We start from the raw sequence: 288,358 nt of genomic DNA on the forward strand, positions 1-288,358 counted from the left end.
TGAAAAAAATTGCTTGATATGAGTCAAAGAACGTGCTGTAATCATCAGCAACCTCTCTGATGGTGATTTTCCAGAACCATTTTCCTCACTTCTTCCATGCTCTCATCAGTAACTGATGTACTAATGTGTCCTAGACGGTCGTCATCAATAACATAATCTCAACCCTCTTTGAAATGTTTACACCACTTGTAAATTCTTGTCTTAATCATAGTAGATTTGCCAAAAGCTACAGCAATATTTCATTTTGGTTCCACACTTTATTCCATTTTTCAAGTAAAATTTAATGCAAATTCTTTGGCCCATCTTTTTTGAAAGTAAAAATTTGCTGAGCACTCGAAAACATATATAACCTATTCGACTGTCAACAATAAACTAAATATTCAAAATAGCTGAAAATGCAAAGTACATCAGGAACATGTGTAGCAACAAGATAAAAAAATTTGAAAATCAGATGTATGAAGCCAGCAAAATTAAAAAAATTCTGTTACTTTTTGATCACACCTTGTATATTTAATTGACTGTACATTTTTTTGTATCAAAATTAACCCAAATTATCATTTTCAATAAAGGAAACTATTTCAGCTTCAATGTCACTCACTCTTCCATTGAATGCGACAGGGGAGTCGGCAGTTCTCACTGCACTTTCGTATGATGGCAGCTCAGGTAATTTGCTGAAGATGATTTTTTTCAGAGGGCCATTACATGACCTTAATCTTTTTATGCATCTAGTACACAGGCCACAAAGTTGAAATAATGTATGAAAAGTTGGACACATCATTCAGATTTCGAGATTAGCAGCATGTCTCCTGCTGAGTCGCAATCCTTTCATGGGCCAGTAGGAAAGATGCGGTTTGAGCCCCCTTCTCCAATGTTACACGTCAGATGAATGTCCTATCATCACAATGTCACACTTGAAAATTGCTTAGAAGATCGTATCTCTCACTTTTAAGTGAACTTATTTTGTTTTTGGATCAAGATGTGAAGGAAAACAATGTTATGTTTCCTTCTTTATATCTGAATTTGTGAAACTGTTCCGTGAAGAATTTTTATGTCTATATATACCAGTATCTATGTAAAAAATTATTAAGATCTCTCATTATTGCTTGTAAAAATATTTTATGAATAACGTTTCATGGAATATACATAGTTTTTATTTATCAGTTCTCTGCAGTACTGAATGTGGATGGTATGTGTAAGTAGAATTTTCATTTTATTCTGTGCCAATGAATAAAGTGAGGTAGGATATTCCTCTTTGCATCTATGATTGCTACCAGATATGTAAACACTTAGCAAAAAATCAAGCTGAGATTTAATTGTCTACCTACAAACCCCATCTCCCCCCAGGATTTTGAAGTTTGTCAGATTTGACTTTTTTTCCCCAATGGAGTCATCTTACATCAGGGAAGGTAGGAACTGTTAATAGCAGTACCAGCTGCTTTTGATTACTATTTCTACTTACTATTAGGTCTAAAGAGTTACAGTGCAAACATTTTTCATATAAAATCTGAATAATGTATCCTAGTTTCTATACATTATGTCACCTTAGGGCCTACCTACTACAGGCATAAAAAATTGAGGTCTCTAGGTCAACTCATTACTAAGTAGTAGATCTCTGAAAATAGGGAAATTGGTGCCTGACTAATGATCAGTTAAACACCCTTAAGCCACTGAACATGATTTTCTCAAAAATGCTTAGAATTATGACAATGCTATTAGGCATTTTTATATTAACACATGTAGGTGTCCTTGTACCAAATATGACTAAGTTTTGAAATGGTCACCTTAGGATCCACCAAAATATACTTTAAGTTTACACAGGATGATCCCAAAGTTGGGTAACAAATCATGTTGGCGTTGTTGTTGTTGTTGCAGTACCGAAAAAGGAGAGACTACAGTGCTCCTGCTTGTCTGGTCACAAGCAAAACCTACCCCATCAAAGGCAGGGCTATGTGTGAAACTAGTCATGTGAACAACAAGATAGGCTGCAACCACTGTGCTGTGTTCTATGTGGGCATGATAACCAACGAGCTGTCTGTCCGCACGAATGGCCAAGAAACAGCTGGATTACCAAGTTACTGAGCACACTGCCCAACACAATGTTCCTCATTTCACAGTCTGTGGCATTTTGGATCCTTCCTACTAACACTAGATTTTAGGATTGTGCAGGTGGTAACTCTCCCAGCAATATATCCTAAATTCCCCTAACCCTTATGGCCTCAACCTTCGTTAGTCATTGTCCTTCATCCACATCTCAGCTTCCCTGTTCCCACTCCAGCACTACACAGCCTTCTATTCCACCAACACACTCAACAGTCTTTTTATTTCTCTTCTTTTCCATTTCCCCCTCCCCGGCCTCCTGTCCAATCTCCCAATTGCACCAAGCTATCCTGCCCTCGCTCCACCTTGTCCCTGTATGCTCTCACAAGCAGCACTTTACTGTCCCTTGTCACTACCCTGCTATCCTTCACTCTCCCTGCCCCAGCCTCCTCCTTATGCCCATCACCCAGATCAGATTGCTTCTCCCATCAGGTGCTGTTGCTCACAGTCTAGCCTCAACAACTAAAGGCAATGGACATGTGTGTCAGTTTTGTTTGTGTGTATGTTGTCCAATTCAGATGAAGCTCTTGGGGTGAACAGCTCGTGTGTTTTGCAGTCTTTATGTTGTGCCTGAGTGTGACTCAACATCTCCACTACACGATGTGGAGCAATCTATCCTTTTCATAATATTGTTATTACTCCATGCTGGATTTCCCTTATAAAACATTTTAGTAGCATATGACTAACAATATGTAAACCTTTACTTTTTTTAACATCAAATTGTAAAATGTCTGTTCCTGGGTGGCTGGATTGGGCAGGTTTTGCATCTGGCTCTTCAACAGGTATATGATCCCTACGGAAAGGAGTTGGTATTGGGAGTAGCATACAGATGGACTAGGATGTTGTGGAGGTTGGGTGGGATATGGAACACCAGTTTACGAGGGGTCAGAAGGATCTTGGGGAGGATGTCCCTTATTTCAGTGATGGTACTGGGTGATGAAGTGGCATTCCTTTGTAGTTGGTTCTTGGGGATAGTTGGAGAATTGGGAGTGTGTGCCAAAATGGCAAAGGAAATCTGTTTGCGATTAGGTCTAGGGATAGTTTTCCCAGGGTGGTCAGGCTGTATTGAAGGGATTTTTTGGTGTGGAGGGGTTGGCAGATATCATAATGCAGTTACTTGGGGTCAATATGACACCATACACACTTTGGAAATACACATCTCCCTTGTTTTCAAAACTACTATTTTCAAAATATACGACTCTGAGTCAATTGTATCCAATGATATTTCATTCATTTTTATATTTAGAACTCATTAAAATTTATTCATGGTTTTTGCATCGAGTACCACTGGAGTCAGTATGATCCCACCTTAAACTGATTGTTGCTTGAATGTCACATTTATGAAAATAGAATGACGAATGTTGTGTTGACTAGCTGTTATACAAAACACCTGCTGCAATTAAAATATTATTTTTAGCTTATTTTTATACCTATAGTTAAGGTTTATTGCATGACCTGTTGTTATACCCTTCTTAGTTCAACTTGGGTCAATATGAACCAATAAGCACACTGAAAAATCATAACATCCCTGTTTTCAAAGCTATTTTTTCCAAAATATGTGACGCTCTCTCTCTCCGAGTCAATTGTATCCAGCGAAGTTTTGTTTAGTTTTATGTTTACAAAACATTGAAATTTACTCATATTTCTTTTGCACCGAGTACCCCAGTGGTACACTGGGGTACAAATCTAAAGTTTTTCTTTGTTTCTTGAACTCAGTACTTACAAAAATAGAATCATTACCATTATTTTGAACAGCTGTAATGTATGTCTTTGTGTTAGTCCATTAAAATACTGCCAATATATCCAGTGTAAATTACTTGGGGTCTATATACCCCAGTGGTACTCAGTGGAAAAAAAAAAAAAACTGGCAATAGGTGGTTTAATGTGAACACAGGTGTGGATGGAGCCTTCAGAGCGGAGGAGGCTACGAACATTTCCTCTAGATGGCCCACAAACAGGTTGGCCTAGGTCGCTGCCTTGTGGGTGCCTATGGCTGTGCCACAGACTTTTTTTGGACACTTTCCCTTCAAAGAAGAAGTAGTTGTGCATTAGGATAAAGTTAGTAAGATGTATGAGGAATGAGGTAGCGGGTTTGGGATCAGAAGGATGTTGGGAAAGGTAGTGTTTGATAGTGGCAAGACCAAGTGCATGAGGGACGGTGTATAGGAAAGTGGCGTCAACAGTGACGAGTACGGATTAAGGACATAAAGGGGCGGGGATAGAGGAGGGATGGTGAAGGATGTCATTGATATTTTTGTCGTAAAAGGCCAAATTTAGAGCAATTGTTTTGAGGTTGTGTATAGCTGTTCTCCTGCTGAAAGGCTGGTATTCTTAAGAACAGACCTTGGGTAGGATGGTGAGGTCTAGTTGGAGGTAATGAATTCCTGGAAGGTGACAAGGGAGTGGTTAGGTGGGAAGTGGATAGGGGGAGGATCACTGTTGGATGCTGGTAGGAACTAGCAGAGGCAGGGCTCAATGTTGAGATTAGGCTGGCTTTGGGTGGAGAGATTAGTAGCAAAGAAATGTTTCCATTGCAGGGATCAGGAGAAGGAGAGTATGTCTTTAACAGGTCTAACATCGTTAAATGTGGGTTTAGGGCTGAACATGAGGCCTTTGAATAGGGCTGAGAACTACTGTGGGGTTGAGGATTTTGGTGAAAAGGTTAAGAAAATAGTTCTGGAATTGTTTCGGGTGTGTGCTGGTAGGGAGTTTTGGGGATGTGGGAAGCTGAAAAGTTCAATGAGGAGGAACGCTGTGGGTAGGATAGGGGTTGGATAGTGGTGTCCCAAGGTGGCAGTACAATGTCAGTAGGTTGTAGAGGCAGTGTCTGGAATGTTGTTCCAGGTGCTAGAGAGCAAGGGAATCTATTTCACGGGTGTAATGTTTATAGTAGGGACTGGTCAGTAACAGTATCTTGCAGAAGGAACAGTGGTGGTTCTGGGATGCCTGTGCCATGGAGATGTGTTTTTGCAGAACCAGGTTTGTGAGGACAGAGACAGGTGGAATCTGAAAAAATGACGGTCATTGTGAAAGGAGGAGTGGGCTCCAAGCAAAAGGAATTTTTATGGTTACTTTTTTTTTTTTTGGGGGGGGGGGGGGGTGTGTGAGATTCCATGATTCAGGTAGTATTTAAGGAATAAGATGTGGGATGGGTATTAGCCAAGGAAAGAATACCTTTCTGAACTGGTGCAAAAAGATGGAGCAATGATCCACTGTGGCAGTAATGGTGCTGGGGAAATGGAAAATGACATAGGAAATGGGCAAATGAAGGAATCAGGTGGTTGTGAGGGGAGTTGGATAATAGAAAAAGGTGTGTAAAAATAAGCATACACACGAAAAATCATGCACAAATATGTAGATATCTGTAAAATTTGCCAAAATATGGGAAAATACGCACAAATACTTCAAAAAATGTACAAAAATGTGAGAGAAAAGGATGAGGTAGTGGAGAACGTGTGTGTCAGGATAAAGGAAGAGAGGGAGAAGGGGAATTAGTTAAGTCGAGGTGCACATGTTTGTGTGGCACAGGTAAGTGTGGAAAATAAAATGTGTAAATACAAAAGGATAAGGGAGGAAATGTTATCAATAGGCATAATTGTAATATTATCAGTGGGAAGAATGTGAGGTATGAGAGGCTGCCCCAATAGCTACATGACCCTGAGGATTGCAGACAAAGATGTCATAAATCGCAGTCACTACCTGGCAGAAAGCCTCTGCTGATTATCTAACTCCTCCACCTATAAACTCTGCCACAGTGATTCTATCCAAGAAGTCCAAAATAACCTTCAAACCCAGCTTAAAGCTTTAGGCCCTTCCCAGAACCTTTTCATTGAATTCATTTCCTTCCCCACTCCGCAAACCTGCCTTGTACATGCTCCTCAAATTCCACAAACCCAATAATCCTGGACATCCCATTGCCATTGGTTATTTTCCCCCAATAAAAGAATTTCAGCCATCATTGACAAACACCTCCACCCAATTGTTTGAAATCTAGCCTCCCATTTCACAGACACCAATCATTTCCTTCACCATCTCTCTACCATCCCCACACTTTTATCTCCTGGATCCCCACTCATCATTGTTGATGCCACTCCCCTACATACCAACATCCCTCATGCACCAAGGTCTTGTGCTATTGAACACTATCTTTCCCTATGTCCTATCTCAATTCCTCATACACCTTATTAAATTGAGTGGGATGAACAGCCACCGCTAAACTGTGGCAGAGAGAAAATTAGACCATCCTGTGGCACAACATGCAGATGAACATAACATGCTTGATTTCAATGGCTGCTTCACAACCTGGACTATCTGGATCCTCCCTTCCAATACCAGTTTTTCTGAATTCCGCAGGTAGGAGTTATCCTTACAGCATATTCTGCGCCCCTGAAATTATCCCTGCCACAACCTGCTGTCCCCACATCCTCCATCCAACAGTTTCTGCCCCCTCTGTCCTGTCACCTCCTCCGTTTTCACGTCCCCGCGCCCTCATTGTGTGCCGTGCTCCGCCATCGCTCCCACCCATTTTTACCCCCTACTATGTTCCTTTCCTTTTCCACTCCCCCCTGCTTCTTGCCTCACGGCGCCTGGTAGTCTTCTCATACCGCCATATAGCCCCTGCACACTTTTCCAGGAAGTGCTCTCCCTCCCTCCCCCCTTCTGAGTGACTGGAAATAGCAGGTGTGTGTGTGTGGTGTGTGTGTGTGTGTGTGTGTGTGTGTGTGTGAAGGCTCTGCCCAAAAACTAAATTTGTAACACCTGTCTTTTCATTACACACACTGATCACATATACAAGGTTGAAAGATTTTCACAGAAATGTTAATATGGACTTACCGAATACCAAATAGTTGTATAGGTGTCAACAAGATGATAAAGTACCACAACTTTGCTACACAGAATTCAGCATTTTAGAGATGGGCTGCGAACACAAGAATGAATTTTAACACAACCCAGACTAGCCACGGTATCTCAAGATCCCACACAGGTATTGTGTGGATGCTAGATGGTCCCAGACTGAAAATTTTGGGTGTAATGAAGACTGATGTACGGAGATACTACAATCACGGAAACTACATTTGAAAAATGGCTAAGATTTATTCTGCTACTTAGGAGGGAGTATAAGTATTAATAGAAATTTGGTTTACAAAATATGTTGTGGGTCAACATATTAGAAAAGTTTATGCAACCACAATGGGAATACATCGTTTACGAGTAAAAGTGCCATAGTGAAAATTACTCAAAAATCTTAATTCATAGGTTAATCAATCAGTGAAGTATGTCATTTTGTGCATAAAAATCAGGTCAACAAAAGAATAATGGCAGAGGTTAGATCCTGATACGCAGAGAGGAAAAATTTACAATTGAAAATGTAACTGGTCACAAAATTCAGTGTTAATTACCTTGTAACGTAATTTCACAGAAATGGACATCTTAAAAAGTTGAATGTTAGCATGAACAGAACTGCAGATTAGCTCATTAGAAACTGATTCTTGCGTATTGCATTAAGAAATTCAATTTTACATATTTTTTAATTAACAAGGTCTTCGTAAATATTACCGCCAGTATGAGAATCAGCCTATTACAAATAAGTTTCTGAACAATAAATTCAAGTGAAATTCATTCTAGTTAATGTTTTAAAAACATTTCTGCATATGTTACACTTAGACTATGTAAGTAATCCTATCAAGATGGAATAGTGAAAGGGGGGGGGGGCAAATAATTATTATTAGTAGAGGGGCAATATGAGGAGATGGGATATTTTGACTTCAAAGTACATGTGAGTGGTAAAAATGACACACTGAAACCAATACTGATGCCAAAGCTGAAAAATGATTTACAGGGAAGTAAAAGTATGTGTATCAGACAGGTACATAGGTTAGAGCAGACAAGTGGTCTCCAAGGACTCAGCCACAAGAAGAAAACTCCCACTTACACCTGACCCCTATAAATACAATTAAGACAAAGACAGCGATATGACGTTCCAGTTTCGCCATTTGCAGTGCATCCTGCAGGTTGCCTTCGTGTACACCAGACCAAAGCACAGATGGCATGCAAACCAGCAAGAGAGGTCGCTCCTGCCGTGAATCTTTTGCTGCACCCGCCAGTCTCACGTGCAGCCACTCAGGAGGAAGTGTATCTCTGGCGTGCAGATATTTAGGATGCCCCCACACTGATCATGGCAGTTAAGACACAGCTGGCCAGGAGAAAAAGTCTGCTCCAGATCCAGTGCTGCCCCAACCGCATGCCACCAATGGACCTCGGCAAAGTGCTCATGGATCTTTTGGGATTCTGTCAGGCTCATTTGGCAAGACTACAAACTGTGACCTCGTACAGATCGTAAATTGTGTGTTAGTCTGTTTCAGTGTTCTCAAGGAGAATGAGGACTTAAACATTTGATAGTCAAACTAGTGGAGAACAAACTCTGACTGTAGAAGTTTTCACTGTGTTGTTCCCTCAACAAAGATGTATTCAATGTAGTTGTGTTTAGTTGTGAACTTATTTACCTCTTAGGAACAAGTTACAGAGTTTTTTAATTGTTTGTGAAGGTCAACAAAGACCATTTGTGTTAAATTTATTGTGTTCTTAAATATAGAGGATGAAGTACTTGCTAGTGTGTTTCTTGCAGAACTGTTTCAAGTCCAGTATACTCCAGTGGTGCAATCATATCAATGAACATTGGTTCACAGTCTGACAGCCTTCAGGATCACTGGAGTAGCCTTGTCCCAATTCTCCCTCTCCTCCTTCGCAGTCTTTGATGGCAAGGATTCTTGTGATGGCCTATTAGCGATTAGCGTGAGAATGGATGAAGAGTGGGCAGTCATGGGACCCATACGTCACAGTTACTACAGCCATTGACTAGTGTTGGGCCTCTGATCTGTGGGTTTCCAGAGAGAGGTCTCTCAAGGGGGAACAAAGACAGTGCCAAGGAAACCACAAGAGAGGAGTGCAGTGGGAAAACTGGTTATGAAAAAATTGAGGTAGTGAGAGTCATGACTGACTTTTGCGTACCTGGACATCATTTCAACAGGATGTAGGTGTCCATATGTTTTATGTGCCTCAGTATATGACAGACTGTCAACAGATTTAGAAATTTTCTTTTCTTTTTTAAAGACTGGGCAAACTGGTGAATGTGGAGGATGGTGTTCAATATAGCTGACACACAAGATGTGAAGTTTCACACCACACCTGTTCACCAAGACCTCACCTTTTTCTGGGAGGGTATTTCCTACAAAGACTAAAATGAAATCTTTTTGTACACATTGGTCAAAACGTATGCCTCGCTGTTCGACATTAGCCCGTGGCTCCTTGTCTGTCTGGAGAGTTAGGTCTCTGTGGAAGAAGACTCCTTGGCACATATTCAAAGTTTTATGTGGGGCATTATCACTGGTATGTCACCCAGTCATTCTAAAGTCCGAAGGATTATAGATTGTCCAGCAGAGTAAGCTTTAATCAGCAGTGTACCACTGTGCATTTTCTCCAAAGAATCAAATTCTCCAAATTTATCTTCAATGTGTTCTACAAAAAATAACGGTTTCGTAAAAGTACTTCCATCTGTTCAAGAACATGTCATACATATCAGGTATTGGATAAACTGTTTCACTACCAATCATTTCACTTTCCTCTTCCCATGGAGTGGAATGCAGTAGGATTATCATTGTTCACATTGAAATTTCTAGACAGCTGGATCAGACAATGCAACTGTTTTTGTTTAAGGGCCTCCAATCAAGGGGCCTCAATCAGGGGCCCTCTTCATAGGCCCCATTCAGCAGCAGCACAGGTCATCTGGCACAGCAGTCATTGCCAGGAGTCCTGATGTGTCTGGAAGACAGGCATCTTCTCTTTGGCTTGCATGGGGAACTAGCAATTCAGGCATCAGGCATCAATGGGTAAATAATGACCCCACCACACTGGATTGGTGGCTGCCGTATTGAGTTTTAAGCACATATATTAGTGTACACAGTTATTGTGCGCATATTATCTTTAACACTGCATGCAGAAAGTGCTATTTAAGTGTTCTTCCCCAATTGGTGTACATTACAGAAAATTTTTTGAAAAGAAAGTCAAACCCCAAACAGGCACAAAAATTACTTCAGCCGAAAAGGTAATGTAAACAAATGAATTAATATGTCAAGACGGGAAAGCAGAACCTAGGGCACAGATAGGTCAACATCAAAGACTGCCCTCATGAGAATGTAAGAGAGGAAAGCGTAGTCAGAGATGAAGGGTTGCAACACAAGAAAGGAAGTATGTGCTGCAATAGCTTGGGGTCCCATGCTCACACACATATACTCACGAAAGTCATTAGCACCCTGATGGGTTATCATCAAAAAGTTGACAAAAGTAGACTTCAATGTGCTTAGCATTTTACTTGTACTTGTTTCTTGAGCCCATTTATGTTCCACTATATTTTGCAAGCCATCTTAATGGTGAGGTTTCTTTTCCTCTTGTCTGACATTGCAGTGAGACTGCAGCAGTGGGAATGATATCTGAAGAAACTGCTGTTTCTTCCAGGCAGATTTTTAATTCCCATTAACAGAAGAGAAAGGCCATCAGGCACAGTCAAACAATGTTGTGTGGTCTACTGAATTCAGGTTTGTTCTCTTCAGCTTGCTACAGTTTGTTTTTACTTATCTTCTTTTTGCTACAAACGGTGATGAAACTGCATTATTTAATAAACTACTTTATTGTCTGCCTGTTGGAAAGATGCACAATATAATTAGTTGCCACTGTTGACTATGATGTGAATATAATCGTATCCTTACTCCAGCACATTGCAACTACGTGATAAAGTGCAACTTTCTGAACATTCGGCTTTTGTTAGATATGACTGAAGACACAACTCTCATTACTGTACTTAATGTTGTGGATTTTTTTCCACTGTTACCTCATAAATATATAGGGCACTACATGTACAGGGGTTGGACAAAAATATGGAAACACAGTGAGAAACGCTTGCCTGAAGATACATGAGGGTGCTAACCAAGGTTTGACCATGAACAGTACCCATGCAATGTCCTCAGGACGTTGCAAGTGTCAGTTGTGGTCAGTAAAGTATTTTGTATACTCACAAATGCATGATGTCAAAGCCAAGTGAATTCGAACATGGGCAAATTGTTGTTGCTTGTAAGGTGGATGCTTCCATAACAAAGGTAGCCAAATAGTTTGGTGTTTCAAGAGACACCAAATCAAATATTTGTACCACATACAGAGAGAGTGGGAAAATATCTTCCACTAAGTCACAACATGGTCAAAAGTGTGTGCAGAGTGATCATAACAGATGGTCACCGCGGATGATGAGGATTATGAGGAAAAATAAGGGAAAGACAGCTGAAAAACTCACTGCAGAAATGAATGTCACACTCATGAACACTGCAAAAAATAAAAATAATAATTAAAAAAAAAAAAAAAAAAAAAGCCACACACAAAGGCAGCTCCACAAGAAGGGAATTGCAAGGCGAGCTGGAATTACACAACCACCAATCAGTAGCGCAAATGCCCATAACAGAAAAGCATGGTGCCCAAGCAATAAAACCTGTACTGTCAAGTGATAAAAACTGTCAGCAGTTGGATGAGTCTAATTTCTTACTTTTTCCAACTTCGGGCCGAGTTTACGTCTCAACAGTGAAAACGTGGTGGCTGCTCAGTGATGATTAGGACAGCCATATCATGGTTGTCTGCAAGGTCATATTACTGCAAAGGATTGTGTGTCCAGTTTGGCTGATCAGTTTAATCCCACAGTACAATATTTGTTCCCTAAATGTGATGATGTGTTCCAAGATGGCACGCTCCCTGTTCACAAAGCTTGCATCATCTGAGACTGGTTTTGTGAACATCAGGATGAACTGTCGCAACTTCTTGGGCCAACAGTCACCAGGTTTCAATATTATTGAGTTTTTGTGGTCTATTTTGGACAGAAGGATGCATTATTGCCATCCATCTCCATCATCATTACCTGAACTTGCCACTATTTTGCATGAAAAAACTGTACAGGACCTGTATTTCTCAATCCTGAGATGACTGGAAGCTGTTTCAAATGCCAACAGTTTTTGTACATCATGCTAGTTGTGGTAATGTATTGTGTTTGTGGTATTTCCATATTTTTGCCCACCCATTGTAAATACAGTGTACCGGTAAAGCATTAGGTCTATACAGAAAGTTTCCAGGACTGTTGAAATTTCTGTGAGACTTTGGTGTAAAGAATGATGCACACTTTGAAGTATACTCGGGTGTTGTTATTGTTGTTGTTGTTGTTGTACCTGCTGGCACACATTGAAGACATGACCCAGTAGAGTCTGCACATCATTGATATTACATAGACCAATTCCTTCAAGTGTCCCCACGAGTAAAAGTCTAGGGAATTGCGGTCTGGGAAATGAGGCCAAGGGCCTGGGCTCGCAAGCTATGTCCATTTGCTACACCATTGCAGAATATCATATCTGCCATTTCACTTGTTGAGTAGTAGGCTTCCATTCCTGGCAAGTGGTGGAAGAGAGAAAATGTAGGATGTGTAGATGTGCTACACCATTTGTATGTACAAACAGCACAATAACAGTAACCACATAAGTGAATCTGTATTTGGAAGAAGGTAAAACACCATGATGTGCACCTAGAGTTGACAGTACTGCATAATAAGCCACACAGACATGACAAAGACTGACTGCAGACCACCTAATGGTAGGTTGAGTACTGTGAGTAAGACACAGTAATACCGTGCTGACACATTTGATGGGAGGCCAATGCAACGACTGCGCTATTATCTGCAAACAAGCATCATACAGCCCTTCCTATAAACACATGTTTATCTCAGAAAGTATGTGTTTCAAGACCCGTGTTTACTGGACTTATTTTTCTTGTTTTGATGAGTACTATCACCTCTCAAAGTATTCAACACTTTTTGTTGAACACTCCATATATCTGCCAAGGAGAACACATCAACTTAACAACCCCATGTAAAATATAAGTCAATATTGAGATCTTTGTAGCTCTGAGAAACTTATCCTTGAATCAAAAATTATAAAAAAATATCTCTGCTTAGAAATCATACTGACATGTGTTCCACATCATAATTTGTAGCATATTCAGTAATGATAATGTTCCTGTTGAATTTACCATGCAACTGCACTGATGGTATTAAATTGTTGAAAGTAAATCTGTCTTTTATATGGTGTCACTATAACTGGACTATAGTTGGGTATGGTGACTTGTTATCTGTTACACTCTTTTCATTTAATTACAAATAATTAGCAGACAGTAATATTAATAACATATGACACAAGTTAATAGTTCTCTTCTATCTGAAATACTGTCAAAATCTTGCATTTGAGATACAAGCAGTGGCACTTGCCATGACACACATATCACATAATAAGAGAAGATAAAATGTAGTATATATATCAAAGGCACACAGCCAGAAATGTGTGTATAGTGACTTTGTACAGGTCTGGCTATATACCAAGACAGAGTTTGGTTTTCCAGTGGTTTCCTCATATCTATCCGCAGGCAAATTGTAGACTGATGCTCTTTTACTACAAGTCAGAAATGCAACACATAAGCAACTGAAGCATGAGGAGAGGCAGACTTTCTTTCACCTCCTCCCCCTTTCAAATGTTTTGTCACAACAGTGAAGTGACAAGAAGAGATACTGGTCATAACAAGAATGAAATCCAGAAAATGAACAGAAAAATAAGTCTGTTCTTGCTTGGACAAGTAAGATATTATTTAGAAGAAAAGTTCACCTAATTAATGATACAGAACAAATGAAGAGAGATGTAACTCCCAATAAGACATAAATTTTAACTTAGCCTCACAAATTAAAAAAAAGTTCTTATCTAATTGCCAAAATATTATTTTATTGCTCCAAGTAGCCACAAAAAGTCAGAAGGCATAACAATTGTGAGAAAAATGAATACAGATATTTACATGTATAGTTAAAATTCTAACAAAACAAAAATTTCTATCAAAAATGTATTTTAAACTAGTGTAAAACACCATAAATAGCATTTGTTTATCCATATTTGAACACTACAGCATTTTTACTTTTCTGTACACCAGTTTTCAGTTTCCTGCACATAACCTTGTCAAAAACGATTATAAAAACTTCTCGTAAAATATCATCGTAAGATACAAACAGAACATCTGAATGAATATTAAAAACCTACTAGAAGCATGTAACATTTGCTGTAGAGCTATATAAACTCTGTATTAATCCACAACATTTTAAAATCAAAACTGGGTGAAATAATTTCTCCCAGGAGTCATTTAATGCTTTTCTTTTTTAGTAATTCATACTTATACTAACTTCTTATCACCTTTCTACAACACATAATAACAACCAATCATCAGTGGATTAACTGTTATAAAAACAATATAAATTCCAGGTTTAAATGTTCTTTACCCTCTGAGAACATTATGAATTCCTTGAATATTATTCTTACATAAGATGCACTTGTTTGTTTATAGTAAGCACTGGATAATAAACTACAACACCAAATCAATACACAGATAAGAAAACACAAGAAAATGCTGTCACTAATCTTTTGGATGCAAAATTTATGAGAGCATTTATACAAATGAGAAGTAAAGAGGAAGGCAATAAATAAAACCCACTGGTCAAGAGCAACCAACATTTGTCATGTGTCAAATATAAGGTTCCATCTGTGAACAAATTCTGAGATTTTAAAGTCTATTTATTCATGTCCCTGGCAGTTCAATTACTGCACATCTGTCCTAACCCACCAATGTTCTTCTGGCAGCCCAACCACTACACCTCCATCCTAATCAACCAAACTTCTTATAACTATACACAATATATTTTTCATGGTCTTGTCTTGGTTGGTACTTCTCTTCATTAAATTCCAAATCCATGACTTTTTATTGTCATTTTTAAAAATATTACTGACTTCTAGCATGTGTTCTGATAAATCCTGCTAAAATCAGATGAAAAATAACACCACAAAAATGTGTCATTTTGCATTTACCTACATATTGTTTCAGTGGAAGACTTCAACATATTTTCAAAAAGTAGGAAATCTTTTATTTTGCAGAATTTCATCTTATTCTAAAACTTCCCGGATAATCATACACCCCACCAGACAGAGTCTCAATCTATCACATAAAATGTTGTCTTCCGCCACCCCCCCTCCCCTTCCCTCCCCTCCAACCTTCCAATTTGACATTTGTGGATGATAAGACACTTCTTCATCAGTCATGGTTTGGTCGTATCTATAACAATATTACTTTTTGGCAAAACAGTATTTAATCCACGTTCAGATAAATATGACTGAAGGAAACACAGTAATTTAGGTACTATTTATATTTGTTTTTATTTTACTTATTTACTAGTTGCTGAAGCACTACACCTACATTGTTGTCACTAGAGAATTGTGCTGCAAACTCACTCTTCACTGAAACTGCAGAATTCTGAATCTAAACAAATTTTATCTTTGTCTCTGCAATTTTTCTGTAAAGTTATTTGTGACTGCATTCTGGCCCCCTCTTCACCACCCCAGGTCATATGATAATGTTACACAATAACATTTAAAGCTAGCTTCTGGACGCTTTTCTGTCACTTTAAAGAAAACTGTTATTTGTATGAAACTTTCATATTAAGTGAGGTTATTTGGTTTAATCACAAAAGAGCCTCTAGCCCCTTGCAAAACATACAGACTAATCTAAACTATATAACACACATTTCAGAGTTATGTGACCATTACTCTCATGAAGTCTGAAAAACTTACCAAATTAATCATAAAGTTAAAACTTCTCTCTGCCACATTCTTTACCTGGTAGACTCGAGAATCAGAAAAAAAAATTCTACAAATTGTAGCATTAACTGACAATAAATTAAAATTGTGCACCTCATTGTCAATGTAATAACAGCCCATAAACAGACATTAACCAAATAAAGAAATACATTAAAAATGTTTCTACTGTGATGGATCAGACCAGGAGAATTAATAAATTGATTACATGATATATGAATACTAACAGAAACAAATTTTAATTGTTCACACAACATATGCCATGGAATATTTATAAAAGAAAGAATATAATTATATGGGGCGATCCCACATACATGATACAAATTTCCAGGGACAATGCAGGAGGGGAAATCAGTCAACCTGAGGTTTGGGACCCTGGTCTGGAAATGACAGTCTAAAATTGTAAGCGAAAATATGTACTGGTACTGTTTTTGCTAAGATTGTAGGGTAGGCAACTTTCAGAGATAGTAGAATGGGCCAAAACGAGAAAAAATATCTAGTAAACATGCACTCTAAAATTCATACCTTAAGAGCTATGGGCACTGTTCACTAGAAGAGACGTTCAAAGACGTGAAGAAGTCCTCAGAACTCTTAAAGTATGCACTTTGGATCCCATGTTTACTAGACTTTTTTTCTTGTTTCAGTCTCCGCTTCCATATCTGAAAGTTATGTACCCTAAAATATTAGAAACATCAGTGCTAGTACATGTATTCTGCTACCAGAGGTATCAGAATGATTTTCACTTATAACTTTTGACTCAGTCCTATCTGGACCAGGGTCCCCAACATCAAACTGATACATTTACCATTCTCTATCATCCCTTAGAATTTGTAACACCATCATGGAATCAGTCTGTATACGTAAGTCATCTGCGGAAAGCAGTTGCCTGAGCTGAACCCATACTTCCTGTGCAGAAACATTAGTGCTTCTGTATATGAAATAATTCTGGATAGCACATAATGATTGCTGTAGAATAATTGAGAAACCAGAGTAATTGTGAAACCATAACTTTCTTATTCAGTATTTTCTCCTGTTGGATTTTAATTAACTGTCAAAACAACTTCCATAATATCACTGCCTCCTTCAGTTACTGAATTATAAATATATGGAAGAGCCTCAACCGAACTAACGCAGAGTGAAATTTTGATTTTTTTCCTCTGTTGGGATTCACTTTTTATGTCACAAAATAAAACTGAATCTTTCAAGAATATTTTATGCAAATGACAAAACCACAGCTACATTGGGTTGTACTCTATTATTTTCTCGTGACTTGTTTCACCTATTGGCAATCGTGAAGCACTAAATGTAAAAGTCATAAAGGAAGAAGGAAGATTAAGGCTTAATGACCCATTCCTGAAGACATCACAACAGATGAAACATAAGCTTGGATTGGTGGAGAATGTTAGCCCTGTCATTTTCAGAGGAGCCCTTATGGCAATTTATAGAAACCACTTAAAACCTAAATCAGGATGGTTGGACGGGGAGGATTTGATCCCAGTTACTTACCACTGTGCCATTTTGCTCAGTTCCAGGTAAGTTAACAAAGGCTGCATTAATCATATTAGCAACATCATTGCCAGAAGAAGAAAACTGACCAAGCATGGGAATGTACCTCTGCTATTATTTCAGTAGAATACAACAGAAAATTGCAGAGACATTTTCTTGTACATACTGTATGTTCATCTTGCAGAAATGATGTTAATATTTAAGAGTATCCGCACTTTTGCATTTATGACATAAGAATGTTTTAAGGCTGAAAAAAGAAAGAAAACTACACTTTAACAAACAACAGTCCTTTTTTTCATTTGCTATTCGAAGAATACTCTCCAATCAATTCAGTTCATTTTCAATTATTGATCATTTTTTTATAAATTTAGATATTTTCATGAAAGTTCCAGTGGTTTTTGTTGATCATGCCTTCCCTTACATACAGTAAAAACGTAAAAAATATTCATAATGTATTTCAAAGACCATATGAAGCTTCCATGAAGTGTAATAATGTACAGCAAATTAATGGAAAATATAATGGAAGTGGAGTTCAAATGAGGACTATAATTCAAAATATATCATTTCATTGCCAGTTCAATTATGCAAAAAAAAAGCTTATTAAAATACCATATCCAGTGGATACAGGTATAAAAAATAATGTTTCTGTTTCTTCACATTATTCTCACATCACATCAAACCTACATAAAATCGGATTCTACAGGAAATGCAAATCCCATCACTTACGTACAAACTATTTAAACATGACCTAGTAAAAATTGTAATATTTTAGGATTCCCAAGCATTTGTCGCAACACAATGATTTATATGGGAAATAACAACTGCATGTCAGCCCATACGATATACACTCTTTTGTCTAAAATTAGTTACAATGTATTTAAAACAGGTATTACTCTAACATACTGTATAAAAATATATTATGTATATACATGGATAAATTCAAATGATTGTTTAAATGGTAAAACTTCTACAGTCCTAACATAAAACCTGTCACTGGCATTTCCAAAGCAATAGCAGCAGCAGATTTTGTCCTTCTAATAAACTCTTGTTACCTGAAGAGAACTATGCATCTTCTTTTATTTTACATACCGAACTTTTATTTTAAAAAATGTATACTTATCAGTAGAACATAAAGTTAAAAAAAATTGAAAATCTAGAAAAGGAAATAATATTTTAGCACAGCACTGTTCTACGACTGGCAGTCAGATGGTTGCACAGTTGATCTCTATCACAGTCTAATAGGGAATACTATAGGGAAAAAAAGCAAAATTCTGCTTTCCATATGCTTACTCTTATTTGTTTGGCATTTTGCAACTAATAGTAGCAAATAACTAATCCCAAACTAATTTTATATATTAGAACCCATGTCAATAATACGGTGCCTCACTTAATGCTTTAAATACATACATACATACATACGTATTAAATACAGACATTATAGTAACAATGAAACAGCAACAGGTATAACCAACAAAACTTTTTAATGGAGGAAGGGGCATAGTAATGTGCTTTAGCAAGGGGAAACTACAAAACTATTACAATATAAAGCAAGGAACAAGTGAATGATACACAATCAAATTCATATATCATGTTCCAAATAGGACATCTCAATTATACACAACACTACTGGCATTGTTTATAACTTTAAAAAGTTCTCTCTCTCTCTCTCTCTCTCTCTCTCTCACACACACACACACACACACACACACACACAGAGTACAAGATGTGTTTACATATTTATTTTTAAGAAACCTAAGAATTTCAAATTACATGTTAGCACAAGTTCACAGCATATAAAAAGCAAAATATATATATTTTCAGAATTTCACGCATTTCAGGAACAATAACAAAATATGAAACTACAGAATCTGGGAATTGGTAAAGCACTCAAGATCATTGCTTTTTATATGCAAGCCAATGATATATAATGTTTTAGTTGACTAATTTATCACCCATGTCAATCCTATTGAAGCAATTTCATTGTCTCAATAATGTGGAGGAGGAAATTAAGCAATTAAAGCTGAAAGGACTGAGAAAGTTCTCAGATGCTGGCCTGTGCCAGTGACAGGTCCATTAAAAAGACTACAACACAAAGTAATAGTCCACCATCATAAGTTTTTCAAGTTCAAAGAAACGTCACGCAAATGCTGGTGAAATGCGAAATACCTTGAAGATGTAAAACTTCATAAGTTAAATACAGTTTCCTGTGAACTGAGGAACCAAAGTGCACTGGAGGGACAACAATGCAATGATGATACAGTTTCGTTAGTCTGTGGTTGTGAAATATAAGATCCTTTTCTTTTTTATGCTACTGTCGTGTCCTGTCGTGCACCAGTCTCTCCAGCAAGACCACTGCTTTCCACTGCAATTCCAGCTGTGACAGAAGTTTGGCCAGTACTGTCCTGTCCTGCACTGTCCGTCTGGCCATCTGTAGCGCTACTAGCACCAGTGCCCCCATTACCACGACGTTTGGGATCACCGTAAATTAAACAATTAATGTTTGGTGACGAGCTACGGTCACGGTGTCCCTCCTGCTCTTCCAAAAAGCGGTCCATGTAGTCAGTGATGCCAGGATGTAGTGTGTATTTCTTCTTCTCCAACCGAGCCTTGTTGGCAAATATGTCATGGCGCTCAGTTTTCTTCCAAAGGTAGTAGAACTGCACAAGTTCACCCACTGATCTCGTTCGAACCTGTCAAAAGAAACAAAGATCACGCATGACCACAACTTGGATTTTCAACCAAAGCGAATGATTATTTTGTTGCGGTTGGATCCGTCAAGTAGCCTCAACAGTAAAAAAAAAAAAAAAAAAAAAAAAAAAAAAAAAAAAAAAAAAAAAAAATAAAAATAAAAAAAAAATGGAAATGGAAATATGGGAACTGTACGAAGTCACGCAAATAAGCCATGTTGTAAAAATGGACACAAGAAAACAAAGAATCAGGGTAGTGTTGTGTATTCTTCTCCCTGTGAAGCATCAGATCACAATCAACACAGGTACTTGTTTTGTTTGGTTGAGGACAGTATTGTTCAACCCAATATTGGAAGTATAAATAAACGCATACCTGTATGATTTAGTGTTGAACAGTGGAGTGGCTCCTGAAAAATAGATCATTAATTCCCATCAATGAGTTCTACTTTGGTCAACTACAGATCCAGCATTTTCTCTTTGTGCTAATTATTAATCTACAGATCTCAGTTATATTTTTATTTGTTTATTTATTCATATATGCTGTTGTAAGTATGTTGTGGTGGATAAGTGTCAGATTGCAAATCAATAAGTTTGAGGTTGAATTCACAGTCAGGCTAGGATTTTTTTCTGCCACTTACAGTGTGTGTGTGTGTGTAAGTCCATTCAAAGATGAGGGAGACATAAAGGAAATATCACAAGACCGTGCCTAATAAAGCAATGTGATGTTCAAATTAGCTTTTTCAGGTGATGCATGCATTCATACAATATCATGGCATCAAACTTCAGTGCATTATTTATTTATATTTTCTTCTAAAACAGTACACAGCATCAAATTTCTCCAAATTTTCTTCATTTACGCTCATGCATTTATCAAACAGAAGGGTTTTTTTTTTTTTTTTTGTATAAGAGGCAGTAAAATTAAAACAAGACAAATAGAAAAAAGTAAGTAACTGTTTATTGTTTCAAAATACCTGCCATAACTGTCAACACATTTACCCCATTGTGAACAAGACTGTCAATGCCTTCATAGAAAAATGTTTGTGGTTGCCTACCATGATTTTACACAGGTGTGCACCTCTTCCTGTCCAAAGCAAATCAATGGCTACCAACAACTTTCTTCAGGGCTCTAAAAATATGGAAATCCCACAGGGAGAGGTTGGGACTGTATGGGGGATGTATAATGTTTCAGAGCAAATTTCTGGGGTGTAGATGAAACAAGCTTGGCAACGTATGGGCCCGCCCTAAGGTAATTTTTTGCAGTAAAAGATGTCAGTATTTATCCTAAACACATCGAAAAGCTAAAACTGGCAGTATATCTCTAAATGCGGCCACAGGGACAGGTGCTTCCAAGAACATCTTGAATAGGAAAAAAAGTCTGCATATGACTTAGTTACAGCTGTCATTACATCATACCCTTGTATTTTGTGTCTCAGTTTACTTTGTTTGTGGAGGACATCAGCATAATCACATTATCATATTTGCGACATAATGCTTCAACTACATGATGTAAAGTGTGGGCTAAGGATGTAACACATTTTAGGTTAGCATAAAATATGCATTTTAAATGTTTTCCTGGCCTTCATCATACATGTGGCAGCATCCATACATGTGGCAGCATCCGTGAACAACAATAGAATATTTTGTATTTAAATTTATCACCATGAAGTATACTGACTTCTACACACATTTAACAAGTCAAATTAGGGCACTTGAGATCACTACGAAGTTTACAGATTGTAACAAAATTCATGAAATTACTCATGTTATGTATTTTTGGCACAAAAAAACTGGCCAAGTGCAAGTAGGACTCACACCCTGAGGGTTCCGTACAAACTTAATTACGTAAGCAGATAGTTCAACCATCTCGGGAACCAAGAATCTTGACAATTTTTGCCTGTTATTCATATTGGCAAGATATAGGTCCCGGGAATTCCAAGACTTCCTTATGATATACTTGTATTGCGAAACCTTGCTTCTTACCAAAATTCATGGTTCTAGGTCAACAGTAAGTATTCTACAGATTTTAGTGAGTGAGTTTGCGAGTATCAAAATATGCAACATAAATCACCATATCTTTTGACTGTAGTGACTTAAAAGCTTAAATTTTTTTACAATGCCAAGGGACCACTCACCTTAGTATGTGACATAAATTCGAATTTGATATCTGTATCAATTCCACAGAAAAAGGGTTCTTAACAGTTGGACAGACAGACAACAAAGTGATGCTACACAAGTTAGGCCAGCATTTACAATGAGACCAGAAAAAGACGTAGTAGGTATTATAAATACCAATTGACAAAGAATACCTATAACAAAAAGTCTATGAGTATAGGGGCCAAGTTCCAACATTATAATATAGTTGTAAAATCTGAGGGCTTATATGCATCTGAAACTTTGACCATGAATAGACAAGGTCAAGCTGAGTGGCTGGAAAAGCGAACATGTAGGATATTAAGCAAAATCATAGGTAATACACTCCTGGAAATGGAAAAAAGAACACATTGACACCGGTGTGTCAGACCCACCATACTTGCTCTGGACACTGCGAGAGGGCTGTACAAGCAATGATCACACGCACGGCACAGCAGACACACCAGGAACCGTGGTGTTGGCCGTCGAATGGCGCTAGCTGCGCAGCATTTGTGCACCGCCGCCGTCAGTGTCAGCCAGTTTGCCGTGGCATACGGAGCTCCATCGCAGTCTTTAACACTGGTAGCATGCCGCGACAGCGTGGACGTGAACCGTATGTGCAGTTGACGGACTTTGAGCGAGGGCGTATAGTGGGCATGCGGGAGGCCGAGTGGACGTACCGCCGAATTGCTCAACACGTGGGGCGTGAGGTCTCCAGAGTACATCGATGTTGTCGCCAGTGGTCGGCGGAAGGTGCACATGCCCGTCGACCTGGGACCGGACCGCAGCGATACACGGATGCACGCCAAGACCGTAGGATCCTACGCAGTGCCGTAGGGGACCGCACCGCCACTTCCCAGCAAATTAGGGACACTGTTGCTCCTGGGGTATCGGCGAGGACCATTCGCAACCGTCTCCATGAAGCTGGGCTACGGTCCCGCACACCGTTAGGCCGTCTTCCGCTCACGCCCCAACATCATGCAGCCCGCCTCCAGTGGTGTCGCGACAGGCGTGAATGGAGGGACGAATGGAGACGTGTCGTCTTCAGCGATGAGAGTCGCTTCTGCCTTGGTGCCAATGATGGTCATATGCGTGTTTGGCGCCGTGCAGGTGAGCGCCACAATCAGGACTGCATACGACCGAGGCACACAGGGCCAACACCCGGCATCATGGTGTGGGGAGCGATCTCCTACACTGGCCGTACACCACTGGTGATCGTCGAGGGGACACTGAATAGTGCACGGTACATCCAAACCGTCATCGAACCCATCGTTCTACCATTCCTAGACCGGCAAGGGAACGTGCTGTTCCAACAGGACAATGCACGTCCGCATGTATCCCGTGCCACCCAACGTGCTCTAGAAGGTGTAAGTCAACTACCCTGGCCAGCAAGATCTCCGGATCTGTCCCCCATTGAGCATGTTTGGGACTGGATGAAGCGTCGTCTCACGCGGTCTGCACGTCCGGCACGAACGCTGGTCCAACTGAGGCGCCAGGTGGAAATGACATGGCAAGCCATTCCACAGGACTACATCCAGCATCTCTACGATCGTCTCCATGGGAGAATAGCAGCCTGCATTGCTGCGAAAGGTGGATATACACTGTACTAGTGCCGACATTGTGCATGCTCTGTTGCCTGTGTCTATGTGCCTATGGTTCTGTCAGTGTGATCATGTGATGTATCTGACCCCAGGAATGTGTCAATAAAGTTTCCCCTTCCTGGGACAATGAATTCACGGTGTTCTTATTTCAATTTCCAGGAGTGTAGATGGGTTGATGGACAATGCCGAATGAGAGAAAATGGGGATTTGTAGAGCAAGACAGAACCTATAACAGCATCCATTAAGAAGAGACAATTGTTATTTTACGGTCATCTCATGAGGATGTATGGTGATCGACTAACAAAAAGAATATGGAGTTTCATCCAATCTATGAAAACAATGCCGAGATGGTTCAAAGAATGTGAAAAAGATCTTAGGCAGATTGGAGAGAAATTCCTGACAGGAATAAATTTAGAAGATTGGTGAACAACTACCAAGGTTTTAAAATGGCATCAACATCCAAAAGATGGAGAGGACCTTCGTCCGAAGAGCATTAACAGGTGCTTCTTGATGGGCTCAGAAGATACTGGCAGGAAGTCAAAGCTGGAAAAAGGACAAGACCTAGACGCTAAAATGAAATTGGTTGTTACCACACAGTCCATAAAGGCTCAACTCGATAAAGAAAAAAAAAATGTCTAAATTCATGTAGTTATATCAATTATATCTCCAAAATATCCATTTAAATCACAAACTGCTGAACATATATACATGCAACAATGTTAGGAAAAGGCTAAATTGTCACTCGCCATAAAGATGACACCTAGAGTTGCAGACAGGCACAGCTCTTGCCAGAGATACCAGTTATCTGCGTGTGTGTGTGTGTGCTTTTTCCGAAAGCTGAATGTATAACTCTTTTCACTGTGCCTGTCTGCAACTCAACATTTCATCTTTATGGAGAGTAGCAATCTACCCTTTACCTTATATTGCCGATATTCCATCCTGGAATTCCCACGCATGCAACAAGCACTTGCACGGAAATTCAGGCTCTATTTGTCACATTTAGCTAAAACTTACTTTTAGCTTAGTGAATTAGTTTACTTTTTCCATCCTGTTAGTCCACTACCAACAAGCACTTTGTACAGAAAAGTACACTTCATTTCTTCTTATGCAAGACAGTTTTGAGTTCAATCTCTCTTTCTCATCACTACTATCTTTCTTCTCTTTCAAATTTCTGTCTCATTATTCACTTTTTCAGGTTTGTGTTTTACGGGTCATCTTGTATCTCTTACAGACTTGTGTACTTATTGGAGTTTTCTCATAAGCCTTATCTCACCTCCACAATGTGTTTACTTAGACCTTGAAAACTCCACTTTATGTTAAGTTGTATGCGCCCATGTCAGAACCTTAGAACACTAAGATGAGGAGAGGGGGGGGGGGGGGGGGGGGGGGAAGGGGGAAATTAAAACTGACTACATGATAAGCCCAATCAATGGAAGGATAGAGAACTAAGAATAAGGATTTCCTCTTGGAGAAACGTCCACAAAATACACCATAGAGACAAAGAATGTCCTGAACTAAAGATTAAATGTCCTTCACCATACTGCTACAGTGGATAGGAAGTAAAACGCAGTCGACAATTGTTATTGCCTGTGCGTTGTTTGCTAAAACGGCCAATAATTCATGATGGCAAACATATAGTAGAATGTAAGTGGTTAAAAAAGGGCGCTCAGTTAGAAAATACTGAACTGTCAAGGCTGATGACAACTGACAACAAATTGGTGGGGGACCAACACTTAACAAATGGTGATAGTTAAAACGACAGCACCCAAACACAACCTAGCTTAAATGATCTCCTTGCGCCGAGAGGGCAGAGAGGTCAGCCAAGCTGCTGGGAGAGGTTTAATTCTTTGGAGCTTGTTCCCATGAAGATTTTTAAGTTGTGTTTTATCACAATTATTTTTTAATTTATTGTTTTCTTTTTTAATCTGTGTTGCTATGTTTTTAATATATTCTTTTTATTAACTCCCTAGTTAGCCCTGTGTTTACACTACTGTTTTAATTTTTTTCTTCTATAGTGAGAATATATTCAGATTTTATATTGAGATCTTGTATCTGTTGTTCATTTGCTGGTGAGTCAACACTGCGTTTTAATATTTTTCTAAGAGCTGTTTTTCGTTTTCATCTAGTGTTATATCCGTAAGATTGACCACCCTAGAACAGAAATGGTGTGTTTACGTGTTTGCTGTTATGGGCTTTTGCATGGTACAATTTGAGATTTTCAATTTTCGTATTATGCTCTAGTTGTATTTTATTTATAGCTCTAGCTCTGCATGTGCAGCTTTTGACTTTTTCAACAATGGAAGCAAAAATAGTCGGATTATTCAATTGTTGGGCTAGATGAAGATGAATTTCATATAATTCATCATGTAACGTCTGTTTCTTTCTATATAGTTATTTAATTTTGTGTTTCAACCAGACATTTTTAGTGGCCTGCCTGGCAAGTTTTGCTGCTTTCAAACTGTTTTTGATCTTTACATTTATGTATTTCGGCATAAGATCATTATGTTTACAATGGTTATTGTATCTGATGGTTCTAACTGTTTTATAGAAATTAAAATGGATCTTCTTGAACTGGTAACAGAGGCCAACTGGAAATGCTTGACAAGGTAACATTAAATTCTTCATTTGTGTGGCCATAGTGTCTGTAGTGCTTTATAATTCTTGTGGGTGTTTTTGGTCTGTTCTTACAACTACAAAAATGCATGATTTTTTTCACCAGACGAGTTTCGCTTTATTGAGGTAAAGCATCATCAGTAGTCTGCAATTAAGTTATTTACATTTTGATTTCCTTTTTAGATTGAAAAACAGTTTTTTAAGAATTGGTTCATTTGTACTTATCGTAATTTTTCAGCTGATTTCTCACTTACATCTGGAAATTCAGTCAGCTAGCACATCAATGTTTTTCTGTTTTTGCCACTAATAATTTTAGTCTAATTTTTAGATGTTCTACAGCACTATGCATTTCACACACCACACTTTTATGCAAACCACTGTATTCTGTTTCTTTTTGTACTTCAAGGTTGTGTTGTTGTTTGTGTTCAAAAAACAAGGCAATAATAAACACACATTTGACATATACAGAAAACCCACAACAAGTGACATCTTAAATGCAACTTCAAACCACCCACGGGACCACAAACATGCAGAAATCAGATACATGTTAAACAGGCTGAACAGGATCCCCCTAAACAATTCTAATTACCAGAAAGAGTTAGCCATTATAAAACAAATAGCATTAAAAAATGGACACAAAGAAACAATGCTAGACAAACTAAACAACAAAAAATAAATAAAAAGACAAATAATGAAAAAACTAACCAAACCACACTAACTCGTACAACTTGCACTGCAACAAGAAAATGGCATAGAATTACCTACCACAGCAAATTCACTTATAAAATAGGAAACATATTCAAAAAACAAGGCATAAACATTGCTTACAAAACAAACAGTTCCATACAAAAGAAAATCCCAAAACTAAAATCAAAACCAAACAGGTACCAACAATGTGGTAACTATCAGCTCAGTTGCAGAGACTGAGAGAAGATAAGACATTGGAATGACTGGCAGGACATTTGACACAAGATATAAAGAACATATCAAAGCATTCAAATATGGTAAAAATCATTCAATATTTGCAGATCATATAACAGAATTACACCATAGACAAGCAATATTGAAAATGACATGAATATCATAAAAATCAATAAAGACAGGCACCTCCTCCCTTTCCAAGAAAATTTCCACATACAAAAAGCATTAACACAAAATAAACAGTTGCTCAATGACCAGATAAATATTGGAAACCTGACTCTATACAGATTAATTGATGAAACTGCATGAAAAAGAAAAGAGCCTTTTCCATCCCCCCCCCCTCCCCCCAATTTCATTTCACTTCTCGCTCCTCACCTTCTCTTCTAACTGACACTTCATCACACTGCTATATGCTTATGTTTCACCCCTCCCCTTAAAAAAAAAGCCCTCTACATCACTATTGCTTCTCTACTGTTACACAGTCACAGTACATAAATACACAGAAACATCATCATAAAATAAAATTACACACACACACACACACACACACACACACACACACAACAATCTAAATAAAAAAAAATGTTGTAGATAAAAAACAGAGCAGTGGAAAGGTTATGTTGGCAACACTACAAAACACAAACAACAACACATACTTGAAATACAAACAGAAACAGAACACAATGGTGTGCATAAAAGTGTGGTGTGCAAAATGCATAGTTCTGCAGAACATCTAAAAATTAGACGAAAATTATCAGTGTCAAAAACAGAAAAACATCAATGTGCTAGCAGATCAGATGTAAGGGAGAAATCAGCCGAAAAACCACCGTAAGTACAAATCAACCTATTCGTAACTAACTTTTTTTTATCTAAAAAGCAAATCAAGATGTAAATAACTTAATTACAGACCACTGCTGATGATTTACCCCAATAAAGCAAAATGCGTCTGATGAAAATATCACACATTTTTTGTAGTTGCAATGACAGACCAACAATACCCTCAAAAATCACACACAATTTCACAAATAACTTTGAAATAATAGTTCTTTACCATAAACTCAGGAAAATAAAGAGGGTGCAAGATGTTTTAGGACTGTGGTAGTATACTTTATTTAAATTGTTTTCTTACTACATAATGATTCATCATCATCATCATCTTCCTTTCCAGGATTCGGCTGTTGTTTGTTCTGAACTCACAAACAAAATCATTCCCATCTTTCGCGAGGACTTCCAATCTCTCTTTCCCCATTCACCTTGTAGTTCAGGATCTTCTGGGGAATTCTGTGACCTGGCATTCTCATGAGGTGCTCTCTCCAATATGTAAAACATTTTTGAATTTTTTCATTCACGTTGAAAATATTTACTTCCGTCTTAACATCTTTGTTTCTTCTAATCATGTCTCTTCTTGTGCAGCTCTCTGTCTTTCTTAGGTATCTCCTCTCTGCTGTTTGAATTATTTCTTTTTTTGGGTAAACCAGCCTTCACTTCCGTAGGATAGTGTAGGAAGTGCCATTACATTACAGAATTTTATGATAGTCTCTTTTTGTACTTTAGGCCCAATGTTCTGCTAATGGTACCACGGACAGCTTGAAATTTGTGTATTTTATTGTCAATATCAGAGATAAAACCAAAACTTATAGCACAGCCTAAATAAGAGATTTGGGACACTTGTTCTAAAACTGAATTAGGCCTATCCAAAACATTTTTGGCTGATTGTATATTTTCCTCGGAATGCCATTATTTTAGTTTTATTGCTAGAAATTTTAAAGTTGTACTTCTTGCAAATTGAGTTCAGCTGGTATACTGACCTTTGGAGAACATCTTCAGTCTTTCAAACAGTAACGATGTCATCAGTAAACAAAAGTACTTTCAGATATTCCTCATTCATTAGTTTAATTCTTTTGTTTACTTTTAATTTCCATTTGTGAAAAACAGTCATTTGTGAAAAACTAAGTCAATGTAAATATTAAAGAGGGTAGGTTGTAATCCAATATAATAATAATTATTTCTTATTATCGAATCCCACCAGTGTTTATTACAATGTGTGTAGTTTTGTAAAAACTTTTCACTCTCTATTAGGTGATAAGCATATTTACATTCAGACAATCTTCCACATAGGCTATCACCATGATCAAAAGCCTTCTCAAGGCTGACAAAGGTGTCATGGGTTTCTATACCAATAATGTTTTTGAATTACAAGCACATTGTCTGTTCTTGAATGACTTGGTCTAAATCCATTTTGTTATTCAGAAATAATAGCTTTTGTGATATTCTTCATGAGGTTATTGATTATCTTCGAGTACAGTTTGTGGCCAGTTTTTAGATGACTTATGCCATGATAATTTTTACAGTCATTATACTTCCCTTTTTAGAAGAGACATTATATTTCCCTTTTTAGAAGAGAGATTACTTATGCTGTATACCAAGGGTCTGGGATCTTGCAGTTCATTAAACATTCATTCATTAATTCTAGAAGTCTTTCGTCAATTGGTAACACTTCATATCTAATTAATTCTGCATATATCCCATCTATACCAGTAGCTTTTCTGTTATTCCTTCCTTTCAAAGCTTTTGTACTTACTGCATAGCAACTGGATCTATTGTTTCATTGTACATACTTTGTCTAGTGCCATATGTATACACTGCAAGTCTGTGTAACAATTTATCCACTGTTAATTGTGTATAATATTCAGTGGGGCAGCATCTTTTTCTTCCTTGTTGACGGCTTTCATGAACTTGCATGCACATTGCTGTCTACAGTGTACATCATGTTCTAATATGCTAACGAATGAGTCCCAAGACTCTTGGTGAGCTTTGTGCACCATCTGTTTTGTTGCATTCCTTTTTATTTTGTATGTTCCCCAGCTCATTGATGTTTTTGTCTGCAGAAACTGCAAACAACCTATTTGTTTTTCTTTAATTTCTATGTTCCAAATCCTGACTCATTTTTACCCATTTGGTTTCTTCTGATCACCAAGTGCTTCTTACGCTGCTTCAATATGCAGGCTCTGATATTATTCCATTCTATATTGGTCTCAATTGATTGGTAGTGAAGAAAGCTTTTCTTGTAGCCTTCACTGATAATGTTTCCTAATGCTAAAGTACAACAGAAAATGTTTCTGAGCAGCTGATGTTGCAACTTCTTTTGAAGTTTCTTTGTTTCCTTTCATTTTGATAGTAGCCATATCTTACTGCCTAAAACGAAGTGGTTACTACCTATGTCGCTTCCTCTATAAACACATATACCACGGATAAGATTCTTCATTTTATCATTAGTTAGTATATAATCAATCAAAAACTTTAATCCTTGTGAATGTCTTTCTTTCTGTAAAATGTGTTAGTAATTTTAAAATTACTGAAGAAGGCAAGCTGGCGTAGTTACAGTGCATTATTATTAAGTGTCTTTTCTCCAAATAGTCCAACTATTCCTGGTATATACTGATCAGCCAGAACGTAACAACCACTTAACTAATAGCTGGTATGTCCACCTTTGACACAGATAACAGCAGTGATGTGTCAGGGCTTGGAAGCAATGAGGCCTTGGCATGTCGCCTAAGGGAGCTGGTACCACTTCTGCACACACAAGTCACCTTCTTCCCATACACGTAGGGAAGGAGGGCGATGAGCTCTGACGCCATGTTCAATCACATCCCAGGTGTGTTCCATCGGGTTCCGGTCTGGCAAGGGGCCTGCACATCAATTGGAGCTCGCCTCTGTGTTCCTAGAACCACTCCATCACACTCCTGACCTTGTGACATGGTGCATCACCTTTCTGAAAAATGCCACTGCCATTGGGAAACACAATTGTTATGAAGGCCACCACAGTGCCTTGCACGAGTTCCATTGGACCCATGGATGCCCATGTTAATGTTCCCCAGAGCAAGACTGAGCCACTGCCAGCTTGTCTCCATCCCACAGTACAGGTGTCAAGGAGCTGTTCCCTGGAAGATGACAGATTCACATCCTCCCATGAGCATGATGATGAAGGTATTGGGATTTATCAGACCATGCAACACTGCCACTGCACCAATGACCAGTGTCGATGGTCACATGCCCATTTCAGTCATAGTTTCCGATGTTGTGGTGTTAACAATGGCAGATGTAAGGGTCATCTGCTGTGGCGGCCCACTGTTAGAAGTGATTGGTAAACTGTTCATACACACTTGTACTCTCCCCAGCATTAAACTCTGATGATAATTCTGCCGCAGTTCACCACCTGTCCTGTTTTACCAGTATGCCCGGCATACGATGTTCGACATCTTTTAATGAGGGGTGATCGCGAAACCCCAAGACGCCTGGATGTGGTTTCACTTTGGTTTCGCCACGTGTTGAAGACACTCACCACAGCACTCTTCGAACACCCGACAAGTCATGCAGTTTCCGAAATGCTCGTGCTGAGCCTCTGTGCCATCACAGTCTGCATCGGTCGAACTCGGACAGATCGCACACCTTCCCCATTCTACACACAGACAGCACACTCACAGATACTACATGCTTGCGCATGTGTCTGACTAGCAGTCATTCCTCACCAGATGATGCTGCTATAGCCTGGATGGGTTTATATTGATAGTAGGTCAGAGGTCATAATGTTCTGGCTGATCGGTGTAGTTAGATATCCTACTCCAGCATTAAAATCAACAATCATGACAACATAGTCTGTTTTGTTGATTTTGTTCACTTCTTTCTGAATGACCATCATATGATTCATACAAATAAAGTTATAGAGACCCTGAACGCAGATTAGTATATGCGTTTTGTGACATATACAGTGCTTGCTTTTATAGATTCAAAATCAGAAATCTTGCTTATTTTACCATATAAATTCTGCCTGGAACTACCACTTGTGCAATTTCCTCCTTGCCAGACTAATACCAGAAAATACAATTTATACTGAATGCAATGAGGGTCAAAATGATTTTAATTCCTCAGAAGTGTGTGTGTTCTGAAATGGATTTTCTTGACGAATAACGAGTGAACACCGAACAAAAATTCTGAAGATGATTTTGCCACCTGTAGCCAACGTTCAATCACGTGAGCTTTCTAGCAAAGGGAATACATCTCTTTGTCATCACTTATTTTGTACAAATTTATGGTACATGCGGACTTGGGCAGGAATGAAAAGTGATGGGAGTGGGAGCTCCAGATGGCCCAGCGTCTAGAAAAAATAGCTTTTCTGGAGCAGGATGGGCGAGGCTAGATCTTAGTTTCCAGGCAGCAGTTGGTGCAATGGAAAGAGTACAAAATAGTAATCTGAGGATTGTGAGGATGTGTCCCCATTTGGAAACACTTCTTAGTTTCAATTTTTACATTAGCTACAGTGTAAATAAACTGAAGTAGGCCTAATGCTAAACATATTGCACTTATTAATATTCTTATAAAACATGTGAAAAAGAAAGACGACAGAAAATTTGAGATTATAGAAAAAATTCCAGGAAGGTTAAGGTGTATACAGAAACAAGTAAGCACGGTCCCCTAGTAAGTATGTCTCACAGAATAAGTCAAGTACCAAGCAGTCAACCTTTATTTTCCAATTTTCCAAATGTAAATCAGACAGTATCATTCTGGAAATGAAAAATCAGAGATGAAGTTCAAGTATGTCACAGAATACTCATCTGTTACGAGTGCTCAATCACGATCGCCCCCTCTGCCATGAATATGAAACTTCAAATTTTATCATGTATATTTTCAGTTTCTCTAGATAAATCTGCCAGCATGTGAAAAAACGGCAGTTTTGAACAGCCTACCATAAGATTAACAAGCATTCAAATTACTTTGCAATGAGATGATCACATATGACACATCATATTAAATGCACTACTCCAATTTGAGTAAGAATTTTGCAATAAATTACCCTGCAGTTACTTCTTAAAAAAACTGAAAAGTTACTGCATGACAGGATTACATACAGTGATTTAATCATGACCAGCTGTTATGTACAATTACTAGACTAACCTTATTTTGCTGAATGAGATGAAAATCCTTCCCATACGTGCGCAGCCCATTTTCAAAATTACGGCATTCTTCTTCTGACCACAAGCTCATTGTATCAGCAGGTGGGAGAGCATTCATACGCCGTCTTCGCAAGGCCTCCTCTACATTATAACCACATTGCAGCAGTAGATACAGGGCTTGTTCATCATCACGAGTATGTGCTCCTGTTGGGATAGCACTCACTCCTGCACCCAGGGAAGGCTCTTGGGCACGTACCAGGAAATCTTCCACCTCCGATTCCTTCAGTGCATTTGGCTCCCAGAGTAGTTTATCTTCATTTTCATATGGCAAGGCATCATCATACTTGCACAAGCCCTCAGGAATACCTGCCTATTTATATAGCAAATTTTACTATATTTGCTACTGCATTCTCCAATATTTTATAATTTCAATACCAGTCAAACTACAGAAAATAGAGATTACAAAAACTATTTACACTGTCATTCATTAGTTGAAACACATTAGATGGAAAAGTACTTCATAGTTAGGAACTTCATTGTCGATGGCTAAAATGTCAATATTAGTATCATAAGATTTATTTATAATAATAAGTTTAAAATGTGGGGGTTGGTGGCAAAAAACAGCCAATCTGAAGAAACTCCTCTGTAAATAATACACTGTAGTAAATTAACTTCCATAATTTTTATTGTGTGTTCATCTTTGGTATTTAATTATATTATACAAAAGACATTTCAAAAATAAGTTTTGTCATTGTTTTTGCAAGAGAATATGGTACACCAGATGACACAAACAAATGCCATAAGAATCCACACCCATTACTGATTCAATGGTGGAAGGGACTTCAGCAGAAGAGAAAAGATGCAAGTGCAGGGAACTGAAGAAGAGAGAGAGAGAGTAGTAGCTGACCAACGTGCCTGAGATTATTCAAGTACACATCACAATGGCATGTGGAAGTGTACTGAAAACATCAATGGCAGCGCATGCTCTTATCTGGTACATATGGGAACATGGGGCTACTGTGTCTATCATCTATTGTGTCTGTCATCCATGAACACCTACAGACCGTGCACAGTGAAGAGTTCATGTCTCATCACATGGTTGGTTGCTGGCGTCGTATATTCAGAGAAGGAAGATGGAGTGGTGAGAATGAAGGTTGAAGTTGGTGTCCCCCAACATCCACGAATGAAAACAACATTGCTAGGGTACAGGGCATGAAGTTAGTGGACAGGCTCATAACAGTGTCAGACACGGTATCCACACTGCATACGGACTCTGACATGCTCCACGATGTGTTGGTGTACCAAAAAGTGTCTGTAAGTTGGGTGGCACGAAACTTGATTCCGGACTACAAGAGTGCAAGAATGGGACCAGTCTTGATCACTCAATGTGGTGCACACAAGAGGGAAATGAATTCCTGTTCAGAGTCATCACAAGTGATGGTGAGACACCTGTGCACCACTTAATCCCAGAATCCATTGTTGCCTCAACGTCTTTCAAGCATCCCAGTTCATTATTGAGGAAAAAAATCAAATGAGGGAGGGATCATAAGGCTACTGTGGCACACTCACCAAACTCAGATTAGCAGCATTCGATGAAAGACACCAGTGGTCTCGAGTGAAACTGATGCGCTCTTGCAAGACAGTGCAAACCACATGCAGCAAGACTCACATAGGATCAGATTCAATACTTCAAGTGGGAGAGATTGGATCACTTGGCCTACAATCCTGCTATTGCCCCATCAGACTTTCACCTCTTCCTTGCATTGAAAGCTGCACAATTAGGATGTCACTTTCAAACAAATGTGGAGGTGGAGCAGGCTTCGTGACACTATCTTGCATCAAAGGGTGCTGAGTTTTACCACAGTGGTTTCTGCGAACTGATTACACACATTATGACAGATGTCTCAATGTCATTGGCGACTATGTGGAAAAATAGTGTAAGGTGTATCGTTCATGATGCCGTGGTGTATTTTTTTTTCTTTTTTTGCAAAAATGTTCCCATGTGAAAAACAGTGATGAACCTTACTTTCAAAATGTCTCACGTATTAAATAGACAGCAAGTATTGTAAAAAGAAAGTGGTAAAGTATACAATAAAAAATTCAAAGGTCACAATTTCAATCCCTGGTCAGTCCTAGGATCTTTATCTGTCACTTATCACTTCTTTCACATATGGAAATGTTTCTTAACATGAAAAATGCCGAGTTGCACTGTGATTCTGAGTCCACATTAAACTAAGAGTCCCACTAAGTGTGACTAGTTCAAAGGATGGAGGAAGGCAAGTAGAACCACACCTATACTTTGTTCATCATAAGAATAAACCTGATGTAAACAAACATAAGTGCGATGACTGGTCAGTAGCCATAACTCTAGTACACTGGTGTTGTTCCACTCTTGGAAGTAGGTCCAACTTATGCATCAGATATCTTATTACTAGGACACTGTAAATGAAACTTTAAGACATTCCGATGTAATAACAACCATTGACGTTTTTCTTAATCATACTTTAGTTATGTAATTTTTACTTATAAATCATGTACAGTCACAGCCTCCATAAACACTACTCTGATTGTCTCACTATTAATATGTTCTGTGAAAATGGATGACACTGCTTCCTGCTGCGTATTGAAACATGGGCACAGAACACCGTTAATGGCAAGAAACAAGTTGTACCTAATGTTTTTCACAACCGTAAAGGGAAAAATCAGCTCTGACTTTTTCGAGAAAGACCATGTAATAAACAGAACACGATAATCGAATTAAATGTGTGGCGTAATCAACAGCTTTGTAGAACGATACTTGTGTATGCTTTCAGGCAGAAGTTCGAATCTCATTGTCTATAATTTTTTCTGATTTGAGTACCTAGATCATTTAAATATGGGCTTCATCAAATATATGTTAATTAACTCATACTTAACTATTATTTTTTTAAAAAAATGCATGTCTTCTACTTTCTAATTACATATCGCATGCAAAATTCTGGTTTTCATTGCAAATATAAATTCTTAAGTATGGATATCTCACAAAAAAATTGCTGAAGTGAAGAAAACATTACACAATCAAATTTTTTTTGGAGTAAAATCAAATACTCTTTATTTGAATACACACTTTGTTTTGTAGGAGACACAAGCCAAAGTGATAAATGTTGTAGAAATACAGAAAACAATAATTTTCACGGCATCAAGCACACTGTACATATGCCGCATTTTTACAGTTGTCACTGTACAACTACTACCTGAATGAAATAGAACTGATCTAGAGCCATGTTAAGGGATTTGCTGCGAGAAATTACAAGACATTTAAGCTGCCAAATGTATTGGAACTAATGTACGAAGCTTTGTGACACATCACTGCCGAACAATGGTGAAATGTAGAATAGCAGGTCATAAAAGAGGAGTGGAAATGTGGATTTTTTTGGTTGCTTAGTATTCTGTTGCTGATTGCCTCTTTCTCATTGTAGCAGTACTGAAACGTATTCCTTGGGAGTCACATATGGAAGGAGTTCAGAGATTACCAGACGACTGATTGAAACACCCTCAGTGGCTTCAGTGCGTAACTAGATGGGAAATCAGCAGTGTGCTCTTATGCCATGCGTAGCTCGTGCAGAAAAATTATACTTGTTAAACTAAGAAATTTTCATCATTCTTGTTTTTAATCACACTACTATGTTAATCAAAAGAGAGAGCATGCTATCTTTTCCGTCAGGTCACCTAAGAAGCGTATCGCCTGAAATTGCCAAATATAATTTCCTTCTGTTTAAAAATATTGTTCTCTGCTCATCTCTTTCCACATATTTACTGCAACTGTTTACATCACTGCAGTTTAGTTGGATTACTTGCCTGGTCAGTGCTGTCCAAGTTAAATGCACCAGTAAGCTGTTGGCATGTACCATTGCTGAGTCAATGTATGCATAACGCACAGGATAAAACGTATCCTCATTATTGTCCTCGACTATACTCACAACAGGTTGGCTTCCACGTCACGTGAAATGAAATCCAATGAGGTTCCAGCAAATACAAAAGAATACATAGTGTATTGTTTATATGAGGTTTATTTTTATGACAAATAGTAAAGCACTGTGGTGCTCAAACCAACTTTCAGGTTGATGACAGCTTCATTCCTTTTCCCCCATTTTCTTTACTATAAAATAAATCATACATAAGTAATGTTGACATTTTATCAATTAAAAACAAACATCTTGAGTTTCAAGAGAGCTCCAAAGCATCAAGCGTACTTGATAGTGGAGTTTTATAGCAGCAAGTAATCATAACAAATGCAATTCACAATAATTTGTATGATGCCCTAAAATTGTATTATTTTAAGGGTTATATTTGATGAATCAATGCTGAATAAATTGGCCTCAGCAGCCTGAGACTGTGGTCATGTGTGTGTGTTTGTGTGTGTGTGTGTGTGTGTGTGTGTGTGTGTGTGTGTGTGTGTGTGTGTGTGGCAACTATCCTTTTCTTAAAATTCTTACATTCCATCCTATATTTTCCATTATCATTATTATTATTATTATTATTATTATTATTACACATACAGGGTGTTACAAAAAGGTACGGCCAAACTTTCAGGAAACATTCCTCACACACAAAGAAAGAAAATATGTTATGTGGACATGTGACCGGAAATGCTTACTTTCCATGTTAGAGCTCATTTTATTACTTCTCTTCAAATCACATTAATCATGGAATGGAAACACACAGCAACAGAATGTACCAGCGTGACTTCAAACACTTTGTTACAGGAAATGTTCAAAATGTCCTTCGTTAGCGAGAATACATGGATCCACCCTCCGTCGCATGGAATCCCTGATGCGCTGATGCAGCCCTGGAGAATGGCGTATTGTATCACAGCCGTCCACAATACGAGCACGAAGAGTATCTACATTTGGTACCGGGATTGCGTAGACAAGAGCTTTCAAATGCCCCCATAAATGAAAGTCAAGAGGATTGAGGTCAGGAGAGCGTGGAGGCCATGGAATTGGTCCGCCTCTACCAATCCATCGGTCACCGAATCTGTTGTTGAGAAGCGTACGAACACTTCAACTGAAATGTGCAGGAGCTCCATCGTGCATGAACTACATGTTGTGTCGTACTTGTAAAGGCACATGTTCTAGCAGCACAGGCAGAGTATACCGTATGAAATCATGATAACGTGCTCCATTGAGCATAGGTGGAAGAACATGGGGCCCAATCAAGACATCACCAACAATGCCTGCCGAAACGTTCACAGAAAATCTGTGTTGATGACGTGATTGAACAATTGCGTGCCGATTCTCGTCAGCCCACACGTGTTGATTGTGAAAATTTACAATTTGATCTCGTTGGAATGAAGCCTCATCTGTAAAGAGAACATTTGCACTGAAATGAGGATTGACACATTGTTGGATGAACCATTCGCAGAAGTGTACCCGTGGAGGCCAATCAGCTGCTGATAGTGCCTGCACACGCTGTACTAGGTACAGAAACAACTGGTTCTCCCGTAGCACTCTCCATACAGTGACGTGATCAACGTTACCTTGTACAGCAGCAACTTCTCTGACGCTAACATTACGGTTATCGTCAACTGCACGAAGAATTGCCTCGTCCATTGCAGGTGTCCTCGTTGTTCTAGGTCTTCCCCAGTCGCGAGTCATAGGCTGGAATGTTCCGTGCTCCGTAAGACGCCAATCAATTGCTTCGAACGTCTTCCTGTCGGGACACCTTCATTCTGGAAATCTGTCTCGATACAAACGTACCGCGCCACGGCTATTGCCCCGTGCTAATCCATACATCAAATGGGCATCTGCCAACTCCGCATTTGTAAACATTGCAGTGACTGCAAAACCACGTTCGTGATGAACACTAACCTGTTGTTGCTACGTACTGATGTGCTTGATGCTAGTACTGTAGAGCAATGAGTCGCATGTCAACACAAGCACCGAAGTCAACATTACCTTCCTTCAATTGGGCCAACTGGCGGTGAATCAAGGAAGTACAGTACATACTGACGAAACTAAAATGAGCTCTAACCTGGAAATTAAGCATTTCCGGACACATGTCCACATAACATCTTTTCTTTATTTGTGTGTGAGGAATGTTTCCTGAAAGTTTGGCCGTACCTTTTTGTAACACCCTGTATATCACCACAAAAATACATTTAGCCAGGAGATTTTTTAAATATTCTGTTATACTATTGCCATAAACAAAGATGAAGAACAGTGCTGCAGTGTGAGAATATTCTGAGATGCTTTTAACCTGCTTTTCAATAAGAATGGATATCCCATACATGGAGAGATGTCTGACTAAAGCCTTCATGTTACACAAGTTCCATTATTCTCTATTTAAAGACAACTATCATATGCAGGATGCTAATATTCAACCAACACAATACTAGAATGATTCTCATGAATGGTCAATTAATTTTCCTGCAAATTGGGCAAAATGCTTTTTGAGAATTCATCCATAATCATATAATGAATAACTGTCTCCAAATATGCTTTACATATCTCCAAATTCTCATTTAGTCCATCCCAGATTGTATTACACAGGGTGAAGGATGTTGACAATGAGGTCATTAAAGACTGAGAACTTTCCCAACATTCACCACATCAATTTAGGGAACACAGAACAAATGAGTAAGTACACAAAATAACACACAAGAAAGATAACATAACAGATTAAATAGAATACAGACAACTTTTGTGGTTTGGTCACTTAATGAGAATGGGACAAAAATATGTTGAGAATCTCAAGGAAACAGGTGACTAATGTTGACCTTATGTTTGCAATTTTGTTTTGATCATTTGCTTCTCGTGATTCATCAGACAATGGGCCAATGAGTGGACATTAACTTGTTATCAGACATCAGGATAACTAACTTTGCTTGTTAGGAAATATTCTGAATCTACATCTGTACTCCGCTAAGAACATGGCAAAGGGTTTGCCCAAAGTACCAGTTTTTACATCTTCTTTCTACTCGATTCACAAACGCAGTGTGGGAAGAAATGATTGCTTAAATGTGTCTGTATACCTGTTCTTAGTCCTACTCTTGTCTTCGCAAACCTTAAGGGAGAGATACATGTGTAAAATAGTACATTTGTAGATTCCTCATGTAAAGATGATTCACGAAACTTGTAACCAGGCTTTCACAAGATAGTTTACATCTTTCTGTTGTGGGATGTCAGCACATATCAATAGCACATGATCTCTCTTTGGTCTGTGAAGCTCTGGAGATTCCCTGGTGCTGTGTTCAGATGGGGAGTGAGGAGGTTGTTAAATGGCAATAGGGCAAGTGAGAAGCTGCGAAGGTGAGGCACGGCTGGTGGGTCAAGGGATACGACCGGGAGCAAGTGGTACGCTCAGCGACTTGTTCGAGCAGTGTTACTGAAGAAGTATCAGGGCTCGACTGGAAAATGTGATAGCTGCATTTTGTGGCAAGGTTAATGAAACCAGTGTCTAAGTGTTATATATATGAGAGCATGGACTGTGCCAATGAACTACATGTAATGTTGCTTTTGTAAAAGGAAAACATGCCATATACACATTCTAGGCTGCTGAATTAGTGAAGAGGATAGTTGCTGTGGTTGAGGCGTTTTGCAACAGGACTGAAGGATTATTGTGTGTTCATTACAGACGTCTGCACTTCTGTAAATGATTTTGTAGAAGGGTGTTCGACCAGTTGGTGCACTCACAGACAGCGGGCAACAGGTGTCATAGCGGCAGCATATCCCACTACCACTGGCCAATCCAGGTTATGCACAGCTTACGCACAGTACCAGCTGTTCTCGCAGTGTGCCACCGACATCAGAGCAGTAGCTGAGCAGCTTTTGCTGGTATCGTTCCCACTTTGGCAATGAAGCAATGAAGTTTCGGGCTCCTTAACTGCATCCAAACGCCAGCTGCAACCAGGTTAGGTGCACTTGACTGCAAAGCAATATCCAGGTGGATCTTTGTAGCAGAAGGACCTTGCAGTGTGAAGTACCTTGTTGACATGCATTCCCATCTATCTATTTACTTCCAATCTATGTTAAGAGACCACCGGAAGGCCTAGGCACTCTCTCTTACGGCGGCAAATAATACAATAAAATCGTACAGCACACACTGGCGAAATTTGGACCTCTGACTGCAGCTCACAATTGTGTACGTTCACTGTGGCTGACGTCAGTGAACCAGTCCCGGATGCAGATTTCCTCGGCCACTACAACTTACTAGCCAACATCGCAAATGCCCAGCTGATCGATTAGACAACAAATTTGAAAATAATGGGACACAAATGGCCAGCTGCTTCCTTCAGTGCTAAACCAGTGAAGTCCCCAGACTGTACACAGAGATATTGGACAAATTTCTGGAGCTCACTCACCTGCCTCATACACTGAAGGAAGTCAAACGCTCGAGGGCCCACTACATCGTGGCTATGCCTGGCCCACGCACCTCACGTTGTTCACATCGACTTGCAACTTGCTGTATCCAGGGCTGAGTTAGACGCCATGTTGTGACAGGGCATTGTTCAACTGTCGCGCAGCCCATGGTCCTCTGCCTTGCACTTAGTCCCCAAGAAAGACAGTTCCTGGCAACCATGTGGAGATTATCGTGCCTTAAGGATATGAACGGTGCCAGATCGATATCCGGTAGAACACCTGCACAATTTTAGCCACACCTTGGCGGACTAGGTTATATTCGAGCACAATTGACTGTGCGGAGGTTTTCATGCAGATTCCTATAATGCATGAAGTCATTCAGAAAACAGCTACTAACATGCCCTTTGGGCTTTTCGAAAGCTCGTACATGACACTTGGCCCAAATCTGGCAGCATTCCTAGATGTCATCTTTTGAGGCTTACCACTGTGTTCGCGTACCTTGAAGGCATTCTGGTCTATTTCAAGTCACCCAAAGTCCACTGCCACTGCCTAACAACCATCTTTCCATGCTTGTGCGAGGCCGACATCTTCATACACCCCTCAAAAAGTATATTCGGGGTCACAGAAATTGTATTTCTTGGGCATTTAATCACTACTAGTGGATCTACGCCACTACTGGACAAGTGACAGGCAATCCTGAACATGCCATGCTCACAGACACAAAAAGATGTATGCTGCTATCTTGGTATGGTAAATTTTTGTCAGTGTCATCTCCCAATGCTGCTGCAGCGCAGGAACCCCTGACTGCAGCACTATGTTGTCCTATCTCGAAGGGAAGAACTCCAGTTAATTGGATTGACGCAATGGAGAGAAGCTTTATTGAGTCTCGCAGAAGTGACGTTGCTCGCTCCCCCTGTGCACAACGCTGAAACGGCTATAGTCTTGGACACGAGCAAGACAGCCATATGCACAACGCTTCAACAACGCATCAGTGGCAGCTGGCATCCACTCGGTTTCTTCCCATGGAAGCTTTCATACTCACAACTCACCTTGACTCCTTACAACCGACAGTTACTTGCGGTATACAAGGCAGTAAAATACTTCCACCCGTCAGCGGGAGGCTGTCCCTTCGTGATTTTCGATTGTGATCCCCTAAGTCATGTGTTTCACAGCAATAATACCAAGTTGACACTATGCCAGTTCCAGCAGTTGGGAGTATGTGTCACAGTTGTCCAGGGACATCCACCATATTTCCAGAATTGACAACATCCATTGCCTACTGCTTATCCTACACTTGTGCTGTCCTCTTTCCTTCTGTGAACTCTGAGGACGTTGCCCAAGAACAAGAGAATGACAAACAACTGGACAGCCTTGACCACGACACCTCCAGTAGCCTACAACTCGAGCTACTATCCATTCCCAGCTCAGTCCACGAAATTTGGTGCAACATTTCAACTGGCACACACCACCTGTTTCTCCCAGACGAACTCCAGTGCAGTGCTCTTGACCATGTCCACAGACTGTCATCAATGGGCATGCACCTGCACTGGATGTCAAACATTGGGAGGCACATGACACGCTGTTTTGCACATGTTCATGTGGACATCGGGGGCCCCACCCCCTCTGCCCCAAGGCAAGAGATACCTGCTGACAATTGCAGACCACTACACACATTGGTCAGAGGCAATGCCCATAGTGGATATCATCGCTGAAACCGTTGCCACCGCGTTTTTCAACAGCTGAGTGGCGTGCTTCAGCTGCCACAGTCACATCACAATGGATTGCAGCTGTCCGTTGACGGTATGCTTTTCACACACGTCTCTCGACTGTGTAACGTGCAGTGACGTAGAACCACCATCTATCACCTGGCGTCTTAATGGCACTGTCAAGCAGCTCCACTGAACACTGAACATCTACCTAATTTGCCGTAACACCGCCTGGATGGACACACTCCCACTGGTACTGCTTGGCCTGCGAGTAACACCAAAGGAAGAGATTGGTGCTTCACCAGCCAACCTGGTCTATGGACAATCCCTCGCCATCCATAGTGATTTTATGGAGTACCACCACCATGTGACTCATCAGCCCCTCCACTGGCAGAAAATCTACGCACCCATACGGCCTGCCTCAGAACACACACTGATGTGGTATGACACCAGCAAAATGTTCGTACCTGCTGACTTACAGAACTGTACACGTGTTATGCTGCGCTACCACTTAAGCCACCCTACTTGGGGCATCATCACCCACGGTGACAGAACACTCGACATGATTGCAGTGGCAAGCTGACCAAAATGTCAATCAACTGATTCAAGCTGGCTTACATCTTGACCACTCCTGCCACTGTTCACTTCTTCGACCCAGTGGAAGACCTGTTAACAGAAGAGGCATGCCCCGTCACTCGTCAGACAGTGCCCGCACCAGTGGCCGGCCATGATGCACGCATGTGACTAGCTGCCACCACGCTGCTGTGCGTGCCGCAGACCCATTCCACATTGCACAACCACCCAGACCGCAGTTACCACAGGTGCTCGGCCCACCTCCACCACAGCACCAGCGAACTATGTCGTGCTCTGGCCACCATGTCCCTTTCAAACGTCCATGTTGTAACATAACAATGGCCAGCCGCTGGTGGCTATAGACACTCAGTGCCCAGTGAACTGCATCGTCAGCATATCTTCTCCAGTCAGGCTCTGGAAAACACCTTGTTTACCTTGTGCATAACTGGCTGCTTGTTGCAGATCCTGGACTTGCATTCACATACCTGTTACTACTTGCCAACAGTTAACAGCGTCTACCTTGTACAAAGCTTTCTCAAAGTTAATTCTGAATTAACTGCACACTACTCTTTTCTTAACATTTGCTTTACAATCTCTCTCTCTCTCTCTCTCTCTCTCTCTCTCTCACACACACACACACACTTATAGTGCTAGTTAATTCACATATTTTTTAACAGTGGTTGTCCAACACCGTATAGTGCAGTTTCTACACTTTTCATGCATGGCTGTCCTCATTACGTAGCCTCGAGAGCAAGTACAGCCACATATGAATTAAGTTGCTTGTTTATCTGTTGAAACTGCAGGAGCAGAATCTCAGTGAGGATAAACCATGCAGAACAAAGAATTTTTTAACAAGAACAATATTTCACTGATAATAATGCTGTCTCTGTGTCAAGCTAAGAATACTTCACATTGCCATTATATTTATTCCAGCACAGGGAGTGTAATGCAATATTCAAATTGTAACTTTTTCACTTTTTTTTACAAGTAACAGGACAAGTAAATATTTACAAGATATTTTAACATGATCATTTTCACACTGCCTTACATTATTATTATTATTATTATTATTATTATTATTATTATTCAGTTTTTTATGTATTGCTACTACTGAGCCAGAAAACTTTAAAAATAAGAGGATATTTATAATGCAACAACAATCAAATGAAGATAGAAAAAGTATCCATTTACCAAACTATAGCAAATATGCAGACAAACAATAGATGATAAAACACTAACTTTTGAACACAAATATTATTTCATCCACAAAATATGAGAATGAACAGGAAAAACAGTATTAATAGCTAGTATCTTAATTTGATTGATTCATTATTATTATTATTATTATAGCTCTTTTATTTGAAGAGACAAGGGCAGTCAAAACTTACCTGGTAGTCAGAACCAACCATGATTGTCTTTCGCCAGTCCTCATCTTCTTGAGGGTTATAATCACAGTCATCATCTGGTGCAGGGCCACCGGCAGCACCAGACCCACCACTCCCTATTCCCACAGCACCACCACCTCCACCACATTGCGGCTGCAGATTGGGTGTGTATAACTGTCGAAGTCCTGATGACGAGGCACCCCCTTCCTCTGAACTGCTACTACTAGCTGCACTACTTCCTCCTCCAACACTGCATTCCACCTCTGTCCCTGCGCCACCCTCTGCATCGCGTTCTCCATAACCGTACATTGCCAAGAGCTCTTCGAGGGGCATGTCACCTAGGACACAGAATTCATACTTTTACAAATAAACTGTTATAATTTATAAAAAAATTATATAAGCAAAAAGTTATAGTCATATATAAAACAATGTTATCTCTTAATGTTTATTGTAACCATGAATTGGCAGTAGTTGTTTTTTGTGATCTTCAGTCAGAAGATTGATTTACTGGTCCCTCCTTTTTGAGCCATAAATTTCTTTTCTCTCCAATTCAATACAGTACTTCTGCATTAGTTGTTTGACCTACTCATCCAATCTTTGGCGTTATCTGCAGCACTATATTTCAAAAGCTTATATTCTCTTCTTACATGAACTGTTTACTGTGGGTGTTTCACTTCTGTGAAAGGCTATGCTCCCCACAAATACTCCCAGCAAAGACTTTTTAACACTTAAATTGATATTAGATGTTCAAGATATTTATCTTTTACAGAAACACGTTTCTTGCTTCTGCCAGTTTGCATTTTATATTCTCTCTATATCAATGATTGTCAGTTAGTCTGCTGCTCAAATAACCAAACTTTTTTTACAACTATTAGTGTCTCATTTCCTAATCTAGTTCCCTCAGAATCACTCAATTTAATTCAATTATGCTTCATTACCTTGGTCTTGGTTTTGTTGTTGTTCACTGTATGACCTCTTTTCAAGATACTACCCACTTTTTTTTTTGCTGGTTCTGCCTCAATTACAACATTATTGGCAAACCACAAAGTTTATTTCTTCACCGTGAACTTTAATTCTCTTTTGAAATTTTTCTTGGTTTCCTTGACTCCTCACTAAATGTACAGACTGAATAACATTGTGGAAAGACAACAACCCTGACCCACTTCTTTCACAACTATTATTTCTCATTCATATGCTTCAACTGTAATCAATGCTCTCTGGTACCTGTACAACCTATGTGGACTTTCCAGTCACTGTATTTTATACTTGCTATATGAAGAATTTCAAAGGGTGCTCGCCAGTTGAAACTGTCAAAAGCTTTGTCTAAATCTAGAAATGCTGCAAATGTAGGTTTGTCTTTTTTCAATATACCTTCAAAGATAAGTTGAAGGGTCAATATTGCCTCGCATGTTCCTACATTTCTCCAGAGCTCAAACTGATCTTCCCTGATGTCAGCTTCTTGAACCTTTGGAGAAAGAAACAGCTGTATGAATATCAAGAGCTCAGATGACAAGCTAGTATAAGGCAAAGGAGGGAAGGCTGAGAGGAGGAGAAACTTCAGGATAATTACAGAGGAGGAAGTGGAGAAAGATGCTGAGCAATAATGTGAGAGGAATTTGGTAGAGCACTGAAAAACCTAAGTTGAAACAAGACACGTCTGTATTATTAAGATCATTGGGAGAAACAACTATGAAAGAATTGTTACAATGTCAGATATAGAAGAGACAAAATAGCCTCATACTTCATGAAAAATGTAATAATCAAAATACTGAAGGTAGGCACTCATTCGCAAAATAAAACAATAGAAAATCCAGGATGAAATAACAACAATATTGTGAAAAGGATAGACTGATGCTCACCATATAAAGGAGAAGTTGTGCCACAGGCATGCATAACAAAGACACTGCTATACATTTGAGCTTTTGGCTGAAAGTCCTTCTACAGTAGAAAACAAGAGAAACATACACACATGCACAACTCACACACATATGACCACTGCCTTCAGCTGACGAAGGGGTACTGTGTACAGCAGCTGCGTCTGATAGGAGAAGCAATCTGTGGTGGTGGTGGGTGGGTGGGTGGGGGGGGGGGGGGTTGGTAATAAGGAGGAGGATGGGGTGGGGGCAGGGAGGGATAGCAGGGTAGAGGTGGGGGACGGAATAGTGTTGCTTGTGGGAGCATGCAGGGATGTGTGGGGGCAGGGTTAGGGTTAGCTGCTAGGTGCAGTTGTAGATGTTTGAGGGGGGAGGGAGGACAGGGACTAGTAAAGGTTAAGGCAAGGGGGTTATGGGAACATAGGATATATTGCAGGAAGAGTTCCTACCTGCACAGTACTGAACTGAATGGGGGTGTCACAGGGGTGAGGAGAGAAATGGATTCAGGAGAGTGTTTCTACAAAGGATCTAAGGTTTTAAGAAAGAATTCTGAAGAAAACTTTAGCAAAAAGCTAAGCACATAACAGTCTTTTCATTATGTCTGTCTGCAACTCGACATGTCATCTTTATGGTGATTAACAATCTACCCTTTTCATAATTGTTGATATTCCTACCAGGAATTTCCATTGTTACACAAGATTGGTATAGTCTGTAAAAGCTGACCAGGTGTAAGATCAGTTTGTGTTTTGGAGAAATGTATGAACACGTTATGCACAACTAGCCCTGCTACTTATCTTCTTAAATAGAATGAAGGAAGCGAAGTATGACAATGGAGGCTAGAATACACTGTTTGAAATTTTGAATTTACCAGGGATAAAATGAACTGCAATTATGAGTCACAGAACATGAAAAGAAGGCAGTAATTGAGGGAGGTATGAGACAGGGTTGTATTCTATAACCCACATTATTTAATTTGTGCAATGCAAAAACAGGACAGGAAACAACCAAGAAGAAGTTTGGAAAGAAAACCTCTGAAGTTCGCTGATGATATTGTAATTATGTTAGACATGGCCACAATGCAACTCCACAACGAATGTTTCTATCGGACATATGATGAGTTGGCTGGTATTTGTAAAGAGCTGGAAATCGCCAAGGCTGCTCTCAAGAGGTTGGAAGCTTCTGCAAATGGATGTGTCAGTTTGGCTACCAAGAATCATATACCAAAGATAGCTCAAAAACTATCACCTCTTGTACACTGTGTTTCCTCTGCAACAAGTATAACTTGACTGTGAGTGGCATGTCAGTGGTAGTGCTAGAAGCCTACAAGGAAGACAAGGACCAGGGGGAACTCGGGGTGTTGCATCCTTGTTTTTAGCCAACAAGGTGCTCTCTTTCACTGGAACCAAAACTGAGGCAATGAGGCTCAACTGACCTGTTTAGGGACACCAGTTTGTCTCCTGTAACAATGCAACAAACACTAACGGGTGCTGACCAGTAACTGTCGAAAGTTCAAGTGTATTGCAAATATAGGTAATCTATAGGGAAATGGCAGCAAGGGATGGGATGGAACATTGGTGCACTCAACTCAGCACTGATGACCTCATACAACATCTTGAAAAGCCTATTCCAACAGCACTTTAGGGAACATGCTGCACTAATTGCAGACTGAAGCACAAGTAACAACAAACGATGTCTACTGTCTGGGCTCCGAGGTTGCATTTAGATTATTACGGCGACTGTCATAGAAAGTTACTCGATGAAGTTCACAGACAGCAGAACTGTCCGCAGAACTGATTGTGGCTCCCTTGCCCTGGTTCAATTGGAAGGCTTGAACCGGAGACTTCAAAGGTTTCCTCAACTCGTGCCATATGATTGAGAACTGTACTGTCCACCTAAATGAGTCAAAAGCACACTACATAACCGAGTCAGCAACTTAGGAAAGCAGCGAACTGTATGTGTATGTGTGTGTGTGTGTGTGTGTGTGGTGGTGGTGGGGGGGGGGGAGTTTGTTTTTCCCTCCAGTCCAGATAACGATAGTCTTAGCAGACCTGGAAGTAACAGTGTAAAGAAATGCTCCTACAGCCAAGAGTATCAAAATCCTAGTGATCAACTGTTAAAGCATTTGCAACAAAGTCTCAGAGTTTGAATTGTTCCTAAATGCATTGGAGCTCACATAATTGACAGCGGGTAGTTCTGGGAGAAATTTAATTGAATAGTGAAAGGTTAAGCTGATGGGAAATGACTTGGCATTTTTGTCACAGTAGACACAAAACTCAAATCTACCAACACAGAAATTGAATCTGAGTAAGACCTAGTATCAAGAGCAGGCATAAAATTCTCACCTCCAGATGTTACCGAAAACTTTACAGAAAACCTAAGTTTGCTTGTACGAAAAGTCCCTGATTATACTGTCACCATCTGAAGAGGCTTTAATCATCCAACAATCAGTTGGGATAATTACAGTTTTGAAAGTGATGAGTGTGACAAGATGTCCTGTGAATTATTACTGAATGCCTTATCTGAGAACTACCTAGAACAGATAGCTCAAAAGCTTATTCATGAAGTAAATATAATGGATATACTGACAAAAAATGACTTGATCTCTTTGAGGATGTTCCTACTGAACTGTTATCAGTGACTAGAGACATACATAACTAGAAGAAGAGTTAGCAATGGCAGAGGCCCTCCGTGGTATACCATCACTGTAAAGAAAATTCTAAGGAAAAAGTCTACTGCATATTAGGTGTAAAATAATGCATGGGGCTGCAGATAGAGAGATGTTAAATGAAACACATTTGGCTGTAAAAGAATAATGTGTTATATCTTTAATAACTACTGTAGCACAATCTCACTAAAACATATCTCAGAAAATGCAACGAAATTCTAGTCATATGTCACGGCTATTAGTGGCAATAAACTTAACGTACAGACACAAATGGTTGAGACAGAAACTGAAATTGAGGATAATAAGGCAAAAGCAGGAAAGCTGAACTTCATTTCAAATGTAGCTCTGCAAAAGGAAAATCTACAAGTATGGCCCCCATTCAATTCACACACTACTGCATATACTAGATATATATAGGCATTAGCGTCAGTAGTGCTGAGCAACAGCTGGAATTGTTACAACTGAAAAACGCTCCAGGGCCCGATGGAAACCCTATCAGATTGTATACTGAATTTGCGGCTGAGTTAGCTTCTCTTCTAACTATGATTTATTGCCGATCCCACATACAAAAAGCTGTAACCATCAGCTGGAAGGAAGCCCAGGATAGCAGAAGTGATCAACAAAACTATCATAGAATATCCTTGAAATCAATGTTTTAGAATCTTAGAACATATTCTGAGCTCAAACATACTGAGGTATATTGAACAGAACGACCTCCTCCATGCCAAACAGTATGGATTTTGAAAGCACAGATCACGTGAAACCCAACTTGTACTTTTCTCACATGACTTCCTGAAAGTCACAGATCAAGGCAGTCAGGGAGATGCAGTACTTCATGACTTCCAAAAAGCATTTGACTCAGTACTATAACTGCACTTATTATTAAAATTATGGGGTATCAAGTGAAATTTTTTATTGGATTGAAGATTTCTTGGTAGACAGGACACAGCAGTGTCATCAACAGACATAAAAGACCCAAAAGAATGACCCGATTTTAACTTGTAATAATATTGAGACAAATGGCACTAGGTAACTGAAACAGTGCTAGATGTAATCGGCACGGTCTAGAGTTTCAGAAAAAATCTGCTAGATGTCGCTATGAGCGCTGACCTGGAGCGTGCAGATAGTCTCGCGCAAAATGGTGTCGGCGCAACAGAAGGCATATTGTGTTACTGAATTTAGTCACACTCAATCAGTGATCGCAGTTCAGTTGGCGTTTCATATTTGATTTAATGCTAAACTACCATCATCAAAGAACATTCAACAATGGTATAAACAGTCAGAAGAAACAGGGTGCCTCTGTAAAGGCAAAAGTCCTGGCTGGCCACGTGTTTCTGAACAAACAGTGGGACAAATCCGACGTGCATTTGAGCGTAGTCCCCACAAGTCTACACGTCATGCTAGCCGAGAACTTGCGTTACCGCGCATGACAGTGTGGCATGTGTAACGGCATCGTTTAGCCCTCAAACTATAGCGATTACAACTGGTATAAGCTCTTCGAGATACTGACAAAGTGAAGCAAGTGGACTTCAGCAATGCTATTCTAGACGGTTGATATTCAGCAATGAGGCAACTTTCCATATTAGTGGTAAGGTTCACTGTCATAATGTGCATATACAGGGTTTCGAAAATCCTCATGAAACAACTGAACATGAACGTGATTACCAAAAGTGAGTGATTTTTGTGCTGTTACGCAAAGCAAGGTTTATGGACCATACTTTTTTGAGGAAGAAACCATAATAGGACAATCATACCTTACAATGCTATGAAACTGGTTATTCCCACAACTTGACTGTGACAATTTTATCTATCAGCAAGATGGAGCACCACCGCACTGGCACAACAATGTGTGCAATTTCCTCGATGCCAATGTGCCTCAACATTGGATAGGGCGTATAGGACCGTGAGACCAGGCTTTACACACTTAGCCTCCTACATCCCCTGACTTAGCACCATGTGATTTCTTCCTGTGGGGATATGTTAAACAATGTGTTTACATTCCTCCCTTACCATGTGACATTGATGAACTAAAAACCAGAATATCAGCTGCTATAGCTTCAGTGACAGAAGACACCTAACACTCAGTTTGGGATGAATTCGGCTATCGGCTAGATGTCGTCTGTGCAGCGAATGGAGGATATATTGAACATTTATGATGTATTTTTATAAACTTTTGTCTTTTCTGAGTAATTTAGTATGCAATTTGTTGGTATTAAGCCCTTCTTCCTAATAAATAATTCTATTTAAAATTGGGTCATTCTTTTTGGGACACCCTGTATAATGCAGTACTGTCTGAAAAAGCTGCGCAAATATTCATTTGTGCCTTGATAAAATTTCAAAGTGGTGAAAAATTGGCAACCTGTTTTAAATGTTCAGAAATGTGAAATTGAGCAGTTTACAAAACAAAAATGCATAATATGCTATGATTGCATAATTAGTGAGTCACAACTCGAATTAGTCAGCTCATACAAATACCTCAATGCTGCAGAGATATGAAATGGAACAATTGCATAGACTCACCTGTAGGTAAAGCAGGTGGCAGACTTTTGTTTATTGATAGAATACTTGGGAAATGCAATCAGTCTGCAAAAGAGTTTGCTTCCAAAACACTTGTGTAACCGCTGCTAAACTGTGTGCGAGATCCATACCTAAATGGTCAAATAGGGTACACTGGCGTATGCTTCTGCAGCACAGCGCTACGCACCAATAAAGCCCCCTGGGCAGGGTGCATATAGGCTGTCGTCGCTGACCGAGCTTTCTCAATCAACTCAGTTCACATTGCACCTCAATATTTCACACTGTGCTCTAGTCATCCTCGGTGATAGTCGTTGCCTCGCACCTTAGCTAGCTGTGAGGGAATTTTAGTCATTGTGTATAGTTGTGATATGGACACGGACAAGATTCAAGAATTAGTACATGTCATTTTGATTGCTGTTAACCACAGAACTTCAGATTGAACATTACTGAAGTTAAGTACTCAATTGATTCCTGTAATGAAGTGTATTTTAACCAGGTGTGCATTTTGAGTTGTAGTGAGAGGAAACCGACAACCCACCTATCATACCACCCTCTCTCTCCTCATCTAGACAGGAACGACAAAATATTATAGGAGGGCACAGCCACAGCCAGTGGTGATGAGTCTGATCAACAAGTTTTGTTTGCTTTTCATGTGTTCTAGGTTGCTGCAGGGGAACTGTCATTACAGTGATTCTATTTACTCATTTGTACTTGTTGCTGCACGTATTACAGGAGGGTAGCTGCAGAACTAATCTATTTCTCTTTTCACAGGCTTTGCACATTGGTTTTCCATTTGTCTTTTAATATTTTGCTGTAATTTGTTAGCATTAGAATGGCTACCACACCCCCTCCACCACCTGCTCTGCAGACTACTTCTGCTCTGAAACTAAATCAGATTTTTCAGTTTCAGACCCAGCAAAAATGCCACACTGCTGTCTACAGTACAGCAACTGCTTGCTGCACACATAAGCTGTGTTGGCTGACCAACTGACCAATCCACCAAGTGGCAACAAACAACATTCCACTGTTTCGACACTTCAATGAAAAAGAAGAGGAATGGCTCGAGTATCTCACCCAGTTCCAGGCCCATTGTCAAGTCCGTCGAATTCAAGGTACTGTGAACTCTCATTATTTCCTGTCCATTACAGGAATCCCTGTGTTTCGCTTAATTAAAAAACTGTTACCTATGTCATCTCCAGATGCACTCTTCTATGACGAACTAGTAGGTGCATGAAGTCAGCATTTGGAACAGCAGATTCAGGTCGCAGGCAGCCAGATCTCAATTCTTTTGCCTTATGAAAATACTGGAACAGGTGTACTGTCAGTGGTAAGCCTACTTACAGCACTTCACTAGGAAGTGTAAAGTCAAGTGGGGTTGTGGCAACTTTTATAGTGACATGATGATCCGTGATGTGATCATATACAATGTCCCTCACAGCAATTAGATAACAGATTCTCAAGCACTCACATCCTTTGCTCCATCAAGTGTTGCAAATATTAGAGCAATTCAATTCTGACGCCACAGCCGATTTGTCGGGTCAAGTCCCCTCTACACCGCGACCACCTCACTCAGCTGCCACAAGTGTGCACACAGACAGCTCAGTAAACAAGCAGCCAGGCTTGTAAACCTAGTGAAGTCTTGCTCTTGCTGTTTTGATCGCCATAAGGAGCAAGATTACCCGTCGCGCAATGCAACATGTTACTCATGTGGAAAGAAACGCTACGTCCAGGCAGTTTGCTTGCAATGGCAAAAGAACACCAATTCTGCCCTTTCTCGCAACAGGTCCCATGCACATTCTGTGAATGCAGTGTTTCAAGACCGACTACAGGTTCTAGCAGTAATTCAAGTAAGGTTGTGCTCTCATCTCGTCCCAGTTGTAACACTACAAATTACTGGCCATCATGTTGACTTCCAATTGCACACAGGTGCTTCTGTAACTTTGCTTAATCGTGCCACATATGAACATTTAGGCTCACCACACATGTCAAAATCTAACACACACCTCACTGCATACAATGGAAAGAAATCCCAGTACTTGAACAGTGTAGTTTGCCTGCCACTTACAAATCACAAACCAGGACAGTTAAATTTACTGTGTTGCACTCAATAGACAGTGAAAATATTTTTGGCTTAAATTTGTTTGGTCTTAGCATCCAAGACAATGTACTTTCAGTGACTACTTTTAATCCAAAAGACAGTGCAGCTGGTATGCTTAAGGAATCTCCTGATCTCTTTTCTGATGGTCTTGGAAAAGTTAATAATTTTGTAGTGCACATTACCATGAAAAACAATGCACAACCTATGTTTTTCTGGGATTGGCCTGTTCCCATTGCTTTATGTGACAATGAATTGAAACAATTGCAAGACACTAGTGTGATTGTTCCAATACAAGCTAGTCAGTGGGCAAGTATAATGGTTTTGATGCACAAGCCTGCTGGTTGCACTTTTATATGTTTTGTAACTTCAAAACTACAGTCAATTCACAGACAATAATTGACACTTATCCACTGCCTCACCCTGAGGAACTTATGGACAGCCTTGGTGTAGGCTGTTAGTTTTCTAAGATAGATTTGCTTGATGCTTATTTGCAAATACCACTAGGTGAAGAATCACAGAAAGTGTTTGTTGTTAGTACACACTCAGGCCTGTTCATGTATTTGCGTCTGCCCTTTGACAGTGCCTCTGTACCTGCCATTTTTCAACAGTACCTGGAAAAGCTGAGTGCTCATGTGCCATTCTGTTCGAACTACCTTGACAATATAGTCATGTCAGGTCGTATGCCAGGCGAACATGTTGCCAATAAGTGTACTCTTTTTCGAGTGTTGTCAGATACAGGACTCAAGTGTCATCTCAAAAAGAGTGACTTTTTCAGATGGAACTACAGTAACTGCCTGTTCCTCACAATGTATCTGAACTGCAGTCAGTGCTAGGCAAGTTGACATACTACATTCATTTCATTTTGAAAAGCTTCACGTGGCCCCATTTCATCACTTGCATTGGAAAAATGAACTCAAAGATGCCTTGCTGAATGACAGATGTTTAGTACATTTTGATCCTGCCAAACTAGTGATTTTGCAAGTATGTGCTTCCCCTTACAGAACTGGCACTGTTCTTTCGCACAGAACTGGTGCACAAGACAGACCTACTGCTTTTGCCTCAGATTTGTTAACTCAAACTCAGTGCAATTAGTCACAAATTGAAAAAGAATCTCTTTCTACTGTGTATGGTGTGACAAAATTCCATCAATATCTGTTTGGTCGCAAGTTCTATTTAGTGAGAGATCACAAGCCTTTGCAGTCCTTGTTTTATCCATAAAAGCCGATTCCTTCATGTACTGCTCAAAAATTGCAACACTGGGCTTTGCTTCTATTCCGGTATCAGTACGAAATTGTGTACAGACCTACGGCAAAGCATGGCAATGGTGACGCCCTCTCTCACCTTCTGATCGGCCCCCAACTCTGATTTCGATTCCTCTGACGCATCGTGTTGCCTGAACGGTGCGCAGGACTCTGAATTGCTGCAATCTTTTCCATTGAATTACAGAAAAATTGCACAGGCCACAGAAGCAGACCCTGATTTGAAGATTTTGTTGGATTACATTTGCATGTCCTGACCTCACTCATTGAATAGTATCCAGAACTCAGTAGTGCGTTGATACTTTGTTCGTCGGCGTAACCTTTCTGTACAAGGTGTGATCTTAATACAATCTGACAGTGGACAATCGCATGTGCTCATTCCTACAGTGTGCCTTTGATCAGGATCAAGGGTGAGGACACCCTATCCACATTCCTCCAGAACCTCAACAACTTCTGCCCCATTTGCTTCACCTAGTCCTACTCAACCCAACAAGCCACCTTCCTAGATTTTAACCTCCACCTCAAAGATGGCTACATCAGTACCTTCCTCCACATCAAACCTACTAACTGCCAGCAATACCTCCACTTCGACAGCTCCCACCCCAAGAAGTCTCTTCCATACAGCCTAACCACACATGGTCGTTGCATCGGCAGTGATGAGTGGTCTCTCTCAAAATATACCAAGGGTCTCACTGAAGCCTTCACAGACCGTAAGTATTCTTCCAACCTTGTACAAAAACAAATCTCCTATGCCTTATCTTTCCGGTCTCCCAACCGTCCCAAAGTCAGAGCGACAGAGAATTCCCCTCATAATTCAGTACCACCCAGAACTGGAGCAACTGAATCACATTCTCTGCCAGGGTTTCGACTACCTCTCAATGTGCTCTGAAATGAGAAATCCCCTGCCATTTCCTTCCCACCCCTCCCACAGTGGTAATCCACAGTCCACCAAACCTACACAATACACTCGCCGATCCCTACAAACCCCTACTCCCAACCCCTTACCTCCGGTCTCATACCCCTGTAATAGATCTAGATGCAAGACCTGTCCCATACATCGTCCCACCACCACCTACTCCAGGTCTGGTCACAAACACCACCCATCCCATCAAAGGCAGGGGTACCTGTGAAGCCAATCATGTGATCTACAAGCTAAGCTGCAGCCACTGTGCTGTATGCCATGTGGGTATGACAACCAACAAGCTGTCTGTCGGCATGAATGGCCACTGACATACTGTGGCCAAGAAACAAGTGGACCACACTGTTACTAAGCATACTGCCAAACATGATATCCTTCATTTCAATGACCGCTTCACAGCATGTGCTATATGGACTCTTCCCACCATCATTAGCTTTTCTGAATTGTGCAGCTGGAACTTTCCCTGCAATATATCCTATGCTCCTGTAAGCCTCTTGGCCTCAACCTTCGTTAGTCATTATCCTCACCCATCCAGCCCTTTCCCTGTTCCCATTCCGGCACTACAAAGCACTCATTCCACTATCGCACACAGTCTTTTTACTTCTCTCCTTTTCTGACGCTATCCCCCTCTTCCCACCTCTCCCCTGCCTCCTAATCTCCCGGCTGCACATAGTTGCCCTATTCTCTCTCCACCTTGTCCCTGTGCATTTCCCAGCAGCACTTCACAGTCTCCCCCCTCCTACTGAACTATACCATCCCCTTCCCTGCCCCAGCCTCCTCCTTACCCTCACTCAGTCACCACTCCCATCATGCACTGGTGCTGCTCTCGCAGTGTGGCTTCATTTTGCCTGAGACTGCAGTAGTGTGTGTGTGTGTGTGTGTGTGTGTGTGTGTGTGTGTGTGAGAGAGAGAGAGAGAGAGAGAGAGAGAGAGAGAGAGAGAGAGATTATTTTTGACAAAGGCTTTATTTTTGTTGTGCCTATCTACGACGTTTGGAATTTTCAGACAGCCAGCATATTAAGAGAGAATTATTCCAGCCATAAATTTCCGATCAATGCGAAACAGGCTTGCACAATTGCCATTAAACCAAAAAGACACTGACAAGAACTTGCAATTCTAGAACAAGTATCTAAAGCTAATGGTTACACTGGTTGTGAGGTTAGATCCTTGTACAACAGAATTACTAAGGTATTAACAAAAAATCAGAATCATATGGTCAGTCATTAAGGAAGAGTCTGGTTGAGGATATAAAGACAGTGCATAGAAATAATGTTTCCGTTACTGACAAGTCAGATATATGTGCAATATTTAACAATTTGCAACGTTACTGTATGCTGATGATGTCCTACTGGCCAGTGAAGATAAGAATGATATACAACTTCAAGTCCAAGCCTGGACTGACCACCTTGCAGATGTAGGACTATGACTCGATGTGTTGAAAACATATTACCTTTCCACAGATTTAAATGACTCTGTAACCATCAGAATCATTGGTGTTGACCTCCCAACAGCAAGGACTTTCAAGTAGCTGGGCTCAACAACTGCTGCTGATGGAAATCTCAGTGCAGAGATCTCCAACAGACTTAGCAGCACGCGGCTCAAATTTGCGTTCCATTAGTGGAGCACTATGCGACAAGTAAATTCCAAATAGTCTCAAATCAAAAGATGGTAATCTGTCCAGTTGCACTGTATGGGGCCGAATGCCGGCCTTCAACAAAGGAAGTAGAGCAAAGACTTGCTGTTATGGACATGAAAATGATTAGGCCGACATCAGGATTAACACTGCATGACCATGTCACAAATAACGAAGTTTGCAGGCTACACAGTGTTGCACCAACAGTAGATGAAATGAGAGAAAGCCGCCTACATTGGTACAGGCATGTCCTTAGAGCAGACAAGACAACAGTTGGCAAAGACTAGTTTCAGCCTAAATGTAAATGGGAAATGGCCAGCAGGATGACCAAGGCAGTGATGGCTTGACACCCTACACAAACACATCATCCTGATCAGGCACAAGATCACAAGAAGTGGCTACAACAGCCCAAAACTGAAGACCCTGCCAGCACGTGGTACAAATGCTAAGGAAGAAGAAGAAGAAGATGATGATGATTTAACAATGATGATGAGTCAGATCAGCACAACAAAAAGACTGTCACAAATACAGCTTTTGGCCATTAAGCCTTCGTTGCATGTGTGACATTTGTGCGTGTGTGTTCTATTGTTGACGAAGGCCTTAATGGCCAAAAGCTTTATTTGTAACAGTCTTTCTGTTGTGCCATTTTGCAACTCAGCATCTCCGCTATATGGTGAGTAGCAACTTTTCTTTTCATAATATTGTTATATTCCACTGTTCAATATTTAACAATCATTTTCTGAACATAGCTGGTGAATTAATAAACAGGGAATCATTAACTCCCTTGGAAAATGGCTTTCCGAGACTAATATCTGAAATTCTCTCCCGTGATACTGAGAAGGGGGAGACGGAGTCAGTAATTAAATCACTGAAGACTAAGGGCTTTCATGGATACGATGGAGTACCTAGCAGAATACTAAAGTACTGTGCTGCACATTTTAGCCCTGTACTTAGCCGTATTTGTAATTTTCCTTTAGAAATGATTAGTTTCCCGAATGATTAAAGCACTCTAGTAGCAAAGCTGCTTCATAAAAAAGGAGAAAGGAATGATGCAGACAATTTTAGATGTATTTCTATGCCATCAGGGTGTGCTAAAGTTATTGAAACGGCTGTGTATGTAAGAATAATTGATAATTTTATTTAACACAACTTTTCTGTCAAATGTACAATTTGGTTTTAGAAATGGTTTAACAGCTGAAAATGTTAGATTCCCTTTTCAGTGAGGTACTGAATGGATTAAACATAAAGTTTCGAATGCTAGGCATCTTTCATGATTTAATTAAGGTTTCTGATTGTGTTGATCACAAAATATTGTTCCAGAAGTTATTGAAGATGGGGTGTAGCTCACAATTGTTTCACCTGTTACTTTGAGGACAAACAGCAAAAAGTCATTCTCCACAGTACTGAGGATGGCCATGATGTGGGGTCAGAGTGGGAGACGACTAAATGGGGGATGCCCCAGGAATCAGTGCGGGATCCACTCCTGTGCCTGGTTTATAAAAATGATATGCCTTGTAGAACTACAGGTGATTATAATATATTTCTGTTTACAGATGACACTAGCATGGTAGTAAAGGATGTTGTGTGCAACACTGGCACTGTTCCAAATAGTGCAGTTCAAGAAACAAGCGCATGGCTTGTAGAAAATAAACTAACACTAAATCATAGTAAGATTCAATTTTTACAGTTTCTAAAACTCAACTCGACAAAAACTGACATTTTAATTACATAGAATGGCCATATGATTAGTGGGGCTGAACAGTTCACATTTCTAGGTGTTCAGATAGATAGTAAACTGTCGTGGAAAACCCACGTTCAGGATCTTGTTCAAAGACTTTAATGCTGCTGCTTTTACTCTTAGAACAGTATCTGAAGTAAGTGATAATTCAGCATGAAAGGTAGTCTACTTTGCTTATTTTCATTTGCTTATGACATATGGTATTATATTTTGGTGTAACTCTTACTGTTCTCAAAGAATATTTTTGACTCGGAGATGGGTGGTAAGTGAAAGGGTATAAGTTTGCAAACCTCTTGTTGGCCCCTTTGCATTAGTGCAGATATTCTGACATTGGCCTCTCAATATATATGTCCTTTAATGTTGTTTCTTGTTAACAATATTAGCTTATTCCTAAGAATTAGCAGTTTTAACTCGGTTCATATTAGGCAGAAATCCAAACTGCATTTGGATCGCATTTCCTTGACTCTTGTACAGAAAGGTGTGCAGTATTCGTATCCATCCATTTTGAGTAAGCCATCACAAGAATTCAAAAATCTTAACAGTAATCCAACAATGGAAAATCCTGGATGGAATGTAACAATGCGAGAGAAGGAAAGTTGCTACTCACCATATAGCGGAGATGCTGAGCCGCGATAGCACAATAAAAAGAGTCACACAATCATAGCTTTCGGTCATTAAGGACTTTGTCAGCAGTACACACACACACACACACACACACACACACACACACACACACACACACACACACACAAGCGCAACTTGCACACATGTCTGCATTCTCTGAGACTGCAGGTGTGTGTGTGTGTGTGTGTATGCATACTGCTGATAAAGACCTTAATGGCCGAAAGCTATGATCGTGTGAATCTTTTTATTGTGCCTATCGCGGGTCAGCATCTCCGCTATATGGTGAGTAGCAACTTTCCTTCTCTCATATTGTTAACAGTAATCCACACATTTTCAAATCAAAACAGAAGAGTTTTCTCGTGTGTCACTCCTTTTATTCTCTTTAGGAGTTCCTTGGAAAAACAAGCTGATTCCCGTATTGTACTGTTGATTGTGTTTATATAAACTTACAGCTTGTTGTCTTTGTAGTATTCATAAACATTTTATTTTATGTATTATTACTTTTCTGTTGTAATTTCATGTACTGACACATTATGTGACCGTGGAGATTTGCTCCTCTATTTGGTTCTACGGGACTAGATGTGTAAAATAAAATAAATAAATAAATAAACAAAAAAAGTAAGGTTCAGGTTCACTTACAAAGGAGCCGCTACTGAATGCCTCTGTAACTAATTTAAGAAATTTAAAAGTGGTGTAGGGTTGCAAGCGGAAAATAAACTAGGTAATGGATCATGACATTCTATTGAAGAAAGATGAAATAAATACAATGATAAAGAAGTCTAAAAAATAGTGTGTGGCGGCTGAGAGTAGTTTTATGTAGGCCAGACAGGTAGTTCCTTTAAGAAATGCTCTCAAGAACGTACAAACAACAGTAATAAACACATCTAGTCCAGTGGGTCTAATATGGTTAGTGTTTTAATATCTTCAGCAGACCAAAAGATGGTAGTGTGTTGTAAGATACTAATATATAGCCTGTATAAACTGACTATTGTGTGGCTGAGTCTTATTCTTGTTATTCACTGTTATTATTGATAGCCACAAAAATGCAGTGTAAGACGACATGACCATATTTGCACTTGAAACTTCACTTATCACAGCCATACTTTTCATGGTTGAAAAGCGATTTGTGTGTTTCAATATTACATCATTTTCAATGGCTACAAAGAAGTATGTACTAGGTATCATACACAGGTAACAGTTACATTAATATCTCAGTAAATCTGCTGAAGTTTATGGAGAACTCTTACCAAAATCAAAAAATATAAAAAATCTTCATGTTCTAATACCATTGACAATATTGACATACATTGTGCTTCGTCATCTACTTTGAACCACAGCCAATTGCCGACTGATCTCAATGTTACATGGTCTTAATTCAAATAGGTTAGAAGAGTGTGATAGTGTAGTGATATGTCTTCCAATTAGTATACAGTTGTGTAGAGAAATGTTACAAATTTACAAAAACTTAATGAAGTAACCATAAGACTGATAAATTGTCTATTATTTTTGTCATACAAGTAATTGGATTGTAAAAGAATAAGTGGAATTACAACACAAAATGATAGAAGGCTTTGCTTGTGGAGAGCAGCACTAAGTAGAGTTATATCATAAACCAATAGATGGCATTGGTTATGGCAAAAAAATAATTAATTATAAGAAGCATTTGTAAAAATCATTCATCCCAATTTTGAACATCCGAAAAATCACGCGTTTTGGACATGAAACTGTATTTTGTAGTAGTGTGCTGCATTTGAATATAATTAAGAAACTGGTTATTACAGGTGATTATCATTTTCAATAGAATGAAAAACAAGTACAAGCTGCAAATATTTTATTTTTCGTTTGAAAATGGGATTTTTGAAGATGTCAGCAAAATGTGTCATTTACATTCACAGTGCGTTTAGTTAAGTATCTGTATATCATAGTTGAAAATGCAATTTTTTATTTTTGTTATATTGTTTTTGAAAAAGGGTCTCAGCCAAAACTAATCATCTAATGAAAAATAAAATATTCGCAACTTGGATTGGCTTTTCATTCTACTGATTAACAGAAGTTGTTGACCAAGTTACTATAGTTTGTAAATCATTTATCATTTTGTTGTTTATATGTTAAAGATATTATTGAGCAATAGCTTAATGTCAGCAAAAAATATTTGGACGTGCAAAATGGTGCCTGTGCCTGTACCAGACCACAGTTACGCCCTGCCCTGTACAAAATGATACCACTGTTTGACTGAACATTTAAAGCTCTATTGATGACCACACAGAAATTTAAACTTACTCAAATATATTTAAAAAAAAAGGTCACATTGCTTCTAACCAATAGATACTGTTTTACTGTGTATTCTTGGGGGTCAATTGTTGCTCATGTCCGTAGGTATAACCTAAATTGCCCTACACGTGACCCCTGGGTGGTGCTAAACGAGCAACAGTGTCATAGGTGAAATACAATATGCCCGGAAACATAACTAATAACCGTCCTTTTCAGGATCATCCAACTAGAGACGAGAAACACCTAGTTCGTATTATGCAGCTTAATACTGAAGGCATAAGCTCTGCCAAATGTGAGTATCTACAAAAACAACTGCATAAACTTAACATTGATGTTGTCAACATTCAAGAAACACATACCAAAGATGAGCAAGCTCTTCAGCATAGAGGACGAATACCTGGTTATACACTGGTCGAAGCTATCCACCATCCACAATATGGAATAGCACTTATGTGAAGTCACACCTAAACGGAGTGCATGTAATTGATTCTACAGATGTTAACCTCATCTACACAATAGTAATCCAGATAAACGACTTAAAAATTGTCAACCTGTACAAGCCTCCAAGTGTGAATTGGACCTCCACAGTTCTGCCGGCTTTAGATCACCCTTGTATATACACTGGAGACTTTAACAGCCATCAAACGGACTGGCGGTACGACACCGTCGATGTCAATGGGGAGTTACTAGCTCAATGGGCAGAAACTACCTGTATGCACTTGGTCTTTGATGTGAAAGACAAGGGAACCTTCCACTCTGTACACTGGAATAAGGATTACAACCCAGACTTGGTATGTGTGTCCAAAAATCAGCTAGATCAACCACTTAACACCACTCGTACTGTTCTGTCTAACTTCCCAAACTGCCAACACCGTCCTGTCAGGACAGAAATTGGTTTAAAAATTCACCTTGTAAACTCAATGCCCCTACCCAGATGGAATTTTCAACGAGCTAACTGGGATGGATTCTCAAAAGACCTTGACTCTAACTTAGCTGCGAAGAACTTACAGACAACAGCAAACAACTACGATGAATTTGTTAGACTAGTTATCAAAGCTGCTAAGTCAAACATTCCTAGGGGTTACAGAAAGGAATATGTGCCTGGCTGGAACCAAGAAAGTGAAGCTTTATATCAAGAATACCAAAGTTCTAGAAACCAAACAGTGAGCTCACAGCTACTCCACTCTTTAAACAAGAACAGATGAGAGAAATGGGAAGCAACACTCAAAGAAATGAACTTTGCCAAGTCAAGTTGGAAAGCATGGAGAGTCGTGAATGGGCTAACTGGCAAGCAACACTCAAAAAGCCGTATCCTAAATTGAGTCCCGACCTCATTGCCAACTGGATCGCAGACCTCACAAGGGCAAAGAGAGACAAGAATCATACCAGAGCAATAAAGTGTAACCTCTCTAACCTCAAGCGCAGTGCCCCAAGAAACGAGCCGCTTTCCAGGCCCTTCTCCATAGCGGAAGCAGAAAGTGCTGTCAAGCAACTGAAAGTTGGTAAGGCTGCTGGCCCCGACAACATCTATAATGAATTTATTAAGAACATGGGCTCACACTGCATACGCTGGCTCACTTCGCTCTTCACTTACATACTCAAAGAGAACAAGCTTCCCAGACAATTCGAACTGTCGAAAGTTATAGCCACTCTCAAACTTGGCAAGCCTGAAGACAGCCCTGAAAGCTACCGCCCTATAGCACTGCTCAGCTGTACATTCAAACTTTTGGAACGAGTCCTCCTAACCAGAATAGCACCGTTCATCGAGGCTGCTACCCCTCCTTAACAAGCTGGCTTCAGACAAGGACGCAGCTGCACCGATCAAGTTCTTGCCCTAACTACCCATACTGAAGCAGGTTTTCAAGGCCACCTGAAATCAACAGCTGTCTTCATCGATCTGACAGCCGCGTATGACACTGTCTGGCGACAGGCACTGATCTACAAGCTACTGCAAGTTGTACTAATTCGAGAAATTGTGGATCTAATATCCAGCATGCTTAGCGAAAGGCAATTTGAAGTGTTTCTAGGCAGCTCTAAAAGCCACAAACAGAAAGTAAATAATGGACTACCACAGGGATCTGTTTTAGACCCATCACAATTCAATTTATACATTAATGATTTACCAACCACAATATCAACTAAATTCATCTATGCTGATGACAGTAATTTCGAAGATGGTAAACGAATTCTGACAGAGGATCTGGAGAAGTTGTCAACTTTCTTTAAGACCTGGAAATTGATCCCAAGCACATCAAAAACTGAAGTATCTTGTTTCCATCTAGCGAATCGTGCTGTGAACTACAAACTAAGAGTTCTGCTCAATGGCCAAATGTTGAGGTACAATCCTTTCCCAAAATATCTTGGAATCACTCTAGATAGGACCCTGAGCTACAAAGAGCACATCACCAAGCTTTCTCATAAAGTTGCAGCAAGGAACAACATACTACATAAGCTCAGTGGTACCACCTGGGAAACCTCTGCTGACTGTCTGTGTTTAACTGGCATCAGTCTTGTGTACTCTGCTGCCGAGTACTGTGCACCTGCCTGGTTGGAAAGTGTACATGTGAAGAAGGTAGGCACAAAACTTAATGACACAATGCGCTGCATTACTGGTTCCATCAAATCAACCCCATGCCACTAGTTACCTGTACTGAGTCACATCCCTCCACCTCACTTAAGGCGGAAACAACCTCTACTGAGGGAGGCCAGGAATTCTGTCATCCGCCACAGCAACGATTGCGATCAAGAAGACCAACAAGTGTTATTGCAGGACAACTCATCGTGGATGGTTTTGATCTAAATGAAAGCTGGAAGCATGAATGGTCAACAAAAACATTGGGAACAAGAGCCGATCACCTTGATCCCACAAAGAAGCCAAAAGGTTATGACCTACCGAGGAAACTTTGGTGCTGCCTCAACAGGTTAAGGACTGGACATGGTTGTTGTAGCTACTTCAGGTACAAATGGGGCTGGATCAGTTCACCAATGTGTGAATGTAATCAAGAAGTGCAGACAATTGAATGTTTAGTCCAACACTGTCCACTTCATTCATACCCTGGAATTCCCGATAACTTGTTCACTCTCACACCCAGCTTAATTAACTGGTTGAAATACACGGACTTTAAGGTTTAATCTTGTCTTATATCATATGTATATTTTATAAAATCATTTGCCTTATATCAACTATATATTGTATAAAATCACCATACGATTAAATAAATTGTGTTTTCTACATGGACAAAGCATACATTAGTCAATTTTCAGACAGGACTGAAAAGTTGATAATATTTTGTTCTGTGTACATTGTTTCACAATTGTTCTGCTTATTTGATGCAATTGTGGTCATACTTATTTTGGATTGGATGTTGCAACATTTCGAACCAAAATTATTCACTTGAGTTTTTCTATTGGCGGTTTCACTTTAAATAAATAGTGACAGGTATTTTAAGAAATGAGATAACAACAAAATGTGTGCTTTATTATAGTTTCTTTTTTGTTGCGCGGATTGTTCAACTTGCTATATAGTAAGCTTTCAAGTAAGTTTATCTACGTAATATGGTTGTATTATCTATGTGATGCCAACTATTTAAATACATTATTATCATAAACTTCACACAGTATTTAATATTTCATTTCATATTGTATTTATGTTTGGTGTTCTTTTGTGTAGTAGATTAAGTACTTATGGTTAAATGCCGGGATGGTTCCTTTCAAAGGGCACGGCCGACTTCCTTCCCCGTCCTTCCCTAATCCGATGAGACCGATGACCTCGCTGTCTGGTCTCCTTCCCCAAACCAACCAACCAACTTATGGTTATTTTTCACATTTCGCATATAAAGTCTGACGCGTAAATGAGTAAGCTGTGTGTAACCCCCATTTTTTTTTTTTTAAAGGAAAAAAGAGGCTCCTACAGCCATGTGACTTGTCGTGACGGCGAAGATTTTCTGCTTTGAGGACACAGTGAGCTATGCTGGACAGTTTCAACCATACCAGGAAGGTAACCGTAGAGGAGCCAGACTAACAATGCCCAACTCAAGCAGCATGTTCTAAAGACAATGAAAAGACCTACATAGGATGAGCTGTCACCCAAGTTAACAAAAACCTACATTGGTTGCTGAGCTAAAATTATGGCAGAGTAATCATTGGGAAACAGAAGGAGCCTCTATCATAGCACAAGAAAATGTGAATATGTTCTGGGCAGATATTTAAATCAAAACATATTGACACATTCGCACTTCTTTAGGAGTTAACCTTACTTCTCCAGTGCAATGAGCTTTCTTAGTTGCAAGTTGTTGGCACACCTGCATCTTGCAATTTATAGAATAAAGACATTGATCGTGTGCCGAAAATCCAGAAGTTTTGCCAGCCTTACAATGTACTGTATAATATAATATGGCTGAAGAACACATATGTAATAACCAAAAAAAGATTTTCTAGGGGGCAGGAGGTTGATTTTTTCCCTGAGGGGGGTGTTTCGCCCCTAAACCCACCCACTGTTATAACTGTAGTGAGAGGTGTAAGAGTTAATAGATGCACATTTATGTGCTTCTATAGAGTGGGAATTGCCTACAATAGAAGTATCTGAGAGTGGGGATGCATCTATAATAGGAAGAACCCTAGCATGCAGCCTAAACTTTAATGACAGAATTGTGTCATATTGCAAGGACATGACAAATGACTTGTTGGATGGCATGATGGCCTGTGTCATGTTATATGAAATAGCACCAGGTTACTTCACTTGACATGATGCTTCATGTTATATAACATGGGTACTAATACTAACAAGTAAAAAAGTGAGAATATGTCAAGATGTTTTGATTCAAATATCTTTGAAGCAGCTAGATAGTCAAAAAGCTAGTTCCCTTCTTTTACATTACTAACTCTGCCCAGAACATGTTTGCCTTTTTTGTGCTGTGATATGTGCATTTTTCATTCTGGTGGCATATTATATCCATACCTCTTACGAATAGAAACTGTGTGATGAAAGATACATGTACCATGGAAGATTTCCAAATGTGCTATATTTGAATCATAACATGGCAAAATGGGAGTAAAGACTACTAAGTAAATAAAATGTAAACACCATCTAGTGACAAGCTTCCTCTGACAGAGGTCAAGGGCTACAAATGTTTGTGAAAAGCCCAACCCTTAGAAAAGTCAATTTGTTCATTTAATAAATTTGTGGCTGCTTTTCATTTCTTACTTAATACTTCTAATTCTTCAAGATTATTTAATAAGGTTCCTTTAGGTGTGTCATGGACAATTTGAAGGCTGTGCTCCATTTTCCCCAAAGTGTGACTGCACTGGACTTCGTGTGTTTTTATACAATCTTTATTACTGTTGTTTGTAAGTCTGTGATAGCATTTTTTAAAGAAAAACTTCTTGCAGCCAGCACACACTATTCTGTAGACTCCCTTATCATTGTATTTATCTCGTCTTTGTTCGATAGAAAAAATCAAGGAAGTATAGAATTTTTTTTACTTCAGTTTCTGCAGTGAATTTTACAGTGTGGTGCATGCTGTTAAATTTGTGACTGTGTTCTGATCGCCTTTCTGATCGTCTTTTACTATTATAAAGATGTCATCTACACATCTTGTATACATCGGAATGTTCTCAAACAGTGCTCGATGTGTGCTAATGAGGTTATTTTCCAACCAGTTCAAAAATGTTTTGGCTGTTGCACCGTATAAGATGTTTCCCATAGCAAGTGCATTTGGCTGACTGTAGTATTTACCATTGAAAGAAAAGTGATTGACTAATTATGTGAATCCCAAAATTTCTATCAATTCTACTATTTCCGCCTGACTAATTTTCCATATCGTTGAGTCCGAAATTATAAATAAAATAACTTTCGACTTTTTTACAGAATACATTATGTGTGATAAATCTTACATTTATGCAAATGATTTGTATAGCTATACATTTACATGTGTGTGTGCTCATGGAACAATACATACAAATTTTGAAATATCCACTGAATTGTTCGGTTCCATGTTACAGAAAATCCAGAATGATAAAAAATACATTTTCATTATGTCATTAACAAATTAAGTTTTCTTTGCAAATCAACAGTTATGTTAATCTAAGGGCGTACTTTACCAGTTCACAAAAAAAACCTCCTGCTGGCTGTATGAGGCGAGAGTCAGAAATATAGTAGTATCAGCTTGTAGCGAAGTGTTACAGACATGAGGGAAAAGCTCGTGCTGGCTGTATGAGGTGAGACTCAGAAATAATAATAGTATTAGCATACAGAGAAATGTTACAGGCTTGACGTCTTTATTTATTTTCAGAAACTGGGGTAATGATACACTTTTAGTTTGCCTCAAGAGTTTCTGCCCTATCTCACAAAATGAAAAGAACACAAATTAGATTTCTGATCTGATGTAATTAGACTTTTTCTGGCATTGTGTGGTATTACATTTCCTTTCAGAGGGATTTTGTTCATCAGCATTCTTCTCTAGAACCACATTGCAAAACCTATTTACTTCTTGTTTGTAGTTTACCGTCCATGTTTCAGTTCTGTGTATGGCTAGGCTCCAGGCAAGCTTCAAGATTTGCCCCAGCCAAGTTGTACCATAATTTCCTCTTTTCCACGAATGAGTTCAGTATCTCTTCATCATTTTTCCACTCTGCCCATGTAATCATCCTTCAGTAGCACCACATTTCAAAACCTCTCTTGTCTATAGTTTACTCTCCAGGTTTCATTTCTGTGTAGTGCTTCCTAGTAATTAAATTTATATTAATTGTTACCATATTTAACTTTTTCAGGAAAGCTTTTGTTGCTAGTGCAAGTCTGTGTTTTATATACTGTTAATTCTGTTACTGTCTTAATTTAATTCTCTGAATGTCACTCTGCTTATTTAAAAAAAACCTTTCATAACCCTAGTTTTTCTTGTGTTATTCACCAAATACATTTGCACCCATACTCTACATTCCACAGTGATGTGCAAGGCAGAGTGCACTTTGCATAGTACCAGTAACTAGAGCTTTTTCTTGTTCCATTCTTTTATTGAGTGCGGGAAGAATGATTGCGTAAATGATTCTGTGTGCACTGTAATTAACCGCTTAACTTAACGAGTATTTTTTTTTTTTCAAATTATGTTCAAAAAATAATATTTTTTATTTAATGAAAAAATCCTATAATGAATGACATTACATATAGACATATAAAGACAGCCTTTAAAGCTCAAATAATGAGTTACAGAATTTTGAAGATCAGCAATCACAAGATCCTGAGTGTACTGCACTTTGCCTAAAATAAATATCCTGAAACTTTAAGTAATTTTGTAGCTTCCATGAGAACATGGACACAAAGCTTAAAAATTAAAAATATTCTTATTACAAATCTGATTATCAGTTCTGTTAGCTGAAACACAGCTGCATTTTCATGTTAACAAGTGCTGGAACTGAGCAAGTGGTTTTATAGCTTGTCTAAAATTTCAGTTTATAGACCCTCTAAGAAATTAGTTTTCAAAATTATTACAATGATGTATTGTTAAGTAATTGTTAAGTAATTTATTAATGTAATATATCTGAAAAACTTTACAAGTATCTTAGGCCAGCCCATTTTGATAGCTTATATTGATTTTATTTAATTAGTAAAGTTCCCAGGCTGATTTATTTTTTATTGCTATCTCCTGTCATTCCATTACTGAAAAAAGCATAAAATTTATTTTCAGGGTCAATGCATTTTTATAGAATCCTGAAAATAGGCAAGCAAATACAAATTTATGGGATAGATAAGTCTCACAGTAGAGAAAAAAAAAATTCATTATGAACAATATTTTGTAATAGTAATAGTAATGGTAATGGAATGACTTAAATGCTGTAACGGAATGACAATAATTTTGTAACTGAATCTGACTGACATTTGTTAAGATGTTGTAGGTCAAATACCTTTATATGCTGATTATACTGCAATTTTGGCTATACTGTTAGTAAAAATTGGAGGGAAAATGAGGAAGTCTCAGAAACCAAGAATGTAATTTTCAGAGTGAAGAAACTTACATTCCGTGAGTCTGAAGAGTAACTGCTGGAAGATGAGTTAATAAGTTTCTTTATTAAAGATTACAATGAAATGACTAAATTACTGCATACTACATGTAGAATGGGGTTCATTATTTTGATAAACAATGTTTCTTCTTCCATAACCTATGCTTTCTCTGGGAAGCAATAGCAATGCGAATTTATAAGAAGTTAGTGACTTCCTGCGTACTACAACAGAATGTTGATTATCTTTGAAGATCACTATGTATTATGCCTAAATAATAGAGACATGTTTATGTATTGTTTTGTTAGAAGATCACTATATTGAATAGAATTTTTTATTTAAAATAGATATTGGCTTATTTCTAGCAATTACACTGTTTCCACAATAATTCTCAAACAAGATATTTCATTTTTACAGTTGTTATTATGCCTCTCACATCAGCTAATAAAATGAGAGAATACCAGAAATGACTCAAGGAGAAAGGGTTAAGTGATGATATTAAGGGGAAGGACAGGGAAAAGAAAAGGCTGAAACAGCAAAGTTTAACTGCTGCCCAACTTAAGAAGCAAAGAGGAAAAAGAGAAACTTAATCAAAGAAAATTCAGAAATAAAGTTAGAGCCTGCAGTGAAGGCAATGGCGGTGATGCTTGCGTCATCTACACCAATAGCCCATATAAATCTCCTGCTACATTAAGGAAAGCAGTTAAACATGTGGAAATATGTTTACCTAAAAGTCCAACAAAGCACAAGAAAGTTGTCTTGAAATTAGCTGCTGCTCATGGAGTTTTAGTAAGTGAATAACATGTGAAAAATCAGATTCAACGCCTAAATCCAGGCATAGAAGGAACTGTTGCTACTTTTGATGTTCGAGATGACATTTCATGGCAAACTCCTGAAATGTGATAATGAAGGATAAGGAAGGGGGAAAACCAAAGTCCTGTAGAGGTACATGTTGATGACCTTGAAAGAAGCTCACACTATATATAAAGAGAAATTCCCTGACATGCCAATAAAATTGTCCAAGTTCTGTGCATTGAGACTGAAGTTTGTGTGCACCTTACAGGATACAACACACAACATGTGTCTCTGCCGCTACCATGAGAACATAAAGCTATTTTTGAAAGTTATCAACGAGCCTGTTCCACAAGTGAAAACCACATTTTCTGACTTCATTAGCACAATAGTCTGCAATTAAGAGAAAGAAGTATGCATGATGTCAAACTGTGAAAAGTGTACAAATGTATCTTTGAAAGATAAGTATTCTCTGGATGAGAATTTAATGCAGAAGCTGATCTAGTGGACCCAATGCAAAAAGTGAACCAGCGAATCACTCTGAAAGAGATTCATGGTACTGCTGGTCAGAGTCTTGATGCTCTTTCAAACATGCTGCCCCAATTCTTATAACATACATTCATTAAAAGATAACAATCAAAATTTTTTGAAAACAAAAAGAATTCTGCAAATAAGAATAACATCTTGCTGCATGTACACTTTGCAGAAAATTATACTGTTCAACTGCAGAATGAAGTCTAGAGTGCCCACTGGTCAAAACCACAAATCACTTTGTTTACAGCATATGTTTGGGACTCACAAAATGATGGATATTCTTGTGCTGTTTTTAGTGATGAACTTAATCACAATAAATATTCAGTGCATGCTTTTCTAAGTATGATTGTGGAGCACATTATATCCACAAACCCAGAGGTAGAATCTGTCTCATTCACAAGTGGTGGTGCAGCCAGTCAATTTAAGCAACGTTTCCTGTTTGCCAACTTGACATTTTTCAGAGAACACTATGGAATAAATATTTCATGGGACTTCTTTGCCACATCACATGGCAAAGGTGTCGTGGATGGGATTGGTGGAACTGTAAAGCTTGCAGTCACGAATATCTGCAAAGCTGGGAAACACATACTATCTGGTGCTGAGGTCTTTGAAGAAATTGCATGTGAAAGATGTCATGGTATAAACATTTTTATATCTCTGCCTTGCAAATTGCAGAGAATAAAGAGGAATTAGATTAAATGTGGATGGGAATAGTTCCAACAGAGCAGACCAAAACCATCCATGCTGTTACACTTATAACTCCATATATTATTGAGTACCAGCATTACTCGCTATCTCCCCAGAGGTTTGTGCTCAATTTCAAGAAGTGATCTTCAGCCAAAGGAAATTCACAAGACATGATCAATCATACGGCCTTGCATCAAGGGGGTTTTTGCTCTGGTTTCCTATGCTGGGGGCAACAGCCTTGTCGCAGTGGATACACCAGTTCCCGTCAGATAACCGAAGTTAAGCACTGTCGGGCGTGGCCGGCACTTGGATGGGTGACCATTTGGGCCGCCATGTGCTGTTGCCATTTTTTGGGGTGCACCTCAACCTCGTGATGCCAATTGAGGAGCTATTCAACCAAACAGTAGTGGCTCCGGTCAAAGAAAACCATCATAATGACCGGGAAAGCGGTGTGCTGACCACATGCCCCTCCTATCCACATCCTCAGCTGAGGATGACACGGCGGTCGGATGGTCCCAATGGGCCACTCGTGGCCTGAAGACGGAGAGCTTCCTATGCTGGAAGAAACAGATCAAGATTTTTTGTGGGGCAGGTGATTTATGTTGAAGATGGTTACAACATTTCATTTCTTAGAAAGAATGATGCAAATGGAAAGATATTTACATTTCCCTCAAAGGAAGATAAATGTTAGGTGGAAAAAGACCAAACTTTAGAGATGAAATGATAATTAAATGGACACCCTAGCTACAAACAGGCGTTGATGTACTACATTGGGGACATGTTGAAAATGTGTGCCCCGACCGGGACTCGAACCCGGGATCTCCTGCTTACATGGCAGACGCTCTATCCATCTGAGCCACCGCGGACACAGAGGATAGTGCGTCTGCAGGGACATTCCCAACATGTCCACACCAGGTGTCCATTTAATTATCATTTCATTTCTAGCAAAGCTGCATGGTCATCCACGGTAACTGTTCTTTCGGGAACAGATACTACTGTCATATGTAGTTAAAATATATGGCTTCCCGGCCATTGACCTTCTTGTGCGAACGCACACGCTATGCCCGAACTCGTACGGGACTTGGTAGATTAATCTGCCACGAGTAATGAGTATGATGGGCAAACTTCTATTAGGCGCACTATGAATGTAGTGGTGTGGACATATTGGGAATGTGGACCTCACAGGGAGCGTGCAAGGGATAAGTCCCTGCAGACGCACTATCCTCTGTGTCTGCGGTGGCTCAGATGGATAGAGCGTCTGCCATGTAAGCAGGAGATCCCGGGTTCGAGTTCCGGTCGGGGCACACATTTTCAACATGTCCCCAATGAAGTACATCAACGCCTGTTTGCAGCTAGGGTGTCCATTTAATTATCATTTCATTTCTAGCAAAGCTGCATGGTCATCCACGGTAACTGTTCTTTCGGGAACAGATACTACCGTCATATATAGTTAAACTTTAGAGAAACTAGCTGCACCTACTATAGATCAGAGGAATAAGTACCATTTTCTCTACCCAATCAGAAGTGCAGAGTAAAACTGGTAATTTTCAACTGAAAGTGTCATTCCATTACTATTCAGTGTCGTTCCATTACCAGCAATTTTTTTATTTTGTCAGTAAAATATTAGTTTTATGCATTTACCGTCTATGCCATTTTTCCCCATTTATCAATCTTTATAATATAATTTTTGTGAATTTTTATAGGAAATGGAAATGTCGTGTGGCTAGGGCCTCCCGTCAGGTAGACCGTTCGCCTGATGCAGATCTTTCGATTTGACGCCACTTAGGCAACCTGCGCGTTGATGGGGATGAAATGATGATGATTAGGACAACACAACACCCAGTCCCTGAGCGGAGAAAATTTCCGACCCAGCCGGGAATCGAACCCGGGCCCTTAGGATTGACAGTCTGTCACGCTGACCACTCAGCTACCAGGGCGGACTCGGGCGAGCTGAATTATTGTTGCATAATAAATGAGAACAATATGCATGTCTGAATTATGTCATTACATTACCAGAAAGATTTTTTATGCAAGTGTCATTATCTGAATGAAACTTAAACTATTAAATTAAATAAATTGTGTTCCTTTGCTTATGTAGAAAATACAATGTTAATTTTTTTGTCTTTTATCATGATTCTTGGTCTCTTCTACGCTTAGGGTGCAAAAACAATCACTGAGTGTCATTTCATTACTCATGGAACTACCCTGTAGCTATGAGGTCTAACCATGTATTTCACAACTGTTTCCTGCGAACATAAATGTTGGAGGAGCTGGCTGCAGCACAGTGGATATATTTATCTTATACCACTGGCCAGCACTTATCACTCAACTGGTGAACTGTCATCACTTTCAGTCTCTAATGCAGTAACGTCACATTCTTCTTTACTTTCAGAGCCACTAAATTAAATGTCAGTCTCAGGGTGACTACACCCATCCTTTTATGGAAGTGTTTCCTAAACAATAGTGCCTGAAAGTGCAAGTTTTTTTTGTTGAGTATCCAAAGCTGCACACAATAAAGACAAAAACTAGTGGCAATCACCTCAACCAGGCTACAAATACAGTACCAAATGGTGTCTAGTGGTCGAATGCTTAGCTATCGGTGCTGAAACGGATATATGCGGGGCTTTATTTTTTCAAAGGTCTATCTTGCCCGAATATACTAAGGATTTTAAGTTTCTGTCGAAACAGAAAAACAAGATAACTTGGGTTGTGGTATAGTCTTATATCAATCATTTAAAGCTGATTCTTGAAAATTTGTAAGTTAATTTTCTTGCGACTGTTAGGGTTTATCTTAAAGCATACGCCAATTCAGTTTCTTCAGTGTCTCTGTGACACTCTCCCATAGATCAAACAAACCTATGACCATTTGTGCTGCCCTTCTTTGTATAAGTTCAATATCCCCTGTGTTGTGGCTCTGCCCTCCTGTAATATTTTGTGGTTCCTGGCTGGACGAGGAGAGGGTGATATGATTTTTCACATGTACATAATTGGGACAAATGACTTCTACAAATGCTTCTTATAATTATCATAAGACTGGATTTTGCATCCATTTTATGTCCAATTTTACACCACTATGTTGTGACAATGGATAAAGCTTACACATACAACAGGGCAGCCATTAATTACATATATTCTTACAAAATTTGAACAGATTCACACAAGTCTGAAGTTAGAAGTGGCACACACAAAACGCGCACAAAATGTGTGTTTCCCCTCCTCTCCGTGTGAAGTTCAAATGACAATAGAATTTTGAAAGCAAATTTTCAATTTTACGGTAAGAATGCATTTTTTCTTTATTTGATTCACTTCAATCCATTTCCATACAATCAATTCAGGTAGGAACGCATTTTATATGCTACATTTAGCTCGATTTTAAACCATCATATCTCCAAAATGGATAAATAGTATTGGATAAGAATACTGGATAAAAAAAAATTGTTTTGACTTTATCCATTTATCTACCTTCAAGTAAAGTTTGAACTGATTCATGCAAGTTTAAAGTAAGGAAGTAGCGTGCTTCAAATGTTCATGTGACCCAATCATGCCATTTATCTAGTTATTAACTTGGGGAGCCTTCCACTATGTGCAATTTCATCTGACAGGTGTACCAGTGGAGCTAAAGAGAAGCAAATGTAAAGTGTTGAGAAGGCAAAGTGGTGAATGAGCATCTGTCCCTACCTGCTGGGGGTGGCTGCCTACGTTTTGTTTTGGTGGTTCACCTGTGCTTTGTTAGTCTCAGACTGAAGGCCACTGTAACGACAGAAATCTAAAGAAGGAACAAAAAACAATTGAATGTTTGTGTTAGTTATGAGAGAGAACTCAAATAAAAACTATCTGTGATGTTGAGTGGAGATTTAAATGTATGTGAACAATCTGTGTCGAACTATCCATAGAATATTAAGGAACTTATTTGCTTGTAAAAGCATTTTGTTAAACATAACAATTACTACAAGAAACTTTCCAAGTTTGTTGGTAGCTCTGGCATACAACTGAGTTCTCTTTCCAGCATCACAACTATGCAAGAGGATACGATATCCATCACATATTGCTGCAGCACGATTATCAGGTACTGATTAACGGACACCAATCAGCAACAACGTATATTACGCCACCGCATTTTATAAGATACATGACTGATTATTTGACAAATCACAGGAGTTCATTTGCAAGAAGCAGCTAATCACAATCATGCAATGCTTAGGTAATTAATGAATTCATGTAATTTAAATAAGCTCATGATGGATGTCAATGACGAATGATAGTAGTGACTGTTCACAATGAGACTGGGCTGAATATATTTTACTGTAAGTCACCAACTTGGCATTTATAATATGATATTATATCCTTGTAAGTCAAATGAAGAACTTATCAATTCCATAAACTGATAAATGATCATTGTAAAGAGATTACACTTTTTTATAGCTCCATGGTTTTAACTATTTGCGTCACATCACATGTACTTGTAAATACATTGAATTGTGGGAGGTGTTACATTCTTTATAAGTTCCATGCTGAATCTCGTTTCCATAATTATGCCATCTATTATTTATGTGATGCAGATACACCCACAGTTCATAATGTAATTAACTGTATAATAATTGACAATGTGTCATTCTCATGGTTACTTTGTTAGTTTTGAAAACCCTTATATTTTACCCCTCCTTTTCCTGCCCCTCTCGCCATTTAGCCCCCCCCCCCCCCCACCTCTCCTCACTTCCTCTCACCCCCACCCCCATGCCCATATATGAATAACATTTTTGATTTTTATGCTTCGTTTCCTTTACTCAACATACACTTGTACAACACCACATTCATGAATATTTACACAGTCATCTGTGTAAACTCACTAAGATACATGACATTGCATTTAATGAATACATGTAATTTAAATAAGTGCATGATGGTGTTTATGATGAACAACAGATAGTAGCGACTGTTCACAGTAAGACTGTATTATATGTATTGTAATGTCGCCAATCTTGCATTTACAATATGATAGTTCAGCTATGTAAATCTGAAGAACTTTGCAATTAAATCTATGGGTAAAAGAACAATGTAGGTTATTTCACTCTTTTTACTACTACACAGTTTTAGATATTTGCATCATGTCGGATCAATATTCCCATTTCAATTTGTCCCAAAAAACAATGCCATCTTTTTTTTTTTAAGTGGGGAAGTCCACTTATGGTAAAAAAGCAATTAATTGACAAATGTAATTGACGATGTGCAAGTCTCATGGCTACCTTTTTATCTTTTGGTAATCCCTATAATATACCCCTCCCACCCCAACACCCCACCACCATCTTAGCCCTCCCCTCCTTCAATTTATTTACAATTTGGTTTTATCTACTTACCCTTCATTTCATGTAAACACGAAAAATAGCATCTATGAAAATGTACGGTGATTTACACATACCCATGGAATACATGCCACTTGTATCATTAATTAATGTACAGGGTGATTCAAAAAGAATACCACAACTTTAAAAATGTGTATTTAATGAAAGAAACATAATATAACCTTCTGTTATACATCATTACAAAGAGTATTTAAAAAGGTTTTTTTTTTTCACTCAAAAACAAGTTCAGAGATGTTCAATATGCCCCCTCCAGACACACGAGCAATATCAACCCGATACTCCAACTCGTTCCACACTCTCTGTAGCATATCAGGCGTAACAGTTTGGATAGCTGCTGTTATTTCTCGTTTCAAATCATCAATGGTGGCTGGGAGAGGTGGCCGAAACACCATATCCTTAACATACCCCCATAAGAAAAAATCGCAGGGGGTAAGATCAGGGCTTCTTGGAGGCCAGTGATGAAGTGCTCTGTCACGGGCTGCCTGGCGGCCGATCCATAGCCTCGGGTAGTTGACGTTCGGGTTTCGTAACTAACCTTTTTCGTTGATTGTGGAATTTGCAGCTCTCTGCTAGCTCTGCGAGTCGATTTTCCTGGGCTGCGAACAATATGATAGCGGAACAAACACTGGTAGCTGTTACTTCTGTAAAATATCTGGGAGTATGTGTGCGGAACGATTTGAAGTGGAATGATCATATAAAATTAATTGTTGGTAAGGCAGGTACCAGGTTGAGATTCATTGGGAGAGTGCTTAGAAAATGTAGTCCATCAACAAAGGAGGTGGCTTACAAAACACTCGTTCGACCTATACTTGAGTATTGCTCATCAGTGTGGGATCCGTACCAGATCGGGTTGACGGAGGAGATAGAGAAGATCCAAAGAAGAGCGGCGCGTTTCGTCACAGGGTTATTTGGTAACCGTGATAGCGTTACGGAGATGTTTAATACACTCAAGTGGCAGACTCTGCAAGAGAGGCGCTCTGCATCGCGGTGTAGCTTGCTCGCCAGGTTTCGAGAGGGTGCGTTTCTGGATGAGGTATCGAATATATTGCTTCCCCCAACTTATACCTCCCGAGGAGATCACGAATGTAAAATTAGAGAGATTAGAGCGCGCACGGAGGCTTTCAGACAGTCGTTCTTCCCGCGAACCATACGCGACTGGAACAGGAAAGGGAGGTAATGACAGTGGCACGTAAAGTGCCCTCCGCCACACACCGTTGGGTGGCTTGCGGAGTATAAATGTAGATGTAGATGTAGATGCTTGCTGGATGCGTGCTACATTTTCATCACTCGTTCTCGGCCGTCCAGAACTTTTCACTTTGCACAAACACCCATTCTCTGTAAACTGTTTATACCAACGTTTAATACACCACCTATCAGGAGGTTTAACACCATACTTCATTCGAAATGCACGCTGAACAACTGTCGTCGATTCACTTCTGCCGTACTCAATAACACAAAAAAAGCTTTCTGTTGAGCGGTCGCCATCTTAGCATCAACTGACGCTGACGCCTAGTCAACAGCGCCTCAAGCGATCAAATGTACAACTAAATGAAACTTTATAGCTCCCTTAATTCGCCGACAGATAGTGCTTAGCTCTGCCTTTTGTCGTTGCAGAGTTTTAAATTCCTAAAGTTGTGGTATTCTTTTTGAATCACCCTGTATTTTACGTAATTCAAATATGTTCATAAAGTTGTTCATGATGAACTAAATATAGCAGTTAATATTTACAATGTATATGTTTCAAAATTAAATTCACTAACTTTGTGTCTACACTACAATGTTACACTGATGTACGTCCATATGAAGAACTATCCTATTACATCGATCTATTAATGAACAATGTGAAGTAATTTTACTCATTTCATCACTGCACTTTTTGCATGTTATATGCTTGTGTACGTAAGTCACTGAGAGATATAGTACAAGCTTTGTATTATCACCTACTTACATGACGAATTTTATTGGCATAAGCAATGCTATCTATTGGTTTGTGACATAACTCTACTTAGTACTGTTCTCCATAAACAACGCCTTCTATCAGTTTGTGTTGTAATTCCACTTATTATTCTTTTACAATCCAATTACTTGCACGATAAATGTAATAGATAATTTATTAGTCTTAAGATTACTTCATTAACTTTTTCTAAATTTGTAACATTTCTATACACAAGTATATAGTAGTTGTAAGACATATCACTACACTAGCACACTCTTCTAACCTATCTGAATTAAGACCATGTGGCATCGAGATCAGTCTGCAACTGGCTGTGGTTCACAGTAGATGACGAAGGACAATGTACCCATATGTCAATATTGCCAATGGTATTACAGCATGAACATTTTTTGTATTTTTAAATTCTGGCAAGAGTTCTTCATAAATTTCAGTAGATTTACTGAGATATTAATGTAATCACTACCAATTTATGATACCTAGTACATACTTCTTTGAAGCTATTGAAAATGAAGTAATATCGAAACACAAAAGGCAATTTTCAACCATTAAAAGTTTGGCAGTGATAAGTGAAGTTTCAAGTGCAAAAATGATCATGTCATCTTACACAGCGATTTTGCGGCTGTCAAGAACAGCTAATGAGAAGAAAAAAGACTCAACTACACAACATAGTCAGTTTATACAGGCTACATATTCGTACATTACAACACACTACCATCTTTTGGTCTGCTGAAGATATTAAAACACTAATTCCACTAGACCAATTAATATCTATACTGAAATGTACTACAGTGTGCAGTTGGAAAGTAGCAACATAATTTAAAGCAGTCGGAAAAGCAACATTCATTAATTATCTGGTGCTAAGTAACATTCTAGTTACATATTTCTTAAAGCCCGTGCCAACAATAAAGAAAGCAAGAACTTGAGTAACGAGAGTCCCTATGTAGTTTCTCTTGTTGCATTTCTGTGATATTACATACAGGCAAAAAATACAATTTCATTTTTATAGTTTCTCAACTTATGGTAAAGTGCTATTAGTGTAAAAAGTCCTCATTATGATATTTCTGACAGACTTGAAAAATTAATTTTGTTAACATGCAATAAAATTTATTACGGTTTAGGAGTACTATTGTAAGCATTGGTATGGTTTATAGTAAAAATAGAAGTAATTAAAAACAGCAACACAGACATTACCAATATATTCAAACAGCATTATGATTAACAGAGAGCAGTTAGAGGACTTTTATCAAAGAAGAAAGCATTTCTTCAATACAAAAGTGTGATTTCAGTGCTCACTGAGGCACAAGATTTTATTGTATTATTCTTTCTTTATCTGTTTCACATTTTGCATACATTTTTAAAGATATTTAGTGGTTATTATAAAGAAGGTACACCTCTACAATAATTTCTGATATGTTGCTATTTAGGCTCGACTTATGATTATATATGATGTCCCAGGAGGTATGGTCAGTATTATGGGATATGACAGGAATAATCAATCAAAGCAGGAAAGTCCAGTAAACACGGGCTATAAAATGCATACCTTATGAGGTATGAGCACTTCCTCATCTTTGATACAGTAAAACAAAACCAGCAGGCTCTTTGCTCTCCATATTTTAGAGGCACTACTATGGACCAGAACAAGACAATAAACACAGACTCTAAAGTGCTTACCATAAGAGCTATGAGCACTTGTTCATATTTGCTAGTGTGCAAAATATCTCTTCTATTGAACAAGTGCCGATGTATTTTACAGTTTTTCTTGCTTTGGTCCATATTATCTCCTCCCAAAATATGGAATGCAAAGAGCTTGCAGCAGAAGAGATCTGTTTCAGAATACTGAAGAAGAAGTAGTGCTCATAGCTCTTAAGGTATGCATTTTAGAGCCTATGTATACTAGGCTTTCTTTGTTTCGAATGACTGTTTCTGTCATATCCCTGAATATTGACCATTCCTCCAGGGCCATACTTTATACTGAACTTAAGCTTGTAATAAACAGTCCACAACCACACATATTTAACATATATCTATTGCTGTGAATATCCACACTAGTGTCTTTCTTTCTGTTCACACAACTGAAAATTTGTCACCTTTGTGTTGCATTTAGGAAACAACTTGTGCTGTTTTGAATTTCTGGTAGGTGCAACTTTGCTCTAATACTTTCGCTCACATATTGTAAGGCAAGCAAGCCAATAATCTCTTCAGTTTGATAAGAATAACTTCGATATATACTCAATCATAAAAATGAGTAAGACCATACTTAAATATTTTATATCCTTCACATTTGAATTAATGTTGAACTATTTCACTTGAATTCATGTAAATCTGTTTCATTAATTGTTTCAAATTTGTACCAATGATTATTATCAATAGTGTTATAAACTCCCTGACCTCTAAACAAGATTGCTGTTCTTCCTTGTTGAGAGAAAGGCACAAAGAATGGTGTGAATGTGTTATGGAATGGATTCTCTTAGCGGAAGAGTTATTGCAAAGGGACTTGATATTGTTTTGTAATACTGCGAATGGCAGAAATATTGTATGTTGTTAGTGTTGAGTGTGGAAATACTGAAGAACATATCTATTTCAAAGTTCAGAAACTGAATTTATCACAATAACCATCAAAGTTACCTGAATAACAATCCTTTGACCATTTCATATTTCTTGGCACAAGGACGACAACTCAGAACCTGCATTACACTCTACGGAAGACAATGAGACCAACAACAACACACAAGTAGTAATTTAGAACAATAGATGTAATGTGGGACTCAATGCATTATCAGTGCCTTTCAGACACATTTGGACATAGCTGGGAGAGAACTAGTGAGGATGAAACAAGACAGTGATGAAGGTGGTGTTTGGGAACTGGTGGGTGGTAGGATGGCTGGCAGGAGGAGAAACAATCTGACAGTTTTGTTGTGCCTGCCAGTAACAGGTTCCAACTGCCAGATTTGAGAGGAGAGGAGTCTGAAGATAATGTAGGATTAGGAAATGCACAGCAGACTCTGCTTATGAGTAAGAAGCAAGGAACGGAACTAATGTTAAGAAGATGAGAGTACTGCTGCTACGTAGCAGTCAAGACAGAGGTGTAGGCCCTAAATTACATTAGAAATTATGGGCAGAATGTCAGGCCAAGGGCATTTTCAAACCAAGTGCTGGGCTGAATAAAGTAACTGATGGTTCAATGCCTTTGTGCAAAGATTTCATGAAAGATGATCAGATGTGATAGTGGGCAGGGCAGAGAACAGCTTGGATAGGGACAGGTCGTGATCTGAATAATGTCGCTTTCCTAACAGTGGTACCAATATGTTCATGGTTGAGTCATTCTGGTGGCACCATCAGCCTCGTCTCAACAGTGCTGTACGGGGAGTCAATGCAGAACTGAAAATTGCACTGCTTGCTGCTGACTGGGCACACATTGCATTGGTACCTGTGGGGACTATAAGGAAATGGGGCTACACTAGACATGGTGTGCAACTCAACAGGACTGGCAGGGGAAGGTTGGTGGAGTTAATTAATTTCAGGATAGCAGGTGGATATGGAGCCACACATGGTAACACTTTTGCTGGCATAGGTACAAGAACTAGGACTTGTTCAGGATAAATTATGAGAACAGACTTCCCTCACTCAAAAATCTCAACCTGTTCAGAAATTTTTTCAATGTGTTCACAAATGATAAGAGTGTACTACATTGGAGTGCACACTGACCTGATACAGGGTGGAAAAGAATAATAATAATAATAATAATAATAATAATAATACGTACAAACACCATATACATTTGCTCAGAATTATCTTTTCCTTATCAAACTATACAGTCTATTAAAAATAAAGTAAGCCAGTTTGAAACTGAATTAGTCTTTGAACAGTACAGTGGTATGCACTAAGGAGCATTTGTGAAGAGACAGTGAAACACTGAAATACACCATATAGTGCTATTGTCATAAAATGTGATAGTTGCTACTGAAGAATTACCTTAAAGGATGGGGGATCATGTCCAAACATCAGAAATGGCACACATTTTAAAGCTAGAGAAGATACGATACCAATCAGTATATATAAACATTTTTAACTGTCAGCTATTTAACTAACAAAGCTAGACATCAATAAAATTAATCAGTTTGTGGGTGTATCACTCACCTGGTGATAATGTGAATACTTTCTCCAACAAATTAACTGAAGTCCTGGAAAGAGTCTCAGCCACCAAAACTAACATAATAATAAGTGGAGGCACTAAGGATATGTTGATGATGAAAACATTCTAAACACTTCTGGCATGACACAAGCAGTAAACACTGCTGTTAGGGTATCAGAAAGTTCAGCATCAACTTTAGATAATGTACAGGGTAATTATAAAGTCCATGAAACATTTTAAAAATCAGTATAGGTAAATGGCTAAAAATAATGTAATATGTGATACAATGTCTGAAAAACAATCAAAGAAATCAGTTTGGAAAACTAAAGACAGGGATGGCACCAACCATAGTTGCTGAAAATGAAAGTGAATCAAGCAGAGGAAGCATCTTGTCTGCTAGATTTTGCTCACTGCCAATCGGTACTAAGTGTGCAAAGAGCATGGAAAGTTTCACAAGACATCATCAGTTTACCACAGTGCAGAGAATAGACACAAGGAATTCGTGAAGGATGGTTGATTACACAATGTAAAATGTTCAGGTCCACCAGGAGTGTCAGAACAGGTGAGGGAAGTGATGTCGGGTAGTCCAACAAAGTCTACCTATCAAGCTAGTGCAGAGCCAAATATCCCTCTGCCAACAGTGTGAAAAATCCTTTGAAACCAATTAAGAGTGAAGCTCTACAAACAGCAGCTCCTGCACGCCATAAATCATGACAACAAACTGTGCAATCTGCAGCTCTGCACTTGTGTGTAGAGCCGTCCTGGAAATGACGATTTCATAAGCAAATTAATCTTCAGTGACAAAGTCACTTTTCATTTTCCATGCTAAGTCAATTGTCATGACACATGCAAATGGGGGGTAGAGAATCCACACGCAAATGTCAGACATGCTCAGGATTCAGAGATAGTTAACATGTTCTGTGCTGTGTCTGATAGTACAGTCTATGGACCCTTCTTCTTCCCTGACAAAACTGTCAACAGTATCACCTAACTCAACATGCTGCTGCAATTGTGACTTGTGCTACAACTTGGCTCTCAGCATAGATTTCATCTTTCAACAAGATGATGCTCCTCTACATTTCCACAATTGTGTATAAAGTTACCTGAATGAGATGTTGCCATATAGACCACGTTGTGACCACTACTCGATAGGCCGCTACTGTTGGTTGGGGGTGGGGGAAGTCCTCACGATAATTAAAAGTAAAAAGTACACTGTTGAAATGTGAATTGTTATTATGTGTGATATTAATCTACCCAATGATTGTATAAAATACAGTGTGTTCAATCTGGGCATAGGGGGTGCTTATGTAGTGCTTCGAGAATTTCACTGTATAAATTCTAGAACCACTCGGCCTTCCACAGTCTGGAACACATGATATTTTGGATGTGAGTGGGGAGAAAGGAGCCCTGTCTACTGGCGTCACCTGTCTGTGTGTGCAGGTCCGAAGTTTATCGCGAGACGACCGTAGACACGGCGGTCGGACGGCACCGACAAGTACTTGCCGGTCGGTCCATGGAAGTCATAATGAAAGCGCAAGGCAGAACCAAGGAACTTCTGTGTTAGAACAATTGAGTGAAAAAAGATTTTTAGTACCTTTTAACACAGACTTGCTAGAGGCAAGACATGTTTATGATTTCTGTGGTTGTTACACCAACTCTGTAGTAAGTGTATCTTAGTAAATGTATCTTAACTGTGTTCTAATGTGGGACGACACAGGCGACTTACAGAAAGTCAAATATTTATGTGAGAAATGACAATTTGTACTTTATGAAATTATTCTTTGACTACCTACTTATTTCACGAGTAGAGAGAGAGAGAGAGAGAAAGAGAGAGAGAGAGAGAGAGAGAGAGAGAGAGAGGCAGAGGAAGTTTTTTTTTTGAAATTGACATAGCCGGCTATCCAGAGAAGAAGATCGGCTGTGGATACCAAGTAAGTCGACGCATGTAAAAGAGTTGGAAAGGTTGCTATTGAACTTCACACATTCTTGTTGTCAAAAACATTAGAAGCTGTGTCAAACCAGTCTTTTGAGTGAAGACCACAACTCAACAACAAAGATCTTAATATTTTTACTGATTAGTTGAGTTGAAGTTTTATTAATATTTTTCTTTTGAGTACCAAGGAATGAAAGCTTTTACTGTAATAATAAAGTTTGCATTAATAAGTCTTAAGATCTTGAACAAATGTTCAGCACCATTCAACTAAACAGCCAATCTGCTCAATTGGTGTAAAATCTTAATACAGAGCGGTTTCAGGTAACAAAACCACTTTTTATCTTTCAGGAAAGGTCAACTATTACCACACACAGAATCTGCACACAACTGTCGAATACGTCTGGGATTCAGAGACAGTTACCTTTCTCTGTGCCATGTCGAACAGTATGATCTATAGACCCTCCTTCACCGACAGAACTGTCAATGGTATCACCTACCTTGACATGCTGTAATTGTAGTTCATGCCCCAACTTGAAATTAAGCATCTTTCAACAGGATGGTGCCCCTCTATATTTCCATAAATTAATTGTGCATAACATTACCCCAATGATACAATGCCGCACAGGCCACATTGTCGCTGCTGACCTGGTGCTACTTAGGTGGATAAAATATTGAGGCCATGCAGTTTTTTCTAGTAGGGTTACATAAAAAATAGCACTTGTGTTTCACCTCTACCACAGAACCCTGAAGATGTGCGGCACCACACCAAAAAAACTGTTCTTACGGTCACTCTTGATATGCACTGTTAGGTATGGACAGAACTGGACTACCAATTAGGTGTGTCCTGTGTGACAAAGTGTGTATATGTAGAACATTATAAAAATTGTAAAAAATACTTTGAGAGTTTGTCTTTCACTTACTGTATCATTTGTTACAGTGTTCTTGGCCATTTATATGAATCTATTTCTTTAAATGTTTCACAGACTTTATAATTACCCTATACTTACACACATCAACATAAGAAACTGTGTAGTGTTTATAAAAGAATTTGGTCACTCTGATTATTACTGTCAGAGATAAAGTTAAAGACAGGCTTGGTAAAAGCCGCAGAACTGTTAGTGCACGAACAGATCTTCTCAGAATGATAACACGTACATGGAAAGCAATGTAGGTGCTAAATTCTCTAAGTTCTGCATGCTGTTTAAATTACTTTTGAGTTGGTATTTTCAAAAGTAGCCATTTCAATAGTGGCAGCCAAGGCAAACAGATGGATAACTGTGAGCATTAGAAAGTCCTCCAGACAAAAAAAAAAAAAAAAAATTCTATGATCAAATATATACTTTAGAGAATAAAAGCAAAGTAGTATGGGATGTCGTAACACGTAAAACCAGAAAATGTATACAGAAGTATAGTAATATACAAATCAAAGATGGGGATAGAGGATTTTAAAATCTTCAGGGATTGACTACTTTATAAATGACTTTTTCTCTGATACTGTGTAAGAGCTGCAACAAAATCTTCCAAAAACAGATGTAGCATATGTAATGAATTATACCACAAGCACGATGATGTTCTTTTCCACAACCGAACTTGTAGTCAAGAAAGACAATAAAGAAATTAAAAAATAAAAATCAGCAGGCATAGATGAAGTTCCAATCTCTGTTCTGAAGGCGTGCACAGACATCATACAAATCCACTTAAACCCAGTGAGTGCATCCTTTAGTTCAGATATGCATTCCTTAGTTCAAATATTTTTCCAGAGTACCTAAAGCACACACAAGTTGTGCTCCCACTAAAGAAAGGTAATACAGAAATACATAAAACTACATACCAATTTCAGTGTTGTCAGCATTCTCAAAAAAAATTGAACCAATCATGGAAGACAGACTAGTGAGTTACATGAGTAAGTACAACATTTTTAAGAAGGCACACTTTGGTTTCCGATGTGGGAGAATTACAATACTGGCCATAACAGAGTTCACAAAAGTGGTACTTGAAGCTCTCGACAGGGATGACTGTGTTGTAGACATATTCTTCAACTGGTCCAGGGTTTTTGACAGTGTTTGTTACAAAATACTATTAAACAAACAAGATGCATTAGGTATAAGAGGAATAACAAATGAATGGTTCCAATCTTACCTGGAAAATAAGGTGCAAAAGGTGGAGATTGTTCACATTTACACTCATGTTAAATTTATAGTAAAACTATTGTCAGACAAAAACACATAAACATACATGTGTCTTATGCTAGAATACTGGGCCCAATTCTGTTCTTAATATATATCAAAGACTTTTCAGACAGTACAAGACATGGGAGAAAAAGTTCTCTTTGCTGATGACAGCAACCTCATAGTCACTGATAAAACACCGAACTCTTAACACTGAAAGCATATGAAACCCTCAAAGATGTTTACAAGAGGGCTGTATGTAATAAACTTACATTGAACATAAAGAAACCAAACAGCATGCATTACACCAAAGAGGGTATAGCCATTCCGTTGCACTGGGTATAGATGATAAAGATACAAACTGTGTAACAGACACAAAGTTTTCAGAAATGAACAATGACTGTAAATTAACATTGAATGAACACCCATTTACACTGGCAAAAATGTCTTCACCATGTCATGGTCTTAGGGTTCCAGTAGTGGTTTGTAATAGCCAGTTTCCATTAATATATACACTCAATTCTCAGCTGTGGAATTCTTTACTGGGGATCAAAGGCACAAAAATTGGCACCATTTTCAAATTGCATAAAATGAGCCATAAGAATACTTATTAAAAATAATAATCAGCGTCACTATAAAGAAATATTTAAAAAACTGGGTATCCTTACTACACCAAGTGAGCACACCCATTAATCCATTGTCCATATAAAAAAAAAAAAAAAAACATTTAGTAAATATTTCACTTGCAGTTCAGTTCATAATCATGGAACAATGGCCAATATGGACTTGAATTAACTGCAGTAATACAAACAAAACACTCAAAACAGCATTTCCTACTGGAGAATAAAATGGCATAATATGTTCCCCAAAGACATGAAAAAGACTACTGAAATATTTCTACTTAAAAAGGCAGATAAAACGTATGTCATACATAATGAATATTGCATATGTAGAAATTACTTGAAGGACTCAAAGCAGGGGTTCATAACTAAAGGGGACAACTACATCATCATCTCACAATACAACACACAACCACAATATAATGCTTTTACACGCAAATGCGCCATGATCTATACAGCATTATGGTAATGTCCTGTCATTCTCCTGAGCTCAACATCTCACTCATCATTATTCTGAGGCCAACATCTTACTTTATCAGACGGTGAGGGGTGGTGAAAAGGGTGGTCTGCTGACTCAGTTTTCCCGACAGATTGAATGGAGGAAATTGAGATGTGCGTGTTCATGGGCCTGGAGTCCCAGCAGGCACCCATAATGTGTGCATTGGTGCAGAACAAAACTATGTTTCTGTTATATTTGGTGCAAACTGTATATGATCAAGAGAACATTGTACAGTAGGGACCAACCACATGAGGCAATGCAGTAATTATGACACTGGCTCCATATTTGAGACAATAAAGTTTGCTCTGTCGACCGCCCTGATTTTGGTGTTCCCTGGTTTTCCAAATCATTTCTGGAAATGTCAGGATGGTTTCTTCAGCAAGGCAACAGCCAATTGCCTGTCCTATTTTCGTAAACATATTTTCCGTGTGTACTGGAGCTATTTATTTTCATTGTATAATGATAAAAATCCTACATCATTGTGAAATGATACCTAGATGAATGAATGAATAAATACATACATGTTATAAAATCGTGTGTGTGTGTGGAGGGAGGGCGCATGCACGTGTTTTTCCACATTTCCTCCTAAGCCACTCGATTGATTTCAACCAAACTTAGTATACATATCCCTTAATCTTGTGTGACAATCCCTTTGGGGGTAAGAAGCACCTACCTATCAAAGGGGTTGGGGTGGGGTGAAAAAGAAGTGCAGCCTGCATAATGTGAATTCCCAGACTTCATTCATCCACTATTTGAGAATGAGAGCACTCAGTGACTTTACACACAATATCAAACCTTTACAAAATTCATTCTCATTGACAACCCCAACAAAATGATGAAAAAGGATAACTCTATTCACAATAAATTTTGCAGACAGTATCCACATATGCCGCATAATGTACCTATGGTATTACATCATTGTAAGACACACAGTTAAGGAGAAATTGCATCATAAACAGTGAAAAACTGACACAATGGACATGACATTTTAAATCAACTCCATCTACAACACATTTTGCAGAGAGTATTCCCGTATGCCACTGAACATAACTACAAAATTGTATCACTGTACAACACAGAATTCAGGAAAAAATGAAATGAAATGAAATGATCGTATGGCATTGTTGGCCGGGAGGCCCCATTCGGGGAAGTTCAGCCGCCGTATTGCAAGCCATTTTTAGGTGATGCCACATCAGCAACTTGCGAGTCAGTGATGATGAAGGACACACAACAACCAGTCCCCTGCCGGGAATCGAACCCGTGCCCCATGCATGGTAGGCGGTAACACTACTGCTACGCTACGGAGGCGGACAGAATTCAGGATATATGACACCATAAACAGCACAAAGTCAGATGCTGCGTGGATTGGGCACAGACACACAGTTATATATATATTAAAACATAAAATACCAAACATATGACGACAACAACAATAATGACGGTTTATAATTTACCCTCTTAACACCACAATTAGTACCATAATGTGAAAAATTCTGAGTTACTTTCATTACTGGCTTTCTTTTTATTGAAAAGTTAACAGAACAACATCAAAAAATTCACATCCACCTTCCCTGCTCAAATCACTCACCCAGTAACCACTCCCACTTTTCTACGGTTAATGTACAGAATTATTCTTAAAAAGAACTATTAAAACATAACCATTCTAAAATAGTAGATCAGGACTCTTGAAAGATGGCACTATGTCTCAGTGTGACAAAATATGTACCACTTAAAGTACAAAAGAATGCAAGTCATAATTTTAGGGCTCATCTACTCTTTGTCATATATATTGGAGGACAGATCATTTGATAAACAAACAGCTACTTTCTTGTCACAATATAAAATACATTAAATAGAAATGTGGTTTATTAAGAGCTGGCTGCCAAAAGCACTGCACTCTGATGGTTTTTCTCACTAGAGAAGTTTCATAGAAATGTGTTTTATCTGGAGACAAGTTCAAATTACCGAATATTGCTAGGTGGCCTCAATAGCACTACAACCAAGTTGTACGTGTTACCAACTATAACTTTTAGTAGGCTTTCAACCCAGCCATTCTTCCATCCACTGACTCATGATCTTTTGTTTCGACAGTGAGATTTTAGCATGGGAGGGGACTGCACATGGCACAGAATCATCTACATAGGATTTAGCTGTAGCCTTAGCTACCCCATTCTTCTAAATTACCATGTGTCATGGTACTTGGCAGGATTACAACTTCTTCCTTTACATTTCTACAAAAAGAAGGCAGTCCTGTCACAACTGATTGTACCTATTAAATAGCTAGCACGATGCTGAGGTAATCTGAGTAGATGAAAAATTTCACAGTAAGCCTAAAACATTTCATCTGCTCTCGTGTTCCCAAGATGGTATGTTAATCTACATTAAAAAACATGAATTCTTTTGGTATGCCTATCTTCAGGACACATTCAGAAAACATTGCAGAACAGCAAAGGAAATTCCTTGTCAGTGTACATAAAATAAAGTTGTGACATCCAGTTAAATTACGGTATAATGTATGTTTAAAAACATAGAGTGAATGAGTGAGTCTGTGTGTGTGGGAGGGGGGGGGGGAGGGGGGGGAGGGGGGGGGGAGGTTTTGGAGTTTACAGGTACTTAATGGCGAGGTTATCAGTGGCTTTACAAATTATAAAAGAAATAAATGTGGATAACGTGACTATAATGGTTATCACACAGTGAGCGGGAAATCTATAAAATGACATTCATTCACTGACTCCCAGATCACTCACATTGACCCATATAATCAATCCATCTCACATGCCTTAAGACAAAAGAGAAAAGATGAAACATGCTTTACCTGGGATTAAAACATAAATAAAGCAACAGAGGACCTAAACGAATAGTACAGAGAAATGTGATTGGTTGACCACATACATACAAAGAGCAAGGGTGAGCTGGTCACCCTGTTAACATCTCCCGAAAATTTTAGGACACAAGTTGGACAAACCATAAAACTGTCACAACATTCATTTGAATGTCATACAAAATACAGGGCAGACCTGTCAGCAAATCTGCCACTGCCCTCTGGTCTGAAAATAAAATGCAGTCAAATAAAATTTAGTGCACAGTGATTTGTATAATATAAGCACCATACAGTGGAGGGTTCTCTCGCCAGAACAAATAGCAATGCATCATAAGGCTGTGGCCTACGCAAAGACCAAGGATGTACACCAAGGCCATGTTGTGGGCATTACTAGACAGAGCTTATTGTCTGTCCCTTCCAGCCACTCACGTTCCCATCAACGCATAACTCTGTACCTCTACATCGAGATGAAAGCATGCAGGGCAATGACACACTGAACAAGCTGAAGATCATGACACTCTTCCTCGGCTGCTACTTCCACCCTTTCGTTCCCCACAATAGCCAGTAGAAAGACACTTCCTCCCCCGGCTTTGTAAGTGGAAAATGGCATCCTGGACTACCTTATCAGCTGGATATAAGCATTGCAGAGACAGAAGGGCACTCGGGGTAGGAACAAATGAGGAATTTAGCAGGCGTGGCACATCTAATCTACTCCAGCGCCCTGAAGATCGTGGGTAATTCGACATCGAATACAGTGATCTCTGGAGGCAACCAAATCTTGAAAACACAATCCAGGTAACGGAGCAGCCAATAGAATCCCCCCCATTTAGACTCATCCATGAATACAGCTATATAGTTGCGGTTCTCATTTCAAATGTTGGAAGATATCATATTAAAAACAGACGCAGGAGCGCAATCTTTCCTGTACTGCACAAATCTAAAATTACTTTGGGCCTCTGCAGTAACCAGGGTGGCAGTTGGTTAAAACCCTGGATTTGAGACTGTAAGTGCTACACACACTTTGCGCAGATTCCAAACAGCCTTGTTGCCCGTGGGTGATTGGTAAAGATGTGTTCCATAGCTGGACAACCTGTCTGATGGTAAGTGGCATATCACAAGACTCAGCAAGACTGGATATTGAGCTGGTCCTGTATGTTCCATGACCAGCCTGATCCCCTCATGGTGTACAGCCTTCTAGTAGAAAGGTCTCACTGATCCGTATGCTGAGCACCCATAGAACGGCTGTGATCACATGAAAGCCCAATAAAACTGGAGCAGATGTGTCCTGTCTGCTCCCCAAGATCAGTGACTAAGACACTTCAAAATGGTCAGTGCCTTCTGGCCCTTGACTCCCAGTCTTTCAGGTGTGTAACAACAATTAGGAGTAAAAATTGAGGCCGAAAATCAGCACAGAATCCTTAAAAAGGAGAATGGTGTTCCACGTATGTAAGTCAGAACTATGACAAGAATGATTAAAATGAATGTGCACACACATCTCTGTAGAAAACATAAAACCTCTTTACTGTAAGTTACAGCTGACAAACTGCTGTTGCAATACTGGAGGAGGGAACAGAAAACTGCAAAACTGCCCGCAAATAATTTTGTTTATGGCTATGGCAAAGAGGCTGACACTTAAAACACTGCCCTGAGGAAAACCATTTTCCCATTTGAAACAATTCAAAAGCACATCACCAACTTAGTACTGAAAAAAGTGCTTAGAAAAGGAGGACAGAATGAAGATGGGGAGATGGTCACAGTAGTCCCAATGATGGAGGTGATCTAGAACACTGTGTCTCCAAGTAGTGTTATATGCTTTACTGATGCCAAAGAATATATCTATATCATGTTTATATAGGAAAGTCTGCTGGATACCTACCTCCAGTAGGATCAGTGTATCGACATCTGCTAAATCACACAGAGCAACTTATGAGCTGCCTACTCTCTAAAATCCAGACCAGATGACAGTTGACCATTCACTCCAAGATTTTTCCTACGCAGCTCGTTAAGGCAAAGTTCCAGTAACTACTGGGACATGTTTGGTCTTCCCTGGTTTGCAAAGAGGTTCAATATTGCCTCCTTCCAAAAGTTGGGAAAGTGGCCGGTGTGCCATTCCAAATTAAAACATTGTAAGAGGACTTTCTTTGATGCTGGTTTCAAGTTCCGCAGCATGCTGTATCAGATTTGGTTGAGACCCGGCATAGTACAAGCTTCAGATCATCCAAATCCAGCTCCCTCATGGAGAATGAGCAGTTGTAGGACTCTGAGTTGTTGGCCCTAACATCCATCTCACCCCTTTCCATGTTGGCACAGTAATGATAGAATACTGGATCCCAGCTGGTAGTGGCAGTAGTTGTTGCAAAATGCACTGCCATTGTCTGCATGATGTCTACGAGATTTTCTGCTGTTGGGCTGCACTTACACTGTCACAGAGATGCACACCTGACCCAGATTACCAAACAGCACCCATCAGTCAACCAAGGGACAGATGTCCTTCGAGGATGATATGAAGACTTTGTGATGCAGAAGTCAGCGGCATGCTGGATTACTCGTGTAATGCGGACCATCCACTCCTGGAGGCTGCCATGGTGTTCAAACACTGCCAGCTGGCTAAACAGCACAGAATTAGCTTTGCTAATCATCCATTGTGGTTGCGTCCTTTCAGGGAGAGCTACATCCAGTAGGTGAATCCAGAGAGGGAAGTGATCACTCGAACGAAGGCCATAAGGACTTCCCAGTCCGTGAGGGCTGGAGAGCAGAAAGAGAGGTTAATGGTTGAGGTCGACTCAGTAGCAGCATAGAAACAAGTGGGAGTGCCTATGCTGAGGATGTACAGTATGTACGATGTCAGGAGGCTCTAAAACCTGACTCCGAGGGCAAGTAGAGGTCAAGCCCCACAAAACGTGATGAGCACTGAAGCCTCCCAGTAGAGGAAATGGTCAGGGTGTTCTTCTATAGATCTGCTAGAGCCTCAGAGCCCATTACATCTTATGGAAGTGAGTACAGCAAGCAAGCAGTGTTCCTCTGACACACATGAAACTCAGTTCAACTGCTTGCAGGTCAGTAGCCAGGGGGAGAACAGAAGAATGGTGCACATTATCAGCAAACACAGCGACCCCTCCCTCGACCCTATCCCCAGTCAGGTCATCCTTGGGATGGAGGCTATAACCCAGTAGTACAGGGGATCAGAAATTTTAAAATGTGTTTCCTGCCGTTCCTGTACTAAAAGTTTCAGTTCCTGCACTTATGTCCAGAATCCATTAAAGTTACACTGTAGTATGGGAGCTATTTACCACGTGGGTCTTTCTGCCAGGGAGGATCGGTCTTGGGGTGAGATGAGTGTCCCAGGCTGACATCAAGGTCCACTGGCTCTGGAGACGAGTAGTCACAAACATCAGAGGGGGTGACACCAACATTATAAAACAGCTTACTTCCCTTCTTCGTCAGCAGTTGATTCTTTGCCTCTGACTGAATTTTTTGCTGGGAACACTTCAGAGCCACAGCCACTGAAGTGGTAGTGGCACTGCTGGACAATGGACCAGATTGAATCTCTGGAGGAGTAGGGAGCTCCACAGCACTGGTAATTACATAACCGGCAGCCTTTTCTGATGTTGTTAGCAAGGTATGGGTTTCGAAGTAACTGCAGCAGCACAAGTGCCCTGACAAATGCAAGTACAAGTGCTAACACTAACAACCTCTTTGTGTGCAGCAGCATTGGTCTTCCAAACTGGCTCTTTAAGAACAGAAGCAAAGTATATAATTAATGTGGGGGGCTGTGTGGCAATATACACCTTTATGGCCTCACCATATGGGATGGGCTTCACAGTTTTAAGTTCTTCTATCTTCCATTCTCAGCGCGCACCCATTCTGCTGGGACAAGGGAGAGTAGGAGGAGTTAATTTTGAAGGTTTCCACCTCAGTCCCATGAGCAGCTAGGGCCATAAGGATCTACTCACACCGAGTCCCGCTTGCCTGAATAAACCTAGTGGGTGGCCTAGCCCCCACACGTACAGTGCGGCTTTGAGAAGGCAGTATGTTCTCTATTTAAGGGGGGAGGGATGTTGTATCCACATGGTAGTTAGTTCATTCATACACCAGGCAGGCAGGCTGTGCAGGCAGCTGCTCTGTCAGGACAACATGCATAAATGGCACTCATCAAAACACAGCTACCACGAAGTTATATGTCACCTCACAGTGTATGGGGGTGCCAACCTCTCTAACAGACAGCGTGCCTGTTGCAGCAGAGAGCACTGTTGCATTGTTGGCAGGACACTATTTTCTACTCCAGGTCACATGCCCTCGCAGAACCACACATATAGCCATCCACACCCGACCATTTTGGGCACCGCCAAACCGTGCGAAGTCAGCTCTGCCCTACACCTAAAGTCGGCAGTATCAACAGTTCTGTCCGACATCATCAGCAGTTCAGTTCAGTTCCAGTTGACAATGCCAGCATTTCAGTTCCAGCACTAACAGTTGATAGTGCCAGCAGTTTCGTCTCAGCACTCCACCCTGTCAGACCTAGCCCATTTCACCCTGTTCTGAACCAGCAGCACTTCAGCTGTCACACACCAGCAGTACCAGCCCAGTAACATCCCAGGTCTTTGTGCCACTGCCTAACACAACTCTTAAGAGTTCATCGTGTAGGCACATCACAGACAACATCAAGGAAGAGACATTGTAGTTGTGATATTCGTCCAATGGCATTATAATTGAGTTTCATTTTGTTAATAAAGTTATTCTTTTAAACTGTCTTTGATAACTCTTCGGTATGAGGATATTTCGGTCAGTAACAACAGTTGTTCGACCAATTAAATGTCTGATCCAGCACAAGTCAGTCACTGGGTGACAAAAGAAGTTTACATTGTTCATTAATCTTCAAGTTGCTGAGATATGCCTTTAGTAAAGTTGTTAATTTATCAATAACTAAGACATATCTGTTGGGAGCCAGTCGGCTTTTAGTGAATGCAGAAGTGTTTGACAGCCACGGACTCTTGTAATATAAATGTACTGTCAAATGCAAAGAAACATTCAATATGTTAACTACAGTTCACATGCACGAATGTATGACTTAACATGCACCAAATGTACACTCATAGCAACTCCTACTTTTCATTGCAAGCTATCTCAGTTTCTTCAAAATTGCTTGAGAAAAAATGCCAGCAGCTGGTGTATGAGCACTGCTGTTCAAGCAGTATAGTGAGTCAGCCATCTGCCATGCTGAGGTAGGCGAAGAATATTTCATTCATTCTGGCAAGTCTACTGGCCCCTGTCTGCTGCTGTTGGTGCCACCACATTACTGCTACTGTGTTCTGTCCCACAAGATAACTTGAGGATAATCTTCACGCTGCTTCAAGCCACTTCATGTTGGCCTCTACTATACAGGTAACCTGCTTTACTGCTGTGCGCACTATTATGTAAGTTTTCACATCAACAATGTCACACAGAACTACTCATGACAATAGCCTCGCATAATCTATGCCTGTGGTAACAAAGGCTCAAATTGTGGGTGACTCAACCATCTACAACAGGACGGGTCCTCTGAAAGCAGAGCATCGCAAGTAGCTGAATTACCTAACCACATCATGGCTCTCCAATAGCAGTGGTCCACTCATATGTTGCATGACAACACTCTTCCAGCTTAGCCAAGCATTCACCCATTGGGAAGAATATGTGTTGCTATCTAAGAAAAGTTTTTGCTGCAGCCCAACAGTGTCAACATCCCTAAGACAAGGAAAACACATTTCCTCCCATATGGAGGTTATAGAAAAAAGCATCCCTTTTGTCCAAAAACAGCTAAAGGAGTTGTAGACAAATAAGCGGCAGGTGGAGACAGAATACCAATTCAGTTGTACGGAGAGTACTTCTCAGTATTGGTCCCATACTTAGCTTGAATTTATCATTAATCTCTTGCCCAGCAGAAAGCAACTGGAAAGAAGCACAGGTGACTCCAATGTATAAGAAGGGAAAAAGAATGAATCCATAAAATTAACTCTAGGCTGATTTGCTGCACAATCCTTGAGCATATTTTAAGTTAAAATATAATAAATTTCTAATATAAAATTTCCTTGAGTGTGGAAAGTTTCTATTCACAAATCAATAAAGATTTAGAAATCATTGCTTGTACAAAACTCAGCTTGCCATTTTCTCACACAATATATGGATGAAGGGCGACACAGACTCCACATTTCTAATTTTCTGGAATGTATTAGACACAGTGTCATACTGCAAACTGTTAACAAAGATGCAAGAACACAGAATATGTTCTCAGACATGTGAGTGGCTTGAAGACTTCTTATGGAATAATATAACCCAGTACGTTGTCCTGGACAGGTTGTTATCAGAGACAAAGGTATTATCAGGAATGGCCCAGGGAAGTATGATAGGACCACCCTAGTTCTTCGTAAATGTAAATAATCTGAAGGATAGGGAGTGCAGCGATCTGTGATTGTCTGCTGACGACACCATAGTGTAGGGAAAGATACAGGATGACCTGTATAGGATTTCTATTTGTTGTGAAGATTGGCACCTTCCTTTAAATGTGGAAAACTGCAAGTTAATGCACATGAGCAGGAAAAACAACCCTTTAACGTTCGAATATAGTATTAGTGATGTGCTGATTGACACACTCTTGTTGATTAAGTATTCACGTAACTTTGCAAAACAACATAAAATGGAATGAGCACACAAGGTCAGTTAAGAGGAGAGTGACTAGTTGACTTCAATTTATTGTGATAATTCCAGGAAGTGTAGCTCATATATAAAGGAGACCACTTACAGAACACTTGTGCGACTCAGTCATGAATACTACTTGAGTGTTTGGCATCCTCACCAGGTAGGAATTAAAGGAAGACATTGAAGAAGTTCAGAGATGGGCTACTAGATTTGTTACTGGTTAGGTCTGATCAACATGTGAGTAAGACAGAAACGTTCCTGGAACTCAAATGGGAATTTCTGAAGAGAATAAGACATTCTTTCCAAGAAATACACTCTTAAAAAAACGACACACCACAAAGGAACTATCCAAATGGGACAACAATCAGTAGATGTTATGTACATGTACAGACAAACAAATGTTTGTATTCCAGAAAAAATAGATGATTTATTCAAGAGAAAGATTTTCACAAATTGAGCAAGTCAATATCAAGTTGGTCCACCTGTGGTCTATTCGACTTAACAGATCTCTACCAGCCAGCGATTTCCTCTCTCCACTACCTCCCTCATCAGGTACAAGGACTACCTTACAACTAGTGAAAAAGGCATTAGTCCGGTCAAATATTCGGATTGCAAGGCACTTGTCTGCCAGAGCAATGCTTGCCAGCACAGCACTGTAACTCAGCACATTACAGATCCGTTTCATACTTTCACTCCAATGAGTCAGCAATATGAGGGTATCCATTTTGACATAATTGGATGTTCATCAACATAAGGATACCAATAGTGCCTGATAGCCATCACTTGCATCCCTCATTGCCCTGAAGCTCATCCATTGAAAGATGCAACACCAAAAACTATAGCCACAAACTTCTCTTGTGAGTGGGTTGTTTGTTTTGGCATATTCCACTGTGTCTCTGCCAATCAGGACAAACAGTTCGAGTCATAATTCAAATCACTCTCAACTTTCTACTTCTAGCACACTCCCAGAGTAAAAATTAGATAAAAAATAACTCCATTCAATTCTATGAAATGCTGCATGTTAGGTGCAAGGTGGCATAATTCAAGATGGCACCACAAAAGGCAATGTACATGTTACTTAAATGAATACTGATAAGGAACCTGCCTGCAAAATAAATCAGGTAATCTTTCAAATGCTTATGGTGAACATGTTGGTTGGTTGGTTGGTTTGAGGAAGGAGACCAGACAGCGAGGTCATCGGTCTCATCGGATTAGGGAAGGATGGGGAAGGAAGTCGGCCGTGCCCTTTGAAAGGAACCATCCCGGCATTTGCCTCGAGCGATTTAGGGAAATCACGGAAAACCTAAATCAGGATGGCCGGACGCGGGATTGAACCGTCGTCCTCCCGAATGCGAGTCCAGTGTCTAACCACTGCGCCACCTCGCTCGGTGGTGAACATGTATTTAGGTATGTACATAAATTAACTTTCAATATGCTGAGCCCAGTTAGAATATGTAATAAGAAAAGGGTGCTGCGCTAGAAATAAAATTATTTGAATTACACTTTACTGTAAATCCTTATTAACCACAATTGTGGACCATGGAACTAGAATTTTGGTGCACCACTTACAGCTGGTCAGTTCCACTGCTGCCGAGAGGATAGTAGTTTAGAGACATGTTGACTATATTAATAGGCATGTGTCTAAAGGACTTACAAATACAACCAAGTGCTGCCCTACATTGGTTTAAGAAAACCAGCAGTACAAAGAATTCTCAGAGAACCTGGAATGAATTAAATGCAATCAAAAAATTAAATATTTTCTCAATGTCAGAATACATGGAGTTTGCCCAATACAAGAATGAGCAAAATGGCAGCAGAGGTGGAATTCCTCATGTAAATGTAGGGCTTCAGTTAACATATCTCGAGCCATTTAGAGGATTATTCCACTATATCTCTGGATGGCAACAACCAGTCACAACTGTACAGAAATGGACACACCAGATCATATCAACTTGGAACATCATCCACTGGGAGACACAGAAAGTATCCAAAGGCAGGTTTTAAGAACCAGATACTTCCATATTTCTAGTACATGTCTAAAGTAAAACAGGTTTTTAATATTATAAAACTTCTCAGCACTGGTCTCATAAAAAGCAAGACATAACTATAATCAACAGCATGTACAGTATAAATGAGGAGGGTCTATAGCCAAGCCAAGGGAACAAGAAAGAAGTTCAACAGATGTATGAATACTCGGTGCATTAAGGGGCTCCGGAAAGGCTCAAAATCATGAAAAGTTCAATTTTTACTTTTTTGCGTTTTCTGAATCTGCAGACTATTACCTTTTAATAGATATATAATTTATTCAATTCCGAAGACTACAACTATTTTTAAATTTTTTGTGAAATGTGTTCTACATGGGCGTGACCCACTGTGGCGCTGTTAAACTGCTGTCAAATGGTGTTATTATTAACGTCCGTGTTCATCAGGTACATTTTTGTGATGTGAGATAAAGTATGTGTTGTGGCTAACCTGTGATGGTTCAATATATATCGCTGGTGTGATTGTCGATTGTTTCATGTTTATTTACTCTGTCGTTATCTCGAAAATATTCGTAATTAATTCTGTTTCTTGAGTCTCTGTTTTGTTGAAGTATAATAATGAGTAAAAGTAAAGTTATTAGAAATCCTCTGAAGGCTTTTAAGAAAAGGAGAAATGTTGGAAAGCCAAAGGTATGTGTTATTACTGTAAACAAAAAGACGATGAAAATCCCCAACATAGCTTGTGTCCCAAAGAAGAAGACAGTTGGTGTAAATATAACAAAGGATTGCTAACTGGTGAAGTTTACACTCATAAGCATAGTCTGCCTCATGCAATAATGGAGGTGATAAAACCTATTTTCAGAGACTTAGCAGCACCTGAACTGTTGAAAAAGTGTATTCACGGAAAAACTCAAAACCCCAATGAAAGTGTAAATAGTGTTATATGGTCGAGAATCCCCAAGACTGTATTTGCTGGAATAGAAACACTTCACTTTGGTGTGTATGATGCTGTTGCGACTTTCAATGATGGCAACATTGTAAGGTGCAAGGTATTTAGAAATATGGGAATGAAGATAGGTTCTAACATGGTACAAGCGATGCTTGCTTTAGACAAGGAACGCCTTCGGGCTGCAGACAGGGCTGTAAAGAGTCTAGAAATACAAGCAAGAGTAAACAGGAGGAGGAACAAGAGGAAGCTGGAGGAGGAGTTTGCAGAGGATGAAGATAATCCATCCTATGGACCTGGAATGCACTAAAAAGTTAATCCAATCTTTGTCGCTCGATTCCCAAAACTTTTATTTTCTCATACTAATTACATGTTTTCTAAGGATCTTCCAAACATATTTGTTTCAAACTTTCAGTAAATGTTACACAGTACCTTCTGCATAATTTAACACGGCCTTTTTCCAAAAAACTTTATATTTTTGAATATATAAATAAAAAATTGCAAAAAAATGTTGTGAATTTTCATTAAAATTGAAAAAAAATCATCTTTAATAACTGAACTAAAATTTTGTAAAATCCCTGTGTTAAGTTGTAGCCCATATTCCAGTAAATAATCTGTAAAAAGTTCAACTTCCTACCTCAAATACTTTGTGAGAAAAGATGTAATTTATAAGCGTTATTTTAACATTGCAAGTATAGGGCGTTCCGGAGCCCCTTAATGGCACTGTCAAGAGATGCAAGCATAACAGGGCTGAGAGGAATAAGTGATATTTGGCAAAAAGTGAAATAATTCTTTCTGATCTGCCACCATGCAACCTAGGGAGAGAGCAGAGGGTGAGGAGAGGGAGGGGAGGGGGGCATAGCAACATGTTGCTAGATCCGAGAGAGGTGACCAATCTGGTACAGAGCTTATAATGAAACTAATCACACTCTTAAATGTGTGTATCTTCTGGAGACCAAGTTAATACACTATTAAACTGTACTTCAAGGATTATTCATCATGCCAACAATGAAAGTAAAATAGTTGTAGTATGGGTATAGCATTAGCTAGTGTTACAGTAAATTTGTGGTGGTGGCAGCGGTGATAATAGTGCCTTCTGTGATAACTGCAGTGACAGCAGCAATAATAGCTGAATAATTATTTTGCATAATTATACTCACTGAGCTTTGACAAAACTATGTGTTTAGTAAGTGAAAACTGAGAGGTCTCTTCCTATTTTCACTAAGAATCTTATACTTTATTGCAGATATGTAGATGACATTTGTGTGCTTTACCAAGGTAGCAAAGACAACATTATCGACTGATAAATTCAAGGGAGGGCTCTAATTTGATCATGGATATTTATCATAACCATAAAACAACAGATTAAATTATTAGTGTATTATTGGTGTAGACTGAAACTAGTCTAATGTTCAAAAGCAAACTTACTTTTTAACTTTAAAAAATTAAATTTGCTTTCCTCTCTTATTTTGAGCCATTTTGTATTAAAATAGGACACTCTTTCAAAAATGCAAATATTAAAAAAGGTTTTAGTCTCTGTAAAAAATCGGGACTATTTCTATGCCTACACAGATGGCAAGAATAACAAATTTAAAAAAAAAACAAGAACACATTTACAAGAGTAACAGTATCCTTGGTTCAAATCTTTAAAAATGAAGGCCACATACTGAAAATAAGTGCAAATTGAACCTAAGGAGCACAACCTGGACATCCTTGAGGTGAAAATCCACATACACTGATCTAAAAATCCATCTAAAGTTGTTAACGAGCAAATGCTGGTTCTTCAGTATATTTGACTAACTGTTAATTGCTTAGGTAAACATTAGTTAGTTCTTGGTCAATTTTTATTTTTTATAATACGCTTGTCTGTTTCAGTCATGCACTTTATGGTACAATGTCACCATTGCTGATACTAGAGTATATATACAGTGTTCCTTAGTTTTTGCTATTGTTATTAAGGTGTGTCATCTTATTTGGCAGCTACCACTTTATTTTACCCATTCTATCTATTTGCCCATACTTTTGTATAATGTAATATGCAAGCTTTGTCTATGTACATCTTTTTAAAACACATCAGATGACTAATGGGGTGGTTGAGCTCTTGCTCCTTCATACTATACTTAACTACAATAAAAAGCAGAAAATTGTTTTATTTGTTTGTAAGCATGTTACCTCTTTACAGGCACCTATGCCAAACATACACAGTCATGTATTTCTGATGATGTCACATTTTAGTCTTACTGTTGTTATATATATTATAACATAATTTTGGTTTTAAATATATTTACACTTTTTTACTTTGTTGTTATCATCTCTGTAATTAAATAAATTTATCCTTCTGCACTGATCTTTCAATCCCACCCCCTCTCCTATCCCTACTTTCAGTAACATATACTGTATTGTTTTAGCAATATGATATGAGCATTGATTTACACTGAACTGCCAAAGAAACTAGTATAGACATGCATATTCAGATACAGAGATATGTAAACAGGCAGAATGTGGCACTGCAGTCAGCAATCTCTATCTTTCAATCCCACCCCCTCTCCTATCCCTACTTTCAGTAACATATACTGTATTGTTTTAGCAATATGATATGAGCATTGATTTACACTGAAATGCCAAAGAAACTGGTATAGACATGCATATTCAGATACAGAGATATGTAAACAGGCAGAATGTGGCACTGCAGTCAGCAATCTCTATATAGGACAGCAAGTGTCTGGCACAGTTGTTAAGAGTGGTTACTGCTGCTACAATGACAGGTTATCAAGATTTAAGTGAGTTTGAACTTAGTGTTGCAGTTGGCGCATGAGCGATGGGACACAGCATCTCCGAGATAGCAATGAAGTGGGGATTTTCCTGTATGACCATTTCACGGGTGTACTGTGAATATCAGGAATCCGGTAGAACACCAAATCTCCAACATCGCTGCAGCTGGAAAAAGATCCTGCAAGAACGGCACTAACAACCACTGAAGACAATCATTCAATGTGACAGAAATGCAACCCTTCCGCAAATTGCTGCAGATGTCAATGCTGGGCCATCAACAAGTGTCAAGTGTGCAAACCATTCAATGAAACATCATCGGAGCTGAAGACCCAGTCATGTACCCTAGATGACTGCATGACGCAAAGCTTTACACCTCGCCTGGGCCCATCAACCCCGACACTGGACTGTTGATGACTGGAAACATGTTGCCTGGTCAGATGAGTCTCGTTTCAAACTATATCATGCAGAACAGACACATACAGGAATGGAGACAACCTCATGAACCCATGGACCCTGCATGTCAGCAGAGGACTGTTCAAGCTGGTGGAGGCTCTGTAATGGTGTGGGGCATCTGCAGTTGGAGTGATATGGTCCCCGATACGTGTAGATACGACTGACAGGTGACACATAGGTAAGCAGCCTGTCAGATCACCTACATCCATTGATGTACATTAAGCATTCCGATGGACTTAGCCAATTCCAGCAGGACAATGTGACACCCCACATGCCCAGAAATGTTGCAGAGTGGCTCTGGGAATACACTTCTGAGTCTAAACACTACCGCTGGCCACCAAACTCCACAGACATGAATATTACAGAGCATATCTGGGATGCCTTGCAACATGCTGTTCAGAAGAGATTTCCACCCCCTCATATTCTTATGGATACATGGACAACCCTGCAGGATTCATGGCGTCAGCTCCCTCCAGCACTACTTCAGACATTAGTCGAGTCAATGCCACATCGTGCTGTGGCACTTCTGTGGGCTTGCAGGGGTCCTACACAATATTAGGCAGGTTTACCAGTTTCTTTGGCTCTTCAGTCTAGATTATGAACGTTATGAAACTTATAAACCACATTTCACAATTCAGCGTCCTTTTTGGTATATTTTTATATGTTATCTGTGTTGCTGAGGCTCATCATATGTAAGACCATTCTTTTACATCTTCCTGTATATTTTTCACATACGTTCAGCACTATGATAAAATACTACTAGGGTCAGCAATAGACCACCTTGCTTTATTAGGCATTATGTCATGGCTTGTGCCCTCAGTTACATTTTGGAATATGTCATATTCACATGAACCTGTACTGTCTGTATGAAGTTCTTCTCCCTGACTTGGTATGTGTCTTTCATGAACTCTGCATTGTATTTTCTTGTTTGTCTTTCAGCTACCATTACTGGAGTACTCTTGATTTTTGTGTCTTTTCCAGATATTTTGAACATGGGTATATGTGAAACTCATCAATAAAGCAGTTGCCTTACATCTAGCGACTTAAATATATATCCAGTGTCTATATCAGGAATGTTCAATATTTTAAATTTCATAATTCATAATATGGTAATATTAATTTCGCGTGACAACATGCACATCTTAAGGGGGGGGGGGGGGGGAGGATCAACATGCAGATTTAATTTTAACTTTTTACATAATTTAAAACTTAGTTTAACAATCTATTATTGCTTCTTCAGAAAATGGAGTATCATGACTGAATAATAGAAGGGAAGATCGGAAAGGAACGCACAATAATTTTTTCTTCTCTGTTATTGCAGCTGGAATGTTGTTTAACGACATTGCAGTTTGAAGTTTGCGCCAAGAGGCTTTGTTGTTTCCACATGCAGCTCTAGCGACAGAAACGTTAACTATGAAACAAACATGGCATGCACGCTACTGTCATCAACTTGTGAAGATCAGTAAAGAGGTATTCAATATTTGTGGGCCAAAGGGCATAAACTGAGTGAAATTCACAGGGGCATGTAGGGCGTGTATGGGGAGGATTGCATGTACCATAACAATGTCTCAAAGTGGCATGCTTTCTTTGAAGAGGATCACGCAAACCTTAGTGATTCATTGTGCTCCAGGTGGCTGATAACAGCTGCAAATGTGCAGAGTGTCAAAGCCTTTTGAGGCAGCAATTTTGAACAACCAGCATGTACAATTGCGAACCTTATCGCAGCAGTTCAACATTTCCTATGGTGCAGTGTATGATACTGAAATTTTGTATAGTTACTGCTCGCTGGCTGCCTAAGAACCTGACAGACAACCATAAGGGCCACCAAATGATGACAATCTTAGATCACTAAACACATTAAGCTGCAGTAGGGCAAAACTTTCTCAAAGGAATCATCACTGACGATAAGTCGTGGGCATACCACTATGTGCCTGAAACCAAGAAAGCCTCTATGGAGTGGAAACATGCTGGACCCCCAGTATATAAAAAAAAAAAAAAAAAAAAAAATTCAGTGACTCAATCTGCTAGGAAAGCGCTTGTGACAGTGTTCTGGGATATGCATGGTGTGTTATTGAAGGACTTGGCTGAAAATGGGACCACTGTGAATGGTGCAGCCTACTTTGGTTAAGTTATGTTGTGCCCTTACTGACAAACACCACAACATTAATGCTGACAGTGTCAAACTTCTTCATGACAATTCTTGCCCTCTTGTTGCTGCTCCTGTTCCTAAGAAAATCACCAAATTTGGGTGTAAAGTGCTCCAGCATCCACTATACAATCCGGATCTAGCACCACCTGACTTTCATTTGTTTGGTCCCACGAAGAAATTCCTGGTCGCCCAACGTCTTGTGACAGATGCAGAAGTGAAATCATCTGTCTGCAGAAGACTATACTCCGACCACATGGGCTTCTATAAACAATGCATATTGAAACTGGTACCATGATGGGAGAACATTGGTGACTATGTAGCAAAAGATATAAGTCCACTTGTGATTTTTTTTTGTTTTGTTTTCTTACCTATTAAACTTTTTGGTAACATAGTTATTGTGCATTACTTTCTGATCTTCCCTCGTACATAGCAATGAAAGTTATATAAGTTTTGAAAACACATTCACACTCTCACTTACTCACAAGACGCACACACGCACCCGCGTGCAGACGCAGACGCACACACACGCACACACACACACACACACAAGATATGGTACAGAAAATATACAATGATACTCAGAGATACGTAACAGCATCACTACAATAAAAATCTTTGGTTGGAAAATGATTTCATCAAAGAATTTATTGCCACAACATTTATTTATGTTTGATATGCCAGTGATTTTACACAGGAAGTGGAAGAAAGAAGAAGAAGAAGAAGAAGAAGAAGAAGACAAAAATTTGATTTAGTAGCAAATTTCTGAAGAGAGATCATAGTTATCTTTGCAGTAAAATAACAGAACCAACTACTACTATAAGAGGAATATGTTATAGTATACATCAGTGGGCTTCACAAAATGACAGAAATTGCAATTAAGAATTAAACTATCTTATCCAACTTTTCAGAATAATTTTCTAGATAAGAATTCCACTGAAATCTTACACTCGGCAGATTATTTTAGTTTGTTACATATTCCATACTTCATTCATTCTGTATATTGTAATAATATAAAAAAATTGTAACAATATTTAAAAAAATCAGTTTATGGACATTTAACATAGCATGCATTTAAATATGAGGTCATGCTAACCTCTTACAGACTAATACAAACAGTAAACAGTGTTTAGTTTCATAACAGAAGCAAATATAACATTCCTTTGAACTGAATAAGTAACAAGTTAGTAAACAAACATATTTCTCTGGAAGAGTTAGACTTTGTTGTCCAGCAGTAAATTGCATGCATGGAAACCTACAGGTTGAGGTATTGAATCCCGGAATTATCAGTCTGCCTTTAACCCTACCTTCACCTCTTAATAATGTGACGATTCATGAGGAATGACACACAGTATGAAATTTATGTTAAACTGTAGAGCCCCTTTCTGCACTAGAACTACTGGAGTAGGTTAGTAACACATAAGTCACTAATGTGGCATCCAACTGAAAAACCTGAACCGCTGTACCACACACAATTATATTATTATTATTTCTTTACTTTCTCAGACGTTAAGTCTGATTAAAAATGGAAAGTGACGACGCGGACCTTGATCAAGCGTCACTTCCTTTTAACTGTACGGTATATGTTATATTGCATTTAGGAACTTTCGGGTAATTGAACATGTATCAATAATTACAGATTTCTGTAGTTGTATATATAAATTTGGATGTAGCTGTATTGCATTGATGTACTGGTGGATATTGTGTGGTATGACTCCTGTAGTTGATAGTATAATTGGTATAATGTCAACTTTATCCTGATGCCACATGTCCTTGACTTCCTCAGCCAGTTGGATGTATTTTTCAATTTTTTCTCCTGTTTTCTTTTGTATATTTGTTGTATTGGGTATGGATATTTCGATTAATTGTGTTAATTTCTTCTTTTTATTGGTGAGTATGATGTCAGGTTTGTTATGTGGTGTTGTTTTATCTGTTATAATGGTTCTGTTCCAGTATAATTTGTATTCATCATTCTCCAGTACATTTTGTGGTGCATACTTGTATGTGGGAACGTGTTGTTTTATAAGTTTATGTTGTAAGGCAAGCTGTTGATGTATTATTTTTGCTACATTGTCATGTCTTCTGGGGTATTCTGTATTTGCTAGTATTGTACATCCACTTGTGATGTGATCTACTGTTTCTATTTGTTGTTTGCAAAGTCTGCATTTATCTGTTGTGGTATTGGGATCTTTAATAATATGCTTACTGTAATATCTGGTGTTTATTGTTTGATCCTGTATTGCAATCATGAATCCTTCCGTCTCACTGTATATATTGCCTTTTCTTAGCCATGTGTTGGATGCGTCTTGATCGATGTGTGGCTGTGTTAGATGATACGGGTGCTTGCCATGTAGTGTTTTCTTTTTCCAATTTACTTTCTTCGTATTTGTTGATGTTATGTGATCTAAAGGGTTGTAGAAGTGGTTATGAAATTGTAGTGGTGTAGCCGATGCATTTATACGAGTGATTGCTTTGTGTATTTTGCTAGTTTCTGCTCGTTCTATAAAGAATTTTCTTAAATTGTCTACCTGTCCATAATGTAGGTTTTTTATATCGATAAATCCCCTTCCTCCTTCCTTTCTGCTTAATGTGAATCTTTCTGTTGCTGAATGTATGTGATGTATTCTATATTTGTGGCATTGTGATCGTGTAAGTGTATTGAGTGCTTCTAGGTCTGTGTTACTCCATTTCACTACTCCAAATGAGTAGGTCAATATTGGAATAGCGTAAGTATTTATAGCTTTTGTCTTGTTTCTTGCTGTCAATTCAGTTTTCAGTATTTTTGTTAGTTATACATGACGGTAGTATCTGTTCCCGAAAGAACAGTTACCGTGGATGACCATGCAGCTTTGCTAGAAACGAAATGATAATTAAATGGACACCCTAGCTGCAAACAGGCGTTGATGTACTTTATTGGGGACATGTTGAAAATGTGTGCCCCGACCGGGACTCGAACCCGGGATCTCCTGCTTACATGGCAGACGCTCTATCCATCTGAGCCACCGCGGGCACAGAGGATAGTGCGTCTGCAGGGACTTATCCCTTGCACGCTGGGTTTGCTGTGACTGCTTGATCTTTAGGTTTCAGATAAGTTATTCCATGTGTAAGTGTATCAGGGAATATGTATGGGTATGCAATGTAACTGTTAAATAATTTAGTTAGATGTGAATGTGTTGAGGTGAACTACTTTAGCCAGAAATTTGCTATTTTATCATTTCCAGGGGCTTTCCAATTGTGTGTAGAATTAATTGCTAGGGTGACTTCATGTTGCAAAATTATCACTTCAGGCATTTGTGGTATCATCTTGTATGAGTCTGTTTCTGCTTGTATCCACCATGCATGTCTGTTATGTTGTACCGTGTTTGACCATATGTTGCTCCAGAAGTGTTCCATGTCTGTTATGTTTGGTGGATTGTCTATTTTTATGTGTGTGTTATCTATTGCTTGGTAAAATTTCTTTTGGTTTGTGTTGAATGTTTGGTTTTGTTTCCTTCTATTTTCCATTTTTTTTATCTTCTAAGTCGTTTGGCCAATGCTTGTAACTTCTGCTTCTTTTCATCTAATTGCTCTATTGCTTCTTGTTGTGAGATTTTACCTAACCTTTTTCGTTTTTTGTCTGATATTTCATTTCTTATAAATTGTGTTAGCTGTCCGATGTCTTTTCTCAGTTTTTCTATTCTGATCTGTAGCCTGTGTTGCCATGCTGGTTTTGTGGGTTTCTTCTGTGTGTTGGTTGGTTCTGATCTCTGCCTAGTGTGTATATTTAGTGTAGTGAGTGCTCCTACATAAACCAGTAGTTGTAACTCTTCCATAGTTGTGTATTCATTTATTTTGTTGTGTATGATTGTGTTGATAGTTTTTATTGTTGTTTCGACTTGTGGGCTATTTGGTGGTCTATGCAAGAATGGTCTAATGTCTGTATTTGTGTCTTTGTATTCTATATATGTCAACTGAAATTTTTCTTCTATATCTAACATGTGTGTCACTTCATGTTCTATTTGTGTTTGTGCTGGTGGCTGTCTTAAGACTTCGTTTTCCTCTGATTGTTTAATTGATGTGTGTTGTTCTTTGTTTGTTTGCTCTGGGATGTTTGAGTCTATTACTGTATTTTCTTCTTCTTATAATTGCACATTATTTTGTTCCAGTATTTGTTGTACTTGTTGTTTGATGTTTTCTAATGCTGACTGGGGTATCCTGTTATTTTTTATTATTACACGGACCTGATCAGCTAGTCGCTGTTCTGTTAAAAATTTTAATTCCGGGTATCTGGTAATAAATGTTGTGTATACTTGTGATCTGTATCCAGTTGTGTTGGTTCCTAGGTTTGTTGCTTGGTAATAACAGAACATGAGGTGTCGATTAACTTCATCTGACCATCTCATCCTCTGTCTTTGTTTTCCTTTTAGGGTGGTTGCAGGAAGCATATCCTGCAAAACACCTCTATTTGGATTTAAATCATTTTCCAGTTGGCTAGCAGTGTCATTACCATTGTGGGCGGGCATAGGGTTCAAGAGTCGTCCCCGACCATGACGGCGCTTGTCCGAGGCTTCTTTAGTTCTGTCCTGAACCAAGTAATCACACTAAAAGGGGGGTTAGCCCTATTAGTGGTTTGTTCTTTTCGTCGCCTTTTACGACTGGCAGAACATACCGGAGACCTATTCTTTTCCCGGGCCTCCACGGGGATTATTATTATTATTATTATTTCTTTACTTTCTCAGACGTTGAGTCTGGTTAAAAATGGAAAGTGACGACGCGGACCTTGATCAAGCGTCACTTCCTTTTAACTGTACGGTATATGTTACATTACATTTGGGAACTTTCGGGTAATTGAACAAGTGTCAATAATTACAGATTTCTGTAGTTGTATATATAAGTTTGGATGTAGCTGTATTGCATTGATGTACTGGTGGATATTGTGTGGTATGACTCCTGTAGTTGATAGTATAATTGGTATAATGTCAACTTTATCCTGATGCCACATGTCCTTGACTTCCTCAGCCAGTTGGATGTATTTTTCAATTTTTTCTCCTGTTTTCTTTTGTATATTTGTTGTATTTGGTATTGATATTTCGATTAGTTGTGTTAATTTCTTCTTTTTATTGGTGAGTATGATGTCAGGTTTGTTATGTGGTGTTGTTTTATCTGTTATAATGGTTCTGTTCCAGTATAATTTGTATTCATCGTTCTCCAGTACATTTTGTGGTGCATACTTGTATGTGGGAACATGTTGTTTTATAAGTTTATGTTGTAAGGCAAGCTGTTGATGTATTATTTTTGCTACATTGTCATGTCTTCTGGGGTATTCTGTATTTGCTAGTATTGTACATCCACTTGTGATGTGATCTACTGATTCTATTTGTTGTTTGCAAAGTCTGCATTTATCTGTTGTGGTATTGGGATCTTTAATAATATGCTTGCTGTAATATCTGGTGTTTATTGTTTGATCCTGTATTGCAATCATGAATCCTTCCGTCTCACTGTATATATTGCCTTTTCTTAGCCATGTGTTGGATGCGTCTTGATCGATGTGTGGCTGTGTTAGATGATACGGGTGCTTGCCATGTAGTGTTTTCTTTTTCCAATTTACTTTCTTCGTATTTGTTGATGTTATGTGATCTAAAGGGTTGTAGAAGTGGTTATGAAATTGTAGTGGTGTAGCCGATGCATTTATACGAGTGATTGCTTTGTGTATTTTGCTAGTTTCTGCTCGTTCTATAAAGAATTTTCTTAAATTGTCTACCTGTCCATAATGTAGGTTTTTTATATCGATAAATCCCCTTCCTCCTTCCTTTCTGCTTAATGTGAATCTTTCTGTTGCTGAATGTATGTGATGTATTCTATATTTGTGGCATTGTGATCATGTAAGTGTATTGAGTGCTTCTAGGTCTGTGTTACTCCATTTCACTACTCCAAATGAGTAGGTCAATATTGGTATAGCATAAGTATTTATAGCTTTTGTCTTGTTTCTTGCTGTCAATTCTGTTTTCAGTATTTTTGTTAGTCTGTCTATATTTTTCTTTTAGTTCTTCTTTAATATTTGTATTATCTATTCCTATTTTTTGTCTGTATCCTAGATATTTATAGGCATCTGTTTTTTCCATCGCTTCTATGCAGTCGCTGTGGTTATCCAATATGTAATCTTCTTGTTTAGTGTGTTTTCCCTTGACTATGCTATTTTTCTTACATTTGTCTGTTCCAAAAGCCATATTTATATCATTGCTGAATACTTCTGTTATCTTTAGTAATTGGTTGAGTTGTTGATTTGTTGGTGCCAGTAGTTTTAGATCATACATGTATAGCAGATGTGTGATTTTGTGTGGGTATGTTCCAGTAATATTGTATCCATAATTTGTATTATTTAGCATGTTGGATAGTGGGTTCAGAGCAAGGCAGAACCAGAAAGGACTTAATGAGTCTCCTTGGTATATTCCACGGTTAATCTGTATTGGCTGTGATGGATTGGATTGGAATGACTCCTTACCCTCTCCCTTAAAACCCACATCCTTTCGTCTTTCCCTCTCCTTCCCCTCTTTCCTGATGAGGCAACAGTTTGTTGCGAAAGCTTGAATTTTGTGTGTATGTTTGTGTTTGTTTGTGTGTCTGTCGACCTGCCAGCACTTTCATTTGGTAAGTCACATCATTTTTGTTTTTAGATATATTTTTCCTACGTGGAATGTTTCCCTCTATTATAACCATATTGTTAAATAATTTAGTTAGATGTGAATGTGTTGAGGTGAATTTCTTTAGCCAGAAATTTGCTATTTTATCTTTTCCAGGGGCTTTCCAATTGTGAGAATTAATTGCTTGGGTGACTTCATGTTGCAAAATTATCACTTCAGGCATTTGTGGTATCATCTTGTACGTATCTGTTTCTGCTTGTATTATTATTATTATTATTATTATTATTATTTTACTGCAAGACACCGGAGTTACTGGAAGTTAAATTTATGCTTGACTCTATTTTTACCTTCAGTAAATTACATAGGCTGCTATGTTCACTTTGTTCTTTACAATGCATAAGAGTGTTTGCTTTACGTTCCTTCGCAGCATGAAGCATTTATAAATTAATATTTACTACACTGAAACTATCCTGAGCCATAGGTTATGGGCCCAGGATTCATCATCCTGCTGTAATTAAATTTAATGTAGCACAATTTACTAAAACAAAAATGTGTATTATTGAAATTTTACAATTCGCACACAAATAAGAACATTGTGGGGTATCTTGGAGCTGACTAACAAGAAGAGAGAATTATAATAAGTGGCAGTTTGCAATGATGATGTATCTGCAACATGAACAACTGTGGGGAAATTGTGGCTGAAATGCAGGTACGTGCTGCAAGAGCAAAAGTAACTTTATTAATTCATCTGTTGGTTTACAGGTATGTCCAGAATATTGCATATGCAAAGGAACCATGGGCTAAACAGAGAAGTCTACAAAGATTCCGGGTTTCATATAGAATAGGCTTGCTGAGAACACTTCTGATAACACAAGTACAAAGCTGCTCATCCATGGAAAATGACATGTCAAAGATCATTTCTACTTGCAACAAGTTGCATGGTTTAAGATCTTAAGTAAAGACAAATGGGACTGTTCCATTCCAACTGCTGAGCTCCCTGATGAGCACAAGCTAATGATTATGAATTTGGAAAATTCAAGTATTTCAACCACGGGAGAATCAATTACGAAACAGTCACTGAAAGAGGTAATGGGCGACATTTTCTGAAAATAATCATCTGGTACTGCAACTCTTCAGCTTAAAGTGTAGAATGACTGAAATCAAAGAAGTGTCAGAGCAAAGCCATATGCCATTGGCTAAAGCAGCAGTAGTTGTGACACACTTCATGGCACCGACATCAGGGAATGCCAATACAACACACTGCTACATAAGACTCGTGCATCTACACATATTTCAAAGTGCTTGTACAAATTTAATTCACCCAAGGCAATGACCAGTTCAAAAGTTATTGCAGCCACAATGGGAATATACTGTAGAAAGAATTAACTCACAAACTGATACTCTTACAAGCAGTACTAAGAGAAGAATTAAAGTACAGGATGCACTGAAGCTCTCATATGTGTGATATTGTGAAGACTCTTGTTGTCACAGCATCTCTTGTCAATGGAATGCATGAATTAGATTGACTGCCAAATTGACCAGCTGAGGCAATGCTGATATTGTCACCAAATGATGCTGGCTGGGCACCAATGATCTAATATAATGACGGTTCTTTTTGGCCACAGGTAAGAAGCATATAATGGCTATCAACAACCCAGTGTAAAATATTAAGGAAATAAGCAGACCAGACTTCCTTTCCAGCATGCTACCTCTCAAGCTGACAAGCCTATTGGAATTAGTTCATTCAGATGTGTGTGGATCAATGTATAATGCATCAATTGGAATAGCTAGGTACTTCCTGACTCTAATCCATAATTACTCAATAAAGGTTTTTTAATCATTTGAACTTTTGAGAAACTTGTTGAAAACTGGAAAGAGGATTTGAAACGTACACAATGGAAAGGAGGAATTAAATGTAAAATTGACAAATTTTCTGAAAGAAGGAATCAGACAACTGTATCTCACAACCCACAACAAAATGATGTAGTGAAATTGTCCTAACTATACCATTCAAATCTAAGATACCGATGAAGTTCTGCACAGAAGCACTCTCTAAAGCAGAGCCTCTTTCTAACAGATCACTTACAAAGTCTCTGAAAAAAAATTATGCCTGAGGAAGTATTGTCAGGAAAGAAACGAGATCTTCACACCCAAGAATAGTTGGTAGCAAATAAAGTACATATCTAAATTTCAAAGGTCATTGGGAGGGAAAAAAAAACACTAAATTTCTATATGTAGGATACTGTGAAGAAATTACACCATACAACTTATTTGAACCTAGTCATTGGAGGTTACTAAATTCAAGGGGTGTCTTTTTCAATGAGGAACTAGTTTAAAAGGTTTCAGTAAAATCAACCACTTCTTATCATCCAAAAGATCAGAACTATTTATTCCATTCACAAATGAATAAGAGGATGAAGTAACAGAAACAAGGTAACAAGATGTTAAATTCAAACCTGCTACTACTCAAATAAGTATAATTTACAAGACGTAACCACATATGAAAATAGAAAAGAAGAGTTCAGTCTTAACAAAAAGATGTTGAACCATTTAAGGAAATTCAGCTACTGAGAAGATTTTCCAGAATATTTAAACTTAGAGAAATGGATGAATATGTTTTTCATCATTCTAAAGAATTACCTGATTCACATACATCAACACTGGCAGAAGCACTACAAATGTGAGAGTCTTGACAAATGACTGCAAAGAATACAAGAAGAATTACGACTGCACAGATAAAACCAAACCCATATAAAGATGGTTCTCCCATTAAACAAAACAATGATTAATACCAATATAGTTTTAAAGCAAAGAAAGAATTACAAGGGAGCATTATGTTCTATAAAGACCACCTTGCCGTCAAAGGTCAGCAAAGAAAGGTTTAGATCAGGGGTGTCCAAACCACGGCCTGCTTGCAGCCCAAAGAAAGTTTGACTGTGTGCCAAGAACTGAGCTCTATAACAAGGCCAGACAAAAAAAAAGCGAGTCCACAAAATTCTGTTTACGTGAAGTCATAATAAACTGAATATTTTCAATTTGAAACTTATGTCCCACGATGGTCCTCTCACATTGGTCCATCCCACATTCTGTTTTCTTCCAGTAGTTATTGTTAATGTTAAGCACATTATGTGCAGCCCAAAGGCACTTGTCTTCTTCCAATGTGGCCCAGGTAAGCTAAAAGGTTAGACACCCCTTGTTTAAATTGTGACGAGCCCTATGAGCCAGTGATTAGGTACAACTCATTAAGATGTCTGTTAGGACTTGCTACAGAATTGCTGTGACAAGATAGTGATCATCTGACCATGAGTAATAGTTGCAATTTGGAAGCTTCTTTTTGAGATTCACATTTACCACTGCGGTTTGAAAGAGACTATTAGCTCACTTGGTTAGACGATTTATCTGAAGAGCCATGGTTTAATCCCTGTATAGCCATAGATATTTTTCGGCCTTTTATCACGTCTTTCACCTCTAATAATGATTAGTGTCAGTGACAATGCTCATTGCACAATGGTTTGGACTCCTTATAACAGGATAATTCAGTTCACTGGTTGAAGGATGGCACTCCAACATACTAATACCTAATAAAGAAAAGTGGTATTCAAACTGAACTTTGGGATGAGGACAGGTTCCCTAGAATGAAACAAAAATTGCTACTCATTCCTTATGAAAACATTCTTTATGGGTGGAGTTTCTGATGGTGCAGGAAATGAAATCATTTTCCAACATTATTCTGGACATGGCTGCCAATCAATGCCATGATATTAAACATTGCTTTTCAATTCTGTGACTGGTCACACTATGTTTTTACTTTACTTTTTTATTTATTTCCATATGCAATAAGAGCATTATTCATGCATGGCCTGTTTCAGCCACATAAAATTGTTATCTTCTGACCTGTGAATGACAAGCTGCTTCAGGATACATACGTAGAAAAACTGCTGAGAGTACATTTTTCCATGTTAAGTGACAATATACTTTCCATCGGAGATGTAAAACTTGTCAATCCTTTGAACGGTTCTTTGCCTTCTTCTTCTTGGTTGGCTCTACAGTCCTTGAAGAACCTTGGCCTCCTGTATCACCTGCCTCCATTCTTCTCTGTCCATCGCCTTCCTTCTCCAATTTCTTATTCCCATCACCTTTAGATCTTCTTCAATTTCGTCCAGCCACCTTTTCCTGGGCCTACCTCTTCTCCTTCTCCCGTCAGCTTTTCCCATGAAAACTTTCTTGACACTCGGGGTTTCTGGCATTCTCTGTACATGTCCTGCCCCTCCTATTCTTCCCTGCTTAATTTTAACATTTCCATCTGTTCGGTCTTTTTAGTTCTACATTTGTCCTTACTCTCCAGCCATATTACTCTCTCACTGCTCCAAAAATCCTTCTAAGTATCTTTCTTTCCCATCTCAATAACCAGTTCTCCTCCTTTAATGTCAATAGCCAGCCTTCTGATCCATATATTACTATAGGCTTTAATATGTTCGTATATATTTTGATTTTTGTATTCTTACTAACATTTCTGGAATTAAATACATTCTGCAAAGCAACCATTTCCACTCGCTATCCTTTCTTGAATTTCTAATGTTACTTTATTGTCCTCCATTACTACAGAACCTAAATTTTAAATGTTTTCACTCTTCCATATTCTTTCCCATTCATTACTATTGAATTCTTTTGGCCATTTATATTGGGCTCCCCCATCACCATATACTTTGTTTTGTTTATGTTTCTAAACCTACTTCTCTTGCTGCTTCCTCTAATGTATCATAGGTCGCCATTAGTGCCATTACATTCCTTGCCATTAATGCTATGTCATCCGCATATGCTACCACTTGAACGTGCCGATTAAGTATTGTTCCTCCTGAGTTTATCAGCATTTTCAGCAACACCTTTTCTAAAACTAAATTAAATAGCATTGTAGAGATTGCATCTCCCTGTCGTAGTCCCCTCTGTACTTGGAATTCACCAGACAGCTCTTGCTCTATTCTTACTTTACACACTGTTGTTTTCATTTATGTTAAATTGACCAGTTTTAGTGGGATTCTAAATTCTTTCATGATCTGTGTAATTTTCTTCCTGTGTAGGCTTTTGTATGCTTGCTTAAAATCAATGTACAACTCATGTTAATCGCTTGTCATACTCATAAAACTTCTGTAGCAGTTGTCTTAATAAAAATATCTGATCCATCACAGATCTGTTCCTCCTAAATCCGACCTGATAGTCCCCCAATATCCCTTCTATTATCATTCCTTCAAGCCTGGAGGCTAAAATTTTACTAAATATCTTACATGTTACGTCCAAGAGAGTGAATCCATGGTAATTGCTACATTCTGACTTGTCCCCTTTTTATATCTAATGGGCAGATAATTCCCATGTTCCAATCCTTAGGCATTACCTCCTTTATCCATATTTTCTTTATCAATTCATGGACTGCCTCCTTCATTTTCTTTCCCCCATATTTTAATAATTTGGCTTCTATGCCATCTTCTCCTGCTGCTTTATTATTTTTTAGGCTCTTGATAGCATTCTTCACTTCCTCTAGCTCTGGTACTACTCTCTCTTCCCGATCCTCTACATCTAACTCTGATTCCAATTCTGAGTCCTGTTCCCTTTCATTCTCAATCATGGTTCCTTCTTATGTATCCCCTTCTTTCCCATCAAGCAGTTTGGTAAAATACTTTTGCCAACTTTCTACGGCTTTGCTTTTATCTCCAATCAGATTTCTGTCCTCCTTCAAATATTTTGTTCTTTCATAGAACCTTCTGATCTCTTTATTGTCTCCAATTTCGTCCAGCTGCTCTATCCTTCTCCTTTCATGCTGCCTGTTCTTTACCCTACAAAGCTTGTCCACTCTTTTCCTCTTTTCTCTGTATTCTTCTGCCGCTAACCTCATGTTCCTTTGCAACATTCTCCATTTCACTTTATTTCTCTTGTGTATTACCGTTAAGCATTGCTCATCGAACCACTTAACCACCCTTTTGTGTTGTTCGCCCCCCAGTATCTCTTCTGCAGCTACACTAATGGCAGTTTTCAATGACTCCCATTTAGTTTCCACAGTATCTTCATTCCCTGTGTTTCTCCCTGCTTACAATATCTCTTCTAGTTTCCTCCAATATTCTTCCTGTGTTTCCTTTGTTTAGAGTCTTTGTATATTGTGTTTCATTCTTGTCTTATTCCTTTGGTTTCTTACCAAATCTATATTCTGCCTATATCTAATTCGTACTAAGTAGTCTCCATCTGCAGCTGCTAACTTCCATAATATCTGATGCATGCCTTTTGTCTATGAGTACATTTGGTTTCTTGTGTTTCCATCTGGTGATACCCATGTACATTTCTTAATATCTTTCCTTGAGAGACAGGTGCTTTTTATTATCATATTCTTCCCACTGGCAAAGTCTATCAGTCTGAACCCATTATCATTACTGTCACTGTGTAGGCTTTCCTTTCCTATTATACTTCTATATGCCTCTTCTTTCCCTATTTTTGCATTCCAGGTCTCCAAGTATTATTTTCACATTTTGCATTTGAATTTTACCAATTTCTTCTTCCAATTTGGCATAAAATATATCCTTTGCATCTTCATCTGCTTCCTCCATGGGGACGTAGACATTCACTATTGTAATCAATGCCATGATATTAAACACTGCTTTTCAATTCTATGACTGGTCACACTATGTTTTTACTTTACTTTTTTATTTATTTCCATATGCAGTAAGAGTATTATTCATACATTGCCTGTTTCAGCCACATAAAATTGTTATCTTCTGACCTGTGAATGACAAGCCGCTTAAGGATACACACGTAAAAAAACTGCTGAGAGTACATTTTTCCACGTTAAGTGACAATATGCTTTCCCTCAGAGATGTAAAACTCATCAATCCTTTGAATGGTTATGGTTTTATAAAATGGCATAGAACTTCCTGGTACTTTATGGGGGGAAAAAATTGGAAAGGTCTTTGGCATACGGCAACAATTACACTGCACATAGTTCATGTCAAGTGATCTCAGCAGCCAATGATACTAGACATTCAGAACACTGGACACATGATGTAGTCAGCCAATAACAACATCATTGTTAAGTAGTTAGAGCACACAAACAGAAAAGTTAATGGTTTCAATTAATATACATACAGCATAGCTACAAGAAAAGCTTATGTTTCACATATAATATTGGTCATCAAGATATTTTTTCCTATTTCCTGAGGGTGCGATTAGGTATGGTCCTAAGAACACAGCTTAAATTGCAGCAGTTGAATATTTCTGACCAGCACAGTTGTAAATTTCACTGCTGTGTACCAAACATTTCATGGGTTACCTTACTAAATACACCGAGTGCTTTGACTTTTCCATAGAAAAGCAAATTACGCATGCAATTGCTCAAGAACTCGATTTGCACTTTTTTATATTTGCACTTTTTGCTATCGTTATTGCAAAATTTGTAATCTATGAAAGAACTAAAATAAATATGAAAACTAACCTTGAAACTTGGCCTTCTTTAATGTGTGTTACCCTTTAAGATTTATCAGACGCAAATGTGCCAGTATAATATTAAACAACAGCATAAATGGCTGGTCTTCTGGGACCGAAATTTTTCTACGCGGTTGGTCCTAAGCATCAAGTTTCGAATGAGAGTCTAATGCTCCGTGATTTAAGAAATACATCACACATTCTTACACGCAACATAATCCATTTTGCGTAAATGTAAATTTACTTTGATAGTAATGCTTCTCAAACCACCATTCGCAATATTTCCCATGACCTGTTACAAATGCAACGGTTGTAACATCAAGCTCATTGAAATGAGGCCCACGATAAAAACACTGGATGCAGTTTGTTGTTACAAAGTATTGGATAATCTTTGACACATTTTACATTCGGCAGACACTTTTGTATGTGAGCTGTGTTTTGTTGTTGTAAATGGCTATTCTTCGCAACTAAAATTTTATTTTGGTGTTATTCTCTCATTAATGTTTTACAGCTGCAGTATTATTCTGCAGTAGTGGGCTAAAGTAAAATTCTCCATTAGAGTTACCCATTCTTACCAGACAAAATTACAAAAATTTAATGAAAAATTCCCGAAAATCTATAAAATTCCCAGGTTTCCTGGTTGTTCTGGGGTGTATATATCCTGTGCTCCCTTGCCTCACAAAAGAATAAATCAGTACAACATAAAAGTGAATAACACAAACATCTCATAAAATGTATCTTCAATGATGTTTAAAATCCTAAAAATCAGTGTGCGCACGCACACACACATAGGGGTGGGGGGGAGGAGGGAAGAGAGAGAGAGAGAGAGAGAGAGAGAGAGAGAGAGAGAGAGAGAGAGAGAGAGAGGCGGGGGGAGAGGGGGAGGGGTGAAAGGGGGAGGGGGAAAGTGAGAGGGAAAGGGGAGAGAGGGGGAGAGAGGGGGAGAGAGGGGGCAGGGTGAGGGGAGGGGAGAGAGAGGGAGAGGGGCGAGAGAGGGGGGAGAGAGAGGGAGAGGGGGGAGAGGGGGAGGGGGGGAGAGGGGGAGAGGTAGAGAGGGAAGGGGGGAGAGAGGGAGAGAGGTAGAGGGGGGAGAGAGGGAGAGAGGTAGAGGGGGGAGAGAGGGAGATGGGGAGGGTGGAGAGGGGGAGGGGGGAGAGGGTGAGGTGGGAGAGGGTGGGGGGGAGAGGGGGAGTGGAGGAGAGGGGGGAGTTGGCAAGGCCAGTTGGATAGCTTGCTTTGAAGGAACAAGAGGTGCTCAAAGCAGCTCCGAGCCACATTGATGATTAGCAATGACTTGTTTGAAGAGAAACGAAGAGGATTGGGGTGTTTTCACATGTAATCACCATTTGATAATCTCTGCTGTTGCAGCGTACAAAATAATGTCGATATAAGTAACTAACCCAACAGTACTGCTGAGGTGGCACACAATATCCCATCTTGTATAACTGTTACAACCGATTATTTCACGTATGTGTGGCTTTCCTGGGTGGGTGTAACAAACTTGAACTGCACTCTCCATAAGCTGATGGAAATTTCGCTTTGACCACATATAGCAGTGTACAGGTACATTTCACACTAAACTGTAGGTATCTGCTATACTGTGGTTAGAGTAGCCTTGGTGAGTCCAAGACAAATCTCTTTCCAACTCCACAACCAAATTATATGGGTCTACCAGTAACCATTATCACAGGTTTTCTATTTTCTTTGATTCAAATCAATTTCCTGGTAATAAAAACTGGGTGCTAAATCTGGTTTTTGTTGTTTTGTGTTTGGATATGTCTCCTCCAGGTGTTGTTCTTGCTAAATTATTCTTCACTTCAGTTTTTCTTTCATTAATTGCCAACTGCATATGAAATTCAGGAAGATTTGTATCCCCCCCCCCCCCAAAAAAAAGGAAAAAAGGAAAGGAAAGTTCAGGGTGAACATACTCTTTTAATATAGTTTAGAGTTCTTCACTGATCTTTTGAAATTTGTTCATAGATATGTTTTGTGTTGGTTTATTGTCATTAGAAACAGACACAACCTTTCATTGCCTTTTCCTTTATCTTCCAACAGTAAATGCTCATAAAAAATGGTGTACACACAAATAACTGACGCTGAAATCGATTATAAAAATACATGTATGACTACAGAGTTAATCATTTCGAGTAGGTGTTAAGCTAAATGATAAAGCAAAAAGAATGGTGGAAACTGTATTCCCCAGTCACTGGCCATGATAATCTTCATCTCAGTACAGCCCAGTTCCATAAACAATGACAAAATAAGAAAGGTCACCCCTAACTGAGCTGTTGTGAATTTTGACTTACAGCAGGCAAATCACAGTATTATTGCACCATTTCATACAACTTGTGTACATATGTGTTGCATAGATTTATGACTTTTTTACATGTTCATTCTGTTTCTAATGTTAGTTCCATTTCCAAAGTATGTGTTATTCATATTCAAGACTGTTTTGTGAGTTGGTTCAGTTTCTAATGTTGAAAAAAAAGTGGCACTAGTGATTGGTCCTATATCTTTGTGCGGAAATACACTTACTCCATCGTATGACCTTGATCTGTGAAGAGAACCTCATGTTTGAAGTGTGTGTATGAAAAATAAAATGTGAGTTGTATAAATCTACGTATGTAAATAAAAAAACATTGAAAGGACTTCTTGAAGGACTATATTGCAATAAGAACTATATGTCCCACCTTATTCTTAATAATCAGTGGTAATAGAAAATAATAATACCTACCTAATATTAGCAGATAATAATACCTTACAGCATAATTCCATCTCAAATGAAATGACAGTTGTACAGTTGGTACAGTGCAGATTAAACATCAAAGGAGTGCTAATACAATGACTCCTACTAGCTGCCTGTAAGATTAATCAGTTCTAGTAAAGTACCTCCATCACTTCATAATTTCATTCACAGAAGTCGGGGAGGGGTGGTGCGACATAAAGCACTAAATTTCAATGCATTTTTAAAAATTTACAGTTGGGTTTTGTCGCAAATCAATGAAATTGAAAAATATGAAGCAAAGTACTGGACAAGCAAAACAATTATCCAGCAGAGTAAATGGATTCAAGGCAAAAGATATACTCATACGTGCTAATGTACTGACCCATTACCAGGGCTAGAGGAGATATTTTGGAGAATTCTAGTGAGATGTACGAGGCCTGGTGTCAGTGCAATGTTTTGTCAACCCAGACCAACAATGAAACAAATTACATGTCATAATCAAATCTATAAATTCATTTCCACTCAATGTAACAAGTTCTTTCCTTCTCTCCCCATTGTTTTGGACCTGGAGGCCATTTTAATCATGTGTGTTTCTACACAACGTATATTATCAACTCTGTGACCTTTTTTGCTCCACACAGCTTTTTTTTTTTTTCTTTACTAGTATGATACTGTTAAGTTTTGGCAGAATACAGATTGTGGAAGGAGTAAATAGCAATTCATCATATAGTTCAGATATTGAGTGATCAAGAGGAACAGAAACAGAAACACACACACACACACACACACACACACACACACACATACACAAACAAACTATAGTGGGAAAGCTGGTTACATTGTGACTGATTAATGATTTAACAGTGTGTTTCCAGGTTTTCTGCTGAGTTGTTATTTCTATTTTATTTATAATATTTCCAGAACTGACCAAGCCATCTTCAAGTGCTGCGAGTTCTGGTATTATGGGAACTCGAGCTTTGTCTCAGTGGTGCAGTACGACTAGTGTAAGTTGTTACATTGGGGTGAATTTGGTGACAGCCCTACTCCACATTACACCTCCCATGCCTGTTGGGCTGCAATGCTGGGATAATTTAGCCATGCATGTATATGTGTGCGGTGTTGCTAGTCAGCTTCAAGGAAGAACATTGAAATCTTAGCAATTATTTCTGTGTTCTTTATGTCTCTCTTGAACCTCAATGCCTCAGCTGTATGATGAGTGGTTACTTTTACTCCTTCCATGATTTATTTCTCTGTTGGCTTTCTCATGAAATAAAATCACAAATTAGTTTCTAACTTACTGCTGCAATAGATATGACAGAAATCTAATGAAGGCTTAGAGTGGGAGATGATAAAGCTTTTGGTGCACTATTCAACAGAGTTTCAGAAAACACTGTGAATCGGCACAATCAGGAACAGTGTTTAATCAATCAGATGTTCTAAAGCCATAGCCACCATATTCCATTCCTCCTCCCCCCACCCCCAATGCTGATTCTGTCATACCTACCCTCTCTTTGTAGTGTGGATAGTTCTGTGGCTGGATCCTCTGTTGCTTCTAATGCTTCTTCTTCATCAAGTGTTCTTTCATCATCATAATCATCCACCATCATCTCCACAGTTGGTGTAAACTCAGTGTCGAGTGCAACCAGGCTGGGTGCAGTCTTCTGCCCTGGAATATAACCATACTTCTCCCTTGCATTGCACTGAAGCTGACATGAAGCCGACTTCAAAAACAATTCATGCACCACAGGAAAATTTTCTAAATATGCCACTATGTGTGAATGAAAGCTCTGACACCTGGGAAGTTATATGAACAAGGTTAAGCTTGAGGACAATGGTAATCAATCATTGCAGAAGAATATGTCTTTTAAAATATAAAAAGATGTAATGGCTTCACGGTTAATATTCTTACAACACATAGATAAAATGCAGTCAACCAAGACTGAAGAAGTACAGTGCTATAATCTAATCAGAACCATCCACCAGACAATGCAGCAATGTGTAAACTATGAAAAAAGTTTATACAGGAAGGAGGAAAGCATTTACAATAAAATCAGGAGCATGTAAGAGTATAACAACTAATAATTAGTTCTAAATTTGTACACTACAGACAAAACTACACCAGCCACTGAAAAACAGGCCTCATATAGTAGCAGGTTTATTTGCATTTAACTTATAAATAATTCAGGGCATTTCCATACTGCATAAATGTTTTTCGGTTTGATTGTTAACACTAATGCTGATGCTGAGCTACCTTCTGGGAAAAATCATACTGTGGAGTTTCAAAACGAGCTGGAACATAGAAATGACAGACTTTAACATGAGGAACCAAGATAAATACACAGAATTGAAATATATTTCTGCATTCAAATTAAACTGAACTGATTGATGAAGTTGCTGGCTGGTTTTTGTTCCCCATCCAGAGAAGTATAATTGTAGTTAAATGCCAAATGGCATTATGATCCAGTGGTGAAACAGCAAGAGTTATTACAATGGTATTATGTGCAGGATAGTAAGGTGTATGAATTATTGTTACCAAACTCAAATTTAATTAGTGTAATTGGTTATGTTGTGGTTGTGTGTGTGTGAGACGGAGGGGAGTGGTGTGGGGGGGGAGGGGGGGAGGGGGGGGGGCAGAGTGCAGAGGAAGCAAACTGGATATCAAAATAGAAGACTAAATACATGTTGAGAAATTATAGTTACAATGTTGACAAACGTCAGCACTGAGATACTCAAAGCCATTTCAGAATCTATATGTACATATGCATTTTGTCTCCTCTGCACTGATCTCAGTCACTACTACTTGTGAATTCTTATGATACCAGTAGTTTCTGGTATATGTATGGCATAAGCCACACAATGCAGAGATAAGCAGTTTCATTTAACAAGTAGCACATAAAAATAATTCTCTGTTAATAACTGTCATCAAATTGTCCTTGAAATGTTAGGAAATAGCTCAGAAAAAAAGTGATAAAAATAATTGAAGCGTTGAAAAGGGAAAGCATGGACGTCACAAAAGTTGTATTTCCATTACTGGAGAAGTGAAAAACATATGTAGATGTGTTAAAAGGAGTTTATAAACTTCTCGTGAAACCAACTCGTATGTCACAAACACATGAAACTTTTCTCAGTATCATCAATAAGCAGGCACAGGTGTTTTATTATACAACTGCCTGCTATAAAAATATCGGAATGGTTCAACATCACTGTGAATATCCCTTGCTGCATCTTCATAATAAGTGTTTCGTGGCTTTCTATGCTTTTCATCTTCTCTGCTTACTTCCTTTTCGATTACTATTTGGTCACAAGTCACACAAATATCTGAACAGGAGCAATAAAATGAAAGCTTCTTGAAGTGTTTTCTGAAAACCTAACAATAAAATCAGTGATCAATGCTCGTTGTGGAAAAAGCTAGCTGAAATGTGTCTTGAAAAATAACTTTCTATGTCAACAAAGACAAAAAGTGATCTTTGATTAATTCAGCATCATATACTTGTGTCCATGAGGCTGATGGTTCATTTGCAATTGTCTCCTTTCTATTGGCATATGATCTATTTTTTTTATACCTCAACACTTAAAGTGATGGTTGCAAGGCCTTTACCCTTGCTACTACGAACAACTACAGAAACTAAACCATCTCATCTAATAACTTACTGGCTCTACCATGCTGCTGGCATGGATCCTCACTATGTTTCCACAGAAAAACTGACCTTTACTTTGCTCCAGTAACTTAGATTCTTTCCTATCTCAATACCTCAATTACGGATAAATCCTATGATTATGATAAGTTATGTCATATCCTTAACAGCAACTGTAAAATGTATGAGCACAAATGGTTTGAGGTTTAGGAAATTTACTTTTTTAATACTAATGCTTGTCTCCACTGTCAAATAACTGTTTTTCTGGAGGACATATTCTATGGAGGATAGTCCATTTATAATATTCCCAGCACTGAAGGAATGTTTGCTGAGAGATAAAATGTGATGTATTTTCATCTAACTGAAGCCTGGTTCATGAAGCAACCAAACTATGCAAAAGTGTAACGAGAATGGTGGCCTTTTCATGGGTTAATTTAATTGATAATGATGATGCTTTCACCTATTCAACACTGTCCAATTCCAGTCTGTCTCAGATTAAAGAATCATACTGAGTGAATGAGCCTAAAACATTTAACAGGTACCTTTTTACACAATTAAAATTATAGTTTAAAAATAAATATATAAAACAAAGAAGAAAAATATAGCAGTCTCAACTGACAGTTACTTGGATAAAGGACACAACAAGTTTTCTGCAAATAAATGGTTGGCTGACCACTAATATAAAATGAAGGAAGAAGCCAGCCATTCAAACGTTAAAATCTGCTGCTTAACAACTTGACAAGAGTCTTGTTTCCTCATAACATTGGGCTCGCATCCAATTGTCACTTAAGAGTAGAGCAATGTTGCCAGTCAAACCTTTTAATGTCCTAGTATCTGCACACAAGCACCAGTCAGTCAAAATATGGAACACTGTCATAATGGTGTCACATGCAATGCATTTAGCAGGTGTCAATGCATTCAGCAGGCTCACCATGACGGAGGAGGATGCCATGTACTGAAGCGCAGTACCCTTCAGGAAGGCAAACTAGGACTTTCACATGTTTGCAGTTACTCTCTTTCCAAACATATCCACAACCATTAATGTCAGCAGCAGATGCACCTCATATGAAGTCACAGAATTCTCATTGCACACCTACTTGGCTGCTGCATCTGTGATCTAATTAGCAGCAATTTGGCATGCCCTATTATCAAACAAAATTATACCTCTTTTGCTTATGTTCTTAAAGGACATCAGTAATACTTTTCACTTAGCACATCCAGAACTAAAAGAGAATCAGCAGATTTATTCTAAAGCATCAGTAACAGTGCAGCACCACCGAGAATGCTGCTCTCGAACAAAGGAAGATTTAGTTGGCATTTGCAAGTAGCTGAAAATCATCCTAATTACTGTCAAGTGATAGGAATCTGTGAAAGGATGAGTCAGGAGAGCTCTCGGGAGTCGTGCACCAGAGATAACAAATGGACCTCTCCTGTAGATCCTCTCTCTTCTACAGGAAGTACAGGATCTATCACTACTCGTACACTTGACTGCCAGTGGCATGTCAGTGGTAGGGTTAGGTGCCCTGTACAGAGGAGACAGAGACTGAGGAGAACTCAAGAGTGTTATACTGACCCCTCTAACCAACAAATCCGAGGTGTGTCTTTCACTGAAACCAAGACTGAGACAGGGGAGACACTTCACCCACTGGGGAAACCTTTCCACGTCCTATCAAGAGGAGGCAAATGTAAGAGCTAGGGTTCTATCATTCCAGTAACTGGCAGCAAAAGGTTGAGAATACTAGCTTTACACACAGAGTTACAATACAGCTTAAAATATGTAGCATTATTCCCAGAACTGCCTGTGGACTGCTGGTTGTACATTGAGTGAAAGGTTTGAGGTTAGAGTCAGAGACTTCAACAGTTCTATTACAAGCTATGTTGTGACCTCTTGGACTTTGGTCACATAGCTGAGAACTGAACTGTCTCCTAAATGGGTCAGGTATGCAACACACATCAGAGGCTATACCCAGATGTCTAATTGGATCTTTCTATCAGCCACCAGACTCACCTCCAGATGTAACTGAAAACTTTAGAGAAAACCTAAGTTCACAAATATGTAAGTATCTCAGTCATACTATCATCACTGGAAAATACTTTAATCATTCAACAACTGATTCAGAAAATTAGTTTTCCAAGTGGTGGGCATGACAAGATGTCCTGTGAACCATTAATTGCTTTCTGTAAGAACTACCTAGGACAGATTGTTTGGAAGCCTCCTCATGGTAGAAATATATTGTCTCCAAGTACTTTCCTGTCTAAGCAGTTTTTCAGGTCCCTTGTTGGTGACATGCTGTCGGGTCATTTTGAGCTGGAGAATAGTGTCCCTCACGGCAGTGTTTTAAGTGTTACCCTCTTTGGCCCAGTCGTAAACACTATCATATGTAAGATAAGACGCCCTGTACAATGCTCCTAATTTGTGGATGATTCTGCTGTTTTCTGTTCCTCCTCCACAGTAACAACACTGACTCATCAGTTGCAGCTTACTGTGCGGAGGATAGAGGAGTGGACTGCAAAGACAGGTTTTCAGTTTTCTGCGGATAAGTGTGTGTGTGTGTGTGTGTGTGAATTTAAATAATTCCTGTCATGTTTTTAATTTATCTGACTTGCAGAGGGACACCGTTCTACTTTTTAAAGAATCAGTCATGTTTCTGGGACACATTTTTTACTCAAAATTGACATGGTTGCCACACTAGAGAGACATAAAAGTCAGAGCCCTGAAGGCACTGAATAACATGAAGTGCCTTAGCCACTGGTCTTTGGGCAGCAGACTTGGCGTATCTGCTCTAATTTTGTAAGGCTCTTGTGTGTTCATGGCTGGACTAAGGATGTACAGTTTATGGATTGGTGAGGCCTTCACATTGGATGATCATTGATGCCATCAACCATGAGGGGTTGAGCTGGTCACATGTGTTTACTGGACAAACCCTGCACCCAGTCTCTTTGCTGAGGCTGTGAACCACCACCAACTATCTGGGTCGGAGGGTTGGGGGGTGGGTTTTCCCAGATCACATCATCAAGACTCAACTGCCTCCAGAGTTCACTGTATTTGATGCTGAATTATCCATGATCCTGAGGGTGCAGGAGCAGATGAGATGTGCCATGCCTGCTGGATTCCTCATCTTTTCCGTCTCCCTGAGTGCTCTTCAGTCTCCACTACCTTTGTATCCTGCTAAGAAAGTAATCAGGATATCCAGGATGCCCTTCTCTACTTACAAAGGCTGCGGAGGAGGTGCCTTTCTGCTGGGTCCAGAGCATGTGGGTATTGCGGAGAACGAAAGAGCGGAAGTAGCAGCCAAGGAGACATGTCGTGAGCCTTGGTTAGCTTGCAGTGGGATGGCACACTGAACTCTCATATCGCTACTGAGGTACAGCGTCATGTGTCGATGGGAAGATAACTGACTATAAGTAACAGACAATAAGGTCCTTCTAGTTAAGTTTACAATGCAGCAGTGGTGTACCGCCTTCCAAGCAAGCAAACAGGACGATGTTCTCCCTGTTCATTTTTGCATAGCCCTATGACACAAGGCTACTTGCTCCGCCAAGAGGACCCTCCAATGAGTGGTGCTTGTAGCATACAGATCACTGTGCACCACATTTTATTAGATTGTCTTTTATCTTCTGACCAGAAGGCGGCAGCAGGTTTACCGATGTATCTGCCCTCTGTTTTAGATAATGTTCACATGAACGTGGTGAAAGTTTTAAAGTGTTATGATATGTCCTACTTGTTTCCTAAAATTTTTGGGAGATATTCTTAATGTGTTCTCAGAGTGGCTGACTCACCCATGTTTTTTGTAGGAGGTCAGCCAGTCTTTCATTTTTTCTATGGTTTAACATCAATTATCATCTCAGGCATAGCACCTTTCACCCTTTCTCAGTTGTCTTCATGTGTATGAGATAGAGTGATTGCGTGGCTCAACAAGAGTACATGGGATTGAGATTTTGTAGACTTCTTCCTCAGCGTGTGCAATAATTTTATAGACTTTTATCCACATTTGTTTGTTTTAATGAGCATGAGAGTGCTGATAACCTCGCTGTTGAGTGCTAATAAACTCCAAACGCTCAAATGGATCTAACAGCAACAAACAGAGCTGACTTCTTTGAGAATCTCCATACTGAAACTGGTTATCAGTGACCATGAGGAAATTGTGGCAACAATGATTGCCAAATTACAAAGAGCAACTGAAACCAGTATAAAGATTAACATTTTTTGCAAACTAGATACAGAGGAAGTAGTTTAGTATATCAATAAGGAACTTTAAAAATTAAGCTCTGTTGAGAAGCATGTAGGAAAACTGTGGTTCATGTTTAGAAGAATAGCTGACCATGCACTTGATAGATATGAACCTTGTAGAACAGCCCATGATGGAAAGCACCCTCCATGGTACACAGTTGCTGTAAAAAAAACTGCTAAAGAAACAGAAACTAATGCATAAAGCAGTAAAATAAAGCACAGGTAGCGAGATGCTGAACGGAAAGCATTTGGCTGCCAAGTCAACAATGCATGAAGCCTTATGTTACTACCGTAGCAGAATATTACTGAAGACTTTCTCGCAAGATACAAAGTAATTTTGGTCATATGTAAAGGCTATTAGTGATACCAAAGTTAGTGTCCAGACACACATGAACAAGGCAGGGAATGAAATTTAGGGTAGCTTAGTTTCCTAATGTTCCTTTACAAATGAAAATCCTGGGGTACTGCCCCTAATTTAATTCTTTTATCAATGCAACAATGGAGTGATATAGATATTACTGTCAGTAATATTGAGAAACAGACGAAATTGTTAAACCTGAACAATGGTCCAACGGCCAATGGAATCCCTTATCACATTCTATATTGTATTTTGTGTCTTAATCAGCCCTTGTTTTAAGTATAATCTACCACAGATCCCTCAACAAATAACTATGCCCAGTTGATGGAAGAAAGAACAGGTCATACATGTCTGCAAGAAGCGTAGCAACAGTTGTCGACTGAACTATCATCCAATATCCTTGACATCCATTTGTTGTAGAATCTTAAAACATATTCCAAGCTTAAACATTTTAAAGTATCTAGAGCAGAACGACCTCATCTACGTCTACCACTGCAGATTCCAAAACATCAATCGTGAGAAACTTAACTCGCACCTTTCTCACACAACATCCTGAAAGCCATAGATCAAGGCAGTCAGGCAGGTGTAGTATTTCTGTATTTTCAAGAACCATTTGACTCAGTACTACATTCATGTTTATTATGATAAGTAAGATCAAATGGGGTATCAAGCAAAATATGTGATTGAATCAAGGATTTTTTTGGTGAAGAGGATGCAGCATGTTATCTCAGATGGAGAATTATCAACAGATGTGGAGGCAAGTTCGGGTATGCCCCAGGGATGTGTGTTGGGCTCTTGCTGTTCATGTTATATATTAATGAGCTTGCAGACTTTATTAATGGTAACTTCAAACTTTCTGCAGATGATGCAGTCATCTACAATGAAATATTGCATGAAAATAGGTGTGTAAATATCAGTCAGATCTCAATATAAGACTTCTAAGTAGTGCAAAGATTAGTAATTAGTAAATGTTCAAAAATGTAAAACTGTGCAATTCATAAAACGAAAAAACATAGGATCCTTTTACTACAGTACCAACTGGTAAATAATTAGAAACCGTTAACTCATACAAACACCTGGATGGACCACTTTGCAGACATGTGAAATGGAACCATCACATACCGTATTTACTCGAATCTAAGCCGCACTTTTTTTCCGGTTTATGTAATCCAAAAAACCACCTGCGGCTTAGAATCGAGTGCAAAGTAAGCGGACGTTCTGAAAAATGTTAGTAGGTGTCGCCACAACTAACTTCTGCCGTCAAATATATGTAGCGCAACACAAGTATGCTTTGCAGGCACAAAGATAAATACTGGCGCCAAAACCTCTGCGTCAGTAAATAAATTAAAAGAACAGGTAGAAGAATGTAAACATTATGCCAGGTATTCTTTCGTGTTTGCTGCTACCTCATTTAAATCCTGTCTGCCTAATAAACTACGAAACTAGACCGAGAAGACGCGGAAGAATATACATATCATGTCATGTTTATATTCGTATTATTCTTATGCTGTATAGGGATACAGTCAGAAATGAAGCACGGCAACTGCCTAAATTTTTAAATCTAAGATGACTCTAATTTCTGTGCAGACTGTAATGTACTAAAGAGGCGCCTGCAAAGATTTTCTAACGGAGAAAAATTTTCGCTAAACTCTCATTCAGAACATCTTCTATTATACGCAGCCATTATTTGGTTCTTGTTGATCATTATCAAAGAAAGCGGCAGTGTAAGTAACAACAAAAAGCAGTCTCTTGCCATTGTTTCGCTAATGAGATAATTTCTCTCTTTTTTTTTTTATTGTAAGCGGCAGTAGTGCGCACTAAGCAAGCCACGCCGCGAGCGGCGACAGGCCGTAAACACTCGTTATCAGAATGCGACAAACAATGCACGACACAGTACAATAATGCATTTTCAGCTTAGAGTGACGTAAACAACTATAACAATCAGATCAAAGCAAAATAAGCAATCGATTCAAACCAGACGAAGCACGTGAAAAAGGAAGGGTACCCGTATAAATACGGACGGAGCGCCTGACACACAGCAATGGCTACTTGGTAAAGCTTAACTGTTGAGCTTACGACTCGAACCAAACTACTGTAGCTGTATCTTCATCCATTCGACCTCAATTGTGTTTCACGTTACACTGGACCAACTTTGTTTCGATTTGGAGGGGCGGTCTAAAACTTTCCTCTCACCTTGAATTTCGAGTCTCAAATTTCAGGAGCGGGTTAGATTCGGGTAAATTTTTTTCCTTGATTTCGAGTCTTATTTTTTAGGTGCGGCTTAGATTCGAGTGCGGCTTACATTCGAGTAAATACGGTAGGCTCAGTTGTGGGTAAAGCAGGTGGCAGACTTTGGTTTCGTGGTAGAATATTAGGAAAATGCAATCGGTCTTCAAAAGAGATTGATTACAAATCACTTGGGCAACCCATCCTAGAATATTGCTTAATTATGTGGGACCTGTATCACATAGGGTTAGTGGTAGCTGTACCACATAGGGCTAACGGGATACTGAATTTATACATAAAAGTATAGTACTAATTGTCACAGATTTCATTGACCCATGGGAGTCTGTCACAGAGATGCAAAGAAACTGAACTGGCAAACACTTGAAGATAGATGGAAACTATCCTGAGAAAGCCTACTTACAACAGCCTCTTACATATTGCTTCCTTAAGGATTGTGAGGACAAGATTAGATTAATTACTGCACACACAGAGACATTTATACAGTCATTCTTCCTGTGCCCCATATGTAAATGGTAAATGGAATGGGTGGATGCCATAATAATTGGCACAATAGGATGTATTGTCTGCCACATATTTCACAGTGGTTTGCAGAGTATATATGTAGATGTAGCCTGCTTCTGTAAAGAAAACATGGCATCCTGAATGTTCTGGACAAGATTCTCTGTTGGGTACATTCTCTTGATGCTTTGCAGGGCATTCGAGGAGTCATTTCAATTCACTTACTTGGGAACTATTAGAACTGAATATCGATGCTGAATTCTGATAGATGAGTCTTTACGAGGTTGCTGTACAAACAACGGAGCAGTCCAATACATTGATTTTCTTGTGTATGATTGTGTGTAAAGTACTGTGTCATTTAAGGGTTCATTTAAAATGCAAAGGAATGCATGTTGATAGATAAAATCTGACGTATTCAACCAACTGGAACCAAGTAATTCAAAATGTACCCGGGGTATCTCAATCAGTTAAGGTAATTGTTTACTCCAACACACTAAGAGAACCTTGATATCTACTATATTGTTCTGAACCATAAGCTATTTTGCCTGAGTGGCTGGTTCGTGAATAGTTGCTCTGCTGGAGATTGTGCAATAATGATGGACACTGGAGATGCTTTGACCAACATAACTTTAATGGCATGTTGCAAAATTAAGGGTTGAAGTAAAGTGGTGACTCATTAGCTCTGACACAAGGGCCATGGGTATGGCTTGTTCTGTAACACTCTTTGGTCAGATCTGATGCCTATATTGTGCACTGCATCTTCAAGTACGAAATTTAGACTGAACCATAGTCGGAACGGTACTAGATGCATGCTTTTCAACTGTTGAGAACAGACGTTTCCATCAGGGACCACATTTTCTTCACAGGCCATTTTATTAAAGCATTTGCATTGAGATAGGTCATCTTCAGCGTAACCTAGTGCGTTATACAAAGCTGCATATGGGATGAGCTGCCGATAATGGTGCCTTGCTAATTAGCAGACAAGCATGGAATCTGAACTGTTGTGACAGATGGCCAGCATTAGAAAATACAGTACGCTGGGAGAAACACATGCCAGACATAACTGAGCAACCGCTGTAGCCTCTGAATGGAAATTTAAATGAATATAAATACGTTTAAAGCTGTGCATAGAAAAAGTATTAAAGATGCAGTGAAAATTTGAATGTTAATATAAAGATGTCACATTGATACAAAAATATCCAGAACAGTTTTACAGCAACAAACATTGCAACCCATCATCCACAAACATACATAAAGGTGTATAAAAACAAAGTTCAAAGTAGCAGTAATGGTACTGATCTTGGAGGCAATTGAGTATAATGGCTCAACGCTAAATCAGTATAGACATCCATATTGTTGCGTATAGTACTGTATTTACCCAACTATAAGATGAGAGCTTTCCCCCCCCCCCCAAATTTGTCATTTGAAAAATACAGCGTCTTCCTACATTCGCAGGTAAAGCTTTGCTTGCTGAGGTCAACATATTTACACCTTGTAATAGCTTAATCCATGAGTCACCTTACATTTGCAGATGAAGTATTGGTAGTTGAGGTCACATGTGGCTTTAATTTGACTGTTTTAGAAGGGTGGAATGAGATGCAGTGGGGCACCAGTATGGTCAAATGTGGGGAGGGTAGTGATGAATGGGTAGCAAATTTCACTGTGCTCCCAACCATGGGAATGCATCATATGTACCTTTCTTCTTGTGAACATTTACCACATTTAAACTGAAGTTTGCCTGAATCAAAGTATAGTCAGAACTGAACTGGCTTGACAAATGGACAAACACTCAGAAATTGTATACATTTCTACAGGACACAAATAAATTGTAACATAGATATAATAGTGTACATACAAGAGCAGCTACCACTTTTCAGCACTGTTGATTTTCAAGGTTGGCAACAGATGATGAAGTGAACTGTTGGCACTATTTCTGCCAATTCAGCAATAAGGACCCAAGAGGGTAACATGCTGTTGTTATTCTGTTTGCTTGATGATGTACGAAAAGTAAATTATAGTGACCGATAATGATGCAAATCACAACTGTGACTCTGTCAAGAAATGTTGATCTACGAGTTTGCAGTCACAACTGATTCACACAGACAGTACAAAACTAATTTTAAGTTACTGGCTACTCATGATGTAGAGGCAATGAACTACTGTGCCATAGGAAGGAAATTTGATGCCACAGAAGCGAATGTTTACATGCTAAATTTTATGGGGACGAAATCGAGGAAGGTTTCAAGAATTGGAGCAGCAGATTGTTTACAATGTGCTAGAGAAACTCAATTAAGGCTTCTGACTATTTGAGAAAGTATCCAAATAGAGCTGCTGGATATAAAATAGGAATTTTCCAACAGCATGTGTTACAGAATTCAAAGCAAGAACAAGATGGCGTATGACAATGATGGGTTAGGTTGTTTGGGGAAGGAGACCAGACGGCGAGGTCATCGGTCCCATTGGATTAGGGAAGAATGGGGAAGGAAGTCGGCCGTGCCCTTTCAAAGGAACCATCCCGGCATTTGCCTGGAGCGATTTAGGGAAATCACGGAAAACCTAAATCAGGATGGACGGACGCAGGATTGAACCGTCGTCCTCCCGAATACGAGTCCAGTGTCTAACCACTGCGCCACCTCACTAAGACAATGATGAAGATGATGCAGCTTACCTTAGGACGCAGAACAACACTACCTCAGCAGTTTCCTGTTGTTTTTGGTGACTATTTGCATATCAGTGTCATATACTCTGTCTAAGAAAGCTCCATGGGTGTTTACAAAAGTGTTGACTTTTTTATATGAAAAGACAGTTTGTAAATTTGATTAGTCACAAAGTCATCTAGTTGTCTGGTAGATAGGGTAACTGAGATGAGCATTTTTAAACAATTAGGTATATAATGTCTCTTTAGGCAAGGACTTTTTGATAACAGAACACGAAGAATTGGTGTTGCATAAATAAATGTATGTGAACATCTGCTAATGGTTGTTCACACACTTCAACTTTGGGCGATTACTTTGCAAACAGAAAAATACAATAGAACATTTTAGGATTGAATTGATACACCTTCGGACATGCTTTACTCACCTATGTGATAAGCAACACAATTTTAAGTTGTCTAAAATTTATCAGCCTTATGATAGACAAAAATAACTATGAATAGAGACATATCAAGCAAACTTCTAAACATACTGAATGCAAAACAGTACATCTATCCAAGTTCCACAACAAAATATTGTCACGAAAATAATAGTTGTTTAGATAACTCTCATATGAAATTGTAAAACTATGCATCTGTGCTTTTATGTCAATATTTAAAAAATGTGAGAATTTTATGAAGATAATGTTTACAGGCAAATTCAACTAGCAATACAATTACAATATAACATCAACCATCCATGCCTTACACAGATTTGCCTGTCAACTGAATAAATGAATTGAGAGTAGGAGACGAGCAGGGGCTGACATGATAGCACACTCAGTGCCAATTTTACATGCATAGCATTTAACACACGTGCCAACTGCATGCCTTATGTGTGAAGACCTAAGAAGTAAAAACACACTTTTTAATGCTTACCATCTGGTTCTGAATGCAACTTGTTTCAAATACATCCATTTTATAAACTTCTATGAAAGTTCATTACACTGTTCTGTAGTCTCCTAACTGCTTACACCTACAAAGAAATGTCATCCATCTCAAAGCTTTATAATGTCTACAGAAAGAAGCCTACTTAATCTTTTGTTTTTGTATTAAAAGAATACTACAACTACAACAAGAAAAAAACACCACCTGCTTCACTATGTCTTGTGCACGATGCATTCTGGATGTTTTACAACTGTACACAACTTCTGCAAATTGTCATAACAAAATAAGTTCTGGCAAATGGTTACATCACAAATAACCTTAACACAATACACTTCAAATTGACATCATGACCTGAATGACTTTTTCACTATCTTGTAAAACTTTATGGTTTTGTTGTTAAGATTTCAGAGTAGGTATTCACTCATTATTATTTTTGCCGGTCTACTGCTTGTTTTATTTTTTGTATAGCAGCTATTTTTTAACTTCAAAGAACGAAAGAAACGTATAAAGTGACAGGCAGTTGACTCTTTCCCAATGAGGTTTGCATATTTCTTCTCAAATATTACATTTGATAAATGCAGATATTACACTGAGGAACTTGCTTTCTGTTATGCAGCCAAAGAAAATGAGGTACCTAAACAGGTTAACAGAACTCTTTTTCATTAGGCCAAAGACATAAAAGAAGAATCTGGTTATGTTGTCTTAAAAACACGACACATTGTTACATGGGACAATTTAATTAAAAGGAGAGCTGAAGTCATCTCATAAAATACAAACAAAAAATTTTTCTCATTAAAAGAATAAAGCAACTGTGACTCATAATCATGAGCAATTGAATTACAAATAGCAGCTGTGCTGAAGAGAGAAAATTCTTGTCCCCACTGTGAATGCAATGGCTTGGCATGTCACATGACAGGGATACATCAGCACAACAGTTTTGAGCAACCTGTGCAAGATGTGTGATACCAGTCTATCCGACTGCAGCCAGGCCACAGGTGCTCATGGACACACACAGTTTTTTCTGTACCACTGTGTTGAGGGTGTAAAGTATTTCAATTAGGGGTAAACCACCATCTCCTGAGCCACTGGTATGGGCCACAGTGAGTTGATCACTAGAAGTCACCACTGCTGTCAGTAACAGTGGATCTTTACTATGGATAGATGGGCCAGTTCAAAGATGGACAACATAACTGGTGTGCAGCCATACAACTATATGAAATAAAATATCACTGCTCACACTCCTGCATCTCTGTTTAAAGGACATTGCCCAGCACTGGAATGGCGCCAATGGATGCTCAACGCATAAAAAATGTAGTCTGGGCTGACAGTGATATTGTACTTGTTACAGGATATTAACAACGGCAGGGTTTGAGTACACTGAAGCAATGGACTACATGGGCTCACAGGCAACATTCAGGCAGATCTTGAATATATTATTGTGTGCAGGATGATTGCAAGAGATGACTTGAGCCCTAGATTTGCCATTGTCTGTCACCAGCAAAAAGGATGTTACAAGATAACTGTCCAATTGGATGCATGCAGTATCCCACAAGTAAGCTGTTACTTTCAGCAAGACCATGCACCATTCAGTCACTCCCGAACTATGTCAGGATTGTTTGAGGGCCACTTGGCGTACACGAGGATCCTCAAGACATTTGACCTCAATCATATTGAGCGCATATGAGATGCCATATAGCAAGATGTTAACTGCCTCAGCGCATACTCCAAAAAATCTCTGTTCGTTGTGACAGCAAGTGGGGTGTACATGGATCAGAATGCTACCTGACACTGTCAGGGGTCCAAGCAGTCTGTGTCAGAACCCACTGCCACTGTCATCAGGGTTAAAGGGGTGCTACAACTCATCTTGGCAGGTTTCTCTAACTTAATTACACACGAGTGTAGAGTACATTTCTTTAGTCCTCTCAGTTAATTTTAAGGTGATTTACAAGAAAGATAAATACAGAATATTTCAGGAGGAATAGCAAATATTTTAGGAGATGTATTACAGACTAAAACATTATACGCGAGTTGTATTCAATTTTTTTTGGACAATTCTACTGTATCGCTTAAGCATGTCGCACATATTTACAAATGCTAGGTATGCTGTCACAGAAATTTTTGTAACAGAAATGTTGTTGTTTACAGAGAAAATGGCACACGATTTCCTAACGACACAATGTCAGATTCAAGAGTGTTTATTTGGGTTTTCACTACATACTGAAAAGAAATAAGTTTTTATGAGAATAATGCGTTACATAGTTCACAAGACAAATGAAACAGATGTACAAACACAACAAAAAAACGGCCATAACACAACATTTTAGGTGACTTAAGTCATTTAAAGTATGTGACATTTGTTTGAGAGTACCAGTGTATGGTTTCAAACTCACTTGGGAGAAATCCATAAGAGAAGCCTACAAAATATTGCAAAATACATAATGTGAAGATACTGATTCACAGTAACCACACTTCAGTGTTAACTCATTTTGAAAACAGTGTTTCAACTTCAAAACAGATTGTACTGCATACTTCAAACAACTACCATGAACAGAATCACAACAAAGCAGCCTCCATTGTAAGGTAAAATTGCCTAGTAACAACGTCTGCCTCTACACTCCGCAAGCCACCATATGGCATGTGGTATGGATACTCTCTGCACAACCATTACTTCCCCTTCTCTATTCCACTCATGAATGGAGTGTGGGAAAAAAAAAGATTATTTGTAAACCCCCATATTAGCTCAATTCTCTCTCATTTAACCTTGTCAGTCATTTTGCAAAACATATGTAGGTAGAAGTAACATACTCCCTGACTCTTCCAAGAACATACATTCTTGGAATTTTAACAGTAAACTGTACTGTGATGCACCACGCCTCTCTTGTAGAGTCTGCCACCAGAGCTGGATGAGCATCTCTATGATGCTTCTGCGCTTACTAAACAAACCTGTGACAAAATGCACTGCTCTTTTTTGAATGTTCTCTACTTTTCCATCAATTCTATCTAGTATGGGCCTCATACTGACAAGCAATATTCAAGTATCAATTGAACGCATGTTCTGCAATTTACCACCTTCATGGATGGCCTATATTCCATAAGCATACTTCCAGTGTATATCAGTCTGCTACCTGTTTTTCCTCGTAATTAGCTTTATGCAGTCATTCCACTATAAACTACTATGCAGCACAGTCTCAGATATCTAATGGATGTGACTGCTTCCAGTGATTGTTCGGCAACTGTGGAATCATACAATAACAGGTCTTCGACCATTTATGCACAATACATTAAATTTCTTTATACCAAGGGTAAAGATCCTCTACAGATCATCCAGCTGTCTGCTATAATTTTCTAGCATTGTGACTTCTTTGTATACAACAGCATCTGCCATGAACAGCCTCATGGAGCTTCCGACATTATCCACTTGGTCATTCATATATGAACTGCAAACTATTGGAAGGAAACACGTCCAAAACTTTCAAAATGCATTTATTCCATCACTGAAATCCAAGTTGGTAATGCATCATTTACTGCAGTACGGAACTTGTGCACAGTCAATAACAGGTATAATTCACAGCTTACTGCACAAGAGAACTGTTACTATTGTGACAGACCTCATACTGGATTCTTTGCTGAAGAAAGACAAATTTAGTGTTGTTCTCATGAAAACAAAATACTTCACAGATTACAATACTTGGTGGGAAAAATTAACAACAGCCCTAGTAATTATTCTTATGGAAAAGGTGTTCAAAATGAGCAAAAGATTTATTTTAACCCATCAAAGCATCATGAATATAGTTTCAGCAAAGATACACCACAGATAGATCAATGTGAGAGAAACATCAATGGGCATGCAAGCTTATAGCTTTTACATAAAGAATACTCAGATGAATTTAGAAGTTCTGAAGGAAGCCAAGCTACCCACAAATATCTTAAAAATGGATCATATTTTAAAAAGTTTAATTTACATTCCAGAAAAAAATATGCCATTTTGGAATGGAATTTTGATATATCCACCAAAAAAGAGAGACGAAACTGAAGAGAATGTTGAAGTCCATGAACTTGTGTTGATGGATTAATGTTTAAAATGTATTTAGTTTGAGGAAAATATGTAAAATAAATCTGTACCTTCAAAATATAAGACTTTTAATTTATATTCCACATGGTTTACTGCAAATAGGGAACATAACCAGTTGGAAAAACGTGTTTCTAAGCTACTGGTAACACAAAATTGGATAAAATCTACACAATAAAAAGCATAATACACCCACATATATTAGAAAAATGAAGAATAATTTTGATTACTGAGATTTTTATTTGCAGGGCTGCTCACTTTTTATATATCTTTTAATTTACCAACCCAATATCGAGCACATGCTCGTCATCAATGGTCCTATATTTTACTTTTAAGCCTCTGTGGAAGTCTTTTGCAGATATTCTATTAATTTCATATGGTTTCTAGCACACTCTCATTTATACTAACACGAGAATATGCTGTAAAGTTAACAGAATATCTGTAAGAACTTCTATGGAGGCTTAGACGTGAAATATGAGACTGTTGCTGATGAGCATGTGCTAGATACTGGTATGTGGCAACAAAACGTGTTTTTTTTTTTTTTTTAGTGTGATGCAACTTCCATGTAACTTCCAGTAAACACTAAGACAGGAACTCATGGTGCACTATCCCATTGTAATCAAAGAGAACAGTGAGAAGAACATTCACATGTGATCGGACTTGAATTTTATTTAGTCTTAGCTCTTCAGTTGTTATGTATGATGTGCCCATCATTTCATTAATGGTCATAATTATTGTGATATTTACATGGAAATAAAGACACTGCGAGAAATTTGAGAAAGTCTGCAATGAAAAATAGGGATCACTACGATTTTGTGTTTGGTGCATATTACGTAACATGTTGCTACATATGAAATTTAGCTAACATATTGAATTTTTCTTTAGACTTGGGTGGAGGTCTCTATCTGCCACCAATCTCAAGAAAATTGATCTGATGTAGAGAGAAATATTCACACAATTCCTCATATTTCTAAAGCAGTTTGAGATATCGAAATGAGATTTTGGCAAATGGTAGCACACAAGGAGGAGGCTATTTTGCCGTATGGTTATTATGCAAAACTTCATTATCTACCACATTATTCCACTAACTACAGAATTTTCTGATGAAAGAATCTTACTTTTAAGGGCCATTGACAGCTGATGAATGAGAAATGCTATGGGTTTTCAAACAAAATAAATGAAATAATTACACATTTATTTTGTACTGGGGGTGTGCTTTTTCATAATATACTGACTTTCTTTTTCCTCACTTAATAAACCACTGTTTCAGAATTCTCTCGCAACTACATCTATACATCATGTTAGTGAGGTGAGACTTTGTAAACTCCGCTGAGTTTTGGCAAAAGAAGCAAATTTTAACATGGCAACAAAAGAAATGTGTAGTTTTTACTCAAAATTCCCCACTCGTGACACGTCTCTGAAAGTTACCAATGGTTAACAAACCAGATGAAAATAAATTGCTGCATTTTTGGCGGAATTCCTCTTAGGTACTAGCCAAAGAAGAGGTTACAGATCTTTTTGAATGGTCACCATGCAAGTGTGTGCATGAAGGGGGACCCACTTAATATTTACAGAAAATGTGAGTGTAGGCTTCAGTTTAGAACGGCACTTCCCTTCAAGCATGCGGCATTTCCCCTACAGTCTCTGCCGCAGCCCCCATCACTATCGCTCCCCCCCACGCATGCACTGCCATCTCTGCATCTAGTGACCACGGCATTCTGCACGCACTATACCCATGTTTCATCACATTTTATAGCTTTCTTTGGGAATTCTGAATTGTTGACTTCATTTAGCAATTCCTGAACCATGTCCACACAACAATTTTGGTCGAAATTCAGCAATTTCGAAACAAATGTCGCTGCTACATGTTTCATGCCTAAGGAATCTGGAAATAAATAAATAAATAAATGCTTGTCATGTGCCAAAGAATATGTTGATATAATCAGCAACCTCCTTGATGGTAATTCGGCAATTTTCCAAGACCATTTTCTTTACTTCTTCGTTATTATTGTCAGTAATTGATACGCTAGGGTGCCCAGATGGTCATTGTCTTCAACATCTTCTCGACCCTCTTTGAAATGTTTATACCACTTACAAGCTCTTGTCATGCTTATAGTAGATTTGCAAAGAGCCACAGTCAACATTTCGATGCAGTGCTGCACTCTATTCCATTTTTCAAGCAAAATTTAATGCAAATTCTTTGAGTCATCTTTTTGGAAAGAAAAAATTAATCAAACACTCAAAAACGTAATATATAAGACTTTCTGACTGTCGACAATAAACTAAATACTCAAAAGAGCTGAAAATGCAAACATACATCACGAACACGTGGGCCAAATTTGAAAGTTGGATGTATAGAGACCACATTACTTTTTTAATCACACATCATATATATTTTCAGTAAACTACAAACGAAAGCAGTAGTGTCAAATTTTAATGAGAAACTTGAAACTTTCAGCACAGGACAGGAGCATGCAGAGGAACTATGGCTCAACTTTACAAGAATAGTTGACCATGCATTTGGTAGATACATACATAGTAGAACAGTTCATAATGGAAAGGACCCTCCATGGTATACAGTTACTGTGAAGAAACTTCTGATGAACCAGAGACTACTGCTTAATAGGTGTAAAACAAAACATAGCGTTATACATAGCAAGATGCTGAATGACTGCTGTAGCAGAATACTGTCAAATGACCTTTCATAACATTCAAAGAAATTCTGGTATATGGAATGGCTGTTAACTGCGCCAAAGTTAGTATATCCAGTCACTTGTCAGTGAGATAAGAACTGAAACCAAGAGTAGCAAACCAAACACTAAAATGCTTAACTTTGCTTTTAAATATTCCTTTAAAAAGAAAACTCCAGGTGACCTGCCCCAATTTAATCCTCGTACCACTGAAAAGATGAATTACATAAGTGTCAGCATCAGTGGTGTTGAGGAACAGTTGAAATTAGTTAAAACTGAATTAAGCTCCTGGACCCGATGGAATCCCTATCTGATTCTATACTGAATTTCCTGCTGAGTTAGCCACTCTTCTAATTATTTCCTGTCATAGATCCTTTGAATGAAAAGCTGTGCCCAGTATTTGGAAGAAAGTACAGGTCACTCCCTTTTATAAGAAGGGTAGTAGAAGATTAAATTAACTTCTGCAAGCACAGAGGTATTCAAACAATCATTCTTCCTGCACTCCATACGTGAATGGAGCAGGAAGAAATCCTAATAACTGGTACAATGGGACGTACCCTCTGTCATGTACCTCACAGTTGTTTGCAGAGTACAGATGTAAATGTAGATATAGAAGTGATCCATAGAACTACCATCCCATATTCTTGATATCAATTTGTTGTAGAATCTTATAACACATTCTGAGTGCAAACATAATGATGTATCTCGAACAGAATGACCTACTCCATGCCAACCAGCACGGATTCTGAAAATATTGATCACGCAAAACACAACTTGCACGTTTCCCACATGACATACTGAAAGTTTTGGATTAAGGCCCTTCCGAAATGGGTTTGACTCGGCACGACATTTACCTTATTGTCTAAAGTACAATCATTTGGGGTATCAAGTGAAGTATGTGACTGGACAGGTGGACACAGCATGTTATCTCGGATAGAAAGTCATCATCGGATGTATAAGTAACTTCGGGTGCCGCTGGGAAATGGGTTGGGGTTCTTCTTGTGTTCATGTTGTACATTAATGACCTTACAGTCAATATTGACAGTAATCTCAAACTTTTTGCAGATGATGCAGTTCTAATATAGTGAAGTACTGTCTGAAAGAAACTGCATAAATATTCAGTTGATCTTGATAATTTCAAAGTGGTGCAAAGACTGACAACTTACTTTAAATGTTCAGAAATGTAAAATTATGCATTTAGTATCCTATGACTACAATATCAAAGAGTCACAATTGAAATTGGCCAACTCCTACAAATACCTGAGAGTTAACACTTTCTAAAGGTATGAAATGGAATAATCACAATGGGTCAATCATGGGTAAAGCAGGTGGCAGACTTTGGTTCATTGGCAGAATACTGAAAATGCCATCAGTTTATAAAGGAGACTGCTTACAAATCACTCTTATAATCCATTCTGGAATATTGCTCAAGTAACAAATAGGACAACAAGGTGATACTGAAGGTATACACAAATGGTTGGTTGGTCGATTTTGGGGAGGGGGCCAAATAACGAGGTCACTGGCCCATTAGATTAGGAAAGGATGGAGAAGAAAATAGGCCGTGCCCTTTCAAAGGAACCATCCCAGCATTTGCCTGAAGCGATTAAGCGAAATCATGGAAAACCTAAATCAAGATGGCCGTATGTGGATTTGAACCATTGTCCTGCCGAATTGTGCTAAGCACTGTGCCACCTCACCCGGTCATAAATGGTCACACGTTTGTTTGACCGGTGGGAGAGTGTCACAGAGATACTGAAGAAACTGAACTGCCAGACTCTTGAAGATATACATTAATTATCTCTAGAAAGCCTACTTAAAAAGTTTCAAGCACTAGCTTTACATTATGATTCTTGGAATATACTACAACCCCCTTCCTTCCTCTCACCCAGGGACCATGAGGACAAGATTAGATTAATTACAGCACACACAGGCATTTAAATGATCATTCTACCCACACTCAATATGTGAACGGAACAGAAAGAAACCCTTGTAACAGGTACATTGAGACTTACCCTCTGCTGTGCAGTTCACAGTGGTTTCCAAAATACATATGTGTCAATTTCTGTTTTCCACAGCTGCTTCACTTTCAAGTGATTGGAAAAAATAAAGAAGTAAAGAAGTTGTGTGTTAATCTCTCATCAGTGTGTAGTGCCTTGAGAATTTTGGTGTAAATTCTGGAGACACTCGGCTTTCCACCATATCGAACATCCGATATTTTAAGTACAAGGGTGAGAGAGTGGAAAGGTATCTTCCTCACCCCAGTTTCTGTGTGTGTGCAGGATGGATGTGTATCGGGAGAATAAGGCAATAGTGACTGTCATTCGGCGCGAGCAAGTGGTTGCTGCGCTCGTCACAGAAGTTACATGACCAGCACTAGGAGCAAGCACGCCTTACTCTGTGATGGTGCTACGTCAGTCATTATTGTGAACAGTTGAATTGTGTAGGAGAAAAGAAAAGACACTTATTTTTACTTACTTACTGACTCTCTAGAGTTGCGGATGGTGGACTTGCGAGAACCTTGAGAGATTTTTGGAACTGTATTTAATGTAAAAGTATGTAGTAGTTTCTGACAGACCGCGAGTCATTGGGCTTACGAAATATGATTCATTTATGTGAAAACTGTCATGTGGTGTTCTGTTTGTGGAAGTGAAATATAGTAGGATTGATTTAAAAGTATCTTGAGTGTACACAATCATTTCAAGAGTAGAGAAAATTCCTCCAAACAGCATCATATCTTATGAGAAGAAGTTGGCAGATCGTCGCAGGCGACTATCCTGAAAAGAAGATCGGCAATGCATCTCCAAGTACGTCCAATGATGAAGGGGACATGTGAGTCTTGCACACCAGCACTACATTGCTTCCTCTAGTCGCCGGAAACCCCCAGAAGTGGCGGACACAAGCTCCAGTTTATGAGAAAGATAAATAGACAGCTCTATTAGAACTTTATCATTGATATCAGAATGTTGTATGTAACTATAGACATTTGTTGACCTTCTCATGTATTATAACTGTCAGAATCACAGATATTTATCAAAAGAAACCAAACTTGTTCTTTATTTTCATGCAACAGAAAAAGATGGTAGACAGCAGAGATCAAACTGAGCTTTGTTTCCATACGTCTGAATAAAGTTTTGCACAGCTATCTACTATATTAAATGTGTTTATGGAACATACAGCCACGCTAGCATTTAGTACTTAATTCTCAATACAGTGAAATGAATGTTGGAGTTTAAACCTAGATGGTGTTGAACGTATTAGAGATGAGATTTTAGCTCTGTTAGTCATGAATCTCTTCTGTTCCTCCGAGTGGGCCAGCTAAGGTTCCCTCAGGGAGAAGATATTATTGCTCCCAGAGGGTAAACTGATCCCGCTGGCAGCGATTAAGAGTTTGTGGGAACTGATCCATTTTCAACCTGCAAGAAGCTAAGGGAATTAAAAGGAAAGAGGCAGAGCCCTACATACTTGAGCAAGCCTAATCCAGTTGTGGTGCAGGAAGTGCCTTGGGATTGCCCTGTAACAACTTCTTTTTTTGCCTCAGCCATTGACGACACTTGTGCACAGACAACTCCGATGTTTTCGTTAAGAGGTCTCAATCATCCTCGTATCCCTGGCAGTTAAACCATCATAGTCACTCTCCACGACACATAATGTTTGACAGTCATTTATGCCTTGATTTTAGGGTACTAGAGAACCAACAGCACTAACTAGCCTCCACAGGGGGACACTGTGTTTGTTAAATTCAAACTCAGTCACAATTGAGCTCCCTTACATGTTACCTCCAGTAGGCAGATACAGCTTAAGGAATCCTTTCACAATCTTTGAGGATAGATGGTGATCGGGGTGGGTAGAAAACTTGATACACTTACACAATTCATTTGTATAAATTTTAATATGGGTGAAGTGAGTTATAACAAGGATTTTGTACCATGAAGAGTTGAATAAGAATATGAAATTAGTTGAATTTTTTCAATCTTTCAAATTTAATAACTAACTTTACTTAGTTACTAATTAACAGAAAAAAATTTACACTGTACACTGTCTACATCAAAACAACTCATAAGCAAGCAGCATAGTCTAGAAATAACAAAAATCATTCCTAATAGGGAAGAAACGATTTTTCATTTTATAGGGAAGATAATGATAATTACCTTGTTTTCATGTCATACAATGATGCCCCATATAACAGTCAGTCAGAGCACATTACATATTAGTTTTGAAGCTCTTAGCTAAACACATTCAACAAAAATTTGTCTAGTTTCATGGTTTATGCAACTACTCTTCAAATTTTACATGATTCAGTAGCTTACAAGTGCTTAAAAACAAACATTTATTTCAACAACAGTTTCCATAACTCACTTAGCTCCGTCACTAGTAACTCATTATTTCCTTAAATGTGATACAAATTTTCACATAATAAACAGCAATCATCAATCACCAAGCCATTAAGGTTACATTCTTTAACTCTGGATACTTATCAGTAAGGTCACATTGCCCCAGTTTCTCAAATCAGCTTTGTACAAGAAGTATCTGTTATTAGCATCTTATATCATTTACTGAATAAAATGTCACAAGGTGAGGAAATTTTATTGGAAGGTGAATGACACCCAGAAACCCTTCAGAGAAAGTGCCAATTTGGTGAAGAATGGAACGCGAAAAATTGTAAGTGTGGGAAACAGAGATCTGTGAGAGGTGGAGCCGACATTTTGATTAACTCCTCAATTCCACACAGTGAGAACCCATAGATGTACAAGGATTAAATGAAACAACAGAAAGTACAATTTGGAATATCAACCACATTATGAAAAGGACATAATGCTACTTACTGTAAATATGAGACACTGGGATGCAGACAGACACAATGAAGAGACTGTTACAAATTGAGCCTTCCGCCAAAGCCTTCTTCAGAAAGGAAAACAGACACATCCACACAAGCAAGCACACTTCATGCCCACATGGCCACTATCTCCAACCAAAATGCAACTGTGTCACGCTGAACAGCACCAGCAATCGGGCAGGGGAGGAGGAGGGATAGCAGGCTGCGGGTGAGGGGAAAGTAGTCAGTACAGCCTGATGAAGCGAGCAGGGACTAGATAGTGGCAGGACAAGGCTGCCAGACGGAGCATCAGGAGGCTGTGGGATGGGGGAGGGGGGGAGTGCAAAAGGAGAGGAGCAGAGAAGGGGCAAAGACTGGTTGGTGCACTGGCAGAGAGTGGTGCACAACAAGGGTGAGTGGATGCGAAATGGGAGGAGGTGATAGGTCAAAGGGGGCAGAAACTGTTGGGTGGAGGATGGGGGAACAGTAGGTTACTGTAAGTTGAGGGTGGAATGATTTTGGGAGCAGAGAATGTGTTGTTAGATTAACTCCTGTCTGCGCAGTTCAGAAAGGCTGGTGGTGGATGGAAAGGTCTAGATGGCCCACATTGTGAAGCAGTCAGAGAAATCAAGCAGCTCTTTGTTGTGCCACAGAGTGACATATTTTGCTCTTGGCCACAGTTTGGCAGTCATGCCAATATAGAAAGCTGACATATGACATGGCCTGCCCTCTGATGGGGTAGGACAGACTTCTGACATGAAATATTACTGTATCTCATTGCCCTATCAGAACCCCTCGGAGAGCATTAAAGATAAACACCAGTCCTAATTGCCTGATTGTAAAGTGACCTGTTTCCAAATTACATACAAAAATAACCACTATTTCAGTATACATATAATTTGAAAATGATGGTTTGCTGATTAACATTGTTCTTATGTGAAAAACACAATATGAATGTGAAATTAATACTGTAACTAATCAAAAGAAATGTAGCACATGGTCAGGATGTACCAGTAAACCTATCATTATAAAATTACTACAGCAAATTACATAGAGCATATAAATAAAGCATGTTAATTGAATCTCCCATATATGTTAGCACTAAAATTCAGGCACTAGTTGATTTGTTATAAACAAATTTAGAAATTTAATTGTTACCTGTAACATAATTAGTCAGAAAATGTTATATTAACTCGTAACTAAGTTGAAAATAGGTTCACCTTGTTCAGTACTGAGATTGTAAATTTTTAGCAATGTGTATCTCATATTCGGTTTAACTTTTAATTGTGATTTTACATAAAATTGTAATTTTCATTGTAGGTAATTGTTAACAAAAGTATAAATAGAGGTCACGCAGGCGCCTTGGGGCACTCGTTTTTTGGCTAGGGTTGCGAGCAAATGTATTGTAGGCTCACTCGTCTGTTGATTGTTGTGAACACTGTGTCGTTTGATGTCAACTTTGGGTACATGTGATGTAGCTGATACAGTTCACCAGGCTTGGACACCAGAGTCCTGGAAATATATTGGTGTTAAAACTGCACTGTACTTTGGAATTTATTTGGGAGTCTTCCACAATCCTTTTCATAGGCTGCACAGCGACGAGACGAATCCAGGAATTTTACAACACCCCGAGAGCTAAACAACTTTCACTGTTGGTAGAATTGGCGTGAAAACAACAGCACATCGACTGGGCATTTCACTCAAAAGTCAAAACATTTGCAACACGGAGGTGGGAAAATATAAAACATCTCAGACAGGAGTGGAATAGGAAGGGCTAGGTGGATGGATCGCGCACAATTGCGATCTGGATGAAGGTAGCATGAGGAGTCTTTGGTGGTGTAAATCTGTGTGTGTTTTTCCTCCCTGAAGAAGGCTTTGGTCAAAAGCTGAATGTATTGGAATCTTTTCATTGTGACTGTCTGAAACTCAATGTGTCATCTTTATGCTGAGTACCAATCTACCCTTTTCTAATATTAAGAATTAAATGACTGGAATGAAAATACTGGTGTACCAATTCTCGAAGAGATAAGAAATGCTCTGGAGAAACAGAAGAACAATACATCACCAGGAACAGATAATACTGCAACAGAACTGTACAAGCAAGGTGCCAATCAGTTGAACAAATTCTCCTAAAAATGGTCATTTTGGTACGGGATGAGGAGAAAATGCTCCAGCAGTGAAGAGAAAGAATTATATGCCCTGTATGCAAGAGAGGAGATATATTGGTATGTGATAAGTGTCGAGGAATTAGGTTGCTAAATTTGTAATATAAAGTATTCTCCGGCATACTGTTTGACTATCACCTCCGATTTGTTCGGAGAGACTGGCTCATACCAACTAGGGTTTCTCCCAGGGGAATGAAAAACAGATCATATCTTTACCAGGTTAATTTTAGAAAAGGCAATTGAATTTGGGATGGACATGCATAACCTTTTCATCAACTACAAATCAGCAGCCGACCGCGGTGGCCACACGGTTCTAGGCGCTGCAGTCCGGAACCGCGCGACCGCTACGGTCGCAGGTTCGAATCCTGCCTCGGGCATGGATGTGTGTGATGTCCTTAGGTTAGTTAGGTTTAAGTAGTTCTAAGTTCTAGGGGACTGATGACCTGAGATGTTAAGTCCCATAGTGCTCAGAGCCATTTGAACCATTTTTTTTTTACAAATCAGCATATGGTAGCATAAACAGAGAGCAACTGTATCATGCCTTGATTGACCTAGGAACTTTTGGAAAATAATAATACAAGATTGTGCAAGGCAAGATGATATGTTGTTTAATGGCATAAGGTATGTAAATTGCTTTGCAAGAGAATGATCTTTTATAAGTCAGTACAGGTAACAGCTTATGTCAATGGTACATATATAGCCACAAAAACTGCGAAAGCAATGGAGGAGACATTAATCGTAGTTTAGTAGGCCTGCAGGAATATGGGACTGAATATCAACCAAAAGAAAACAAAATATATGGCTCCTGGGAAAGCATACAAGGAGACATGCCACCCTTAGTAGCATTGGGAAATTATACTTTCAAGAGAGTTAAGCAGTTTAAATATGCGGGATCAACTGTCGCCCACTCATTGACACCTGTTATGAAACGAAACAGAGATCAATAGCAGCCAGCACAGACCCTATTTTGCAACAAAAAACTATTTTCTTCAAGGCTCTTGACTCATATCATCAACTTAATGATTTATATAACACTTACAAGACTAGTGCTTACATATGCTATGGAAATTTGTTCATTAGCATCAAAAGATACCGGAATGCTAGATGCCTCTTGGAATGTTGTTCATTAGCATCAAAAGATGCTGGAACATTGGACGCCTTTAAGAGAAAGGAACTTCAAAGACTCACTGGCCTAACATGGGGGGAAAAAGTGGAGGAGGTAGTATAATCATGAGGTGTACATTACATATAAAGATTCACCGACTAGGAGAATAGTGAAATTAGCTGGATTGAACAGGTGGGGAACAAGGCACAGATGAGTGATACAGAAGGAATTAAGAACATATCAGATGGAAATCCAGAGGGTCAAAGAGGACAGGTCAACCAAAAACCAGAATGGAGTCATGGAGGAGCTGCAAAAAATGGGCTATAGGGGATGGAAAGCTTGAGCATTGGTTGGTGGGTTGGTTGGATGATTAAAAGCGATCAAACTACAAGGTCTTAGCCTCTTTTCCCTCGAACAGACAGTTCTACATGACTGTGCATCAGAGATGGCCTAATGCGCAATGGCCAGAGGAGGAAAACCCCCAGGTCTACCAAAGGACAACGAAGGCTTTATACGGGACAAAAAAGAAGAAAGGAAGAGACATATAAAGGAAGACAGGTGAGGTGACCCATCTAGGAAGCAGCTGGAAGCCCCCCCCCCCCCCAAAAGCAGAGTGCAATGAGGGGGCATACATCCCCCACCCCCATCGCTCGCCAGAGGTATCACTCTCAGAAATTGTCTAGGAAAGACTACCAACATGAACAGGGCAAGAGAAGCAGAGAGAGACAAAACATGAACTAGTCTAACAGGCCATACGAGAGGGGAGAGGAAGAGCAAAAGAGTAGGTGGGGAGGAGAAGAGCAAAAGAGTAGGTAGGGTGAAGACCGGGCTGGACCACCAAGCCCGGACAGCCCCAACCCGGTCTGGGCAGAGGAGGCAACAGAGTGTTCTGACAATCTCTCAATGGATTCATAAGGTTAAGTGGCCTTCCCTTAAAAAGAGTGGTAGAAGCCCCCTTCACAAACAAAACATTAAACTAAGTCTGCCACTGAGGCATTGTCTCCTAACACCAGCGGTAGAGAGTCAGCCAAATTAAGGGCCCACCGCAGGGCGGCTAGCTTGGGACAGTACAGCAAATAGCGGACCACTGTCAAATGGTAACTGCAACGGGTCCTTGTGGCAGAGGAAATGGCCATGAGTCAGCCAAGTATGGCCGATGCAAAGCCGGCAAAGGACGGTAGAGTCTTTGTGGGAGGCCTGCATGGAAGACCTCCACGAATTCGTAGACTCCTTTATCACCCAGAGTTTGTTCGGTGAAGTTAGAGAGAACCATTCCATATGCCAGAGTCCAAAGACATGTCAGTGTAATACCAACTGGAGGTCTGTTTCCAGAACATCGATCTCAAAGAGTCATTTTACTTGTAGACAGTTTGGCATGTGAACCGTATCATCTTCATCTTTGCCTAGGTGTGGTGTGTCATCTTCTGGAACCTTGGGTTTGTTCTGCCGCGATTGGTCCGTTTGCTTTTAAATTTCGGAGGGCGCTGCGTTCTAGGGAAAGACTTGCTGATGACGAGAGTATCGAGTGTTGCCGCCAGAGTGAGACGGGGAGTTTAGTTTCCGGTTGTGTGGCAACGCAATGTTGCGGGAAAGGTGGTATAACTTCTTGTGAACGCACTTGATTGCTATGATCGTGTGTACTCGGGACAGCGGCAATCGTTCTGGACGGGCTGTGTGGTAAGGAAGCTCGGCGTGGCAACTGTTGACGCGGCGTATCCGCGTTGCTATAGCGGAACTGGGGCGATTGGCATAACTCGAGTTGGTGCTGGTGGCATCCTGTCGCCGAATGCTTGTCTGCCTTCTGGACTAACGGTGAGAATTTCTTGACTTGATGTGTCTCACTCAATTTCTGCCCGTGTCGTCGGCTGTGTTTTGCTCTAAGGTCGTGTGTCATGGTGTTTCAAAATTTTAGTAGGCTCAGGCGTGCCTGAAATCCCGATTCAATCACCTGCTGTTATATTGTCAAGTGTAACTATCGCTAGAAAAAGTGTGTTAATTCTCTGTGCCTTAATAACTGAACCTAAAATATTATCTGTGGTTGAAATTTTATTCTGACCCAAGTGCAATAACGATCTTGTATTTTACAATTTGTTGAGTGGTATTATTATTTAGTACTGACCGTCACATTTACTAAGTCGAAGATTTACAAAGGCCAGTGGGCGTCATTAACAGTTCCTGTCTAGATAGGCATTATATTTTGAACCATGTGTTTCAATATTTAGTAATTTTTATTTTATGTGTTATACAGAGTTGCTGTCATGCCCTATGTGGACAACATGCCATGTTGGTGAAGTTTCTAGTTGTTCTGCTGGTCTGTGCCATATTAAAGCAGGCAGTCCTAGCACCGCTGATTGTAAATTTTTCCTAGTGGTGAGGAGCACGGGCTGGTTTTAAGTACTAACTCACTAACTTCAACCATTCTCAAATATTTATTACTACTGATAGTCAGGCCCTTCAGGCCGAGTGGCGATGTCACAACCCCTTTCTGGTTATTAATTTTATCTTGTTAGCTTGTTTCATTAAAAAAAAAAAAAAAAAACCTTTGGTATATGAATTTGTCTTTTGGTCTTTACTGCTCCTTTGGATGAAGTAAATTAACTGTTGGTTTTGCATTCTTGTAGAATTATCAAAACAGCATTTGTGGTTATATTTGATTAGCCCTTCTGGCCGAATGATTTAAGTCATTCCTTTCAGTGACTTACTGTGTTGGTCAATAATTAATCAAAAGTGTTGGGTCCTTCAGACTGTGATTATCTCCTTACGTTGAATCTTAAGGTTGTCATTCTGACATTACAGTTGTGAATGTTCAGCGGCCCTTCGGGCCTGGAGTTTAAAAGAAACTGTAACCTCATTTGGGTCTACGCTTTCACTACCTGCAGCCTTTGAGCTCTGCTTACCTTACGTTTTGGTTAAGTTTTCCCACACCACCACGTATCAGCATGGTTATCAGCAAGTTCATTACCCAGGATCCCAGTTTGGCACAGGGCCCAGATGAAGGTCACTGAACGTCTACATGGTTCAAGTGCATGCAGGGAAACCTGGATAGCAATGACCAAGGGATGGCTAAGGTAACACGGGTCGAGAGTCTGTAAACCGCTCAAGGATCCATTGCAGATGAGAAAGGACCCACTGGTGCAGGAATGGATATGCTACTGGTGCAGGAATGGATATGCTCAAGAGCACAAGAGATTGCCACCAATTCTGCAGTGAAAACACTAAAGCCATCCGACAAGAACCAACGTTCTGTATATCCTGCGTGAGTATAAGCAAAAGCCCGTGTGACCAGCAAAATTGAACCACCAGCGTAGACTACTTTTGAACCTTGAGATGCACTAAGGCTGGAAAAAAATTGGTGACGGAGGGCTTCAGGAGGAACAGAATCTTTTGGACCTTCCGATAGGTCAAAACGAAGCTGCAATTGAGGGATGCACCATGGAGGTGTACATGAGTGGGCCCCGAGGACAGGTGGAAGAGGAAACAATCGGAGTTCAGAGAGGAGGGACGGGATGTGGAATGCAATCGTAATCCCTGATCTGGGCCACCTTAGTGGGAGATGGATTTCTGTGTCTGGAAAGAGGAGACACTAGTTTGGATGCTCAGAGAAGCTGCGAATTAGCATAACTGACAAGCTGTTGTTGGCACATGATCCGCACTGGAGGAACCCCAATCTCCACGAGGAAACTGTTCATAGGACTAGTTCAATAGGCTCCTGTCATAATTCAATCTATCCTTTTCATAATACTGTGATAATGGATACTTTTTAATTTATGGAAATACTTAGAAACATCATTCCAATCTTGATTAAAATTATTAATATCTGAGGGAAATTAGGACCATTTACTTAACAACCAGCGAAACTGAAGCAAAGGAGGAAATATGAACAAAGGCAGTTTCAAGCCATGCTTGAACATCTGCCTTTTTGGAATTCTAAAATTGCCTCATGTCACGAAAAAGGGAAAAACAGAAAATGAGAATATAGGTAAAATGTCCAGGTACTAGAAAAAGGATCAATCATTCCGCACCTAGGGTAGATGAAACAACAGAAGTGTGAAACTAGTCACAAAGAAAAATAAGCTAAATGCTGAGTCATATTCCAGTAAACTAATAATAAGCATCCAGGATTCAAAATATCGAAGTAGAGAGATAAACTCAAAAGAAACAGTAGCTGGAAGGCTATAATGTGTACAATTTCCAAATAAAGTCTTGAGATATGGTTTGCTAGTCTAGATCTCAGTGCCCATCAAGGTGGTTTGTAAGATATGATCCCATGATGAGTCCCATACCCTCACTTTAGGAACGAAATATGTCATTCTCAGAGGCCAAAAAACAATGTCATCACCTCATAAATAATACTATGGCACGTGACTTAATAGTTGTAAGTAACATCTTGCTGAACAATAAGTAAGAGAAATGAATCAACAAAATAACAGCAAGCAAGTGTTATAAAACTTTGAATTACGCCTTTTTTTGTAACAGTATCAGGCAGCATTCTCAATAATAATATTCACAAGTAGTCCTCTTCGCATTACCAATTGCAATATTCCCCAACCACTAGCAACATGTTGTACAATATCAACAGATCAAAAGCAAATAGCCACTAACACACACACACACACACACACACACACACACACACTCGGAAGTACACAACACACACAGTGCCATGACTAAATCCCAGATTTAGTCACAAAGAATCACACAAACACAGCCTGTGAAGAAAGCAAAAGCAACAGTGACATCACTGACACTAAGGAAATGGTACAACCATATTCCTATTAACATTGACAAATAGAATGATTTATTACATCATACAAACTTCACAGATAACCAACTAACTCTCAGGCACTTCTACAACCAACCACATTCAATATCAAAAATGGTATTCTATTTATGCACTCCACACAACACTGAACTCAATTCATAAAGTTCTGGCAAAAGTGGTGGACTAGGTTGTGTAAATTGCTTGTTTGTTCATTATATAGTTAGCTGCCTCTCTAGTGGCCACTCCTCAAAATTTTTGTTTACTTTCAGCAGAGGTCACTCAATTCTCACTTTACCTTTTAATGCATCAGGCCAGTTGATTTTACGCAGCCCATCACAAGTGCCTATCTTGTGTCAATCTCTTCATCTCAGAGTTAATACCTGCACCCGATTACTTCAATTATTCATTAGATATATTACAATCTCTTCCACTACACCTGATGTATTCAATTATCTATAGGATATATTACAATTTCTGTCTTCCACTAAAGTTTTTACCTTCTATGGCTCCCTTTAGTACTGTGAAGTTACTTCCAAAATATCGAAATACATCTTTTAATGATATGAATATAATAGAGGGAAACATTCCGCGTGGGAAAAATATGTCTAAGGACAGGTATACCCTTGCACACACACACATATCCATCCACACATATACAGACACAAGCAGACATTTGTAAAGGCCTTTACAAATGTCTGCTTGTGTCTGTATATGTGCGGATGGATATGTGTGTGTGCGAGTGTACATATGTGTTTGTGTGCGCGCGAGCGTATACCTGTCCTTTTTTCCCCCTAAGGTAAGTCTTTCTGCTCCCGAGATTGGGATGACTCCTTACCCTCTCCCTTAAAACCCACATCCTTTCGTCTTTCCCTCTCCTTCCCTCTTTCCTGATGAAGCAACCGTTGGTTGCGAAAGCTTGAATTTTGTGTGTGTGTTTTTGTTTGTTTGTGTGTCTATCAACATGCCAATGCTTTCGTTTGGTAAGTTACATCATCTTTGTTTTTACAAATACATCTTTTTCTACTTAGTGTTTTCCAAATACTCTTTTTCTCAATAATTCTATGGAGAACCTTCTCATTTCTTATCAGAGCATTTAATTTTTACCATTCTTCTTTAACATCACATCTCAAATGTTGTGATTCTCTTCTTTCCCAGTTTTCCCACAATCCATGATTCACTCCCATGCAATGTCATACTATTCTCAGAAATTTGTGTCTCAAATGAAGGCCTAGGAAACTACTTTTAGTGAGGGATGCTCTCCTTGCCTCTGCTAGTTTTGTTCTTATATCCTCCTTATGGTAGAGCTACAATTGAAGCATTAAGTTGCCGACAGGCAAATAAACAAGATTGAAATCATTACTAAGCCTTCAGATAATGTCCTCCTTCACAGATAAATAACCAAACAGACACATACAAAAGGAAGGCTGCACTGTCTACTGGCTGGAGAATCACATCTAGCCAGAAAAATGTAGTCATGCATATGCTCTCTCTCTCTCTCTCTCTCTCTCTCTCTCTCTCTCTCTCACACACACACACACCTTCCCCCTTTCAGCTTGAAAGGAGGACATTGTCCAAATGCTTAGCAATAATTTCAATTCTGTTTATGTACCTGTCAACAACTCAACTCCTGAACTATACAGTGAATGGTTATTTTTAATTCTTCCATTATCTACATTCCATCCGGAACTTTCCATTATCATATTACAGATACATTTTTGTGATTAATTTATAAAGATTTAATTTTACTATTTTCTTTATGAACAGATGTTCTGACTGGTAAACTCATGGGCATGGCAAGTATGATGTAAATATGAGAATTAATTACAGATGCATATAATGTGAACCAACAATACATAATGAAGACAGTCACTAAAGTAACACTATTAGTAACGGATGGTTTCAGAAAATGTATGGACTTTGGAACAAGGTACCTTTATCAGAAATTGAAGGGAAGAAATATGGCCGAGATATGAGAATATAAGGCAAAGAAATTTATTTCTGCGGAATCTGGGGAAGAAGAAAGACGGGGAGGGGGGGGGGGGGGGCAAATTTTCTGTCACCCTTTGATATTTCTTGTTATCCCATTCCAAATACCAGAATTTCAACAACTTCATGTCAATTAGTTTTCTTTCTTTGTATCTATCAGTAGAAAACAGAAAACTGGCCAGTAACAAAGAGGTAACAAACGAAGTTAAAATATGCAACCATATACCAGAGACAATAGTAGAGCATCATATTGAAGAGCGGGTGATCCAGTGTTCTAGCTGCAAAGCTCAGAAGATTGGAACAATCTAGGAAAATCAATTATAAATGGGGTATCATGCATGAAAAAGAATTAGAAAACTTAGTGCAGTGAGATAACAACCTTACTTCACACAAAACAATCCATTTCAACTTACAAAATTTAGTTTATTCATTTCAGAACTGCATTTTCGGAGTTTTATAACTCAACAGGAATCTTCTAGGGAACATTCTTCCTGAACCAACAGCCTAGCTAATGAAGTAACTAGTGCTGTCAAATGTTGATAGCACCTATTACAATACAAAACAACACTTACAACATACAATTTTTTCTATTGATTTCATTGCCACTTGTACCTCCATTTAGAGTTATGCAAGAATTATTGTTAATTTAGGATCAGCACCACCTCGTAGGCACTGACTGTTGTATTACTGATTCACATTCACTGTGTTATCGAAGAATATAATAATAATGTTAATGGCCTAGAGGCAAGGATGTACGATACCTCTAGGAAAAAAAAGCCCCTAGTTGCATACCCTACTCTATTAACAATAGATAAGGCAGGTGGTTCAATGACATACCACACTTAAGCAGGAGTATGCAGTAATAAGATATCACACAGTGCGTGATGTGATTTATGGCACAAAATATGAGAATGAATGAATATGATTGCAACTATTATAACCTGACAGACAAACACATTTGAGATTAAAATAGCAGTTTCCTGAGTCTTCCTTACTTGGTATCAGTGAAATGAAATACACCATCAACTGATTCAGCAACGTTACCAATATTCATTTTCATGTTTTGTGTGTGTGTGTGTGTGTGTGTGTGTGTGTGTGTGTGTGTGTCTGTGTGTACAGCACAACTTTAAAGATGAGTCACAGAACACACCCACAAAAAGAGAAGAAAGACATATATTGTGATGGTTGATGGCAGTGTCCCACAGCTGGTAAGTACTTAAAAAGGGCTGCTATGTATTTCTCCATTACAGCCAGATTCAGTCTTCAGATCATCATCCAGTATCTTAATGTAATTTAAAAGAGCTTGCATGGCAACATTAAATCTGTGGTGTCAATTAATATTGCCATGTAAGCTGTTGTAAAGTACTAAGTTATCTGATGTTCTGAAGTCTGAAATTGGTTGTAAGGAAGAAATAATTATTAGCAGCTCCTGGTGGATGAACCATGACATTTTTTAATACAAAAATGGTGGAAAAAGCGAAGTAATTAACCACCTGAACATCAGCCATGTTCATCTCTCAAAACTACTCGGTCACTGTCTGTTACATTCCTTTCCATTGTTTCAGTCTATAGTTTCCTGACACTCCCTCCCTTTGAAACAACCAATTTCAATGTATTCAGACTGAATTGCCTTAATTTCCTATCTTTCCATAGTTTCTTCAGGTTTAATCTGTAGGTCATAGTCAATACATTATGGTCAGACTCCACATCTGCCCCTGGAATGTTTTACAGTTTAAAATCAGGTTTCGGAATCTCTGTCTTACCACTATATAACATATCCGAATCCCTCTATCTCCAGGTCTCTTCCATCTACGCAACCTTCAGTCATGATTCTCAAACCACAAATACTAAATTGTGATGTGCGCAAAATTCTACGGGCAGCTGCTCCTTTCCCCCAGTCCACGTTGTTCTATTATTTTTCTTCTCTTCCTTTTCCTACTATTGAATTCCAGCCACCTGTAACAGTTAATTGAATAATTTATTTATCTCATTATGTATTTTGTCAATCTCTTTAATAGAGTCATACAGCACTGTTGGCTGGAAAACCACCAATGGATTTACACCTACCTGATTGGAAAGCCTTTCACTCCCAGTGCACAGTGGCACCTCTCTTCAGGAAGTGAGAGTGCTGTGTCTAAGAAAATCTGTCCTTTGTAGGTTAAAGTTGTAGTGTTTGTGATGTTGATAGATAGATAGATAGATAGAGAGAGAGAGAGAGAGAGACAAGGAGAGGCAGAGCGAGGAGGAGTGGGGAGGAGACAAGAGGAGGGAGGGAGATATCCTAGCTAGCATATAGATGCTCCTATCAAACAGCAACAAGGTGAGTTCTAAACCACATCCCCATCCAATGGAAGGCTCACAATAAACAATGCCATATGCCTTCACCCAATGAGACACTGTCAAGAAATCTGGAACTGAGCACACTACACTGGCACAAAGTCTGGCGATCAGCAACTCCACACCATCACCTCTTTTACATTTACATCTACATTTATACTCCAAGCAACCCAACGGTGTGTGGTGGAGGGCACTTTACGTGCCACTGTCATTACCTCCCTTTCCTGTTCCAGTCACGCATGGTTCGCGGGAAGAACGACTGCCGGAAAGCCTATGTGCGCTCGAATCTCTCTAATTTTACATTCGTGATCTCCTCGGGAGATATAAGTAGGGGGAACCAATATATTCGATACCTCATCCTGAAACGCACCCTCTTGAAACCTGGACAGCAAGCTACACCGTGATGCAGAGCGCCTCTCTTGCAGAGTCTGCCACTTGAGTTTGTTGAACATCTCCGTAACGCTATCACGCTTACCAAATAACCCTGTGATGAAACGCACCACTCTTCTTTGGGTCTTCTCTATCTCCTCTGCCAACCCGACCTAGTACGGATCCCACACTGATGAGCAATACTCAAGTATAGGTCGAACGAGTGTTTTGTAAGCCACCTCCTTTGTTGATGGACTACATTTTCTAAGGACTATCCCAATGAATCTCAACCTGGCACCCGCCTTACCAGCAATTAATTTTATATGATCATTACACTTCAAATCATTCTGTAATCATACTCCCAGATATTTTACAGAAGTAACTGCTACCAGTGTTTGTTCCACTATCATATAATCATAAAATAAAGGATCCTTCTTTCTATGTATTCACAATACATTACATTTGTCTATGTTAAGGGTCAGTTGCCACTCCCTGCACCAAGTGCCTATCCACTGCAGATCTTCCTGCATTTCACTTCAATTTTCTAATGCTGCAACTTATCTGTATACTACAGCATCATCCGCGAAAAGCCGCATGGAACTTCCGACACTATCTACTAGGTCATTTATATATATTGTGAAAAGCAAGGGTCCCATAACACTCCCTTGTGGCACGCCAGAGGTTACCTTAACGTCTGTAGACGTCTCTCCATTGAGAACAACATGTTGTGTTCTGTTTGCTAAAAACTCTTCAAATTCAGCCACACAGCTGGTCTGATATTCCGTAGGCTCTTACTTTGTTTATCAGGCGACAGTGCGGAACTGTATCGAACGGCTTCCAGTAGTCAAGGAAAATGGCATCTACCTAGGAGCCTGTATCTAATATTTTCTGCGTCTCATGAACAAATAAAGCGAATTGGGTCTCACATGATCGCTGTTTCCAGAATCCATCTTGATTCCTACAGAGTAGATTCTGGGTTTCCAGAAATGACATGATACACGAGCAAAAAACATGTTCTAAAATTCTACAACAGATCGATGTCAGAGATATAGGCCTATAGCTTTGCGCATCTGCTCGACGACCCTTCTTGAAAACTGGAACTACCTGTGCTCTTTTCCAATCATTTGGAACCTTCCGTTCTTCTAGAGACTTGCGGTACACGGCTGTTAGAAGGGGAGCAAGTTCTTTCGCATACTCTGTGTAGAATCGAATTGGTATCCCGTCAGGTCCAGTGGACTTTCCTCTGTTGACTGATTTCAGTTGCTTTTCTATTCCTTATTTCGATGTCGGCCAATTTTTTGTTCATGTGAGGATTTAGAGAAGGAACTGCAATGCGGTCTTCCTCTGTGAAACAGCTTTGGAAAAAGGTGTTTAGTATTTCAGATTTACTCGTGTCATCCTCTGTTTCAATGCCATTATCATCCCAGAGTGTCTGGATATGCTGCTTCAATCCACTTACTGATTTAACGTTAAGACCAGAACTTCCTAGGATTTTCTGTCAAGTCGGTACATAAAATTTTACTTTCGAATTCACTGAACGCTTCACGCATAGCCCTTCTTACACTAACTTTGACATCGTTTAGCTTCTGTTTGTCTGAGAGGTTTTGGCTGCGTTTAAATTTGCAGTGTAGCTCTCTTTGCTTTCGCAGTAGTTTCCTAACTTTGTTGTTGAACCTTGGTGGGTTTTTCCCGTCCCTTACAGCTTTACTTGGCACTTATCTTCCACCCTTGCCAGTCAAATACTGGCAATAGAATTTATTGGACCAGCAAGATTCCAACTGGCCACCTCCAAGTCATGTAGTTAGCAACCTAAGCTACTGATGAACAATAACAGAAATTCCTGAATGGAGCAAGACGTAAAATAAAAGTAAGGCAACCACTCACCTGCAGAGGATTGATAACATGTAACAGAAAACAGCCTCTACACTAACTTTCAAGCACTACCTCTTTTTCTAACGAAATTATACACATTCACACACGCAACCATACTGACACTCAAATGTAGACTCCTTTGGCTACAAGTCTCGCAGACTCACAATACCCACTATTTTTAATACCACTTAGGTTGATTTGTATCAATATATTGTTTCCTCTATGGTAAAATTTGTTCACAATTAAGATCATGGTAATCACCTTCCTCACCAAATGCTTAGCTTGTTTTACTATTTGTTTGGTCCCTAATATTAAATTGGACACCAAATATTTACTCATTTATTAAAAATTAAATTTCAAATCCTGTCTGTAATTTACCACCTGCAAAGTTAGATTGTATTTACCATATGATCCAGGTATCACAGATTCTGCTCCCAGCATATGGAAAAGTGGTAAGTTCACAGTTCTGTAGAGTTTAGTGTGAATGGACCCCGCTCTAATTTGATACTAAAAAACTGGACAGTGGGTACTATGCCAAAAAAATGTAACACTCTTAACAACAGAGCAGAAACAATTTTTATGGGAGTGAGAGGGGAGGGGAGGGGAGGGGGGGTGGATGAACTGAATGAATCAGAGTATCTAAACAATATATAAAGCACAAAATAATCAAACACTGAAATACTAGTTGTCAGTGTTAATTATTACCTCTTCACTGTGGGGCAGAACACTACTGTTACAAAAAATAATCAAATACAGGCACACTTCCTTATGTCTTGCAAAATTATATTTATTTTATCACGATCTGTCTTTCATCTTCTTAGGCCATTTTCAGGTAACAACTGAATGTCACAAACACAAATAAAAATGAGCTGCTCCACTTACACTGAGCCTGATCATTTTATACTAAGCTGGCATTCTGTGTCATATGTTTGTCGATTTTCTTTAACAGTTTTACTCTATCAGTAGCAGCAGCAAAAGCTAATGGCATCCCTCTTACAAGGAGGCGGTTTTAACTACAGAAAGCATCTACCACATTCGTAAAATGCACAATGGAATAAAACTGCCTAACTCAGAATTAGTAAGAGGGGGCTGATAATAGGAGTTGTGTTTATACGGCGAAACCTGACTGCTTGTTATTTTGTTCACAGTTTTTTTGTGTGTTCTATTCCATTCTTGCAACACATATGCTGCCCTAGCTTGTGGTTATGATATGGCATGAGAGTTCAGTTTAAACTGCTACAGCCAAAATTACTGTATTTTAAAATTTAAGCAGTTTTTCCTTCCTTTCTCCAAAATAGATTTCATTAACAAAGGCTGTGATTTTATTGGGATACAGGGGACTTGGCTCCAACTGTCTCCGCTACAATGACCTTGTTCTATGGTTCTGCAGGGGTAGTCACATGCTCCCTTCAGTGCCTATATTATGATTGGGACGTGACAGGTCAAATACTTGCTATTCTTTTATTAACACAAGATCTTTTACAATTCATGTCACACTTCATGGCAAGCTAAGCAAAACACACAACTAGGAGCAAAAGCCACTAATCTGAGCTTATACTGACTCACACTGTACATTTATAAACATGAAAAATGGTACAGACACAGACGAAACTGATATTAGTGACCCACATGAAACACAACGCAATGTGTAAATTTCCTTACGCTCCATGCCACTGACACAATATTGCAAAAGCGTAATCCCACTTCAGCACATTTTTAAATTTAAAAATATCTTGAACTGAGGTGAAGGGCAATAATCGTTTTGAATACTTTAACCCACATTGTAAAGGAGGCATTGAGTCCCAGACAGGTGCAATGAAAAGCACTGCTAAAATATTAAGCTTTTTGACAAAGTCCTTCTTCCGAAATAGAAAATACAAACACACAAACATTGACACAAACACATCTCAAGCACACTTGGCCACTCCATTAGGTATCGCACACTGGGACAAATGCATGAGCAGTATAGGGCAAGCAGCCAATCATGACAGTCGGGCTGTGATGACAGTATTGGAAAGGTCTACAATAACTGAAGAAATATATGCACGATGAAGATTCTGACAAGTTCAGTGAATGGAGGGAGTACTTTTATAACTGTGGAAGAAGTTTTGTCAACTTAAGGAATCAGAAGTTATAAGTAGAAGTGGGAACACTGGATATTACATGTATTGCCACCATTGACACCACATGGGTGTTTCAGTATTAGTTATCATTGATATTAACAGATATTGGAAGACATAATACTTTGTGCTAGTGAGTCAGTTTAACTCCTCAGAATGTAATTTTATAGTTAAAGTTTACCTTGTGGCTAGGCAGAGTGAGTGCTGTGAATATGTGTACGAGTCACATCAGGGGCCATTTACTTGTCTTAAGAATTAATAAATAATGGAGTGACTTCTATTGTTTCAAAAGCATTGTTAAACATAGATCCCTACGAACTTAAGAAGCAGTAAATAGGCACACAGCAGGAATCAATAATTGCCTATATATCTAGATGTAATCAGCAATCCTCTTCTCCAATTTTGGCCGCCAGCCAAGAGAACTATTAAATAACAAAGGGATGGTTGCATGGTGCCCATTTATGTGGAGAGAGATGGGGGGAGAGAGAGAGAAAGAGCTTGTCAGTGGTCTTGTCCACATAGAAAGCAGCACAGAGGTTGCACGTTACTTTGTAGACCACATGGCTGCTTTCTCAATTAGCCCTGCCTTTGATGTGGTAGGAGATTCCTGTGGCAATACTGGTGTACTTTGTAGCGGTAGGACGTATGAGACAGATTTCGCATCTAGGTCCATTGCAGGGTATGAGCCATGAGGCAAGGGGGTGGGAGCAGGGGTGGTGTTGGGATGGACAAGGATACTGCGCACGTTTGGTGGACAGCAGAAGCCACTGTGAAAGGGGTGGGAACGATAGTAGAGACGAAAATTCCTCATTTCAGGCCACGACGAGAAACAGTTGAAACCCTGGCAGAGAATGTGTGCATTCCTATCACCTACATGGTTCCTGAAGTCTTTGAATCCAACTACACGGGACACCCCATTGTCGCCTGTTACTGTTACAGAGACAATCTGCTCTCATGGACCAATACCTTCAGTGTATTACCCAGAATAGTCTAAGATCCCCATAGTTTATTAATAAAATGTATATTTTATATAACTTATAAATAAACAAAAAGTGCTAGGATTGCCTCTCCATATCTATGCACAATTTCTTCATTAAAAACTGTTTAACTAAATTTTTCAGTAGTTGTTGTTATGCAGTTTCTTAAAAAAAATTAGCATCAATCAAAAGTAAAAGAAATAAATAAAATGACAAAGCAAGGTTGCCTACTTTTTTCCAGGCAATAACGAAACATTGCCAGGTGCAAACTGGTGTATAGGAATGAGTTACCCTCTTCAAGTTTCCTTGTACAATAATTTATAAAATGTAGATAATTTTACTGTGAACACGATAGTATAGGGCTGCCTTAGCAAAGGTGGACCTATCATAGTGTTTTTGCAATTTGTAGTTCCAATAACTGAGTATGAGAACATGGTGCAGCGGAGAAATGCTGAATGTACAAAGCTATGACATAGAGAAAGATGCAGAATAACAGCTGTATGTGAGACAGTCGCCGAGTAACACAGAGCGAGCATGCTCACTTCTCCCTGAAATAGATGGAGCCAAATTAACAGTTCCAAAACTGCAGCAGTCACTAACGCAGAACAAGAAAAACTATATTGTTTGCGTGACTTCTGCACGATTTTAACAGATCATAGTCGAATTCAAAAAGTTGACTACTTGCCCCCAATAAACTTTTCTTCAGCGTCTTGTGCTGCTGTAACTAAAACAAATTTCCTGGCCAACAAAATAGCTGAAAAATGCAGAAAAGAAGCAATTAACATGACATACAATGTGGCCTTAGCTCATTAATGGCTACGCAAATTCAAGAGAATGAAAAGCCTAAATAATGACATTTTTGTAAATTTGGGCACATTCCTCATGCAAATAGCATTTTTCTAAGCAATTGGTAAATTTATATATCTCAATGGATTAGTGGAAGTATTGGTTCAGGCAGGAGGCTCAATGGACAGCTTAGATGTGTGAATATGGAAAAATGGCACACTACTACTACTACTACTACTACTACCAGTACTGCAAGTTCCTAAACTTATTACTTTGGTTTTCAAGAAGCAATTATATCAGTAACTTTGAGCTATACTTGGACTCAATTTTCAGTATGGCTGATTTATTTTTTGCATTAAACCTGCTTATTATGCTACATAGTCCTTAATGTAGACTGCTTATCTGTGAGTCATGGATGGGATCTCAGCCACAGTATGAAAACGAAAATACTGACTGCTGTCAAGAAATATCTTGGTTTGTCACAACAAGGTGATACAAGACGATCTCTGCAAAAAGCTGAATAAGAAAGATAAAGCAAAGTGTTCATGGTATTATTAAAACAGCTAAAAATACCATCAATCTATTTGATGATAGTATGGAAAAAATGCTTTATTTAAGATTTCTACTCATTCGATGTCAATGATTTCCTGCTTACTGCTAAGTCAGTGGGAAATCAACAAATGTTAAGTCTTATTCCTGAATGCTATTATGTTACTGGAAGATTCAAAAAACCAATATCACAAAATAGAATTCTTACTTCCATATCACAGTGCACCTATAGAATTAAGGTGAATAAAAATAAACAGACAGTACTGAAAATGAAACAACACATATTTGATTGGCTAGTCACAATTAGTCGCGACAAAAAATAAATACATGTGGAACACTGTTGGACATTTCCATGAGCACTGATGTCACTCGCTCTTTTTTTGTGTACTGGTAAAATTTTCAAAACGTGTTTCAGCAGATACAAATCTACAGTGAAATAGTGGAGAAACTGTACTTCTTATACCAGACTGGATTCTCCTTGCCACAAACCTCTGATAAAGTATTTTCATAAAACTTTGTTCAAGAAATGCTGCACAGATTATATTCAACAGCTATTTAACACCAAAGTTTTTGAAAGTCCAAATCAAAACAAGTTGATATTCCCTATAATATTATGGGACCTCTACAAGCCAGATCTAGAGATTTTTTGAAAAGCCTTAAGAACTGTAGTTGTAAGCAGGCTTGGGTAAGTTCTTAACCAATTACTTGGAGAATAACCATTTGGTACTAATAATGCAAACTAGGAAATTCTTTACAACCACTGGAAGTCAATGCCACTCTTATAAAATAATGGAAAATCATCTCGTAAAAATTAGAGAAACTGTTTATGAATGTTCACATGAAGAAGTGGATACATGAATTATGTTTCATGTTTGCAAAGTACCACAAGCTTAAAAAATTTAAGCAAAAGCCTGTGGTGGGGATGTTTTAATATTTTTGCTGGAAAATATGCACAAATATTCTGAACCTGAAATTTGGTTATCAGGTTCAGCAACTAAGATAAAGAACAATAAAGACCTTACATGTATCAACTACGCAGAATTAGTGTCAAAGTTGGAACCCTCATTATGTCCAAGTCTACCAGTATTCCATGCATTTACAGGCTGTGATTACACTGCTGCATTCTACGTTACAGGAGAAGTCTGACAGTTTCTAATTTTTGCAAAAGTGAATCCTACAAAAAACTTTTGGATCATTAACATATGACGCCGATGTTTTCATTGGCGGAAGAATTGTTACTGCTCAAATGCATGGCACAAAGCACTGGAAATTCCGTATTTTCCAAACAAATTATTCAGAAAAAAAGCAATTTATGAAAAAAATTAAAAACTACAATTCAAATATTATTCACCCATTCTGGACATTGTTAAAATAAAAAAATTATACACAATGTATGTACATTCTATGTGGTTTAGTGCTACTGACGCTTGTTATGTAAAATTGTGGCCTGAATCTTGTGGGCGATACATGGATGGCTATTTAATGCCAATAAAGTTCATCGGGGACCAATAGAATTACAAGTAAATGAAATTTTATGGGTTACAGATGGGGAATAGTATTAATAATAATCCTTCAGAACTTGATTTCAATATTTCAACTTCTGGTGCATCAGATTCTGAACTCTATTAGTATAGCTGTTTGTATTTTGAACTGTACAAAGTTAAATTGTTCCTATTACAACAAATTTATTAATTGTCTTTTTAATATTGATTTATTTGCTTAATTTATTAATCCAACTTTGTAAATGAATATGTAAAACCTGAATGGTAACTGCCTATTACTTATTATTATTACAATGTACACATATACAGTAGAAATTATTACATGCTTCAAAACCTGAAACACTGAGTGTAGGTTTCAAAACCTTTTTCATAGTTATTACTCACATTACAATTGTTGTAATTAATATTTTTTGCTCCAAATTAGATTCTTCTTGGTATGGTTGCAATTTTTCATCACTGTTTAATCATCATTATAGTTGCATAATTACTGTTATTATTAGTATTTTTGCAACCTTAGTTTTACTTGAACTATAATTTTACTGTTATCATTATCAATATTATTTCCACCAAAATGGGTTTTTGGTGGTGCAGTAGATTTATCTTCCTCTATTACACAGAGAAATGTGCATGCCCACTCTCTTTTACTAGGCAACTGTCTTACTCGTAGACTGACTGACATGCAGCTGTTGCTCTGCGTTTTTCTCCATCACACAGGTTTGAACATTCAGTGACTTTCCACCACACCATGCTCTTTGAACTCAGTTATTTAAATTTAAAATCGAGACGACCCTAATATAGGCGTACTTTCGCTAAGGCAATCCTATACCATTGTGTTCGCAACACAATTAGCCACTTGTTTGAACCTGGAAACATTTTTATTATTGTCTGGGAAAAGATAGGCAATCTTATTTTGGTGCTTCATTTACATCTTTGACACTTGATCAACACTAAACTTGTTATGGAACTGTTTAAGAGTAACTGCTGAAAAACATTTGATTATACAATCTTTAATTAAAAATAGCAGTGCAGGGATGTACAGCAGCAAACCTAGCATGTTTTGTTTGTTTGTACATTACATTGTATAAAATGTACATTTTATTATGAAACTCGATGAGGGGAGGACGATGTAAGTCAGTATCTTGTACTATAACCTAGCCTTCTAAGACACCAACCATTTCCTCCACTGACTCTCCACAGTTCTTGTTCCTTTCTGACCTGAAATCCTGCTCGTTACTGTCAATACCACCTCCCTCTACACTAACATACAAAATACATATGGCCTTGCGTCTACTGTGCCACTTTCTAGTGGGCATGACAACTAACAAGCTGTCTGTCCTCATGAAGGGCCAACACCAAACAGCTGGACCATTCAGTTCCTGAACATGTTGCCCAAGACAATGTGCTTCACAGTCATTGCCATCTGGATTCTTCCTACCATCACCAGCTTTCTGAATTGTGCAGATGGGAACTCCCCCTACAACAAATACTTTGTTCCAGTAACCCCCTTTGTGTCAATCTTCATTAGTCCCTGCCATCCACCTACCTACCCCCCTTCCTGCCTCCACTCCAGCACGCACTACACATGCCTTCCATCCCACCAATGCTCCTACTAGTCTTTTCCCCTTCTCTACTTCTCCCCCCCCCCCTCCCCCAGCACAGGCTAACAACACTGCACCTAGCAGCCCTAACCCCCCCCCCATATCCCTACACACTCCCACAGGCAACACAGCATCTCCCCCTCCCCCTCCCCCTCGCGCCCTCATGCCTCCTCCTTACCCTCAGGCTATGGTGCTCAGACATAGTGCTCATGTGTGTATGAGTTGGGTTGGCGTGAATGTGCAAGTGTTTTCGGCAAACTAAATAGTAATTCAACAAGAGCTTTTCTATTCATTTTGCTACATTAAGTTTCAGTTTATTGGGTTCCATAACAGCACATGGCACAAATCTAATTGAAGATGGAAAAAGTCACTACATAACTCACAAAAAGCTGTTAAGGAAATTTAAAAATCAAAAAAATAAAAAAGATTAACAACACTATATATAATATGTAGTATGTTAATATGAAAGACTCTAAAACAATTGTGAGGAACTCCTGCATACAATAAAAGGAATGTGCCAAGAAAGATTCAAAAACTAGTATTTAGCAATCAAACTCTTTAGTCCTGCTGGAAGTTTTCTGAAAATGAAACCACACAACAGCACACTCTTTTCTACAGAGTGGCTAAAAAAAGTGAAAATTATTTTTCCATCTATTATCCACAAAGTGAATGCAGCAATTACTTTTGTGAAAGACCATATCATTATCAGCAAATCAGATGAAGGGAGTATGTGTAAAGCAATAGCAGTTAGAATTATGAGACACTTCAGCAATTGCTTGCATAAAGTTCACAATCTAACAGTGTAGATAGTTCTCATTGCCATTTTCTGGGCTAAGAACATCCTTTGTTATATACAGATTTCCTGAAATTGATAACCTGCAATATAATAGAGTGAAAAAATACTAAAACAAACAAGCTTTTGCACTTCAGCATCAGAGACAATAAAGATTATTCTTACAGTAAAGATAGCAAAGTTTACTTTCTGCATTAGATCCTGAATATGATACATCCAATGGAGTTTTTAATCTATATCAAGTCTAAGAATTTAAAATGCTCAATTTCATGATTATCTAAATCAACAATAGTAGTAAGCACATTACAAGGTGCCAGTATGATGTGTTCTGCACACAGAAAGAAGGAGCATATTTTGCTGTGTGCCAGTGTGCTCTTTGTCTATGTTCCATGAAGTTGGAAAGCCATCTGTGTCACTTCTTAACATAATACTTGGCTTGTTGCCTTACGCCACCCATAATGAGAATTACAGTAGCTACAGGGGTTGTACAAAAACACAGAAACAATGGAAGATATGCAGGCTTGAACATAAATGCAGATGGCAACCAAGCCTGCACGCTGCACTGTTATATGTGATAATGTAACAGTGCGTGTTCAGTGTCCTTAGAACATTGCAAGTATCAGCTGTGATCAGAACAGTATTCCGTACAGTTTTGAGTACACTAAGCTGGAGACAAGTGAATTCAAACGTGGATAAATTGTTGGTGTTCAAATGGCAGGTGCTTCCCCAAACAATGTAAAATGTGGATGAAAGTATGTGTTGAGTGATAGTGACAGACACTCACTGAAAAGGATTATGATGAGAAACAAGAGAATCACAGCTGCAAAAGTAATTGCAGAACTGAATATTGTGCTTCCGAACCCTGTCAGACCGAAAACAACACGAAGGGAGATTCATAAGCAGAGAACTGCAGGATGAGCAGGAATTCCAAAAACACTCACCAGTGACCAATCATGCAAATGACGGAAACAGGAAAAAGTGGTGCTGAAACCATAAAACCTGGGCTACGGAGCAATGCAAGAATGTCATTTGGTCAGATGAGTCTTGTTTCATACTGTTTCAGGCTTTCCAAGCCTGTTCATGCCCAAATAATTATTGCAACCTACACCCTTCTGAATCTGCTTACTGTACTCATCTCTTGGTCACCCTCTACAATTTTTACTCCCCACACGTCCCTCAGTTATTGAACTGATGATCCCTTGATGTCTAAGAGTATGTCCCACCAACCAATTTCTTCTTTTAGGTAGGATGTGCCACAAGTTTCTTTTCTCCTCTCTTCTGTTCACAAACTCCTCACTAGTTACATGATCTACCCACCTAATTTAAGCATTCTTCTGTAGCACCACATCTCAAAATCTTCTATTCTCTTCTTGTCTATACTGTTTATCACCCGTGTTTCAATACCATACATGGCTAAAATCTAGGCAAATACCTTCAGAAATGACTTCCAAACACATAAGTCTACTCTGGATGTTAAAAAATTCTCTTCTTCAAAAACACTTTCCCCGATATTGCCAGTTTGCATTTTATATCCTCTCTACTTGGGTCATCATCAGTTATTTTGCTGCCCAAATAACAAAACTCGCCTATCACTTTTAATGTCTCATTTCCTAACACAATTGTCTCACCACACCTGATTTGAGACAACTGGAAGCTGTTTTGAATGCAACAGCTTTCCTACACTGTGTTAAACATGGTAATGTGCTGTGTTTGTGGTGTTTCCATATTTTTGTCTACCTCCCTGTAACTAATCTCACCATACCTAAATAAATTAACGCTAGAAAGTCTACACACTCCGAAGTGTGCGTTACAGACAGACAGAGCGAATGATGTTACTGGCTGGAGCACCACTTGGCATCGCCCCACCATCTGCTGTCTTGTGTGTACACCACTGTTGAGGCTATAAAACTGGATCAGGTTGTAGAGAAAGGAACTAGGTCTCTGTCACTTTTTTAAATTTTCAGCAGACAAAAAACACTTTTATTGTTAAACTATTCAACAAAATTTATTAAAATTTTCCAAATTTGTTGAACGTTAATAGCACAAAATTTAAATGAAACAATTTTCAGATATTCTAAACAATACCTTAGGGGGGAGGGGGAGGGGTGGGGGGGAGGGGGGGGGAAGATGTTAATTTGTAACACAGTTCCTTTCTCCACTCAACAAGCAATTTTAGCACTTTTCGTGTGAAACACCTATTCAAAATTAAACCTTTCTGGTCTAAAACTAGAATCTATTGATTAACTAATGGGAAATTATCTTCAACAGATCATAAAAACAACTAATTCATAGAACTCAATGTTCTGAGTAGTTCACATCAGAACTAGTCATCACTTGTGGTTGGCCATTTCAATATTTTCTTACAAAAAAGCTCAGCATCTTTTTCATGGACATACATACTAGTTTCTTAATATCTTAAATTTCTCTTTTATTTATCCTAATCTTTCTTCCATCACACATCCTTTCCAAACCAATTCGAAATGAAGCAAGTTTAGGTTTTGCCAGATTAAGGAAATGACTGGCACAGCTGCTTACGAAAGGGTAGGTAGTCACAACTCCAGGTTTTGTTGATTTATAACAAAATTCTTTGAACATTGACACAGAAAAACTTTGTTTCCTTTGGCGAGGCAGATTGAGATGTGCCATCTCCCTAGACTGTAAGTTAGTTTGTTTGTTTCTTATGTCTTCACTTTGCACCACAATAACTAACTTCTCAAATACTGTTTGGTATGATTTCAACATACATGCTAGGGATGTAAACTTGGTCATTTCTCCATATTTTTCTCTTCAACATGCACAAGGGAAAAACAATTGACCTCTTTTGGGAAATCTGTGAGTGATGTTTAAAAAAATCAGTGTCCGTCAATGCAAGGCACATCATTATTATTATTATTATTATTATTTGGACCTGGTGCTCCACCTGAGAACATGTATACTGCTGTAACAGTATTTGACATATAGTTTCCGATGTTGCAGAACAGGAATGAAGAGACCTCATTCACTCCCTTTCTGGCTTCATCTTCATGACTGGTACTTCGTGGAAAGCCTAGATTGCACATCAAAAATGCAAAAACCCATAGCTGACATAAAAAGAATGTTTCCTGCACATGGACTGTAGTCAGAGGCAGGTTTTGCATAAGCTGAAAGCTAGTCCAACAATGTCATACCAGCCCATACAGTCTTGCTCCTTATTTTAATGAGCATATAAAAATTCCTACTGCCAATATTATGAAAATGATAGAGTGCTACTCACCATATAACAGAGATGATGAGCCGCAGATAGGTGCAACAAGATGGCCAGACAAGTAAGTTTTCAGCCAGAAAGGCCTTCATCCGTAGTACACAAGTAGTACACAACATACATACACAGTGCAAAGCAAATCTCTCTCTCTCTCTCTCTTTCTCTACTCACACACACACACACACACACACACACACACACACCACAACAACAACAATTTGGATGAAGTCTTTTATGGCCAAAAGCTCAATTGTTTGACTATCTTTTTGTTATGCCTATCTGCTATATGGTGAGTAGCAATTTATCCTTTCCATAATTCTGTCATCTTTCCATCGTGGATTATCCACTGTTAAAATTCCTGCTGTGCCACTTGTGAATATCTAACTCAAGTTGTATATCTCTTTCAAGATTGCCACTTGTATGTGGACTTTTAGCTTAGTCTCAAAGTCCTCACTTTTGCCACATACTTCAATTTGGGGACGACCAAAAGAAAATATGAAATTTTCATGAAAATGTTTCCTACAGAAGTCATATTTCACATTTACTTCTGGGTATCTCACTTGAAACATATCATGCATAGTTTTAAAATCCAATTGTGCATCTAGGTATTTCATTTCCTTCCCAGGATAGTGGGAGAGTGAGTGAGTAAGATCTGATGTGCACATCTAACAAATTTATAACATTCTCAGAAATTTTGGTAGTGGATGGATTTGTTCCGTATACATCCCTTGGAATTTGACCTTTAACAGTTTTTGTTGCCAATGTTTAAAAAGTTTGAGAGTATCTCAAAGTGATCATCCTCACCAATACTTCAGAAACATTCCATTCAGCATCTGGAATGAAGTAATTGCAAAGCATATAGCACATGCTATGGATTTTATATTACAACATCAAACTTGTTAACTTACCTGCAATACCAACAGACTTTCCCAGCACTGCTTCCCCACTATAGTCATTATATAGCAACCCGTGAACTCTCGTCTCCTTTATTTTCTTCCTCTTGTGCTCACTATAGTTTCATTTTTGTTTGGGAAACATTTTGAAATACAGCATTCAATAACTTTTACAGGGGTTCCAAAAGTTTCCCCAAGTAAAATTCCCTGACTTTCAGGCAAGTTCTGGCATTTTTCCATGACAAACTTTGCGACTGATTGATAAGTCATCAGTCCCGCAATTCCAAAGTTACTCACAGAAGAAAGAGAGTCTGCTAAAAGTGGATGGATCCAGTCATGGGAGTCAACTATAAAACAAGGAAGTTAAAACACACACAGTAAAAGGCATAAAAGGTTAGACCAAATCTAAAAATTGGAAAAAGAACGGTCTTTCCATGGGGGGGGGGGGGGGGGTGGTCATGGGGTCCCAGACTGAGAAAATATGAAGAGAAGCCCCAACCACAACCATCCTGCCCCTGCTCCAGGAGTAAAGCAAAACCTTATATATAGAAATAACCATCCATGAATTGTCTGCTGTTATTAAAATTAAGGAAGACTATACTTAGCACAAAGGGCCAAAAGAAGGGGACATTCCACCAATATGTGGGATACCGTCAGTCTGACTCCAAAACCATATTGTGGGGATGGTTCATTACGCAGGAGGAAACAATGGGCGAGCCTAGTATGACCAATACGTAAACAGCATAAAGTAGTGAACCCCTCACAAAAGGAGCAGAAGGAAGAGCACCAAAGTGCAGTAGCTTACTTGATTGAATGGAGTTTATTACTGAGAGGAGTAGCGCACCAGATGTCATTCCACTTTTGGGCAAAGAGAGATTTGACATAGATCTGCATATATGCAGCTAGAGTTATGGAAGGGAATGAAAGGTGCCTCTCTAACCAAACAGTCAGCCAGTTCATTTCCTGGGATACCCACGACTTGGGACCCAGAGAAAGAAAACTGAGCAGGGGCAATGGCCAAGGGAGGAGAGAAGATCATGGCTAGCAGAGACCAAAAAATGACGAGAGTAGCAGGCTGCTCATTGAGTTGGTGCATATTAAAACACTGTGGAGGGAGGCCTGGGTAATAAAATGGAGGGTCCTGGTAATGGCTAGCAGTTCTGCTGTGAACACACTACATGACGCTGGCCATAAATTGTGGTCAAAGCCAGTAGGAGATGTGAAAGCATATCCCACTTTATCTATCGTCTTAGAACCATCAGTGTAGAAGGCGATAGCAAGGATAGAATATACAAGATGCCAGAAGACCATAGAGAGGATGGATACCTTAGGACCCTGGAATAGGTCGGTCCTAATCCGTGGTCAACGCACCATCCAAGGGGAGTGTGAGAGGAAATACACGGGGCACATTTCAGTGGAGATGGAGATCACGGCAGAGGGAATTGAGACACATTCCAACCAGCAATGGGATCAAGTAATTTCAGAGTGGAAGGAGCCACTGAGCCATAAATCTGACTTCCATTTTCTAGTCTGGACAAGACCAGAGCGTTCAGTAAAGATGGAGAAGAGTAGCATGGTCTGCAACCCAAGATGTGACGGCCAGGAGGCGGAGAACATTAAGCTTCCGCATGCATGTAGTCTTCAGGTGGTGAAGTGTGGCAACCATGTCAGATTTCTATAAAGTATAAGGCCCAAGAAATGGGACAGTATTGCAACATCGAGGAGCTGATCACCTAAATAAAGTTCTGGATTGGGGTGTACTGTGGGTCAATGACAAAAATACATAACCACGTTTTGGAAGGAGAAAACTGGAAGCCATTGGTGACAGCCCATGCAGAGATACATTGGATGGCACCTTGGAGCTGGCACTCAGCAGGTGCTACCGAGTGGGAGCTGCACCAAATGCAAAAATCATCAATATACAACACTGGGGTAACATGAGGGCCAGCAGAGGTTACAAGCCCATTGATGGCTATGAGGAAGAGTGTGACACTTAACACAGAACCCTGTGGGATACTGTTCTCCTGAATCCGAAGGGTGCTGAGTGAAGTGCCAACTTGAAACCAGAAGAGCCGGTGAGATAAAAACTTGCGAATAAAAATCTGAAGCCGTCCGTGAAAGCCCCAGTCATGGAGGGAACTAAAATGCAATAGCGGCAAGCCATGTCGTGTGCCCTATGTAGGTCAAAGAAGACTACAACAAGGTGCCAACGGTTAGTAAAAGACTGTCAGATTGCAGTTTCCGATCTGAGTAAATAGTCAGTTAGTGATCGTCCTTCCCGAAAGCCACACTGATACAAGGACAAAAGGCCCCGCAATTCGAGTACCCAACATAATTGGAAGTTAACCATCCTCTCAAGCAGTTTACAAAATATGTTCAACAGGCTAATTGGGTGGTAGCTGTTGAGAGATGTTGGGTTCTTTCCAGGCTTAAGGATGGGGATATCTTGCCATTGTAAGGGGAAGTCACCCTTGAGCCAAATGCAGTTGAAGACTCTGAGTAGATAGTGCCTCCATGTAATGCCCAAGTGTTGGGTCATCTGGTTGTGGATGCGTCATGTGAAGAGGTAAGAGCCTGCAAGCATTCCCATTCAGTGAAAGGTTCATTATCGGGTTCAGCTTGGCGAGGGTTGAAACAGAGGGGGTCTGTTCAAATCAGTGTTTGTGTTGGAGAAAGGTAGCAGGATAGGAAGAGGACACCAATGCTGTCACAAAGTGTGTCACGATGTGTTCAACAAGGCCAATGGATCAGCAGACAGAGCATCTTGGAGGATAAGCCCCTGGACAGTTGACTGTCGCTGGTGGCCCAGAAGGTTACAGAGCTTGGACCAGACCTGTGGTGAAGAGCTATACATCTCCAGGGAGGAAACATAGTGCTCCCAGCACTCCTTTTTACTTCACTTAGTATGATAATGAGCCTTAGCATGGAGACACTTAAAAGCAGGGAGGATGGTCTGAGAAGGATGTCGTTTAAATTGCTGCATCGCCCGTCAGCTGTCCTGGACAGCGACTTCTACATCCTTGGTCCACAACGGTACCGGTAGACAATGAGGGTGCTCTGTGGATAGCAGGACAGCAGTGCCAGCCACATGAAGAATCGTGGTAGAGAGCCCTGTACAACCGCATCAATGCAATTCAAGAGAGAGGTGCTGAAGTGCATAGCAGACTTATTTAATGCCAACTGGCCCTGTGGAATGTCCAACGTGGGGGTCTGTCTGCCTCATGGCAGCAGGGGAGTGACAGAATCACTGGAAAGTGGTCACTGTCACGAAGATGGCCATGGGGTGACCAATGTAGGCAAGTCACGAGAGCAGGTGAGGAAATTGTGCGATCGATAGCAGTAAAGGTTCCACGAGCGGCACTGACGTGGGTAGAGGAACAGCCATTGAGGAGACACAAATCTGTAGTAAGTTGGGCAAGTAGAAGTCCCCTACCCGATGAAGAGGCACTCCCCCACAGAGGGTGGTGTGCACTGACGTCACTAAGGAGAAGATAAGGGGGCCGGAGTTGCTGTATTAAGGGTAAACAGTTCAACATAAGGAAATGGCCTACCCGTAGAGAGGTAGACATTGCAAATGGTGATTGCCAGAGTTGTCTACACTCTAACTGCTATTGCTTCCAGGTTGGTATGATGGGGGATCCAGTCACTAAAGACATTGGTGCAAACCAAAGTGCAGACGCAACCAGACGCTATGCCGAGGCCGGCACAGTTCCAACAAAATGCCCAATGACATGAAATGTTGGAGAGTGGTCATCATGAAAGTACGTTTCTTGAAGAGCAAGATAGAAAGAAGAGCAGGAGGAAACGAGGCATTGTATTTCCAGGAGGTGACGATAATATCCATTGTAATTCCACTGGACTATCATGTTCTGAGAGTCCAGATGAGGCATAAAGAAGCCAAAGAGAGGTCATGTCACTTGGTCAGTGGTTGTCACCAATGAGGATGGGGTGACATCCATAAAAGGTCTTGATTCAGGATGAGGTGGAGGGGGTAGAGCCCTTCAGAAAGCCAGGGAAGCCATGTCCTTTCACTTGTGCTGCTGCTTCTTCTCCCTCAAAGGGAGGGGAGAGGCATTATCAGTAAGGGAATAGGTGGCAGTGATGTTGGGATCAGACAGAGTGAGTAGCTTTGGGGCCCTCGGGGTGCAGGTCTCTCCTCTGGCCTGAAGGTGCAAGCTTTGCGTGCTGAGAATGCCAGGAAGGGTTGTTCCAAGACGGAGCCCCATCCCTAGTAGGAGCCAGAGAAGAGGATGTCTTCCCTGGCCGAGGAGGAGGAGGAGGAGGAGGGGGAGGAGGAGGAGGAGGAGGGGGAGGAGGAGGAGAAGCAGTTCCTGGAGGGGAAGGGATGGGAGCTGCCAAGGGTGAGGAAAGGGAAGGAGGGCACAATGGCGGTAAGGGGGAGGGGTGAGGAGGGGCAGATGTAACTGAGGCAAAGGTAGAGGGCAGATTTACAGGGTGAAGTCTGTCAAACTTCTTCCGGGCCTCAAAGTATCTCAGAGAATCATGGAACTTTATTCCCTGAATTCTTTCTTCCTTCATGTACACTGGACACTGTACACTGGATAATAATTCCAATCCCAAAGAAAGTAGGTGTTGACAGGTGTGAAAATTACTGAACTATCAAAGCCAACATTGGGGAAGATCAGTTTGGATTCTGTAGAAATGTTGGAACACATGAGGCAATACTTATCATAGAAGACAGATTAAGGAAAGGCAACCCCAAGTTTCTGGAATTTGTAGACTTAGAGAAAGCTTTTGACAACGTTGACTGGAATACTCTCTTTCAAATTCTGAAAGTGGCAGGGGTCAAATACAGAGAGCGAAAGGCTATTTACAAAATGTTCAGAAACCAGATGGCAGTTATAAGAGTCGAGGGGCATGAAAGGGAAGCAGTGGTTGGGAAGAGAAAGAGACAGGGTTGTAGCCTATTCCTGATGTTATTCAATTTTTATACTGAAGAAACAGTAAAGGAAACAAAAGAAAAATTTGGAATAGGAATTAAAATCCATGGAGAAGAAATAAAAACTTTGAGGTTTGCCAATGACAATGTAATTCTGTCAGATACAGCAAAGGACCTGGAAGAGCTGTTGAACGGAATGGACAGTGTCTTCAAAGGAGGATATAAGATGAACATCAACAAAGGCAAATGAGGATAATGGAATGTAGTCGAATTAAATCAGGTGATGCTGAGGGAATTAGATTAGGAAATGAGATACTTAAATTAGTAGATGAGTTTTGCTATTTAGGGAGCAAAATAACTGACGATGGTCGAAGTGGAGAGAATATAAAATGTAGACTGGCAATGGCAAGAAAAGCATGTCTGAAGAAGAGAAATTTGTTAACATCATGTACAGATTTAAGTGTAGGTAATTCTTTTCTAATATATCTAAAAACAAAGATGATGTGACTTAGCAAACGGAAGCACTGGCAGGTCGATAGACACACAAACAAACACAAACATACACACAAAATTGAAGCTTTCGCAACCAACGGTTGCTTCATCAGGAAAGAGGGAAGGAGAGGGAAAGCCGAAAGGATGTGGGTTTTAAGGGAGAGGGTAAGGAGTCATTCCAATCCCGGGAGCGAAAAAACTTACCTTAGGGGGAAAAAAGGACAGGTATACACTCGCACACACACCCATATCCAACCGCACATACACAGACACAAGCAGACATTTGTAAAGGCAAAGAGTTTCGGCAGAGATGTAGTCGAGGCAGAAAGCCGAAACTCTTTGACTTTACAAATGTCTGCTTGTGTCTGTGTATGTGCGGTTGGATATGGGTGTGTGTGCGAGTGTATACCTGTCCTTTTTTCCCCCTAAGGTAAGTCTTTCCGCTCCCGGGATTGGAATGACTCCTTACCCTCTCCCTTAAAACCCACATCCTTTCGTCTTTCCCTCTCCTTCCCTCTTTCCTGATGAAGCAACAGTTGGTTGCGAAAGCTTGAATTTTGTGTGTATGTTTGTGTTTGTTTGTGTGTCTATCGACCTGCCAGTGCTTTCGTTTGGTAAGTCACATCATCTTTGTTTTTAGATATATTTTTCCTGCGTGGAATGTTTCCCTCTATTATATCCATATCATTAATTCTTTTCAAAAATATTTGTATGGAGTGTAGCCTTGTGTGGTGGTGAAACATGGACGATAAATAGTTTAGACAAGAAGAGAATAGAAGCTTTCGAAATGTGGTGCTATAGAAGACTGCTTAAGATAAGATGGGTAGATCACGTAACTAATGAGGAGGTACTGAACAGAACTGGAGAGAACAGAAATTTGTGGCACAGCTTGACTAAAAGAAGGGATTGGTTGGACGTTCTAAGGCATCAAGGGATCACCAAGTTGGTATCGGAGGGCAGCATGGAGGGTAAAAATCTTACAGGAAGACCAAGACATGAATACATTACGCAGATTCAGAAGGATGTAGGGTGCAGTAGTTACTTGGAGATGAAGAAGCTTGGAAAGGATAGAGTAGCATGGAGAGCTGCATCTAACCAGTCTGTGGACTGAAGACCGCAACAACAATAACAACAACAACAACAACAACACTGGACACACTGGTGAGTGGGGAGAATGGAGACCAGAGCAGCTTACACAGTTAGGCAGTGGGGTGCAACAGCAAGAGGGCGGCCACAGTCACCACAGATGGAAGTGGCATCACATCACAAGGACATGTGGCTGAACTTGAAGCAATGAAAACAACACATAGAAGGCGAAATGTACGGTTTCACGCTGCATCTGTACACCATTACCTTGACCTTCTTGGGCAAGGTATCCCCCTCAAATGCAATGATGAAAGCACCATTGTCTACATGATGGTCCTTAGGGCCTTTCTGGACATGCTAGACGAAATGAATGCCAAGTTGTTCCAGATTAGCTGTAAGTTCATCATCGACCTGGAGGAGAAGGTCCCTATGGAAAATTACATCCTGTGTCATATGGAGTGGCTTGTGAGGAACGATATTCACCGGGATGTCTCCCAAACGGTCGCAAGCACAGAGGGAAGTTGACTGGCGGAAGTTGTCTTTATAAGGAGAGAGCCAGATCTAATCTTGGTTAATGACTCAACTTCACTGAACTTGTCACAAAGAAAAGGGGTTTGGTGGTGGCAAAAGTCTCCCCGTTGGTCCTGATACAGATCAGGAAGCTGGAAAGGGTTTTGCCCCAAGCCAGCAGGCCTGGCCCTCCTCCCAAGGTGTATCCAAGGAGGGCAAGGCCAGGAAGGCAGAAACAGGAACTGAGACAGAACTGTGTTGAGGAAGCAGTAGAGTGGCCAGAGAGTTTAACACATTTCATGTGCCAATTGTCCGTCCTGTTACCACACACTCTGAACAGGGGCTCGCCTCGTGGGTGTCACCCAGTCACAGCAATGGCTGCCTGGCAGGATGGTCGTTGCCGGGAGTTCCGACACCCCAAAAAGTGGGCAACCACTCCTAGGCTTGCACAAGGTGTTCACAGTGCAAGTACCAGCAGTGTGATCCCTGTGTTGTCAGGGGGCTCAGCCAGATGGGTACACAACAGCCCCACTACACGGGCTGGCTATCGAGCTGGTGCTCTAGCAAGGAGGTCAAAGAGCTTTGGCGGCGAGGGAGGGGAAGGGGGAAAAGGGAGAGGAGAAGGAAAGGGGAGGAGGAGGGGGAGGAGGAGGAGCCCACGGGGAAGGTGCTAGGGAGGGAGTTCTTCCCCATCTGGCTCACACTACAGATTTCAAATTTGGAGATGGAGATCAAATCCCTGAGGAGGAAAAAAGCCAAAAAGGAGGAGGAAAAAGCAACCAAAACTGCAAGACGAAGCAAAGTCATGAGGATAGTTGGGCCAACATAAAGATGCACACCAAGAGAAGGAAAGAAAGGAGCAAAGGGAAAAGAAGAAGGTAAAGCAGCCCGGAAAAGAATAAAGGCTGCAATACCTCACAGACCCATGTGCGCCACTTGCATACCCTATAAAGAACTGTGGGCCCCCTGGGGGGGACAACTTTTGAGCCAGTAAGGGTAGGTAAAGACATAAATTGACAAAAAATGTAAGGACTTCGGTATTTCTAAACGTGTGAGTAAAAATCTTAAGTACTAACATCAACATCTTTTGCAATGAACTGTTTTTAGATGGAGAAAGCAAACCATGTGGTATACATGTTTCATTAATACCACTGATGTTATTTTATTTCAGTAAAACAAAACACATTTGATGACAAAAATATGCATTTCATTGAAGTCGCAAGACGGATTTAAAATATCTTAAAAAAAACACCTCAGAAAAGGTAGGCGTCTTGAAAGAAGTGTATAAGGCAGGGAAGAGTTATGTAAACCAACACTATAGGTGACTGCCAATAAAATGTTGGTTCTACTATGTTAGTTAGTGTTGGTTATTACCCACTGTGTTATGTCTACTATTTGACAGGTATTGTGTCATTTTTCTTTCAAGAGATACTTGAGTACATAGCGTACAAACTGCCAGTGACTGCCACAACTTTCTTCCTCTTAGCATCCATATTTTATAATACGTAAATTACTTTTGAAGTGTCAAAATTTATTAGAATAAATAAAATGTCTATAAAACACAGCATTCTACAACGTACTTGCGGTGAGACTGTCACAATTACTAAAATCCATTGCCCATGACCTCTGGCCTGCTGAGGAGCACTGCAGTCCTGAGTCCATGGATAAACCATGAAAATCTGCCACATTATGCCATACAAACATACTTGGCCGGCAGGTAGATCAGTGAGACTAGACACGGTGGACAGGGCCTGCACATTAGTGGGAAATGACAGGCTTCAGATTGACAGGCCCGATCTGTTACAGATACCCACAGAAATGGCCTGTGGTTTTGGGCCATCATGGAAGTCCACTGATGTGGCCAGCTATTTACACATCACAGACACCATGTTGATGAAATGAGACCTCTGTGATCAATCCATGCAACAGATAACTTGCATGAATACTCTGAGAATCAATACTAATGAGGATAGGTAGCAACTCACCGTAAAGATGATCGCTGAGCCACAGACAGGCACATAGAAAAGATAATCAAGCTCTCTCAACAAAATTTTTGGCCACAGCCTTTGTCAGAAAACGAGAGCATGCACACATTCCCACAATCACTCAGAAATCATGCACAGATGACAGCTGTCTCCGAGTGCTGTATCAACAATCTCTGAGAATCAGGTCCTAACAAACCACTCCTCATGCCTCCCTGTCTCTTGACAGCAGCTGATAGGCTAGCAGCAAGAAGTGGTGACAGCACTGAATGCAAGCTGAGGGGAGTGGTAGAAAGGGAAGAAGCAGTAAGAATGAGGGAGTAGGGAAGTGGCTCACGTACTCAGCTGCACCCAGCCAGCTAAGAGCATGACATCTCATTAAACAAACCAATTCATCTACTGCGACAAAAGTGAGATTTCTCCAGAATGCTTTTCAAATTTCCTTGACACATCTGAAATGCCCTGATTTCCAGAACTTGTGGCAACCCTGTTACAGCAACAGTCAACAGTAACAATGACACATCATAAAGTCGGTGCCAAATTACTGGCTTGTTATGCCTGTTGCACACTACAAGCCCATCGACATTATGGTCTGCTGCAAGACGTGATATGCGGTGGAGAAAGAAACTCAGTCACTGACTTGATTCCTTTCTCCCCAGTATATAACAAATTGACTTTGTGTTTCTCCAACAGGGAGAAACCAAACATAGTTTGTCTAATGACAGTAACATGAGCCTTTGTATATTTAATACATTTACATGAAAAAACAAAAATGTGCAAGTTACTTAGTTCCTTTCTCCACCAACCTTGCTTCAACAAAATTTCAATGACAGAAACCGTATGCACTGGGTTATGTTGCAGTTAATGTTTTCAGTAAACCAAGAGCTTAAGTTTTCCACTACCCTTTTTGCTAATCTTGTAATCCGCCAGATTTATCAATGGACCACTCAATATAATTATGTATGCATCCAGTGAGGTTGCTAGCCATGGTGAGGAAGGGTACATCTGTCAGTGCCAGGTCATGTGGCACATTTGTGGGCTGTTGAGGACTGCCACACACTCATCAACCAGTTGATGTTTACAGCAAGCTCTCCAGTGTACCTGCTGACGACAAACCTGTGTGATGTGGTTTTCTCCTTGATTGTGATTTGGACTTCTTGTTACTTACCTACTGCATCTGGCCCCATGGGGTAGCCTGTCTGCCTAGTGTAGCACAGTTCTTGCAAACTGCTCAACCAACCACTGTGCTTTGGACGAATGAACTGACAGTAAATGGATTTGGTGCGAGCACGGTTCATATTCGAGTTCTCCCCAGTCGAACCTATGAACACTGTTCTCCTGCTGACTAACACGTGAGTCGTTCATCAACCTTCGAAAGTAGTGTATCAACCAAGAGGTATCAACATACAGAAGCCTTTTGTTTTGTGTGTTTCCTGAAGAGTTAGGAACTATTTAATTTCTATGAATTATTTGTACATATGTGTTTAATAAAATCTGAGTCAGTGAAGAAGCAGATTTACAACAGCAAAATCATTACTTTACATCCCATGTCTTTCACTGACATTTCTGTGATTTACAAACTGAACTTCTGATATCACCTGACATGTTAATTTCAGACTAGACACACACATTAAGAAAAGAAAGATACCACAATCAAAGCCAAAGGCACCCCCATGTTACAGTGCCACACTCTGATTCAAATCTCTTTCCTGCTCACTGATACTGTACAAGTAGCTTATCTTTTTTATTCTATACCATGTCAGTCCCCAACCAAATTCGATAAAGTTCTAAAACATATGGTACATATAAAAGGTTTTTGGTAAATAATAATAAAAAAAAATATCCACTGTCAAATTAGTGCATCACACACAAAAGAATGAATTGCATTTTCTGTTGATGCATCTTTCCTGTCAGCAAGCCACATGTCTGGAAAATCACATGAACCTAGATGTATTACTATTTACACCCTGTCTAATATATATATATATATATATATATATATATATATATATATATATATATACACTCCTGGAAATTGAAATAAGAACACCGTGAATTCATTGTCCCAGGAAGGGGAAACTTTATTGACACATTCCTGGGGTCAGATACATCACATGATCACACTGACAGAACCACAGGCACATAGACACAGGCAACAGAGCATGCACAATGTCGGCACTAGTACAGTGTATATCCACCTTTCGCAGCAATGCAGGCTGCTATTCTCCCGTGGAGACGATCGTAGAGATGCTGGATGTAGTCCTGTGGAACGGCTTGCCATGCCATTTCCACCTGGCGCCTCAGTTGGACCAGCGTTCGTGCTGGACGTGCAGACCGCGTGAGACGACGCTTCATCCAGTCCCAAACATGCTCAATGGGGGACAGATCCGGAGATCTTGCTGGCCAGGGTAGTTGACTTACACCTTCTAGAGCACGTTGGGTGGCACGGGATACATGCGGACGTGCATTGTCCTGTTGGAACAGCAAGTTCCCTTGCCGGTCTAGGAATGGTAGAACGATGGGTTCGATGACTGTTTGGATGTACCGTGCACTATTCAGTGTCCCCTCGACGATCACCAGTGGTGTACGGCCAGTGTCGGAGATCGCTCCCCACACCATGATGCCCGGTGTTGGCCCTGTGTGCCTCGGTCGTATGCAGTCCTGATTGTGGCGCTCACCTGCACGGCGCCAAACACGCATACGACCATCATTGGCACCAAGGCAGAAGCGACTCTCATCGCTGAAGACGACACGTCTCCATTCGTCCCTCCATTCACGCCTGTCGCGACACCACTGGAGGCGGGCTGCACGATGTTGGGGCGTGAGCGGAAGACGGCCTAACGGTGTGCGGGACCGAAGCCCAGCTTCATGGAGACGGTTGCGAACGGTCCTCGCCGATACCCCAGGAGCAACAGTGTCCCTAATTTGCTGGGAAGTGGCGGTGCGGTCCCCTACGGCACTGCGTAGGATCCTACGGTCTTGGCGTGCATCCGTGCGTCGCTGCGGTCCGGTCCCAGGTCGACGGGCACGTGCACCTTCCGCCGACCACTGGCGACAACATCGATGTACTGTGGAGACCTCACGCCCCACGTGTTGAGCAATTCGGCGGTACGTCCACCCGGCCTCCCGCATGCCCACTATACGCCCTCGCTCAAAGTCCGTCAACTGCACATACGGTTCACGTCCACGCTGTCGCGGCATGCTACCAGTGTTAAAGACTGCGATGGAGCTCCGTATGCCACGGCAAACTGGCTGACACTGACGGCGGCGGTGCACAAATGCTGCGCAGCTAGCGCCATTCGACGGCCAACACCGCGGTTCCTGGTGTGTCCGCTGTGCCGTGCGTGTGATCATTGCTTGTACAGCCCTCTCGCAGTGTCCGGAGCAAGTATGGTGGGTCTGACACACCGGTGTCAATGTGTTCTTTTTTCCATTTCCGTGAGTGTATATATATATATATATATATATATATATATATATATATATATATATATATATATATCTAAAAAGAAAGATGATGAGACTTACCAAACAAAAGCACTGGCAGGTCGATAGACACACAAACAAACACAAATATACACACAAAATTCAAGCTTTCGCAACAAACTGTTGCCTCATCAGGAAAGAGGGAAGGAGAGGGAAAGACGAAAGGATGTGGGTTTTAAGGGAGAGGGTAAGGAGTCATTCCAATCCCAGGAGCGGAAAGACTTACCTTAGGGGGAAAAAAGGAAAAAAGGAGGAAAAAAGGACAGGTATACACTGGCACACACACACATATCCATCCACACATTACAGGCAAATATCCTTGTCGATTGTGGATATATATATATATATATATATATATATATATATCCACAATCGACAAGGATATTTGCCTGTAATTGTCTACATTACTTCTCTTCCATTTTTTAAAGTGGCTTTACCGAAGCATGTTTCGCATACAAAAGGCACATAATGTAACATATTAATGTATGGTGCAGTTATTTTTGTTGTGTGTCTGTTACCCAACATCTCCTGTATATAACCAGTAACAGTATATCCTTATCATAACACTGTCATGCCATCCTGGATTTTCCACTATTACATTATTTTAATGAATGATTTATGTATTGTCAAAATACACAAAGATTTGTACCTTTAGTCTGTTTACTTCTGTTATTTTCAGGTAGCAAACAGGGCATGTTTATTTCAAAGACAGCGTTGGAGAATATTCTGAATTTGTCTGTGTTGCTGATTACAAAATTTGGCATTACTAGAGACTGGGATTCCACCCATCTGCTTTGACCAATGACATCATCATCATGCCAAAACCCCCTTTACTGAGCATATGCAAAATTTCGAAAAAAATACATCATAACACCCGCAAAAATACAAGTACCATCAAAACCAATACACTGACTGAACCCAATGAAATCAGTGGGACAACTGTGAGACAACAGGAGTTTCGGGTGGGGACCAACTAAAAATTCAATAATAGAAACAACACCACCATTAGAGACACAACAATGGGGAAAAATTACACTTGAAACTGCTAAAAAATAAAAATAAACAAATCCATATGAAACACACCATAAGATCACATTATCCCAACCTCCAGTTAACCTATGTAGCTCAACCCTAAAACCGTGATAAAAGCCAGTTTTCTGATCTCCAGTTCACATATATAACTCAAATAGAGACAGGATATCAACAAACCCTCCCCACAACAACAGTCAATATCCCAATCTCCAATCACCTATGTAGCTCAACCCTAGACCAAAGTACCAACAACAACACCCCCCCCCCCCCTAGCTACTAAATCCGGTATGACAATCTCCAGATCTGCTGGTAAAACTTTCGCGATGTGAGATTGTGGTCCAAGAAACTCTTCTGTTCCTGACCTTTTGTCCAGAACTGTGCTGGACATCCTCAGAGGTGCTACTCCACTGAGTCTTGCAGACTGACTGGTCGGACGTCCGAGAGCAACATAAATACTGTAGGGAAGGGGGTATAGTCAAAGTAACATGTGATGAGCAGAGATAATCCTTGTCAGAGATAAAACTTAACTACCAATTTTCATCTTGTCAAAGATAAAACTGTCTAGCGATTCTGCAGAGCTACTGTTCATATGTTGCTAAGTTTAATTGCCTCCTCTTTCCTATTGAAATTATCCTGATGCTTATAAATTTCAGTGGCTTCTCTACGTAGTTGTGGATAATAATTTGACATTGTAGACAAAATTTTTGTTTCAGAAAACTTCACTTCGTGGTTTCCTGACTGAAGAGCATGCTCTGCTACAGCTAATTTCTCCATATTTCGTAGTCGGCAAAGACTTTTGTGCTCTTTTAGCCGTGTATTTCTGCTCCTCTACGTAGTTACAATATGAACTGTACCACATGTACACAGAATTTTGTATACACCACATGTCGACAGAGGAGGGTGTTTTTCCTTCACAGATTGGAGTACTTGACTTATTTATCTATGTTGGTCTAAAGACTGGTCTGATGTCATGTTTCTGTAAAGCCTTGCTGATCTGATCCATTACCATTTTAATAAAAGGGAGAGAGACTGTATTTTTCCATTGTTTCGGCTCATCCTTGTCCTTCAGTCTTCTGTTCTATGGCCAAAAATTTCTCGAAAGCCTACTTCAGATGTTTTATTTCAGCGTCCAGGTGTTCCGATGTGCATATCCATTCGGGTCTATTGACAAGACTTTTAGTGACACCTCTCTTTTGTTGTGGATAATGATTGGAGTTTTTATGCAAATATCTGTCCGTATGTGTTACTTTTCAAAAAAATTGTTGTCCCAAATTTCCATCAGACTGTCTCATAACATCCAAGAAAGATATTCTATTATCATTTTCCATTTCCATGGTGAACTGGATTTTTTGATTAATTTTATTCAGATGATCAAAGAATTCGTCCAAAGCCTTTCTACCATGGGACCAAATCACAAACATGTCATCTACAAACCGGTATCAGCTAGATGGTTTCGTATTTGCTTTGTCCAGAGCCGATTGTTCGAATTTCTCCGTATAGAAATTAGTGATCGCAGGACCTAATGAGTTACCCATTGCTACACCATCAAGTTCCTCATAAATTCATTATCCCACTGGAACTGACTTGAAGTACGACAATTTCTAAAAAGAGCAGTCAAATATCCTGGAGAAATATTCCGTTATAAAAATCATAGCTTCACTAACTGGAACCATAGTGAATAAGGACAGTAGTCAGAATTAACCCTTCAAGTTTCTCAATAAAATGACACGAGTCTTTTATATATGAGTCAGTCATACAAGACGAAAAATGGATTCTGTTGACCGTAAGTTACCGCAACCGCACTTATTCCTTGCTAATAAGGTACAGATAGATCTGTGGAATAAAATAGATTACCTTACATTTACATCTATGAAAGCCGTGATGGAAACGACTACTAGTAGACATAAGAAAAAGTTCAGAAAGTTACAAACTAATGTAGCAACTACAAGTAATACAGTGATGTCTGATACTGTTATTAACAAGTCGGAGAGAGTGTTATCTCAAGACGAGATTTCCGTCCTTGCAAAAGAAGGAAACTATCCTGTGACACATATGAGAGTACTAGTTGAGGATATTATCTTGAATATAGAAGCAGGTATATGAAATGTTCCCAAGGAAACTGCAAATGCAATTTGAATTGAAACCACCATGGTCTTATGCCACAGAAAAACCTTTGGAATTCAATTTAACGAAAGGTGAGAGAAAGGCTCTCAGAGATCTAAATGAAGATGAAGAGATAGTGGTTCTTCCTGCTGATAAAAGGGAATGCTACTATTGTTATGAATACAGACGATTATCAAAGCAAAATTTTGAACCTTTTAATGTCAGGACAGTACAAAAAACTTATGAAGGACCTTACAGCCAGCGTATTGAGGAAAATAAATAACTCATTAACAAATGCTATCTCTGATCATGACACAGTTAGTCAGGATAAATGACATAGTGCCTTACAGTGTGGATACACTGCAGTGGAAGTCAGTTACAATCATTAATGACTACAGGGCAAATGTTTATAAGAGGAGTTTACAACACACAACCTGGGATGAAATTTATAAAGAACCAAATACCAATATAAAATTAACCTATTCTGTGATAAATTCATGTAAGTATTTCAAAATAGTTTTCCACATACGCTAATCACAAGGGACATGGATCAGTAAGGGGATTAAAGTCTATTGTGAAAGGAAAAGGGAAATGTATCTTTTGGCAAGAAAAAGTAGAGACCCTGCAGTAGTTGCACACTACAAAACTCCTCAAAATTACTAAGAAAGGTTATAAAAAAATCAAGAAGCATGCAGATAATGTCAGAAATCAGTACCTCTGACAACAGAGCTAAGGCAATATGGAATATACTGAAGCAAGACACATGACAACCAACCACAGAAGAGGATAACATTAATATGGAATTGAATGGAAGGCTTATAAAGGGCAAGTCACAGGTAGCAAATGTAGTTAAAAATCATTTCTTAAACATAGTAGAAAGCCGAGGGACCAACAGTTCAAGAGAAATATCACAGCAACATGTTGAAGAAGTAACTCTCATAAAATTACATCATACATAAAATTACATCACCACCAACTTCTGACATTAAGAGGGTCATACATTCTCTCAAGAATAAAAGCTTTTCTGGTTTTGATTGTGTTTCCAATAGAGTACTAAAGATTTGTTCCTGTATAATATGTATGGTATTGTCCGAAATATTTAATGCATCACTAACTCAAGGCATTTTTCCAGAGAGACTAAAATATGCCATTGTTAAACCCCTGTTTAAGAAACATGAAAAGAGAGATGTCAGTAACTACTGACCTATTTCACCGCTGACATCATTTTCCAAAATTTTTGAGAAGGTGATGTATTCTAGAATAGTATCTCACCTTGGCAACAATAATATCCTCAGCAAATCAAAGTTTGGGTTTCAGAAGGGTTGCTCTACTGAGAATGCCATTTACATGTTCACACACCAGATATTACAAACATTAAATAAAAAATGAACACTGGTAGGTATTTTCTGTGATCTATCCAAGGCATCTGATTGTGTGAATCATAGTATACTCCAAGAAAAATTGAAGTTTTAAGGGATTGATCAAACAATGGATCATGTCATATCTAACCAAAAGAATGCAGAAAGATGTACTTAGTAGTAATTCAACGAACAGAATCCAGGGATATAATTCTGACTGGGGAGAAATCACATATGGGGTTCCCCAAGGCTCGATCTTAGGTCCACTAGTTTCTCATATATGTAAATGATCTGCCACCTAATGTACAACAAACAGAATTAGTTCTTTTTGCAAATGACATCTGTATTGTAATCACTCCCAGTATACATACATAAATGGAAGAAATGGCAAACAAAGCTCTCAAAAGTATCATTGACTGGTTTTCTGCAAATGGTCTCACCCTGAATTTCACAAAGACACATCAGTTCTGCACTTCTAGGGGCACTGCACCACTGATAAGTGTAACACATGGCGGTGAAATAAAACATATGGTGGAAACTCCAAAATTCCTAGGTGTCCACATTGATGAGAATTTAAAGTGGAAAAAACACATTTTGGAACTCATAAAATAACTTAGTTCAGCCACATTTGCACTTAGAATCACTGAAAATTTTGGGGAGACAAAAATCAGTAAGTTAACATATTTTGCTTATTTTCATTCAGTAATGTCATTTGGAATAAAGTTCTGGGGCAACTCATCATTAAGAAAGAAGGTCTTCATTGCACAAAAACGTGCTGTAAGAATAATATGTGGTGCTCATCCGTGATCATCTTGTAGACATCTGTTTAAGGAGTTGGGCATTCTCACTAATGCTTCACAGTATATTTACTCCCTCATGAAGTCTGTTGTAAATAATCCACTACAGTTCAAAACAAACAATGAGGTACATAATTACAATACTAGAAGGAAAAATGACATTCATTACTCAACATTAAGGTTGCCTTTAGCACAGAAAGAGGTGCACAATGCTGCAACAAAAGTTTTTGACCACTTACCCAGTGATATAAAATGTCTAATAGACAGCAAGCGAAAATTTGAAAATAAACTGAAAAAGTTTCTTCTTGACAACTCCTTCTATTCTGTAGAATTTCTGTATTTGTAACTCAATCTCAATCTGTATATCTTGTGTGTGTGTGTGTGTTTTTTTTTTTTTCAGGGGGAAAAATAATTATATGGTGATATTTAGAGTACAAATATGAAGGTCATTCAATAATTAAAGAGACAAATTGGTCTGGAGAAAACAGCATTTATTTTTGCAAAACAATACTTTTTCTACTTTTCAACATAATCTCCTTGAACATTTATGCACTTGTTCCAATGGGCTACAAGCTTTTTTATTTCAGGTGCAAGGAACTCTTTATCTTGATGTTTGAACCAATTTCCCACAAACTTTTTCGTGTCCTCATTGTCCTGGAACCTCTTCCCACCTTCAGTGCACCACACAAATGGAAATCACTAGGTGCTAAATCAAGACTGTAAGGGGGATGAGGCAGTACTTCCCAGCCCATTTTGTCAATGGTTTCACAGGTTAGTTGAGCAATATGAGGACATGCAATGTCTTGCTGCAGAAACACACCTCTCCTCTGAGATCCACGTCTCTCTCTCATGGCTGGCTTCACCTTGTTTAAAAGCAAATTCGAGTAGTATTGGCTGTTCATTGTACACTGCTCTTTGAGATAATCACAAAAAACTGGGCCTTCAGCATTACAAAACACCGTCAACGTGACTTTCCTGCTGATCCTTGGGTTTCCAATTTTATCTTGACAGGTGAGTTGGTGTGCTTCCACTTTGTCTTTTTGATTCTGGCTCATAACAGTGAACCCAAGTTTCATTACAAGTTAAAATTTTATTGAGGAAGTGCTCACTTTCTCTTTCATAATATTCCTTTAGCTCTGTGCACTCTCTCAGCCTTGTTTCCTTGTGTAGCCACGTCAGCTCCTTTGGGACCCATATTGCACATGCTTTGAGGTACTTCAGCTTGTTATAGAAAATGTTGTGAACTGTATCAGCACTAACTTGAACCTTATCAACTATAATTTCCACAATCACACGGCGGTCGGCACAAATAATGTCATAAATTCGACTTTAAAGTGAGGTAGTTGAATGTGCAATTGGTCTGCCAGAACAGTGTTTGTCAGTCACTGAGTAGCAACATTTTGAACTGCTCTATCCACTTGTAAAAATTTGCACTATTCATACAACCTTCACCATAAACTTTAGACATTCTATAATATATTTCCACTGATTTCTTGCCTTCAACAAGTAAAAAACAAACAACAGAATGTAGTTCAACTAATATGGACATTTCAAGCAGACTCGCCATCTTGGAATGTATTTTCGAGGTAATAAACAAAACAATGTTGATGCATCAGTATATCAGGGCTCATCCCAGTGATGCCAACTTAAAGCCATGAAAGTACCAAACTTGCCCTACTAGCAGTTTTTTCCCCAGACCAATTTCTCTCTTTCATTATTGTATAATCCATGTAGATGTACAAATTAATTTGCAATATGAATGTCAAATGACTCGTTCCACATCATGACGATTATTGTGGAAAATGATACATGGAACAGGAAAGTAACTAACTAACTAATCTGATTAAGTCTATTCAGAAAGAAGATAAAAGAGCTTTGTTGAGGAGTCAAGCTTTTATTGGGAAAACTGACTCATATATAAAAGACTCGCATCATTTTATTGAGAACCTTGAAGGATTAAGTCTGGCTGCTGAAAATATTCTTGTAAATTTTGACATAGTGTTCTTATTCACTACAATTCCAGTTAATGAAGTTATGATTTTTATAACGGATATTTTTCCAGGAGATTTGACTTCTGTTTTTAGGCATTGCCTTGCTTCGAGTCAGTTCCAGTGGGATGGTGAATTTTATGAGCAACTGGATGGTATAGCAATGGGTAACTCATTAGGTCCTACAATCACTAATTTCTATATGGAGACATTCGAACAATAAGCTATGGACAAAGCAAATACAAAATCATCTCGCTGGTATCGGTTTGTAGATGACACATTTGTTGTTTAGTCCCATAGCAGAAAGGCTTTGGATGAATTCTTTGATCATCTAGGCCTACATAAAATTAATCAAACAGTCCAGTTCATCGTGGAAATGGAACATGAAAATAAAATATCTTTCTTGGATGTTATGAGGCAGTCTGATGGAAATTTGGAACATAAAGTTTTTTGGAAAGTAACACATACAGACAGATAATTGCATAAAAACTCTAATCGCTATCCACGACAAAAGAGAGGTGTCACTAAAACCCTTGTCAATAGAGTTGAACGGATATGCACATCAGAACACATGGATGCTGAAATAAAACAGCTGAAGTAGGTTTTTGAGAGAAATGGCAACTCAGTGAAAGAAGTAAAGAGAAACTTCCTGGCAGATTAAAACTGTGTGCCCGACCGAGACTCGAACTCGGGACCTTTGCCTTTCGCGGGCAAGTGCTCTACCAACTGAGCTACCGAAGCACGACTCACGCCCGGTACTCACAGCTTTACTTCTGCCAGTACCTCGTCTCCTACCTTCCAAAGCTCAGTTGGTAGAGCACTTGCCCGCGAAAGGCAAAGGTCCCGAGTTCGAGTCTCGGTCGGGCACACAGTTTTAATCTGCCAGGAAGTTTCATATCAGCGCACACTCCACTGCAGAGTGAAAATCTCATTCAAGTAAAGAGAATTTTGCAAACAAGGAACAGGAGACTGAAGGCAAAGGATGAACCACAATGACGGAAAAATGCAGTTTCTCTCACTTTTATTACAAAAGTAATGGATCAGATCATTATGACCTTACAGAAACATGACGTCAGACCAGTCTTTACACCAACAAAGAAACTAAGTCAAGTACTCCGATCTGTGAAGGATAAACACCCTCCTCTGTCGACATGTGGTGTATACAAAATTCCGTGCTCATGTAATAAAGTTTATATTGGAACTACCAAGAGGAACATAAATACATGGCTAAAAGAGCACAAAAGTCTTTGCTGACTATGAAATATAGAGAAATGGGCTGTAGCAGAGCATGCGCTTCCGTCGAGAAACCATGAAGTGAAGTTTTCTGAAACAAAAATTTTATCTGCAACGTCAAATTATTATCCACAGCTATGTAGAGCAGCCATTGTAATTTATAATCATCAGGATAATTTTAATAGGAAAGAGGATGCAATGAAACTTACCAACATATGGACAGTAGCTCTGCAGAATTGCTAGACAGTTTTATCTTCGACAAAATGAAAATCGGAAGTTAAGTTTTATCTCTGACAAGGATTATCTCTGCTCATCACGTTACTTTAACCATGCCCCCTTTCCTACAGTATTTATGCTGTTCTCAGACGTCCGACCAATCAGTCGACAAGACTCAGTGGAAGAGCACCTCTGAGGATGACCAGCGCAGTCCTGGGCGAAAGGTCAGGAACAGAACAGTTTCTTGGACCACGACCTCACATCCCAAAAGATTTACCAGCAGCTGTGTCATCTGGCCATGAAAGCCTTCATTCTATAATCTACAGATCACCTATATAGCTCAATCTAGATCAGGATATCAAAAACCACTCCCACCAGCACAAAACCCAGTATCCCACTCTCCAGCTTACCAATATACCTCAACACTACATCAGGATATGAATAACCACTACAAAAGCCAATATATCAATCTTTAGGTCACTTATATAGCTCAACCCTAGCCCAGGATAGCAATAACCCCCCCCCCCCCCCGCAACCACAACAGCCAGTACTCCAATGTCCAGTTCATCTATATAACTCAGCCCTAGAGTAAAGGTGCACTTATAGTGTTGGCGGTTTTCCTGTTGTGTGTTCCAGCTGGTAACTGTATGCCCGGTGAATTATGGGAAGCGTACTTGAGGAATGATGAATTGAATATGACAATACAGCGGAACACATGAGAAGGCGAGAAACATTGAAGGTGGATCAATGTTTTTTAATTAATCATGGGAGAATGTAGAATAAACTATGTTTTGAATGAAAACATGGGAGAAGGTAAGTGGAACATTGTTTTCAATTGAATTCAATTAAAAGCACTGATCCACTTATGAAGTGGTTACGCACATAACTAAGAGTACGATTTAGAATTTACAACATTGTTTTATGTCACAAAGTTCTGCACAATATATTCCATTGTGTCACCACATAATTTTGTACAGTACACATCACGACGACAGTAGCACACTGAATGACACAACCGCTAGAGCGCACTGCCTCTTCATAAACCGTGCCCTCTACAAGAAAATTTCACTTCCACTTCAAACACACACATCACAGATCGATGATGTACAGAACACACCACGGGGGTCGACAGAAGCGTCCGATCCCACGCGTCGGCTTTGACCCGTGACGTAAGGGTGTTGTGTGTGACGTCATGACGGCGCGGAGTTTGGTTTGAGTGTGGCTGTCTCCAGTTCTGTTTTATCTTCTTTATTTACTTTTCTGATCTGTTCGTTCTATCTCGTGAGATTTTTTAAAAAATTTGAAAACACTTATTACTTATTTTAATTATCTGTTTCCTCCAATTTCTGTTTTAGTTTATTATATTTACCTTTCTGATCTGTTCGTTCTATCCTGTGAGATTTTTTTTTTTTTTTTTTTAAAAGACAACAAACACTAATCAGCTACTGAAGCATCTTTATCTTCTATGGGTTGCAGGGGTTACGACCCCTGGGGAGGTGGGTGGGTATTCATGCATGGCTGTCTTCACTTACACGTTGTAGCTACGCAAGGCGTCTAAATTTGTTTATATTTAGTTTGCCCCCCACCCAAAACACCCCATTTCCCGCGCTTGACCCATTAGTGTCATTAGGCTTCTTGTGGAAAGTGTGTGTGTTTGTTTTTGTTTCCGCCATCTTTGTGACGTCATGGGTCAAAGCAGACGGGCGGGATCGGACGCTTCCGTATTTCCCACCACGGTACAGAGCAGTTACATCATGGATGAAAGCAGATGGGTAGTGTCCTACAACCAAGTATACTGTAAAATATTTTCATTATCGTGTTTTCTTTTCATTTTCAGAAATAAACTTTAATTATTTATTGATTTCAGGTATCCACTGAGTTTGTATGTCTTACTAATATCTTGGACAAAAGATTAACACCTGCACTAACCATCTAACACAAATAGGACACAGATTGCAGATAGAAATAGGCAACAGTTTGGTATGAAGATGTCATGTTGGAAGTCACCTGGAGTTACAGGAGTGTCACAGGAAATTTCAACTCTGCTTCCATTAACAACAGAAGAAATGAAGTTAGAGTTTAGAATTCAAAAAATTGTGGGAATGTTAATATTGGTTACTCAATCCTAAAATGAAACTAAAATCATATTTTGGTTCAACAGCTGAACCACTAAAATATTATGTTTATCTGAACTCACAAACTGGTGGCAGACCCAACAAAAATATGAAGTTTAACATTACTGATGCACTATTAACAGAGCTCAAAAAGGTAATCACTCCCAGTGGATGCCTGAAGAAACCATCTCAGCATTCACTTGGAACGATCTCACAAAGTGATAAAACAGCTGAATACAGTCGTCAGATAACGATTTATCAAATTCCAGAATCTCCATATATAATTTACACACAAATAATCCACCAAGGGCCAGTTGTTGTTTGTTTTATTAAGCAAATAATTCATGGCCTGTGCCAATTAATCTCTCCATTAACATAAGAATTTGAGCACTGGTCAATCTGAATAGGAAGTTTTACTTAATCTAATCTTTCACAATCTGGCAAAAGAATTGCTTCTTTTATTAGGCAGTTGTTTCAAATTAATAATACTTCACTCTCATATTTTTGAACCTGACAACTTCTTTCTTTCCACAAAACTGTTTCTCTCGATTTAAAAAACTAGCAGTTTGCCATGCACTGAACCTTTACCACTGCAGTTTTTCAGTAGCTTACTTACTTCTTTGGTACAAATTGACAGGCTGGCCGCAAAAGCAGTTTATGTTACCGCTAGTGTTTTTGGTTTTGAGGTCGATTTTGAGATATGGTTTGATCTTAGAAGAACCCATTACACATCACAGATAAATCTTTTCCTATATTTATTTATCCTTAAAGCCGATGACATAGTCTTGCTTCGTCAGAGATTGTTTCTAATTAAAAGTTTATGTCTTCTACATCGAAAGTTGTGCCATGTATTTATATCTACACATCTCAATATACATGGTATAGAAAAAGACGAGTAGCCGGCGTTGATCTTCCTGTCAAGTGAACTAATGACTGTTGAATTAATAACCGAGTGAAAAAAATAACACTGTAAATTATAAACAGTTAAACACTGCTTCCTTGAACCAAACAGTTGTCCCAATGTTTGGGGAAGTAAACACAGGAACTAAAGGAGTTTCAAAACAAAGTAATTTCACCGTACGAGTGATAAATTAATCAATTAGTAAAACAGGCAAACATACCATGTCCACTCCCATTGATGACTGCCTGGGCTTGGTGCACTTGAGAAGTGTTAGAAGATTTCAGCTCGTTCATTAGGTTGTCCAGCTAAACCCAGAGAAGAGTTCGACAGAGCTTAAATGTTTGCCTCTCGTAAACGATGTTACTCGTCGGTTAATTGTCAACTGCGAAGAGAATGGAAAGAATGCATAATCCGACAATGTCTGTAATGAACTCTAACAACAAGAAAATGCCCATCTATATAGGCCTAGTCGTTTAGCACACTCAATTATTAAGGAAACATACCATTGGTCTGCTAAAAGTCACCAACGTAACTTCTACTAACAAGTATATTTTTGTGTTTATTCGGCTTCCGTATAACAACACACCACACCAAGCTAAAGTCAAAGATTTTGCCACTACCTTCCTGTACTCCCAGTGATGTTACACTTAAATCGACGCTATCATGATCGATATAATTCACCACTCTCCCCCCACCACCCACCCACAAACCACCGTTAATACAACCTCACAAACAAACAACAGTCTAACGTAACTATGGCACAACATAGTAAGGGGGTTTCTAGGCCTGTCCACGCGCAACGATCTGCTGTGCAAAGTATATGTACAAATGTCTATGCATGCAATAAATCACAACAAATGTGGCATGTTCACTTGAAATAAGTTTCAATCTACCAATCGCTCTCCATCTGTCGGTGGAGAAAAGAAGAGTTTCAATGCGGAAAGACCGATCAAAATGGTCTAGATAATGACAGCTTAAGCGAAGGCAGTTTTGCACATAAATTTTAACCGCTAGTTGGAGGACGAGCCTGACGGCTAGCTTGTTTACTTGCGGATAGATTTTGAAACACACAATTATGTTTTGACGATCATGACGACTTGTATAGTCATGAAAAATACTTGTACGAGGGGAGCAATTACTCCACACCAGTAGTTGACACTAAGGTTAAGATCCCTGGCAACAGGAAGAAGCCACAAGGAGCAAGAACTCTCTACTAGACTTTCCAAACAAGCATTGAGTGAAATCATACATAACACTTATGAGGCTACATATGTTATCCCGAAGGAGGACTTCACGAACGAAAATAATGTGCCGGTGTCTCAGTGTCTCAGCTGTGTGATAAAGCAGTCTTTACAAGTTAGAGACAATATTTTTACAGCTTTAGACCTGTTTCAAAATTAGTATATTCTTAGAAATTACAGGCATAGCCAACAAGCTGTAGTTTAGTTTGTTTCTGACTCCAGTTTTTCAGTTTCCTGCCTGAAGTCTACCAACAAGCTATTATAGACTTCTGCTCCAGAATATAAAACTCTACTCTGAAAGCTAAATAGGGATTCATAGTCTATTCGAAAGTTTTGCTTGCAGTATTGTCCTAGTTAATTCGCTCTTGTTACGAAACACATATAATTTTAAGAAGCAAAACAAGCTTAACAATCCATATGTCCTGGAAGACACTGCTGCAAGATCTTCCATTATCAGCTTAACACAATATGTTCAATTTACTTTTTAAGAATAAATAGGACCTACTTTTTTACTCAGATGGAAAGCAAAGAAGGGAAAGCAGAAAGGTGGAAGGAGTATATAGAGGGTCCATACAAGGGGGATGTACTTGAGAACAATATCATTGAAATGGAAGAGGATGTAGATGAAGATGAAATGGGAGATACGATACTGCATGAAGAGTTTGACAGAGCACTGAAACACCTGAGTCGAAACAAGGCCCCGAGAGTAGACAACATTCCATTAGAACTACTGATGGCCTTGGGAGAGCCAGTCATGACAAAACTCTACCATCTGGTGAGCAAGATGTATGAGACAGGCGAAAGACCCTCTGACTTCAAGAAGAATATAATAATTCCAATCCCAAAGAAAGCAGGTGTTGACAGATGTGAAAATTACCAAACTATCAGTTTAATACGTCACAGCTGCAAAATACTAACGCGAATTCTTTACAGACGAATGGAAAAACTGGTAGAAGCGGACCTCGGGGAAGATCAGTTTGGATTCCGTAGAAATATTGCAACACGTGAGGCAATACTGACCTTACGACTTATTTTAGAAGAAAGATTAAGGAAAGGCAAACCTACGTTTCTAGCATTTGTAGACTGAGAGAAAGCTTTTGACAATGTTAACTGGAATACTCTCTTTCAAATTCTAAAGGTGGCAGGGGTAAAATACAGAGAGCGAAAGGCTATTTACAATTTGTACAGAACCAAATGGCAGTTATAAGAATCGAGGGGCATGAAAGGGAAGCAGTGGTTGGGAAGGGAGTGAGACAGGATTGTAGCCTCTCCCCAATGTTATTCAATCTGTATATTGAGCAAGCAGTGAAGGAAACAAAAGAAAAATTCGGAGTAGGTATTAAAATCCATGGAGAAGAAATAAAAACTTTGAGGTTCGCCGATGACATTGTAATTCTATCAGAGACAGCAAAGTACTTGGAAAAGCAGCTCAACAGAATGGACAGTGTCTTGAAAGGAGGATATAAGATGAACATCAACAAAAGCAAAACGACGATAATGGAATGTAGTCTAATTAAGTCGGGTGATGCTGAGGGAATTAGATTAGCAAATGAGACACTTAAAGTAGTAAAGGCGTTTTGCTATTTGGGGAGCAAAATAACTGATGATGGTCGAAGTAGAGAAGATATAAAATGTAGACTGAGAATGGGAAGGAAAGCGTTTCTGAAGAAGAGAAATTTGTTAACATCGAGTATAGATTTAAGTGTCAGAAAGTCGTTTCTGAAAGTTAATGGAGTGCAGCCATGTATGGAAGTGAAACATGGACGATAAATATTTTGGACAAGAAGAGAATAGAAGCTTTCGAAATGTGGTGCTACAGAAGAATGCTGAAAATCAGATGGGTAGATCACATAACTAATGATGAAGTATTGAATAGAATTGGGGTGAAGAGGAGTATGTTGCACAACTTGACAAAAAGAAGTGACCGGTTAGTACGACATGTTCTGAGGCATCAAGGGATCACAAATTTAGCATTGGAGGGCAGTGTGGAGTGTAAAAATGGTAGAGGGAGACCAAGAGATGAATACACTAAGCAGATTCAGGAGGATGTGGGTTGCAGTAAGTACTGGGAGATGAAAAAGCTTGCACAGGATAGAGTAGCATGGAGAGCTGCATCAAACCAGTCTCAGGACTGAAGACCACAACAACAACAACTTTTTTGCTACAGTGTCACAGAAGTTTATGGCACAGGACAGTAATGAGTAAAACTATGCTACCAATCCCTTTTACAGGTGAACATAATAGGAGAGATTTCTAGGTGCAAAGAACTATGTATTTTGATGAAGTGATCCACGTGCTAATACCACCATAGTTTCGTGAAAAGATTTCTATCAGAAGCATTTAAAAGAAGAATTAGGTAAAGCTCTGTGTTAATATCTGCAGTCATTTCCCTCAGTTGTTACTTGTATGATTTTCATCTTGTTGATATGTCTCAAATTAATAGAATCTGATGTATAACAGTAATAATAACAATAATAATAATAATAATTATTATTATTATAGTAATAATAATATACCCATGCCTGGTCAGCTTACGTGGGGGTGTAGCTCTGAACTGAGTAAGAGCTAGGCATAACTCTGCATACAATACTGGTATGAGGGCCCACAACCCCAACATGGCGGGTCCCAATGGCTGATAGGGGCATTCCTGTAGATATGCAGGACAGGTGTGAATAAGGCATAGCCAAATAAGCACCGGCATATCAACTGAGGGAATGAGGAAAATGGTCAATGGGCTCAAAGGCAGAAGAGTGGGAACCCCAATGGCAGAAAGGGCAGATGAACTGACTTAAATCCACTCTGCGTCTGACTTGCAACAAGTGGCAAAGTGGTCAGCGTTTGATCACCAGAGGTGTGGCTCGAAATGTATGTTCTGGAACTATCCCCTCCAGTCCTATGAAACTGGACTACAGTCCAAAATATGTGGTGATCAAGTTCTATGAGGAGTGACAGAAAACAAATTTGTAGCCCCGGTGGTAACCAATCAACTGCTGCCATCAACAGCATGACCAGAGTATCGGATACTGGGGAGTCTGGCTTGACATGTCTATAGGGAGAGTCGGAGACCTCTGGCCAACTTCGACCAAATACCAAAACATTTTTCATAACATTAAATATAAATTCTCTCTTGTGGTTAGGGAAGCTGTATGAAGTAGAGAAAATCCTTAACTAACAACATTTGGAAATACTGGCACTCCAAGAAAGAAGACTGACCGACGAAAACGCAATGGATTTTGGGCACCTTTGGACTTTTCAAAAGCAAAACAGACAAACGGATTCTCAAAAATATACCACATATAGGAGTTGCTTTTGCAGCGAAGAAGAGCATACTCAACTCGGTAACTAACGTGAAGCCTGTAGATAATAGCCTAATAACAACCACCCTAAAGTGTCCAAACAAAACGTACACACTGATCAACGCACACATGCCTATCAATGATGACAATAAAACAGATCGCGCAAAGGCAGACAAATCGTGGGAAACGCTGGAAGAAATAGCATCCACAATTCCACAAAACCATGTCAAAATCTTACTAGCTGATTTCAGTGTGGAGCTAGGCAAAGAAAGAAAATACTGGAGAACAATAGGAAACTTCCCAGCACATAAGTGGACTAATAAAATGGGTGGAGATGTGCCGAATTCTGCAGGATATTCAACCTTAAAATCATGTCAATGTATTTCAAGAAGAAACCATCAAAACAAATGACATGGAGATCACCCAACTCACTCATTGGTGAATTCAAAATTGACCATGTAGCAGTTTCCTATCCAAACCACAGAGAAATCGTGAATATCCAGATAAGAAAGGTTGCAAATGTAGACTCAGACTATTACCTAACGAGAATCAAACTACAGTTTAAACCCCAGAGATTCACAAAAAGTAAGCCACTAATCCCAAAATTTGACACTAGCCAGATCCAGCCTTCTTTCACAGAAGAATTAGAGAAAAAGCCCTTCAACAATTGGAAGCAACTCAGAAGCAAACTAATCGAAACCACACAAACACTGATACCTCTGCAAAAAAAAAAGAAAAAAAAAACACCCTTGGTGGAACGAAGAATGTGAACAAGCAATCCAATCTCGACTGAAAGCATACAGTAATTGGAACAGCAGAAAGATATTCTTGGCAGTGAGGAAAGAGACAGCCCAATTAATCAGAAAAACCAATAGGAAATTCGAAAAGGACCAGCTACTTGGAATTGAGAAAGACTTTGGAAGAAACAACATGAGAAATTTTTACAAGAATTTCAAAACAAAACTCACTGGATGTCGGCCACAAAATCTTTGCTTCAAGAAAGGAAATGGGCAATTTGCACTGAACAATCAAGCAAATTGCGAAGAACTTGCAAGATATTTTGAGAAACTGCTGAATTGCCCAGAACCAACACGAAGATTTCCGCCTCAGGAGCCTGAATCAACAACCCAAACTCATTATCACATAGAAAATCACCAAACAGATCAAACGTCTTAAAAACAATAAAGCTGTAGGTGAAGATGGAATCGTAGCAGAAATCCTCAAATCAGCAGGCCCAAATACTATGAAAGAAATTACTGACATAATACAAGACATTTGGCAAACAGAACGAATTCCGGGCGACTGGAAAAATGTATTAATTCATCCTCTACGCAACAAAGGCGATATTTCAGATGTAAACAACTATAGGGGAATCTCATTGATATCCATAGTTTACAAAATTCTATCCCAGTGCCTTCTTGATAGAGCACAACAACAACAACTAGAACAAAAAATTGGAGAATATCAGGCAGGATTCAGACCTGGCCGTTTATGTCCAGAGAAGATTCAGAATTTAAGACTGATCTTAAGACATCAGAAATAAGTGGCAAAGATGTAGTTTGCACATTTGTTGACTTTAAAAAAGCCTACGATTCAGCTGATCGTCAATCATTATTCCAAATATTAAAATAACAGTTTTAGATCTGAAAACACTTGCAATCATACAGCAGACAATGATAGACACAAAAACTAAAGTCTAATTTATGGGGGAAATCTCTGAACCTTTTCTGATCAAAACAGGTGTAAGACAAGGAGATGGACTCTCTCCACTACTGTTCAACTGCGTCCTTGAAAATGTGAAGCAAGAATGGCGCAAACTGAAATCAGTCTTCAAGATTGACCAACCAATTACTCTTGGCACAGGAAAAGTAACAGCAGATTCTTTAGCATTTGCAGACGATCTAGCTATCTTAACTCGCGATGTTTCAACAGCCAAAAAACAGATTGAACTCCTGAAAGAAACTGCGGAAAAAGTCGGCCTGCAAATATCTTTTGAAAAGACAGAATGTAGGACTTCATGAAGACAAAATATTTCAGAACTAAACGAGTCCCACAATTTAAATATCTCAGTGAAACGATTCGGGAAAATGGAATAGAAACGAAAACCAACGAAGTCACATGCCAAAAGATGGGCACTGCTTATCGACTCACTCAGAATATCTACAGTAAAAATGTGTCTCCAAGCACACAAAACTACGACATTACAATACCATCATAAAACCAGAATGCCTATATGGATCGGAGACACTAATTTTAAACAGGAAATCAGATGTAGAAAACATTCAGAAAAACGAACGGAAGACCATAAGAAAAATTTTAGGTTCAAAACTTGTAGATGAACAGTATCGGCTCAGAGGCAAACAGGAAATTAAACAATAAGCTAATATTCACAGTCACATTAGAAAACTCAGATTAAGATTCTATGGACACATCAAAAGAATGAATCTGGACAGACTTACAAAGCAAATAGTTGAATTCTATGAAAATAGGAGTAAATCTATATGAGACACAGTGAAATGGGTTGACTAAATCAAAACAGATCTGAAACTAGCAGGAATTACATCAGAGGATATCCAATAGTTTCTTTACAGCTAATTTTTCTTGGTAGTTTTCTTTTCTGTTATTACCTAAAACAGATTCAACAGATTTCATGTTGACAGTGCATAGGAAAGCTGATTCCTGCATGGTAACATGCAACTCTAAACACTCTAAACACAGTCGCTATTTGCGGAAACAATTAAATTCAAGAAGTACCACCTACCAACAAGGCCACTTGACTAGAATACAAATGAGGCCCTGAGAGCCATAATGGCCAAAAGCACACCATCTATGACCCCACATTTAAGTGAATATCAGAGAAACCAGTGAGACAGCTTTTCGTGACTGTCTGTATATATGTACAGTGTTGGCCTACGACACAGATAAACCGGACCCACCATAAGATCAACAGATGTCAGAAGCATGAATAAGTACAATAATCTCACAATCTCTGACGATGTACTTTATGGTTCTCAGCGCCTCAAACGGATTACTGTTTGATAACATCCAAAACTTAATATACTGCATCTCATACAAAATACGTTTTTGTATAACTATAATATATATTGTCGTCTGGTCTAATTTTACTATATAGTGAGTGAATTGGCATATCCGAGGAATGTGATACTGTCTAGTGGAATTTACGGCAAGCGAACGGGTATAAAAATCTGCTGGAGTGTGGTGTCACCTAGTGGCATTGATGTAAACTTGTATGTTAGTAGTATGGGCTAGCTGTGCAGGCCGTGAACCGTCCACATTATTTATCAAATCCGTATGTATTTTGGCTGTAAGGAGTTTACATTTTGCGTAAAAGGTCCTTAAAACATGCACAACTGAAGATGTGCTCCCGACCCTGATACCAGGTTTCACTGAGTTTAGAACAGCAATGTAGCATAGTGTGGTAGATTTAGTGCCGTGTATTTCATATTACCGCATCTACATTACGTTTAACAGCATTCAACGAAAAATAACCAATAAATCCGCAAGGTGTAAGAAGTTAGAATGTTCATGTGTTCTTGTGCTCTTACACAACTGCCACAATTACTTACAAGCAACTGTACATAACGAAAAAGACGAAACAGGTCCGAGTGTGGTTGAAAAAAAAAGGTGCGACTGATCACATGTTAATTTACTGACTGAAGTCTGTACAATGGACACGAAAGATATCATAAATTATTTTCCAATGAGCCCTGCACCTTGTTGTTGTTGTGGTCTTCAGTCCAGAGACTGGTTCCATGCAGCTCTCCATGCTTCTATCCTGTGCAAGCTTCTTCATCTCCCAGTACCTACTGCAACCTTCTGAATCTGCGTAGTGTATTCATCTCTTGTTCTTCCTCTACGATTTTTACCCTCCATGCTGCCCTCCAATACTAAATTAGTGATCCCTTGATGCCTCAGCACATGTCCTTCCAACTGATCCCTTCTTTTAGTCAAGCTGTGCCACAAATTTCTCTTCTCCCCAATTCCATTCAATACCTCCTCCTTAGTTACGTGATCTACCCATCTAATCTTCAGCATTATTCTGTAGCACCACATTTCGAAAGCTTCTATCCTCTTCTTGTCTAAACTATTTATCGTCCATGTATCACTTTCATACATGGCTACACTCCATACAAATACTTCCAGAAACGACTTCCTGACACTTAAATCTATACTCGATGTTAATAAATTTCTCTTCTTCAGAAACGCTTTCCTTGCCATTGCCAGTCTACTTCTTATATCCTCCCTACTTCTTCCATCATCAGTTATTTTGTTCCCCAAATAGCAAAACTTATTTAGTACTTTGAGTTTCTCATTTCCTAATCTAATTCCCTCAGCATCAACCGATGTAATTCGACTACATTTCATTAACTTTGTTTAGCTTTTGTTGATGTTCATCTTATGTCCTCCGTTGAAGACACTATCTATTCTGTTCAACTGCTCTTCCAGTTCCTTTGCTGTCTCTGACAGAATTACAATGTCATCGGCGAACCTCAAAGTTTTTATTTCTTCTCCGTGGATTTTAATGCCTTCCCTGCACATTACATCAAGTTATTAGAACTGATACGAGATAAAACAGAGAAGCAAATTACGTTAATGAGAGAGGCAGTCGCAGTTGACAAGAGATTAGGAGTAACGCAAATCGAACATATGGAGTGTTTAAGCGAGCCAAAGTTAAGATTTCTTCATTTCACATTCGTCACAGAAAACGTCAATTATAATCGTGAGTGAGATGCGTATGAAACGTCAGAATTACTCTCGTGAGGACTCTGTTAAAAGCAGACGTAGTTATGGACTGCAGGAACAGCGTAGAAAGCAAGAACTTTGATGTAGTCTCATCTAACTATAATATTAATGAGAAACAGTTTACCAAGCTTGAAATGGTTGTGTACACTTAACACAGTTAAATAATGTGACAAAAGAAATAAAACAGGGTAATGCAATGCCAGATCGTCGAACCATTGGCACAGAAATACAACGATCTAAAACGGAAACAAGGAAATATTGTGGATATCAAAGGCAATAGAGGACACAAACTAGTGGCATGCTGTACATAGAGTATAAATATCGCATAATATACAGTACTTTATCTGAGACAATAAATCTCTGATGCATTCCGAGGTAAGCTAAAACGACAGCAAAAAAGACCCGTGTGACACATGAAAGTATAGTGCCGTGATTATTTTTATTCCATATACTACAGCAGAGATTCTGAAATGGTTAGTTGTTTGTGGAAAAGCTATTCTATATTAGTTGGTATTTTCAGAGTGGCCTGCATTCTCTAGCAACACAGAGGTCACTCAGAGATACTTATTGGTTCAGTGAGAGTAACACTCATTGTATTACTTTCTGTATTTGCAATGGTTAGTCAATGAAAGCAGCTAGGGATGACCTAATAGTGGAAAATCTGAAAATACTTAGTCATAAATTTGCATAGACATTCTTTATCAATTTTTACAGTTCTTCTACATATGGAGATCCAATTTTTATCTTGTAGTGGCTATTCATAATTATATTGGGAGATAAAGAAACAGTTGCCAGTATTTTCAAAATACAGCATTGTTTATTAATGTCTGGTTTTATTTTTTCTTATCTGCATATTCGAGGAACAGTAACATATGACCAACTGTAATTGATTTGGAGAGAATGTGAAGCACCTAGTTAAACCGTTATCTTCTGGCTTAACTAAATGCTTTTTGGCTACTAATGTTGTGCTGTTGAGCATCTTACCAACATTTCTGCTACTCAGTATTCCAATAACTGTTAACATATAATCCACTGGCAAGTTACTTCATAAATGTTTTAATGTAGCACATCGTAGGAGTTCATGTTTTTAACAGTCTCTGAAAAATGTCTGAAATGTGAATATTGTAAACATTATGGCACCTATTTCTTGTAAGCTATGAAAAAGCACAATAGGTTTTCAAGTAATTTCTTACAATAAAAATGCACGTTGTATATAGCGCCTTGTGCTTAAGTTGTAAACATATTTTGTCACTGTACAGTTTTCAGAAATTCATTGAGCTGCAGTACAGAATGAGCGCAGTATGTGACGTAAAATGAGTAGTATTGTATGTACCATAGATTAAATCCAGATTTTACCACCTTGGCTCTTCGTTTTTGTAGGGGATAGTGTAACATAACAAATACTGATGTGATTGAGGCCAATTTGAAGAAAACCTCTTCTGCTCTACGAGTTTTTTATACAAAAACCTACCCATAACAATAAAAACAATGTAAATGTTACTAGTGGAAAGACAATTTGGTTTCTTTTCAGAATTAATTAGACTGTTATTTTAAACTTCCATTCAATAAAGTAAGGTTGTTGAATCACTGTTGGGCTGTTTGCTGAAGACATGACCTGGAAAGGGAGAGGATAGAATAATATTTTATGCTATAAAAGTACTTTCATTGTAAGTACATTAGAATCTGTACTACTAACATCAGTGAGAGTAAAAACAAGTTGTCATATCGCATCTAGTTATAAGTTGTGTGAGACCAGTTTTTTCAGTATTGACTATTTTGCATTGTTTTTACTATATGAAAACCTGAACTGCTAAAATTCTGTAGCTGTGGTAACAGAAACATGACATTGCTTAGCAGCAGATATATTTGAGGTTATTTCAGCAGAAATGGTTGTGTATTCAGATTGTTTACGAAACATAACTGCAAAACGTTCTTTCTTCATTCTATTTGTGTAGACAATACTGTTATAGTTTTTCACATTTCAAAATGTTATACAAGAGTTGTTGACACACTTTTTTCTGATCATCATGGAATTATTAGTCATTTAAATATGGACATAGCTATCTGTGAAAACTGCAAACCTTTATGATTGTTATTGACTATAATCATATTATGTTTTCTGAGTTGCCTTGGGGAAACTGATTGGTTATGTGTTTATGGTAATAAAGGTGTAGAAAAGCAATTCAGCAACCTTTTTAGATTATCATTGTGGGTAGGTAACATTGGTTTCCTACTAAAGAACAAAACTAGTAAAATGAATAGGGTATTGATTACAAACGTGAACTACAAATACTTAAAGATCAGTGCAATAATTTCTACTCCCTTGCAAAGAACTCATCTTGTCTGCTGAGCAGAGGAAGAGATAAAGAACTAAAATGTGAATACAAAATGGGTATCAGAAAAGGTAAATTAATATAATTGTAAATTGCTGATAAAAAACTGAAAGAAATATGCGAAATTATTAATGAGAACAGTGTATCAGGCAGCAAAGAATGTGTGTCCAGATCCAAGATCAGTTCCAACAGTTTTAATAATTATATTGTAGACTGTACTGTATTGTACTGCAATTAATAATACACCTCTCATCAAATACAAATCAATACACTATTTATATACTGCCTGTAAGAACCAAAATACTGTCTTAAATGTGTTGTATTTTAAACATGTTTGTGTGGAAGATGTGTACTCTGCCATTCTTTCTGTTGGCAATAGTGATACACTAGATATTTACAATATTAATTCTAAAATAGAGAAACTTAGTTATTGTAATAAATCCAAGGTTCTTTGTCATATCATAAATTATTGCTCTGATGGAGGCTGTTTCCCTGCAAAATTGAAAGTAGCTAAAATAATCCAAATTCAAAAACAAGATGTCAATAACTTGATTAACAACTATAGGCCAGTTTTCCTTGTAGCAATTTTGTCTAAGGTTATTGAAAAACTAATTTTTATTCAAATAATTAATTTCCTAGAATCTAATCAGACATTTTAAAATAACAAATTTCAGTATGGAAAAAATTATCAACATGTGATGTTATGAGCTACATAATTAATTATCTTGAAGTAGAGGGAGTACAAAGTTTTTTGATTTATCAAAATCCTTTGACACAGGGTGCCACAGTACTCTACCACTCAAACTAAAAACAGTAGGTTTTTCTGTGCCTGCTGTTGAAATTATTCAGTCATACTTGTCTAAAAGAAATCAAACTATTTACTATAACAATCAGTACTATATTTTCATCCCTGTTAACTAAGATGTTCCTCAATGATCAATCTTGAGTCCACTTTTGTTGTTATATTCAGGGTGATTCTCATTATGTTTAAAAATCCCCAAAGCAACATAGATGATGCTAAGACAAGTCATGTAATATAAGACAATGGGTTCACTAATCTCAAGAAATACCCCAAAAGTGTATGACAAATATTGTTCATGGGACATTACCAAATAATGTATCTCAGTGCACATGCAGTAGTGGAGCCTACTTGTCTGTCGCACCTGATCAGGCCAACCCAAGTCAGGTATTCACATTGGTGTGGTTCTGGGCCTACATGCGTGACTTTAGCGCAGGGAGCTCAGATTTCGAGTCTTGCACCTGGCAGACAGTTCTTTTTCATTCCATGAGATGGTTATGTGCATAAGTGGGGGTAATACTTATTACTTTATTTACCAGTCTTGCAGTATCTGATGGTTGATTGCAAAGTACACTACAAGAAAAACCTGCCACATTGTGTCAAAAGTAAATAAGTACATTCTAAACTGCATCGCTAGGAGTAAATGACCTATGTGTTCTTTACTAAATTAAGTCTCTAAATAAAAAAAAGTAGGAAATAAGGAAAGAAACTCAAAATAATAACAGCTTTTGCTTGGTTAGAGTGAGGACAAAAATTTTGTAGCTTCTACATTTACAATAGAGCACACTTACAAATAGTGTTCAAAGAGATGAGTAGCCTAGCAGAGCTATGTGTAGTACAGCCACCTAAGGGTGAAGGTAGGATATACATGCCCAGTCGCTGCATAGCTGCACATGTGGTGAGCTATGTCATCTGGAGACATCACATGTTCAACATCTTTCTTCCAATTTTGGGGTATTTCCCAACATTTGCAACCCCGTGTGTTTTATGGTATTAAATTACTTGTCTCAGTTTTGTCTAGGTCACTTCAAGGATTTTTAAATGTTAGTAAGAACCACCCTGTATATGAATGACTCATCAAGCAATGTATCTCGTAATAGACGATACGCCTAGCTGTTGTTTATATGGAGACAATATCAGTTAAGTATTTCAAGTCCTCTTAATGACAACATAGATGCCATCTCTACCTCAGTCAATGTAGATATATTTTTTTATTAGAGCAGTACTAATAACATATCTATGAACACAAGAAAAACTTGGGAATTAAGTATTTCCTACAATGACAGAACTATCTAAGAGAAGATACCTGCAAAGTTTCTGGCAATTGTTTTGGAAAATATTTTAAGCTGAAAGGCACTTATCAGTTATTTACCATTAGAAAAATCGTGAATGAATCTTTATGATAAGAAAGTTTCAGGCAACAGTAGGTAAGAAAATTTTGCTTCCTGTCTATAATGCTTACATCTATTCTCACTGATATACCTATTCTCATCTGCAATGTCCCAGCTAGGACTCATTGGAAAGATTTATTAATTAGCCTTAGTATTATAACCTTACCATGTATATACATTTTCAATGTCTTTCAAACTATTAAGAAAAGTTGTGTAGTTTTAATCTCAGTTCTGATGTACACAGCTATAATAAGCAATACTGTAATAACAGAAAGAAAGATTTCTGCTTTTGTTCCAAAACTCTAAAAGCTTCAAACTCACATCCATTAGTTCATTTAATAAACTACCACACTCAGTTTACAGTCTGGAGCTGCATGAATATAGGAAATGTGTAAGGGTTTATTAATTCAGAATTGTTATTATACTCTGAAAGAATTCTGTAAGCATACTTTTTAACTGTAGTTTAATTACATCAGGTTGTTATAACTAAAGTGTAGCTACTCATAGAGCTCTCTGTCAGCTGTAACTATTGTATGGCAGTGAAACTTAGTAGATATTCTAATGCATTAATGCGGAACTGATTTACACTGAATAAAAAATTACTTGCAATTTTGGCCAACAGATGCAAATCTGGTTTTGTGAATACAAGAAAGATGTATAGAAATGTTTCCTTATGTAATGGGTTGTAACAGGACAAGGGTAGATAAGGTAAATAAGTGAGAAAAACATAATGCTGATTTTTATTATAAATTGCTGCTTATACAATTTGTTCAATATAAGCACTGGAGACATCAACGAGATGGTGCAACCATGAAATGATGTGATCAACAGTTGCTCACAGAAGTTCTGGTGGAATGTGAGCAAAGTGTTCCTGTATACCAGCCTTCTGATCGAATAGAGACGGAACATGTCCTCAGAGCCAAATGTCACATTGATTTGGAGCAGGTGATCTTGCTGACCATGCATCTGGAAAACCTCTGGAGATAACAGGCTCGTGGAAGTTTGAATTAAGCAGATCTTTCACTGGGTGAGCAAGATGACATGTTGCCTCATCTTACATGAAAAAAGTAGTATCCATACAGCTTTCTCTTCCAAAGCACGAACCACAAGCTGGACAAAGAGGTCTCGCTAACATGCAAACATCACGGTAGAGTTGACAGACTCTTTAGGTGTAATATCTTCAAAGAAGAACAAGCCGAGAAGAAAGGTGCTTGTGAATCCACACCACACAGTCACAAACAGCTAGTGCAGTCGCCCTTCATGCGCAACACACAGTTTAACAATACCGCTAATTCGTCTGTTGTGTGTAATCTCTGTGCAGTCCTGAAGCATCGACTGCATACCGAAAGCCCTGCACCATGAAACGGCATAAAGAAGGTGCTGACCCATGCGTCAGTGGAAAGAGCGGGCAGTGCCACACCTCCAGAAAGACGAATTTCAGCGCCCACTGTCAGTGCTGATTTAACCAGCCGCCTATCGCTGTTCAGGCCCAGTTCGGCCACAGACTTCGAAAGCATCGCTACTGAGTAATAGGAAGTTGATACTTAGCCTGCATTCTTAGAGTGGTAGTAGTGTGCGTATAGGACACACGGGGAGCACGCCAAGCCACTTCATGACAAGAAATTACGTTTCCCTCCTTTTTAGAAATAAAGAGTTCTATTAATGTGCATATAATTTTGGATTCCCGCACCAGCCATCGCTGCTTCTCTCCTTCTCTCCGTCCTTGCTTGTGTCGGCGCTGTCTCCCACAGCAGCTTACACTACGTCTGGCGCCACGGATTACAGAACCAATGCTACCTTCTCTCCTCACGGCTCTGTTACAGCACGTCACTAATATTCCTCCCTTTTCTTTCAGAGGAGCATTGCTGCTAATTGTGTTCTTCCTGGCAGACTAGCCGCAACGCTTCCGCTAAATGTGTTTTTTAATTCCTCACATAATTTGTTGTAACGCTCCTCTCGTTAAAATGGCCTCTGTCCTGCCTCCTGCACTATCTGGGCCTCGTCTCTGGCTACTGTTCTCTTTCAGTTTCAGAACCACCAAACGTCGGAGTTGATGACATCAGTGCAGCTGCTCGCCGGCCGAAGTGGCCGAGCGGTTCTAGGCGCTACAGTCTGGAATCGCACGATTGCTGCGGTCGCAGGTTCAAATCCTGCCTCGGTCATGGATGTGTGTGATGTCCTTAGGTTAGTTAGGTTTAAGTAGTTCTAAGTTCTAGGGGACTGATGACATCAGAATTTAAGTCCCATAGTGCTCAGAGCCATTTGAACCATTTTTTTGCAGCAGCTCATTAATACACAAGCCGCTGCTGCATCAACTCCTCAACAGCCAGCCACATCCATGGCACCATGTGCGTGCATTCCACAGTTTCGAGCTTTCAATGAACAACAAGAGGAATAGAATGGACGGTTCGCTCAGTTCGACAATGACTGTGCTACAAAAATGGTTCAAATGGCTCTGAGCACTATGGGACTTAACATCTGAGGTCATCAGCCCCCTAGAATTTAGAACTACTTAAACCTAACTAAGGACATCACACACATCCATGTCCGAGGCAGGATTCGAACCTGCGATCGTAGCGGTCGCGCGCTTCCAGACTGAAGCGCCTAGAACCGCTCGGCCACATCGGCCGGCTCATTGTGCTACACATCAAGTGCAAGGTACCGTGAAACTTCCTTATTTATTGTCAACAGACCGCACGGGGGTTTACGGTTTCGCTCAGAAGTTACGCCCGACTGGTAGACCAGAGTTGCTAGTTTTTGAACATGTAGTTTCCACCCTCACTAAGTATTATGAGGAGCAGGTACGGGTGGCTGCAGCTCGTTACAAGACCTTTAGATTGCAGAAAAAGACAGAGCAGACATACCATCAGTGGGTCACTGAACTTCAGGGTTTGACACGACAGTGCCGTATCAGTGTAACTGTGGACGGTACTATAGTGACATAATGATTCGTGATGCAGCTATGTACAATATACTGACTGTAGGATTTGTTAACCAATTCGCAAACATTCTAATCCTAAATTCAAACAAGTGTTACAAACTATTGAATATCAGGACTCGTGTGATAGTGCCGTGGAAAACTTTGAGGTAGCTGCCAGTTGCAGTGTAACACAAAGTGACAAATACACTCCCGGAAATTGAAATAAGAACACCGTGAATTCATTGTCCCAGGAAGGGGAAACTTTATTGACACATTCCTGGGGTCAGATACATCACATGATCACACCGACAGAACCACAGGCACACAGACACAGGCAACAGAGCATGCACAATGTCGGCACTAGTACAGTGTATATCCACCTTTCGCAGCAATGCAGGCTGCTATTCTCCCATGGAGACGATCGTAGAGATGCTGGATGTAGTCCTGTGGAACGGCTTGCCATGCCATTTCCACCTGGCGCCTCAGGTGGACCAGCGTTCGTGCTGGACGTGCAGACCGCGTGAGACGACGCTTCATCCAGTCCCAAACATGCTCAATGGGGGACAGATCCGGAGATCTTGCTGGCCAGGGTAGTTGACTTACACCTTCTAGAGCACGTTGGGTGGCACGGGATACATGCGGACGTGCATTGTCCTGTTGGAACAGCAAGTTCCCTTGCCGGTCTAGGAATGGTAGAACGATGGGTTCGATGACGGTTTGGATGTACCGTGCACTATTCAGTGTCCCCTCGACGATCACCAGTGGTGTACGGCCAGTGTAGGAGATCGCTCCCCACACCATGATGCCGGGTGTTGGCCCTGTGTGCCTCGGTCGTATGCAGTCCTGATTGTGGCGCTCACCTGCACGTCGCCAAACACGCATACGACCATCATTGGCACCAAGGCAGAAGCGACTCTCATCGCTGAAGACGACACGTCTCCATTCGTCCCTCCATTCACGCCTGTCGCGACACCACTGGAGGCGGGCTGCACGATGTTGGGGCGTGAGCGGAAGACGGCCTAACGGTGTGCGGGACCGTAGCCCAGCTTCATGGAGACGTTTGCGAATGGTCCTCGTCGATACCCCAGGAGCAACAGTGTCCCTAATTTGCTGGGAAGTGGCGGTGCGGTCCCCTACGGCACTGCGTAGGATCCTCCTACGGTCTTGGCGTGCATCCGTGCGTCGCTGCGGTCCGGTCCCAGGTCGACGGGCACGTGCACCTTCCGCCGACCACTGGCGACAACATCGATGTACTGTGGAGACCTCACGCCCCACGTGTTGAGCAATTCGGCGGTACGTCCACCCGGCCTCCCGCATGCCCACTATACGCCCTCGCTCAAAGTCCGTCAACTGCACATACGGTTCACGTCCACGCTGTCGCGGCATGCTACCAGTGTTAAAGACTGCGATGGAGCTCCGTATGCAACGGCAAACTGGCTGACACTGACGGCGGCGGTGCACAAATGCTGCGCAGCTAGCGCCATTCGACGGCCAACACCGCGGTTCCTGGTGTGTCCGCTGTGCCGTGCGTGTGATCATTGCTTGTACAGCCCTCTCGCAGTGTCCGGAGCATGTATGGTGGGTCTGACACACCGGTGTCAATGTGTTCTTTTTTCCATTTCCAGGAGTGTAGATACAGCCTTGAGACCGACCACCGTGAACAAACAGGGCACCGCGCCATGGACAGAGTAAACAAGTGTCAATGCGTGTGTCTGCTGTGAAGTCACGTCCTCGGTGTTCCACGCATAAGACAAAATTTCCCTTCGCAGAACGCGACTTTCTTTGCTTGTGCAAAGCCAGGTGCTTGAAACAGAAAAAGAACTCTACCTTCGTTCGCTCTCGTAAGCGCGGAGCACTTTATCACACAATGGATGTAGTTTTTTCTCAACTGGATACTGGTACTGGCCATTGTGGCCGAGCGGTTCTAGGCGCTTCAGTCCGGAACCATGCGGCTGCTACGGTCGCAGGTTCGAATCCTGCCTCGGGCATGGATGTGTGTAACGTCCTTAGGTTAGTTAGGTATAAGTAGTTCTAAGTCTAGTGGACTGATGACCTCAGATGTTAAGTCCCGTAGTGCTTAGAGTAATAAAGAAAAAGCTACTGGTACTAGTAATGACCAAATTCAGGATGTGCCTTCACCTCGCCCAAGTGGTATGCAACGACAGTCAAACGAACTGTTTGTGAACTTACTTAATCATTGACGGACACTGTGTGCGACTTTAAAAGACAGTGTTACTCAGTTGACTGAAGAGTCTCCTGATATATTTTCTGAAGTACTTGGCAGAACAAATAATTTTGCGGCGCACGTTACAGCGAAGGAGCAGGCGCAAACTAAGTTTTTTCGGGCGCGTTTCGTTCCTCGTGTACTTCAAAATACGGTTGTAAGTGATGGCAAGGCAATGGTGTTCTTGCTTCTATCCAGGGTAGTCAAGGGGCTTCTTCCATAATAATTCTTACCAAAGCCTGCGGGAAAACTTTATTTTTGTGTTGACTTAAAACCCTTGTGAATCCGGTGTGGTCAACGCACATTTAAAGTTCTTCAAGTTTTTGCACTTACCCTTTGGCAGCACTTCCGCGCTTGCCATATTCCAACGCAACCTAGAACAGCTCACTGCAAAAGTTACATTCTTTTCAGATTACTTGGACGATATTGTTGTGTCAGGATGTACACTGGCAGAACATATTACTAATGTTCGAATGATTTTTCAAGTACTTTCAGCTGTAGGTTTGACGTGTGTTCTAGACAAATATGCCTTTTTTCAGGCTGAAATTCAGTAGTTAGGCCATGTTCTTAACAGCCGAGGTGTTTATCCCCTTCACTCGCATTTGCTGGCCACGCGGTATTTCCCTGTTCCATGGAAAGTGACGGAACTGCAGTCAGTTCTCGGGAGGATGGCGTATTATATCCAGCTTATATACAGCGTAGGCCAAATCGCGGCTCCGTCGCATCGTTGTGTCGGAAGAATGAGCCTTTTATTTGGACAAAAGAGCGTCAAAATGCATTCCAGAAACCTAAAAAGGCCTTTTTGAGTGCCCAATGCCTTGTTCATTTCAATTCCGCTAAGTAGGTGGGTTTGGCAGTCGACGCTGCTTCATAGGCAATCAGGGCTGTGGTCTCGCACAGATTTGGTTCACAGGAGCCCGATTGCTTTTGCTTCCTAGTTATTGACCAAGACTCAATGTAACTATTTCAAAATCGAGAAGGAAGCGCTCGCTAGTATCTATGGCGTGATAAAGTTTCTCCATTATCTATTTCATGGGAAGTTTTACCTAGTGACGGACCTTTTCATCCGTCCAGACCTGTTCCGCCGCGCACGGCTCAGCAGCTGCAACGTTGGGCTTTGTTACTGTCACCAGTACGAAATATTCTACCAGACCACGTCAAAGCATAAATATGCTGACGCCGTTTCTCTCCTTCCTGTTCGTCCTGATTCTGAATCGATGCTACTGCATCATCTTGTCAGATCAATGCACAGGACACTGAAATTCTACAGAATTTTCTACTCCACTGTCAAACTCTCAATCACCTTGGCAACGACTGGATATTAACTTTGCTGGTCCCTTTCGGAACACTCATTCTTTATTTTTGTGCACTCTATTAGCAAATATCAGATTGCAGTGCCCATGAACTCGACTACGTCGCATAATACCATTCAGGCATTGTTATCTATTTTTTGCTTGGAAGGTTTACAGGAAGTGTTGGTTACAGGCAACGGACCACAGTTTATGGCTCAGGACTGTGAACAGTTTTGTACAGCCTGTGCTCTGTTTCATCCTCAGTCGAACAGAGCAGCTGAACAATTTGCGCGTATTACTCTTCCTCACGACGCACCACTCTCAGCCCCACGACAGTCCGTTGTCGGCGGAGCTTCTACACGGCCGGCGCCACTGCACGCTGCTCCAGTTGCTGCACCCACTGTAGCGCTTGGCGCCTCCCACGCTTCTTAAGTATCGATTTGCGCCTAATGGTTCTATTCTTTTCACAGTGAGGTAAAAGATCCAGGCAGTGGACACCAAGCGAAAAAGCTACTCCTTATGTTTCTGATAGGAGCGTGGAATGTCAGATCCCTTAATCGGGCAGGTAGGTTAGAAAATTTAAAAAGGGAAATGGATAGGTTAAAGTTAGATATAGTGGGAATTAGTGAAGTTCGGTGGCAGGACGAACAAGACTTTTGGTCTGGTGATTACAGGGTTATAAATACAAAATCAAAAAGGGGTAATGCAGGAGTAGGTTTAATAATGAATAAAAAAAATAGGAGTCCGGGTTAGCTACTACAAACAGCATAGTGAACGCATTATTGTGGCCAAGTTGGACACGAAGCCCACGCCCACTACAGTAGTACAAGTTTATATGCCAACTAGCTCTGCAGATGATGAAGAAATAGATGAAATGTATGACGAGATAAAAGAAATTATTCAGGTAGTGACGGGAGACGAAAATTTAATAGTCATGGGTGACTGGAATTCGTCAGTAGGAAAAGGGAGAGAAGGAAACATAGTAGGTGAATATGGATTGGGGGGAAGAAATGAAAGAGGAAGCCACCTTGTAGAATTTTGCACAGAGCATAACTTAATCATAACTAACACTTGGTTCAAGAATCATAAAAGAAGGTTGTATACCTGGAAGAATCCTGGAGATACTAAAAGGTATCAGATAGATTATATAATGGTAAGACAGAGATTTAGGAACCAGGTTTTAAATTGTAAGACATTTCCAGGGGCAGATGTGGATTCTGACCACAATCTATTGGTTATGAACTGCAGATTGAAACTGAAGAAACTGCAAAAAGGTGGGAATTTAAGGAGATGGGACCTGGATAAACTGAAAGAACCAGAGGTTGTAGAGAGTTTCAGGGAGAGCATAAGGGAACAATTGATAGGAATGGGGGAAAGAAATACAGTAGAAGAAGAATGGGTAGCTCTGAGGGTTGAAGTAGTGAAGGCAGCAGACGATCATGTAGGTAAAAAGACGAGGGCTAATAGAAATCCTTGGGTAACAGAAGAAATATTGAATTTAATTGATGAAAGGAGAAAATATAAAAATGCAGTAAATGAAGCAGGCAAAAAGGAAAACAAACGTCTCAAAAATGAGATCGACAGGAAGTGCAAAATGGCTAAGCAGGGATGGCTAGAGGACAAATGTAAGGATGTAGAGGCTTGTCTCACTAGGGGTAAGATAGATACTGCCTAAAGGAAAATTAAAGTGACCTTTGGAGAGAAGAGAACCACTTGTATGAATATCAAGAGCTCAGATGGTAACCCAGTTCTAAGCAAAGAAGGGAAGGCAGAAAGGTGGAAGGAGTATATAGAGGGTTTATACAAGGGCAATGTACTTGAGGACAATATTATGGAAATGGAAGAGGATGTAGATGAAGACGAAATGGGAGATACAATACTGCGCAAAGAGTTTGACAGAGCACTGAAAGACCTGAGTCGAAACGAGGCCCCGGAAGTACACAACATTCCATGAGAACTACTGATGGCCTTGGGAGAGCCAGTCATGACAAAACTCTACCATCTGGCAATGGCAAGGAATTCGTTTCTGAAGAAGAAAAATTTGTTAACATCGAGTATAGATTTAAGTGTCAGGAAGTCGTTTCTGAAAGTATTTGTATGGAGTGTAGCCATGTATGGAAGTGAAACATGGACGATAAATAGTTCGGACAGGAGGAGAATAGAAGCTTTCGAAATGTGGTGCTACAGAAGAATGATGAAGATTAGATGGGTAGATCACATAACTAATGAGGAGGTATTGAATAGAGTTGGGCAGAAGAGGAGTTTGTGGCACAACTTGACGAGAAGAAGGGACCGGTTGGTAGGACATGTTCTGAGGCATCAAGGGATCACAAATTTAGCATTGGAGGGCAGCGTGGAGGGTAAAAATCGTAGAGGGAGACCAAGAGATGAATACACTAAGCAGATTCAGAAGGATGTAGGTTGCAGTAGGTACTGGGAGATGAAGAACCTTGCACAGGATAGAGTAGTATGGAGAACTGCATCAAACCAGTCTCAGGACTGAAGACCACAACAACAACAACATGTTTCTGATTTAGACTGCCATAAAAATGCGAAGGAAGTGTTAATCAGAACTCAGGGAGTAGTTGTAGTCCAATTCACAATCGATTTATTGATCTTAAACATGACAACAAAATTATTAAAGAAACATCATACAATTTTTTTAATTTAACAGACGCCTTACCAACATGGGATCTATGGTGGACAAAGTGATCTGTTGGGGATCAACACACGACACTAACCAGTACCCTACTCACTCTATCTGACTTCATACACGTGACTCCAGGCAATGGCATCAAACTACGCCACCACCAAGCATCTATATTCTACCATACAAAAAAAGAAAGAAAAATATGGTTAGAAAGAACAGGGTGCTGAGAAATATATATTATAGTGCTACGTTGCAGCAGCAAATACTTTACCGTCCTGCTGGGCAAGGCGGCCCACCACGATACGTTCGGTGACTGAAGTCATGGACGGCGGCAATTTGTTATTAAATGCGCGTTCCTGAAAAATGCAAGTACTTGGTTTAGCATTCGGTTAATTCAGAACACAGGTTCTTCCCTATGAGCCTCTGAAACCCTGATGGATTCCAGTGTGCAAGTGGACCCGTTTGCTGGTCTACCAAACCAATTTGACTCCGTGCCACAACTGTGCGTGTCGGAATACGTCAAATGTTTTAGGCGGCCGACTCAAGACAAATAAGTACATGCAAGCGCCACTCGTTGTGACCGTGATGACATACGCAGTACCTCTGATGGTTCAGAAGGTGACTGGCACAGGCTCTAAGTAGCACACTAGGAAAGGACACAAGGCTCACCATTTATGTAGAGACCTGAACTTCTTGACTAGCGAAGCGCCATACAAGAGACTTGTACCTGAGTGCTAACCTCCCTTTCTCTGTGTTTCCTCCTCAGCTCGGTTCCAAAAGCACATTTCTCTTTTTGACTTCCCCCGCTTTCACATAAACCAATCATGAGCTGGAGCCCGGCATTCTAAGCTCAGAGAATGGTCTTTGCACTGCAAACCGATTTGACCAATCAGTGACATTCAAGTTAATTGGCAGAAAACGGAAAAAATTCAGCTTCGCGGCCTCTTTCCCACACGTTTGCCGTGTCTTTTGCTAACACAATACAGTGTGGAAGCACAGCCCTCCATAAACAACTTTTTATCTCCCCTGTTGCGTCCATTTCAAAGTTTGCAAAGAACGGCCATAAACTTGCGTTGACAAAACATGTTTTGAAACAGAGTCTGGACGTGTGGGCGCCAGTTTCCCTGTCCCACGGACATCTGCAGAACGTTTACATTTATTGTGGCAGCTTGCTCGCTAACAAGGTATAAATGCGCTGTCAACGACTTTTCGGCGCTAGGCTGTATACCTGGAAGTCTGCCCCCTCTCTGGCGCCAAACTAATGTGTTTTGCACAACGCGACCGCTGCACACGGCCGTCTGGAAATGTCTCCTCATCGTTCCCCAGAAAAAACGCGCTTTGTTGGCCCACCAACACAGTGCTTTTACTGCAATCGTTTAAGTCGGCACCCTGTTCCTTTGAACGCAGGTAAAGCTTACCGTCTTTCTTTTCCTAGAGCGCGCAAACAAGACCATAAACTGTGGCCCAGCATTTCATCACAATGTATGAAATCAAATCGCCATAGATCGTATTCCCTACACCGAATCAGAAGTGAGAGTGCCCTGCAATTTCTCAACCTTTTTGGGGGTTATCCAACCGACAATCGCCTCAGAATACAGGATGACGCAACTGGGGCTCCCGGCTTCTCACGCCACCCAGCTTCCTACCTACTCCTCCCCTACTCACCACCCCGCTTGTCGTAAGATGGCTCCCTACACGACAACAGTGAGGCGTTTTGGGAAGGAGGAATGTGCAGTTGTAAAGCATCTACTGCACACCACCCAGCGCAGTGCCAATGGAAAGAGCAGGCAGGGCCACACCTTCAGGAACACAGAGTTCAGGGCCCCCTGTCAATGCTTACTTAACCACCGATCACTGGTCGGGCTCAATTCTGTTACAGACTTCGACAGCATAATACTGAGTGCTTGGAAGACGATACTTACAATTAGCCTGACTTCTGCGAGTAGCAATGATGTGTATAGTAATTGCACGCAGGAGGCACAGGAAGCACATCACGCCACTTCATAACGATAAGTTATGTCTTTTTTTCCTTTTTAGAAAGAAAGAGTTCTGTTAATCTGCAAGTGTATGTACAGATCATTTTGGTTTTCTGCCACTGACCATCGCGTGTATATGGCACGCTAAAATAAATCCGCGATTGTCGAAGCCAGTTCAGACGTGTTTTGCTCAAGTAGTATGTGGGTCAGAGTGCTGTGGTTTAGATGTCCTTTAGAGGAGGCTCTGTCACATCGTGTCTCGAAGCGGACAGACTTCGTCGCGTTTCAAATCGAGAATCGACCGAAATCAAAGATGTACTCGAGACAAACGAGCAATGTCTGCCCCGTTATGAAAATATGAGCGCTCGAAGCGGCTATGCGCACTTTGTGGCTTGGCGAGAATCAAAAAATCTTCAAACGCACATAGACAGAGAAATATTTGTCGAACAGAGCTCTCGTTTGCAATAGTCGACAGAGTTTTTAATTCTAAACCTTTCAATTTGGGGACAGTCGTGGTTCTCAAATCATAATAATAATAATAATAATTTTGCCTCAGAAGTGGATCATAATCGTGCAAAAATTTCTTGGTCATTTTTTAGAAAATTTGAAATTGGAATTTTTCTATTGCGAAAGATCCATCGACCCATTCGACGTCAAATAGACTACTACAGGATCGATTATATAACTGCAAATACTTTTATTTAAATTCTGATTACTTGGGCCGTCTGTGCAATTTCTACAATCTTCTTCGAATGCGCATAGCCAGAAAAATAATTCCTTTAGAATGCTCTTATTTGTTCTAATCGACAGAGCTGGAAGTTATGTTTCTTTCAATGTACTACACAGCAGACAATAATGGAAATACGAGAAATGAGACAAACCGCGTCTACGTGGTTCGCCTAAAATACTTACGCGCGTGTCGAAGAAAGTTTAGAGGTGCATTGCTCTGGGATAAAGAGCTTTCGTTTCAAATGTTGTGCAGAGACAGATCCAGGTTACGCAGAGATGTGTAAAGCGCTCAGTATTGTAAATGGGAAGAGTTAAATACTCCTACGAGAAATTCGTCGCTTTTCAATTTTGGGAATTGGTCAAAATCAAAGATATTGTACTCGAGATGAACGAGCAATGTCTGCTCCATCGACTGGTGGCGGTTACAACTCTCTTAAGCCTACAATACCGAAAATATGAGTGCTCGGAGCAGGCATTGGCACTTCGCGGCTTGGCAAACATAGTAATGTTTTTAAATGCGCATATAAGGTGAAATATTTCTCGTAGAGACCTCTGGATTGCGCTAGCCAACAGCGTTTCCAATTCAACTTCTCTGGACGCGAGGAAAAAAGTAAATATGCCCCAAAAATGGAATATAATCGTGCACGTCCTGACAAATAAAAACTTTTGGTCATTTTTTTCGAAAGTTTTGAAATTGAAATATTTCTATTGCAAAACATAGTTTGAACACATTCGACTGGAAATAGAGTACAATAGGATAGATTATTCAGGATGATCCATTGATAGTGACCAGGCCAAATATCTCACGAAATAAGCATCAAACGAAAAAACTACGAAGAACGAATACTTGAAGGGGGAAACCGGATGCCGCTATGGTTGACCCGCTAGATGGCGCTGCCATAGGTCAAACGGATATCATCTGCGTTTTTTTAAATAGGAACCCCCATTTTTTTATTGCATATTCGTGTAGTACGTAAAGAAATATGAATGTTTTAGTTGGATCACATGTTTTGCTTTGTGATAATGGCGCTGTAATAGTCACAAACGTATAAGTATGTGGTATCACGTAACATTCCGCCAGTGCGGACGGTATTTGCTTCGTAATACATTACCCGTGTTAAAAATGGACCGTTTATCGATTGCGGAAAAGGTCGATATCGTGTTGATGTATGGCTATTGTGATCAAAATGCCCAACGGGCGTGTGCTGTGTATACTGTTCGGTATCCTGGACGATATCATCCAAGTGTCCGGACCGTTCGCCGGATAGTTACGTTATTTAAGGAAACAGGAAGTGTTCAGCCACATGTGAAACGTCAACCACGTCCTGCAACAAATGATGATGCCAACGTTGGTGTTTTAGCTGCTGTCGCAGCTAATCCGCACATCAGTAGCAGACAAATTGCGCAAGAATCGGGAATCTCAAAAACGTCGGTGTTGAGAATGCTACACCAACATCGATTGCACCAGGCGACGACTTTGAACGCCGTGTACAGTTCTGCCACTGGGCACAAGAGAAATTACGGGATGGTGACAGATTTTTTTGCACGTGTTCTATTTAGCAACGAAGCGTCATTCACCAACAGCAGTAACGTAAACCGGCATAATATGCACTATTGGGCAACGGAAAATCCACGATGGCTGCGACAAGTGGAACATCAGCGACCTTGGCGGGTTATTGTATGGTGCGGCATTATGGTAGGAAGGATAAATGGCACCCATTTTATCGATGGCAGTCTAAATGGTGCAATGTATGCTGATTTCCTACGTAATGTTCTACCGATGTTACTACAAGATGTTTCGCTGCATGACGGAATGGCGATGTACTTCCAACATGATGGATGTCCGGCACATAGCTCGCGTGCGGTTGAAGCGGTATTGAATAGCAAATTTCATTACGGGTGGAATGGTCGTCGAAGCACCATACCATGGCCCGCACGTTCACCGGATCTGACGGCCCCGGATTTCTTTCTGTGGGGAAAGTTGAAGGATATTTGTGTGGTGTCACCGCCAGACACCACACTTGCTAGGTGGTAGCCTTTAAATCGGCCGCGGTCCGTTAGAATACTTCGGACCCGCGTGTCGCCACTATCAGTGATTGCAGACTAAGCGCCGCCACACGGCAGGTCTAGTCTAGAGAGACTCCCTAGCACTCGCCCCAGTTGTACATCCGACTTGGCTAGCGATGGTTCAGTGTCTACAGACGCTCTCAATTGCAGAGACGACAGTTTAGTATAGCCTTCAGCTACGTTATTTGCTTCGACCTAGCAAGGCGCCATATTCAGTTACTATAAGTACTATCTTCAAGACTTTATTCTGAACAGATATGAATCATGTACTGTCAATAGCGACGCTCATCATTAATGGATTAAAGTTAAGTATCAAACTAATTACATCCACTTTCTGAATTCTCATTCCTTGCATGTTCCAGACCTCCTGTCAGTATAGTTCTTCCCTCCTCACGCCAGCCTGCGTGATCTAAAAACGCGTGCATTTCGGCCTCCACTCGTAACACGGTGTTGGCTCTTCTGCTAACACAAAAATTTGCTGTCGTGATCCACCGACTACGTCTGACAACAAGCGTCAGCGCACTGTTAATGCATGTGCAAACATTACGGAAGGCGAACGACTCGCTATTGAGAGGAATGTCGTTACACGTATTGCCAAATGCATTGAGGTTGACGGACATCATTTTGAGCATTTATTGCATTGATGTGGTATTTACAGGTAATCACGCTGTAACAGCATGCGTTCACAGAAATGATAAGTTCACAAAGGTATCACATTGGAACAACCGAAATAAAATGTTCAAATGTACCTACGTTCTGTATTTTAATTTAAAAAACCTACCTGTTACCAACTGTTCGTCTAAAATTGTGAGCCATATGTTTGTGACTATTACAGCGTCATCTGTCACAAAGCGAAAAAAGTGGTCCAACTAAAACATTCATATTTCCTTACGTACTACACGAATATGTAATAAAAAATGGGGGTTCCTATTTAAAGAAAAACGCAGTTGATATCCGTTTGACCCATGGCAGCGCCATCTAGGGGGCCAACCATAGCGCCATCTGGTTTCCCCCTTCAAGCTAGACGAGTTTCGTTCTTTGTAGTTTTTTCGTTTGATGCTTCTTTCTTGAGATATTTGGCCCGGTCACGATCAATGGACGACCCTGTATAACTGCAAGCATTTTTATTTAAATAATGAATACTCGCCCCTCTGTGTAATTAGTATAATTTTTTTCAAATGGGCATAGCCAGAGGAGAAATTCCCTTAGAAAGCTCTCCTTTGTACTAATCGACAGATATGGAAATTATGCTTCTTTCGATGTACCACACATGATACAATAGCGGAAATAAGAGCAATAGGAGAGACTGGCCGCACGTGGCTCGCCTAAAATAATTACTCGAGTGTCGAAGATATTTCACACGTGCATTGCTCGGGAAGTATATGGGCTAGAGAGCCGTAGTTTGATATTTCGTGTAGAGGAAGGCCTGCAGCATAGTTCGGCATTTGACGGAGAAGTGTAAAGCGTTTAGTATTATAAATGGACACACTTGGAGAAACTCCTCTCACGAAACGTGCAGATTTCGGTGCGTTTCAAACCAAGAATCGGACACAATCAACGATATCTGCTCTGTCGATTGGCGGCGATTATAACTCTCTATAGCCTACAGTAAAGAAAATATGAGCCATCGAAGCAGCCATGCGCACTTTGCAGCTTGACGAAAATCGTAACATATTTGAAACGCACATAGACGGCGAAATAATTGTCGCGTAGAGAGCTCTGGTGTCTACTAGTCGACAGAGTTTTTAATTCTGCTTCTTTCGACGTGGGGAAAGTCGAAGTTTTGGAGAAAAAAAATGATTTTGCTTCAAAAATGGAAAATAGTGGTGCACATCTCGACCTGTGAAAACCTTTTGGTCATATTTTCGAAAGTTTTGAAAATGGAATTTTTCCAATCTTCAGACGAGCATAGCTGGAGAAGTATTTGCCGTAGAGCTCTCTGGTTCGCACTAATTGACAGAGCTTTTAAACCGAGCGAGGTGGCGCAATGGTTAGACACTGGACTCGCATTCGGGAGGACGATGGTTCAATCCCGCGTCCGGCCATCCTGATTTAGGTTTCCCGTGATTTCCCTAATTCTGTGGCCAGTGGAAGTGTTTAAACTCAGAAGAGTGTTCCTGGAGCCACTCTGTTGCAATTCTGGGCGTATGAGGTGTCACATTGTCCTGATGGAACTGTCCAAGTCCGTCGGAATGCACAATGGACATGAATGGACGCCAGTGTTCAAACAGGATGCTTACTTCTCCGGCCATAAGCGTTTGAATATTTTGCAATTTTAGGAAAGCCGCGAAATCGGCATGACTGCCTCGAGCGCTCATATTTTCTTTACTGTAGGTTATAGGGAGTTGTAATAGCCAACAATCGACATAGCAAACATTGCTCGTTTATCTCCAGTACAATATCCTTGATATCGGCCTTTTCTCGATTTGAAACGTGACGAAATCCGTATATTTCGTGAGACGAATTTCTCTTAGGGGTATTTATGTGTCCCCATTTACAATATTGGACGCTTTACACTTCTCTATGTAATCTCGAACGATGCGGCAGACCTTCCTCTACATGACATTTCAAACCGCTGCTCTCGAACCATACAGTTCTCGAGCCATGCACTTTTGAACTTTCTTCGACACTCGCGTAATTATTTTATTCGAGCCACGTACATCAGGTTTCTAGCATTGTTCGTATTTCAGCTGTTGTAACATATGTGGTACATCGAAAGAAGCATAATTTCCAGGCAAATGCCGGGATGGTTCCTCTGAAAGGGCACGGCCTACTTCCTTCCCTAATCCGACGAGACCGATGACCTCGCTGTCTGGTCTCCTTCCCCAAACAACCCAACTCAACCTAGAGCTTTTAATTCTACTTCTTTCGATGTGGGAGAATTCGTGGTATTAAAAAAAATAATTATGCTTCAGTAATGGAACATAATCGTGTACATCCCGTCGTGTAAAAAATTTTGGTAATTTTTTCGAAACTTTGAAACTGGAATTTTTCTGTTTCAAAACATACCTTGAACTCATTCGACTTCAAATATAGTGTTAGGGGATTGGTTAAGTAACAGCAAGTATTTTTATTCTAATTTTGAATACTCGGTCTTCTGTGCAATTTGTATAATCTTCTCCATACGTGCATAGCCAGAGAAATACTTCCCTTAGAAAGTTCTTACTTGTACTAATCGACAGAGCTGGAAATTATGCTTCTTTCGATGTACCACATATGTTACAACAACTGAAATACGAACAATGCTAGAAACCTGATGTACGTGGCTCGAATAAAATAATTACGCGAGTGTCGAAGAAAGTTCAAAAGTGCATGGCTCGAGAACTGTATGGTTCGAGAGCAGCGGTTTGAAATGTCATGTAGAGGAAGGTCTGCCGCATCGTTCGAGATTACATAGAGAAGTGTAAAGCGTCCAATATTGTAAATGGGGACACATAAATACCCCTAAGAGAAATTCGTCTCACGAAATATACGGATTTCGTCACGTTTCAAATCGAGAAACGGCCGATATCAAGGATATTGTACTGGAGATAAACGAGCAATGTTTGCTATGTCGATTGTTGGCTATTACAACTCCCTATAACCTACAGTAAAGAAAATATGAGCGCTCGAGGCAGTCATGCCGATTTCGCGGCTTTCCTAAAATTGCAAAATATTCAAACGCTTATGGCCGGAGAAGTAAGCATCCTGTTTGAACACTGGCGTCCATTCATGTCCATTGTGCATTCCGACGGACTTGGACAGTTCCATCAGGACAATGTGACACCTCATACGCCCAGAATTGCAACAGAGTGGCTCCAGGAACACTCTTCTGAGTTTAAACACTTCCACTGGCCACAGAATTCCCCAAAAATGAACATTATTGAGCATATGTGGGATGCCTTGCAAGGTGCTGTTCAGAGGAGATCTCCAGCCCCTCATACTCTTAAGCCCACAGGGGCTTAGTATTTATTTGCTGAGTACAGGCTTGGCGAACCCGGGGTCCCTGAGCTGGGGATTGGTAAGTGCCACCAGTCCCCGGTCACAATAAGCTCTGGGCATGCTTCAACGACCACCGTGCGGCGCGGCGGTGGAATGTTGTGTGTCTCAGGGAATAGGGATCTTAGCTTGACTGCCCGAATCGCGAGGACGGAATAAACCTCTATAAAAAAAGCCCACAATATCAAGGTGTGCTGCGCGCTGATGAGATGCATGGGTGTTGAGGTGAAACAGTCGTTAGCAGGCGACGTCTGGGGAACCTGCCGCACCTCACTTGTATAAGTCTTATTTAGGCTGGTGGGGCTCTGTCTGACTGGACCCTTATTTCCCTAGCTGCTCGTGGGACCAGAATGGATCCTCCGAATTCTTCTTTTTCTCCTCCCAGCGGAAAGGGTAGGCCTCTGGAAGGTACTAACACACCTAACCAGAGGGCTAGTGTAGTCATTACTCCTGACTCCATCGCTTATATGAAAAGTATAGTCTCTAGTAACAGAATGCATGCTGGTCCTTAGAATGTGTTTCTGATAGAGAAACTGAAGGAGGGTGGTTTTGAGAAGGTGTCGCTCTTCTATATACAAAATGGTTTGGAGGGAATATGTGACTTCTTAAAATCAGTGAAGCGCTTATGCAATGGGACCCTGCTAGTGGAAACTTCAAATTCCCAGCAAGCAGCAAACCTCCAAACTGCTAATGTCTTGGGGAGTATGCAATAGACACTGAACTGCACAGCACCTTGAATTATACCAAAAGTGTTGTGACATGCATGGGTCTAGTCGACGTTTGCAAGGAGGAATTGCAACGATAGTGGAATCTGGAAGGTACAGTTGACATGCAAGATATCATGAAGATGGTTGATGGCAATCTTATCAAATCCGACCCCTTTATCCTGACATTCAGTAACACTAAACATACTGAGCTTGTTAAGGCTGGCTTCCTTGCCCTTAGTGTGACGCATTATTTCCGCATCCCCAATACGCTGTTTTAAATGACAACATTTTTGTCATACAACCTTAGAGTGTAAAGGCAAAGCGACGTGTGGCAACTGCAGCAAGGCCCCTCATGAAGGAGTTGGTTGCTCATCTCCAGCCAATGTATCAATTGCTCTGGAAACCACCCTGTTTGGAGTAGGGACTGCCGAATCTTTTTAGAGGAACGCAAAATACAGGAAGTAAAAACAACCAAGCGTATCCCTTATGATGAGGCCAAAAAGATCTACAAGTCCATGCAGCTTCTCACATTTGTTCAATATTTTGCGTCAATGCTTCAGAAGCCTACTCGAAAAGCAGAGGCTTCTATGCAGACGGAGATGGCGAATGTTGGCACTAACACCTGCATGTTTAAGTGCACTTGCAAGGCAGCATGTGTTTCAGAGCCTGTAGCCCCTGGCACCTTCAACAGCCGAGGCTGTTCCGAAGCCCAGCACGACATTACCACTTCTACTCCGGCTCCAGCAAAGCCCACAAAACCGTGAAACGCTACTATAAAGCAGAAGCAGAGGTAAAATCAAGTGGTAAACTGTCTGACCACGACGATGTGATTTTACCTGATGCTTCATCTGACTCTTCCCCAGAGCTGATGTAGTATGAGGTATGTGTGGGCCAATCATCTCGCCCCACGAGTGCACTTCCATCTGCTGCAGTCTGCACGCCCCAGCGGAGAACATTTGCATTTGATGTCAAGGCAACTGCTATAATCAAGCATCTATTACAAAAGGAAAACACATTCGCAGTGATCATAAATGTCCTCTTTCTAGCAACTGGAGATCCTGCTGGATTTCTGGAATGGCGTCAATTTGGCAAGATTTGTAGGTGGAAGTGCCTGAAAGCTGGTGGAGTCCCTCTGCCAGGTAATCCTTGCAGTTCAAAACAATGGCAGTGGAGTCTTTGTCTGCAGGTAGGATCATAAGGTCGGGATCAGGTTTTAGATGGTGGAATGCAGTTCTCTCTGCAGATGTAAGGATATTTTGCATGTTGAGGGAAGGCATGCACACTAACTTCACATCTGCAGAAAGAACTCCAGTTCATCACCTAAAAACTGATCCTAACCTTATGATTCTACACTTCTGGCCATTAAAAATACTACACCACGAAGATGACGTGCTGCAGACGCGAAATTTAATCGACAGGAAGAAGATGCTATGATATGCAAATGATTAGCTTTTCAGAGCATTCGCACAAGGTTGGTGCCGCTGGCGACACGTACAACGTGCTGACACGAGGAAAGTTTCCAACCGATTTCTCATACACAAACAGCAGTTGACCGGCGTTGCCTGGTGAAACGTTGTTGTGATGCCTCGCGTAAGGAGGAGAAATGCGTACCTCACGTTTCCGACTTTGATAAAGGTCGGACTGTAGCCTATCGCGATTGCGGTTTATCTTATCGCGACATTGCTGCTCGCGTTGGTCGAGATCCAATGACTGTTAGCAGAATATGGAATCGGTGGGTTCAGGAGGGCAATACCGCCGTGCTGGATCCCAACGGTCTCGTATCACTGGCAGTCGAAATGACAGGCATCTTATCCGCATGGCTGTAACGGATCGTGCAGCCACGCCTCGATCTCTGAGTCAACAGATGGGGACGTTTGCAAGACAACAACCATCTGCACGAACAGTTCGACGACGTTTGCAGCAGCATGGACTATCAGCTCGGAGACCATGGCATCGGTTACCCTTGACGCTGCATCACAGACAGGAGCGCCTGCGATGGTGTAGTCAACGACGAACCTGGGTGCACGAATGGCAAAACGTCATTTTTTCGGATGAATCCAGGTTTTGTTTACAGCATCATGATGGTCGCATCCGTGTTTGGCGACATCGCAGTGAACGCACATTGGAAGCGTGTATTCGTCATCGCCATACTGGCGTATCACCCGGCATGATGGTATGGGGTACCATTGGCTACACGTCTCGGTCATCTCTTGCTCGCATTGACGGCACTTTGAACAGTGGACGCTACATTTCAGATGTTTTACGACCTGTGGCTCTACCCTTCATTCGATCCCTGGGAAACTCTACATTTCAGCAGGATAATGCACGACCGCACGTTGCAGGTCCTGTACTGGCCTTTCTGGATACAGAAAATGTTTGACTACTGCCCTGACCAGCACATTCTCCAGATCTCTCACCAACTGAAAACGTCTGGTCAATGGTGGGCGAGCAAATGGCTCGTCACAATACACCAGTCACTACTCTTGATGAACTGTGGTATCGTGTTGAAGCTGCATGGGCAGCTGTACCTGTACACGCCATCCAAGCTCTGTTTGACTGAATGCCCAGGCGTATCAAGGCCGTTATTACGGCCAGAGGTGGTTGTTTTGGGTACTGATTTCTCAGGATCTATGCACCCAAATTGTGTGAAAATATAATCACATGTCAGTTCTAGTATAATATATTTGTCCAATGCATACCCGTTTATCATCTGCATGTCTTCTTGGTGTAGCAATTTTAATGGCCAGTAGTGTACCTGCGGACAAAGGCTCCACCACTGTTGTTTTGAATCGCAAGGATTTCCTGGCAGAAGGACTCCACCAGCTTTCAGGTACTTCCATCTACAAACCTTGCCACATGACCCCATTCCAGTAATTCAGCAGGGTCTCCAGTCACTCCTCAAATCCTTAGGCCCAATGCAGAACCTCTCCCCAGAGCCCATCTCTCTGCTCACCCCTACCACTCAACACACACCTACCGTCTACATACCTTCTAAAATCCAAAAACCTAACTGCTCAGGACGCCCCATTGTGGCTGGTTACTGTGTCCCCATTGAGAAAATCTCTGCTTCCGTAGACCAACAACTTCAACCTATCACCCAGAGCTTACGATTCTATATAAGAGCTACCAATCATTTCCTCCGACTATCCACAGTTCTTGTCCCTTTATGACATGGTGCCCTGTTCATCACTATTGATGCCACTTCTCTTTACACTAACATTCCTAATGCCCATGGCCTTACCACTATTGAACACTAGCTTTCCCAACGCTCAACAGAACCTACAACCTACTTCCTAGTCGTCATGACTGACTATATCCTCACCCACAATTACTTCTCCTGTGAAGGCATTGCCTACAAACAAATCCATAGTACCGCTATGGGCAACCACACGACACCATCCAATGCAAACCTATTCATGGGCCACTTAGAGGAATCTTTCCTAAAAACCCAGACTCCTAAACCCCTCACCTGGTTCAGATTCATTGATGACATCTTTAAGATCTGGATTGAGGGACAGGACACCCTATTCGCATTCCTCCAGAACCTCAACAACTTCTCCCCCATTGCTTCACCTGGTCCTATTCAATCCAACAAGGCACCTTCCAAGATGCTGACCTCCACCTAAAAGATGGCAACATCATTATCTCTGCCCATATCGAACCTACTAACCACCAGCAATATCACTTTGACAGCTGCCACTCGTTCCATACCAAGATGAGCCTTACATACAGACTAGTCGCCCATGGTCGTCGCTTCTGCAGAGACGAGTGGTCCCTCTCGAACCCTTCACAGACCGTAATTATCCTCCCAGCCTTGTACAAAAACAAATCTCCCATGCCCAATCTTTCCAATTTCCGACCACATCCCAAAGTCCCACCGTCTGGCCACAGAGAAGCGTTCCCATTGTAACTCAGTACCACCCAGGACTGGAGAGAGTGAATTACATTCTCTGCCAGGGTTTTGACTACCTTTTGTTATGCCCTGAAATGAGAAATTTTCTGCCCACTAGCCTTCCCACCCCTCCCACAGTCGTATTCCACTGTCCACCGAACCTACACAATATATTCGTCCATCCTTACACAACCCGTTCTCCCAACCCCTTACCTCATAGCTCACACACCTGTAATAGATCTAGATGCCAGATGCCAGACCTGCCCCATACATCCCCCCACCACCATCTACTCCAGTCTGGTCACAAACATCACCTATCCCATCAAAGGCAGGGCTACCTGCGAAATCAGTCATGTGATCTAGAAACTAAGCTGCAACCACTGCACTGCATTCTATGTGGGCCAAACAACCAACAAGCTGTCTGTCTGCATGAATGGCCACCGACAAACTGTGGCCAGGAAAGAAGTGGACCACCATGCTGCAAAACATGCCACCAAACATCTTCATTTCAATGACTGTGCCATCTGGATCCTTACCACCAACACCAGCATTTCTGCATTGCGCAGGTGGGAACTTTCCCTGCAATACATCCTACAGTCCTGTAACCCTCCTGGCCTCAACCTACGTTAGTCACTGTCCTCACTCATCCATCCCCTTCCCTTTTCCCATTCCAGCACTATACAGCCATCATTCCACCATCACATTCAGTCTTTTTACTTCTCTCCTTTACCGCTACTTCCCCCCCCCCCTTTCTCCCCTGCCTACCGCCTAACCTACAGCACTTCTTTGTCCACCACCCCCACCATACTACCCCTCCCCCTCCCCACCCTGGCCTCCTTCTTACACCCCCCCCCCCCACTCAGTCGCTACTCTCATCATGCACTGCTGCTGCTGCTCACAGTGTGGTTTCAGTTGCCAGAGATTGCGCTTGTGTGTGTCTACATCTATTGTTGATGAAGGCCTTAATGGCCGAAAGCATTATTTGTGACAGACTTTTTGTTGTGCCTATCTGTGACTCAGCATCTCTGCTATATGGCTAGCAGCAACTTTCCTTTTCATAGCACTGTTAATTATGCAAATTAATTAATTGACCAATTAATAACCTCCAGCCCCTGATGATGTTATGAGTTTCTCCCAGCTGAAAATGGGGCCCCCTCAGAACATTCCCAACCCCCCCCCCCTCCAGATTTCAAGATGACAGTCCAGAAAAAATGGCAGGAACGAATAGGAACACTGAATCCAGTCATATGACAGGCTTAAGCCAAAAGGATAGCAGTTTCTGGTGAAATCGTCGGACAAGATTTAAGGCAGACTCAGCAGCTCTGCAGCCTCAGTGTCTCTCAGTCAGCCACCAGCAACAGAAGCAACATGAAGTGTCAGCAGGGGCAGTTGAGACCCAGCAGACCTCTTCGAACAGGAAGAAGTGGAGATGTAAGTATGCATATTACATCTTTGTCTGTAGTTAGCATTATCATTAACTGTTTTTTGGCTTGGTCTGTATGTGACACTCCCTCCTTCTTGTTCAGTAGTAACCTTCGACTGTCGAGACCTGCTGTGGTGACCACCAACATCTCGACTTCCTCTGCATCTGGGCGCACAGCAACCTCATTCACCACCTTGTCAAGACCTGCAGCAGACATCTGGACTTGCTGCAGCAGAAACCTCCAGCGTGTCCAAACATGTAGCAATCACATGGCATCCTGTAGTGCACATTGCCCACATGCTGGAGCAGGACAAGCAGTTGTGTGTACCACTCATCGATTTGAGTGATGAGGATGTCCAACTCGTTCGCGATACCTCGAGTGCTATTGGTGGCTCTAAACAGCAAGATGAAAGTCTGTCTTGGTCACCAACATACAACCAATCCCATGAGAACATCAGTGTCATAGTGAAGGGGCAGAGTGCAGATGCTGCGAATAAGATGCTGAGGAGCAGCACAAGGAGCTGTTATTGTCTATTCCACTCATGGATTTGTGTGATGAGGACTGCTGGTGGTCCTAAACAACAAGATGGAAGAGTACTGGTCACTGACGTATGACCCGCCCCCAGCAGAAGATTCCGGTGGTAGTGCAGGGATAGAATGGAGATGCTGTGAACAAGAAGGTACCAAGTGTGTTCATGCTTTTCAGTTCTACATACAATTTAACTACTAGTGGAACGAAGTGTGTAAACGTGGATATAGAAGCACATCATGACTGGGACTTGCATGTGAGGATAGATATTGAAAATACATCGATGGGTGTTAAAGTGCCTGTTTCTAAGTTCAACTGTGATGAAATATGTCGTCTACATCAATCAGAAGATGACCACAGACTGTTATCCAAGTCATACCCCAGTAGACATTCGCCTTACTGGTGTGACATTATCTATTACAACAATGATGACTCTGCACCATGTGTGAAATCGGGTGATGTGTGTTTATTTACAGCACACCACAGTTATGAACTTATACAATGTGGATACTGTGCTACTCCTCGCATTGGAGAGACTGCGTTGGTGGTTGCCAAGCATAGAATCCACAAACAATGATGTTGTAAACTTTCTATGTGAGCATAGTGTACATGTTGATGCCTTTTTTGTTTCAGCATCAACGCAGAGGCGAAAGAGAAATAGGTTAAATGTATGTGTGAAAAACCTGAGTATTGTGAGGTGTCCATTAGTTTGAAGGAGATATGTGCAGAATTTATTGCAAATCATAACAATTATTTGGGAAATATTTGAAATACTGCACCCAATGTACAATATTTAAATAAATAATGGGTATATATAATCTCAAACTGAGTTTGTGTTTCAGTTTAATACCTCTCTCATTATAGTCCAAGTATTACACTTATTAATATCATTATATTCAATGCTGTGCCTATAATACTGCAGCAGACAATTGCCTCAAACTCCTCCTCACCAGTCATTGTCAAACTGAATAATGATGTTACTTTCCATAGGTACATATACACAGTTGAATTCTCTGTGTAGCCACAATTTAGCCATCATTTAACCAAGTGAGCTACATATTATTACTTACTTACAAGTGTGTGTTTGCCTTTCTATATATGCCCAATACTTGTTGGTAGCAGACATACTTAGTATCATGGCAGGGTTGGAGAAACATCCTCATTACAAGGACTTTGTTGTAAGTAACTGGTCCTGTGAAGGCGTAAAAGAAGACCTAAAGAAGAAGAATGAAATACTCTTTCCTGATAATATATGAGCAATTATCATAGGTCCATCCAATTATGGCAAGACTAATGTTCTCATGATGATGCTAACTTGTGTAGATGGAGTCCAATTTGAACATGTTTGTGTATTTTCAGGAACACTGTTTCAACCAAAATTTTCAAAAACACTGTTCCAACCCAAATACAAGTTGCTACAGGAGATACGGCAGGGTGTAAAAGACGTTACATACACAACATGTAGTGAAAGCAGTGATATCCCCCCACCTGGAGAAGTAAAACCAAACACTGTGTTCATATTTGAGGATGTTTCTGTGGAAAACCAGTACCAAATTTGAAAATATTTCTGTTCTGGTCCTCATATGGGTGCTGATGTATTTTATCTAAGACAAACATATTCCAGAATCCCAAAACGGTTGGTTGGGGATAATGCAAACTTCATTATATCCTTCAAACAAGACAGTATGAATTTAAAACACATTTACCATGCACATGTAGGAACTGGTATGTCCTTCAATGATTTTATAAAGATATGTGCTGATTGCTGGAATCATTCACAGTATGGGTTTCTTCTTATTGATAAAAAAAAGAAAACTGAATGATAGTAGGTACATGCAAAACTGCCAAGAGTTTCTCAGAAAGAGAGGTGAGTACATCAGTATATGTTGCACCATGGACAAATTCGAACGCATATCTAGCTCCCAACCCGAGAGTATGGGTGTACACAGACAGAACATTGCTTGTACATGGATGCAAAAATTCAGACTATTATGCACAAAGTTGGAGGTATCTGCAGGAAGCTAGAGATGTATTACCAGACTCTTCTGCGAATGATCAAAACATTAAATGATTTAGTTGATGAAATTGGTGAGAAAATAAACGACTTAATGAAAAGGTTGAAGCTACTGAGGGGAAAATAGATGTACAGACCTAGCTCTTGAGAAGGGGGAGAAGCCACATAATAATAAGAAGAAGAGTGGATATATAAAGCCTCACACTGCATAGGAATCTGATTAGTTTAGACTAAGATGCCAACGAAGCAGAAAGTCATTCAGGCACAGAAAGCCATTCAACAGAAAGGTTACGGAATATGGATCGACAACTAACACTAAGCCTGTTATGAATCTCTCAGGCAGCTTTCAGCAAAAGCAAAACGACATGATAACGACAGTGTTGCCATTGACAAATACCATTAACCATCAGATAGATGGAACACCCCATTACAGCGGGGGAAGACCATACATGCTAGGCTTGCAGGCTATAAACGTGGCTGATGGCACAATACAGATTGCTGATAGGGAGTTTGATAAAACACCTGGCTTATTGAGTCTTGTTTTCCTAAGACCCACAAAAAAAACCATAAATTATTCAGTTAATGATAGGGAAATGTACCATGAAATATTGCATTTGACTGATGTACATAAGATCGTCAAAAAGCCAGAGCAACAAGATATATAAAACCATTATAAAACCAATAATCGTTGGTGAAATCTACAACAGCAGCAGTGGTGATAGTATTGACATTGAGCATTACAATGGTGAACAATCGAATCCCGCAGAGTAAATATTATAACTACCCCAAAGAGCTAATAGATCGACTACACCTGCTCACAGTGTCAGATGCTGCTGATAATGCAGCTCATTTGTATGAGGTTGTTTCAGAGCTTAGAGAGAGATATAATTGAATAAGTATGGAGAGAAAATTTCGAGAACTGTACAAACCACCACGCAAAACATACCCTCGAAGGCATGTTATGATTGAAGGTTTGGATGACTCATGGCAGGCTGATCTTGTAGATATGAGGGAATATTCACATGAGAATCATGGACTCACATCTATTTTAATAATTATTAATACATACTCCAAATCTGCCTAGGCATTACCTGTTAAACCAAAACAGGGAGAAATGTTGCAGATGTGTCTGACTGTTGCAGAAGGACAAAATCAATGCCCAGAAATCTCCAAACCGATCACAGTGGATAGTTTTACAATACATATCTCAAAACCATGATGCGGAATACATCAGTACTCAACATTCACCCACCTGAAGACGAGTATCGTGGAACGTCTGAACAGTATAATAAAAGGTCAAATATGGATGCGTTTTAATCTTCGCAGCTCATAAAAATGGGCAAGTATCTTTCCAGAAACAGCTGCACAGTCTAACCGAACAAAACAAAGCACAATAAAAATGAGACCAATCGATGTTCATGATAATATACTCATGGATACGGTGTACTAACGCATTAAAAAGCTGGATCGATCTAAACAGAAATTTAATGTAGGTGATTGGTAGATATCTCACAATATAAGACAGCATTTGAGAAATAATACCTGCCAAACTGGTCAACAGAAATATTTACTGTTTCCAAGGTGTGGAGAACGAACCCTAGAACTTACATCTTGTAGGATAGTAAAGATGAAGAAATTGCAGGTTACTTTTACACTGAAAAGTTTCAGAGAAGCTCAGAACTGGATGTGTTTCTCTTGGAGATAGTCATAAGTCAACGACACAATAGAGCGCTCCTCAAATGGCTTGGTTTTCCTGAAGCGGAAAACAATTGAATTCATGCTAACGATTTGCTTTATATTGGTATGCGCAGTCCACAACCACCACAATAGCATAACATGCGTGCTAGGAGACACATTAGAGGAGTTGTTGGTATTCTAGACAAATTACTAGTGGAATTACACATTCTGGGATAAAACTACTGTGGACTGGGAACAAAACTTCAAAAACGCGCGGCTCGTGGTGGTAAGGGTAAGCTGCTCGAAGAAGCATGTATGGAACATGACACTGCATATGCTGCAAATAATGATCTCCCAAATCGTCACATTGCTAACCACATTTTAGCTGACAAGCTAAGGTATTGGTATAGGTAAATGCATTGCTGCATGTGCAGTTGATAAAACTATGTGTGGAAAAATGAAGTTGGTTTTAGGGATGATGAATTTCAAGCAAGTTATGAACCCTGCACGTTGTGCACTAAAGAAAAAGTAGAAGAACGGGAAGCAAAAGTGTTTTGAAGGACTGTGTCCTGACAGTGGTGTATGTAGCTCTGCTCTCTCGGCGATGGGGTCTCTCGCTGGTGGTGATGAAACTATTGCTCTAACAGCCAAGAACATGCAAACCTCCCAAGCACAGTTACCAGAAGCAAGATGACATAACTGTATGATGGAGGCTGCAGCCATCGGAAAAGGACTATACTTGAAACCATACAGGAAAGAACTTAATCTATCCACAAATTAAAAAAAAAAAATTTAGCTGTCTTATCATGTCGGGCACTTATAAATGCTGATCTAATTTTGTTAGAAAAAAATTGCACATTCCAAGATTCCATTGTTGTTTATGGAGGATACATTACTTAAGACTATGTGGAAAACTGGTGAATGTGGTATTGTGAATTATGTTGCTGAAGGTCCTGGCGCCCACTGGGTTTTGTATATTACGAAAAATGCAAATACCATCTATTATTTCAACTCATGTGGAGACCTGCAACCGCCAGAAGTTACAACGATACTCCACTCGCAGAGGAGGTGTGTTCTACAATTTTCCATGCTATCAGAACTATAATACTCATCTCTGCGGGCATCTATGGATCATGTTGACGTTTACAAAGAAGCATAATATGTAAGGAGAGCTTAAGACATTTCTTTATCAGCTAGATTCAGATGCAGTGTCATACACATTGACTTTCAAAGAACAATCATCGGTATTATTTGAATATTTCTTCCCTCCAATTGATTTGAGTATTGGTGACTGGAGTATTGAGAGAAGTACAACAACATTTCAAATAACACTGAAGCTAAGAACAAACTGCATCTGCATATTAAAGGTGAAAAAGGTTGTGGAAATAGAACCTGGTTCATATGATATCAGCTATTTAAATGAAGTCTCAAAATGTGTGCTACATGCAACCATGAGTACACTTAAATCTGAAATAAGGACTGTGAATGCAACGATTGACTTTATCCAGAAAGCTTCAATAGGACGCCTACTAGGTTTCACGAAAGGCAGGTATTGAAGAGGGAACCTAGTAAATCTTACAAGTCAGACCACACTATTGATGTACTGCCTGCCACAACAATCTGTATCAAGTGTAACATTGCAATGGACTCCTAACTGAATGACAGTCTGATTTATGGATTCTTCCCCACAGTTGAAACAGGGTATAAGATTGTTGGGACTCCCACCAATGCAATATACCTCCAACTGACAATTCAGGCATTGGACTGTTTGGAAGTGTGTATCAACTTATTGACTTTCATAGTGAGGAAATCATTGTATGATTAGATCTAAGGCTGGATGGTCATACAGTATAAAAGCAGTGCACGCAATCCACAGCACACCACTTCACTGCCAAACGACAAAGTGATAACATGTGTGACCTTAGGTTTTCTTAAATCAGTTGGCTTGATACCTCGCATTTACATCCTGTGGAATACGATGCACGAACTATGTCAGGAACACTTCCTGCATGAACTTTGTGCTTCAACCACAGTTAACAGGAATGGTGAACTTAGGATTGTCATCTAGCTCCAAGACTTGCTAACCCTCACTTGCTAGCCCTCCCATGCAAAAGGTTTATATATTTGGATGGATCATTCAAGAAAACCAATGGCATCACTTCAGTGGGACACAAGCTTACACTTAATGCTTCAGCATTCCTGTGTCAAGAGATGCACTATGAACTCTTTGGGTTTGAGATTGACCGTAGATGCAATGTTGGCATAATATAAACCCTTAAAACAACTATCTACGAGTCACCCACAGATTTGATTGGTTTGGAGGATGCAGGGTGGTTCATAGACGATCTGATGGATAGAACAGTTGCAGAGTTCAAACGATTACTGCATGCATACTCTGACCGTTCCCATCCTCTTGTTGTCCAAAGTTGGTTCATTAATGTTTGTAGTAAGTTAGTAACTGAGGCGACCGATCACATTATCACACTTGCCACGCTGAGATATTGACACACTGCAGAGAGTGACTGGGACAGTCTAATTTAAATAACCAGTACTGTTAATAATGAAAATACTCTTCTTTTTTGTTGCTCTTCTTTGTTGTTTATTGATGGCTCATGAATTTCCTTTGTGTTGTTTATTTTTCTATAATTATTTAGGGCCTGATCAGGTTAATGTTTCAATAATAATACGAATTCTGGTGGACTTTCTGCAGAATTACACCAATATTTTCAGTCACTCCAATTCACAATACGAATCAATAAAACACACATAACTTGTTTTCCATCCTCGTGCATTAACCTCATATAAACATCTGCACAAAAGAACAAAAATTTACCTCTAACAACATGCAGGAAGGAAATTACTATAATACATCGATCTATCTGCAAAATCATCTTTGGAACACAGTTTTATAAATAAAATACAATCATTTTCTATTTTTTGGAAGTCCATAATTATCATTGTAAATACACTCCTGGAAATGGAAAAAAGAACACATTGACACCGGTGTGTCAGACCCACCATACTTGCTCCGGACACTGCAATAGGGCTGTACAAGTTATGATCACACGCACGGCACAGCGGACACACCAGGAACCGCGGTGTTGGCCGTCGAATGGCGCTAGCTGCGCAGCATTTGTGCACCGCCGCCGTCAGTGTCAGCCAGTTTGCCGTGGCATACGGAGCTCCATCGCAGTCTTTAACACTGGTAGCATGCCGCGACAGCGTGGACGTGAACCGTATGTGCAGTTGACGGACTTTGAGCGAGGGCGTATAGTGGGCATGCGGGAGGCCGGGTGGACGTACCGCCGAATTGCTCAACACGTGGGGCGTGAGGTCTCCACAGTACATCGATGTTGTCGCCAGTGGTCGGCGGAAGGTGCACGTGCCCGTCGACCTGGGACCGGACCGCAGCGACGCACGGATGCACGCCAAGACCGTAGGGTCATACGCAGTGCCGTAGGGGACCGCACCGCCTCTTCCCAGCAAATTAGGGACACTGTTGCTCCTGGGGTATCGGCGAGGACCATTCGCAACCGTCTCCATGAAGCTGGGCTACGGTCCCGCACACCGTTAGGCCGTCTTCCGCTCACGCCCCAACATCGTGCAGCCCGCCTCCAGTGGTGTCGTGACAGGCGTGAATGGAGGGACGAATGGAGACGTGTCGTCTTCAGCGATGAGAGTCGCTTCTGCCTAGGTGCCAATGATGGTCGTATGCGTGTTTGGCGCCGTGCAGGTGAGCGCCACAATCAGGACTGCATAAGACCGAGGCACACAGGGCCAACACCCGGCATCATGGTGTGGGGAGCGATCTCCTACACTGGCCGTACACCACTGGTGATCGTCGAGGGGACACTGAATAGTGCACAGTACATCCAAACCGTCATCGAACCCATCGTTCTACCATTCCTAGACCGGCAAGGGAACTTGCTGTTCCAACAGGACAATGCACGTCCGCATGTATCCCGTGCCACCCAACGTGCTCTAGAAGGTGTAAGTCAACTACCCTGGCCAGCAAGATCTCCGGATCTGTCCCCCATTGAGCATGTTTGGGACTGGATGAAGCGTCGTCTCACGCGGTCTGCACGTCCAGCACGAACGCTGGTCCAACTGAGGCGCCAGGTGGAAATGGCATGGCAAGTCGTTCCACAGGACTACATCCAGCATCTCTACGATCGTCTCCATGGGAGAATAGCAGCCTGCATTGCTGCGAAAGGTGGATATACACTGTACTAGTGCCGACATTGTGCATGCTCTGTTGCCTGTGGCTATGTGCCTGTGGTTCTGTCAGTGTGATCATGTGATGTATCTGACACCAGGAATGTGTCAATAAAGTTTCCCCTTCCTGGGACATTGAATTCACGGTGTTCTTATTTCAATTTCCAGGAGTGTACGTTAAGTATTCATAAGTGTTGACATTTAAAAACTTTTTTATAGGTATGTAGTAGTGGATTTTTGGTTTTTATGTCTTCGGTGCAGTATAGTTTACTTCATATGATCCAAGTCAGTTTAGTACATTTATCTAACAATAATCAGTTTTATTAAAATAGTCTCTAAAAAATTTTGAAAGCATCAAATGCTAGAAAAATTTTGATGAACAAAACAAAACTGGTTGTGCCAACAAGTTTTGGGATATAACAAGTCAATACTAAACGAATCTTGATTAGATGATATACAGCATTAGGACCCCCTTAGCATAACCACTTCATTCACATGAAGTCAAGAATAAAATTTCGCTTTATTGAGTTCTTTTCTCACAAATTTTCAAAAACAGTTTTAAAGTCTGACCTTTCACATATCATGTAGCTCTCAAGTTATTACCAAATATCATATATCATATATGGGTAAGCAAAAGGGTGGTACACTGAACAGTGATTTTATCGTATTAGCATGAGAGTAGAACTTGCGTTTCATTAGAATGTCTGTATACCAATATTTATAAATCTATCTTCAATAGGTGAAATATCTTAATCCATGTAGAGTTATTTCAATGTTTTTCTTAAAGAAAATATAGCAAAATGCTTTTGTTTACATGGCAAAATTAATGTAGTTAGTTAGGAACTTAATCCTTTTTTTCATAACACCAATGAAATGTCTTTGTAACAACATTTTATAAAGTCGTGGTTCTAAATTTACCTTTCATATAGAACATTGAACCTTCAGCATATAAAAATATGCCATAACAAAAATTATTCTTTGTACTATTTTTCAAAAATTTTTGTTGTTGTGATGACATAAATGCATAGAAAAAGAGTAAAAAAAGGCATAGAATAGAGTGCACCAGAAATTAAGGAAGGGCACATCCAGCTAGGGAAGGCACCAATCGCCACGTTGTGCGCCTACCAAAGTCAGCACTATCTATCTATTCCATGTGTAAAATTATTAATTTTTATCACGTATTTTGTCAATTAGTCTCTGATTGTTAACAAACATTTTACATACATTAGTTTTATTATACATAATATATTGTAGAATAGAATATGAAAAATTGCTCTTCAAGTCTTTCAAATTACGTTGCAGGATGAGACAACTCACATATTTTCTTAAAAACTGAATTATTTAGTTACTTACATGGAAAACATTGCCCATAAATTATGCCAAAAATGTCACCAGCGCTGAAATTTGCTATAAACTACAGTTCATTTACTATTTTTCACTGTTACATCTAAAATTCTTCTTTCTCATCTACATTAAGTATACTGACTCAATCCTGTGGAACTGTGTTGCAAACTATTCCTTATATCTTCAAAATCACTTGTAGCTTTTCTAAGAGGATAAATTTTATATATTTGGAAAAAACATCAACGGTGACAAATATGTAGCTATAAGCGTTTTTAGTTTTTGGTAAACTTCCAAAAAATCCACAGCAACTAAGTCCATAGTTTTCTCAGGTGTTATCTTTTGCATCTCAGCTTGACAAGTTCTGTTACTTACCTTGAGACTCTGACACCTAGCGCAAGTAGATAGTTCATTACTAATCTTTTTAGTCATATTATAGATTTAAACATTTTCTTGTAGCTTTTGTACATATTTTTGAATACCATAGTGTCCATAACTCTCACATCATCATCATCATCATCATCATCATCATCAGCCAATTCAATCATTAGATGATGTGGCCTCTTCGAGTTGTGGATTCAGGTAGGCTTTCAGAAGTCTTCTCCAAGTGGGACAGTCTTGGGCAGTTCTCTGCCAGGTGTTACCAGCGATCTTCTTGATGTCTTTGTCCCATCTGTCTGGTGGTCTTCCTCTAGGCCTCCGGTGCTCTCTCGGACTCCACTCCAGTACTAGCTTCGTCCATCTGTTGTCTTTTCTTCTTGCAACGTGGCCAGCCCACTCTCACATACAGGGTGACAATTATTGGACTATATGAGAAAAAAGTAAATCAGTTACAAACTACAGCGTGCACACACTTTATTCAACACATGAATGTCACTACAAATACTCGGATTTAGGGTATGATATGTTCGATATGCCTGTCATCATTGCAGCAGATGTGGCGCAGACGAATAGTGAAATTCTTCGTGACCCACTGAAGTGTTGGAACATTGATGCTGTTGATGACCTCCCAAATGGCGATTTTCATCACCTCAGCAGTACTTTTGGGGTTACTGCTGTACAAATTGTCTTTAATATAGCCCCACAAAAAGGGGGTGCATGTGTTCAGCTCCGAAGAATATGGCAGCCAATGGAGGCCAGTGACAGCGTTCTCTGGGTACCCCAGAGCCAGTATGCGGTTCCAAAAGTACTCCTCCAGTACATCAAAAACTCTCCTGGTTCGATGGGGTTGAGCTCCATCTTGCATTAACATCTTATCGAAATCAGGGTCACTTTGGATAATGGGGATGAAATCATCTTCCAAAACCTTCATGTACCATTCGGTAGTCACCATGCCATCGAGAAATATTGCACCGATTATTCTGTAACTGGACACTGCACAACAGACAGTCAGTCACCTGTCGAGGGTGAAGAGACTTCTCTATCGCGAAATGCAGATTCTCAGTCCCACAAATGCGCCACTTTTGCTTATTGACGAACCCATACATATGAAAGTGTGCTTCGTCCTAAACCAAACCATGCATGTGCATACTAATTCCCATTGTGCCCCGCTGCCAACCGTGCAGTTTTAATGTGCTGATGTAAACTGTTCAGAAGTTATGATGATTTCATTTCATGTAGTTTAATAATTGTCACCATGTACATACTTAATTAACTTTCCAGTTCTTCTTCTGGCCAACATAACTTCCAATCATCAGAATCCACATCTGTTCTCCTGAAAAGTGTTCCTTTGTTTACTTTATAGTACCTGACCAAATTTTCATAACACTTTTGCCTAAACAACTCTTTACTAACCTCCAGTTGGAATCATAGTTTTGGTTCCTTTTAATTTGATTACACATTGTCCTAATAAGTGTTCCATAATGTATACCCTTCATATCCCCAATTTTAAACTTTTTCATTTTCATCAAAATTTTCACACCTCCAACCAGTGGCATCTTTGAAAAAGCATCTGCAACAACACTGTCTGCAACTTTAAAATATTTAATTTTGTAATTTTTGCAAATACATTGCCCATCTGGTAAGTCTGTTGTGATATAGTCTACATTCCTGTAGGTAGCTTAGTGCTTTGTGGTCTGAATATAAAATTACTTTATGTCCCAACAAATAGATTCTGAATTTAGTAAATGCTCAGTAAGCAGATTATAATCCCTTCTTTGTAACTGCATAAGATTTCTCATCTTCTAACAGCATTCTGTTTGCAAAGGCAATTATGTCACGTATGATTTCCCCATTACCTTCTTTTTCCTGAAGTACATCTACATCTACATCTACATGGTTACTCTGTAATTCGCACTTAAGTGCCTGGCAGAGAGTTCATCGAACCACTCCATACTACTTCTCTACCATTCCACTCTCGAATGACTGAAATTTCGTAAATAGATCTCGCCACAAAGAAAACTGCCTTTGTTTCAGTGACTACCACCTCCACTCGTGTATCATATCAGTGACACTCTCACCCCTATTGTGTGATAACACGAAACGAACTGCCATTCTTTGCACTTTTTCGATGTCCTCCGTCAGTCCTACCTAGTAAGAATCCCATACTGTGCAGCATTATTCCAGCAGAGGACGGACAAGTGTAATGTATGCTGTCTCTTTAGTGGGTTTGTCGCATCTTTTAAGTGTTCTGCCAATAAAGTTCAGACTTTGTTTCGCCTTCCTCACAATATTATCTATGTGGTCTTTCCAATTTAAGTTGCTCATAATTGTAATTCCTAGGTATTTAGTCGAATTGACAGCCCTTAGATTTGTGCGGTTTATCGTATACTCAAAATTTATCGGATTTCTTTTAGTACCCATGGTGATGACCTGGTACTTTTCTTTGTTTAGTGCCAATTGCCACTTTTCGCACCATACAGAAATTCTCTCTAGGTCATTTTGTAATTTGAATTAATCGTCTGATGATTTCACTAGATAGTAAATTACAGCATCATCTGCAAACAATCTAAGGGGGCTGCTCAGATTATCACCTAGATCATTTATGCGAATCAGGAACAGCAGAGGGCCTGTGCCACTACCTTGTGGAACGCCAGATATCACTTCTGCACTACTCGATGATTTACCGTCTATCACTACGAACTTTGACCTCTCTGAGAGGAAATCACGAATCCAGTCACACAACTGAGACAATACTCCATATGCACGCAATTTGATTAACTAGTCACTTGTGAGCAACGGTATCAAAAGCATTCTGGAAATTTAGGAATATGCACTCGATCTGAGCTCCCTTGTTGACAGCATTCATTACTTCATGGGAATAAAAAGCTAGCTGTGTCGCACAAGAACAATATTTTCTGAATCCGTGTTGGTTATGTATCAATAAGTCATTTTCATCCAGGTGATTCATAATGTTGAGTACAGTATATGCTCCAAAATCCTTCTGCAAATTGAGGTCAGTGATATGGTTCTGTAATTCAGTGGGTTACTCCTATTTCCTTTCTTGAATATTGGTGTGACCTGTGCTTTCCAGTCTTTAGGAACAGACCTTTGGTCAAGTGAACGGTTGTATATGATTGCTAAGAAAGGCGCTATTGTGTCTGCATACTCTGAAAGAAACCTGATTGGTACACCACCTGGACCGGAAGACTTGCTTTTCTTATGTGATTTGAGTTGTTTCACAACACCTAAGATATCTACTTTTATATCACTCATGCTAACAGCTGTTCTGGTTTCGAATTCTGGAATATTTACTTCGCCTTCTTTCGTGAAGGAAAACGGTATTTAGTAACTCCGCTTTAGTGACACCATCATTGGTAACATTTCTATTGCTACCGTGCAGTGACAGTATCGTCTTTTTTTGCTACTGGTGTACTATACATACGATCAGAACCTCTTTGGGTTTTCTACCATATTTTGAGACAATGTTTCATTGTGGAAACTATTAAAAGCATCTCGCATTAACGTCTGCACTAAATTTCGAGCTTCCATGAAACTTAGACGGTCTTGGGGATTTTGTGTTCTTCTGAATTTGGCATGCTTTTTTCGTTGCTTCTGCAATAGTGTTCTGACGTGTTTTGTGTACCATTGTGGATCAGTCCCATCTCTTATTACCTTATGCAATATAGTTCTACTCCCAAACCATACTTACTACTATTTCTGTGTAAACAAAATGGTAGGCTAAAATCTGGTTTGCATAACAAAATTTGATTATTCAGTTCTTTCTTAATGTTTTCAAATGCTCGTTGACATTCTGGTGTTCAAACACAATTAGTATTCTTTTCAAATAAATTGCTTAAATAGAATGCATTCAAACATAATCTACTCACAAATTTTCGATGAAATTCATAAAAAACCATAAAAAGACTGCAATTGTTTTCTACTATGTGATGCCAGAAAATCTGAGATTACTTAGATTTTATCAGGATCTGCCAAGATTCCTTCCCTATTAATTACATGACCTAAGAATTTTAGTACAGGGGCAGCAAAATTACATTTTTCGAGTTTCAGGGTCGTACATACTTGTCTAAATTTCTCACATACCTGCTACAACAGCTCCAAATCCTCTTCCCAACTTTGTCCAGTTACCAAAATGTCATACATATAAACAGTACGTTTTCCTACCAGATCTTGGGCAAATACATAATCTAACTCTATTATAAACGCAGCTGCAGGGGCTTCAAACCAAAAGTAGCTACACATTGTTGGTAACGTATGCCACTGTAAAGAAAGACAGTATATTTACGAGGTTCAGGAGCTGAAGGTACCTGACGAAATCCAGAAGTTAAATTTAAACTTGACATAATCAGAATATTTTTAAATTTGTGTGAGAGTTCATCAGTGTTTTCAGGGTGATCTGTTTCTCTGTACAAGTACTTGTTCAAATGTCTAGAATCGAGAGCAAGTCTCACTCCTCCATCAAACAATGGCTAATGACTGTTGTATAGGCTAACACTTCTCTCAATGATATTACACACGCTAAGGCTGCGGTGCACTACGCCTGGTGGCGTCCGAAGTCGTGCAGACGCCCTCGAGATTTGTAAGTACGTGTGTGAGATACCAGTAACGTGACATTTCTATAGGTATTATAAATAATGACGATTAGTTGCCCATTGGAAACAAAACATTCATTGTCTCAAACGGAACGATATATTCACAAACGTTTTTTTCCCTTTACAAGCAAACATACATTGATGAAATACATCTTAATAATAATATTCACAACAATGCAATGATCTAAGACTGTATAATATTTTGTTCAAAACATTCTGGGACCTGTTACGTTAGTACGTTGACAAACACAGTTTCAAACGCAACGTCTTCAGAATGACATGTACACGAATTTAATAGTCTTCGACAGTACACTACTGGCCATTAAAATTGCTACACCACGAAGATGACGTGCTACAGACTCGAAATTTAACCGACAGGAAGAAGATGCCGTGATATGCAAATGATTAGCTTTTGAGAGCATTCACACAAGGATGGCGCCAGTGGCGACACTTACAACGTGCTGACATGAGGAAAGTTTCCAACCGATTTCTCATACACAAACAGCAGTTGACCGGCATTGCCTGGTGAAATCTTGTTGTGAGGCCTCGTGTAAGGACGAGAAATGCATACCTTCACGTTTCCGAATTTGATAAAGGTCGGATTGTAGACTATCGTGATTGCGGCTTATAGTATCGGGACATTGCTGCTCGCGTTGGTCGAGATCCAATGACTGTTAGCAGAATATCCAATCGGTGTGTTCAGGAGGGTAATACGGAACGCCGTGCTGGATCCCAATTGCCTCGTATCACTAGCAGTCGAGATGACAGGCATCTTATCCGCATGGCTGTAACGGATCGTGCAGCTACGTCTCGATCCCTGAGTCAACAGATGGGGACGTTCGCAAGACAACAACCATCTGCACGAACAGTTCGACGACGTTTGCAGCAGCATGGACTATCAGATCGGAGACCATGGCTGCGGTTACCCTTGACGCTGCATCACAGACAGCAAAGCCTGCGATGGTGTAGTCAACGACGAACCTGGGTGCACGAAGGGCAAAACGTCATTTTTTCGGATAAATCCAAGTTCTGTTTACAGCATCATGATAGTCGCATCCGTATTTGGCGACATCGCGGTGAACGCACATTGGAAGCGTGTATTCGTCATCGCCATACCCGCCGTGATGGCATGGGGTGCCATTGGTTACACGTCTCGGTCACCTCTTGTTCGCACTGACGGCACTTTGAACAGTGGACGTTACATTCCAGATGTGTTACGACCCGTGGCTCTACCCTTCATTCGATCCCTGCGAAACCCTACATTTCAGCAGGATAATGCATGAACGCATGTTCGACTTCTGCCCTGGCCAGCACTTTTTCCAGATCTCTCACCAATTGAAAACGTCTGATCAATGGTGACCGAGCAACTGGCTCGTCACAATGCGCCAGTCACTACTCTTGATGAACTGTGGTAAGCTGCATGGGCAGCTGTACCTGTACAAGGCATCCAAGCTCTGTTTGACTCAATGCTCAGGCATATCAAGGCAGCTATTACGGCCAGAGGTGGTTGTTCTGGGTACTGATTTCTCAGGATCTATGTACCCAAATTGCGTGAAAATGTAATCACATGTCAGTTCTAGTATAATATATCTGTCCAATAAATACCAGTTTATCATCTGCATTTCTTCTTGGTGTAGCAATTTTAATGGTCAGTAGTGTATGATATCGTTCAAAATAATCTTCCACATGTAATGCAACCCTGCACGTTTTGCATTCCCACGTTGTTTCGCTGTGTGTTTTGGCACACCACACAATCTCTCACAGGATGTACTTTTGATGGTGTTGGATCAATAGGTATGGGAAAATGTGCCCAATTTTGTGCGTGTAGTCTTTGTGGTATATCGCCAGGTGCTAATCGTCCCTTCCGATTATTCTTCGGTAAAGGTGTAGTTTTCAAGAATGATTCTGCAATGTGACTCCTATATTCTGCGTAGCTCTGTCATTTGCCGCAATGTATTTTGTAATACAAAATGTATGTGTTAAATTAATAAATTGGTAAAAGAATACCTTGCGGTATCCTTTCATACATTTTCTCATCACAGGGAAGCATTAGAGCATCTGATCTTGACGATCAATTCCAATCATGCCTCTATTGTATTCGATGACACATTTTGGTTTCCACGATGCATTGCAGAGAGGTGTGTCTGTGGCAATCATTTCTGCTGTTGAATGTTTTGTGGAAAACATGTAAACATCTCGTTTATCTTTCCATTTTAGTGCCAATATTCCATTACAACTCCTCACTGTATATTCTGTCTTCTTTAATTTTGCCTTCAGGGATTCTGTGGGCATATTTTTTCTGTTTGAGCGCACTGTTCCAATCACATTAGTTATATTGGTGAGAGGAGTTTTGAAAAGTTTCGGTGAAGAAAACCAGCTATCTAAATGTAGAGTATGTCCTTTGTGTAATACCGACTGTGATAGTTCTAGAACTATACTTTCAGAGTCACTACCACTAGCATCACGTTTGTCACTACCCGTGTATATCTTAAAATCATAGCAGTATCCTGAACTTGAGCCACACAATTTATAAATTATAATACCAAACCTCGTTCTTTTTTATGGGTTAAATTGTTTGTAGGATAAGTGCCCCTTAAATTTCATTAAGATTCATCAATGGCAATATTCTCTTGCATTGTGTACACTTCCTTAAATTTTTGATTGAACATATCTATGACTGGCCTTAGTTTGTACAGCTTATCTGTGTTGTTGGCTAAACTGTTATTCGCTAGATGCAGAAATCTACTTATGTGCAGAAATCTCCTGAAAGGCATAGTCTTCCTAAATATTGGCGTTTCTATAACGGCCCTCCTAGACGAATACATCTGAATCGACGGTTTCCTTACTTCAGCCATGATTATACATAGCGCAATGTATATTTTTATTTCATCACAGCCGACAAGAGACCACTTTTGGTCTATTTTTCGTCTCTTCTGTTCAATGTTGAGTACATCTTGTGCATACCTATTCGTCTCACTTACGATGTTTTCCCAAAATGTACTATTAAATATTACATAGAAAACGTCTAATTCTCTTATGCTTGTACTCACGTGCTGTAAAGCTGCTTCCTTTATTCCGGGAATTTCAGTATACGTCCAGTTTGTTGGTTCATTGCCTTCCTTTTGCCATGTCCACGACTGATTGTTGCTGGTAGGTCTGCTCTTCTTCGTCAGTATCATCTTCGATCACAAGCCGCTTACACCGTTTTCGTACAGAAGGTAAAACTTCGCTACCACTGTCACTACCGCTGTCAAAATATCCTGCAAAATCATTGTTGGCTATGCCGCCACGTGTCTCCCTTTCCTCGTGAACACGTTTGCTACACGTCGGGAACATTGTGAAAGTATTTTTGTAATGTCAGCAGGTCCGAATGCGGCGATGAACACTTCGTGTTTGCCGCGTGTACTCGATCAGCTCCGCAACGTGTCAGAGACGTTCTGTTTACTTTTGGCGCGACTGACCGACGACGTCTCTCACACGACATGCGCTTGTAAAAAACTAGCGAAATGAGGGATGCTCAACTACCGGACCTACCGATAGATGGCTCTACCAGCTGATTACTGTCGTCTGTAATGCCCGCCATATTCGAATATAGCAAGAAGTTTCTCTCGGTCTGTACGGTGTATAAGGGATTAAGGATTATCGAAATGGTGATTTCTTGTTCCACTTTCAATTGTACGAAGCGATGGAGTAAGGAAAGTGACTTACCATTTCAATGGTAATAGGACTATCGATACAATACGATAAAAATACAGACTTAGTGCGTTTGCTAATTCGATGTTTTTGAACAGGTTTCCTCTAAAGCACCCAGAGCTACTAAAGAAGTGGTAGACTTCCGTGAAGCGGAAAGATTTTAATACTACATCTTGCAATTTTCTTTGCGGAAACCATTTCCGACAAGATGATAACGTAGTGAGACCTGGAACGTGGAAGAAAAGTTTCCAACCCGAAGCAGTGCCATCAGGCTGCAAGGTAAATATAAGCACTTTACGTTCACTTGGCTGTACTTTAAATTTTTCCAAGGGTGATTTTAAAAGCTACTTTCCTCATCCTGTGGAAAAATACAATATTTATTGTATCTCGGACATGTGTCATATGATTAAGTTTGCCAGAAATGCTCTAGCAGAAGTATCTGCTATTGAGTCTCCAACTGGCATTATTAGATGGCATTTCATTGAGCAATTGAACAAGGTACAAGAAGAAGGAGGTATGACATTTGCCAACAAACTATCAGGACAACATATAAGTTATGTAAATAGAAAAATGAATGTTTCATTAGCTGCACAGACTTTGAGTTCTAGCGTGGCAGATAGTATAGAGTTTTTGAGGAGGGTTGGTGATCCAAATTTTAAAGGAAGTGAAGCAACAGTAGAATTTTTGTATTCTATTGATAGGATTTTTGATATTCTGAACTCCAGAAATCCATTAGGTAAAGGGTATAAGAGCCCCCTGAGACTTGACAACAAATCTTATTGGCTTGGTATTTTCAGAGACACTGAAAATTATATCAAAAGCTTAAAAGTCATTGGTTTTCCGTTGCTGCTCCATGCAAGAAATACTTTTGCTTTTGGGGTAATTTTCAATATGCAATCAGTCAGGCACATAGCTCTGGCAAGTATGCTTCGTGTTGAATCTCCTCTGAAGTATTTGCTAACATATAAACTGTCACAAGACCACATAGGGCTTTTTTTCTCCTGCATTCAGTCCAAAGGTGGTTGGAACAACAATCCAAATGCATACCAGTTCAAATGTGCCATGAGAATGTTGCTCTTGGGTAACAGTGTCACTGCAATGAATGGGAATTGCTCAAATTTTAATGTGTGTTGTTTGCCACCTGTTTATGATTTTCATGCAAGAAAGCATGTAGTAGGAAGTGATGAAAGTGCTTGATGATAAGATTAAGTTCTCATTTTACAAGCAAAACATACTCTATTATATTGCAGGGTATGTGTCATTGCGCCTTTCAAGGCAGATCACATGCAAACACTGTCTTCACATACTGAAGCTACCAGTAGTTAAATCTGCATTAGAATGTATTTATCGCTATGTTTTTCCCAATATGGCCAATAAAAATGCATTTGTAAATTTTGTTAACTGGGGAAAACTGGTTAAAACAAGTGACTGGGTGTACTTTGTTGTAGAATACTCAGAAACTGTTTCAGATGTTTGTGATTGCTGGGGATATGTGACAGAAATATATACAGGCCAAGATTTTGCATTGTGTTAAAAATAAATTTGTAGATTACCCATTTCCTGCTCCCTCTCTTGGTCATGATTACCATTATTAAATTGGGATTGAGGATTTACATCAGACTCAACTTGTTTGTAAGATTGCATCCCTGTACTCCTGCACATGCTTAAAAACACATGGGAAAAAAAGCCTACTGAGAAAATTTTAAACAACAAATCAAGTATAAGGCAGAAGTTAAACTCATATTGTTTAATCATGTATAGTGCTCAAAGTGGAAAAGATTATGTAATGGGACATTCCATGCAGATGGGTGTGACATTTTGACAGATTTTTTAAAACTATTTTGTCCATAGATTTGTTGTTGTGTAATGATGAACTTCAAAGGATGAATCACATTGAAGTAAAATTAACTCTTTACATCCTGTGTAGATATTGTAACAAAATTATAATTGTTTATTATATAAGCTTATTTTAAGATGTTTGGTGTTACAAAATATGCACTTGCATTAAAAACAGGTGATTTGTGTGAAATTAATGAAAAAAAAATGTTCTGAGACTTATTTGACAGATGGCTTTCAGTGTGAGAAAATATTTCCCTCAATAACTATGTTAACTTGAATTTTTCACTTTAAGAAAACAGTTTAATCACAGAATGGGTGTGATCAAATGGAGTATGCAGTGGCCCTATGTTTCAAACAGCAATGTTTGTGGATACTCTGCAACATAAGAGCAATAAAATTGTTACTATCTTAATTCTTGTTTTAATACTTCCTAGAATGAACACAATGTTCCAATTGATCGTAAGCATTCTTATTACTTTAGAACCACTCTAGAATAAGGGGGCCTGATTCAGGCAAACCCTAATTTTCTGAATTTTGTCTTTATTTTGCTAGGTCTTTCTGTTATATTTTCCTGTGTTGAGGGGGGGAAGAGAATGCAAATAATCATTTACCTTCATTATACAGTTACACTTTTTGCTGATTGGTAATAAAAGCAATTCATTTTTTTAGTTCATATGTCCCATATGGAACTGAAATTATCAAGTTATGATGACAAAGGAAGGAATTAACATTAAGGAATCTTACTTCACAGAAATTATGTAACAATGGTTACACTTTTTGCTAGTTAGCTTTAACATAAACCATTTTGTTTTCCATTAAGAGTGAAAGCAGTTGCACGAGTCACGTGAAGAACAAAGTTTCCCATAGGGAACTAAAGTATTTTACGTTTGAGTTATTGCAGACCCAGAGTATTGTGATCTTCATATTTCAATTTAAAAAAGTTCGTAACTCAAATTCACAGACATTTTGGAATCTGTACATACATGTGTGTAGCAAGATACTTTTCATGTGCAATGTGGACCCTTTAATTTTCTGGTTTAAATATAATTTATTTCATGAATTACCTTTAATACCAACAATGTCTGAATGCAGTATTTACCATTTAGAAGAAGAAATCTTAGTGTACAGAATAACAAACCTCATGAAAAATGTGAGAGATTGTTCTGTACAGAACTTGGAATGGCTGTTTATCAATAGCAGGTAAAAAGAATGCTACTATTAAATGTTCAAGGAAATCAGTCAGTACCTCTTAATTCACCATACAGGTGATACAGTAATAAAAGAATTTCTGCTAAGTATTAAAAGTGTGAAGACCTATTCAATAAGTATTTGCTTTACCAATAACCTGTAGTACAAGCACATGTATAAGCAGGTAATTATGGGAGTCAAGAGTTATGTTAAAATTAAAGATACTGACTGGTATTACTTGCTCACAAGTGCACTGCTACCACACCTACCACACCTATTGAAAGTAAGTTTTGCTGTGGAATAGTTGTATCAGATGTCCGTACCAGAAAACAAATCTCCACTGTGACACCCTCGTGTTCTTGGTATGCTATTAGTTATTATTAAAGGAATACTCTTATTATTAAAGGAATACTCTTCACATGGAGGAGGGAGGGAGAGAGAGAGAGAGAGAGAGAGAGAGAGAGAGAGAGAGAGAGATTGGAGAACATCATGTTCTTAGGAGGAGCAAGCTTTGCAGCAGCAGCATATGCTGTTAAAAGCATGGTGAGATTTTCTTTTTCGTCATTTCCAACATTGTACACAACTTTCTTGCACTTTTATGTTATCACATTTTCCCCATGAGAATGGAGAAGAGAGAGGGAAAAAAAATTAAGCGAGCTCTCATAATAACTGAAAACTCTACTTGCATCATTTGTTATTTTCAAAATGTCACTCTCTTTCCAAATACTGATCTATTTCTTCAAACCAATTCTGAATTTCTCAGGTTATTACATATTATTTACTGTACATTGTCCAGCAATACTTCTGTTGTTACTGGATAGTTTGTAATTTGGCACTGCCTTTGTGCCACTGGTATTGGCTAGTGTACTTTTGCAGATAAAAAAATTGACTGGACTAGAATGTCCTGTCATTGTAGGACAAATTCAGACAACATGGAACTTTTTACACTAAATTTGCAATATGATGTCACCCTTGTCTCCCACAGATTGTAGCAGCCATTGGGGTGCCAGCTTCTGCAGCTTTCGCTTTCAGGTTTGTTTTTTGCTTGGGCCCTATACTGACAACCAGTCATTTCAGTGATTGACACCATGTCAAAGACTGGAACCAAGATTCACAGAAATAAGATTCCATGGTTGTAATTCATAGTGTAATAATTTTGCTCACTGACATGTTTTGAATTCAATTTTAAACTAAAACCATGGTACCAGTCATTGTTTGGGTGTCAGACTGGAAAATTACAGTTTTAAGACACCCCAATCTTAAAATTAACAGCTGTGATCGATGTTATTTTCAACAAGTTCCTTCACTTCCTACGTCATCATGGATCAGTCCGATATAATATTATTAATAGACTTAACATCCAAATGATACAAGTCATGCATTTAAGAGGAGCCTTAACGTTGGCTTTTGTGTTTGTCTCATTTAAATGTATTTCTTGTCTCGTATCAAAGACTGAAGCACTGTCAAAAACTAGTACTTCTACCTTATCACTCAGTTAAAATACACCATGTCATGTAAAGGCGTTAATAATATCATGGCATTTAAATTTCTGATCAAAGAGTGAGCCAAATTCGTAACTGCATGTTGCAATTACAGTGTCAGCATATATGCAGATCGGTAATGCATCACTTCAGATAAAGAAAAATAACAATTTTTTCCGTTTATACGTAAGTAATACTTTAATAGTTCAGTTGTAATTTCTGTTGTCAGTATAGATACCCCTAAGCAAATGATGTCAACTTTACTTCAAGGGATGTCTTCACTCTTTTCCACACTTGATTTTCTGAATTATACCTGTTGTTAAAAGCTTTGGCAAGCAAGGTAATTTGTTGACCTCCATTGAATCTTAAATAGTGTTTTAAAACGGGCAAATAAGTAAAGCACTCATAAAATTAATAGTAAACAATTTATAGGTCAGCTTCTCAAACTTCCAAAACACACTCGAATTTAGGAATTTCATAGCAGAACAGTCACTATTTTTTCTCGCTAGATTAGAAACACTTCATTATGTTGATCTGTAGATATCTAGAACATCCAATATAAAAGACTTATGAGGGCGCAGAACGAAAAACATTTTCATCCGTGTTTTGACACTTCGTTTTTTGCCAAATTCAGATATGGCGGACACCAGTGATCTCTGGCGGACACTCAATGATATGATGTTTGGCCGGCATGCGCTAGGGCCATCTATCGGTAGGTCTGGTAGTTGAGCATCCCTCATTTGACATTTCGCTAGCTTTAGACGCCTGTTGCGCTTGTCCGGCGCGGTAAACGTACCACGTCTCTGATATGTGTAGGTGATGTTTGGCCAGGTCGCCACGCTACGTCTCCCACACGTTATTGTAAGCTAAGGGGTTAATGAACAGACAACAAACTTCAGTACATTTATCAGTCTTAACATCCTCATATGACAGGTCATTTTCTATCTCTTCAAAACTAAAGCCCCTAAAATCTTTGTTGATCTTACCATTTTCATTGCCTTGATAAACTTTCATTAAATTAACATGGACATCGTTGTCACTGTCACTGAGAATTAAACCAATCCATATGTGCTTACCTGTTTCACTTACATCAGCACTATGGTACTTGTCTTTAAGTTGTTTTACAATAATATGTTTAATTTTATGCCACCCAATCTGGATACAAAGCTAAACAAAGATTTTTTATCATGATTCTAAAGCTTTCATCTTTCTCAAAAGCATCCCTACTTAACAACATTAAAAAAAATTCTGTCTCATTCACAACATTAAGTGGCTTATTGTTACTGTCCTAACAGGTAACTGAATTAGTATGGCGATCTATACATGCCTCCTTACTAGTAATTAAATCAAGAGATTTGTTTGCTGTGATACTGTCATCATGCCCCTTAATCTTTTAACAGTATCCTTGGGTTTCTCTACAGCATCAAATCCACTACTACACATTTCCTTACTAATACCAAATGCCTTCAATTCTTCTTTAAAACAAAATTCTTTTCTTCCTCATTATTATGCCCATCATCACTTACCTTCAATTTATTACATTCAAAAATACCATAAACATCATTAATATCATCACACAAATTACCAACATCACCATTCTCTACTTCATTACTGTTTAAGTACCAATTTTCCCTTCAATTCCTATTCATTAATACAGTATTCACTTTTTCCTTATCTGGTTCTTCCATTAGTTTCTGAATTCCAAAATAATCACAAAAATCAGTTACTTCAGCTTTTGACAAATGACAAGTCTCAACCCAGTTATAGAATTCTGATAGATTAATTTCTTCTGTATCCTCTTTTTCAATTTCTGCGAGCTCACTTACCTTATTAGCATATTTTGTCTTACCTGTAGAATATATTTCTTTCTCAATAGGTATCATATTAACAGGATAGTACACATATTTAAGATAACTACTGACTGCTTCACTAGAGTGTTTTTCTTGTGTGTCAGTATTTGTGTTATTTCAGGCCAATTTGTTACTTATGGCCTGTAAATGGGTTCCAAGGTAGATTTTTGTTTCCTGAATTTATACCCCATCCTGCTTCCTTGTGTTTCTCGTTATAATCTCTATTCCAACTGTTGTTGTGTTGCTCTTCAAAATGAAAATTGTTACCATTATCTCTGGTATATTCCTTCTGATGATTATTGTTATCATGGTGATTACTATGTTCCCTCCTGTTATGATTATTACTGTGCCAATTTTAATTACAAACTCTTTGAAATGTGTGTCTATTGTAGTTGTATTTCCCTGTTTTTTTCCCCCACAACTCTTTCTACTTTATCTACATATTTCAGAAACTGATCATGCTCAAATGTACTAATTTTTAAGTTCATTTTTATAAAACTGTTTCATACTCATTACCCTTCCCTGTAATTTCACTTTTATTCTAGCTTGTTCAGTCTCTGACCAAAATTTATCTAAAATCCTTTCTAAAAATCTACATAGGTTGTGTCATCATTTGTATACTCATTTGCCCAGTTTATCGCTTCACTTCCAGAAACTCGATTTTCATAATATCAATCAAATTAGACACAAAGTTATCTCTGCAGTGGTGCAGAAAATCTACAGGATGTAAACTACCTTCACTTGAAAAATTTTTCACTGGAATGTTGCAAAACGTGGTACTAACATTGTTAACAAGATTTCGGATAACTATATCATTCGACAATTCCTCAACATTTTTACGCAAAACAGAAACAGTACCAGTACTTTCTAGGATGCTAGTTTTCTGTCACATAATTTTACATTTTCTGTGGGCTTGCTGTCTGCTGTTTTCACTTGTTTAACAAAACTGCTTTCAACAAGTGCCAGTTTGGTGTCAACATTAGTTTCCAAAGTCGAGATTCGACTATTTTCATTTTTGGCAACAGTTCTTATTTCCTCATGCACTTTATTTTATAAGCAGTTTTTTTTATAATTTCAGTGAACTCCTCTTTGACATTTTTAACTTCATTATTAAATTTAAGTTCCATTTCTTTCGTTTTGGATTCTACAGACTTTACTTGATCATCTATCCTTTCAATTTTTTTGTCCAAATCATTCAATTGAGCTTTATTTTTACGATACAATCAAATAATGCTCCTGATGAATGATCAATTTCTGTTAACTGACTCTTATTGTCATTGTTCATTTTTATTAACAATGATAGTGTGGTACATATGTCATTATTATCGTCTCATTTTAAGTCATCTGTAATTTTATCCTGTTTTAGCAGTTCATCACTGACATTTTCAAGTTGTTGTTTCACTAAACTACTTAAGTCTCCCATTTCATACAATGAAACATTTCACCAAAAAAGAAAATATTTTCAGTAGATAACTTTCCTGTACTTGTTGTTGTCTTGTAGCTGTGGTTCATATCTGGCCCGTCGTTCACATAAAATTTTCACAATAGCTTTTAATCTGCAACATGAAAAATAGTACAATACAGTATTCACATTTCACTTTCAGAAAATCCTGGATGACATCACCATATTGAGAGTGTCCCCACCTACTTGTTGCCCATGGTTGGTTTATTAATGTTTGGAGTAAGTAAGTAACTTGGGTGGCCGATCACATTTTCATAGCACTCGCCACACTGAGATAGTGACACACCGCAGAGAGAGACATGGACAGTCGAATTTAAATAATCACTTCTGTTAACAATGAAAGTACTTATCTTTTTGTTTGCTCTTCTTTGTTGTGTATTGATGGCTCATTCTGCACTTCCTTTCTGTAGTTTATCTTTCTATAATCGTCTAGAGGTTGATCAGGTTGATGTTCCAACAATAATATGAAATCTAGTGCACTTTCTGCAGAATTTCATATATATATTTTCAGTCATTTCACTTGACAATAAAAATCAATAAAACACACATAACACGTTCTCCATCCCTGCATTTACAACTCGTACAACCAGCTGCACTAGGGGTGGGCAGGAAATTTTGTATCTATTACAATGTAAAGTGATTGAGAAGTCACAGATATCACAATAATAACTTTACAGAATCTAGCTGCAATTTCAGTCATAACTAGCAGTTGCGAGTAGCATTTCACATTCAATGCCGTATGCCATCTGTTGGCCGAATTTCACACTTCTTTCTGTAAGCCTTGTGTCATGCTATGAAATTAGCTGCAATTTCAGTGACAAGTTGCGACTAGAAGTCACAGGTAGCAACTAAAATCGCAATTAACATTCTTTGCCAAGTGTCATATGTTGACCGATGTTTGTACTTACTTGTTAGATCCTTACGCCTCACCAGATCGATGTATGGTCAAAGAATTGAACCACGGCCTGTGAATGAGCCCACCCACTGGGCCTACATCGCTGGGATTTTCCCCAGCTAGTTGAAAATTGTGAGTGGAACATGATTTCCAATATTTCTTCCATTTCGTCTCTGGTCGTTCAAGGGTTTACTTCTCATTTCTCCCGAGATGAAGCAATCAAGGAGAAGCGAATTGTGGAATCATTTAACTATTCTAGATAAAGAGAATGCGAAATGTGGTTTATGTTGCAAAAAGTTGTTGTACAGAACTAGCACGATGAACTTGAAGATATTTAAAGGTTGCATATAATGTTGAACTTTTGTGACAAATTCTTCAAGATCGTCGACCCTTTGTTACCAGAGCCAGGTATGTTGCAATAACAATGTTGCTTTACAGGGTGCTTAGTTATTTTATGTCTGCAGTCTCTTTTAGTATAGTGCTGTTAATACGAGGAAAACAGCATGCTAGGCTGTGTGATGTTTTAAGGAGATCATTTAGAAAATTTGCTGTTGGGCTAGGATTACATTTTAATTTCATTTTTTCTCTATGATGTCTGGGTTTGGAAGTGTAATAATCCTCATTGAGCTTAACTGAAATTTGACTGGGAGATTCCCACTGTGCATGGCACTTGAAATGTGCATGATTGTGCTGCGATGTTGGCAGTGACACGTGGTAGCCAATAACAATTGGAGATAAATGCTCGCCACAGCCGTTACCAACACGGACTCAGGGAAACTCTTGTAATTTATTCTAACACAATCATTTCCTGTGGAAATTGCGCAACTGCTGCTAGAATATTCATATGACATTATTTGTCTGAATTATAGTGAAGGTCTCAGCGTCTGATTTCTTCTCCAAGTATAAAATTTGAGTGAAAAATATATAGCATTGTGTATCAGGATGCAAGCAGTGCAAGGCAACCTGTGAACCCACTCTATTTAAACTAGAACATGGATGTTCAGTTCACTGAAATTTACGTGCTACATCAGAAACTAATAAAAAACCAGTTTCCACATTCTATTTAAAATCTGAATGGTGTATTGTATTGTATTTCACTTGGCTCTCAATTACTGTTGTATAAGATTTCAAACTTGAAGTGGTGTAAGGAAAGGTGTGCACTGCACGTATAATTAATAGAACAGAATAGAATCTTTATTAGCCTTTTGGTACATTTTCGATACAATTGGCTTTGTCAATGTGCTGAATACAAAAAAAAAAAAAAAAAAAAAAAAAAAAAAAAAAAAAAAAAAAAAAAAATATAATGACATAAGTATTCATGTGCAGGGCAAGTAGATACATAGGTTAAAATAATGGTTATAATAAAATAATCATTCTTATAGTGGTACTATATAGTGTTAATATAATAATAATAGCAGTAGTAGCAGCAGTAATAGTAGTAGTAGTAGTATAGAATACATCTGAACTACACATCTATGGTATGTTTCAAACTATTCATTGGTAGATTGCTCAATGTCTTTGGGAGTTTGCTACAGAATTTCAAACAGAAATTATGGTTATTAAGGCACTTATGCGTTAACAACAGTATTGAGTATGAAGATCTAGGTTACTATTATTTCAGGCATTATGGTCCTGGACTTGGAATCTTAAACTAAAATTCTTAATGGTTTTTTTCAGCATATATTAAACAGTTGTAGATACACATACTAGGAGGGCCATTATCTTGAGAAGCAAATGAGAAAGTACAACAAAAGGTGCAAGGTATAAAGACAATGTGTTTAACAACAGATTGTTGGACATCAGCTTCCAGCAAAAGTTATGTGGCTGTGACAGTGGCAAAATTTTAAGGGTGGTCACAGACAATGCACGAAATATTAAAAATGCAGTTTCCACCGTTCTGAAGTGGAAACAGTTTGGTTGTTATGCCCATACACTTAATTTAGTTGTGCAGGATGCAGTTTAAAATGTTCAGGAAGTCCAACAGAAAGTGAACACAATTGTAGGTATTTTTAAAGGGAGCAAAAGTGCACCAGAGTGGCTATTAAAATGTCAACAGAACGGCAGAAAGTAAACATTAAGAAATTGATACAAGACTTGCTGACAAGATGGAATTCCACTGTGTTTGTGTTAGAACATATTGTTGAAGTATCAGAGGCAGTAAAGACTACAGTTGCCCATGGCAACAGGCCCACAGCCCCACATCACTGTCAAGTGATGAGTGGGAAATGTACTCTGAACTCTGTAACCAGGTTACACGGCAGCTTTTGGCAACTTAGTGCAGAGGACTATCCAACTGGCAGCTTGGTAAGTTAATAATTTGCTTTATTTGTCTTGTATAAGTTCAGTGTCATAGTATTGTATACTTTCCTTATGTGTTGTGTAGTTTTTAGTGTATTTGACTAAACTTTCAGGTTATAGTCTTGACACATGGCCTTCTGGCAGTGTCTGATGAAATTGAAAAAATGTAGTTACATGAAGTTTCTGTGAAAGTTACTGATGCATTGATAGGATATAGTGACGCATTTCAGAATCTTGATCAGAACAAGTCCATTGCTCTTGCTACTCTGCTGGATCCACAATTCAAATTCTGGCATTTCAGAATCGGACAGCAGCAGACAACACGAATAAACAGTTAATCAATACTTTCAAATAACTTCCGGGAATTCAGCCAGGTAACACTTTCAGCGACCGCCGATATTTCGGCGGGAGAACACCCCGCCATTTTCAAGGCAAACTGCAACGGACAGGCGGCGTGCATGCAAATTTAATACCTCGGTTCTGCGAAAGAAGCAGGAAAGATAACACACACACTGAACACTAGTGCCACCAAAGATGACCAAAGTCAGAGCTATCGATAGTGAGACTATGAATTCACAGGTGAGGCAGCATTGACTCTGTTCCTCTGTTTTTTGACAAGGGAGAGAGCCGGATTCCAAACAGAGTTTAAACAGAAACCTCCATCCCTGTTAACGAGGTTGCTCGCTAGTTTAATCTCAACTGCCTCCTTAATGACACTGTCCCAATAGCTGGACGTGCATGCCAATATCTCGGTGTTATTATATAACATGGGGTGACCAGTATCCAAGCAATGTTCGGCAATAGCAGATCTATTTGGCTGCTGTAATCGTGTGTGCCGTTTATGCTCAGTACATCTGTCCTCCACGGTCCTGATAGTTTGACCAATATATGCCATACCGCAGCTACAGGGAATACGATACACACCTGCCTTACGCAATCCAAGATCATCCTTAACGGAACTCAAAAGTGCTCTAATTTTAGATGGAGGTCGGAAAACACATTTCACATCGTATTTCCGTAAAATACGACCGATCTTATTGGACGTGTTTCCTACGTAAGGCAAAAAGGCAGTAGACTTAGGTGTTGACTCAGAATTATCATCAATCACCCGATGTACAGTTGGTCGATAGCGCAACGCACGTTCAATCTGTCTATCACTATAACCATTTTGACGAAATGTAACTTCAAGATGGGACAGCTCAGCTGGCAAAGTCTCAGCGTCAGAAACGACATGTGCCCTGTGTACCAAGGTACGAAGTACCCCTTCACGCTGAGCCGAATGGTGACAACTATTAGCTTGTAAGTACAAATCGGTGTGAGTACGTTTCCTGTAGACTGCATGTCCCAATGATCCATCATCCTTCCTCCTAACCAACACGTCGAGAAAGGGAAGGCAACCATCCTCTTCCACCTCCATCGTAAAACGAATGTTCGGGTGGATCGAGTTCAGATGTTCTAGAAAGACATTCAAATTTTCCCTACCGTGAGGCCAAACAACGAAGGTATCGTCAACGTATCTAAAGAAACAGGCGGGTTTTAAAGGCGCCGACTCCAATGCACGTTCCTCGAAGTCTTCCATAAATAAATTTGCGATCACAGGAGACAACGGACTACCCATCGCAACTCCATCTGTCTGCTCGTAATACTGGTCATTAAATAAAAAGTAAGTGGATGTCAACACATGCCTAAAGAGATTAGTTAAATCAGCACCAAACCTGGCTTCAATTAACCGCAACGAATCAGACAGAGGAACACGAGTGAAGAGAGAGACCACATCGAAACTCACTAAAATATCAGAGTCATTCAGCCTCAGTCCCTCCAAACGACGTAAAAAATCAGCTGAGTTCCTGATATGATGTTCACACTGTCCTACTTGTGGACTCAACAGAGAAGCAAGATGCTTGGATACGCGATATGTCGGAGCGCCGATGTTACTCACTATAGGACGGAAAGGAACCCCTTCCTTATGAACCTTCGGAAGGCCATATAACCTAGGGGGAACGGCACTATAGGTGTTAAGCCTCTTGATTGTGTCCTGCGAAAAACCACTTTTCTTCAGGAGGCTGTTGGTCTTTCTCTCAACACTTTTCGTGGGGTCAGCATCGATTCTGCGATACGCTGAATCAGATAATAAACGTTGCATCTTTTGTACATAATCAGGTTTATTTAAAACAACGGTGGCATTGCCCTTGTCCAAAGAATTGTATCGTTTTCATTTAATGGTTGCATCTGAAGTGTCTGATTTCACTTGGGATTGGTTGGACGGTGCCTCATGGACCCAAGCAGACTGGGAGTACAACTCCGTTACTGCCCGGCATTTGGCAAAGTTTGAACGTTTTCATCGCGCGGAGTCGGATGTTATATCTCGACGTTCTGTGATAAATCTCACAGAGAAATCTTTTGACGACGCAACCTTATCCGTGCTAGGGAAGGGTTTAAATTTTGCACCCACTCCGAAGAATTTGCCGGTAGTTGACTTTATTAGTTCAATTGAACAGGCAGTTTGCAAACTACCTCCTGACGCTGCAGAGGAAGTTAGGAGGGAGGCATGCCGTGTTTTGACTAGGGCTCGTCCACCCAAGAGTAATGTAACAGCAGCAGAGAGGGCTGCTTTACGCTCTCTCAAAGTTGATCCCAGTATTGTTATTTTACCTGCTGACAAGGGCAATGCCACCGTTGTTTTAAATAAACCTGATTATGTACAAAAGATGCAACGTTTATTATCTGATTCAGCGTATCGCAGAATCGATGCTGACCCCACGAAAAGTGTTGAGAGAAAGACCAACAGCCTCCTGAAGAAAAGTGGTTTTTCGCAGGACACAATCAAGAGGCTTAACACCTATAGTGCCGTTCCCCCTAGGTTATATGGCCTTCCGAAGGTTCATAAGGAAGGGGTTCCTTTCCGTCCTATAGTGAGTAACATCGGCGCTCCGACATATCGCGTATCCAAGCATCTTGCTTCTCTGTTGAGTCCACAAGTAGGACAGTGTGAACATCATATCAGGAACTCAGCTGATTTTTTACGTCGTTTGGAGGGACTGAGGCTGAATGACTCTGATATTTTAGTGAGTTTCGATGTGGTCTCTCTCTTCACTCGTGTTCCTCTGTCTGATTCGTTGCGGTTAATTGAAGCCAGGTTTGGTGCTGATTTAACTAATCTCTTTAGGCATGTGTTGACATCCACTTACTTTTTATTTAATGACCAGTATTACGAGCAGACAGATGGAGTTGCGATGGGTAGTCCGTTGTCTCCTGTGATCGCAAATTTATTTATGGAAGACTTCGAGGAACGTGCATTGGAGTCGGCGCCTTTAAAACCCGCCTGTTTCTTTAGATACGTTGACGATACCTTCGTTGTTTGGCCTCACGGTAGGGAAAATTTGAATGTCTTTCTAGAACATCTGAACTCGATCCACCCGAACATTCGTTTTACGATGGAGGTGGAAGAGGATGGTTGCCTTCCCTTTCTCGACGTGTTGGTTAGGAGGAAGGATGATGGATCATTGGGACATGCAGTCTACAGGAAACGTACTCACACCGATTTGTACTTACAAGCTAATAGTTGTCACCATTCGGCTCAGCGTGAAGGGGTACTTCGTACCTTGGTACACAGGGCACATGTCGTTTCTGACGCTGAGACTTTGCCAGCTGAGCTGTCCCATCTTGAAGTTACATTTCGTCAAAATGGTTATAGTGATAGACAGATTGAACGTGCGTTGCGCTATCGACCAACTGTACATCGGGTGATTGATGATAATTCTGAGTCAACACCTAAGTCTACTGCCTTTTTGCCTTACGTAGGAAACACGTCCAATAAGATCGGTCGTATTTTACGGAAATACGATGTGAAATGTGTTTTCCGACCTCCATCTAAAATTAGAGCACTTTTGAGTTCCGTTAAGGATGATCTTGGATTGCGTAAGGCAGGTGTGTATCGTATTCCCTGTAGCTGCGGTATGGCATATATTGGTCAAACTATCAGGACCGTGGAGGACAGATGTACTGAGCATAAACGGCACACACGATTACAGCAGCCAAATAGATCTGCTATTGCCGAACATTGCTTGGATACTGGTCACCCCATGTTATATAATAACACCGAGATATTGGCATGCACGTCCAGCTATTGGGACAGTGTCATTAAGGAGGCAGTTGAGATTAAACTAGCGAGCAACCTCGTTAACAGGGATGGAGGTTTCTGTTTAAACTCTGTTTGGAATCCGGCTCTCTCCCTTGTCAAAAAACAGAGGAACAGAGTCAATGCTGCCTCACCTGTGAATTCATAGTCTCACTATCGATAGCTCTGACTTTGGTCATCTTTGGTGGCACTAGTGTTCAGTGTGTGTGTTATCTTTCCTGCTTCTTTCGCAGAACCGAGGTATTAAATTTGCATGCACGCCGCCTGTCCGTTGCAGTTTGCCTTGAAAATGGCGGGGTGTTCTCCCGCCGAAATATCGGCGGTCGCTGAAAGTGTTACCTGGCTGAATTCCCGGAAGTTATTTGAAAGTTGTATACGCCAGGAGAAACTCAGGTCTCACATTGTTTACCTCTACGGGGAGGAAATGTATCGGTGTTTACGTAAGTTGGATAAACTTCGTAGCTGTCGAGTTAGACTGCAATGTGCTTTGTCGTTTTTATTGAGGTGTCGTGATGAAAATCATGTCCCAACATTTGCTAAGGTTGTGCACCATATTAATTCACCTGCCGCCAATCGTATCAAGCAACGTGCTGGCTTGGCTCTTGTTCGCGAAAGGATTCGTTTTACTCGTCGACGTTTGGATTCTGTTTCCAAAGAATTGTATCGTTTTCATTTAATGGTTGCATCTGAAGTGTCTGATTTCACTTGGGATTGGTTGGACGGTGCCTCATGGACCCAAGCAGACTGGGAGTACAACTCCGTTACTGCCCGGCATTTGGCAAAGTTTGAACGTTTTCATCGCGCGGAGTCGGATGTTATATCTCGACGTTCTGTGATAAATCTCACAGAGAAATCTTTTGACGACGCAACCTTATCCGTGCTAGGGAAGGGTTTAAATTTTGCACCCACTCCGAAGAATTTGCCGGTAGTTGACTTTATTAGTTCAATTGAACAGGCAGTTTGCAAACTACCTCCTGACGCTGCAGAGGAAGTTAGGAGGGAGGCATGCCGTGTTTTGACTAGGGCTCGTCCACCCAAGAGTAATGTAACAGCAGCAGAGAGGGCTGCTTTACGCTCTCTCAAAGTTGATCCCAGTATTGTTATTTTACCTGCTGACAAGGGCAATGCCACCGTTGTTTTAAATAAACCTGATTATGTACAAAAGATGCAACGTTTATTATCTGATTCAGCGTATCGCAGAATCGATGCTGACCCCACGAAAAGTGTTGAGAGAAAGACCAACAGCCTCCTGAAGAAAAGTGGTTTTTCGCAGGACACAATCAAGAGGCTTAACACCTATAGTGCCGTTCCCCCTAGGTTATATGGCCTTCCGAAGGTTCATAAGGAAGGGGTTCCTTTCCGTCCTATAGTGAGTAACATCGGCGCTCCGACATATCGCGTATCCAAGCATCTTGCTTCTCTGTTGAGTCCACAAGTAGGACAGTGTGAACATCATATCAGGAACTCAGCTGATTTTTTACGTCGTTTGGAGGGACTGAGGCTGAATGACTCTGATATTTTAGTGAGTTTCGATGTGGTCTCTCTCTTCACTCGTGTTCCTCTGTCTGATTCGTTGCGGTTAATTGAAGCCAGGTTTGGTGCTGATTTAACTAATCTCTTTAGGCATGTGTTGACATCCACTTACTTTTTATTTAATGACCAGTATTACGAGCAGACAGATGGAGTTGCGATGGGTAGTCCGTTGTCTCCTGTGATCGCAAATTTATTTATGGAAGACTTCGAGGAACGTGCATTGGAGTCGGCGCCTTTAAAACCCGCCTGTTTCTTTAGATACGTTGACGATACCTTCGTTGTTTGGCCTCACGGTAGGGAAAATTTGAATGTCTTTCTAGAACATCTGAACTCGATCCACCCGAACATTCGTTTTACGATGGAGGTGGAAGAGGATGGTTGCCTTCCCTTTCTCGACGTGTTGGTTAGGAGGAAGGATGATGGATCATTGGGACATGCAGTCTACAGGAAACGTACTCACACCGATTTGTACTTACAAGCTAATAGTTGTCACCATTCGGCTCAGCGTGAAGGGGTACTTCGTACCTTGGTACACAGGGCACATGTCGTTTCTGACGCTGAGACTTTGCCAGCTGAGCTGTCCCATCTTGAAGTTACATTTCGTCAAAATGGTTATAGTGATAGACAGATTGAACGTGCGTTGCGCTATCGACCAACTGTACATCGGGTGATTGATGATAATTCTGAGTCAACACCTAAGTCTACTGCCTTTTTGCCTTACGTAGGAAACACGTCCAATAAGATCGGTCGTATTTTACGGAAATACGATGTGAAATGTGTTTTCCGACCTCCATCTAAAATTAGAGCACTTTTGAGTTCCGTTAAGGATGATCTTGGATTGCGTAAGGCAGGTGTGTATCGTATTCCCTGTAGCTGCGGTATGGCATATATTGGTCAAACTATCAGGACCGTGGAGGACAGATGTACTGAGCATAAACGGCACACACGATTACAGCAGCCAAATAGATCTGCTATTGCCGAACATTGCTTGGATACTGGTCACCCCATGTTATATAATAACACCGAGATATTGGCATGCACGTCCAGCTATTGGGACAGTGTCATTAAGGAGGCAGTTGAGATTAAACTAGCGAGCAACCTCGTTAACAGGGATGGAGGTTTCTGTTTAAACTCTGTTTGGAATCCGGCTCTCTCCCTTGTCAAAAAACAGAGGAACAGAGTCAATGCTGCCTCACCTGTGAATTCATAGTCTCACTATCGATAGCTCTGACTTTGGTCATCTTTGGTGGCACTAGTGTTCAGTGTGTGTGTTATCTTTCCTGCTTCTTTCGCAGAACCGAGGTATTAAATTTGCATGCACGCCGCCTGTCCGTTGCAGTTTGCCTTGAAAATGGCGGGGTGTTCTCCCGCCGAAATATCGGCGGTCGCTGAATGTGTTACCTGGCTGAATTCCCGGAAGTTATTTGAAAGTTGTATACGCCAGGAGAAACTCAGGTCTCACAGTTAATCAATACTGTTGTCCAGAAAGTTGAAAAATGTAGGCCAGATGGTATTCAGCCTTCACAACAATCTGTTAAGCCTTGGTAACTGAATCCTTCTCTGTATGGGACATATTTGATGAGTAAGTGAAACGTGCACAGCCACAGGGGACAGTACAGTCATGTGCTTTTGTAGAGGTCCAAAGATATTTTGATAGCCCAGTTATCAGCAGGAATGAGTATCTCCTGGCATGGTGGAGAAAAAATCAGTTCATTTACCCAATGATTGCAAAAGTAGTGCAAGAGAGATTCAATGTCATTGTGACTTCTGTGCCTTGTGAGAGGATGTTCTCTAAAACTGGACATTTAATAAATGGCAGAAGAACCCACCTCAAGCAATCAAATACACCAAAACTAAGATTTCTGAATGCCAGTGGTACTTGTGATTAATCACTGTTGCTGGTAAATGTTCTATGCATGTTCTATGCAAAGTTAAGTGTTTATGTATTCCATTCAGATATGATTGTTCAATAGCATTTTGACAGATCAGTATACAGGGTAATGAAGCATAATCCTTACACTATAAAGTTTCACAAACAAATCATTTGGTGTACATTGTGGGCTTCCTAAAATTTAATTTTTTTATAATTTGTTGCAGATGTTTTTCATTTACTGCAAGTATTTTACTTTTGGCATAAATGTGAGCTATATCTGTGACATCAAAAGATGGGTAACACAGACCACTCATATCACTTGCAAGACTTTTTTTTCGTTCTTATATTAGTTTCTGTTTGTTGAAAAACATTTATTTAGTTTTGTTGATATATGCACAGTAATGAACAATTTAATGAGGCAGAGACCACATATTTTCATCGAGAACTTGACCATCATCCAATAATACATTTAAATCTTAAGGATTGTCAATAATTTATCCATTCAGTTGTCCACAGAAAGGCAGCAGAGGAACAGATCATAATGGGAGCAGCACAAGTCTGTGACTTGGATGCATCACAGTTACTGATTTGAAGCCATTAAGGCACAAAGCTTTGTAATGATTAAAATAGTTAGTGAATTTAAAAACTGGAAGTGTAATAATTGCTTTATACTATAACCTGCTACATTAAGTTATGTTTAAAAATTACTTGAGCAGCATGACTTGAAAAATAACAGGAATACCATTTAGGATATTACGAGAGAGGACAAGCAGTCAATGATAATCCATGAGCTTAGGCTGAAGGAAAAGAAATTCTATATACAGAGTGTCCCAAAATAATGTATACACTCTCTGAAACAGAATATCTCTTTAATTAAAGGAGACAGAAATACAATTTTTATGGGTAGTTATTTAGAAGGCAGTGTAAAACATAACAATGCTTTCTTTTGTTTTATGATTGTCAGCAAACATGCCATTATTGTTTGAACAATGGAAATGGGCAATAAAGTATTACTGGAAAACAGAGAATGTGAGTGCGGTACGCCAAGAATCAGAGATAAGACTGAAGTCGAGGGAATGGTGCACGATACGAAGAAGGGACATAGCGGACGTAAGAGAAGTTCAACAGACAATGAGAGTGTTGGTGCAGTAATCCAGACATACACACGATCCCCAAAGAAATCTGTGAGGCAATGCTCTTATGAGATTGGGGTCTGCAAAAGCAGACAACACTGTCACGGGTGACTCGTACTTGGAAATGTTGGAAATGATAACTCCTGGTCTTAGCATTGTGTTTGGAAATGAAGATTATTACTTTCCACAGTATGGGGTGCCACCTCACTTTCACCTGGATGTGAGGGCATTTCTCAATTGTAGATTCCCTGCCATATGGATAGGATGAAAAGGGAGTGTGGAGTATCCGGCTCGATCTCCAGATTTAACTCCTCTAATCTTCTTTCTGTGGGGTACTCTCAAGAACACAGTTTATGCTGCGAGACCACATACACTGGATGATCTTAGAGAGAAAATTGAGCAAGCCTGTGATGCTATTCTGTTGGAAACAATAAAGTTGGCATATTGCTCAGTCGTAAGTCATTGTTGACGGTGTATTGTGATGGATGGACACCAGTTTGAACATTTACTATGTTAAGTCAGACCATGAGGTACCCTAACACCACTAAAATTGTATTTCTAACCCATTTCATTAAAGAGATGTTCAGTTTCAAAGAGTGTATACATTATTTTTGGACATCCTGTTTATAATAAAAGTTGATTACAATGTGTCATATTGTAGACAAATTATCATCTATTTTGTGCTATCTTTTACATAATGAACTTGGTGATGACAAGTGGAGCAAAGGTGGGGGGAGCAAAGAATACCGACCACATTTAAGACCCAAAAACTAGAGACAGGCTCGACTAGCAATGGAACACATGCAAGTTTGAAAAATTTGTTAGAAAGGCACACTAACACTGAATTTCTTTTGTTGATTGTAGACGTAAATGTACATTCCTGTCCTGCTGAAGGTGATGCACCATCCCAACCATCAAAATGTTCTATGTTATTTTTTAGAACTTTTTAATTGTTTTAATTGAGCATCAACTGTGCTTTGAGAGGACTAAAACTGTTGAGATTTAATCATTGATCCAATAACAAGATTAATATGTAGGGCATGTAAAATATGTGTTTATGTTTGTTTTACTCATACTTCTTGCACAAATGACTCATGTAATCTGATGAGGCGAACCCAAGACTCATGAAGAAGAGGAAGAGAAGGAGGAGGAACAAGAAGAAGAAGAGACAGTGATAGCACTGTTAGAAGATCCCTCAAGATTGTAACACAAGATATATAATATGTAGCACAAAAATTATACACAGTTGCGGAGCTGGTTTTCCTTCAGACTGCAAGCAAATGCCAGGATATATAAGAAGTTTCCAGCCAAAAAAATGCTCATTGTTATGAACTTGTCAGTAAAATGCTGTAGATAAATACCAAAAGAAAAATGATTTCTGTCAAGTAGATCTTAACAATGCAAGTTGTAACTTTTCTAAATATTTACTGTCTACTTAACCTGTAAAACTGAATTAATTCTGTAGAAGATACAACTTATCTACTATGTTTACACCAATATTGTATGATTTAATATTTACTGACAATGCCACTTGTAACACCATAGTTTACAGACAAATAAATCTATTTAAATTTAAACAGAAGTACAGTAGCTGCCACCACATATTTGATATTTTCCGAACCTGTTTCCTAAATTATATGTGTGCGCATTACCTGGTAGAAAGCAGCTCTTTTGCCTTCTTATTGTTGCAATAGTCAGACAGATGGCATTTGATATGTGCTCAAGGTCACAATGTGACTTTGCTCACTGTACTCACTAGCATTTCACAAGACCACTTGATAATGCACTGTTAAGTCTCTTACAGTGCTAAAAATGTGAAGAATGTTGTGAAACTGGTTCCTGTAGTTGCAAATAAGTACACTAGGTGAGAATGTACCTTTCCAGTGCCCAGTGTCTTTCTTGGAACCAAATTAAGAGTAAGGCCTGCAGACAATTTTAAAATTTGGAGAGCAGGTTTAACATTTTGTCCTTCTAATGGAGACTCAAAGTTTAATAATTTCTGTTTTGCACTTACGTTTTCCATAAATGTCACTGCAATGCCACCATCTTCAAAACAAACTGCTGTAGACTGTTCAATTGGCTTGCTCCAATCGAGCCACTTGTTACATATACATTTTAAACTATAGACAATGTTAAAAGAAATACAACTGAGACTTTATACTGGCCTCAAGGTGTGGGTATTCATCCTTACATTTTATCTCAATAGGATTTCTGAATTATGACTTGGCCTTTCTGTTAACTGTGCTATTGTTAAAAACAACTCCAATAACCTCATACTCTACTTAAAGTTATTGGCAACTTTCTTAATGAATTCAAACAAGAAATTTCCCTCAATGGCTTTAACTCGTACAATGTGTCACATCTTGGTACTGTGTGTGCACACTATGACGATATGCACATACATTACCAGTTATAGTTGGTCAAACACAGTTGTCACTCAGAATGCATTATATCGGTATGAAGCAACATTGCCTTTCTCTCCTGAAAATATCATTTACAGACAAGTAACCTAAAAAATGTGTTTGATTCTGCTTCCAATATGACAGTTGTAGTTAATAATCCACATGCTTACAGGACTTTGCAGTGTTAATACAACAGAACTCAGACATCTGTATAAGTGTAATTAAATGAAAACAATATTACTGAGTCACATGAATGACTCACTTTTGTTCTGACACGGTTCAGGAATCTAGATAAAAGTTCTACACCTAGTGTTCTACATGGCATCTGCACACACAAGAACTTTTTGCTGACACTACAGCCACCTACACAAGTAAGCTTTTCCTGTGTTACCTTCAAGTATTGCACTTAAACTATTCCTAATTTAACTGGAAGATCCATACTTCCCACTTTTTCACTTTCATATGAACAGCCTCAAAACACATAATTGATCATAATGCACACTACCAGAGTCACATGATAGAGTTACAATCGCACATTCGATATGTATCGTTTGGGCCCTGTGGCTTAGATAGGCAGTCATTCTTGGAAATTACCTTGTTTCACATAAATAGATCGATATATGATAGTAGTTTCTTTGCTATATGTTGTTTGTGGTAAATTTTTGTTATTTTGTGCAGTTTAGTGATGGGCTAAACTGCGATTTTGTGATTTCTGTGAATGGTGCTCTTCAGTAATTGCTATTCTTAACTGTGATTTGTCGCCTCAAAACACATACTCTAGACCACGGGCTATGTTACAGGTCAGTGTCACCACCACAAGATTGCAGGGAAATGGGGGGGAGGGGAGGGGGCATGTCACTCTCCAACAGGTCTTTACCAATAATTAAATGGCGGAAATTTTATGGGTATAGGACGGCTTAAACATGGGGGAACGACATTTTCATTATTCACTCAGTGTATTTAACATTCATTTATCATTCTTTTAAAATTGCTTAACAACTTCAATTAAACACAGCTCAGACACTCATTTTGCAGACTTATTTCATAATTATGGCACTTTTAAACTGCAAGTCCTCTGAGACTTATCTTGAATCTTCACGGTTCTCTCTTCTTGATGTGGATAGATATGTACAGCAACCAGTAATTGGAGTTGGATCTGTGTCTGCAAAATAACAGGATTATTAAAAATTTTTCCTGTCACTAATTACTAGTAATGTAATAGACAGGGTAGTATTGAAAATATTTCCTGTAATGAAAGTAATTCAATGAGGCATGTTTCACATTTGCAAGAAAGATCTCACTTAAGTAATTAAGTTCATCAACACACTGAGAAACTAACCTTTCGTCTGATGAAGACAGTGTAAAGATGCAGTGGCAATTTCTCCAGAACTGTTGACAATGATATTTTGAACTACTTCTATACTGAGTGACTGAAATGTAGTTCAGGTACCTGTGAACATAACAAAGCGTTAGAATTCTTTTCCTAACCTAGAACTATTATAGTACTGGGTGGCTACTTACATATCAATTACACAATTAATATTTTCACAGTTGTTTCCTTAATGCAAAATTAAGGCCAACGGAAGAACAAATGTAAAACACACTTACTAATGACAGTTTTGTTGAGATGAAATTTTCTGTGTGGACAAGTGTAACTTTTTCGTAAGTCACAGTAAGAGCAGGAGTCACAGACATTGCAGGAGTCACAGAAATCACAGAAGTAGCAGAAATAGGATTGGCAGAGTGCGGAGAGATCAAAGACCTTAATTTGTTAACTGCAGTTCTTAACCGCGGCAAACCACAGTTAAGAATAGTCACAGAAATCACTGATATCGCAAAATCACAGTTTAGCCCATCACTAAACTGCACAAAAGAACAAAGATTTACCTCAAACAACATGCAGCAAAGAAACTACTATCATATATCGATCTACTTATGTAAAACAAGGTAATTTCTGAGAATGATTGCCTATCTAAATCGCGGGACCCAAACGATACAAATCAAACGTGTGATTGTAAATCGATCATGCGACTCTGGTAGTGGGCATTATTATCAATTATTTGTGATAGTCATTTTTAGCTGTTTTCCGTCGCTCCTTTAGTTGCTGTAAATTAATACCTCTGTGAAATATTCGTGAGTTGCTTGGGAAACCCAGACGATTTCTCTCGATAGTGAGTGGGATGTCCGGTGTTACTGACGTGTCTTCTTCAGATTCTCTCACGTGGAAAAATCTAATTCTAATGGTTATCCAGCTTAGCCCCCCATGAATCATGGACCTTGCTGTTGGTGGGGAGGCTTGCGTGCCTCAGTGATACAGATGGCCGTACCATAGGTGCAACCACAACGGAGGGTTATCTGTTGAGAGGCCAGACAAACGTGTGGTTCCTGAAGAGAGGCAGCAGCCTTTTCAGTAGTTGCTGGGGCAACAGTCTGGATGATTGACTGATCTGGCCTTGTAACACTAACCAAAACAGCCTTGCAGTGCTGGTACTGTGAACGGCTGAAAGCAAGGGGAAACTACAGCTGTAATTTTTCCCGAGGGCATGCAGCTTTACTGTATGATTAAATGATGATGGTGTCCTCTTGGGTAAAATGTTCCAAAGGTAAAATAGTCCCCCATTTGGATCTCCGGGCGTGGACTACTCAGGAGGACGTCATTATCAGGAGAAAGAAAACTGGCATTCTACGGATTGGAGCGTGGAATGTCAGATCCCTTAATTGGGCAGGTAGGTTAGACAATTTAAAAAGGGAAATGGATAGGTTAAAGTTAGATATAGTGGGAATTAGTGAAGTTTGGTGGCAGGAGGAACAAGACTTTTGGTCAGGTGAATACGGGGCTATAAATACAAAATCAAATAGGGGTAATGCAGGAGTAGGTTTAATAATGAGTAAAAAAATAGGAGTGTGGCTAAGCTACTACAACCAGCATAGTGAACACATTATTGTGGCCATGATAGACACAAAGCCCACGTCTACAACAGTAGTACAAGTTAATATGCCAACTAACTTTGCAGATCATGAAGAAATTGATGAAATGTATGATGAGATAAAAGAAATTATTCAGGAGACAAAAATTTAATAGTCATGGGTGACTGGAATTCGATAGTAGAAAAAGGGAGAGAAGGAAACATAGTAGCGAATATGATTGGGACTAAGAAATGAAAGAGGAAGCCATCTGGTAGAATTTTGCACAGAGCGTAACTTAATCATAGCTAACACTTGGTTCAAGAATCATAAAAGAAGGTTGTATACCTGGAAGAATCCTGGAGATTCTAATAGATATCAGATAGATTATATAATGGTAAGACAGAGATTTAGGAACCAGGTTTTAAATTGTAAGACATTTCAAGGGGCAGATGTGGACTCTGACCACAATCTATTGGTTATGAACTGTAGATTAAAACTGAAGAAACAGCAAAAAGGTGGGAATTTAAGGAAATGGGACCTGGATAAACTGACTAAACCAGAGGTTGTGCATAGTTTCAGGGAGAGCATAAGGGAACAATTGACAGGAATGGGGGAAAGAAATACAGTAGAAGAAGAATGGGTAGCTTTGAGGGATGAAATAGTGAAGACAGCAGAGGATCAAGTAGGGGCTACTAGAAACCCTTGGGTAACAGAAGAAATATTGAAGTTATTAATGAAAGGAGAAAATATAAAAATGCAGTAAATGAAGCACGCAAAAAGGAATACAAACGTCTCAAAAATGAGATCGATAGGAAGTGCAAAATGGCTAAGCAGGGAGGGCTAGAGTGCAAATGTAAGGATGTAGAGGCTTCCACTTGTATGAATATCAAGAGCTCAGATGGAAACTCAGTTCTAAGCAAAGAGGGGAAAGCAGAAAGGTGGAAGGAGTATATAGAGAGTCTGTGCAAGGGTGATGAACTTGAGGACAATATTATGGAATTGGAAGAGGATGTAGATGAAGATGAAATGGGAGATATGATACTGCATGAAGAGTTTGACAGAGCACTGAAAGATCTGAGTCGATACAAGGCTCCGGGAGTGGACAACATTCCATTAGAACCAGTTCTGACAAAACTCTACCACCTGGTGAGCAAGATGTATGAGACAGGCAAAATACCCTCAGACTTCAAGAAGAATATAATAATTCCAATCCCAAAGAACGCAGGTGTTGACAGATGTGAAAATTACCGAACTATCAGTTTAATAAGTCACAGCTGCAAAATACTAACGCAAATTCTTTACAAACGAATGGAAAAACTGTTGGAAACCGAGCTCGGGGACGATCAGTTTGGATTCCATAGAAATATTGGAACACGTGAGGCAATACTGACCCTATGACTTATCTTAGAAGAAAGATTAAGGAAAAGCAAACCTACATTCCTAGCATTTGTAGACTTAGAGAAAGATTTTGACAATGTTAACTGGAATACTCTCTTTCAAATTCTAAAGTTGGCAGGGGTAAAATACAGGGAGTGAAAGGCTATTTACAATTTGTACAGAAACCAGATGGCAGTTATAAGAGTTGAGGGGCACGAAAGAGAAGCAGTGGTTGGGAAGGGAGTGAGACAGGTTTGTAGCCTCTCCCTGATGTCATTCAATCTGTATATTGAGCAAGCAGTGAAGGAAACAAAAGAAAAATTCGGAGTAGGTATTAAAATCCATAGAGAAGAAATAAAAACTTTGAGGTTCGCCGATGACATTGTAATTCTGTCAGAGACAGCAAAGGACTTGGAAGAGCAGTTGAACGGAATGGATAGTGTCTTGAAAGGAGGATATAAGATGAACTTCAACAAAAGCAAAACGAGGATCATGGAATGTAGTCGAATTAAGACGGGTGATGCTGAGAGAATTAGATTAAGAAATGAGACACTTAAAGTAGTAAAGGAGTTTAGCTATTTGGGGACCAAAATAACTGATGATGGTCGGAGTAGACAGGATATAAAATGTAGACTGGCAATGGCAAGGAAAGCGTTTCTGAAGAAGGGAAATTTGTTAACATCGAGCATAGATTTAAGTGTCAGGAAGTCGTTTCTGAAAGTATTTGTATGGAGTGTAGCCATGTATGCAAGTGAAACATGGACAATAAGTAGTTTGGACAAGAAGAGAATAGAAGCATTCGAAATGTGGTGCTACAGAAGAATGCTGAAGATTAGATGGGTAGATCACATAACTAATGAGGAGGTGTTGAATAGGATTGGGGAGAAGAGGAGTTTGTGGCACAACTTGACTAGAAGAAGGGATCGGTCGGTAGGACATGTTCTGAGGCATCAAGGGATCACCAATTTAGTATTGGAGTGCAGTGTGGAGGGTAAAAATCGTAGAGGGAGACCAAGAGATGAATACACTAAGCAGATTCAGAAGGATGTAGGTTGCAGTAGTTACTCAGAGATGAAGAAGCTTTCACAGGATAGAGTAGCATGGAGAGCTGCATCAAACCAGTCTCAGGACTAAAGACCACAACATCAACAGCATCCAGCTTAGAAAATTGTTTGACTTTTTGTCACAAATATGGAGTACTACAGGACAAGGAAAGGAGAGACTGTGGTGGTGTGAAGTGTGTAAAACTTCGTAAGAGGAGTTTCGATGCTGAAATACTGTTCCAATTTCGTAGTGGACAGTGCGAAAACCGAACGAGTATCAGGATGAATACATGGTTTGACTCTTTCAAGTTATCCATCCAGACTAGCGTAATTCTTCTATCTTGCTGGATTCAAGACTACACTTTGCAAGCAGCAGCATCGGAAACTGACTTATCTGCTGATACCGTGTGTGACTTTTTCTGGTTTTGCAGAGAAGTGTTTTATGTGGTAGTGACAAATGACAGTGTACCAGTTGGTGTACCGAGTAAAGTTGTGGAAGTGGACGAATCATATAGCCAAAAAGAAGAACCAGAGAGGACAACTTTCAAAGAGTAAAATCGATCATATATGGGTATTCGGTGGAATAGAAAAAGTGTCCCTGAAGTATTTCATTGTGAAAGTACTGTCCAGGGACAATGTCACTTTAATGGGGCTGATAAAGCACTTCATACTGCCTGATACTAAAGTCATTACAGATGGGTTTCATTCCTACAAGATTCTGAAAGCTGAAGGATTTGACCACGAGTTCTTGAGACACTCTGTAGAGTTCGTGTTTTTGGATGACTCCAGTGTGCACACGCAGAACATCAAGCGGCTATGGAAATCTGTGAAGTCTCCCATTAAAAGAGAAGGGCGTCCAGGACAAAGAGATGAACTGTACTTGTTTCAGTACTTGTATTTCCCCAACTTGCATTTGCAGGGTAAAGTTAAGGCATGTGATAATCTGCCAATATTTTTGCGTGATATCGGCAGAGTTTACATAGGCTATGGCAAGAAGGAAATTGTCCCTGTAGCGTGCACATCACATGGACTTTCACATGACGACAACACTGACGATGAGCAAGGTAAATTGTCTCCTTTGTAATTACAAGTATTTTTCAAACACTTTTCTTTTGTCATTGCTGAAGTGACCACCGTAAACATACTCGTAACACCCACGAGCAGAGTCACATGATCGATTTACAATCACACGTTCGATATGTAGCTTTTGGACCCCGCAACTTCGCTAGACAATCATTCTTATAAATCAACTATGACTCTCTTAAGGCAGCCAAATGGAGGAGTGTTGGTTATGGCCAGACTTTGCTTTTCAAAGGATTGTCTTGCCGTGATCAGGCCGCTGCTGTGAGGCTTCTTCCTTGGGTTGTAGTTACAGGGCGATTGATGCGCAATACATGGGGCTAGCACTCTTAGCCTCTCCTCACCTGCAGTCTTTACCCCTTCACATGGGTCCGCTGGTTTCGCCGAGTGGAATACCGCACCGGGGGCTTGGGAGGGTTACCAGTCCCCCCTCGCATTATCCCCTTTGTTTAAGTTGGGGACAGCATTCAAGAAATTAAAGCAAACGGAAGAACAAATGTTAAACATACTTACTAATGACAGTTTTGTTGAGATGAAATATTCTGTGTGGACAAGTGTAACTTTTTCGTAAGGCGGTAAATAGCAGATGTCGCAGGAGTCACAGTGTAAAACGTTTGATTTGCTACCTCTGAGTGTTTTTAATTGATTTTTGAAATCTAGACTCTTTGTCGCACATCCCCTTTCTTTTGTACTCTCCATCGTAAGAGAAAAAAAGTTCTTACACTGGCTTCTGTATTTCTAACAGTCAGAATGTTTAAAAAATGCTATAACACTGAAAATGAGTACCAATTGGCCATTGCTGGTTAGTTAAAAGATTCCACTTCAGTCCACCAGACCAACATCAAAGTGTGCAGAGAAACACTAGCAAGTGTGTCACTGACTTTACTGCATGGAAGGTACACAACACGGCTTCTGCTGATCCCTGTGATTCCACTGTAGCGTGTGTGTGCGTAGCCAATGTCAATGTTGGACTCTGCTACATCAACATCCTGCCATTCAACCTTGCAGACATAGTGCTTCTACTCACACCACAGATAAAGTGTCCGCTGCATGTGTTGGCAGTGCCAGTAGCCCAGGACGTGGCTGACTGCTCCCTCAAGCGCAACTCGTGGACCTATGTAGAGTGCCGAAGGGAAACAGCCAACTGCCATCACTGTAGTGAGCCTTAGCAGCTCTGGCCATCTACCCAGGGCAGCTCAGTCAGTGACTGCAGACAACTCTGCACGCAGGAGGATGCTAGTTCATGCCCCAGCCCCACCCCTGGGGGATGTCAGCTTGCAGTCTGCCAGATAATGTTACCCAGAGGGCAGAGGCTAGCAGTCCTCTCACTCCTTGTGCCACTGCAGCTCCAAGGTGCAGCCCACCCCGCCACAGCTATGGTGTGTTTTGTGCAGTGGAGGTTGGTTGTAGTTTCTGCGGGCCAGTTGGCCACCAATATCCATCACCAGGAGGTCGTTGTGGTTGGCCTGCAAGTTAAGCAAGCATCATTCTCTCCAGTTCTAGACATAGGCAGGATGGCGACAGGACTGCCCCTCCTTTGAGCTCCGGGCTTGTTTATTTATACATCTTTCCCTATGCCTCTGACTTAGCTCCTCTGGAGGAGGCAAGTGGAGTGCCCTTAAATAATTACGTCAGATTTTCCTCATTCCACTCTGGTTCCTACACACTGGTCACCTGGGGCTGTCATAACTGCGACATATGGGTTCATCACTGGATATCAGTGTCCTGTGTTGCCCTGATTACTTCACACTTGTATACAGTGCCCGCTGGGCAATCCTCCTCACCTGCAAGTGGTATCGTATACCTGCCTTGCAAAATCATTTGCTTAATATCAACATTTCTGTCACCTGTCATCCAATGTAACAGTTGGTCTCTTCACTAATACCTTCCAGCCATAACTGCAAAATGTTTACAAGAATTCCCCAAATCCACACCTGTACTTATTCGTGGCACAGCACACCTCCTCCCTTCACTTTATTGTGCCCCCACTAACTACCTTAACTCTAATAATTTACATATTGATGACAATCTCCCAAATTCACCATACACGACTTCTGCTCACACTTTACTACTACCATGTACCCCTTATCATACCCTTACACATTAATTAAGACCTTAAAACACACTGTTTCCCCGACCAATACTGGTCAACTGTTCTGTTGGTAATCAGTGGGTTTGCACGTCCACCACCTGTGCGTTCTTGCATCTT

General features: G+C 39.7%; 2 protein-coding genes, 1 non-coding gene and 1 pseudogene across 11 annotated transcripts; 2 read left to right on the plus strand and 2 right to left on the minus strand.

Moving 5' to 3' along the window:
* Positions 1-13,937: 13,937 nt before the first annotated feature.
* Positions 13,938-202,133, minus strand: LOC126259969 (mesoderm induction early response protein 1). 9 transcript variants are annotated; one of them, XM_049957086.1, is made up of 6 exons: positions 202,012-202,133; positions 201,729-201,890; positions 125,639-125,800; positions 45,273-45,607; positions 33,268-33,636; positions 13,938-20,053 (listed from the first exon to the last, which is right to left on the minus strand). In XM_049957086.1, the coding sequence occupies exons 2-6, from the start codon at positions 201,799-201,801 to the stop codon at positions 19,667-19,669; spliced, it is 1,326 nt and encodes a 441-aa protein (XP_049813043.1). In that variant the 5' UTR covers positions 201,802-201,890; positions 202,012-202,133; the 3' UTR covers positions 13,938-19,666. The 9 variants fall into 9 exon arrangements, with proteins under 9 accessions (XP_049813043.1, XP_049813045.1, XP_049813044.1 ...); XM_049957088.1 differs by lacking the exons at positions 125,639-125,800; positions 202,012-202,133 and adding exons at positions 46,641-46,734; positions 138,675-138,771 and having other exon boundaries at positions 201,729-201,864; XM_049957087.1 differs by lacking the exon at positions 202,012-202,133 and adding an exon at positions 162,037-162,229 and having other exon boundaries at positions 201,729-201,864.
* Positions 73,099-73,216, plus strand: LOC126261125 (5S ribosomal RNA; annotated as a pseudogene).
* Trnat-ugu (transfer RNA threonine (anticodon UGU)) lies at positions 110,264-110,338 on the minus strand. Its single transcript has one exon. It is a non-coding gene; the product is annotated as a tRNA-Thr (tRNA).
* An 11,064-nt stretch (positions 202,134-213,197) lies between the features above and the next one.
* Positions 213,198-213,841, plus strand: LOC126260305 (uncharacterized). The gene is made up of 4 exons (XM_049957629.1): positions 213,198-213,213; positions 213,256-213,357; positions 213,488-213,738; positions 213,782-213,841. The coding sequence occupies exons 1-4, from the start codon at positions 213,198-213,200 to the stop codon at positions 213,839-213,841; spliced, it is 429 nt and encodes a 142-aa protein (XP_049813586.1).
* Positions 213,842-288,358: the final 74,517 nt, after the last annotated feature.

Source organism: Schistocerca nitens, chromosome 5 (genome assembly GCF_023898315.1).
Source record: "Schistocerca nitens isolate TAMUIC-IGC-003100 chromosome 5, iqSchNite1.1, whole genome shotgun sequence".
In the NCBI taxonomy this organism is placed as follows: Eukaryota; Metazoa; Arthropoda; class Insecta; order Orthoptera; family Acrididae; genus Schistocerca; species Schistocerca nitens.

Coding starts and splice junctions, on each gene's coding strand:
- LOC126259969 (XM_049957086.1), bottom strand. CDS start 201,801: ATGAACGAGCTGAAATCTTCTAACACTTCTCAAGTGCACCAAGCCCAG. Junction 45,608..125,638: donor ATCCACACTACAAAGAGAGG/GTAGGTATGACA, acceptor TCTGTGTCCTAG/GTGACATGCCCCTCGAAGAG. Junction 33,637..45,272: donor TGGTTGGTTCTGACTACCAG/GTAAGTTTTGAC, acceptor CTATATAAATAG/GCAGGTATTCCTGAGGGCTT.
- LOC126260305 (XM_049957629.1), top strand. Junction 213,358..213,487: donor TAATAATTATATTGTAGACT/GTACTGTATTGT, acceptor TTTGTGTGGAAG/ATGTGTACTCTGCCATTCTT. Junction 213,739..213,781: donor TTGTAGCAATTTTGTCTAAG/GTTATTGAAAAA, acceptor TTAATTTCCTAG/AATCTAATCAGACATTTTAA.